This window comes from Pleurodeles waltl, chromosome 8 (assembly GCF_031143425.1).
Source record: "Pleurodeles waltl isolate 20211129_DDA chromosome 8, aPleWal1.hap1.20221129, whole genome shotgun sequence".
In the NCBI taxonomy this organism is placed as follows: Eukaryota; Metazoa; Chordata; class Amphibia; order Caudata; family Salamandridae; genus Pleurodeles; species Pleurodeles waltl.
This window is the reverse complement of record NC_090447.1, coordinates 640,663,739-640,952,096: the sequence shown is the minus strand read 5'-3', so window position 1 is coordinate 640,952,096 and position 288,358 is coordinate 640,663,739.

Sequence of the window (288,358 nt, the reverse complement as noted above, 5' to 3'; positions counted from 1 at the left end):
CGTTTTGGGACTTCCCTTTTATCTTCGCACGCCGTTTATAAATCATAGCCAAACTTTCCATCTCCTGCCAATGTAAAGAGAGCAATAGGTTTGGAAAGTTTCATGGAGGTGCATCAAACGGGGCAAAGTTATTAGCCACCAAAATTTTGAAGAATTTATATACCTTGGAATCCTAACTATACCTGCAATATGTAGATATTTTTGTACGTTCTTGAATTAAATGGGGGTTTTCCTACCTTTTTTGTGAGAAAATATCTTATATTTATTCTGTTTCCCAACCAACACTAAATCGACTCTTTAACCCGTTCAGTTCTGATTCTTTGACTTAAACAGGTGCATCTCTCAAAGAGCGTCTCCCTCTCACTCCATTCGATGTTCAGAAGTGCTTTTGAGCACCATATCTGAATGCTCTAAGAATTCCAGCACCCTACATATTTTCTCCGTGGGTTCTTAAACTATCATTCCCAATCTGATTCATGTGGCATATCTGTCGCTGCCTACTGCAAGGGTACCTAATCCCTGAAGCATTCTACCATAATTTGACTATTAAAATGGGCAAAAACGGACCTTGCACGCTTAAGCAATTAGCGGCTCATCTCCTTACTACTTTTTCCAGTCAATATCATGGAAAAGCATGTGTATTCACACTATACCAATGACTTAGAAACTACCTCCGTACTTAACATACTCTCAATCATGGTCTAAACCCAGCACTGCATTTGAACTGCATTGCTAACAGTCATGGATTGCTCAGAGCAATTATGGACCAGTGATTGTTCACTGCCCCTCATGTTACTTGACATGTTGGCAGCATTCGACACAATATCACGTTCCTCATTGCTGCGAAGACTGCTATTCTGCCCTTTAATGGCTTCACTATTTATTTTCAGTTTGAGATTAGTCTGTGCCCTGTTTTTTTCTGAATGCCTCACAACATCAACTTCTGTAAGCCTTATACTTCTTTAAATATATATATATATATATATATATATATATATATATATATATATATATATATATATATATCTTATTTATTTATTTGTTTATGGCTCCTCTGGCTGCGTTATCCAGTTTTAGTTTGGCTAAAACCTTTTTAGAAACCTTCACCTTTTACGTATTTTTTAACACAATCAGTTTTTCTGCTCTATTCACAGTCTCCTTCTGGCTCTCCGTTGCTTTCCTTTCAGAATCAGTACGTCCTATTTGGGGTAGCCAAAGTGTTCCACAAATAGTACACTCAGTCATTCAACTGTTTTTCATCATAAAAAATCGTGCAATTCGCTGAAAAAATACAGATGAAATTAGCTATGATACAGTAAAAATACAACTGAAGAAGCACCGAAATGTGTCAGTTATGGCTTATGCACACTATAACACGTATCCTGTCACATGCAGTACGCAATTTAGAAAAATAATGTAAAAAGCAAACAGTTGGAAAGCCAATAGCTGGGAGTTTAATGCGCTAATGCATGCAGCCTTAGTACATTAGAATGCGAAACGTGGAAGCGAGCCAGCAGAAGCGGACAGGGAGGACTATATTTGCAAGCTCATACCTCATGTAGTCCATTTCAGGCTCTCGAGCCAATGAATTAAGTTAATGGTGGAAATGGTCAGTCCCAAAGCACACTCTAATTAATATTGGAAGAAAACGATGTTTTGACAGTACAGTCAAAATACAGACCTAAAAAGTATAAGTACAAGGAACAAAATGTGGGGTTTTGTGTTCACTGAACCATAACTGACTTTAACCTTTATTTCAGTGATTTATTTTACGAGTTACAGGATTAAAGTGCCATGTACCCAGTCTGAGCTGTGCATAGCCTTTGGAAAAGCCCTACAACCCGTATACGCTTCAGCAGTATGGGATGGCTGCAGGGCATGACTTTTTTACGATTGGAGTAATTTGCTAGCTGCAAATTCAAGCAGATTACTTGAACATTTCCAACGTTATTGGTGAATGAAACTTTAAATGACCTACTATTTATGTTTGTCTCCCGCGACAGACTTGCACAAAACCTGATATTACTAACAATAAGCTATACTGGTAAAAGTGTGCCACATTTCCCTGTGGACTAAAACATGCCAGATTTATTACCAGATGAAAACTAGTTTCACCCACTTTGAAATCTCAATTCCCTTGATGGGCATGTAAGAAACGTACAAAGCTAACAGTGGACTGAAAATGCTAACTCGCCAGCACTGTGTGATGGAACTGCACCAATTTTAATGAAGTTCTGACTTAATGAAAAATGTTTTCATCTCTCCTTTAACTCCCCTTCCCCTGCAGATTTGCACAAAAACTGAAATAACTGCACTGGTGTAACTTGTAACTGCCTGCCAAATTTCATGCAGTTTTATCAAACAGCTCTAAAGTTTTAGGCAATTAAAAATGCTGTTGGGCTTGGCCCGTTCTGCAGGGTCACCCCCAAACATTTTACCTTCACCCCTCCTGTTTTCTGAGCCCATTTTTGTTGGCTTTTAGTGCTCTGTGCACTTTTCCACTGCTAACCAGTATTTGTACTCTCTCTTTTGAGCATGGTGAAATTGGCATTGAAGTGTGTGGGTAGTTGTAAACTGCTATTTCAACCTGGCAAAGTAAACCATTTGCAAGGCCTAAACTTTACTTTTCAGTGCATATACGTCACCCCTAGAGTAAGTCCTAAACATCCAATAGGGAAGGGTTCAGTGTATCTAAAAACTTGGACAAGTACTTTCAAGTTTACATGTCCTGATAGTAAAAAACTTTTACGTTTGTTTTCCACTACTGCAAGGTTTACCAGTCCCATAGGATAACATTGGGTTTCCTTATTACATTTAATGAGTGATAACCTTTGGCTGGGAGTAAGCAGGAATATTGAGTTTGGTCTCTAAATATTTGTAATTTAAAACCCACTTGAATGGTAAAGTTGGATTTTAAGTCAAAATTCTGAAATGCCACTTTTAGAAAGTTTACATTTTGTTCTTACCATTTGGTTCCTGTAGCCTACTCCTGGATCCCATGATAATGTTTGCATGGCAGTTGGCCATTTTGTATTCCAGCCAGACAGCCACACAATGGATAGACTGGATGGTGGCACGATGGGCCATCTACCGTGGCACAGAAATGCAGCAGCTATAGTTAGTAGCATTAACTATACCTTGTGCCTCTACCATACACTGCTTATGATCTCACATATGATATTACTCATGACATATTCTATGACATCACATATGACATCACTGATGACATCTCAAATGACATCACTGATGACATCACTGAATTTCTAAGGTTTTTCCCAAACAAAAACAGATATTTGTATTACACCTAACTATAACGTTACTTTAAATTCAGTTTTTTTGTTAAATTTTAAGGTTGTTCCTTAAAGTACATTATTTTTGTGAGTGTATGTATGATAGAATCACTGTATAATATCTGTTGTATTCAGACATTATTTTAGTAAAGGAATTTGTTTATTGTAACTGTACACGATATCGTTGACATTGGCAAAATCTTTGTAAGATGTGTGTGAGTATTAAACAGATGAATATTTAGTGCAAATTGTTTATTTGCTCAGTTATTGTAACTCTGATAATGGGAGATGTCACCAGCAGTCTTTTATTTTGGAAGTGTTAATAATTTCTCAACAGGATCGTGAGAAGCTTGCAGGAGACACACTAGATTGTAAAGTTATGTCATCTATTCTACATAGTTCTTTATTGTGTTCTCAGTTACTATTTAATGCTACTATATCATAGTGCAGTGGATAAAAGGCAGTTGTATTTTTCTTTATATTTTAAAAGTCATCACTTTCATGAGATGCTCACAGAAGCCTGATGCACAATCCTCTGGTGTGGACTGCCGGACTGTACTTCCTGTTTGGCTCTCACTACCCAAACGCGAGAAGGTATATTTAGAATTAAGTTAATTACAGTGTTTTAGTGTCATTTTCAACAAAATAGAATATTAGACATGTTGTTTATGGTAGGAAAATGAATTGTGTACTGTTCTATAGGAGATATAAAGTAAGTACTTATTCACTGTTTCTCAAGAGAGGCCCAGGAGGGGCCCAGGAGAGGAAGCACACTCAAGGAAAGGATTCTGATTAGTTAATGTGGATGTCTTATTTATGAAAAGAACACTCCAGTCTTTTTGCTTCATTTCACTATTGGAGTTAAGGTGAGAGTACACATATTTGCTTGCTGTCCTTTCCTGTTTAGGTTTGAACAGAAAGATATATTCTTCTGAATCAGAACCTAGAGCATCTGCGCTAGCTCAGACACTTCAGCCACGCAAGGAGTCCTTGGTGTGGTATTTTATTTTTAAATGACGTCAGGTGCCAAGAAGGTTTCAGTGAAGTTTGTCACCTGTAAACTTTGCAGCAAAGAGTTTAGCCGGGGGAGCAAATATAAACAATATAGTATGAGTACCAAAGGGCCGTGGAGACACCTGCGGTCCATGCATCCGCAAATGCTTGCATGGGCAGAGTTGACTTGTGCTGCAGAACTAGACAACTCTACAGTGGCTTCAACATCATTTGCTTCGGGAGATACTATGCCTGCTCGGCTTTTAAATATACAGGGGGACAGTATCCCTGTTTTTTTTAAATAAAGTGCTATTTTGCTGCTTTTGCAAGCAGATCAGTTTTTCATCAGAGACAGGCAGGTCTGCCCAGGACAAGCTTGCTCAAAAGCACAAGTGCCCCCTAGGGAGTAGTTTTTTAAATCATTTTTTGTAAGATTTCTCCGTTTTGTTTTTAGGGAGATGCGGTTGGTGTTTGTTTAGCAACTTAGGTTGTTTGTTTTTGCTGCACCTTTTAAAAACCAAAAGACAAAAATATTTGAAAATACAAACAATTTCAATCTGGATTTGTATAGTGTGGCTAATCAATTGTGAGGGTATCCAGGCGCTGGGAGAACTGCTGCAGGGAGCTCAGTTGAACATCCAGGTCTTGAGTCCTTTTCTGAATTCCAACATAGGTGGTGAGGTCCATAGGTGACATGAAAGTTCTCCAGGACTTTGCAGCAAGGTTGGAGAAGGAGCATCGTCTACTGTTGCTGTGGCAGATGTGGGTAATGTGGGCAAGGCAGCAGGTGGCGGAGCACAGGTTTCTGGTGGGAAGGTGGAAGTTCAGTTGGTGGGTGATGTATGTTGGTCCCTGATTGTGAAGGGCTTTGAAGGTGTGAGTCAACATCTTGAACTAGCATCTCTTCTGAATGAGGATACAGTGGAATGTCTTGAGGTGGGGAATGATGAGGGTCTGTTTAGGGAGGTCTAGGATGAGTCTGGCTGCAGAGTTATGCATTGTTTGCAGTCTCTTTAGGAGGTATGAGGTGCTCCCTACTTAGAGTGTGTTGCCAGAGTCCAGATGACTAGTGACCTGGGCATGTGTGACAGTGCACCTGGTGTATATGGGAGCCACTTGAAAATCTTGTGGAGCATGCAAAGGGTGAGGAAGCAGGTGGATGGGACTGCATTGATCTGTCTTTTCATGCCAAGCTTACAGGGCAGGGTGATGCCATGGTAGTGGGTGTGGTCAGTCAAAGGGGTTGAGGGTCCTAGTTCGGGGGGCGACTAGGCGTAATTCCAGGGAAGGGTGTTGTTCCTGAAGATCAGCACTTCTTTCCTCACTGTTTTAAGATGTAGGCAGTTACCTCTTATCCAGTTGGTGATGTTCATCATGCACCTGTAGAAGTTGGTAAACATGGCGGAGGAATCTTTTGACAGTGAGAGGATGAGCTGGGTGTCATCAGTGTAGGATGTGATGTTCAGTCCATGTGATTTGACAATTTTTGCTGAGGGAGTCATGTAGTTGTTGAACTGAATAGGGCTGAGGGACGTACATTGAGGGACACAGCAGATGGTTTTCTTGGGCTCAGAGGTGAAGGGTGGATGGTGGATTCTCTGGGTTGTACCTGTGAGACAGAGGTGATCCACTTGAGGTCCTCTCGTTGGATTCCGATGTTGTGAAACCTTTTGAGCAGGGTGTGGTGTGATACTGTGTTGAACACTGCTGAGAGGTTGAGGGGGATCAGGGCTGTTGATTTTCCTTGGTCGAGGAGGGATCTGATGTCATCTGTGGTTTCAACCAGGGTGGTTTTGGCACTGCGGTTGGCACAGAATCCAGAGTGGGAAGCGTCCAGAACTTTGTTGATCTCCAAGTGTTCTGTCAGCTTGCGGGTGATGGCTTTCTTGGGCACTTTGGCTGGAAAGGGGTGCATAGAGATGGGGCAGTAGTTCTTACGTTTGTTGGGGTTGGCGGATGGTCTCTTGAGTAAGGACTTGACTTCTGTGTGCTTCCGGTTTTTGGAGCAGGTGGCCATGGTAATCGGTGCTTTGAGGATGGTGGTGATCTTGCTGCTGATCATCTTACTCCTTGGTTGAAGATGTAGTGGAGGCATGGGTCTGTGGGTGCTCCTGAGTGGACAGAAGACAAGATTGCTGAGGTGTCTTGCATGGTGAGCTGGTCCCAGGTGGTGAGCAGGTGGTTGTGGTCCTCATTCGTGGGGTTGAGGCGGCTGAGGAGGTTGTGGGTCGGGGTTGGAAATTTTCTGTAGATCATGCAGATGTTATCATGGAAGACTTCTGTCAGGGAGTTGTAGATTTCCTGTAAAGGGACGATGACATTCTCAGCGGAGAGGGGCTGGCTAACTCTCTGATGATGTTGAAGAGTTTGTTGTTGTAGTTGGAGCTTGCTTTGATCCAAGTTGACCAGGGTGCTTCTTTTGTACCTTTTTCAGGAGTCTGTGGTATTGGCTGAGGGCAGTTTTGAATGTTGTGCCATCTGTGGGCTCCATGTTAGTGTGCCATTTCTTTTAGAGTCATTTGCAGGTGCCTAAGTAGTTCTTAGTTCTGTCATGCACCAACTGGCTTGGTTGGTGGTGTATTTGGGTTTGGTGGGTTTGCTGGTGATGACTCAGAGCAGTCTGTGATCCAGGCATAGAAGTTCGTGACTGCCTGTTCCAGGTTGGTTGCAGTGTGGGGTAGGAGGTGTTGAGGGCATCAGTCCATTGGCACTCTGAGATCTTGTCCCAGCTGCAGTGTGATACGCAGGATGGCTTGAGGGCAGTGACAGGAGTCTTGAGATGGTGAAGTGGATGATAGAGTGGTCAATCCAAATAAGCTCAGTGATATGGCTGTACTTGATTCAGCCGCTGGCCATGAAGATGGGGTTGAGTACGTGCCCTGCGATGTGAGTGGGGTTGGTGACCAGTTGGGTGAGGCCGATGTTGCTCATGCTTTTGAAGAGGTTGGCAGTGTTGGTGTCATTGGGGTTGTCAAGGTAAAAGTTGAGATTGTCAGGGAAGATGTCGTTTTTGGAGTCAACGGTGAAAGGAGGGAAGAAGTCAGTAAAGGCGTTGCAGAAGCTGGGGCGAGGTCCTGGAGGTCTGTAGGTGAGGGTGCCTCTGATGTTGGTTTTGCCGTCGGTTCAGAGTTGGAAGTTAAGGTGTTGCATGATTGGGGTGATGTTGTCTGTGGTGGTGGTGTAGTGGATGGTTTCCTTGTGGATGAAGGCGATTCCACCTATGTGCTTGTTGATACGGTGTCAGTGTGTATTCTTATAGCTGTTGTGCATTGCTGAGGCGATGTTGGGCATGGATGCAGAGTTGTGCCAGGTCTCGGTGAGGAAAATGATGTCGGGGTGAGGGAGTTGATGGTGTCCCAGATTTCAGTGCCATGCTTGCATAGAGATCGTACATTAAGCAGGAGGCAATGGAGATGGTCTGGGGTGGTCGTGATAGGCGTGGTGGTGGCCACCGTGCATGCTGGAGTTTTGGTGCTGCAGGACTGAGGAGAGCTGTGGTAGCAGTCTTTATTGCAGCATCCTGCATCAAGGGCTTGGAGCTCCATAGGCAACATATCTGCAGGTGGTGGTTGAGACAGGGATCCTGGTGCTGGGCACAGTCCAGACATGGACAGGCACAGGCAGTCTTGGCTTTGGTGCTGGGTCTCCATAAGAAGTTCTGGAAGGTAGGAGAGGCTGGCAGAAAGCAGGAGGCCAGAGGGAAGGAAGAAGGAAAAAATGTCTGGAGTGGTGTAGAAATGGAAAGTAAACAACAAAACAGAAGAGATACAGCAGTGGTAAAAGCAACAGAACAGAAGGTTACCAAAAAATGCAGGCTATTGGTACAGTCTGGAAACTGTGACTGGAAACTCAGCAATGGGGGAACTGTAGTGCTGACCAGGTGGACTAGGAGCTGCTTCTATAGCTGTTGAAAACTGTTAACAAAACAGCTCTTCTTAGAGATACCCTCTACTATTATGATCCATGTTATTTGCACTGTTTCCTTCCCTAAAATCTCTTGCAAGACTGTCAGGAGAGGTGGAGAAGGCCTCCAGAGCTGGTGACTTTCACAAGAATGTACAAGAGCTTGCAAGAGCCAAGGAGGCAGTCCTCCACATTCAGTCCAAGGAGGCATTGCTTCCTGGTTTATGTGGGAAAACAGGGCTGATTGCAGAGGCCCCCTAACTTTTTGCCCCCATTTTCCACTTTATGCTGGTGTTTTCCTGACTCTGATGGTGCCCTGGGTACTGCTAACCAGTCCCAGGGCCTGTGCTCTGTGTAAAATGGATATGCAAATTAGGCTAATTATAATTGTCTAAGTTAACCTATCTATAAGTCCCTAGTGTTAGAAATGGGGTTTTTGGTTGGCAGTCAGGTTACTTCCTGTCCAAGCAAAAGCCCTCACTCTAGTCAGGGTAAGTCACACACTATCCAAGATTATCCTGTGCCCACCCTCTGGTAGCTTGGCACGAGCAGTCAGGCTTAACTTAGAAGGCAATGTGTAAAGTATTTGTGCAATAAATCATACAATACCACCATATAGCACCACAAAAATACACCACACAGTGTTTAGAAAAATATATAATATTTATCAGGATAATTGTAGGTCAAAAAGAATAAAGTTGCAATGGAAAATTGTAGAAATATCACAGGGAAGTGATATAGAGTGTCTTAAGTCTTTAGAATGCAATACAGTGTCTTTCAAGCACAAAGTACCTGGTTTCTGGTGGAAAATCTCCTTAGAGGGCCACAGGAGAAGAGATGCGTGGAAAAAGGGGTGTGTGCGTCGATTTCTCCTCAGCACACACAGACTTGCGTCGGTCTTTTCCACGCGGGGAAGTCGGGCGTCGTTTTCCGGCGCGCAGACAGTCTCTTTTTGTGGATCGCGGGGATTACCAGATGTCCCGGGTCTGTGCGTGGATTCTCCTGCTTGTTCTCCGGCTGCGCGTCGTTCTGCGGGGCTGCGCGTCGAAGTTTCGATCTCACGGTAAGCGTCGCGTCGATTTCACCTTGGAAGTCGGGCGGCGTTGTCCTTGCGAGGCCGTGCGTCGAAAGTTTGGTCTCACGGCAGGCGTCGCGTCGATTTCTCCTTGGAAGTCGGGCGGCGTTGTCCTTGCGAGGCCGTGCGTCAAAGTTTCGCACTCACGGTGGGTGTCGCGTCGATTTCTCCTGGAAAGTCGAGCGGCTTTGTCCTTGCGAGGTTGTGCGTCGAAGTCTCGATCGCCCCGAGGGCGTCGCGTCGATCAGCGTCGGTGTGCGGCGTTTTTCTCGCCGCGAAACAAGCTGTGCGTCGAAAGTTTCGGCGCACGGAGCGTCTAAGTGAAAGGAAGAAGTCTTTTTGGTCCTGAGACTTCAAGGAACAGGAGGCAAGCTCTATCCAAGCCCTTGGAGAGCACTTTCACAGCCAGACAAGAGTTCAGCAAGGCAGCAGGGCAACAGCAAGACAGCAGTCCTTTGTAGAAAGCAGACAGGTGAGTCCTTTGAGCAGCCAGGCAGTTCTTCTTGGCAGGATGTAGTTTCTGGTTCCGGTTTCTTCTCCAGCAAGTGTCTGATGAGGTAGGGCAGAGGCCCTGTTTTATACCCAAATGTGCCTTTGAAGTGGGGGAGACTTCAAAGAGTGGCTAAGAAGTGCACCAGGTCCCCTTTCAGTTCAATCCTGTCTGCCAGGGTCCCAGTAGGGGGTGTGGCAGTCCTTTGTGTGAGGGCAGGCCCTCCACCCTCCCAGCCCAGGAAGACCCATTCAAAATGCAGATGTATGCAAGTGAGGCTGAGTACCCTGTGTTTGGGGTGTGTCTGAGTGAATGCACAAGGAGCTGTCAACTAAACCTAGCCAGACGTGGATTGTAAGGCACAGAAGGATTTAAGTGCAAAGAAATGCTCACTTTCTAAAAGTGGCACTTCTAGAATAGTAATATTAAATCCGACTTCACCAGTCAGTAGGATTTTGTATTACCATTCTGGCCATACTAAATATGACCTCCCTGCTCCTTTCAGATCAGCAGCTGCCACTTCAACAGTGTATGAGGGCAGCCCCAATGTTAGCCTATGAAGGGAGCAGGTCTCCCAGTAGTGCAAAAACGAATTTAGGAGTTTTACACTACCAGGACATATAACTACACAGGTACATGTCCTGTCTTATACCTACACAGCACCCTGCTCTAGGGGATACCCAGGGCACACATTAAGGGTGACTTATATGCAGAAAAAGGGGAGTTCTAGGCTTGGCAAGTACTTTTAAATGCCAAGTCGAGGTGGCAGTGAAACTGCACACACAGGCCTAGCAATGGTAGGCCTGGGACAAGGAAAAGGAGCTACTTAAGTGGGTGGCACAATCCGTGCTGCGGGTCCACTAGTAGCATTTAATCTATATGCCCTAGGCACCTGGAGTGCACATGACTGGGGACTTATAAGTAGATTAAATAGTTCAATCAGTTATGATCCAAAGTTACCATGTTTACAGAGAGAGAGCATATACACTTTATCACTGGTTAGCAGTGGTAAAGTGCGCAGAGTCTAAAAACCAGCAAAAACAGTATCCAAAAATGAGGAGGGAGGCAGGCAAAAAGTTAGGGGTGACTACCCCAAGGCTGTCAGGTCTAACATGTGTCCCCCCCAGCTGAAAGTGGGGAGAGCTACCCGACCTCCTGGGAGCTCTCATCGCTAAGGCGGAAGTACCTGGAGAGACCATCAGCATTGGCGTGGTCAACCCCTGGGCGATGTTCCACCGTAAAGTCCATCCCCTGTAGGGAAATGGACCACCTCAGAAGTTTTGGATTCTCACCCCTCATCTGCATGAGCCATCTGAGGGGCCTGTGGTCTGTCTGAACTAGGAAGTGAGTCCCAAACAGGTAGGGCCTCAGCTTCTTCAGTGCCCAGACCACAGCAAAAGCTTCTCTTTCAATAGCACTCCACCTCTGTTCCCGTGGTAATAGCCTTCTGCTAATAAAGACTACCGGTTGATCTTGGCCCTCCTCATTTAGCTGTGCTAGGACTGCCCCTATGCCATGCTCTGAAGCGTCTGTCTGCACGATAAATTCCTGGGAGTAGTCAGGGGCCTTGAGCACGGGGGCCGTGCACATGGCTTCCTTTAGGGCGTCAAAGGCTTTCTGACAAGCCTCTGTCCAATTCACCAACCTAGGTTGCTTCTTGGACGTGAGTTGGGTCAAGGGGGACACAATGGTACCATAGCCCTTGACAAACCTGCGGTAGTAGCCGGTGAGGCCTAAGAATGCCCTCACCTCAGTCTGGGTTCGAGGTGGTTGCCAGGCCTTGATAGTTTCGATCTTGGCCTGGAGTGGCTGCACCTTGCCACCACCTACTAGGTGTCCCAAGTACACCACGGAACCCTGCCCAATCTGGCACTTACTAGCCTTGATGGTCAGGCCTGCCTGTTGCAGGGCCTGAAGCACCTCCTTGAGGTGGAGCAGGTGTTCCTCCCAGCTGGAACTGTAGACAGCTATGTCATCCAGGTAGGCTGCACAGAAGGCATCCTTGCCAGCCAGGACCCCGTTAACCAACCGTTGGAAGGTAGCGGGGGCATTTTTCAATCCAAACGGCATCACCCGGAACTGGTAATGGCCGTCAGGGGTGGAAAAGGCGGACCTTTCCTTAGCCCCCTCAGTCAGGGCGATCTGCCAGTACCCTGAAGTAAGATCAAACGTACTCAGGAACTGGGCAGCGCCTAGCCTGTCCACGAGCTCATCAGCTCGGGGGATGGGGTGAGCATCAGTCCGTGTGACTGAGTTGAGACCCCGGTAGTCCACGCAGAACCGGAGTTCTGGCTTCGCGCCTGGGGCAGTAGCCTTGGGGACCAACACCACTGGGCTGGCCCAGGGACTACTGGACTTCTCAATAACCCCTAGCGTCAACATCTTGGAGACCTCCTCCTTGATGCTGGCCTTCACCTTATCTGACAACCTGTAAATTTTGTTTTTCACAGGGAGACTGTCACCGGTGTCAATATCATGAACACAGAGGTGGGTCAGTCCCGGAGTAAGGGAGAAGAGGGGGGAGAACTGCTCCAACAGCTCATAGCAGTCTCCTTTCTGGTTTAGAGTCAGGGAGTCAGACAGAATGACCCCGCTTACGGACCCATCACCTTCTTGGGCAGAGAGGAGGTCAGGGAGAGGTTCACTCTCCTCTTCCATTCCTTCATCTGTGACCAGAAGCATGTTGATCTCCGACCTCTCAAAATGAGCTTTTAGTCGGTTCACGTGGAGCACCCTTAGGGGGTTCCTAGGGGTTTGGAGGTCCACTAGGTAAGTGGCCTCCCCTTTCCGCTCCTTTATTTCAAATGGGCCAGACCAGCGGTCTTGGAGAGCTCTGGGCTCTACTGGCTCCATTACCCACACTTTGTCTCCAGGTTGAAACTCTACCAGAGTGGCCTTCTGGTCATACCATTGTTTCATCACCTCTTGACTGGCCTCCAGGTTACTTTGGGCCTCTTTCCAGAAGCGGGTCATCTGATTGCGGAGGGCCAACATGTAGCTGACCACGTCCTGAGGGGGTGTCTTTGGAGCGTTCTCCAAGCCCTCCTTGACAATGCTTAAGGGTCCCCTGACGGGGTACCCATAGAGAAGCTCAAAGGGACTGAACCCTACCCCCCTCTGGGGGACCTCTCTGTAAGCAAAGAGAAGGCATGGTAAGAGGACGTCCCATTTACGCCTCATGGCCTCAGGGAGGCCACCAATCATGCCTTTCAGGGTCTTGTTGAATCTCTCCACAAGCCCATTAGACTGGGGGTGATAGGGTGTGGTGAACTTGTAGGTTACACCACACGCATCCCACAGATGCTTCATGTACGCGGACATGAAGTTAGTGCCTCTGTCAGACACTATCTCCTTGGGGAACCCCACACGGGTAAATATCCCCATCAGGGTTCTGGCTACCACCGATGCAGTTACGGTCCTCAGAGGGATTGCCTCTGGGTACCGGGTGGCATGGTCCACCAAAACCAGGATAAACCTGTTGCCTAAGGCAGTTTTGGGGTCCAAGGGGCCAACAATGTCGACGCCCACCCTTTCAAAGGGGGTGCCAACGACAGGAAGTGGAATCAGGGGGATTTTAACCCTCTTTCCTGCTTTACCACTAGCCTGGCAGGTAGGACAAGCCCTGCAGAATTTGTCTGAGTGTGTCCTCATTTTGGGCCAGTGAAAGTGGTTGACAAGCCTGTTGAAGGTCTTGTCTTGTCCCAAATGTCCTGCCAGGGGAATGTCGTGAGCCAGACCCAGTAGGAAGGCTCGGTAACATTGGGGGACCACCAGCACACGTGCTGCCCCAAAGACCGGAACCCTAGGCTCACTGTAGAGGAGATCATTCTCCCAATATAGGTGGTGATTGCCAGAGGCGTCACCTGCTGCCTGGTTTAAGGCTTGTTTCCTCAACCCTTCTAGAGTGGGACACTCTTTCTGCGCCTGGCAGAATTCCTCCCTGGTGGGTCCACCCTCAACTTGCCAGCCAGCAAGCTCCGGTAAGTCACCTAGGGTGGCAATGTCTTCCCCAGTTGGCTCGGGAGTCTCCTCCTCAGGAGCCCCGTCAGCCACTGTGGGAACTTCTGGGGCCGGTTTCCCGCGCCCCTCGTCCCTCCTCTTGGCAGCTCCCTGGGCCATCGTTCCAGGCTCCAGGGGCCCTTGACTTCCCTCTCGGTCAGCCATGGACCGGGTGGTCATGCAGACCCACTCAGGTAACCCTAACATTTCCAGGTGAGATCTGAGCTCTACTTCTTTCCAAGCAGTATGCTCTAGATCATTGCCTAACAGACAATCTACAGGCATGGCAGGACTCACAGCTACTTTCAGAGTACCAGAGACCCCCCCCCACTCAAAGGGAACCCGAGCCACCGGTAGGTGACTCTCGCGGTTGTCAGCGACTATGACCTGGTGGAATGTATTCGGGATTATCTGCTCTGTGGACACCAGCTGACTCTTGATAGTAGTCATACTGGCTCCTGTGTCACGCAGAGCCTCCACCTTCTGCCCATCAATGAGGACCCACTGCCGGTACTTGGAAGTATTTTTAGGCATGTGGACCTTGGACATCATTTCTCCTTCCCCCAGGGACACTAGGGAAATCTCTACCTGCTCCCCAAAGCTAGTGGGGTCCATCTCCCCCCCGAGTGCTACACTAGTCAACCCAGGTGCCTGTCCGGTAGTGGACGGTGCCCTCTTGGGGCACTGTGGGTCGCCTTTGTAGTGACCATATTGGTAACACTCCATGCATTTGGGGCTAGATTTTCCTGACCTGTCAAATGTCCCTGGTTTCTTCCCAAATTTGGAAAAGGAAGGGTTGCCACCCCCTCCCTGGGAATTCTTTTGGGGGCCTTTAGAGAGTTCCTTATCTGTAAGTTTATCTCCCCCCTCTTTCTTCTGTTGGGAACCCTGACCACCTTTGTGGGAGTCCCCCCCAGGTACCTTTTTGGACACTCTGGTGCTAACCCAGAGGTCCGCCTCCTCAGCAAGCTTCCTGGGATCAGTCAGCTTACTATCCACTAGGTGCTGGCGCAAATCGGTATAAGTAACATTAAGCATATGCTCTCTCAGGATCAAGTCATATAAACCTTTATAATCTGCTACTTTGTTGCCCCGCACCCATCCATTCAGTGCCTTACTAGAGAAATCAAAGAAATCTACCCATGTTTGTGTGGATTGTTTGGTGCTGTCCCTGAACCTCTGACGGTATCCCTCAGGGGTCAGCCCAAACTTGGCAATTAAAGTGGCTTTCTGGAGTGGGTATGTGTTTTGATCCGGTGGATCCAATGTGAGAAGTGTGTCCCTCCCCAATGGCGGCACATAACCCCACATAGCTACCCCCCATTGCCCTTCAGGAACCTCATGAGCCCTTAGTGCAACTTCATAAGCAGCTAACCATTTATCTATGTCATCTCCCACCACAAAACTGGGCACCACATTTTTGGGTATACGAACCTTCTTTTCTCCAGCAGGTCCTGTCTGTATGCTGCCACCATTATTGCTGGATTCAGACTGTCTTGCCTTGATCTCCAGCTCCTTGAGACTCAGTTCATGAGCCAACAATAGTTTCTTTTCAGCCAACGCTCTTTCAGCTTCCACTTGTTTGGCTGTTCTTTCAGCTTCAATCTGTTTGGCTGCTCTTTCAGCCTCAGCTTGTTTGGCTTCTCTTTCTGCCCTCTTCTCCTCCTGTTGTGCCTCAATTTTCAGTTTCGCCATTTGCAATTGGAACTCCCTTTCTTCTCTCCTTTCCTCTGCGGTCAGGCTTTGCATGGAGACACTGCTCCCTGGTCTGGAAGGGTGCACAATTGCAGTGGTACCACCATCCATAGATAGTGGAAATCCTTCTGAGGGGCCATTTTCTGGCTCCTCTTCCTCATCATCCTCTAAATGGGCTTCTGCCCAGGCCCTCAGCGCCACTTGAAAGTCCTCCTTTCTGGAGGCCCCTTGGGTGGGTACCCTTAATGCCCTGCAGAATCCTCTTAGTTGTTTGACCGTGTATGTATCCAACTGGACTAGGTCAAAGTCCCCTGTCTGAGACCCAGTCAGAGACATGTTGAGTGAGGATTTAGTTTTTGAAAATTGTCAGGAAAAAACGGATTTTCAAAAAGAGATAAACACCAAGTTGACCTTCAACTGTGGGTATGTAGTGAAATACTTAGCTACTGTATGTCACTGCACAAATACAAGTCCTATCCTCACCGCTGATCACCAATGTTAGAAATGGGGTTTTTGGTTGGCAGTCAGGTTACTTCCTGTCCAAGCAAAAGCCCTCACTCTAGTCAGGGTAAGTCACACACTATCCAAGATTATCCTGTGCCCACCCTCTGGTAGCTTGGCACGAGCAGTCAGGCTTAACTTAGAAGGCAATGTGTAAAGTATTTGTGCAATAAATCATACAATACCACCATATAGCACCACAAAAATACACCACACAGTGTTTAGAAAAATATATAATATTTATCAGGATAATTGTAGGTCAAAAAGAATAAAGTTGCAATGGAAAATTGTAGAAATATCACAGGGAAGTGATATAGAGTGTCTTAAGTCTTTAGAATGCAATACAGTGTCTTTCAAGCACAAAGTACCTGGTTTCTGGTGGAAAATCTCCTTAGAGGGCCACAGGAGAAGAGATGCGTGGAAAAAGGGGTGTGTGCGTCGATTTCTCCTCAGCACACACAGACTTGCGTCGGTCTTTTCCACGCGGGGAAGTCGGGCGTCGTTTTCCGGCGCGCAGACAGTCTCTTTTTGTGGATCGCGGGGATTACCAGATGTCCCGGGTCTGTGCGTGGATTCTCCTGCTTGTTCTCCGGCTGCGCGTCGTTCTGCGGGGCTGCGCGTCGAAGTTTCGATCTCACGGTAAGCGTCGCGTCGATTTCACCTTGGAAGTCGGGCGGCGTTGTCCTTGCGAGGCCGTGCGTCGAAAGTTTGGTCTCACGGCAGGCGTCGCGTCGATTTCTCCTTGGAAGTCGGGCGGCGTTGTCCTTGCGAGGCCGTGCGTCAAAGTTTCGCACTCACGGTGGGTGTCGCGTCGATTTCTCCTGGAAAGTCGAGCGGCTTTGTCCTTGCGAGGTTGTGCGTCGAAGTCTCGATCGCCCCGAGGGCGTCGCGTCGATCAGCGTCGGTGTGCGGCGTTTTTCTCGCCGCGAAACAAGCTGTGCGTCGAAAGTTTCGGCGCACGGAGCGTCCAAGTGAAAGGAAGAAGTCTTTTTGGTCCTGAGACTTCAAGGAACAGGAGGCAAGCTCTATCCAAGCCCTTGGAGAGCACTTTCACAGCCAGACAAGAGTTCAGCAAGGCAGCAGGGCAACAGCAAGACAGCAGTCCTTTGTAGAAAGCAGACAGGTGAGTCCTTTGAGCAGCCAGGCAGTTCTTCTTGGCAGGATGTAGTTTCTGGTTCCGGTTTCTTCTCCAGCAAGTGTCTGATGAGGTAGGGCAGAGGCCCTGTTTTATACCCAAATGTGCCTTTGAAGTGGGGGAGACTTCAAAGAGTGGCTAAGAAGTGCACCAGGTCCCCTTTCAGTTCAATCCTGTCTGCCAGGGTCCCAGTAGGGGGTGTGGCAGTCCTTTGTGTGAGGGCAGGCCCTCCACCCTCCCAGCCCAGGAAGACCCATTCAAAATGCAGATGTATGCAAGTGAGGCTGAGTACCCTGTGTTTGGGGTGTGTCTGAGTGAATGCACAAGGAGCTGTCAACTAAACCTAGCCAGACGTGGATTGTAAGGCACAGAAGGATTTAAGTGCAAAGAAATGCTCACTTTCTAAAAGTGGCACTTCTAGAATAGTAATATTAAATCCGACTTCACCAGTCAGTAGGATTTTGTATTACCATTCTGGCCATACTAAATATGACCTCCCTGCTCCTTTCAGATCAGCAGCTGCCACTTCAACAGTGTATGAGGGCAGCCCCAATGTTAGCCTATGAAGGGAGCAGGTCTCCCAGTAGTGCAAAAACGAATTTAGGAGTTTTACACTACCAGGACATATAACTACACAGGTACATGTCCTGTCTTTTACCTACACAGCACCCTGCTCTAGGGGATACCCAGGGCACACATTAAGGGTGACTTATATGCAGAAAAAGGGGAGTTCTAGGCTTGGCAAGTACTTTTAAATGCCAAGTCGAGGTGGCAGTGAAACTGCACACACAGGCCTAGCAATGGTAGGCCTGGGACAAGGAAAAGGAGCTACTTAAGTGGGTGGCACAATCCGTGCTGCGGGTCCACTAGTAGCATTTAATCTATATGCCCTAGGCACCTGGAGTGCACATGACTGGGGACTTATAAGTAGATTAAATAGTTCAATCAGTTATGATCCAAAGTTACCATGTTTACAGAGAGAGAGCATATACACTTTATCACTGGTTAGCAGTGGTAAAGTGCGCAGAGTCTAAAAACCAGCAAAAACAGTATCCAAAAATGAGGAGGGAGGCAGGCAAAAAGTTAGGGGTGACTACCCCAAGGCTGTCAGGTCTAACACCTAGTATATGGTAGGGCATGTAGGTTTAGGGACCACAGCATAGGTGGTGCACACCTAGGTGCATTACTGAGGTGCCCAGTGTCATTTTAAAAGCAAGCCTGCCTTGCTGGCTGCTTTTAAATTAAAGTTATATGCAAATTCGACTTTGGAATTAAAGGTACTTCCAAAGTCTTAAACTACCTTATTTTTACATATAAGTCACCCCAAAGGTGTGCCCTATGTGCCCCTAGGGCTGGGTGCCATGTAACTATAAGCAGGGACTTTATAAACATAGATGTATAAGCCCTGGTGAGGTAAAAACAGCCAAATTCGTTTTTCCCTCATTGAAGTAAATGGCCTTCATAGGCTAGAATGGGCAGACTTTATTTTAAATTTTAAAGTCTCCTTAAATGTTGCATACCAAGAATTTGGTATCAAATTAATTGTTGTAATAAATCCTACAACTTCCAGTTGTTGGATTTAATATAACTAGTTCAGGTAAAAAGTTTAGACTTTACCTAAAAAGTTGCCAATTTCAGCTCTGCATTGTTTTTGCTGCTGTGCTCTGATTGGCCAGCCTGCAGCAGCTTCTGCCAGGCTGCCTTGATGAGGTATGAAGTGGCCAGGCTTCACACAAAGGAATGTGCTTGGGGGAGAGAATCTCCCCTCAGCAGATGGTGAGGCAAGAAGGGGGAGGGCTGCCAAACTGGTCTTCAAAGGCAGAGAAGGACATTTGCAGCACCCAGCAACACCCCCACATCCTGCAACCACAGACAATTAGGTGCCCCCTTGATTAGATTAGGAGAGGGCAGGAGAGGGGTGTGTTTATGATTTTTAGCCACACCAGTGGGTGGGCTCAGCCAGATGTAACCTCCAAAAATCAGATTCATCCATGTTGGATTTTTAGAGACTGTTGCCTTCTGGGATGGATTTTTGCCACACTTCCCAGGAAGTGGTCATCACAGGGGGACGACCCTGTCCCTGATTGGAGAACCAGGGCCCCCTTGCTTTTCACCCAGGAGCAAGGATAAAACTGGCAGACCTGCACCCACACCTCAGATCCCCTCCAGAATTCAACAAGAAAGGAACTAAAGAAGAAGAAGGACTGCCCTGCTGGACCCCTGGCCTGCACCTGGACCCTGCACTCAGAAGGACTGCACCAGCTGCACACTTGGGCTTCACCACAAGAAGGACTTTGCCTGGCTTCAACTGGTTCAAGGAGGGACTCCCTGTTTGTAACAGGTGAAAAATTGCTAAACCAGAGTCCCCTGCACCAACTCCTGAAGAAAGCGACCAGCTGACCACTGTCCAGTGGCCAAAAAGGAGTTTGCGCCAGGTGCATTCTGGGAGTTGAAGTCCGCACCCCCCAAGGACCATCACAGAACTTCTGGACCCTTGGGGTGAGCTGTGGACCCCAAAAGAACCTTAAAAGAACATCTGGGTGAAGCCCCAGAAGTTTGGAAAAGATTTGAGAATTTTTGGAAAAAAGCTCCAGAGAGGGACCGACCCGCCGCGGAAATTCTAGCCGGCTTGCCTCAACCGCGACCCGGCCTGACTTCGTGGTTCGTCCCGGTAAAGAAAAACATCCAAAAAAGAGACTAAGTCCGAACGTAAAAAGTTGACCGGGACCTCCCAGCCATCGTATCCGAGAAGGGCTCCATGGACGTCGGATCAAGATCCAGGTTTACCCCGGTCGAAGGATTTTCATCTCGAAAAAACGACTAAGTCCGAAGGTAAAAGTCTCCACCGAGGAAACCCACATCGCGTATCCGGACAAGGGCTCCAGGAGGTCGGATTCAACTGGCAGGTTCGTCCCGGTGAAGAAAAACTTCAAAATAAAGACTAAGTCAGAAGGTAACTTTTTAACCGAGGCCTCCCGCGACCTGTAGCCGAGCAGGGCTCCATCGCGGTCGGCCTGAAAGTTTGACTTTGCCCCGGTCGAGGTGCAACCAGATGACCCGATTGGCGCTTTTTGTTTCTAAGCGCTAGAAAAGTCATAATTCTTTAAAAATTCATATCTCCGGTTCCCCTGAACCGATTTTTATCGTTTTTGTGTCAATTTAAAGATAAAAATATAAACTATTTTTATAAATTGGTTTTGGATTTTTAAACTGTTTCCTGTGTTTTATTTAATTACTGTTTTGTGATATTTGAATACTTTACACTTTGTCTCCTAAGTAAAGCCTTGACGCTCGTTGCCAAGCTACCAAGGGTTGAGCTGGGATTAATTTACTGAGACCTAACTGTAGCTATGTGGAGGTTAGTGGCTTGTTGCTAGGTGTAGGTACCTACCTGCCCTACCAATAACCCATTTTCCAACAGTTTACTTTTGTGAGACATTTCTTTTTTATGATACATTTTACACCTACAGTGAATAAACCCTGATGTAATATGTGAAATGTATATATACCATCATACTAACATTGTGTTTAGTTTAATGAAATGCAATCCATCATACAATTGCGGGGAAAAATACATCACTTCGATTTATGAGAAAACACTGTGGGCCTCATTATGACCATGGTGGCCGGGGGTAAGCTGGTGGTAACACCGCCAATAGGCTTGCGGTGTTCCGCCAGCTATTATGACTGTGGCGCAATAGCCAGGGCCATACTTCTGGCCCCTCCACCATACCGCCAGGATTTCACCTGGCGGTCATAATCCCCAGGGCAGCGGTGCAAGCACAGCTGCCCTGGGGATTATGAGTCCCTGACCTCCAGCCTGGCCACGGCGGTAAACACCGCTATGGAAAGGCTGGCAGTAAGGGGGACTTGGGGTGCCCCTGGGGGCCCCTGCACTGCCCATGCACTTGGCATGGGCAGTGCATGGGCCCCCAGGCACAGCTCCATCGCGCATTTCACTGTCTGAATTTTCCGGAACAAGAAGACTTGAATCAGAAAAATACAGTTTTTAACACAATTTTGCCATAACCCATTTTTACTATATTTTGTGCTTTTAGCCTCCTTCCAGTTAGTGACAGAAATGGTTGTGAAACCAATGCTGGATCCCGGAAAGCAAAACATTTCTGAAAAGTAGACAACATTCTGAATTCAGCAAGGGGACATTTGTGTAGATCCTACAAGGTTTTTCTTACAAAAAATAACAGCTGAAAAAAAAATATTGAAATTGAGGTGAAAAAAACAGCCATTTTTCTCCACGTTTCACTCTGTAACTTTTTCCTGCAATGTCAGATTTTTTAAGGCAATACACCTTTATGTCTGCTGGACGCTTCTGGTTGCGGGATATATAGGGCTTGTAGGTTCATTAAGACCCTTAGGTCCCCAGAGGCAATAAATGAGCTTCACCTTGCAATCGGTTTTCATTGTATACCGGGTATAGAGCAATTAATTTGCTGAAATATAAAGAATAAAAAAAGGTATCAAGGAAATCTTTGTATTTCCAAAATGGGCACAAGATAAGGTCTTGAGAAGCAGTGGTTATTTGCACATCTCTCAATTCCGCGGCGCCCATACTAGCATGTGAATTCCAGGACATTTCTCAATTAGACGTCTTTTTCACACACTGTCTTACATTTGGAAGGAAAAAATGTAGAGAAAGACATGGAGCACTAACGCTTGTTTTGCTATTCTGTGTTCCCCCAAGCCTCCCAATAAAAATGGTACCTCACTTGCGTGGGTAGGCCTAATGCCCGCGACAGGAAATGCAACATGGATACATCACATTTTTACATTGAAAACTGACGTGTTTTTTGGAAAGTGATTAGCTGTGGATTTTGATCTCTAGCTCAGCCGGCACCTAGAAAACCTACCAAAGCTTTGTCCCCTAGACACCTAGGGTAATCCAGGATGGGGTGACGTGTGGTGCTCTCACCAGGTTCTGTTACACAGAATCCTTTTCAAACCTCAAAATTTGGCCCAAAAAAACACTTTTTCCTCACATTTCGGTGGCAGAAAGTTCTGGTGTCTGAGAGGAGCCACACATGTTCCACCCAGCGTTCCCCCAAGTCTCCTGATAAAAATGGTACCTCACTTGTGTGGGTAGGCCTAGTGCCCGCAACAGGAAATGCCTCAAAACACAACATGGACACATCACATTTTCTCAAAGAAAACAGCTGTTTTTTGCAAAGTGCCTAGCTGTGGGTTTGGGCCTCTAGCTCAGCCGGCACCTAGGGAAACCTACCAAACGTATACATTTCTGAAAACTAGACACCTAGGGGAATCCAATATGGGTGACTTGTGGGGCTCTCACCAGGTTCTGTTACCCAGAATCCTTTGCAAACCTCAACATTTGCCAAAAAACACTTTTTCCTCACATTTCGGTGACAGAAAGTTCTGGAATCGGAGAGGAGCCACACATTTTCTTCCACCTAGCATTCCCCCAAGTCGCCTGATAAAAATGATACCTCACTTGTGTGCATAGGCCAATTGCCCGTGAAGGGAAATGCCCCAATACACTATCTGGACACATCAAAATTATCAAATACAAAACTACCTGTTTTTTGGGGGAGGGGGGGCACCTGTGTTTTTGGTCCTGTGCTCAGCAGCCATCTAGGGAAACCTACCAAACCCCAAAAATTCTGAAAACTAGACCCCCAAGGGAATCCAGGGAGGTGTGACTTGCTTGGATCCCCCAGTGTTTTCTTACCCAGACCTCAGCAAAGCTCAAATTTAGCCCAAAAAAATCTAATTTTTCCCACATTTCTGAGTGGGATCAACGAACCAGGTCAAATTTCCTACCACCCAATGTTCCCTTCTGCGTTCCGATAAAAATGATACCTCACTTGTGTAGATGGGCCAAGTTCCTGTGACAGGGAGGAACCAAAAACAGGTCAAAATTGAGGGGGGGAACCACGGCGGATCTAAAAGGGCAGTTTGAAAAAAAAAAAAATTATGCTGACAAGTGGGGCAGAATTTTTATCGGTATAGATGCGACAATGCTGGGTGGTAGGAACTTTGTGGATTCCTGCAAATTCCAGAAGGTTCCATCACAAAAATGTGGGAAACGTGTGATTTCCAGCGAAATTGGAGGTTTACAGGTCATTGTGGGTAAGAAAATGGTGCAGGGTGCATGTGAAGAACACCACCCTGGACTCACCCAGATGTTTAGTTTTCAGATGTGTCTAGGTCTTGTGGATTTTTCTACATGGCAGCATCCCAAGGTCCAAAATGTGCTGCCCTCACCATTCCAAGTGGGATGATTTTGAGAGTGAGCCAAGCTCTCATGGCCCACATGTAAAACCAAAACCCCAAATAATCAAATGTCCTCTTGCTTGCCGTGGGATAACATGTTTTAGTGTGCAGGGGAGAGCTGAAAGACTGTTACCCCCTTCAGTTGGGGCGGGGGCATAACCATGCCCATACTGGTTGGTAGCCACCAGCCTACTATTTTTTTTTAAATTCCCTGGCATCTAGTAGGCTTCCTGCCCCCCCTGGGAGTGGATCGGGGGTAATTGCCCTATCCGCCCACCGGTGGGCAGAGCAATTTTGTCCCCATTTATTTGGGGTGGGGGTATGGCCATAGCCCCACCCTCTTTTTTTAAAACAACTTCTTCCCTGGTGTCTGGTGGGGTTTCTGCCACCCTGGGGGGGCAGATAAGCATTGTAAAAATAGACCGATCTGCTCCCAAGGGGAGCAGAAATGTCCTAAAATAAATTTGCCCCCAGGGGAGCGAACCTTGCCTAAGGGGTCGCTCCCCTTATCAATGTAAACAAATTAAAAAAAATCCCTGGTGTCTAGTGCCTTCTGCCCCCCGGGGGCAGATCACCCTAATCAATATAGGCCAATCTGCTCCCAGGGGGGCAGAATAGGCTTAATCAAATTATTGCCTCCTGAGGAGTGACCCTTGCCAAAGGGGTCAGTCCCCTTATGCCAATGGCTTCTGCACCTCTTGGGGCAGATCGGCCTAATCAATATAGGCGATCTTCCCAAAAATATTTCCTCCTGGGGAGCGATCCTTGCCAAAGGGGTTGCTACCCTTATGCCAGGTTCATTAAAAAACAAATGCCTGGTGTCTAGTGGGTTTTTCTGCTGCCGCTCAGAATGACATCGAAAGAAAGGAAAAGCCTTTCCTTTCTTTCGATGTCTCTGCCTGCCCCCTCCTCCCAAGCGGAAGAGAAATGCAGAGCATTTCTCTTCTGCATCACGCTGGAAGCATGCTTCCAGCGCCATAGGAGGTGACCTCTGATGAGGTCAACACGCGATCGCGTGCTGACGTCATCAGACGTCACTGGGGGGGCTCAGGGTGGAAGGGGAAGTGATTCCTCTTCCATCCTTGACAGGGGTGTGTGTGAGAGGCCCAAGGGGGGAGCACTTCCCCCGTTGGCCCAGTGCAGGATGAACTGGTCTCGTGCCTGGCACATGGGAACCGTGGCCGTGGCCGAGGGAGAGACCAGCTCGTCCAAGGCACTGTAGGGGTTAACTGCAATTCACTCATTTTCTAACACATTTAGCACTACCATTAAATACTGTAGTGCATCTTGTTGCATGTTCAAAATGAACAATGTACCACCATTACGATGGTCATCAATGTCACGTATAAATGTAGTAGAGTTATTCAAGTGTTTTTCAGTATGTACAAAATTTAAAAGAGTTGTTAAAGCTTGACATAAAGATTTCTGCTTGTGTTGAACAATGTTTTTAACCACTGGTTGTATGTGGCATAGAATATTAACTACTACATTACAGAAAAATGAAACCGCAGAAGTTTTAGAAAATAGAACACCTGTTACATTTATGACTCCATTAGTTTTTAACTTTTTTGAAGTCTTTGTAGATTCTTCACTTTCTTTTGAAACTTTTGAAAAATGTACACTCTCAGAACGTCTGTGCACTCTGTAAATTGGATGCTTGTCCATAATGGGATATAAACTCAGATTAGGAACATTCATCCCTTGCAAGTGTCTGTAGTCTAACACACAAGATGAGTCAGCATTTCCTCTGCTCTCATCAAAATCAAGAAGATGCAACCCTCAAATGTCTTCATATGTGATAAACACATTTTCCCATAGACACAGAATCGGTAAAACCCTTTGATACATCTGGCCCTTTGTAACCTATGTTTACCATAACTGCATCCAAACGTAATCCTTGAGATTTGTGAATGGTGACAGCATAGGCCAATCATAGAAGAATCTGTTGTCTTTTCGCATGCATATAGTTTACCAGGAGAAATCTGGTAGTACACCTTCCTATTTTTTTCCTCCCTTTATGTGATCAAATTTAATCAGAATGTACTCTTATTCTATTCTGTTGGGATATGCAACAGAGTCTATTACATTCCCCATTGCACCATTCACTAATCTCTTCTCGATGTTCAGATTTTGTCACTAAATTATTCTGCAATTGTTACAGAGATTTAGGCCCGTATTTATACTTTTTGACGCTAAACTGCGCTAACGCAGTTTAGCGTCAAAAAGTTTAGCGCCGGCTAACGCCATTCTGAAGCGCCATGCGGGCGCCGTATTTATTGAATGGCGTTAGCCGGCGCTAGCAGACCGGCGATGCCTGGTGTGCGTGGAAAAAAAACACGTACACCAGGCAGCGCCGGCGTTGGGGAAAATGGCGTTAGGGCGTCTTAAAGTGGTGCAAGTCAGGTTGACGCAAAAAAATCGCCTCCACCAGATTTGCGCCATTTTTAACGACGCCCAGACGCCATTTACATGACTCCTGTCTTAGTAAAGACAGGAGTCATGCCCCCTTGCCCAATGGCCATGCCCAGGGGACTTATGTCCCCTGGGCATGGTCATTGGGCATTGAGGCATGTAGGGGGGCACAAATCAGGCCCCCCTATACCAAAAAAAAAAAAATATATATACTTACCTGAATGTCCCTGGGATGGGTCCCTCCATCCTTGGGTGTCCTCCTGGGGTGGGCAAGGGTGGCAGGGGGGGTCCCTGGGGGCATGGGAGGGCAGCTGTGGGCTCATTTTGAGCCCACAGGTCCCTTAACGCCTGCCCTGACCCAGGCGTTAAAAAGAGGCGCAAATGCAGGTTTTTTTGCCCCGCCCACTCCCGGGCGTGATTTTTGCCCGGGAGTATAAATACGACGCATTTGTGTCGCAGTCATTTTTTGGGACGGGAACGCCTACCTTGCATCTCATTAACGCAAGGAAGGCGTTCACGCAAAAAAATGACACTCTTTCCTCATACTTTGGCGCTAGACGCGTCTAACGCCAAAGTATAAATATGGCGTTAGTTTTGCGCCGAATTTGCATCGAAAAAAATGACGTAAATTTGGCGCAAACGAAGTATAAATATGCCCCACAGTGTTTTTGTGAGTTTTCATAATGTGTTGCATTACATAAGCTGTAACTTCTTACGTGAGAATAGGGACCTTACTATGTGAGAAACAAAAGCTTTCTTATCTAGCTTTCAAATTATTCCTAGTATCATGTTTTTTAATGTATTCCCATACTCTAGATCTGCTGTCTGTTTCACATTTTCTGTCAACTCAGAGTATTGGCAGTTGAACAATATGTTGACATTTCAATACTCCCTAATGACTTTTCAGTTTCTTCACGGACAAGTTTTTTAAAAACTGGTTAACCTTTGAAGAGTTTCAACTGTAGAAGGTCACCAAAAACTATGATGTGTTTTTTTAAACATATTTTATTGCTGTTATTAAACAACATCTGGATATTCACATTTACCCACATGGTTAATATTCAGCGTTAAATTCACAGTGTACATCTCATTGTATTTTTGGCATATCCCGCCCGAGTTCACTGTTTCCTTCCTCAACCCTTATCCCTCCTCCCATGTCTTATACCCCTTTCTCAACTGTACAGCATAACCTTAGACAGTACACGGCCACACATCCAGCCCTAAGCCGAAGCCTTGCCCCATACTTGCTCTTCATGCTTATTCTGCCATGTCACAGTTTTTTCCTTCCTCATTGCCTCTAATCAGGGGGTACCCAAAGGTGAGTTAGTCGATGGTGTCATCAAGTGTCTAAGTTCTTACACTAGGATTGACCACCCCCTGGCCCTCTCCGTTGGGAACCTCGCTTCTGCACATCTAGAGCCAGTACTGCTGCTTCATAATCTACCCACTTTAGGAGTTCTTTGTGCCATGCTAGTTTTCTTGGGCTCTGTGTGGCTTTCCAATTACAGGTTATTTCCCCTTTGGCTAGTATGAACGCCAAGTCGAGAAAACTGCTTGTAACCTTAGTCTTGGCCGTATGTGGGAATTCACTCATCAGGCAGTAAGTGGGGTCCCTGGGGATCTCCTTTTCCACTAGTTTGGAGAGGATGTCTATTACATCTTGCAAATATATAGTGAGTAGCAGACAATTCAAGAACATATGTAGGATTGTAGCCCCTTCCTCCCCGCATCTAGGACATTTGACCTCTGATGTTCTGAACATCTTATTCAGCCTGTGTGGAGTGAGGTACGCCCTGTGAAAGACGTAGAAGTGTATTAGTTTAAACCTGGCATTGCGTGAGATTTTGGGCACTCTTTCCATTAAGAAATCCCAACCTCCATCTGCAAAGGGTCTGTCAATATCTGCTTCCCAGTGTTGCCTTATTGCAGTTAGAATGGCCCCATGTACTAAGAAGAATTGTGGTCTAAGGTCAAATTCCACCTGCAATTCCTGGAAACCGAGCAGTGCCCCATCTCTATATAGGTCTCCCAACTTACGCACCCCTGCTTCCTTGAGCTGGTGTAATCCCATCTCGTGAGCACTGTGGACTAGTGTGGCTAAGGAATCAAGTGGGAGTTCCGCTGAGTAAGGGCGTTTGATCCCTGTCCTTTGGAGGCATTTATTCCTGCAGTATGCCATCACCATTTGCTCCCTAGTCTCCCACGGTCCTTGGTTGTTAAGCCCCAGGAGGAGTCAGGTAAGTTTGGTCACTGAGGATTTACCCAAACGTCTCTCATTTGGAGGGTACTGCTGGCTCCACAGCCACTGTGTGACATATTGCAGCTGTGCCGCCACATAATAGTCCTCAAAGTTAGGTGCCGCCAGTCTGCCAGTGGAAGTGGGACGTTGCTAGGTGGCAAATGCCACTCTCTTGCACCCTGTGCTCCATAGTAAGGACAAGGTCATACTGTCCAATTACTTAAACACTACACGCAGGATTTTTACAGGTAGGGTACCAAAGTAATAGAGTAGTTGCAGCAATGCTACCGTCTTTAGCAGGGCCACTCTTCCCATTACAGATAGTGACAGCGTTTCCCAAAAATTCATAGCCTGCTTTAGGGAACCCAATGCTCTGCCAATGTTACCTTGCAGCATTTCGGAGTGGTCATGGTATACTCTTACTCCTAGATATGTAATCTGATGCGGTTCCCAGGGGATGTTTTCCTGGACCGCTGGAGGAGGAGCGTCCGGGCAGACCGGGAACAATCGTTTTTTCTCCCAGTTGACCCGGAGGACTGACATCTCTCCAAAGGAGCTCAGTAATAACTGTGCTCCTGCCCGGTCCCTCTCCCTATCAAGTAAGAATATCAGAATGTCATCCTCAATCAATGCAAATTGTTGCTCCTCTGTATCTATCTTCGGGCCCCTATAATCATTTCCCAGGTGAGCTCGGATTGCCAAGGGCTCTACTGCCAGGGCAAACAATAGAGGTGACAATGGGCGACCCTGCAGCGTGCTGCGCTCTATTACAAAACTCGGCGAAAAGTATGCACCCCTTTTAACTCTTGCTTAGGCCTCTGTGTAGAATCATTTGACCCAGCGTAAGAATCCATTGTCCAGACCAAACCTTACTAGCACCTCCTTCAGGAAGTTCCATTCTAAGCTGTCAAATGCTTTTTCAATGTCCATAGTTAGTACTGCTGCCTGCAGCGCTATGGCTGGGGCTTTTTCTAGTATCAGCAATAGCCAACGGATATTTTGGGCTGTGTTACAATGGGGGATAAAGCCCGTTTGGTCTCTGTGGATCAACTTTGGCTATGGGTTAGCAGCCAGGAGGCTAAAATTTTACTGAGAATTTGATAATCCGTGTTGAGAATGGACAGTGGGTGGTAAGCCTTCATGTCGTGAGAGATTTTCCCCAGTTTTAATAAGGGGACCATTACTGCCTCCCTGGTTGTTGGCAGAAGGGTTTCTAGCTGTCTGGCCTCATTGTATACGGCGACCAATTTAAGCGCTACTTGCTCTATGAATGTTGCACAGAACTCTACCGGGAGCCCGTCCGTTACTGGTGTTTTCCCTCTCGATAAATGTATGACTTCCCGTGCCTCTGGGAGTGTTACCCGCCCCCAAAGATTCTGCCTCTTCCAGCTCTATTCTAGGGAAGATTAGGGGTTGCAGGAATGCTTTAATTTCAGATGAAGTGACTTGTGATTTACTTTTATAGAGTCCTGCATAGAAGGTATGGAAGGCCTCATTCATCTAAGTTTGCCTAGTGACAGTGTGCCCCGGTTCTGCTTGGATCTCTACTATAGGGGCTTGATTGTCGGGGTCACTTACACAGTTGAAGTTGCCTTCTAACAGTACTTCCCCTTGGTATAGGAAGCTAACTGCCTGCACAGTTCATTAAAGAACACTGCCTGATTGACATTGGGGACATAAATGTTAATGATAGTGATGTCTTTCCCGCCCAGGTGACCCCAAAGTACCACAAAGTGCCCCTGTGAGTTCAGCGTATGATCCGTACACTGAAAAGAGAGCCCCGGTTTAACCCAGATGAGAACCCCTCTTGTGAATGCCGAATATGTTGTGGTACAGCTGGCCCCTCCACCTCCTTTGTAGGGCTTTCCCTTCTTTCTGCAGTAAATACATTTCCTGTAGTAATGTGAGGTGTGCTCCCCTACGGGACAGATGTGAGAAAGTAGCCTCTTGCTAGCATGGTTACCCCTACTTTTGGCCTGTTTGTGAGTGTATGTCAGCATGTTTTTAATGTGTCACTAGGATCCTGTTAGCCAGAACCCCAGTGCTCATAGACAAAAAACTTTATGTCAGTGTGTTTTGCCTGTCTCACTGGGATCCTGCTAGCCAGGACCCTAGTGCTCATAGTCTGTGGCCTAATGTGTATGCCTGTGTAGTGCCTAACTGTGTCACTGAGGCTCTGCTAATCAGAACCTCAGTGCTTATGCTCTCTCTGCTTTTACATTTGTCACTGTAGGTCAGTGACTTCATTTACCAATTTCATTTGGCATACTGGACCTCCCCTTATAGGCCCATAGTATATTGGACCTTGGTACCCAGGGCATTGGGGTTCCAGGAGATCCATATGGCTGCAGCATTTATTTTGCCACCCATAGGGAGCTCAGACAAACCCTTACACAGGCCTGCCACTGCAGCCTTCATGAAATAGTGCACACACTATTTCACAGCCATTTTCAATGCACTTAAGTAACTTATAAGTCCCCTATATGTCCAACCTTCACTTGCTGAAGGTTAGGTGCAAAGCTACTAAGTGTGAGGGTACCCTTGCACTAGCAAAGGTGCCCCCACATAGTTCAGGGCCATTTCCCCGGACTTTGTGAGTGCGGGGATGCCATTACACGCGTGCACTACATATAGGTCAATAGCTATATGTAGCTTCACAATGGTAACTCTAAATGTGGCCATGTAACATGTCTATGATCATTGAATTGTCACCCCATTCCAAATGTAGTATTGGGGAGCCAATTCCGTGCATCCTGGGGGCTCCACCATGGACCCTCCAGTACTGCCAAACCAGCTCTCTGAGGCTTGCACTGCAGCTACAGCTGCTGCCACCTCGCAGACAGGGTTCTGCCCTCTTGGGGTGTGGGCAGCCCAGTCCCAGGAAGGCAGAACAAAGCATTTCCTCTGAGAGTAGGGTGTTACACCCTCTCCCTTTGGAAACAGGTGTTACAGGCTGGGGAGGGGTAGCCTCCCCCAGCCTCTGGAAATGCTTTGAAGGGCACAGATGGTGCCCTCCTTGCATAAACCAGTCTACACCGATTCAGGGACCCTTTCTCCCCTGCTCTGGTGGGAAACTGGACAAAGGAAAGGGGAGTGACCACTCCCCTGTCCATCACCACCCCAGGGGTGGTGCCCAGAGCACCTCCAGTGTGTCCCAGACTTCAGCCATCTTGCTTTGCAAGGTGTGGGGGTACTCTGGAGGGCTCTGAGTGGCCAGTGCCAGCAGGTGATATCATAGATCCCTCCTGATAGGTCCATACCTGATAAGGTAACCAATTCCCCTCTCAGGGCTATTTAGGGTCTCTCCTGTGGGTTCTCTTCAGATTCTGCTTGCAAGTTTTGTTCAGGAATCCTCTGCAACAACTTCAGCATCCTCTGACCTCGGATCAACCGCAGCCTGCTCCAAGAAACTCTGTAACTGCAACAAAGTGTCTACAAGAGACACTTTTCTTCAGCAACCTCAGCTCCAAGTCAGCAACTGCAACAGTTGCCATGGTGTGCATGCTCTGGGGACTCCCTGTCTTTATCCAGCACCAGAAGGACTGAAGAAATCTCATGTGGAGTGACGGAGTCACTCCGCTGCTCCAAGCAGGCACCTTCCAAGGTGACGACCGTTACCATGGGACTCCTCTCTCGCCGCCAAGCACGCTCCTAAGGACAAAGAGGGTGGGCATCATCAACATAGACTGTCCTGAGGTCCTGCTGACGCAATTTGGAGGAGGTAAAACCTTGCCTTCCCCCAGAACGACAGTACCCCTGTGTTTTGTGTCTTCTTCGCCTCCTAAGGCCTCTGTGCACTCTTTGCAAAATTCCTTTGTGCACAGCCTGGACCAGGTCCCCAGCACTCCACCCTGCGATGCTCAACTCACTGAGTTGTTCTCCGGTGGCGTGGGACCTTCTTTTGTTGTGCTGCATCAACCACATTTTGCACCTCCTTTGAACCCAGATCCTGCAGCTTTTGGGAGTGCTGGCTGGCATCCTGAGGGCTCTATAAAGTGCTGAGAGCCCCCCTTTCCTCCTCACACAGGTCCCTCCTGGGTCCATCCAGCGCCATTTTGATGAAAAACACACTTTTGCCATAGCCAAGGCTTGTTAGCACCTTCCAACATGAAATCTCATCTACAACGATCTTCACGCCTTGGGACATCTTTTGCATCATGCAGGAACCCACTGGCATCTATCTAGGGTGCATTTCTGCAGACTTCAACTGACCAGTGACTCTTCTGGGTTGGGAGGGGATCCTGTCCTTCCTGTAACTTCTTTCAACTTCTGGACTTGGTCCTCTTCCTTTGCAGGTCTTGGTTGGCTGCTGCAAAATCCCCAAAACGAGGTGTAGTGTGTCCTAAGGAAACTTGCAGTACGTTACTCCTGCTTTTCTGGGCTCTGGGGTGGGGTAGTTTACTTACCTTTACTGTATTCTTACTCTCCCAGCAATTCTGCACACACTACACTTGTCTATGGGGGAATTCATGATTCACATTCCACTTTTTTAGTATATGGTTTGTGTTGCCCCTAGACCTATTTTCTCCCATTTCATTCTATAGGATTTCCTACTGTTTGCATTGTTCTATGACTATTTACTTGTCTAATTTTGGTGTCTAGTGTGTATATTGTGTATAATGCTTACCTCCAGAAGGAGTATTGTCTATAAGATATTTTTGGTACTGTGTGACCCAAATAAATACCTTTATTTTTGGTAACACTGAGTATTGTATTTCAATCAATCAATCAATCAATCAGTAATTTGTTAAGCGCGCTACTCACCCGGTAGGATCTCAAGGCGCTCGGGGGGGGTCCTACTCCTCGATGAGCCAGGTCTTGAGGTGCTTCCTGAAGGTCAGGAGGTCCTGGGTCAGACGTAGGTTGACGGGGAGGGAGTTCCAGGTTTTGGTTGCAAGGTGGAAGAAGGATCGGCCGCTGTTGTGGTTCAGTGGACGTGGGGGACGTGGCGAGGGCGAGGTTGGCGGAGCGGAGCTGGCATGTTGGAATGTAGAAGTTGAGACGCTCATTGAGGTAGGCAGGTCCAGCATCATGGAGAGCCTTGTGAGCGTGGATCAGGAGTTTAAAGATGATCCTTTTGTTGACGGGTAGCCAGTAGAGGTCTCTGAGGTGGGCTGAGATGTGTTCGTGGTGAGGGAGGTTGAGGATGAGTCGTGCTGAGGCGTTCTGGATACGCTGGAGTTTTCTCAGGAGCTTGACCGTTGTTCCCCCATAGAGTGCGTTACCGTAGTCCAGTCTGCTGCTGACGAGGGAATGGGTGACCGTTCTTCTGGCATCAATGGGGATCAATCTGAAGGTCTTGCGAAGCATGCAAAGGGTATTAAAGCATGAGGATGAGATGGTGTTGACTTGCTGGGTCATAGTGAGTGATAAGTCCAGTATGAAGCTGAGGTTGTGTGCGTGGGTGGTGGGTGTTGGGGCAGCTCCCAGAGTGGCAGGCCACCAGGAGTCGTCCCATGCTGCCGAAGATGATGATCTCGGTCTTCTCCGAGTTCAGTTTGAGGCAGCTTGCCTTCATCCAGTTGGCGATGGTGTGAAGTTCGGTATGGAGGTTGGTCTTGGTGGTTGCGGGGTCCTTCGTGAGAGAGAGGATCAGCTGAGTGTCGTCCGTGTAGGCAGACACGATGTTGAGGCCGTGGGATCGGAGGATGTTGGCGAGCGGTGTCATGTAGACATTGAAGAGGGTGGGGCTGAGTGAGGATCCCTGGGGGACTCCGCACATGGTCTTGGTGGCTTTTGACAGGAATGGTTGGGGGGCGGACTCTTTGGGTTCTGCTAGAGAGGAAGGATGTGAGTCAGTTCAGGGCTCTGTGGTGGATTCCAACGTCTTGGAGGCGTGTGCGAAGTGTGTGGTGACAGACGGTGTCGAAGGCTGCGGAAAGGTCAAGGAGGATGAGGGCAACGGTTTTACCTTTGTCGATCCTGCTCCTGATGTCGTCGGTGGCAGCGATAAGGGTGGTCTCGGTGCTGTGGTTCTTGCGGAAGCCGGACTGGGAGATGTTGAGTAGGTTGTTGTCCTCCAGGAAGCTAGATAGTTGGCTGTTGACTATCTTCTCAATGACTTTCGCAGGGAAGGGGAGTAGGGAGCTGGCTTTGGTGAGTTCCTTGATCATGTTGAAGAGCTCCTTGCTATTGTGTGCGTTGTTGTCAATTCGTTCTTCGGAGAAAGATCTTTTGGTGGTCCGGATGAGCTGGTGATGTTTGCGGATGGCGGATTTGAGGGTGGCATTGTTGCTTTCTGTTTGTTCTTGGCGCCAGATGTTCTCGGCTTTCCGGCATTCCCGCTTGGAGGCCTGAAGGTCTGCAGTGAACCAGGGAGCTTTCTTGCTGCTGCAGGTGTTGGTGGTTTTTCTGAGTGCAGCGAGGTTGTTGGCGCAGTCGTCGAGCCATTGCTTGAGGTTGAGGGTGGCGTTATTGGGGTCGCTGGTGTTGGGTGGCGGGGCAAGGGTGGAGATCAGTTGGTCCTTGGAGATCTTGTTCCTCTTGCAGTGAGGGGTCTGATGCTGTTGGTGGTGGACAGTGGGTTTCTGAAAGGAGAAATGGACACCGCGGTGGTCGGTCCAGTGGAGTTTGGTGGTGTGGGTGAAGGTGATGTGGCTGCTGGTGGAGAAGATGTGTGACTGGCAGAGTGGGTGGGCGTTATTACGAGTTGCTTGAGGCCGAGGTTGGCGAGGTTGTCCAGTAAGGCTGAGGAGTTGCTGTTGTCAGTATTCTCTAGATGAAAATTCTGGTCGCCAAGGAGCATGTAGTCCGTGGAGGTGAGGGCGTGGATGCTGATTGTGTCGGCGATGGTGTCACAGAATTGAGGGCGGGGACCCGGGGATCTGTAGACAAGGGTTCCTCTCAGGGTGGTGTTGGCGTTGACCTAGATCTATAAGTGCAGGTGTTCGCGGCATCTAGGGCGTCGTGGGTGTCGGTTGAGATCCTGATGGAGCTCTTGTGGACTATGGCTATTCCTGCTCCTGGTTTGTTGGTGCGGTGGGAGGAGCAGCTGGGAGGTGGGAGGTGGGAGGCGGTGAGCAGTGGCAAATGGGGGGGCAAGGGGGGCGGGCTGCAGGGAACGCAGCGGTGGGAACGGGAACGGGAAAGAGGAAAAAATGGCAAAGACAGTCAGAAAGACAAAAAGACAATAAGCAGAGTCAAACACAAGAAAGGCAACTAAAACAGAGTCAAAAAAACAGAAAGGCACAGAATGTGAAAAAAGCAGCACAAATACAACGAATACAAATAACAGGACACACACACAATACTTATGGCAACCACTAGACACCAGGGATGATGCGCAGGCGGGTACTTGCTGGTGGTGGAGGGCCTCGAACTCACAGCAGTAGCGAGGGCGGGGTCGGGGTTGGGGGCACGGTGGCAGATAGGGGGAGCTGTGGAACGTGTATAGAGTGAAGCCTGGCCTCAAGACAGGTTAGGGGTCACTCTGTGCCCCGCGCAGCGGGTGCCATTAGAAGGGGAGGTGGGAGGGAGGAGCAGCTGGGAGGCAGGAGGTGGGGAGCGGTGGCAAATGGGGGCGCTAGGGGGACAGGGCTGCAGGAGACGCAGTGGCAGGAACGGGAAAGAGGAAAAAACAGCAAAGACGGTCAGAAAGACAAAAAGGCAATAAGCAGAGTCAAACACAAGAAAGGCAACTGAGACAGAGTCAGAAAAACAGAGAAAGGCACAGAATGTGAAAAAGCAGCACAAATAACACGAAGACAAATAACAGGACACACACACAATACTTACGGCAACCACTAGACACCAGTGTGGTTGTGTATAAGTACTGTGTAACTATAAGTGGTATTGCATGAGCTTTGCATGTCTCCTAGTTCAGCCTAAGCTGTTCTGCTATAGCTACCTCTATCAGCCTAAGCTGCTAGAACACTACTACTTCACTAATAAGGGATAACTGGACCTGGTATAAGGTATAAGTAGCCAAGGTACCCACTACAAACCAGGCCAGCCTCCTACAACAGATATGAAAATACTTTATACTGTTTAGTTAGTGTATGGATACCCCTCACATTCCAGGAGATTATAATATAACACTTGGGAACTTGCATACTGTGTGACAATTTCGGTTAGTTGTACTCTGTGCTACCAAACCAGGTCGCCCTAGGGAGTGTCGGGCCTGTTACTCGCTTGTCGTGTATGTATTTCCCTTATTTTGTGGCATTGTGCACTTTTCCCAAATTGAACAAACATCAACTTAACTCCCCAACTCCCCTTCCCCTGGACTGGCAAAACTTTTCCTGTCCAAACTGTATTCATAGACACCAACATCTTGGTATCTGCTACCTCGCCATATGAGGGGTGGGTGAGGGTCATGTGCCGGTGCAGCCCGTTACGTCAGCCAGCAATACGTGATTATGGGGAGCCCAGACTCAGCATAGTGTCTGTGAAGATGCCCCCAGTCCTTAGGACACAGTCCGCTGTGTTTTGTCCATGTTGCAGCTCAGCCGGCTCATTTGCTGCTTGCCCCAGTACAGACTCCAAGTTGCAAAGAATTTTTCTTTTTTTGGTGTGTTTTCCTTCCACTCTGTCAATGTACCGCTAGCATTCTCACCGAAGGTCACATTAGCTGCTGGATTCAGAGGAGATCATCTGCTGTTCTGGGTGTGACTATGGGAAGATCCTGCTCAGAGTCTGATAGTTCAGTGGTGTCAGACTGGTTTGTTCCGGTACTCAGGGCAACATGCGTGTTTTCATCCCTGTCCATGGAGTTATTTCCACTCGTGGTAGGGTTGGAGTGTGGGCGCCTGCCAAAAGCCACTACGTCTGACAACGTCCGGTGTCGGGCCTGTTGCACTTCGTCAGCCATGGGGGGGGTGTCCCACGCCCCGCTCCCTTCTTGCGTTTGGTGCATTTCAGGCACAGAGTCTGCCAGGTCTGAGTGTCCTGTGAGTCCTGCTGTGTCTGCGTTTTGATCCACGACCACACTTCATGAGGGGTGTTGAAGAAGAGTGCAAGTCCCCGGGACTGAACCCTCAGCTGGGCCAGGTTGATCATTGCGTAAGTTACTCCCATTTGTCTCAGTTTCTGCTTCACTGCCAGGAAAGTGTTCTGATGGGCTTGAATTTCTCTCTAGTAGTATAGGAATATCATTACCCTAGTATTGGTCATCATTATGTCACTTTTTTCCAAGCTTGTGCCAGGATTGTGTCCCTGTCTTTATAATGTAGGAGTCATGCTATTATCGCTCTAGGTGGAGCCCCTGAAAGAGGTGGTTGTGGTGGGACTCTATGCGCTCTCTCCAGTGCAAAAAAGGCCGACAGCCCAGATGGCGCTATTTCACCTTTGAGCCATAGATCAGGAAGGCAATCATGTCCCGGCCTTCTGCTTTTTCGGGTATCCCCCGTATCCATATATTGTTGTGCCTGGACCTATTCTCCGCATCATCTGGTTTCTATTCTAAGATTCTGACCTTGTTCTCCAGTTCCGTTAATTGTGCTTGCGCTCCTGTCATGGCGGCTGGGATATCTGCTACTTCTCTCTCCACCGTGGTAACCCTCTCAGCCAAACGGCAAAGATCATCCTTTAGAAGCACAAATTCGCCCCCCCGGTGTGTCAATTTTTGTTTCTAAGGCCACGCAGGAGGTCATTATTGCTTGAAGTATGTCACCTAGAGTAGAGCTTCCTGTTGATGTTGGGGATACAGCACGTTGTTCTAGGGTGCCCGATCTTGCCACTAACACATCCCGATCCATTCCTCTTTCTCTATTTTGCTGGCCTTCCCTATGTTAAGTTAAGTTATGTTGACTTGCCGTCACTTTTCCAGGTCACCGTGAGACCTCCTCACGTTGCTTTACGGGCAGCTTCCTCAGATGGTTCCAATGTTATTTACTTGGGGATCTTTCTTCCTGTCCCTGCAGTGCCCGTCGGGCCTGCCAGGGCTTCACCCTCCCCTCTCTCCAGTCTTCTCTCCTGGGTTGTGAAGAGTTAACCCGGACGTGGCACCCGGTGTCCAGTGCCTCAGCGCTCCCCGTCTGGGTGCTCTCCATGTGTTGGCTGGAACCCCACTGGTGGGTCCCCGCGTTTCACTTTGGTTTCCACTGCATCCCTTGGTACTGGGGGTGATGCCTGGCAAATGAGGGTGCGGCTTCTGATAGGGAGGCCTCCACATCAAGATGTTCTGTCCTCCCTCCCTCCTGTTCCTCTTGTTGGGCAGCGCTTGTAGCCGTTGCACTGCAGATTCCACCCAGGGGCTGTGGGGGCCCTTACCTCTGTTCACTGATTGGACTGTCACTCATTACGATGCCATCCCATCTTGTCTTGGTCCAGCGCCAGGGCCCAGACCCTCCCCGTCAGCCCCCGCACCCGAGGGGAACAGCCAGTCCATCAGGTTGTCTTGGCTCTCTGAGTCCGTTGTTTCAACTCTGGGGGAGGGAGTCCTGCCTGTTACGTCCCTTGGGTACCCCGCGCCCCCTGCTCCTCCACTCCTCTCACCAGGCTGTTCCCAACACGGTTTCTGGCTTCTGCATTGGTGCAAGTGGACCCGCAGTATTTGTTGGGCGACCAGCACCCGCGTCAGGGTCCTGGTGTCGGTCGGTACTCTGGTTGGAGGGAGCACGGGACGAACAAGTGGGGCGCAAGCAGAGGCCCCCCCGGTGATCAACCCCCAGGGGGGCCCGGGCCCGACCCAGCCGTGGCACCACCATGGCCCGGGCTGCCCCAGCCCCCTCATTTGGCCGGTTCTCTCTGCCACCGGCTCCCTGCCCCACGTGTGCGCTGCAATATCACCAAGGAGGGCAGAGCTCTGCCAGGGTGCCGCAATCAGAGTCTCCCTGTCTCACTGGGCCAGTGGCCTCTCACCTTCGGGTCCGGCTGCACCACTCTGCAGGTCCCAATCTTCACTGCCCTGCCAATTGCTGTGCCGACAGCCCCAAAGTGTCCTCATCCGACCCCCGGTCGCTTTCTTGACGGCACCGGGGTCGAAACAATGCGGTCTGCTGTTGCCTGGTGCAGGATGTGCGAGGCCGATGAACAGGCTGCAGCAGAGCAGCGCTTTACATGTCTGCTGTTGCCACCATCTTGGCCATGCCCCTAAAAAAACCATGATGTGTTTACCTCCAAAACAAACCATAGTCGGTGCTGAAGACCGCTTGCATCCTCAGATGAATGAAAACTAACAGAAGTGACTGCATTGAAAGCATCTTTGTAACAGTCAATGTCACCTAGCAGTTCAGTTTCTGAACTCTATGATTTAACAAGCTGGAAAAGAGCCAGGTAAAGGAATTCTCTTTTCTCATCTGTTTGACAGCTCAATTTACAATGATGAATGAGACTTGGTTTTGCATGTCTCAGTAAACATCAATCAGAGCAAGTCATCCCAAACTTTCCTTGCTCAATGTTCTCATCTACATTATTTCTGTCTGTATAGTACTGCTGTATTTCATACTAACACATGTTATCTAGATGGACACTTAGATTAAGGCAATAAGTGTCCATCATATTTGTTTCAAAGAACTCAGGCCCATATTTATACTTTTTGATGCAAAACTGCACCGGCGCGGTTTTGCGTCAAAAATATTACCCCTGGCTAACACCATTTCGGTGCGCCGTGTGGGCGTCAAATTTATACTTTGACGCACGGCGGCGCAAACCACAGATGTAAGTCATTTTTTTTTACGCACACCGCAGCGTCAAGTCATAAAGCAAAGCGACGTTAACGCGGCAGAAATGACTGTGGGTCGAATTAAGACACTGCAAATCGGATATGGGGCGGTTTTTGGCGCAATAGCGTCAAAATTCCCTGCAAACACAGCCATTTCAGCAGAGGAGAGCCAAAATGGATCCCAGATGCCTGTACAGACCCCAGGAAGATGACAACAGACTAGGAACCAGCCAGGAGGACCCACACAAGAACCAGGACAGGGAGAAGAAGAAAAGAAAGTGTCGCTTCAGTGCAGAGGAGCAGGAAATTCTGGTGAAAGAGGTGACGGAACACCAGCACCAACTGTTTGTCACCTCAAAGTTGCCAATTAGTAGGAGAGAGGCAATATGGCAACAAATTGTTGACAAGATTAACAGTATGGCAGAAGTACGCAGAACAGTCATCGAGTGCAAGAAACGCTGGCATGACTGCAAGCGCAGGACCAAGGAAAAGATGGCCACGAACAGGAAGGCAGCACTGCAGACTGGAGGTGGGAGTCCAGCACACCAGGAGGCCCTTGACCACATGGAGGTGATGGTCGCAGCCGTCATCCCTGAGGAGATCGTCACAAGGATTCAAGGACAGGACAGCGCAGACTACCAGGATACAACACACATGCAGGGTAAGTCGCATGGGGAATTAAAATGCACTAATGTCAACTACAACCGGGGGGGGGATACCGACCACAAAATGCATGGAAGCCATGATACACATGGAGTGGCATGGGTAAAGGGGTATGGCATGGGGGCATGGCCTGTACAGAGAGAAGCTGGGGCACATAATAACACAACACCATCAACAGTTCCATGGGGGTATGCTGCCATGCCAACGATGTAGCAAAGGTAAAGCCACGCCAGGAGGGAAGGGCACAACATCAAACAGACATCCCGTCACATGTCAGCCACTATACCCCCTACATTAACTAGGGCCCAATTAACAACTTCTAGCCATAACGACAACTGGAATGTAACAGTGACAACAGTTGCCACTACCACCTCCGCTGTGTGTGCAGCTCAAGTAGCCAATGGCAGTAACGTCCCCATGGATCATACACACCTAAGTTAGTGGGTTGAGGATGACAACTTTAACAATCCCCTGAAACAAGACAAATGTCCCAGTCCCGTCAATTGTGAATGCCCATAGTTGCCGCAAACATCAGCCAGTGTCATCAACATTAGGAGCTACACAGCACTAAGTTCACACCCATGCTGCATATGTCAGGGTCCACCTTGTGCCTGGGTCACAATGCAACATCCCAAATGTCATACTGCTCAGTCAACAGCATTGAGGGGGAAGACACATGTAACTGGTCACTGAAATACACCTGCACAGTCAGAGGAGGAAATAGGATACTGCTACGACTATCAGGGCAATCCAAACTCCACACATTCCCCAACAACAGCTGTACACATTACCAATGCTAACATCCATATCGTGCCATAACAATGCTATGCATAGGATACGCAACATTTCAACTACATATAAGTGGATGTGAAAGATCAGAGACTGGGGCAGGTCCAGATTGTTAAGTGTGCTGCTAGTGCCATCAGAGCACCCACAGCCAGTTAAAGGTCTCACCATGAGAAAGGATGTAGATGGAGGGATGAGTAGGACAAGAAGGTGGCAATGCACTATTTGGCCTAAGACAGCACTAGAGGAGATGATGCCGACAAGTCCAATAACTTACCACAATACATGTGACATGCAGGTGGGGCATAGGCCTAGGAGAATGCCCATCTGAAAGACTGGAGCAATGAACAGGAAACAAGATCACAATGTGAAATCATCACAAGGCAGGCATGTCACATCACCAATGCCACAACACAGACACACTAATTTTACCCTATTTCATTGCAGAGGACGATGGATCTCCTGCGGATATGCCTGTCCAGGACTACCCTGATGACATGGATGATGGTCAGCCACCAGACTCTCCAAGATGTCCTTGGAACCCTCCAGACCCCACCTTCTGTCACAAGGAGGAGCACAGAACAAGCAGCCATCACAGAGGACCCACCCACAACCCCAATTTTAAGACCTGCCAGCTCCAATACAGCCGAGGACTCAGATGACACAGGCCCCAGCTTTGAGAGAACTGTACTCGGAGTACAGCGGGAGCTGGCCAACGAGGTGCGGTGGGGATGCAAACTATGGCAGCCAGCCTAGAGGGGGTGCGTTTGTGCATGATGTCAACTGAAGAACAGGCAGCAGCTATGCCAGGGTGAACAACTATCTTGCAGGAACTTGAAAAAAGGCTGAAGGAAATCAGCACAGCTGTAACACAGTTGACCCAACACCTACAACAGCAATCCTGTCAACTTGTGCACGAATGCAACATTAAACCCCTCAGGGCCGACCTGGCTGCCTACCATTGTGATGTGGCTGCTATTCTCAAGAACCAGCAGATCCTCCTTGCAGCAGTACTGCCCTTAAGACCTTCACAGGTAGCAGCGACCGGGATGTCTGACTCTACGTCTTCTAACACTGAGGTGTGTGTTGCCCCTTCACAACCACCACCACCAAAGACAGAGGAGGCAACACACACATCGGAAGAAGAAGACATGCAACAGATCACATTCACACGTAAAAGTACCCGGAAGCAATAGTCCCTGCCACATGGCCACCTATTACCGAGGTCCAGCGCTTTGTAACATGCCAGTCTTGCAACAACTGTACTCAATGACTGTTCTGCAAACCACTATATATCTTGTCAGCCTGCCCAGTGCTTGTCTCTCTCTTACTAATTGGCAAATCCTGTCCCTCTGCACTGTCTGACACATCACCCCAACATGTCAAACGCATTTTCCTTAAGCACTTGTGTAGGATCACAATGGAAGATGTCACTATAATGGACTTACAATCATGGACAATGTACATATAGCACTACAGCACTTTTCAATAAATAGCACTTACACAACCACTTTATCTCTGTGTAATGTAACACATTAACCCTGCAGTAGATCACTGAAATTTGCCTCCTGTCAAATTACATAGCTTGTCAATACAACTGTCCTGAAATAATGTAGTCTGCTAACTATGCACAGTGGCCTGGATTGCACCATACTCTGCCCTTCCTGAGGGTAATATCTGATGAAAATAGAAACCATACACCATAATGCTGTGTTGGACAGAATAATGCTTCCTCAAGGGATATCTAAGCCATTAAATAGTGGCAGCAAAATGTTGGCACCATGCAATACGAACACAAATAACATTGCCCACAAATCTAAGCAAACAATCAACAAACTGCATGAATGAAGGTGTCTGAGTTTACATCTAAATAAGTAAGCATGCTGAACAGTGTCACAAATGATCTATGTGAGTCAGGAACACGATACTACAAGAGTGCTTACTACCACTCAGCTAATAAGGGTTTCCTTGAACATCACACTGCAGTCAGACATAACACAGTGTCCCCAATCATAAATCTGGAAGCCCTGTATCTGACATTGAAAACATACTTAATGAAAAAAAACGTTGGGATCCATAGTAACTGTGATTGGTGGTTGAAATGAATGGTCTAATCTTTGCAAGGTAGCTCTGGGGTAGCTGCCAATGTTACAACTCAGTTGAGATGTGTTCGTAGCATAGGACAGAATTCATGTACACTTATGCCAAGGCCCTGACCTACAAGCATTTCACACATACTGTAAAGGGTTTACTACATATTTATTAAACGGTAATAACAAGAGAAAACTCGGGGAAAAGCCTTACCTACCCTAATCTACCCTAACTATTCATTACCCACAACTGTCCCTAACTAACCTAAGCTAAACTTACTTATCACATGTAACAAAATGTTCTAAACATCAACTCCCCACCCCCCTTATGAGACGGGACACATGGAGGACAACAGATACTAACCTAACCACATACTATCCTATACTAAACAAATATATATATATTTGTGATTTTTTTAAAATATATATATATTTTTTTCAAAACACACAAGAACCCCAACATGACCCACCACCCACCCACCCACACACTCAAAAAGAAAAAATTTAAATACTCAGGACCCCCACCCACTAAAACTAACTAAACCAACAGCCTATACTAACCTAACACTAAGCCCCCTAAACCCACAAAGTGTAAGAAAAAGGAAAGAGGAGGGAATCATGTCCATCAAAAATGTCTAGAGGTTGACCCTCTGGATGGTCCGCTTAATGGACCGCACCCGCCGGTTGATATGGCGAACATCCTGCCGCAGGCGACTCATTTTCCCGAGGACGCAGTCCATTTTGCACTGCATGTCCACAAAAGCAGCAGGGTCAATTGTTGCAGCTGGGGTGGTCTGTGTACCAGCGGTGGAAGTGTGGGGCTGTGTATGGTCAATGCCTGTGGGCTGCCCTGAAGGTGGTCCACTGCTAGGGCCTGGAGCACTTCCTGATGTTTTTGGCACAACTGTCACAGCTGTTGGTGGTGCCACCTGGGTGGTAGTGGTGGTGGTGCTGGTGGTGGCTATGGTGGGCAAAGAAGGGCTACCCTGTGGGAATGGCCTCCAGGTTCTGGAGGCCCGTTCGGTCCTGTATCTTTGGGCCATCCTTCTGTACCCCAACTCTACCTGCAGTATATGTTGGTACCGCATTGCCCGCCTCTGGAATTCACGCACCTGGATGGGTGTCATATTAGCAGCTGTGAAGACAAATGAAAAAAATTCCATTAGGAACTGCATTGTGTGAAATGGCACAAGAAGTAAATCAGACAGTACATCTACTGCACTTGTAACAGCTCATATCATCATACAGATCATTGAATATCTCTGAGGAAGTACATGGCAGGCCAGCCTACAAAGGTCATGTCACACATAGCACACCCAAACCCTACAAGATGGTCAACAACTGGCATGATTTTGGCATCAGAGTTCTGCCAGTTGTCAGCTAACAATCATGCTGCACATCCTCCGCCAATGCCAGGGCTACAAATGTCAGTGTATGGGATGGAAATCTAGGGCCACATGATCTGCAAGTTGTAAATGGACTTGCTAGTATAGTACTAATGTCCTAAACCTGAGTGTGTATACTAGGTTCAGACCAAAGATTCACTGATTTACATGTCTGTGTAACAAACTTGTATCATTAGTCCTAGGTATACTATTCACAAACTCATGCCTGTGTTTGAGGGTGGGGGGGTGGAGAAACAACTAACATTTTCAAACAACATGGGCACCCAGGAAGCTTATGAAAGCTGAACATGTGTTTGGCTCAACACACACACCACAGGTAAGGTGTATCTACAAATAGGAGACAGCAAACCCTTTACCAATCCCGGCACCACACATGTCTGGCAATGCAGACCTTTGTCCACATCATATACTTCCAGTAAGCTATGACTTACAACTAACACAGAGATGCAAGAACACCCCTGGCCATGATTTGCATGCACACCTAGGCCATTGCACTCAAGTGCCACATACTCGTAGCACTACATGTGCAGCTACATGCTGCTAGGAAGTTCAACCAACAGTTTAATCGGTACATTAGTGAATAGGGAAGCAGAAGTCTGTGGGTAAGCATTTTGCAACCCCATTCTGGGAGAATGTGGGTCTGAGAGGCTGTCTATATCACAGATTAGGTCCAGTGCGACTCTTCCTGATACAAGTGTTATCCACATGACTCATCCCCATTCACATTGCGGGGCCTACAGGACTGACCTAGAATCCTTAAATAAGACAATAGGATAAGGATTGGCCAACTCTAAAATGGTGAGAAAATGAAATCCAACTCATGGAACAAGACAAATGATGGGCCAGCGCATCGCAACTTGCTATTTGCTCAACACACAGGAGTCCATCACACATCACCAGCAAACACAACACATAACAGATATTTCAACACTTACTGGAGTTTCGGGGTCCTCGAATGAAGCCACCTCGCCCACAGTGTAGGGTGTGGGTCCACCTGTAAGGCATGGAAGGGAGAAATGTGCTCAAAATCTGTGCACTGACCAACAACTCCAAAGACAAATACTATGTGTAAGATTACATAAGTAAGTAAATCCACTCAGACATGATGATACTGCATCCGATATAGCACGGCTAACTTTTACATACCATGGGCCTCTAGTGAAATTTACACACACAACTACACACATGCAGTGGCCCTAACTATCATGTGGTGGCAAGCATGCTCCTTCATTAGTGAGCAGACATAATAATGGAGTGTATTTGTCTCATCATGTGTATCCAAGAGAGACATCCAAAGCCAGTTTCCTTGAGGAGTGCATTACCAGTCAACCAGCCGTTGTGGCCATGACAAAGGTATGCCATCCCTAAACGAAAGGTGGAACAACAAACAGCAAATACCAGTGTAAGATGTTAGCTGAGAGCACCTTGCACTTTTTCCCTATGTCTCCAAATACAGATCTGACATGTATCCGAAATGATGAAGGACCACAATAATCCCTAAGATTTATAGAACTTCCCTGATCGCTTTCCTTACACACTCACCAGACACACATGAGACGTGTGTCTGGGCCACATTGCTATCAACAATTGACGTGAAGCATGCACTCATTTTCTGCATCATGTAGTGTTTCGAAAGTCAGTCTAGCTGTTGCGTCAACAAAGGTCGGTAATGTTTTGGAAAATCTATACCTCACTGGCAAATGTGACCTACATATACATAATTGGCTCTTGATTTGTGTTGCTGTCTGACACAAAGGCGGCACCAACTTACATTAAGAAAAAGTATTCAGTAAGTTTGCAGAGCACTTGCTTCCTGACAGCTAGCAATTGTGATCCTTAACATAGTGCATCAATGACCCTGTATGTTTCCAAAGCATTCCACACACCCAACAACATAGCCGGCAGACAAATCATCTGATGTCACTACAGAGCTTTTAATCGTGCACATTTACATGATTTGTACTCACCAACAGGGCCACCAATCACAATTCCCAGGTGGTCCAGCAGATCTTGCTCCCTGGAGATGAGGTCAGTCCAGCGGTGCTTCAGCTGGTGGTCATTCCTCTGGCTCCGATACACACGTTGCAAGTGATGCAGAACCTTTCCCCACCCCACCTGCCTCCATCATAAGGGGGAGGAAATGGCATACCAGCCATGTGAACCCCCAAGCTCCTCCTCACCCATCTTGCCAAGACGTGGTCTACCCAACATTTTAGCACAGAAAAAGGGGAAATAGGGGATAAAGAAGAACAAAGGAGAATAGGGGGAAAGTAGAATAAGAAAAAAGTTAACTAAACTACTAAAAGAGCCCAACTATCCCCAAACTATCACTGCCCACAACAGACTCCCACAAACAACAAAGACAATACAATTCTGGACAATAGTACACAATGAACACTCAGACAGAATACAACAACAATATTTAATTCACAAACTAACACGTAATGGACCACACAGGAGACAAAAGCACAATTTGACTGGACAAAACTCAGAACACAGCCACACAGTCTAGAAGAATCACAGACTGCAAAGTGAAAGTGAAAGTACACCCACTGTACATAATCTGTAAACAGGATATCCTATTATATCACTTCCTGCATAAAATGGGTGCCGTTTTTATTGTTATGCGAAAAAACAATTTGACGCATACAGTATGTGCGTCATTTTTTTCGACGCACAGGAGTAAAAATGAGGCTGCATCCATATATTTGGAAATAGTCGTAAAACACTTACCCAATTTTCAGGGCATAATGTGTAGTTTTTCTGGCATAAGCGTAATTTTTTTACACTTGTGCGTCATTTTTTGACACGTATGCGTCAAAATTTCAGGGCATTAACTGGGTTTGGGTCATTTTGCCATTTTAATGTAATGTTACATTTGTGACACAACTGAGATAGGCTGAGTTCACCCACTTTGGTCTTGACAGTGTATGGTCACATGTGAGACATCATACTGCTGCGGACCATGATCCGCTACTTCCTTAACAGGATTTTCACTCTTGGCTGACGCACTAGATGGCCATATGTGTGTCCTACATATATGTATTGCACAAATTGGGCATGTTTGACATCAGGAGAGGATAGCAAGGTGACCCACATAAGTTCAATACCTCAATGCCTATGGCTCAAAGTGTGTGCATTGGCTACTAATGTAGTTGTTGACCCAGTGTGTGTGCATCACAAGATGCATTATTGAAAATATGCTTGTATGAATGTGAAGTCAATGTGTCCAAACCTTAGATGCAAGTCAGTGTGGAAATGAGAGAGGACATGTGTTAGTCATACATGTAGCAACATATGTTGTACGCACTTCCAAGATTTTGGGTGACGTAGACACCACAAATGACAAAGCATGCACCGGATAGATGGCAGACGCTTATTCATGTAAATGGTCCAAAAGTTGCCCGTCCCATGTCCTGGAAATTTGGAAACTGCTTCCTAGGCACTTGTTGGTGAACCCACAGTGAGTCAGGCACATGTACAGACTAAGTGGGTACCATGTTATTGGCACAGACATCCAAAGGTGACCCACAATTGTAATATCACGCCACAGTTGTGGTCATATGACTGAGCCACAACTCTCCTGTGGCAGTGGTGGACCAGCAGACGAGGCAGAACGTGGCCACATATTTCCAGTGATCAATTGCACAGAGGTGTCTGGTTCATGTGTGTGGTCCAATGTTGATCCTGTATATTTTTAAGGGTCAATGTTGTCACAGTTACGTCCAGGTCTCATCATGAGTTAGTGGTGGCTATTCCTGCATCTACTGAGTATCCTTCTGAGATCAATGGAAGTAAAGTCGATGAGGACATGAGAACCTACATGGGGATGGTCCCACCCTGTCACTGCAGACGTGTTATGAGACTGTCAACAGGGCAACCTTGGAGTGCTGAGTGAGATCATATCTCAGGAGTCATGTTCCGGCAGGTGTCATTACAACTTTTGAACATAGGTTGGCCTGTAAAGTTCCCACTGCATCTGGGAACATCATAGCCTCTGTGTTGATTAATTTTGCAGCTATTCAGCACGCACAGCCCATCAATATGTTGTGAGCAATGTGATTCAGCGTGTGAACTGTCAGGGTCCTAACATGTGTGAACTTTTCATGCACATTATCAGACGTAGCTGGTTCTGCTTGAGGCACCAGAACCAATCCCTGCATACGGCCCTGGTACACTGTCACACTTTGTCGTTCATGCATACATGAGACCCAGACAAGGGATAGGCCATGATTTTGGTATTCCAAGACAATTTTACAAATATGGTACAATTAAGAAGCCGATGATGCTATACAATGTATTTGGGTATGCATTGAGGAAGCACCTGACAAAATACCCCCTGAGGAATGTGAGGTTTGGTAAATGTGTGGTACATATGTAGCCACAAAGAACCCTTAGGGTGACGCACAGACAGGTGCCAGTCTGGTTGACAGGAGGCAGGGTCAATCAGAATCCAGCAATTTCACAAGGTACATACTCAGTGGTCAGACTAAGACTGGTCGGAGGAAGAACAAAACAGTTGACATGGGAAACTGTGTTTGTCCTGTGTTTTGGAAGGTGACACATAAACCCAAGGGCTGTGTTACACGGCTTAATTACTAGCAATGCATAACAGTGTATGTGACAAAATGGCAACTTCTATGCTGTTCCAAGCATCTGCAGGGGCAGTGCATGTTCAAATGGGTGGTTTGATTGGAGGTGATCACAGGTGTGTGCTGCATCAGTTTATCACAAGTCCTGTAGGTGAGATTCCAGTTCAAATGGCCAATAGTACCTTTCACACAGGAAGCAATCTACAGGTGATAATAGGGCTTAGAAACTACAAGCCAGTGTATTAATTGACCTGACGTCCATGCAGTCAGATGCACTATGACAATGGTATACCATAGGAAAGGGTGTAGCACACTGGATTACTATTGTTAGTCTGTGTGTGTAGAGGAGGGGATATCGGGGTACACATATTACCATTTCAGGGACCTCTTCAGACAGGTGGTTTGAGATCAGGAGCATGGGTGTGTCAGGAGTTAGGAAATGGGCTGACAGGTACATGGAATGTCTTGTGCGCAATGCTTGTCATAGGTGTGGCACTTGTGCTGTCTATGTTCTGCTTCTATGGAACTCTAGTCACAGATAGTCCTTGCAAAGATAGGTGCTGTATGACTTACTGCTGTCAAGGGTCTGGACATACATTTCTGTTACCAATGCAATACCACATCCACTGCCTCATGTATGAGGCATTTTTTCACTCACAGACTGATGGTGTCTTAGTTGTGTGCCATATGCTGCGATGAACCATGTTGCCAACATGTATGTGTAAAATAGGTGTGGTCCTCCGCTATTGCCCTTCAAAGGTGAAATGTACAGGATATATGTCATTTACAGTGTGTGTGTATGTGACTGTTGTATAATACGCATTACAATTGCTTTGGAAATTTCTGTGTCCTGATCGGTATATCAGCAATGCTCCATGAGGCTACACTCTTATTCTGATAGTTAGAGATAAAGGTGAGCAAAAATGATTACCCAGACCATGATATGGTGATTATTATCGGTGTTTATTTACATTAGTTAATACAGTGGTGATGGTGAGTTGTTATAAAAGAAATTGTTCACAATATGTTGGCGCCTATGCAATCCAGCAGCTGTGTTTTGTTGTTCCCCCTCATGTTGCAGGCCAGCATCCTCCTCTTCCTCCTATTCAGGCATTTGTGGCTCTGGTTCTAAGAGGGGAATGTTCCTTCGTATGCAAATGTTGTGCAGGATGGCTCATGTTAAAATGATCTTACAGACCATTTCTGGTGAATATAGGAGGCTGCCACCAGTGATGTTGAGGCACCTGAATCTCGACTTGAGGATGCCAAAGGTCCTCTCGACTATGGTGCGTGTCCTCCTATGTGCCTCATTGTAGGCTGCAGTGCTTGGGTTGCCAAATGGTGTCATAATCCATGGCTGGATCCCATACCCCTAATCAGCTGAAAAAGAAAATGAATGGGATCATGTTGATGTAGCTTACCCCATTATTATCCCCTTGCATGGCAGTAGTTGTCTTGTGTTGTCTGTGACTCTTTTGTGTTATTGTGTTACTTTCTAGGCTTGTAGGATGTACCATCTGCATTGTGTTGTTTCCTTGGCTGAACGAGTGTTTGCCTGCTGACCGGTTGTCAGCAGTATGTTTGGGTATTTGCAGTACAGTGTGCACTCCCTAGCATTGTGACTTGTGATACAGGTGTCCCTGTGTCTTCACTGGGGGTGAGATGATAGTTCCATACACAGATTCAAATTGACAGTGGTGGTAACATGTTGGCATCTATGTAGCCTGGACATCCCATACCTTTAGACTTATGCAATAGATTAATTTAAACATCAGTGAGACTCTTACATTTTGCAAGGTGACAATTAGCCAAACCTCTCCAGACGTTGTAATCATTGACGTCTTAACATTTGACTGTACACTAATCTCAGATGTTCACTGCAGACCTATCAAACATGGATAGCGATGTCACGACCTCAGTGTGTTCCTATCCACATGTTGCTGTTGTGGTGTATGTGTTGTGTGTCCTAGAGGGTTGCTGTGCAGTGTGTATATAAGCAGGTTTTTGTACTTACCAACAAGTACTCCATTGCCATATCGTCCATCCTGGAAGTGTTGATTGATGGTACAGTGACGGAAGATGAATGAGTCATGGACACTCCCAGGATACTTTGCCACGATGTTGGTGAACAATCCTTTGTGATCCACAATGGGCTGCACATTTATGGAGTGTGTGTGCTTCCTGTTGTGGTAGAGGTGTTCAGTTGCAGCAGGTGGCACAAGGTGTTCATGTGTGCAGTCGATGGCACCAAGGACGTGTGGAAATCCATTAATGAGGGAAAACCCCTGTTTTGCCTCCTGCTGCTTCTGCAGTGTGTTTGGGAAGCAGATGTGGCGGGGTGTGAGTCCAATGATGGCATCCAGTACTTTGGGCAAGAAGGCAGAGAATGATGGCTGTGATATTCTGGGAACCATTTTTATTGTCGTTATCTTTTTTGGAAGAATAATACAATTTTTTGTTAGATGTCAACACATGTGTTCTTCTCACACCTGGAGAAGAAGGTTTACATGATGTTATTTTTTTTTAAAGGAAGAAAACCACTGCACATCGCAGGATCATAGTGAAAGCCATTTATTCCTTTGTGCTGTATCAGGAAAGCAGGTCCCCTGATCACATGAAACACACCAGGTAAGTGGTTTGCAAGCCAATAACATTTTTATGGTTGTAAGAAAAGACCAAGGGCCCACCAGAGCTTACGCAGCACATCCTTTTTTGGGGTCGGTACATCGACGATGTCCTCCGTTTTTGGTCGGGTGACCACATCTCTTTAGAGTTGTTTATTAAGTACCTAAATGTCAATCAATACAACATACACTTCACCAGCTATGCTAGCTCAGTGTGCGTTGACTTTTTAGACTTGACATTGTACACCGAAGGGAACCATATTTGCTCTAAGTTATTCTATTCTCGATGTATTTTCTTTAATCATCATTATCTTTCTCTGGCTGTGTTTGATATTTGGAGAATACCTTGTGGTACTATTGATTTATCGTCTTTTCATTCTGTTGTTTTGTTGGTATGTTCAAATGTCTAGAAGCCCTACAGAGAAAATAAAATACACATAATATCTATTATGCTTCTTAGAGACTTGCTACTAAAATAACACTGAGTAGAGAAACTTTTAAAGAAAGAAAACTGAGGTTCTGTATTACTACATTTTAACATACTACACTCCTCATGGTGCTGTTTCATTAAACAGTTATCCTATCCCATACTACCATGTAACAGCAATCTCTCTCAGAGACAGCTCGACAGAGACCAACTGCATTGTATAACATTCCTTTCAGAGCGAGTCCCTCTTATGCTATCCAGCTTTATAAACAGCAAGGTGTCTAGTAATATCTTTGAACACTCCCTCTTTACTAATGGGTGTGTATAGGTTATAGGTTGGGTGTAAAATTGTTTCGTGAATAATTAACCCCTGCACAATGGTATCTCTTCCAGGGAGAAAATGGAATATGAATGTGTTTATAGGCACTGAGGTCTCTACTGATATCCCTGAACAGAGTAAGGGGTTGTGTAAAGGGTTTAGAAAAGCAGTAGGTCCTCTCCTACCAGATTTAAATAATGTACACTTTGCTTGTGGTACTGTTTCATGAGACAGCATGTATAACAGCCCACAGTATCTCCTGACAGCCCTAAATAGGTTACACAATGGGTGTGATTGGATTTAGTAATATTCCAATATCTCTCAAAAGATGTTTTCTCATAGTGAACAGGGTATTTGGTTCAGATCAGAAAGAGCTATTTGTGTATTGACACTACTCAAGAAGATAAGGGATATATGTAGAATGATCAATGCAAACTTCTATTGTCACACTTTAACAATCCACAGATTCTCCATGATTCAGTTTTAGGAGAGAGGAGGTCGTTTTCTTTTATACGTGTATGCAGGCTTAATGCATCTTTGTTTTTTATGATAATATAACCTCTCTGTTGAGATATCTGTGCACAATGAGGGATGAGTGTGCAAGGCTTTACTTGTGAAAGTGATGCCTTTCTAGAGATATTTTTTCTTAGTACATAGGGTGTTTAGTTCACTGCAATCACACCACTCTCTCTAATGATTTCTCTGAGAGGAATAGATGTTTTCTGTAAGTGTATTGAGCAACAAAAGTAGGCACTGTGCACTGTATTTCAGCATGTTATACATTCTTGCTTGGTACAGTTTCATGAAATAGTGATCCAATCTCATACTTCACTGTTAAAGCAATCTCTCTAAGTGACAGTTCAACAGCGACCAACTGGTTTGTGTAGAATACCTCTGAGTGTTATTACCTCTTCTGGTACATAGCTTTATAAACAGCACTGTGCCTATTAATATTTTTGAACAGAGTAAATGGTTTGTGTAAAATGCCTCAAACAAACACTAGCTCCTATGCAACTACAGTTTACCAGAGTGGAGATGAGGGATAATTAACTTTGATTTAAAATGAGAGGTTTGTAATACAGGTGTGTACAGAGTGATTGGCTTACTTCTATGAGAACAGTCCCTCTGTACCAATATACCTGTCAGAGGTTATAGATTATGTGTAAGAGGATTTAGGGGCATATTTATACTCTGTTTGCGCCGAATGTGCCTCCGAATGTGCGTCAAAAAATTTGACGCACAATCGGCGCAAACCCTGCCCCATATTTATACTTTGACGCCCGACCCTGCGGGCGTCAAAATTCCACCATGTGCGTCATTTTTTGGAAGGGGGAACCAGCCTTGCGTTAATTATATGCAAGGTAGGCGTTCCCTTCCAAAAAATGACTTTAAGGCCTGTGCCCCTTATTTATACTCTGGCGTCATTTTGACGCACAGGAGGGGGTGGGCCTTAAAAAACGGCGCACAGCCTGATGTGCGCCGTTTTTTAACACCTGGGTCAGGGCAGGCGTTAAGGGACCTATGGGCTCGGAAGGAGCCCAGAGGTGCCCTCCCCTGCCCCCAGGGACACCCCCTGCCACCCTTGCCCACCCCAGGAGGACAAACAAGGATGGAGGGACCCATCCCAGGGAAGAAAAGGTAAGTTCGGGTAGGTATTTTTTTCTGATTTTTTTTGTGGCATAGGGAGGCCTGATTTGGGCCCCCCTACATGCCACTATGCCCAATGACCATGCCCAGGGGACATAAGTCCGCTGGGCATGGCCATTGGGCAAGGGGGCATGACTCCTGTCTTTGCTAAGACAGGAGTCATGTCAATGGAGGTTGGGCGTAAAAAAAAATGGCGCAAATCCGGTTTGAGGCCTGAATTTTGCCTCAGACCTGACTTGCACCATTTTTTGACGCACAACCCCCATTTTCCCATATGCCGGCGCTGCCTGGTGTGAGTCATTTTTTTTTACGCACACCAGTCCGCAGCGACGGCTAACGTCATTCCATTAATAAGGCGCCCGCATGGCACGTTGGAATGGTGTTAGCCGGCGGTAAAATGTTTGACGCACAACTGCGTTGGCGCAGTTGTGCGTCAAAAAGTATAAATATGGGCCTTAGTGAGTAATGTACCCCTGCAGAAAGGTGTCTCTTCTGACAGAATGTGGTGTAGGATTGGGTTTACAGACAGCAAGATCTCTAATGATATCTCTAAAGAGAGCAGATGGTTAGTGTGGAAGGGTTTAGGCAAACACTAGACCCTCTCCTATCAGATTTAAAAAGGGCACAGTTTGGCTGTGGTACTGTTTCATGAAAGAGTAATTCCCTGTCATAGAACCCCGTACAGAGTGGTTGGTTCATATTTATAAAAGCACACCATCTCTCCTGACAGTCCTCACAAGGTTAAACAATGAGTGTGAAGGACTTTAGATTCATGTCTCAACAAATGCTGTTTTATAGTGAAGACGGTGTTTGCTGCAGTTCACAAATAGCTATCTAACTATTAACACTTCTAAGAAGGATACATGATGTATGTAGGAGGAGGTATACAAACACTAGACCTTCTACCATTACAGCTTTGATGACAACATTGCCTCATACCTGTAAAACACTAACAAATTGAGCTCTCTACTGAGACCTTACCACATGTTAAATACTGTATCCAAAACACTGCTCTATAATTTCAAAATTACTGTAGTGAATCCTAGTTTGTTTTAATGGGATACAGGAGTTAGCTTAGCCTTTGGCTTGCAGACGTGTGCTCCCATCATTTAATGACTTTTACTCTACTTAGCTTGCTCTGTTTTAGCGCATTTATTTAATTAAATCTTTGAAGATGGCTGCCTTGTTTTCAGTTAGGCCCATATTTTAGTTTTGCTTTATCAGTGCCACCGCGCTAAGGCATCAATATCAAGCAACAAAGATAAACAAACTAGGTGTTCACATTAGGTACTTTCCCTCTTCACGCTTTAGAGGGAATTGTTTATATAAATTACAGTTCCACGCGTGTCCTGTTATCGATTGTTTGGAAACAGACTTACGTCAGGGGTCGAAGCAGATCTGTATCAATACTCCTCACTTAAACAGATAGTCAAAGGGATTCCGACCAGATGCCATCGCTGCTATCGATGCTGCACATCGCCTTGACACTGGCCCACTCTTCATGTCCCTATGGAGTCTGAGCTAGAGACCTCATTCCAAGGTAACAAGGGTTAGGGGGCTCTTCTCATAGACATGGCACTAGCAGATTAGGTTTAAAATACCTGGCTCTCTTTTAGGTTAGAAGTTAGGCTCACTATGCTAGGATATTAGGACATATCTCATACTTTATGTCATTACATGTTATTGCAAGATGGTGGGGGTCTTTGTATTAATAACTCTTGTCTTTACCATTCTGTTTCTTGCATTGTTCATTATCCTAATCATTGCAGCCCATGCAACTTATCGCAGATTGCAGTTTTGCTAAATAAAACCTATTGAAACATTACTGCATCTTCTTCAATGCCTGTGTTTGATTGAGACATGTTATTCATGTGAGAAATGGGTAATCTTTGTTTAACCACAACACTCCCTGAGATGCCACACTCTTGAGTGCATGCGTAAAGGCTGCCACAAATCACCTTTTACTTTTTGGGTTTTTGGTGAGCTGCTGCTTGTGAGGGTTGGGACGACAATTGTGACTTATTGTAGGACTGGCATAGTCACCTACAAACATAAGTACTGTCATCCTTAAACCAGCAGTCTTACCTAGAGCAAGAGTCAAACTACGACATGGCCCCACCAAAGATGGTGTTTAGGCACTAATTTATGGATATCCTGACTATCACTGTCTCACGCACAACAGGTACCCTAAGTATCATTATACGTGACGTCCGTGGTCTTGGGAAAGATCCTCCTCAGCCGAACAGGGAGTACCTAATTAGGCTGTAGGTTGTTCAAGCTCGAACTCGTAAAAGGAATTTTCTCCCCTTTTGGTGTTCCATCTCTCTTTCCCATTTCACAAAATGGCTAATGCCATAGAAATTCCTGAGAATGCTAGACAAGCACTACACCTAGTAGCGTATGGCTGAAGAGAAGAGAAAGGAAGACAACACTACATTCATATTCCTCACATACAGAAATGCAAATGTACCAATACGGTACCAAGCATACCAGTATCATGAAATACCGCTCACTTATCAGGAGCACCAGAACTGGTTTAAGGCTTGTTCCATTCGTAATGCAGACTTTGAACACTACACCAGCGTGTCCAGCACCATCAGCACCTGCTGGATATCAATTGGCTACTGGGATTAAATCACAAACAGTACATACTATCATAGGTACGGTACCCACAGAACAGGCGAAAATATACTTCTACAGTTACACTGGGTAGGGTTCAGAACTTCCCACAGCAACAGGGAATGTCAATGCCTCTGTTCAGATTACTCTTTCAGATAGTCACCCCGCAAGCCCCATAGAAAGGAGGCAGCAAAAGTGATTCTGTCTCTGGACCCTTAGGGCACAAACAAGGATTGTACTTACATACATGAGACAAACCCTTGTGGGTCTAGCTGGTAACACAGTGAAAATTCCTGGTAAACAGCAATAACACACTGTCAATGTTAGGCACTAAAGACTACATACAACACTAGACAAAGGATGGGGCTGGAAACCAGAGCCAACCCCAGTACAACGGAAATCACTTATAAACAGGTGTGGACTGATGGTACACTTACCAGACATGATAATCCAAGAGGAAATAGAAACAGAAAGAACAAACTGGGAGGCAAAAGGAGGAACGGGGAACAGGCTCAGGCTGAAGCAAAGGCAGGAACAGGACTGGAAAACAGAGAGCAGGTTCAGGCTGAAACAAGACAGGAACAGGACTGGAAAACAGGGAGCAGGCTCTAGTTGGAACAAGCAGGAACATGACTGGGAACAGGGAGCAGGCGGTGGCTGGAACAAGCATGAAACAGGACTGGAACACAGGGAACTGGAACAAGCAGGAACAGGGCTGGGAAACAGGAAGCAGGTCAAGGCTGAAACAAGGCAGGCACAAGACTGGAAAACAGAGAGCGGGTTAAGTGTGAAACAAGGCAGGAACAGGACTGGAAAACAGGGAGCAGGCTCTGGCTGAAACAAACAGGAACAAGGCTAAGAAACAGGGAACAGACTCTGGCTGAAACAAGCAGGAACAAGGCTGAGAAACTGAGAACAGGTTCAGGCTGAAGCAGAACAGGAACAGGACTGGAAAACAATCCAACAAGGGGTCTGGTACACAAAGGAATTGAACTCCAATGCATGACGAGGAGCTTCAGTGAATGGCAGCTTATAAGCAGTTCCAGGCAGCAGCTAACCCAGGGTGGAGTCACATGGCTGGGCTGCACAAGAGAGATCACAGGTGTGTGCAATTTCAGTCTCTCACAAGTCCTGGAGGAGAGAATCCAGATCAAAGGAACAAGCAGACTTTTCCCATAGGAAGCAATGGACACCAGATTACAGGTCTTATCGACTAGCAGGCAGTGCATTATGGGACCTAAAGACCATGGGAGCTAATGTAGTTCTTCCATAGCATGTCATATTGAAAAGGGAAGCAAACAGGAGTCAGAAAGGGACCCTCTGTGAGAGTTAATGGTGATTCCCAGGCTACAGTCAGTCTGTTTACAGCGCCCCCTAGAGATAGGATGGCAGAGTCGTAACATATACTACCACACATGGTACCCTGACACTTGCCAATTTACCGGAAGTGTTAAAACAAATAGAGAATGAGCACGGGGCTCCTTGAGCTACAAGACAGCATCCGTGAGTGGACTACAGACAAAACCCAGGGACAGAAATCTATAACACATTTTCCTCTGCCATCGCCCCTCGCCTTCTCAGCCTTTACGAGGAGGTGTTGAGAAGCGCAATCCTGCCTGCATCGCAATGGGAGGTGCTGTTAGTATCGCGCCCCAAACCTGGAAAGGATCCGTTGATGCTGGGCTCTTACAGACCCCTTGCAGTGCTAAATATAGACTTTAAAATTCTGACCAAAACTCTGGTGATGTGATTAATGCCCCTAGTGCCCCAACTGGTACACCCAAACCAAAAACAGATTTATGCTAGACCGCAGCACGTCCTTGAATATCAGGCACCTATTTATGGTCATGAAGCACTCAATTCAGGACTCGTCCCAGGCGGGCTGTCTAGTGTTTGATCTTGAGAAGGCCTGTGACTCCATGGAGTGGCCCTACCTGTTTGAGGAACTGCGGCGCTTCGGACTTGGCCCCCACTTCTTGCGCCTGACAAGACTCCTATACAGTTGACCACAGCGCAGAGAAAATCGGTGTAAGCATCTCTGACCACATTGAGGTTGGCAGAGGAACCCAACAGGGTTGTCCCCTCTCTCTGTTACTAGTCTAAATCACCATGGAACCTTTGGTGGTTGAACTTCACAGGAGGGGGGCAGCCTGGGGCATCCCGTTGGGAGATGGCTCCCACATTGTGTCTTTATACGCGGATGACCTCCTTTTATATTTCAGAGATATTGAGAACATCCCGGCTGAGATTCCGGATATCCTACAAAATGTTACCGCACTTTCTGGACTACGGGTCAACTGGGCAAAGTCATGTCTTTTGCCTTTCGCCCCTGACATGTCTGACCCAGGCCTCTGCTTGTCCGTGTGCCTACCCCCTGGCAGCCTAGAACATTTCATTATCTTGACATCAGCATATTTCATGCAGATGATGACCTACATGATGGCAATCTTAAGCGGGCAGTGACCTCCATTAGAACTCAAATGACATTCTGGCAAACCCTGCCCCTCTCGGTTAAGGGTAGAATTGCCCTCCTAAAAATGGTAGCTCTCTCCCGGCTGCTCTATTATTTCTCTAATTTACTCTATTATGTTCCGGCTAAATTCTTTTGGGAGCTGGAGACTAAAATCAGAAAATTCCTTTGGGGTAAGTGCTGCTGTAGAGTAGCACATGTAAGATGTACTTGCCCCTTGACAGGGGAGGCCTAGCATTTCCGAAAATGGATCAGTATTAACTGGCCTCCCTGCTTCAATGGGTGGCATGGTGGCTAGGTGGTGGTCAATTGGCGGACACGACGACTAAAGCACCACCTGGACAATGCCCAAAATTCTACAACTCTTCCACCCCCTTACAAAATCTAAGCAGCCTGAGGCACCGTTGTTGGATGTATTGCACAATGTTACCGCAGAAGCCTGTACCTCACATGCTTAAACACCCCCTACGCATCTTCTGTGGCACTACTGGGCACACCGTGTGGCTTGCAATACACTAGCAGCACTGAGCTGAGACACTGGCATGCAGCAGAGATCTATACATTAGGCGATCTCTATGAGGAGGGCATGCTCATCCCATTTACCATGCTGGCTGCGGAGATGGGTCTGCCCACAGGACAATTTTTGTTGCATAGCTCCCAAATAGCGACATTGAAGAGACACTGGGGGGACAAAATAGTCGAACCTCCAATACACCTACTATTACAATACATGCACGTCATGGGCAAGGTAGACACCTAGTAAGATGGCTAACTGATGCCCTCCGCTCACACATGGCTCATGACTACGCTGCGCTGCATGCCTGATGGGAGGCAGATTTGACTGGGCCTTGTTCCAACAGGACATGGGCTGCTGTGCTGTCTAGCCACACTAACACCCCCATAACTCTAGGTTCCACCTCATCCGGTATTACATTCTTCACAGGGCCTATCTCACGCTGGCCACCTTAAACAAATACTATCAGCAGTTACATGCCACATGCCCCTGTTGTGCACTGGCGGGAGTGGACTTGCTCCATATGCTTTGGTCATGTCCATCTCTTAGTGCCTATTGGAGTGGCGTCGCGACTGTCGGATTGCACATCGCGCCCACGTATGTCCACATGGGAGGCTTACTTCCTGGGGTTATACCCCAGGGCCAAGAAACCTAAAGCCTCATCAAGCTTTCTTGACCTTGGACTCCTGACTGCTAGGAGTCTCATTACCAGGGGCTGGAAAGCCACAGCTCCACCCACATTAGCGGCATGGGAGAACTCCTTTGTGGTGTGGGCAGTGGCAGAGGGAGTGGTGCTGCGTGGGGAGGACAACCTGGGCCTCCAGAAATATCCCTTGGCCATTAGCTGGGATGCAGTGCTTGATAAACTGAGGGAGGCGGGGCAGGCGACCAATCTGGGCATCGCTGCTGCCAGTGAGGCACTTTCGACCACTGTATGCCATGTCAATACGTAGGGGCTGATTAACGCACTTGCTGAAGCACGTGTGCACTGTCGTCGTTCCAGCTCATGGGGACCAGCCTGATTGGGGGGTGGGGGAGCCGAACCTCCCATAGGTTGGCAGAAATAGATGTTGGATGTCTGGGATTTGCTGGGACGAGGGGGGAATTGGGGTAGGGGCGCTCAAAATGGACTCCAAGTTGTTACCTGCACTGGTTGTAATTGCACTGTCATTGCAATCCAGTTATGCTGAATCTCCACCTTGAAATGCAGTTATATGACAAAGCTGATTATGATGCATATGTCCTCTATGTCATCATGCGTTGCTCACAATATAGAAACTTGGGGGCCTTTTAGAACAGATTGGTGTATGGTACCGCTGTAAATCCTTTTGCCTCTCTGTCCTACACCAATGTGAAAGGGCAGGAATGCAGTGTGTTTATGAAATACGGTTCATCCCTGGCCTTTCACCCAGTGCCGGTACACAATTTGGTGCCTAGTGCCAACACTGGCACCCTTGCACCATGGTCCAAGAGTGTCTACATTACATGCACGATTGTTTTTGTGCAGAAATGGTCACCTTCCACCACAGAAACAATCCAGAGAGGTATTTTCCTCTTTCTATGTGTGCTGCAGAATCACCATTCTTTGACCCCTCTTTCCCCCGTGCCTGATTTTAGCAAGGGGAGATAAATATGGCGTTAAGGCCATAGAGTCATTTTTTGCATGGAACGCCTATCTTGCATTTCATTAATGCAAGTTAGGTTTCCATGTCAAAAAAATTACTTCAACTCCATAAATTTGGCTCTAGACAGGTCTAGCACCAAAGTATAAATACGGAGTTAGTTTTGCACCAAATTTGCATTAAAACAAGATGACAAAAATTCGGGGCAAAACAAGTATAAATATGCCCCTATGTGTACAGAATATCTTTCTTTGCAGGACGAAGATCAGAGTCAGCAGGGCTGCATCTCAATCACATTGGTTCCATAATAATGTAAACATGAAGTGCTCCTCTCACCGAGAATAGCATGGATGCTGTTTGTATTATAAAAAACACTTTCCTTATCGCACTGTAATCGAGGTGCAGAACATCTACTTTGACGTGTCTAGCATAAGCAGGTTGTCGCCTAACGATCACAGGGAAAGAAAACAAGAGCATCATGTTCTGATTGTGCAACCCTGTACTAAATGTGCAGGCTACAACGTAATAATGCCTACCAAGAATAAATGCATATGCAGCACATTCTCATGTTAATGGAAAATATGTAAAAAGTCACAATTAGAAAAAGATGTTAAGCTAAAACTGAAATCTAAAATGAAGACTTGAGCATCTCGTAAAAAAAATCCTTTTAATTTATCTTTGTGGGGATGGTTAGACATTTTAAAATGATGATTGCTCGTAATATTCTTTCTTTTCTCTAAAATCCCTGTTGCATTTTTTGCCTTTTGTTTTAAGCAATTTGACTCCCTTCTATTGAAATGTTTGTGAAATGATAAAGTCACAAGAATAGCCTTACCAGATTTAAAATCTAATGTATGTGTCTGTTTTCCTGACTTTAAAGCCTATCCCACTTTCTTTTAAATTAGACAGACTTTCTCTGTACTTCATGAATTTATTGATATTACCCCTTTCATTGTTTCTTTAAAACAGTTATTTTCTGATTTATTTTTATTTTAAAGAGGTCAATCATATGCCTCATTGGCTTGATTTAAACAACTATTACATTCTGAAATTGTCCACACCTTTATTACAGCAAATGTTGTTCTCTTTGATACATCCCTCATTATTTTCAACTCTCTTCCTACTTGGTATACTTGGTATAATAGACACACAAAAAAATAGACTGCCGTAATATTAGTTACACAGGCAGGACTGACAAAATCTAGCCAAAAACCCAACCCCGCCAGGTCTCTGGAGGGTGGGAAATAGGCAGTCCAACACCAGCACCGCCAGCCCGTCACCCAATGACCGTACCTATTACAAGTCAACAATTGCAATGGCGGTTTTGCCAAGGTGGTCGTCCAAAGGCCGTTCAAACCGGGGCAGTCGACAGTCAAAATAGTAATACACAACACCACATTGGATGCAATTGAAAACACAGCTGACACACATTTACACACTTGACACACCTACAACGCACACTGTAAAACACACCCCTTCACACACCACAATCCTTTGCATCTCCCACGCAAAATACACCATATAACGCGCTCTCCAATACAAACTTTCCCAATAAATAGGCACCCCTCCATCTCACACTAAGCACATATCCCACATCCTCAACGCACCCATTTCTCGCTCATTTGCACATCTTCACTGTACTTACTCCCTGTCACCTGTTTGGCACCCAACACCCAACCATTTTTTCCATCACCACCATATCACCCCAGAAGAATCCCTGTTTCACAAATTACATGATAAGAGTCATTGTGCTTGAAATCATCAAAGTAGGGACACAACTACCTGAAGCCCAGGTCCAGCAAACTATTATCGCTAGGGAAATGGAAATGTGGTAAAGGATAGTCAGAGTGAACTCTGTAGGCAGCTTCCCGCACTCAAGGGATGACATCAGGAAGATGTGGAACGACTTCAGGGGCAAGGTCCGTTCCATGGCATCCAGGCACCAGCTTGCAGTTCCGAAGACTGGCGGTGGTCCCCCAACTCCTCCCCTACAGCTCAAACCATGGGAAGAGAAGGTCTTGGCCATCCTGCATCCTGAGAGCTTGACAGGAATACCTGGGGGAGTCGAGTCAGGTAAGTCACAACTACTGTATAAAATTGACACCAAAATGTATTGGCATTCATGCTCATGCTCACTGATCACTTTTGGCCACCTTCACTGTCAACCCACCCACCAGCAAAATCACCACCTGCCCAAAGGCCACCGTCTGCCACCTCACATGGAAACTAGACCCAACTGGGGGAACGACGTCTCTGTTTACTGGGTGTACCACACTTAAGATTACAATGTCCTGCAATTCCCTCATCAATGCTACTTACCTGAGAGGAGGACAACTCTCAGTGTGTGGGGGTAGGGCAGGCACTGACAGAAATGCCAAGCCTAGGGGACAAATTTAGTGTTACCCACCCCAGCCAACACAGTGTACCCAGATACAAAAAACCCTTCTCCCTCTACTCACCCATTGAACTATACTCACATGAGAGGAGGATAACTGCACAGTGGGTGAGAGTAGGACAGGAACTGACAGGAATGCCAAGGCCCGGGGGCAAATTTAGTGTTACCCACCCCCAGCCAATACAGAGCACACCCATACAGAATACCTTTCCCCCTACCCACTCATTGAACTGTACCCACCTGACAAGAGGACAACTCTTCAGTGTGTGTGAGACATGGAATTAAATGGTTAGTACTCATAGGAGTATCCCTTAGTCACACACCAGGCAACAGTACACTGTACACCTGCCAAAACACCTTTACCTGGGAACACACACATGATGTACGCACACCAAGGAGATTCAAATTGAAAAAACGCATGTAGTTCAGAGAGTCCCATGACTGCTGAGGCCATGAGGCTCTGTCTACCCAATCTAATTTTTCAGCCCGCTCTGTAAATGGTCAAAATCCCTGTTGGTATATTTGCTCTGAAAGTCCACTCACTTCAGAGGACGGACAATGTGAACTGTGAGTTGTGATAAAAGTAATGTCTAAAACAATTCAAGGAGGACCAGGCCATCCGACCCCAAACACCATGGCACTGTCCATATGACATTGTGCCACAGTCCCTAAACCCACTAATGAATGTGACACACCTGGGAGGGACAGGGATAAAGATCATGGTACACCCTGTGATGTAGCAACACAACCAAATCCATATAGAGCTGCTATGCCAAGATGGAGATGGTGTAGACAGGAAGGACAGCTCAAACTGTCTACAAATAACTTCCTACACAAACCAAAAGCCCCAAGTTTTGCCTGTTATATGGCATTTGTAGCAGTCACATCCACAATGACTGACCACAGAATGTTTACTATCACATATCATCCAAAGTGACAATGCCTGCATGACAAAGAAATAGCTTTCAAGGTGACTCAACCAACATCCTGCACAGCCAATGTCCTGCCTGCACTGCTGGCAAGATATGAGTCTATTACCATCCCTTCAATATCTAATGATTCCAGACAGTCTGAGCCTAGGTCACAGAACAGGAATTGGTATGTGGCAGCAATCTCAGCTCACTACAAATGACAATATGTGTACCTAAACTAATGTCACAGTGAACTATTGGAAGATGATTTCACAACAGAACCACTAACATTGTCTCTCCACATCAACAGGTTGTGCTGCCACTTCAACTGCTATTTGCTACTACCAACACCACAGAGGAGACTGACACTACCCTCAAGGAAGAAGCCATCAATGAGAACACTCCTGGACCTCTGGACTTTGAGGACGGTTCTGGGCCATCTGGCCAACCTGGCTAGATGACACTGGTCAGCCTCATGCTGACCACATTGACTCCTCCCAGCCCCGTGGCCTCTACATCGCAGGAAGCCAGTCACCCCCAGACTGATGTCTTTAAAACATTCACCAACACCTTGCCAACCATGACAATGATGGACTTGGAACCATTGGAAAGAAGCAGTCTGCACCAAGTGTGCGTGCATTTGGGGGTAGGGTGCGTGGGAGGGATGGTATGGCACAGCGGCAAGAGGCTGCTGGTGATACCCCTGGCCAGATATCATCAGTCAGGTCTTGAGAACCTTCCAGCAGTCACAAGGCATGATGGGTCAGGTATTGACCGAACTCGGGTAAATCAAGGAACTCCAGAGGGATTTCCATCATGAGATGCGGGAACAGTGGGAGGCCCACAATTTCAACATGGCCTCCCAAACAGGGGTGCTGAGGGACATTAACAGTACCCTGAGCAGGGATAGGGTACAACCTCCCACCCCTTCCTTTGGCAAATCCACACCAGGACCTTCATCCGTGCCAGCCACTAGAAGGGTGGCCCTTCCAGAGGCTATCACGCCACTAAAAATCAAACTACCCTGACCTTCCAGCCCGCCCCTAAAAACAAAAGTACCCTGACCCCCCACCCACCCCTAAAAACAAAACTACCCCACCCCTAAAAACAAAAAAACCCCGCCTTTAAAAAAAAACTACCCTGACAACCCCACCCACCATGAGCCCTAAAACCTTCCCTGACCCCCCACCCATTCTAAAAACAACTGACCCCCCACCCCACCCATACAAACAAAACGACCCTGATCACTCCACCTGCCCCTAAAAACCAAACTACCCCGATCCCCCACCACTGCCCCTAAAAACCAAACTACCCCAATCCCCACCCTGCCCCTAAAAACCAAAGTACCTGAACCCCCGACCCTGGCCCCAAGCCCTTAATCCACCCCACTCCTAAATTTATCCCTAATCCTGCCCCAACCCCACTTACTTGACCACGTCCTCTCCTGATTCACTCTGCCTTTCTCTCTGCCTTAACCACTGACCCCCACCTACCCTTAAAACAACTGACCCCCCACCCCCACCCATAAAAACAAAACTACCCTGATCACCCCACCCGCCCCTAAAAACCAAACTACCATGATGTGAGAAAACAGGGCTGATTGCAGAGGCCCCCTAACTTTTTGCCCCCATTTTCCACTTTTTGCTGGTGTTTTCCTGACTCTGATGGTGCCCCGGGTACTGCTAACCAGTCCCAGGGCCTGTGCTCTGTGTAAAATGGATATGCAAATTAGGCTAATTATAATTGGCTAAGTGAACCTACCTATAAGTCCCTAGTATATGGTAGGGCATGTAGTTTTAGGGACCACAGCATAGGTAGGGCACCCATAGGTGCACATGCTGAGGTGCCCAGTGTCATTTTAAAGGCAGGCCTGCCTTGCTGGCTGCTTTTAAATTAATGTTATATGCAAATTCGACTTTGGAATTAAAAGTAGTTCCAAAGTGTTAAACTACCTTATTTTTACATATAAGTCACCCCTAAGGTGTGCCCTGTGTGCCCCTAGGGCTGGGTGCCATGTAACTATAAGCAGGGACTTTATAAAAATAGTTTTGTAAGCCCTGGTGAGGTAAAAACAGCCAAATTCGTTTTTCCCTCATTGTAGTAAATGGCCTTCATAGGCTAGAATGGGGAGACTTTATTTTAATTTTTAAAGTCTCCTTAAATGATGCATACCAAGAATTTGGTATCAAATTAATTGTTGTAATAAATCCCACAACTTCCAGTTGTGGGATTTAATATAACTTGTTCAGGTAAAGAGTTTTAAACTTTACCTGAAAAGTTGCCAATTTCAGCCCTGCATTGTTTTTGCTGCTGTGCTCTGATTGGCCAGGCTCTAGCAGTCTGGCCAGGCTGCCTTGATGAGGTGTGAAGTGGCCTGGCTTCACACAAAGGAATGTGCCTGTGGGAGGGAATCTCCCCTCAGCAGATGGAGAGGCAGGAAGGGGGAGGGCTGCCAAACTGGTCTTCAAAAGCAGAGAAGGACATTTGGAGCAACCAGCAACACCCCCACATCCTGCAACCCCAGACAACTAGGTGCCCCTTGATTAGATTAGGAGAGGGCAGGAGAGGGGTGTGTTTATGATTTTTAGCCACACCAGTGGGTTGGCTCAGCCAGATGTAACCTCCAAAAATCAGATTCAGCCATGATGGATTTTTGGAGAATGTTGCCTCCTGGGATAGATTTTTTCCACACTTCCCAGGAAGTGGTCATCACAGGGAGAAGGGCCCTGCACCTGATTGAAGAACCAGGACCCCCCTGCTTTTCACCCTGGAGCAAGGATGAAACTGGCAGAACTGCACCCACACCTCAGTTCCCTACCACATCCAACAAGGAAGAACAACAGAAGAAGAAGGACTGCCCTGCTGGACCCCTGGCCTGCATGTGGAACCTGCACTCAGAAGGACTGCACCAGCTGCACACTTGGGCTTCACCACAAGAAGGACTTTGCCTGGCTTCAACTGGTTCAAGGAGGGACTCCCTGTTTGCTACAGGTGAAAAATTGCTGACCAGAGTCCCCTGCACCAACTCCTGAAGAAAGCGATCAGCTGACCACTGTCCAATGGCCAAAAAGGAGTTTGCGCCAGGTGCATTCTGGAAGTTGTAGTCCGCACCCCCCAAGGACCATCTCAGAACTTCTGGACCCTTGGGGTGAGCTGTGGACCTCAAAAGAACCTTAAAAGGACATCTGGTAGAAGACCCAGAAGTTTGGAGAAGTTTGGACAACTTTTGAAAAAAAGCTCCATAGAGGGACCGACCCGCCGCGGCAACTCTAGTCGGCTTGCCTCAACCGCGACCCGGCCTGATTTGCTGGTTCGTCCCGGTAAAGGAAATCTCTGAAAAAGAGACTAAGGGGCTCATTCTGAGCCCGGCGGGCGGCGCGAGCCGCCCGCCTGGCGGCAACCGCCATATGGCCGCTCCGCGGTCGAAAGACCACAGAGGCCATTCTGGCTTTCCCGCTGGGCTGGCGGGCGACCGCCAGAAGGCCGCCCGCCAGCCCAGCGGGAAACCCCTTCCCACGAGGAAGCCGGCTCCGAATGGAGCCGGCGGAGTGGGAAGGTGTGACGGGTGCAGTTGCACCCGTCGCGAATTTCAGTGTCTGTTGAGCAGACACTGAAATTCTTGGTGGGGCCCTCTTACGGGGGCCCCTGCAGTGCCCATGCCATTGGCATGGGCACTGCAGGGGCCCCCAGGGGCCCCATGACACCCCATACCGCCATCCTGTTCCTGGCGGGCGAACCGCCAGGAACAGGATGACGGTATGGGGTGCTGGAATCCCCATGGCGGCGCAGCTGGAGGATTCCGGAGGGCAGCGGAAACCGGCGGGAGACCGCTGGTTTTCCTGTTCTGACCGCGGCCAAGCCGCCGCGGTCAGAATGCCCTGCGGGGCACCGCCAGCCTGTTGGCGGTGCTCCCGAATGACCCCCAATGTCCGAAGGTAAAAAGTTGACCGGGACCTCCCAGCTAGCGTATCCAAGGAGGGCTCCATGGACGTCGGATCAAGATCCAGGTTTACCCCGGTCGAAGGATTTTCACCTCAAAAAAACGACTAAGTCCGAAGGTAAAAATCTCCACTGAGGATTCCAGCATCGTGTATCCGGAGAAGGGCTCCAGGAGGTCGAATTGGACTGGCAGGTTCGTCCCGCTGAAGAAAATCTTCGTGAAAAAAAAGACTAAGGGGGTCATTCGGACCCTGGCGGTCCATGACCGCCAGGGCCGGGGACCGCGGAAGCACCGCCAACAGGCTGGCTGTGCTTCCAGTGCTATTCTGACCGCGGCGGTAAAGCCGCGGTCAGAAAAGGGGAACCGGCGGTTTCCCGCCGGTTTTCCCCTGGCCCAGGGAATCCTCCATGGCGGCACTGCTTGCAGCACCGCCATGGGGATTCCGGCCCCCTTCCCGCCACCCTGTTTCCCCTGGGGGCCCCTGCACTGCCCATGCCACTGGCATGGGCAGTGCAGGGGCCCCCTAACAGGGCCCCACAAAGATTTTCACTGTCTGCTTAGCAGACAGTGAAAATCGCGACGGGTGCCACTGCACCCGTCGCACCCCTGCAACTCCGCCGGCTCCATTGGGAGCCGGCTTCCTCGTTGCAGGGGCTTTCCAGCTGGGAAAGTTGGAATGGCTGCTGCGGTCTTTTGACCGCGGGGCGGTCATTCGGCGGTGACCGCATGGCAGACGGCGACCGCCGCCCGCCGCGGTCAGAATGACCGCCTAAGTGTGAAGGTAAACTTTTAACCGAGGCCTCCCGCGGCATGTAGCCAAGCAGGGCTCCATCGCGGTCGGCCTTAAACTTTGACTTTGCCCCGGTCGAGGTGCAACCAGATGACCCGATTGGCGCTTTTTGTTTCTAGGCGCTAAAAAAAAAAAATATTTAAAAATTCATATCTCCGGTTCCCCTTATCCGACTTTATTTGTTTTGGTATCATTTTAAAGATAAAAATATAATCTATTTTTATAAATTGGTTTTGGATTTTTAAACTGTTTCTTGTGTTTTATTTAATTACTGTTTTGTGATATTTGAATGCTTTACACTCTGGGGGTCATTCTGACTTTGGCGGGCGGCGGAGGCCGCCCGCCAAAGTCCTGCCATCAGAATACCGCTGCGCGGTCAGAAGACCGCCGCGGTAATTCTGAGTTTCCCGCTGGGCTGGCGGGCGACTGCCAGAAGGCCGCCCGCCAGCCCAGCGGGAAACCCCCTTCCATGAGGATGCCGGCTCCGAATGGAGCCGGTGGAGTGGAAGGGGTGCGACGGGTGCAGTTGCACCCGTCGCAATTTTCAGTGTCTGCTCAGGGGCCCCACGACACCCGTTACCGCCAGCCAGGTTCTGGCGGTCAAAACCGCCAGAACCAGGCTGGCGGCAGCGCCGCCATGGAGAATTCCCTAGGGCAGCGGGAAACCGGCGGGACACCGCCGGTTTCCCATTTCTGAACCGCAGCTGTACCGCCACGGTCAGAATGCCCATGGATGCACCGCCAGCCTGTTGGCGGTGGATCCGTGGTCCCCGGCCCTGGCGGTAGTCAACCGCCAGGGTCGGAATGACCCCTCTGTCTCCTAAGTTAAGCCTTGACGCTCGTTGCCAAGCTACCAAGGGTTGAGCTGGGGTTAATTTACTGAGACCTAACTGGACCTTAGTGGAGGTTAGTGGCCTGTTGCTAAGTGTAGGTACCTACCTGCCCTTACCAATAACCCATTTTCCAACACATGATCCCCCACCCTGTACCTAAAAACCAAACTACCCGACCAACACTCCCCAGCCCCAAGCCCTTAATCCATCCCACCCCTAAAACTACCCCATAACCCTGGCCCAAGCCCACTTACCTGACCACATTCTCTCCTGATCCACTCTGCCTTTCTCTCTGCCTTAACCACTGACCCCCATCTGCCCTGAAGACAACTGACCCCCCCACCACCGACCCTAAAAAAAAATACCCTGATCCTCCACTGCTGCCTCTAAAAAACAAACCACCCTGAACCCCCACCCCTCCCCCTGAAAAAACGAAACTACCCCGATACCCCACCCCACACCTCAAAAACAAACTACCCCATCCCCCCACCCCCGCTCCAAGACCTTAATTCAGCCCACCCCTAAAAACTACCCCAACCCCACTTACCTGATTGCGTCCTCTCCCGATGCACTCTGCCTTTCTCTCTGCCTTGACCACTGACACCCCACCCACTCTTAAAACAATTGACCCTCCAACCCCCACCCCTAAAAACAAAACTACCCCGATCCCCCCACCCCTGCCCATAAAAACCAAACTACCCTGATCCCCCAACCCCCTCCCCTAAAAACCAAACTACCCCATCCCCCTATCCACGTCCCAAGCCCTTAATCCACCACATCCCTAAAAACTAACACCCCAACCCTACCCCAAACCCACTGCGTCCTCTCCTGATCCACTCAGCTTTTCTCTCTGGCTTAACCACCGACTCCCCCACCTAACCTAAAAACAACCAACCCCCCCAAAACAATCCTCCCACCCCCACCCCTGAAAACCAAACTATCCCGACCCCCCACCCTGGCCTCTAAAAACCAAACTACCCTGATCCCCCTATCTATGCCCCTAAAAAACAAACTACTCCGATCCCCCAGCCCTAAAAATCAAACTAACCCATCTCCCCACACCCTCCCCTAGAAACCAAACTACCCCAATATCCCCACCCCCCAGCCCTTAATCCACTCTCCACCCATAAAGACTAACCCCCAACCCCACTTAATTGACCGCGTCCTCTCCTGATCCACTCTGCCCTTCTCTCTGCCTTAACCACGCATTTGCGTAGTTCAGCACACGCGTGGTTAAGGTAGAGAAAAAGGCAGTCGTTGTTCTGCGCTTGCATTGTTGATGTAATCATTGTTCAGGAGTCTTTGTTTAGGACGTTTCATGACAGAGATACCCTTCTCATCAAATCCTGACCCCAACAGTACCCTATGCAGTCACAGTAATCACAGAACATCACATACTTATACTCAAGTAAAATAGTGATTGATGAGATCTGCCCACATGTCTATACCTTCCTCCTCATCACCGTCATCCTCACTTGGCATTTCAGGAGGGTCACCCGGTGGTACTGCCAGCTGTATAGGATGTTTTGCCTCAGGGCAAGGTTGTGAAGCATGCAGCACTCCACTATGATCTTAACACTTTTCCGGGTGAGCCCAAAAGTCCACTCGAAGACATGCTGTGACCTTCCATGTGCTTTGTTGAAGTGGACTTCCCATGGAGTATTTGGGTTCCTCACTGGTGTCAACAACCATGGATGCTTTGGGTATGCAATGTTATCTGTAAGGGAATGCGACATGTGTGCAACCATGAGTCCCAAGCATCGTCTCTCTAGCAGCAGACATAGCATACAAACCCACATGACATATGTTACTTACCAGCTAGCAAGGCCCGTCTTTGGGTACAGTTGTGTCATCAGATGTGCAATAGCGATGTTCCACATGATGAAGGAATCATGGACTGAACCCGGGTAATGGGCAAACACCTGGGAAACGTAGAGGTCCGCCAAACAAACTACTTGGACATTGAAATTTCCTGTTCCGATAGACCTGTTCATTGCCATGATGCGGAACCAAGGCTACATGGGTACCATCAATGGCTCCCACCACATCTGGGATGTGTGACAAAGCATAGAACTCAGCCTTCACATGGGCAAAATCCTCACATTGAGGAAACCGGATGTAGCTGTCCAGGTGTTTCAACATTGCTGAGAGGACATCCTTTAAGACCAGGCTGAACATAGGCTGGGATATCCCAGCAGTTAGGGCCACTGTATTTTCGAAGGACCCTGCAGCCAGGAAAAGCAACACTGCCATGACTTGTGCAATGGGTGGTATGGTATTTGGATGACTGATGGCTTGCATCAGATCTGATGACAAGGATCCACCATTGTCTGTCTATCCAAGCAGTATATCCGGATGATGTGTCTGTCCTCCATAGCCTGCTGATTTGCCAGTGGACGGTACAAAGGAGGTTGTCTGATCGGCAGTGACAGTTGCACATGTGATGGATGTGACCCCATCTTCTGCTGAATCCCTTAATTGACTCCCGACACTGCTGTCAGCAAGACCTAAACTACCTGAGCTGCTGTGTACCACCTCTGGGAGCAATCATGCCATGTCCCACAGGTGATAGGGCCAATGTCCTCTCGCCAGAAGAGCTGGAGAAGCTGGTGGATGAGGCCTACCCCTGTATGAACAGCTTTATGGTGCCCAGTTTGTCATATTGTGGAGTCAAAGCCCTGTAAGTGCTGTAAGTGTGCATTAACGGATGTGTCAATGGATATGGTTCTGTGTCAAGTGACAGATATGGAGCACTGAGATAATGTGGTGAGTGTGTATTGAGTGTTCCCTGACCCAACTTGCGTTGGATGCACAAGACTAGGGGGGTCATTCTGACCCTGGCGGCCGGTGACCGCCAGGGTCACCGACCACGGGAGCACCGCCAACAGGCTGGCAGTGCTCCCAAGGGCATTCTGACCGCGGCGGTTCAGCCGCCGGCAGAAAGGGTAAATCGGCGGTCTCCCGCCGGTTTACCGCTGCCCCATTGAATCCTCCATGGCGGCGGAGCGCGCTCCGCCGCCATGGGGATTCAGACACCCCCTACCGCCATCCTGTTCATGGCGGGAAACCCGCCATGAACAGGATGACGGTAGGGGGTGCCGCGGGGCCCCCGTAAGAGGGCCCCACAAAGTATTTCAGTGTCTGCTTTGCAGACACTGAAATACGCGACGGGTGCAACTGCACCCGTCGCACCCCTGCAACTACGCCGGCTCAATTCTGAGCCGGCGTCCTCATTGCAGGGGCATTTCCGCTGGGCCGGCGGGCGCTCTTTTGGAGAGCGCCCGCCGGCCCAGCGGAAATGTTTGAATGGCCGCCGCAGTCTTTTGACCGCGGTGCGGTCATTTGACCGCGGTACCTTGGCGGACGGCCTCCGCCGTCCGCCAAGGTCTGAATGACCCCCTAGGTGAGCTGTCATGACAGCCTTCCACAGGCAACTCTTGCCAGAAGATGTTATCAATGTGTGGTACAATGTGATTGCATGACAGCAGGAGAGATGAATACATGTTGTATGTGGCGTTTGGTTGCTAATTAAGCTCTGTCTATATTGGCACAGTAATCTCAAGCCACATCCGGCCTCATTGGACTGTTGTTCAGAAGCCAGGTAATACGCAAAAAATGTAAACTTCGCACTTGTATAGCGCACTACTCACCCGTTAGGGTCTCAAGGTGCTGTACACATACCGCTGTGGAACCCCTCCTGGCTTTTCCCTGTGAGGTGCCCACTCCTGGGCAACCCCCAGGGTGAAGCCAGGCATCCAAGCACTGTCAGGGCCATTGTGTAGATTAAGCAAGCTATTGCCCAGAGTTACAGTGTGGGACTTATTAATTAGATTAGGCACCGAGGCGAGAATTATCTGGTCCAAGGGAATTGAGCCCAAGACCCGCGGGGATGGGAATTGAAACCTGGTCCCGGGCCAGATCTCTGCATCAGGGTCTGCCACTCTAATCATTGTGCCACACTTCTCCACAACTTCAATGACTCACTATGCCCATCAGCTCTGCACATAGACACTCAATGGCAATTGCCTGTAGGATATATGATGTACTGTTATGCATGTGATTGTCAGATATAGGTGGTCATTATGACATTGGCGGTGACTGTTAAAGAGGCGGTAATACCTCCAACAGGCTGGCGGTAATTAACTCCAAATTAATACCATGGCGGTGATAACTCCCATAGACAGCCAATGTATCATACCATCCGCCCAGGCGTTAACACCACGCACCACGGCGGTAACCATCAACAGCCAGGCGGAAGACAAGGTACAGTCCACCATATCATGACACTGCAAACCACCACGATTTCCGGGCGGTACCAACGCCATCGAAAGCTTGGCGGAAACACATCACAGAAGACTAAAGATTCACCATCAGAGACACAGAGAAGATCAACGCCACCATGGAACCGGAACTGCAAGTCTTCCCGATGCTCTTCTACGCCATACTCCACCCGGAACACCAACGCCGCCGCCGACGGTTAGTACACCCTCCTAGCACACAAGGGAGGGAGGGAGGAAAAGGAGAGTGACACACACACGCACAACACACACCATTCACACACACACACACACCATACACAAAACCAGCTGCAGACGTAACGCAATGGCATAGGACACACGGCATAATAATACAAGGACTAGAGGGCTGCAGTACTGAAATTGTAATTGCAAGACAAAAGCCAACATATGAACCAATTTTAGAACAGAGATACATAAACAATTGTCCATAAAGGGCCAATGCCCAGTCAAACGTCCATAAGGCCCACATGGCCACAGTCCTAGCCCTAACTTGATCCTAACTAACTACGCACAAAACTGTGCAGGGGCAACATCACGAAAGTGGACAGGCACCTCGGGGGGATGGGGGACAGGGGGCACCTCACCTGAAGTTGGGAACTTGCCCACTGGTTCTGGAGGGGGCTCCATGTCCAATTCCCAATGCTGGGGAGTGCAAGATCACAGTCTGTGAGTTGAGGAACTTGCCCACTGATCCTGGAGGGTGGTCCATGACCATTTACCAATGCTGGGGAGTACAAGATAACAGTCTCTGAGGTGGGGAACTTCCCCACTGATTCTGGAGGGGGCTCCTTGTACAAGAGTCCCTGGAGGGTGGCCTACATGCCCTCTGTTGGAGGTGAGGGCTGCTGTGTCTCAGCTGGAGGAGAGGGCTCTGTGACCACTGGTGGTGGTGTCCTGCCAGCCTCTGCTGAAGGTGATGACTGGTGTTTCTCAGCTGGAGGTGAGGGCTCCGTGATAACTGGTGGTGGTGGTGGTACTCTGCCAGCCTCTGCTGTGTCTCTGCTGGGGGAGGTGTCTCCTAGGCAGCCTCTGCTGGAGGTGAGGGCTGCTGTGCCCCAGTTGGAGATGAGGGCTTCTTGCCTGTCATTGGTGGTTGAGTGGGAACCTCTTATGTCATTGGTGGTTGAGTGGGAACCTCTTCTGTCATTGGTGGTTGAGTGGGAACTGTTTCTGTCATTGGTGGTTGAGTGGGAAACTGTTCTGTCATTGGTGGTTGAGTGGGAACCTTTCCTGTCATTGGTGGTTGACTGGGAGCCTTACCCCTCCTGGCTGGTGGAGTGGGATCCTTCCCTTTCCTGGCTGGTGGAGTGGGATGCCTCCCTTTCCTGGCTGGTGGAGTGGGATCCTTCACTGTCCTGTCTCCACGACTAGGAGGTGTCTCCACTGTCCCCATGGACTGTTTGGCTGAGGTGCTGGTCTGGGTCATTGGGACCCTGCTCTTACGGGCAGGACAGGGGGAGGAGGAGGGAAGAGGCCAAGTTGAGCAAGGAAAAGCTTTTAAGGGACGGTAGGGCCGGATGAGGGAGGAGGGATGGGAGTGGAGGTTGAGGGAGTGGTTGTTGGAGGAGCACGTCTGTTGGACTTGGGTGCAGGTGCGTGGGCAGTGTGCTGATGTGAGGTGCATGGCTGTTGTGTCTCTAAGTGCCTATGTTTGTATCCTTTAGGAGGGGGGACAGACAGGGTGGGAATGGACACAGGGGAAACGTGGATGGACATTGTGGAGGTGTCTGCTAGTGAGGTGTGTGTGCTGCTTGGTGTGGTGATGCTGGTGATGCTGGTGGTGGCTGCTGAAGCAGTGTATGCAGCTGTGAGTGTGGACGTGACTGTGAGAGAGGTGGAGGAGGAGGGGGAGACAGTGGAGGCAGTGGATGTGGATGTGTGTGCAACTGTCTGGTGTTTGTGTGAGTGCTTGTGGACTGAAGTGTGGTGCCTGTGTTAAATTGTGCCACTCTTGTGTGATGTCTTGTGTACATGTTCGCCTGTATGTGTGCATGGGATGGGTTGGGGTTAAGGAGACTGGTACTGGGAAGTGGTAGTTGGAGGGGGGACGGTAGAAACAGGGACAACGGCTACCATCAGAGAGGAGGCCAGAGCCTGAATCAATCTTTGTTGGGCTGCCAATCCACCGTGGATGCCCTCCAGGAGTGCATTGGATTGCTGCATATGGGATGCCAGCCCCTGGGTGGCATTCAAAATGGTTGACTGCCCTACAGAGATGGAATTCAGGAGGTCAATAGCCTCCTCATTCAGGGCAGCAGGGCTCACTGGGGCAGGGCCTGAGGTGCCTGGGGTGAAGGAGAAGCCCACCCTCCTGGGTGAGCGGTCACAGGCAACTCTGTGAGGGGCTACTGGGAGGGCGGTGCTGGTACGGGGGTGGAGGCTGTACCTGCAGACGGGGTGGTCACAGAAGTGTCCGCCACCAACAGGGAGCTTCCATCGGAGGAGGAATCAGAGTCTGTGTTGTAACCCCCTGTCTCTGCCGCAGTGCTCCCCTCGCCCTATGTCCCACTTGTCCCCTCAGCGTCAGTGGACTCTGCCTCCTGAGTCCTGTGGCATGCAGCTCCCTATGTCCCGGTGCCCCTGCTCCTCCGCCAGATAATGCTAATGCACACATTAACAGGATGACAGAAGAAGAAAGGTGGGAGGGAGACAGGGAGCACTGGGTCAATTACAGAACCAACACCACAGTTGGCTTGCACAGTACTCTCACACACAGGGATCAGGAATGAGTACTATGCATTGCACTGGCATTCAATTGGCTAGATGCCACACCAAGATGAGGGCCAACCACTGCCAACTGCACCCCTCCTGGGACCCACAAAGCCCTGACTGACATGGAATGCAACCGAGCTGGGTTACCTGAATTTGCCATTATCCTTGAGCTGGATCACGCTGCACACTCTGACCTGGCATTAAGGGGCACCCACTAACTCACACCCACCACCTGGATCCCATGCCACCTACCAATTATTGTAGTAATGCTCACTGTACTCACCCCCTTGTGGCTGCTGTGATGCCCTCAAGCACCCATCCAGCTCTGGGTAGGCCACCACCAGTATGCGGGCCATCGGGGAGTCAGGTTCTGACAGGCACCCCTTCCTCATTGGGAGGCCATCCCCAGCTGTGCCTCCGCTGTCTTCTGTACCCAGCGACTCAGGTCCTCCTACCGTTTCCTGCAGTGGGTGCTCTGCCTGCTGTAGACCCCCAGGGTCTGCACCTCCTTGGCGATGGCATGCCACGATCCCTTCTTTTGATGGGCCCTCATCTGCAGAGGTAATACAGACAGGAGGACACCATTACACATACTATCCAGCCTGTCACACACATGGCCCACAAATCCTGTTTCCAACTCCATTGGCACACACATCGCCCAGCACCAACCATGTACACTACCAACAGACATCCCCCCCAAATGACACGATGCCTGCACACACACCTCCATGCAACACTCCCACATACATTGTGCCCAAGGTGTACTCACCTGTTGGTCTAGAGGACCATACATTGTCCACACTGGGGTAGAACCCCATCTGCCAAGTGCTCCAACTCCTCCAAAGTGAAGGCAGGGGCCCTTTCCCCAGTCACATGGGCCATGGTAGGTTCCATACACAGGTCACAGCAGCATACGCAGTGTAGGTGTGCTCCTGTGGAAAGTCAGGAACTAAGTGAGGTTATAGACAGAAAATTGCGGTCATGTCGGCGGGGGTGTACCCCGTCACCGCTGCCACTGATCCCCATTGGCCACTGTACTCCATAGAGCCCCATATTAGCCAATGAGAAATTGCACGACGGTGCAAGACTGCCTTCCGCCATGATGCCCAATGTTGGCGGAGTTACCTCACTTCAACCTGTCCTTAGATACCGGACTGGCGGTCAACATTTCATGGTGGTGGACTACATCCAGATCTTCCATAACTACATTGTTGCCGAAAATTGCACATTCATTGCCATTCCCATCTGTCCCATCACATTAATACTGTATGCACACTGAGGTGGTAGTTCCATTGCTCAAATTGTGATGGCCTACTCACTCTTGTGTCCCTTAGATACCTACCACTGCGGGTGAATAGGAGGAGGAGACAAAACACTACAGACCTTTTGTGGACTTGGCTAAACTGGAGGACAGGCATATTATAGTCACCTATAGACAGGACAGGCCACAATCACAGAGCTGTGTGCACAATTGAAGCCTATTCATCATCCCACTGGGATCCCCCCTCTTGTGCAGGTTCTATCAGTGCTCCATTTTCCGGCAACTGGTTCTTTCCAAGTGACAGAGGGCTTGGCAGCAGTAATGTCTCAGCCAATGTTTTCAACCGTGCTGGCAAGGGTATTGTCTGCCTTGGTGAAACACATGTGCAGCTACATTTCTTTCCCCTAGGTGGAATATTTGGCCATTGTGAAGGCCGGATTCTATACAATGGGACATATACCCCAAATTATTGGGGCCATTGACGGTACACATATTGGGTTTGTCCCCCCCCCCACCAGAATGAACAGGTGTTCAGGAATCGGAAGAGTTTCCACTCACTGAATGTGCAAATGGTGTGCCTGGCGGACCAGTACATCTCCACGCCACTGCCAAGTATCCTGAGTCGTGCTTGACGCCTTCGTTCTGAGGAATAGCAGCATCCCAAATTGGATGGCCCAACTACAGAGGCACAGGGTGTGGCTAATAGGTGAGCCAGAGACCCCACCTACTGTATGTCAGTGTATGCCTTCAAATGTTATCCCCAGAGGATTGTGTAAGGCAAACTTTTGTCCTTCAATATTTGTAGGTGACTCTGGCTACCCAAACCTATCGTGGCTCCTGACCTCTGTGAGGAATGCCACGACAAGTGCTGAGAACCGTTATAATGATGCACATGGGCGAACCAGGGGAATAATCAAGAGGACCTTCGGCCTCCTGAAGGCCAGGTTCAGAAGCCTGAATCTGACAGGTGGATCCCTGTGCTACTCACCTGAGAAGATCTGCGAGTTAGTAGTGGCATGCTTCATGTTGCACGACCTGGCCCTTAGATGACATGTGCCTTTTCTGCAGGAGGATTGGACCGGAGATGACCCTGTGGCAGCAGTGGACCCTGAGGACAGTGAGAATGAGGAGGCAGAGGATGAGGATGTGGACAACAGAACATCAGTTACACATCAATACTTTTAATGACACACAGGTGAGACAGTGCAACTAACCTTTACTCTGACTATTGATGTCTTCTGTGTGGCTGTAGCATTAAAGCATTCACGTCCTTTGCATCTCAACTTACTGCCACCTAATGGCTTGTCCTTTTACAGATGTTGGTGATATGACAACAGTGTCCTGATGTGTTTACTGCAGACAGCTACAGGTCATTATTTGTATGCTATCACAGTGTTCAGATCAATTGTACTAGATGTGACTGTTCCCATAAATGCACATTTTCAACTCATAAAATGGTGTCACTCAAATTGTGCTCAAGGGTGTTTATTGTAGTGAAAATTATTTATTGAAAAGTGCAATGGAATGGGGTGGTGGTAGAGGAAAGTCCAGGGTATTGTTCCAGTCTGTTGGTAGCACAGGCCCAGTGTCCAAGGGTCCATGGGAAGGGGAGCAAAGGGAGTTCAAAGTTGACAAGGTGACAGGGTGGAACAAAAGGGGACAGTCAGGTGAGTCTCATTTCCTGGCAGTGGTCTTGGCAAGTGTCTCTGGCTTTTGTCTAGGTCGCAGGGAACGTTTGCGGGGTGGTACACCTTCTGCAGGGGGAGGGGTGCTGGTGGCCTGTGGGTCCAGTGGCGGGGCCTCCTCTCCACTAGCTGAAGTGGAAGTGGAGGGCTGGTCAATAGACTGGCTAGTGGTAGGGGCCCGCTGGTGTGCTGTCCATTCCCTCATGATGTTGGCCATGTCTGCTAGCACCCCTGCTATGGAGATCATGGTGGTGTTGAGAGCCTGCAAGTCCTCATTGATCCCCTGATGGTGTTCGTCATGCAGCCGCTTGTTCTCCTGCATGTTGTTAAGGATCTGGCCCATTGTGTCATGGGATTATTGGTAGGGCCCCAGGACATTGGTGAGTGCCTCCTGGAGAGTTGGTTCCCTGGGCCTGTCCTCCCCCTGGTGCACAGCAGTCCTCTCTGTGTCCCTGTTGCCCGGTGCCTGTGTCCCCTGAACGGTGTGCCCACTGACCCCAGGTCCCTGATTGTCTTGGGTGTGAGGTGTGGACTGGGGTCCCTGTACAGGTGGGCACACCGCTGATTGATGTGTCCTGGGGACAGAGGTTTGGGTATGCTGGGTGGGTGCTGTTGTGTTAGATACTGATGGGGGAGGCTCTATGGTTGACTGGGAGTGGGCTGGGGTGCCACCTTTGTTTGTGTATGGTGATGTGTTGTGGGATTGTTAGTTCTCCATGCTGTGCATGCTTTTGTAATGGGTGTACATGCAGGGCTGGGAGGGCTGTCCATGCATTGGTATTGCATGCAGAGCTTGGCATTGGGCTTAGTCATATGTGTAGGTGCAGTGTGTGGGATGGTGTGGAGTCATGGGGGTGAGGGTGAGGGTGTGAGATGGCATGCAGGTATGGTGGTGATAAGTAGTAAATGTTGACTCACCAGTGTACAGTCCTCCGGCAACTCCAATGAGTCCCTCAGGATGCAGTATTGCCAAGACTTGCTCTTCCCATGCTGTGAGCTGTGGGAAAGGAGGTGGTGGTCCACAGCCAGTCCTCTGTATGACGAGCTGGTGCCTTACTGCCATGGAACTTACCTTCCCCCGAATGTCATTCCACCTCTTCCTGATGTCGTCCCTTGTTCTTGGATGCTGTCCCACGGCGTTCACCCTGTCCACGATTCTCTGCCATAGCTCCATCTTCCTGGCAATGGATATTTGCTGTGCCTGTGCTCCAAACAGCTGTGGCTGTACCCTGACTATTTCCACCACCATGACCCACAACTCCTCATCTGTGAAACAGGGGTGCCTTTGTGGGGACCTGGGTGTTGTGTGGTGTGTGTAAGTATGTGGGTATTGGGTACTGTGGTTGGGTGTGTGAAGTGGGGTACGTGAGGGATGTATGAGTGTATGTGGTGTGTGTGTCTAGTTGTCACAGTTGTCTTGGTGTCAGTCTGGTGGCAATAATTTGTATTCATAAAGGGTTGTGGGTAATGTGGGTGTGTGTTTTATAGTGCTGTGGGTCTGGTGTGTGTATCAGTGTCAGGTGTGTGTTTTTGGTATTGGCCAATGTTCTGTAGTTTAGTATTTGGGTGTCCATTCTGAGCGATTCATGGGTCATGATGAGGTGGGTGTTGTTCTCTTGGCGTAACGGTATGGGTGTTGATACCAACACTTTAACACTGATCTTTGGGCTGGCAGATTTGTGTATGTGGCAGTATTCTGTTAGATTGGTGTGTGTGTGTCATATTAAGGAGAACAGATATTTGCCACCGTGGCGGTATGTTGGCGGTCATCACCGCGGCGGTAAACGGAATTTACTGCCAATGTCATGATGAAGGCCATAATGTTTTGTGTAGGTCTGTTTGCTCAGCCTGCAGAGTCCAGGGCATGTCTATTGTTACTCACAATATAAGTCAAAATCTGGGCTGGCATTGATTCCCTTTTGCAATTCAAGTGTGTCACTGTGCCCACACCCTGTATCCCTGCACAGTAGATGATGGTGCCATATTATGCCTCAGTGCCAACATGCAGCTTCCTGAGCCTCTGTCCTCTACTTACTAAGGGAATTGCATTGTGAGCAGGATGGTGATCTGAGACTGATTTGCTCTTATTATCTCTGACAATGTGTGTTACATAGCCTTGACAGGTCCCTTGGTCCCAGAGCACTATTGTCTCTTTCATCCGGCTCTGATGTGTCCTGTGCAGGGTCCTTGCATTTTGGTCATTGCACATCTGCAAATAATGTGTTGTTAACTGATGTGCCATGATATCAGACTCTGTTTTTTGGCCATATAGAGGGACATGTACAATGCCTGGCCTGCTTTCTCTTGAGGCACCCTAAGTTTAGTGAATACACATGTGTGAAATTGTGTATTGTAATGTTGATGTGACACAGAGCGCAACCCCCTAAAGACGCAGGTGCCTGCATCTATATCTGCATATGTCCACAAATGGACAGGCTTGACTCTTTGTGTGCCTAACATGTCACTCCCTTCATTGTGGTCCAAGCATGATGGGTCAGTCTGTAGGCTGGCTGTGACCAATGGGGACTGTATAAAGCGGGTGACATTCAGAGGTAGAAGATGTTTATGTGCATTGTTTGCTGGGTGGTTTACCTGTCACCTGCTACTTTGTGTGATGTTTCTGATAGTGTTCCTGGTCAATGTCATGATGCTGGCTCATGTCCCATAAAAATCACAGTTGTCCTACTTAGTGCAGGACCTGAGCTGAGGTGTGTGTAGAGCAGCCTATTGGGGAGTGTTTGTAGTCATGTCCTTGTGTCCAAAGACTGCTATGTGCCAAAGGTGGACAGGATGATAAAGACGAAATGTTATTAGCTGGGTGGCATTGAAATGTATGTGACTCAGCCAATTTGTAAGGGACTTGTGGACATGATATCCTGTCTTGTCTTTTGCATCCATGCAGGTCAACACCCATCAGAAGAAGGGGATCTGGAGAGCCACCGCCAAGAAGGTGTGGACCTCGGTGGTCCATAGCTGGTGGAGCACCCACTTTCAGAAGAGGTGGAAGGACCTGAGACACTGGGCCTGGAAGTTTGCAGAGGCCCAGCTGGGCCTGTCCTCCCAACAATGACAGGGTGCCCATTGGACAATGGCCCATGTTTTGGCAGTGGCCTACCCAGCCTTTGATGGGTATTTGAGGGCAGCACAACAGTCGCAAGTCTTTGAGTAAAAGGCAAATTCATGCTTGATCCTTTGCCAGGTGATTGCGTGAGGGACTGACTGCTCCCCCTGGCAATGTGGAATGTGTCCTGTGTCATGTGTCACAGATCATCTGGGATCAAATTGGTGTAGACGGGCCATGTGTTTCAAACTGGTATGCTCATCTTTTGGAGCTGGGACCTAGGACTAAACTGTGGGAAATCCTCAGTCTAATTACACAGCGGGGAGCACATATGGATATGTTTAGTGTACAAATATTTGGCTTTACCTACTGTGGTGGGTGTTAGTTTTCACCAACAGATCACTACTCCTCCCAAATGTCACAGTACAAAGGTAGGTAGGATGTGGCTCACTGTACTCTGCAATGTGTCTGGGGATATGTATAGGCAAACATCTGCCACCCAGGGGCAAGTTTTCTCCATTGTATGTTGGGTGCTAGTGCCTCACAACAGGCCGTGATGCATGGGTGTCCATCAAACATGTGACATGACTTACAGGGCTAAATCTTGGCAGCTGTAGTAAATTGCATTCCATTGGAAAGTGGGGAATGTGCATTGTCATGGGTGATGTGTCATCACTGTCCCTACGTGTCTGCATGTGCACCCTTCCCACTAGGATACATATCTATGGATAAGATGTAGGCATGTGCTAGCCATGCGGATGGGATCATGTCTGGAATCTCTCACATCTATGTGCATGGGGTCTTGTTGTCATAATGGTACATCTGTAATGGTTGTGTATTTACTCTGACATCCCAGACGGGACTGTGTCAACATCATATGTCACCTGACAGACACATTCATGACTTATAGTATGTCATGTGTAACTGCAGTAGCTATGAGGGATATGGCGGGTAGGGCCAGGGTGTGGATCCACTTCATGATCATTAGTACTGTTAATGTGGAATGATGGTTGTAAGTACAAAGCACCTGTGTGATGATTGGGGATTGTGCCCTTACTGTTGAGATGCATCATGGATTGACTTGCATTGATGTTTGGATCACATGTGTTTGGGGTCAGGGATTCATCCACAGATGCCATGTCCTTCTTTTAGTGATTGCATGGTCTGTGTCACTCCTTCCTACAATGAACAGTTGCCTACTACAAACATACTCAGATGTTGACATGGAAATGGGTAGGATACATTGATGGGAGCTTTCCTGGCCTTACAGGATCATTCTTGTGCATATTCTGGAGACATCTCTCCATGAGGTTTAGAACCTGACTTCATTGTTGTTCTTTGTAACATCACATGTGGGGAAGGTCTGAGTAACCTTGCTACTATCTGTTTGACTCATTTTAGGCAGGTGTCAGTTATGGAGCTGTATATTGTTTGGATGTGTCCATAGTGACATGGATTGTTCCATGTCACCTAATCCAGGTATGGCACATTTGTAACTGTGCTGTCTGCACTTACTTAGCAGCATCTGTTTTTATTCATACATTACATCAGTGCACTTCAGATTTGTGCATAGGCTTGTGTCTGTGTAAATGGTAGGGTACCTTACAATGCGATTCAATTGTTGGCTACTGATTCACTTGTTATGCTGTATGTGGCACAGGTTTGGGGTGGAGTGGTCACCTAGTTGTGGTATGGTTAGTGTGGTAAATAGACTTCATCCATGCCACTGTAGTTGTCTGAGACCAAGATTGTCTCATGTGTTACTTTTGTAATTCCAGATGGCATGCATGGTTTTGTATTGGCGCATGATGGTGCCATTTTGCAGGCACTTCATTCGGAGGGCCACTTGACTTGATGGTATGTTTTGTCTCTCAGTGTTGTAATTGAAGTGTCTTCATGTCCATATAATGACCATATTTCTCCTTCTTTTGACAGCATTACCACCAGCCGGCGAAGGAGAAAGGGCTGAGCCAAGTGGGGAAGCATCTGGCCATGGGATGCCGGGTCAAGACACCACTGACACAGAGAGACCCAGTGGCCGGAGGATGAGGGGAGTGCCGCCAGTAAGACCAGATCTGCATCATCATCCTTGGATTCCTCCTCCAGTGGCCACTCCTTAGTGGTGGCCGACCTATCGGGACCCCCATTACAATCCTTGTCCGCCACCCCTGTTCTATTACTGCCCTCCCTGTTCCCCACACAGTTGGCGGTACCTGCTCACCCAAGTGGGTGGGCGTCTCCTTTGCCGCAGGCACCTCTGCCCCAGTCCCCGTTACCCCTGCTGCCCTCATTGAGGAGGCAATTAACCTCCTGAGGTTGATCTCAGTGGGTCATTCCACCATCGTGAATGCCATTGAGGGACTGGAAACCCAAGTCCAGCAGAGCACCACATTCTTGGAGGGCATTCACGGTGCAAATGCTGGTCTACACAGATGTGTTCAGGCTCTCTCCTCCACACTAACAGCAGTCAGTCACCCCTTGTCTTCTGTATCCCTTCCACCTTCCTCTTACCAGTCCAAATCCCCCTTTCCTGACCTACCCAAAGGATAGTGCACACAAACAGAAGCATAACACAAGACACACCGGCATGCACACAAACAACATCCAATGAGGTCCTTTTGTGTGTCACAGTGGGATCCACTGAAGACCAAGGGGGTAATTTTGACCTCGGCGGTCTTTTTTAAAGACTGCAGAGGGACCGCCATGCGGAAGACCGCCATTGGTGGCGGTTTGCCGCTCGGCCTATTGTGACCGTTGGCAGCTCTCCGTCCTTTTACGGACGGAGAGCCGCCAACAGCCATACTGGCGGGAGGCGGGGAAGTGGAGGTTGCTCCACCTCCACCGCCACGCCAACAGAACACCGCCCAATGAATCACGTCCTGTGATTCGCCGTGGCGGTGTTCTGTTGGCGTTGTGGTGTCGGCGGAGCTGCCCCCATGGCTCCCGTCCCCTCCGGGAGGATCGTCGGACCAGGTAAGTCGATCGTCCGTGAGGGGAGGGTGGTGGGGGGCGTTGTGTGTTGTGTGGGTGCATGGGGGTGTGCATGTGTGTATGTAGAGGGGGGGTGTGAGTGCGTGTATGCCTGCAGGGGTGTTATGTGTATGGGAATGAGTGTGTGTATGTCTGTGGGTATGTCTGTATGGATGTGTGCGTGTATGTTTGAATGTGGGTGTGCGTGTATGACTGCGTGTGTTGATGTAGGCATGTATGTCGGCGTGTGTGCGTGTAAGTATGTAGGTGGTGTGGTGTGGGTGAAGTGATGTTGGGGTCGGGTGGGTAGGGGTGGGTAGGGGGGCCCTGCTATCTTTGGGGGGTGGCAGGGGTGGTGGGGGGGTAGGGGAGGGAGTCAGGGTGGGGGTGAGGGGTGGGGGAGACCCCTATAAGTGCCAGGGAAGGTATTCCCTGGCACTGATAGTGCTTACCGCCATGGATTTCATGGCGGTTCAAACTGCTGGAAATCCACGGCGGTAAGCCGGGTCCAAATACCACCGGCGGTATAGTGACGGCCGCCGGGCTGGAGACCCAGGTCTCCAGCCCGGCGGGCGGCACGGAGAACCGGCGGATGATGGTCATAATTCCACAAAGTAAGACCGCAAGCCTGTTGGCGGTCATTCCGTCGGTTCTCCGCCTTCCGCCAGGGTTGTAATGACCCCCCAATTCCTGTGTGCATGTTGTTTGAGGTCCTGTTCAAAATGATATGTGTCCCAGTGCAGCCTCCTTCCATGTATGGTCCTGATGCATACCAGCTGTGCACGTATTGTTGTCATGGTGTACTTTGTCTCTTTTGTCTATTTGTCTCTCTGTGTATTGTGCATGGCATTGTGCTTCCCTTGTGCTATGTGTGTGTGTGATGTATGTGTCCATTAAAGGGCTGTTTGATGGTGGTGCTGTGAGTGTGCCATTGCGCATGGATGTATATGTGTGTTGTATGTGTGAACAGTCCCTGGCCAGTGTTAAGTGTGAGTGTGTGAGTTATTTTGTATATTGGCAGTAGTTATGTCATTGTTGCTGTGTGTGAATGTTGCGTGGCCTTCAGTGTCTCTGAGCCTGTGCTCTGTAGCCATGCGTAAATGTATAGTGTTGCCATGCAGTGTATGTGTGCTGGCTGAAGTGTGCATGTTGTGAATGTGTGGGTGTCCATGTTGCAGTATGTGAGTGTGTGTGTGTTGGATGATAGGTGCAGCTGCTGCCCATGGAGTCCCCCCTATGATGTGTTTACCAGCACAAAGTGCTGTTTTTAAAGGGTTAATGTTACATGCAGGTGTTTGTCCTAACAGTTGCTGTCATCCACGTTGGCATTCATTTTGTTGCCTTTTGGCCAGCAGGAGTAGCAGCATGATGTTTGAAAAGGGATCTATGGTGGCTCCGGACATGTATGGCTGCCTGAAGGTCAGTGTTTTCCTTAATACTGTTAGTTTCCGCTAGCTTGTAGGTGGTGGTTTGACCGCCACAGTCAAATTGGCGGTGTGCAACCTCATAATAGGTCCTGCAGAATCATGGTCCCTGCCTGCCTGTTAATGTTTCCTAGTGACCTTGGGAGTCTGTGCTGCTTGGCAGTGCTGGCGGACCGCTAGCGGTCTTCTGTTTGTTCCACCACCAGACTCGTAATACGGCAGTCCGCTCCAGCAGCCTGTTGGTAGTCAAACTACCGCCACCAACATGATGATCTTCCGACCGCCAAACTCGTAATCAGCCCCTAAGTGTTTAACCTGAGTTAGCTTTCCTTATATGGAGTGGTTCTAGCCCTAAAGCTACTCCCATTTATAAACTTATCAACTTCTGCTTTTGAGGTTTTTGAGACCTACATATCAAGCAGAATGAGCATGGGAGCAAGGTGTGCTTATCTTCTGCAATAGTTGTGGGTTTGCATTTGGTGTAAGTTATTTAAAACCTCTAGATCTGCAAACATAACAATGCTTTTAAATTTATAATGGGCATCTTTCTACTCTTGCTACACCAAATAAATTTATGGACCCTGACATTGTACTTTGCTGGTCATGTAACAATGTTAACAGTACCCTATTTCACATGTTATTTGAATGCAAATGTTCTTTCCCTTTTTTGGTTTAGGTATGGCATGGATTTAATGTAATTCTGGAAAGTAAACTCCAAATGTCTTCTGAACACATTATACCTAGTCTATTACCTTTCACTAGAAATGATAGATTTCAAAATAAAGTTAGAATTGACCTGTTTATTGCCATAGCTTTCAAACTCAGACCCTCATGCTGGTAAGATCTGTCCAATCTATAATTTTATTCCAGTGGAATGGGGTTTGTAATAATCATAGACTTGACACTGCTTCTTTTACTGTGAGATACAAGGCCAAGAAAGATGTTTTGGTTATATATATATTTTTTTGAATGTTTAACTAACTAATAATATTTGTAAGATATTGACACTGTTATATTTTACCTTCCTCAATGTTTTTCTTCCTCATTTATTATTTCAATTACAATTACTACGAGCCTGTTTCCTTTTCATCTATTTCTCCATTTCCTTTTTCAAATCCTCTGTTTCTCTTTATTGTCTCTTCTTCTTTCTCTCACTATATATATTATTCATATGTTCTTATGATCTCCTAGGTTAAGTACTTGTTCTAATATTCATTGGTAATATTTACCACTGGCTGTTGGAAACTGTTTTCTAAATCTATTTAAATCTTAGTAAATTCATTCAAATAAAAAAAACACTTTACCTCAGGCATTATGCTACCCTTGTGAGCCACCCACTCTATTTAGATGCTGATGAGGCTATGGATGATAGTTTGTCCGTGTCCGTCGTTTCCGACCGAAGTTTCCACCCTTGACGATGACATAATAGGCAAAAGCAGCTGTCGGAGGGAGTTCAGCCAATACTTCCACTGGGCCAATCAAAAGGTGCCTTCCTATCGTCATAACTGTGGCAGGTAAACCTCCACACCTGAGTTAGCGGTTTCAAAGGGATATAAGGTAGAAACTTACATTTTTCTTTTTTCCACTTCACTTTCCATCTTGAACCCAATCATCCAAGTCCTTCTTTTGCTGCTGCTACTTGACAGAGAAGCAAATCAACCCTGTTGTTGGTTGAACCAAAGGTAAGCATATTTTTCACTTGTTTCCTTTTGAATGGTCTGTTTACCTTAGCCCTGGACTCATGCATTTTTAAATTTCATTTACAAGCAATTTATGACAAATATGTAATACATATTTATGTAATGTTGTCATTTAAATTAATTTCAAGAAACACACCTGTATTAAATGGATTTCATTATTGTCAAATTTGGTGCAAGCATTCTTCCTGATAATGGACACTCACACAAAAGATGACATTAAACAAAATTCACAATGTGTTCATACAGGTGTATTTCATCATTTTTCATAAACTATTACATTAAAAACATATGCATTAGACAATGTTTTAACAATTTAAATTTAATATAATTTTGCAATTGCAATAGACAAGGTGAAACAGGTATTTGGACAAGAGGCCACTGTGCTGGTGGTTGGAGTTAGAGTTGCAGGGCCTATTGGGCTTTGCAGTCATTTCACTCCCTCTATTTCCCAACAATTAGCAAATAGTATCCTCCCAGGTGAGAACACTTCAATTGAAACTGGCCAAATAGAGGTCTTTAGCGAAGTTAACAATGGTCTGGTGTTTGTAGTCAGAGAAAGAGTGCCTGGTGGGAGTAGCAGTAAGGTTATTCCCTCTACTTCACACACTTGACAAATAGTATCCTCCTAGGTGAGTGAAGTTCATTTGTGATTTGCCAAACAGGACTGTGTGTACAAGTGAACACTGGTCTGGTGTTTGGAGTTGCTAAAACAATGCCTCCTTGGAGTTACAGTCAGGTCACTTTCTCCACTTCAGACACTTGACAAATAGTATCCTCCCAGCTGAATGAGGTTCATTTGTGATTTGCCAAACAGGGGTATGTGGACAAGTGAACACTGGTCCAGTGTTTGTAGTTAGTGAAACAGTGCCTCCTGGAAGTTGCAATCAGATCAGTCTCTCTAGTACACACACTATAGAAACGTTATCTACCCGGGCGAATACATTTCAATTGAGAGTTACGAAACAAGGGTATTTGGGCAAGTGTACACTGGGCTGGTAGATGGATTTACCGGCACTAGGCCCTCCTGTACTTTGCAGTCAGTTCACTCCCTCTACTTCCCACAGTTGACAAATTGTATCCTCCCAGGTGAGTCAACTATGCTTAAGATTTAGCCAAAAAGGGGTGTGTGGACAAATGAATACTTGTATGGTGTTTGGAGTTGCTGAAACTGTGCCTCCTGGGGGCTGCAGTCAGGTAACTCTCTGTACTACACACACTATACAAATGTTGTGTATTACATATCTGCATGCCGACTGCATTTGGGGTTTGGCATACCTTTACCTGTTGAGACACTCCATGGGTCCTGTTATTATTATTTTTTGATATTGAAAGATTTACAGACCCCATTTTGACTTATGACATGTGATGGGCCTTGGTAGCTGTGCTATTGGGTCCAAAAATGAAGATTGACAGTGTTTACACTCAGATACTTTGGGTATTGAATGTTGGTGGGGTACATGAACAAGACCATGGCAAAAGGTGACATGTGAGCATGCATGGCATTGCATTTATGTGACATTTGTAGTGTTGCAACTTACCAGACACCACTCCCCAAAGTATTCCTGTCAACCCTTCAGGATGCAGAATGGCCAAGACCTTCTCCTCCCAGGGAAAGAAATGTAACAGGGCACTGGGAGGGCTGCCGCCAATCTTCTTCACCTGCAGCTGGTGCCTGGAGACCAGGGAATGGACCTTGCCTGTGAGATCATTCCACCTCTTCCTGATGTCCTCGTTTGTGCACAGGATGCTGCCTACAGCATTAACTCTGTCGACTACCCTGTCCCACATTTCAATTTTCTGACTGAGAGGAGTGTGCTGGACTTGTACTCCAAACAATTGTGGTTCTATTTGTATGATTTCATCCACCGTGACCTTTAATTCATCTTCAGAAAAAAAGGGGATTTTTTAATGGTATCATAATGGAAAACAAAACGGGGGACAGGGACTTACTAAACAGGGGAAGTGCAAAAGGGTGGGAATGGACAAAAGTGTGTGCATGTTGTTTTATGGGATGGTGAAAAAATGGGTGCCTAATCTATGAAGTGTTGGGGAATAAGGTGCACTGGCTTCTCTGTTTTGTGTTGCAAATGCAAAAGATTGTGGTTTGTGAAGGGGAGTGTTTAATAATGTCCTTTGCAGATGTGTCCACTGTGGCAATGTGTGCAAGCTATGTTGCTTTCAAGTTCATCTAATGTGCATTTGTCTAGTACTTTGCTGATCACAAACCGCTGTGGTTTGGACCGCCATTGACTGACAGCCACGAAGGGTCCACCAGGGCGACTATGTTCATGTAAAATGCTCGGTGGTTGGCCGCAATGCTGTTGGCGCTGGTGATTGGACCACCTATTTCAAGGCCTTTGCGCCGCTGGCGGTCTGCATATTTTGCTTGACGGTCGGTGGTCCTGCCTATATAACTCATAATAGGGTGGTCTGAAAAAAAAGTGTAATTGTTTTGATTTGTTTTTTAATTTATGTTACAAAATAAAAAAAAAAACAAATTTGTATTTGCCTGTTGAGTAACTTCAACCCTTGTTATGTCCGAATCTTACTAATCCAGGCAATCAACATCACCTAGGCTGACTCATTTGTCAAATGCTCTAAAAAGGTATATAATAATTATATGTTCATGTTTGAATCAATATTGTTCAATTTTTCAAAAAAAATGTTTCTGATTACAGATAAAAAAGTTGAACACACAGCACATACTAAGGTTGTTGTGTTGTATATTTAAAATGTGCTTAAAAATACACACCGTAATATAATATCTAATTAAAAATAAACAGAAACTTAATTTCAATGACTATACTTCACTCAGGAACTAAACAGGACATTCTAGCCTGTGCTTTAAAAAAATATTAAAATTACTCAAAATTAAGTTGCCATATTAAACATGTACCTGTTCCTCTGGTAAGCCATACATCTTGCTGTACAGCAACAGGACCTCATCAGCCAGCATCTCTAGCTTCTCCGGTGAAAAGTCTGGGCTCCTGTCTCCTGATCTACCAGGTAATGTAGTTCTAAGAGTCAGTAAACAGCAGCAAAAGTTGAGGTGTTGGTGCTTTTTTCTTGGACGCTGCATACATGTACATGACCTGCAAGACCGTCAATGGAAACAGAAACTTCCATTGGCTTGCTTACATAGCTTTCATACACATTAGCTTATGGCTGTGTCCATCATGGAGTTGCACACCCACTACCCGGTCACCTTCCACCAACTTCAATCTACTTGCAAATGTCTTTGTGGGAAGGCCAGACATCCGCCATTTTAGATAGTGAAATAGTGTGTTGGTCAATGTTAAGTGTGTCACTTATGTTGTGGATTATGTTGTGCATTACTTTGCTAAAATGCAAACTTTACGTGGTTTTCTTTACACTTCCGTTGATGGAAGTGTAAATAAAAATTACAAAATATTGAATTTGTAATTGATTAATTTAAAATGTATATATTACACTTTTTTTTAATTAATGGACACGTCAAAAATTAAATGTAAAAAAGAATATTCACAAATAAATGTGTGAAAATATGCTCTAAAGAAACATTTTTGAAACATGAATTAATTTTAGGTTTATCATAAAAAATATTTTTCGAAAAATTAACACAATTTTACTCATTCAAATGCAGATATATGAAACCCAGAGCGAGTGAGAAGATGTCGGCCGCAAGTCATGAGACCATTTCCATACCTTGCCACCATGGAAGAATGGGACATAATAAAAAAAAATACATATTAATAAAAGGTAAACTATTGTTGACTTATGTCAGCAGCTGGAGCTACATCTTCTGCCTCACAACAGGAATCCCACATCAATAACACCAATAGTGAAAATAATGGTAGTACTTTTTCTTTCTTTCTTAAATCTTCGGCCTCTAGGGCCAGAAAAGTACAATACAGCATAAATAAAATTATAAATACAATATAGACAAACAAATTATTTAAAAAAATACACTTGTACAAAAATAAAAAATAAGACCATGATGTTCTCCATGCAAACGTCCTTAAATTACATAACAACTGTGCATACAGGGGCAGTTTCACGTCAATGAAGATAACATTTTAGTTCTAAGAAGTCACATGGCTCCAAGAAACTTAGCTACAGCAATAACTAAAACCTGTTGGGTATCCAACCTGAGAATACGTAGAGCAACAGCATAACTACGAACACCAGGAGCAAGCCAGTTCCTGCAAGGCGCTGCGTAGACAGTACAAGCAAATTAAACCTGGGGTAGATTTTCAGTGGGGGCGTTGCATGCTGGACAAACCCTTACTCCCTCAGACGACCAGTTGCAGGTGAACGTTCTTAATGGTGGGGTCCCCACACGGAACTGGAAGTAAAGGTTCCTGACCTTAGGAGGCAAAATTTCATCCCAGAATGCCTCTCATCTGCTCAAATGTTTTAAATCAGCAAAATCACGCTGCAGTTTAGAACGAATCGTGATACACAACTCCTCTGAGTCAACCACCCTCCAATAGTGCTTCTTTAAGTCATACTTCGAGGGAAATGAGGCAGCAGCTGGAGAGTCCCACAGCTCATGCAAACCAAGCAAGTATAATAACTCTTTAATATTTCTCAGCCAAGGAACACTAGAAAAACAATCGGCTTCTCACACAACCTGAAAAGCTGTGGTGTAGGAAGCGAGCTTTGGGGCCTATTCCCTTGATACCCAATTCCTTAAAAAGAGGAAACAACGGGGTGCTCAAAGGAAGAGAAGCAAGCTTCCTCATGAAAGTATTTTCAATTAAAGATAGTTCTTGTGCTTTCATGTAGCCCCATAGCTCCGCACCATAGAGAGCAGAACTCGTAGCCTTGGCTTCATAGACCTGAAGTGCCGGGTGAATCGGTTTATTGTATGAGACACCAAATTCTTTAATCAAGTGATCTGCTTTTGTTTCAATGCCACGTAGCAATGTGTGGTTTAAAGAACATATTCTCCGAGATCGTTAAACCAAGGTAACTAACAGATTTCACCATCTCATGTGGAATGCCTCCAAGTGCAATGTTCCCTTTAAATGATTTATAGGGATTGAAATACATCAATTTAGTTTTAGAAGTGTTGATCTCCAGTCCCCGAGAGGAGCAGAACTCCTCGAAATACATTCGGAGTTTCTGTAAACCACACAGGGTCTTGGAGATCAAAAGAGTGTCATCCGCAAATAACAGAACAGGGACTTTGTATGCCCCTATAGATGGTACATCTGTCTCCTCCATCTGTGCTAAAAAGGGAGCAATATCATTTTTATATAATGAAAATAAAGTTGGAGGACACAGCCTTGTTGTACTCCCCTTGACACTGGGATTTTGTCAGTTAGCTGTCCCTGATTGCCCCACTTGATACGTGTGTAGTTGCCCTCGTTGAGACGAACTAGTAGAGAAAGAATATAGGAGGTCATTGCTATATCAGAAAGAACTTTCCACAACTTAACACCAGGTACTAAATCAAATGCTGATTTTAAATCTACAAAAGCAACATAAAGATTCCCTTTGCCAATTAAAACCATTTTCCAATATAAAAGCAAACACCTGAAGACTTGGTCTATAGTAGAAATTTTTCTGCGAAAACCAGCTTGTAATGCGCCATGTATGTTGAAATCAAACTTCCAATCCTGAATCCTCCCCAAGAAACAATGACAAAAAACTTTCTGAAAGCAATCAAATAAACTAATAGGTCTGTAATTACAGGCAAGGATCTGTCCTTGTGAGAAGGTAGCCTCTTTCTAGCCTTGTTACCCCCACTTTTGGCCTGTTTGTGAGTGTATGTCAGGGTGTTTGTCACTGTTTTCACTGTCTCACTGGGATCCTGATAGCCAGGCCTCAGTGCTCATAGTGAAAACACTATGTTTTCAGTATGGTTGTTATGTGTCACTGGGATCCTGCTGGTCAGGACCCCAGTGCTCATAGGTTTGTGGCCTATATGTATGTGTCACTGGGACCCTGTCACACAGGGCCCCAGTGCTCATAGGTGTGCATGTATATGTTCCCTGTGTGGTGCCTAACTGTCTCACTGAGGCTCTGCTAACCAGAACCTCAGTGGTTATGCTCTCTCATTACTTTCAAATTGTCACTAACAGGCTAGTGACCATTTTTACCAATTTACATTGGCTTACTGGAACACCCTTATAATTCCCTAGTATATGGTACTGAGGTACCCAGGGTATTGGGGTTCCAGGAGATCCCTATGGGCTGCAGCATTTCTTTTGCCACCCATAGGGAGCTCTGACAATTCTTACACAGGCCTGCCACTGCAGCCTGAGTGAAATAACGTCCACGTTATTTCACAGCCATTTTACACTGCACTTAAGTAACTTATAAGTCACCTATATGTCTAACCTTTACCTGGTAAAAGTTAGGTGCAAAGTTACTTAGTGTGAGGGCACCCTGGCACTAGCCAAGGTGCCCCCACATTGTTCAGAGCCAATTCACTGAACTTTGTGAGTGCGGGGACACCATTACACGCGTGCACTACATATAGGTCACTACCTATATGTAGCTTCACCATGGTAACTCCGAATATGGCCATGTAACATGTCTATGATCATGGAATTGCACCCTCTATGCCATCCTGGCATTGTTGGTACAATTCCATGATCCCAGTGGTCTGTAGCACAGACCCTGGTACTGCCAGACTGCCCTTCCTGGGGTTTCTCTGCAGCTGCTGCTGCTGCCAACCCCTCAGACAGGCAGCTGCCCTCCTGGGGTCCAGCCAGGCCTGGCCCAGGATGGCAGAACAAAGAACTTCCTCTGAGAGAGGGTGTGACACCCTCTCCCTTTGGAAAATGGTGTGAAGGCAGGGGAGGAGTAGCCTCCCCCAGCCTCTGGAAATGCTTTGTTGGGCACAGATGTGCCCAATTCTGCATAAGCCAGTCTACACCGGTTCAGGGACCCCTTAGCCCCTGCTCTGGCGCGAAACTGGACAAAGGAAAGGGGAGTGACCACTCCCCTGACCTGCACCTCCCCTGGGAGGTGTCCAGAGCTCCTCCAGTGTGCTCCAGACCTCTGCCATCTTGGAAACAGAGGTGCTGCTGGCACACTGGACTGCTCTGAGTGGCCAGTGCCACCAGGTGACGTCAGAGACTCCTTGTGATAGGCTCCTTCAGGTGTTAGTAGCCTTTCCTCTCTCCTAGGTAGCCAAACCCTCTTTTCTGGCTATTTAGGGTCTCTGTCTCTGGGGAAACTTTAGATAACGAATGCATGAGCTCAGCCGAGTTCCTCTGCATCTCTCTCTTCACCTTCTGATAAGGAATCGACCGCTGACCGCGCTGGAAGCCTGCAAACCTGCAACATAGTAGCAAAGACGACTACTGCAACTCTGTAACGCTGATCCTGCCGCCTTCTCGACTGTTTTCCTGCTTGTGCATGCTGTGGGGGTAGTCTGCCTCCTCTCTGCACCAGAAGCTCCGAAGAAATCTCCCGTGGGTCGACGGAATCTTCCCCCTGCAACCGCAGGCACCAAAAAGCTGCATTACCGGTCCCTTGGGTCTCCTCTCAGCACGACGAGCGAGGTCCCTCGAATCCAGCGACGCTGTCCAAGTGACCCCCACAGTCCAGTGACTCTTCAGCCCAAGTTTGGTGGAGGTAAGTCCTTGCCTCACCTCGCTGGGCTGCATTGCTGGGAACCGCGACTTTGCAGCTACTCCGGCCCCTGTGCACTTCCGGCGGAAATCCTTCATGCACAGCCAAGCCTGGGTCCACGGCACTCTAACCTGCATTGCACGACTTTCTAAGTTGGTCTCCGGCGACGTGGGACTCCTTTGTGCAACTTCGGTGAGCACCGTTTCACGCATCCTTGTAGTGCCTGTTTCTGGCACTTCCCTGGGTGCTACCTGCTTCAGTGAGGGCTCGTTGTCTTGCTCGACGTCCCCTCTCTCTGCAGGTCCAATTTGCGACCTCCTGGTCTCTCCTGGGCCCCAGCAGCGTCCAAAAACGCCAAACGCACGATTTGCGTGTAGCAAGGCTTGTTGGCGTCCTTCCGGCGGGAAAACACTTCTGCACAACTCTCCTAGGCGAGAGGGATCCGTCCACCAAAGGGGAAGTCTCTAGCCCTTTTCGTTCCTGCAGAAACCTCCGCTTCTTCTGTCCAGTCGAAGCTTCTTTGCACCCGCAGCTGGTATTTCCTGGGCATCTGCCCATCTCCGACTTGCTTGTGACTTTTGGACTTGGTCCCCTTGTTCCACAGGTACCCTAGATTGGAAATCCACAGTTGTTGCATTGCTGGTTTGTGTCTTTCCTGCATTATTCCTCTAACACGACTCTTTTGTCCATAGGGGAACTTTAGTGCACTTTGCACTCACTTTTCAGGGTCTTTGGGAGGGTTATTTTGCTAACTCTCACTATTTTCTAATAGTCCCAGCGACCCTCTACAAGGTCACATAGGTTTGGGGTCCATTCGTGGTTCGCATTCCACTTCTGGAGTATATGGTTTGTGTTGCCCCTATCCCTATGTTTCCCCATTGCATCCTATTGTAACTATACATTGTTTGCACTGTTTTCTAAGACTATACTGCATATTTTTGCTATTGTGTATATATATCTTGTGTATATTTCCTATCCTCTCACTGAGGATACACTCTAAGATACTTTGGCATATTGTCATAAAAATAAAGTACCTTTATTTTTAGTATAACTGTGTATTGTGTTTTCTTATGATATTGTGCATATGACACTAAGTGGTACTGTAGTAGCTTCACACGTCTCCTAGTTCAGCCTAAGCTGCTCTGCTAAGCTACCATTATCTATCAGCCTAAGCTGCTAGACACCCTATACACTAATAAGGGATAACTGGGCCTGGTGCAAGGTGCAAGTACCCCTTGGTACTCACTACAAGCCAGTCCAGCCTCCTACATTGGTTGTGCAGCGGTGGGATAAGTGCTTTGAGACTACTTACCACTCTTGTCATTGTACTTTTCATAAGAGAAAAATATACAAAACAAGGTCAGTGTATATACACATAGCCAAAAAGTTTTGCATTTCCTCTTTTCACTCTTTTCTAAGTGCTGAAAAGTACTTCTAAACTTTCAAAAAGTTCTTAAAAGTTTTAAAAGTTTTTTTTCTCTGTCTTTCCAAAAAGTTCTGAAAACTTTTTTCTCTTTGTCTATCACTTTAACTCTCTCTAAAAATGTCTGGCACAGGCCAAAAAGTTGAACTGTCCAAACTTGCATATGATCACCTTAGCTGGAAAGGAGCAAGGAGTCTCTGCATAGAGAGAGGTTTGAGTGTAGGGAAGAATCCTTCCTTAGAACTGTTAATTAATATGCTTAGAGTACAGGATAAGGCCATAAGTGCCCAATCTGTAGAAAAAGTAGCTAATGGTTCTCAATCTGATCCAGGGACTCCCCCAGGAAAAGGTTCAGGAAAGAAACTTCTCAGCCTGCCCATTACTAGACAGTCTAGCATAGTTGGTACAGAGGTTGAATCACATCATACTGATGATGTGCTCTCACATTATGCTGGTAGCCAAGCTGTTAGGGTGCCCTCTGTAAGGGACAGGTCTCCTTCTGTTCATTCCCATCATACCTCTGTATCTAGAAATGTCCCTCCCACCCACCCTGATGACAGATTGTTAGAAAGGGAGCTCAATAGATTGAGAGTGGAACAAACCAGACTGAAGCTCAAGAAGCAACAGCTGGATTTGGATAGACAGTCTTTAGAAATAGAGAGGGAAAGACAGAAGTTGGGTTTAGATACCCATGGTGGCAGCAACAGTATTCCCCATAGTCATCCTGCAAAAGAGCATGATTCCAGGAATCTGCACAAGATAGTTCCCCCTTATAAGGAGGGGAATGACATTAACAAGTGGTTTGCTGCACTTGAGAGGGCCTGTGTTGTACAGGATGTCCCTCAAAGGCAGTGGGCTGCTATCCTATGGCTATCATTTAGTGGAAAGGGTAGGGATAGACTCCTTACTGTGAAAGAAAATGATGCCAATAATTTTACAGTTCTTAAGAATGCACTCCTGGATGGTTATGGCTTAACCACTGAACAGTACAGGATAAAGTTCAGAGAGACCAAAAAGGAGTCTTCACAAGACTGGGTTGATTTCATTGACCATTCAGTGAAGGCCTTGGAGGGGTGGTTACATGGCAGTAAAGTTACTGATTATGAAAGCCTGTATAACACAATCCTGAGAGAGCATATACTTAATAATTGTGTGTCTGATTTGTTGCACCAGTACCTGGTAGACTCTGATCTGACCTCTCCCCAAGAATTGGGAAAGAAGGCAGACAAATGGGTCAGAACAAGGGTGAACAGAAAAGTTCATACAGGGGGTGACAAAGATGGCAATAAGAAGAAAGATGGTGAAAAATCTCAAGATAAGCATGGGGATAAGGGTAAAACCAAAGATCCCACTTCAAATCTTAAACACTCTTCAGAGGGTGGGGATAAAACTAATTCTTCCTCTTCTTCTCAACCTGCACACATTAAAAAGCCTTGGTGCTTTGTGTGTAAAAACAGAGGCCATAGGCCAGGGGATAAGTCCTGTCCAGGTAAACCCCCTGAGCCTACCACCACTAATACATCAAGCTCTAGTGCCCCTAGCAGTAGTGGTACTAGTGGTGGGACTGCTGGCAACAGTCAAGCAAAGGGTGTAGTTGGGTTCACTTATGGGTCCATAGTGGAAACTGATGTAATCAGTCCCAAGACAGTTTCTGTCACACCTAGTGGCATTGGCCTTGCCACACTGGCTGCTTGTCCCCTTACAATGGATAAGTACAGGCAGACAGTTTCAATAAATGGTGTTGAGGCCTTGGCCTACAGGGACACAGGTGCCAGTTTCACTTTGGTGACTGAAAACCTAGTGCCTCCTGAACAACACATCATTGGACAACAGTATAAGATTATTGATGTCCATAACTCCACTAAGTTCCTTCCCTTAGCTATAATTCAGTTTAGTTGGGGTGGAGTTACTGGCCCTAAGCAGGTGGTGGTATCACCTAGCTTACCTGTAGACTGTCTCTTAGGTAATGACCTAGAGGCCTCAGGTTGGGCTGATGTAGAGTTTTATGCCCATGCAGCCATGCTGGGCATCCCTGAGGAATTGTTCCCTCTCATTTCAAGTGAAATGAAAAAGCAAAGGAGAGAAGGCCTGAAAACTCAGGATCCCTCTCCATCAACAGGTAAAAAGGGTATCACAGTATCCCCTAACCACCCTACCATTCAGGATACTATTCCTGTGGTGGGAGAAACCTCTCCTGGGGTGGCACCTGTTCCAAGGGAATCATCAGCTAGCAAAGCTGGACTCCCTGAGGTGGAAGTACCTCTCTGTGGGATAACTAACATTGGTGAGAAAAAGAGCACCATTTTAGTTAACATGGAGCATCCCTCCAACCCTCCCAGAGAAACTTTAGTGCAGAAACTCTGCACTGCCTCACAACACTTAGGACAGCATCCCTGCCCTAGTGTGGAGCTGATAGGACAGCATCCCTGCCCTGCTCCAACCCAAGAGAAACAGCATCCCTGTTCTCTCTTCCAGCCATATGGACAAAGTTTTTGCCCAGCTATGGCTTTTCTGAGACAGCATCCCTGTCTGGCATTTCCATCACTACAAATAGGTTCAGTGGACAATTCCCACTGCTCTAAACTAAAACTTACTGATAGAAACTCTGAAAATACATCTTCACATTGTTACTTAGCTAAAAAACTTCAAACAGGGTGGTTTACATCCCCACAGGGAAGTAACCATATAGTGGATGATAAAGGGAGTAACCAGTCTATTGCAGAGCTACTCTCTACTTATCACCACTTAGACAATAAAGTCTCAACTGGCCAAGGTTAGCCTTATTGTCCTTCGTTTGGGGGGGGGGGTTGTGTGAGAAGGTAGCCTCTTTCTAGCCTTGTTACCCCCACTTTTGGCCTGTTTGTGAGTATATGTCAGGGTGTTTGTCACTGTTTTCACTGTCTCACTGGGATCCTGATAGCCAGGCCTCAGTGCTCATAGTGAAAACACTATGTTTTCAGTATGGTTGTTATGTGTCACTGGGATCCTGCTGGTCAGGACCCCAGTGCTCATAGGTTTGTGGCCTATATGTATGTGTCACTGGGACCCTGTCACACAGGGCCCCAGTGCTCATAGGTGTGCATGTATATGTTCCCTGTGTGGTGCCTAACTGTCTCACTGAGGCTCTGCTAACCAGAACCTCAGTGGTTATGCTCTCTCATTACTTTCAAATTGTCACTAACAGGCTAGTGACCATTTTTACCAATTTACATTGGCTTACTGGAACACCCTTATAATTCCCTAGTATATGGTACTGAGGTACCCAGGGTATTGGGGTTCCAGGAGATCCCTATGGGCTGCAGCATTTCTTTTGCCACCCATAGGGAGCTCTGACAATTCTTACACAGGCCTGCCACTGCAGCCTGAGTGAAATAACGTCCACGTTATTTCACAGCCATTTTACACTGCACTTAAGTAACTTATAAGTCACCTATATGTCTAACCTTTACCTGGTAAAAGTTAGGTGCAAAGTTACTTAGTGTGAGGGCACCCTGGCACTAGCCAAGGTGCCCCCACATTGTTCAGAGCCAATTCACTGAACTTTGTGAGTGCGGGGACACCATTACACGCGTGCACTACATATAGGTCACTACCTATATGTAGCTTCACCATGGTAACTCCGAATATGGCCATGTAACATGTCTATGATCATGGAATTGCACCCTCTATGCCATCCTGGCATTGTTGGTACAATTCCATGATCCCAGTGGTCTGTAGCACAGACCCTGGTACTGCCAGACTGCCCTTCCTGGGGTTTCTCTGCAGCTGCTGCTGCTGCCAACCCCTCAGACAGGCAGCTGCCCTCCTGGGGTCCAGCCAGGCCTGGCCCAGGATGGCAGAACAAAGAACTTCCTCTGAGACAGGGTGTGACACCCTCTCCCTTTGGAAAATGGTGTGAAGGCAGGGGAGGAGTAGCCTCCCCTAGCCTCTGGAAATGCTTTGTTGGGCACAGATGTGCCCAATTCTGCATAAGCCAGTCTACACCGGTTCAGGGACCCCTTAGCCCCTGCTCTGGCGCGAAACTGGACAAAGGAAAGGGGAGTGACCACTCTCCTGACCTGCACCTCCCCTGGGAGGTGTCCAGAGCTCCTCCAGTGTGCTCCAGACCTCTGCCATCTTGGAAACAGAGGTGCTGCTGGCACACTGGACTGCTCTGAGTGGCCAGTGCCACCAGGTGACGTCAGAGACTCCTTGTGATAGGCTCCTTCAGGTGTTAGTAGCCTTTCCTCTCTCCTAGGTAGCCAAACCCTCTTTTCTGGCTATTTAGGGTCTCTGTCTCTGGGGAAACTTTAGATAACGAATGCATGAGCTCAGCCGAGTTCCTCTGCATCTCTCTCTTCACCTTCTGATAAGGAATCGACCGCTGACCGCGCTGGAAGCCTGCAAACCTGCAACATAGTAGCAAAGACGACTACTGCAACTCTGTAACGCTGATCCTGCCGCCTTCTCGACTGTTTTCCTGCTTGTGCATGCTGTGGGGGTAGTCTGCCTCCTCTCTGCACCAGAAGCTCCGAAGAAATCTCCCGTGGGTCGACGGAATCTTCCCCCTGCAACCGCAGGCACCAAAAAGCTGCATTACCGGTCCCTTGGGTCTCCTCTCAGCACGACGAGCGAGGTCCCTCGAATCCAGCGACGCTGTCCAAGTGACCCCCACAGTCCAGTGACTCTTCAGCCCAAGTTTGGTGGAGGTAAGTCCTTGCCTCACCTCGCTGGGCTGCATTGCTGGGAACCGCGACTTTGCAGCTACTCCGGCCCCTGTGCACTTCCGGCGGAAATCCTTCGTGCACAGCCAAGCCTGGGTCCACGGCACTCTAACCTGCATTGCACGACTTTCTAAGTTGGTCTCCGGCGACGTGGGACTCCTTTGTGCAACTTCGGCGAGCACCGTTTCACGCATCCTCGTAGTGCCTGTTTCTGGCACTTCCCTGGGTGCTACCTGCTTCAGTGAGGGCTCGTTGTCTTGCTCGACGTCCCCTCTCTCTGCAGGTCCAATTTGCGACCTCCTGGTCCCTCCTGGGCCCCAGCAGCGTCCAAAAACGCCAAACGCACGATTTGCGTGTAGCAAGGCTTGTTGGCGTCCTTCCGGCGGGAAAATACTTCTGCACAACTCTCCAAGGCGAGAGGGATCCGTCCACCAAAGGGGAAGTCTCTAGCCCTTTTCGTTCCTGCAGAAACCTCCACTTCTTCTGTCCAGTCGAAGCTTCTTTGCACCCGCAGCTGGCATTTCCTGGGCATCTGCCCATCTCCGACTTGCTTGTGACTTTTGGACTTGGTCCCCTTGTTCCACAGGTACCCTAGATTGGAAATCCACAGTTGTTGCATTGCTGGTTTGTGTCTTTCCTGCATTATTCCTCTAACACGACTCTTTTGTCCATAGGGGAACTTTAGTGCACTTTGCACTCACTTTTCAGGGTCTTTGGGAGGGTTATTTTGCTAACTCTCACTATTTTCTAATAGTCCCAGCGACCCTCTACAAGGTCACATAGGTTTGGGGTCCATTCGTGGTTCGCATTCCACTTCTGGAGTATATGGTTTGTGTTGCCCCTATCCCTATGTTTCCCCATTGCATCCTATTGTAACTATACATTGTTTGCACTGTTTTCTAAGACTATACTGCATATTTTTGCTATTGTGTATATATATCTTGTGTATATTTCCTATCCTCTCACTGAGGATACACTCTAAGATACTTTGGCATATTGTCATAAAAATAAAGTACCTTTATTTTTAGTATAACTGTGTATTGTGTTTTCTTATGATATTGTGCATATGACACTAAGTGGTACTGTAGTAGCTTCACACGTCTCCTAGTTCAGCCTAAGCTGCTCTGCTAAGCTACCATTATCTATCAGCCTAAGCTGCTAGACACCCTATACACTAATAAGGGATAACTGGGCCTGGTGCAAGGTGCAAGTACCCCTTGGTACTCACTACAAGCCAGTCCAGCCTCCTACATTGGTTGTGCAGCGGTGGGATAAGTGCTTTGAGACTACTTACCACTCTTGTCATTGTACTTTTCATAAGAGAAAAATATACAAAACAAGGTCAGTGTATATACACATAGCCAAAAAGTTTTGCATTTCCTCTTTTCACTCTTTTCTAAGTGCTGAAAAGTACTTCTAAACTTTCAAAAAGTTCTTAAAAGTTTTAAAAGTTTTTTTTCTCTGTCTTTCCAAAAAGTTCTGAAAACTTTTTTCTCTTTGTCTATCACTTTAACTCTCTCTAAAAATGTCTGGCACAGGCCAAAAAGTTGAACTGTCCAAACTTGCATATGATCACCTTAGCTGGAAAGGAGCAAGGAGTCTCTGCATAGAGAGAGGTTTGAGTGTAGGGAAGAATCCTTCCTTAGAACTGTTAATTAATATGCTTAGAGTACAGGATAAGGCCATAAGTGCCCAATCTGTAGAAAAAGTAGCTAATGGTTCTCAATCTGATCCAGGGACTCCCCCAGGAAAAGGTTCAGGAAAGAAACTTCTCAGCCTGCCCATTACTAGACAGTCTAGCATAGTTGGTACAGAGGTTGAATCACATCATACTGATGATGTGCTCTCACATTATGCTGGTAGCCAAGCTGTTAGGGTGCCCTCTGTAAGGGACAGGTCTCCTTCTGTTCATTCCCATCATACCTCTGTATCTAGAAATGTCCCTCCCACCCACCCTGATGACAGATTGTTAGAAAGGGAGCTCAATAGATTGAGAGTGGAACAAACCAGACTGAAGCTCAAGAAGCAACAGCTGGATTTGGATAGACAGTCTTTAGAAATAGAGAGGGAAAGACAGAAGTTGGGTTTAGATACCCATGGTGGCAGCAGCAGTATTCCCCATAGTCATCCTGCAAAAGAGCATGATTCCAGGAATCTGCACAAGATAGTTCCCCCTTATAAGGAGGGGGATGACATTAACAAGTGGTTTGCTGCACTTGAGAGGGCCTGTGTTGTACAGGATGTCCCTCAAAGGCAGTGGGCTGCTATCCTATGGCTATCATTTAGTGGAAAGGGTAGGGATAGACTCCTTACTGTGAAAGAAAATGATGCCAATAATTTTACAGTTCTTAAGAATGCACTCCTGGATGGTTATGGCTTAACCACTGAACAGTACAGGATAAAGTTCAGAGAGACCAAAAAGGAGTCTTCACAAGACTGGGTTGATTTCATTGACCATTCAGTGAAGGCCTTGGAGGGGTGGTTACATGGCAGTAAAGTTACTGATTATGAAAGCCTGTATAACACAATCCTGAGAGAGCATATACTTAATAATTGTGTGTCTGATTTGTTGCACCAGTACCTGGTAGACTCTGATCTGACCTCTCCCCAAGAATTGGGAAAGAAGGCAGACAAATGGGTCAGAACAAGGGTGAACAGAAAAGTTCATACAGGGGGTGACAAAGATGGCAATAAGAAGAAAGATGGTGAAAAATCTCAAGATAAGCATGGGGATAAGGGTAAAACCAAAGATCCCACTTCAAATCTTAAACACTCTTCAGAGGGTGGGGATAAAACTAATTCTTCCTCTTCTTCTCAACCTGCACACATTAAAAAGCCTTGGTGCTTTGTGTGTAAAAACAGAGGCCATAGGCCAGGGGATAAGTCCTGTCCAGGTAAACCCCCTGAGCCTACCACCACTAATACATCAAGCTCTAGTGCCCCTAGCAGTAGTGGTACTAGTGGTGGGACTGCTGGCAACAGTCAAGCAAAGGGTGTAGTTGGGTTCACTTATGGGTCCATAGTGGAAACTGATGTAATCAGTCCCAAGACAGTTTCTGTCACACCTAGTGGCATTGGCCTTGCCACACTGGCTGCTTGTCCCCTTACAATGGATAAGTACAGGCAGACAGTTTCAATAAATGGTGTTGAGGCCTTGGCCTACAGGGACACAGGTGCCAGTTTCACTTTGGTGACTGAAAACCTAGTGCCTCCTGAACAACACATCATTGGACAACAGTATAAGATTATTGATGTCCATAACTCCACTAAGTTCCTTCCCTTAGCTATAATTCAGTTTAGTTGGGGTGGAGTTACTGGCCCTAAGCAGGTGGTGGTATCACCTAGCTTACCTGTAGACTGTCTCTTAGGTAATGACCTAGAGGCCTCAGGTTGGGCTGATGTAGAGTTTTATGCCCATGCAGCCATGCTGGGCATCCCTGAGGAATTGTTCCCTCTCATTTCAAGTGAAATGAAAAAGCAAAGGAGAGAAGGCCTGAAAACTCAGGATCCCTCTCCATCAACAGGTAAAAAGGGTATCACAGTATCCCCTAACGACCCTACCATTCAGGATACTATTCCTGTGGTGGGAGAAACCTCTCCTGGGGTGGCACCTGTTCCAAGGGAATCATCAGCTAGCAAAGCTGGACTCCCTGAGGTGGAAGTACCTCTCTGTGGGATAACTAACATTGGTGAGAAAAAGAGCACCATTTTAGTTAACATGGAGCATCCCTCCAACCCTCCCAGAGAAACTTTAGTGCAGAAACTCTGCACTGCCTCACAACACTTAGGACAGCATCCCTGCCCTAGTGTGGAGCTGATAGGACAGCATCCCTGCCCTGCTCCAACCCAAGAGAAACAGCATCCCTGTTCTCTCTTCCAGCCATATGGACAAAGTTTTTGCCCAGCTATGGCTTTTCTGAGACAGCATCCCTGTCTGGCATTTCCATCACTACAAATAGGTTCAGTGGACAATTCCCACTGCTCTAAACTAAAACTTACTGATAGAAACTCTGAAAATACATCTTCACATTGTTACTTAGCTAAAAAACTTCAAACAGGGTGGTTTACATCCCCACAGGGAAGTAACCATATAGTGGATGATAAAGGGAGTAACCAGTCTATTGCAGAGCTACTCTCTACTTATCACCACTTAGACAATAAAGTCTCAACTGGCCAAGGTTAGCCTTATTGTCCTTCGTTTGGGGGGGGGTTGTGTGAGAAGGTAGCCTCTTTCTAGCCTTGTTACCCCCACTTTTGGCCTGTTTGTGAGTATATGTCAGGGTGTTTGTCACTGTTTTCACTGTCTCACTGGGATCCTGATAGCCAGGCCTCAGTGCTCATAGTGAAAACACTATGTTTTCAGTATGGTTGTTATGTGTCACTGGGATCCTGCTGGTCAGGACCCCAGTGCTCATAGGTTTGTGGCCTATATGTATGTGTCACTGGGACCCTGTCACACAGGGCCCCAGTGCTCATAGGTGTGCATGTATATGTTCCCTGTGTGGTGCCTAACTGTCTCACTGAGGCTCTGCTAACCAGAACCTCAGTGGTTATGCTCTCTCATTACTTTCAAATTGTCACTAACAGGCTAGTGACCATTTTTACCAATTTACATTGGCTTACTGGAACACCCTTATAATTCCCTAGTATATGGTACTGAGGTACCCAGGGTATTGGGGTTCCAGGAGATCCCTATGGGCTGCAGCATTTCTTTTGCCACCCATAGGGAGCTCTGACAATTCTTACACAGGCCTGCCACTGCAGCCTGAGTGAAATAACGTCCACGTTATTTCACAGCCATTTTACACTGCACTTAAGTAACTTATAAGTCACCTATATGTCTAACCTTTACCTGGTAAAAGTTAGGTGCAAAGTTACTTAGTGTGAGGGCACCCTGGCACTAGCCAAGGTGCCCCCACATTGTTCAGAGCCAATTCACTGAACTTTGTGAGTGCAGGGACACCATTACACGCGTGCACTACATATAGGTCACTACCTATATGTAGCTTCACCATGGTAACTCCGAATATGGCCATGTAACATGTCTATGATCATGGAATTGCACCCTCTATGCCATCCTGGCATTGTTGGTACAATTCCATGATCCCAGTGGTCTGTAGCACAGACCCTGGTACTGCCAGACTGCCCTTCCTGGGGTTTCTCTGCAGCTGCTGCTGCTGCCAACCCCTCAGACAGGCAGCTGCCCTCCTGGGGTCCAGCCAGGCCTGGCCCAGGATGGCAGAACAAAGAACTTCCTCTGAGAGAGGGTGTGACACCCTCTCCCTTTGGAAAATGGTGTGAAGGCAGGGGAGGAGTAGCCTCCCCCAGCCTCTGGAAATGCTTTGTTGGGCACAGATGTGCCCAATTCTGCATAAGCCAGTCTACACCGGTTCAGGGACCCCTTAGCCCCTGCTCTGGCGCGAAACTGGACAAAGGAAAGGGGAGTGACCACTCCCCTGACCTGCACCTCCCCTGGGAGGTGTCCAGAGCTCCTCCAGTGTGCTCCAGACCTCTGCCATCTTGGAAACAGAGGTGCTGCTGGCACACTGGACTGCTCTGAGTGGCCAGTGCCACCAGGTGACGTCAGAGACTCCTTGTGATAGGCTCCTTCAGGTGTTAGTAGCCTTTCCTCTCTCCTAGGTAGCCAAACCCTCTTTTCTGGCTATTTAGGGTCTCTGTCTCTGGGGAAACTTTAGATAACGAATGCATGAGCTCAGCCGAGTTCCTCTGCATCTCTCTCTTCACCTTCTGATAAGGAATCGACAGCTGACCGCGCTGGAAGCCTGCAAACCTGCAACATAGTAGCAAAGACGACTACTGCAACTCTGTAACGCTGATCCTGCCGCCTTCTCGACTGTTTTCCTGCTTGTGCATGCTGTGGGGGTAGTCTGCCTCCTCTCTGCACCAGAAGCTCCGAAGAAATCTCCCGTGGGTCGACGGAATCTTCCCCCTGCAACCGCAGGCACCAAAAAGCTGCATTACCGGTCCCTTGGGTCTCCTCTCAGCACGACGAGCGAGGTCCCTCGAATCCAGCGATGCTGTCCAAGTGACCCCCACAGTCCAGTGACTCTTCAGCCCAAGTTTGGTGGAGGTAAGTCCTTGCCTCACCTCGCTGGGCTGCATTGCTGGGAACCGCGACTTTGCAGCTACTCCGGCCCCTGTGCACTTCCGGCAGAAATCCTTCGTGCACAGCCAAGCCTGGGTCCACGGCACTCTAACCTGCATTGCACGACTTTCTAAGTTGGTCTCCGGCGACGTGGGACTCCTTTGTGCAACTTCGGCGAGCACCGTTTCACGCATCCTTGTAGTGCCTGTTTCTGGCACTTCTCTGGGAGCTACCTGCTTCAGTGAGGGCTCTTTGTCTTGCTCGACGTCCCCTCTCTCTGCAGGTCCAATTTGCGACCTCCTGGTCCCTCCTGGGCCCCAGCAGCGTCCAAAAACACCAAACGCACAATTTGCGTGTAGCAAGGCTTGTTGGCGTCCTTCCGGCGGGAAAACACTTTTGCACAACTCTCCAAGGCGAGCGGGATCCGTCCACCAAAGGGGAAGTCTCTAGCCCTTTTCGTTCCTGCAGAAACCTCCGCTTCTTCTGTCCAGTTGAAGCTTCTTTGCACCCGCAGCTGGCATTTCCTGGGCATCTGCCCATCTCCGACTTGCTTGTGACTTTTGGACTTGGTCCCCTTGTTCCACAGGTACCCTAGATTGGAAATCCACAGTTGTTGCATTGCTGGTTTGTGTCTTTCCTGCATTATTCCTCTAACACGACTCTTTTGTCCATAGGGGAACTTTAGTGCACTTTGCACTCACTTTTCAGGGTCTTGGGGAGGGTTATTTTGCTAACTCTCACTATTTTCTAATAGTCCCAGCGACCCTCTACAAGGTCACATAGGTTTGGGGTCCATTCGTGGTTCGCATTCCACTTCTGGAGTATATGGTTTGTGTTGCCCCTATCCCTATGTTTCCCCATTGCATCCTATTGTAACTATACATTGTTTGCACTGTTTTCTAAGACTATACTGCATATTTTTGCTATTGTGTATATATATCTTGTGTATATTTCCTATCCTCTCACTGAGGATACACTCTAAGATACTTTGGCATATTGTCATAAAAATAAAGTACCTTTATTTTTAGTATAACTGTGTATTGTGTTTTCTTATGATATTGTGCATATGACACTAAGTGGTACTGTAGTAGCTTCACACGTCTCCTAGTTCAGCCTAAGCTGCTCTGCTAAGCTACCATTATCTATCAGCCTAAGCTGCTAGACACCCTATACACTAATAAGGGATAACTGGGCCTGGTGCAAGGTGCAAGTACCCCTTGGTACTCACTACAAGCCAGTCCAGCCTCCTACAGTCCTCCTTTTTATGAATAGGTACAACAACAGCACCTTTCCATGAGTCAGGAATTTGAGCCCCTGCTGCTATTGCATTAGATATAATAAGGATATAGCTAGACCAAGCATCTATGTTGCTCAAGAACAGGTCAGCTGGAACGCCGTCCGAACCAGATGCCCTACCACACTTGAGGTGCCTAGTGAATGCACATCAGAGAGAGCAAACAATTGGGGAATTACAGAATTAGACACTTGGTCAGAATGGGCACAGAGAGCCCAGTTAGGCTTGCATACTGCACTAGAGTGATTGGCAGAATGTAGTTGGCAAAAATGGTTTACCCAGTTTGCTGCAGCAATGTTCGTTGTTACGTTCAATTCACCCTTATCGGGACCATGTGCAACCAAGGGCCAAAACTTTAAACAATTGTTCTCTGGTGATGCCTCTTTTAATGCTACCCACCACTGTTCATCTCATTCGCGTTTAGCTATACAAATGGCAGTCTTGTAGGACTTCCTAACTGTACGAATAGAGACTATGGTGGTCATAGTGACATTGGCGGTGACTGTTAAAGTGGCCGTAATACTGTCAACATGATGGCGGTAATTACCACCAATTTAAAACCGTGGTGGTGATAACTCCCATAGACAGCCAATGTACCACACCATCCGCCAGGGCGTTAATACCATGCACCACGGCAGTGGCCATCAATAGCCAGATGGAAGACAAGGTACCGCCCACCATATCATGGCACTGCAATCCGCCATGATTTCTGGGGCAGTACCAACGCCATCAAAAGCTTGGCGGAAAAACAGCACAGAAGACCAAAGACTCACCAACAGAGAAACAGAGGACACCGCCTTGGAACCGTAACTTCAAGTCTTGCCAATGCTCTTCTACGCCATGCTTCACATGGAACACCAACGCCAACATAGAAGATCCCGATGGTGAGTACAGCCGCCTAGCACACAAGGGAGGGAGGGAGGAAAAGGAGAGTGACACACGCCATTCACACACACACACCATACACACAACCAGCTGCAGACGTAAACCAATGGCACAGGACATACAGCATAATAATACAAGGACTACAGATCAGCAGTAATGAAATTGTAATTGCAAGGCAAAAGCCACCATATGAAACAATTTTACAACAGAGATACATAAACAATTGTCCAGAAAGGGCCAATGCCCAGTCCAAAGTCCATAAGGCCCACAAGGCCACAGGGCATAGCCAAGCCCCAACTTGATCCTGACTAACTACGCACAAAACTGTGCAGGGGCAACATCAGGGAGGTGGACAGGCACCTCAGGGGGAAGGGAGGTGGGGGGCACCTCAGCTGAAGTCAGGAACTTGCCCACTGGTGCTGGAGGGGGCTCCATTCCCAATTCCCAATGCTGGGGAGTACAAGGTGTAGGAAAGTACCATCTTCCTTGGCATGTTACCCCCATTTTAACCTGTATGACAGTATGTTTTTTCCTGTCTCACTGGGATCCTGCTGTACAGGACCCCAGTGCTCATACTTTATGGCCTAATGTGTGTGTCTGTATAGTGCTTGACTCTGTCACTGAAGCTCTGCTAACCAGAACCTCAGTGCTGATGCTCGCTCTGCTTTTAAATTTGTCACTGTAGGCTAGTGACTTAATTTACCAATTTCAATTGGCACACTGGACCCCTTATAAGTCCCTAGTATATGGTACCTAGGTACTTAGGGCATTGGGGTTCAAGGAGATCCATACGATCTGCAGCATTTCTTTTGGCACCCATAAGGAGCTCAGACAAACCCTTGCACAGGCCTGCCATTGCAGCCTTCGTGAAATAAAGCACATGTTATTTCACAGCCATTTTCACTGCACTTAAGTAACTTATAAGTCACCTATATGTCTAACCTTCACTTGCTGAAGGTTAGGTGCAAAGTTACAAAGTGTGAGGTCACCCTTGCACTAGCAAAGCTGCCCCCACGTAGTTCAGGGCACATTTCCCGGGACTTTGTGAGTGCGAGGACGCCATTACCCACGTGCACTACATATAGGTCAATACCTATATGTAGCTTCACAATGGTAACCCCAAATATGGCCATGTAAGGTATCTAAAATCAAGGAATTGTCCCCTCATTCCAAATCTGGTATTGGGGAGCTAATTCCATGCATCCTGGGGGCTCCACCATGGACCCCCAGTACTGCCAAACCAGCTCTCTGAGGCTTGCACTGCAGCTACAGCTGCTGCCACCTCACAGACTGGGTTCTGCCCTCCTGGGGTCTGGGCAGCCCAGTCCCAGGAAGGCAGAACAAAGCATTTCCTCTGAGAGCAGGGTGTTACACCCTCTCCCTTTGTAAATAGGTGTTACAGGCTGGGGAGGGGTAGCCTCCCCCAGCCTCTGGAAATGCTTAGAAGGGCACAGATGGTGCCCTCCTTGCATAAGCCAATCTACACCGGTTCAGGGACCCCTTCTGCCCTGCTCTGGCATGCAACTGGACAAAGGAAATGGGAGTGACCACTCCCCTGTCCATCACCACCCTAGGAGTGGTGCCCAGAGCTCCTCCAGTGTGTCCCAGACTTCTGCCATCTTGCTTTGCAAGGTGTGGGGGCACTCTGGAAGACTCTGAGTGGCCAGTGGCAGGTGATGTCAGAGACCCCTCCTGATAGGTCCTTACCTGGTAAGGTAGCCAATCCCCCTCTCAGGGCTAATTAGGGTTTCTCCTGTGGGTTCTCTGCAGATTCTACGTGCAAGTTTCCTTCAGGAATCCTCTGAAACTACTACTTCATCCTCTGACCTCGGATCAACTGCAGCCTGCTCCAGGAACCACTGTAACAGCAACAAAGTATCCACAAGAGATACTTTTCTTCAACAACCTCAGCTCCAAGATAGCAACTGCAACAGTTTCCACGGTGTGCATGCTCCGAGGAATCCCTGTCTTCATTCTGCACCAGAAGGACCAAAAAAATCTGCAGTGTGGTGATGGACTCACTCCCCTGCTTCAGCAGGCACCTCCCAAGACAACGACCGGTACCCTTGGACTCCTCTCACAGCGACAAGCGTGCTCCTAAGGACACAGAGGGTGGACATCATTGGCATATTTGGAGGAGGTAAGACCTTGCCTTCCCAGAAAGCAATAGTACCCCGGTGCACCGCATCTTCTTCACCTCCTGAGCCCTCTGTGCACTATTTGCAAAATTCCTTCATGCACAGCCTGGCCCAGGTCCCCAGCACTCTATCCTGCAACGCTCAACTCGCTGAGTTGTTCTCTGGCAGCATAGGACCTTCTTTTGTAGTGCTGCATCAACCATGTTTTGCACCTCCTTTGTCGCCGTGTCCTGGGACCTCCGGGGGTGCTGGCTGGCATCCTGAGGGCTCTTTAAAGTGCTGAGAGCCCCATCTTCCTCCTTACACAGAATTGAGGCCCCCACGTCCCTCCTGGGTTCATCCAGTGCCATTTTGACGCAAAATGCACTTTTGTCGTAGCCAAGGCTTGTTGGTGACTTCCAACACGAAATCACGTCTGCAACGATCTTCACGTCGTGGGACATCCTTTGCATCATGCAGGAACCCACTGGCATCTTCCTAGGGTGCATTTCTGCAGTCTTTGTCCAACCAAGGACTCTTCTTTTGCACTGTCTTCTGGGTTGGCAGGGGCTCCTGTCCTTCCTGGAACTTTTTTCGACTTCTAGACTTGGTTCCCTTCCTTTGCAGGTTTTCAGGTCCAGGAATCCAGCCGTTGTTCTTTGCAGACTTGGGGGGTCATTTTGACCCTGGCGGTACGTGACCGCCAGGGCTAAAATGACGGAAGCACCGCCAACAGGCTGGCGGAGCTTCCTGGCGCATTACGACCACGGCGGAAGCGCCACGGTCGCACCGCCGGGGCCGGCGGTATTCCGCCACATTTGCCCCGGCGGTGATAATCCGCCTGGGCAGGGCTGCTAGCAGCGCTGCCCAAGGGATTACAAGTCCCCGACCGCTAGCCTTTTCCTGGTGGTTTGAACCGCCAGGAAAAGGCTGGCGGAAAGGGGAGTCATGGGGCCCCCGGGGGCCCCTGCATTGCCCATGCCACTGGCATGGGCAGTGCAGAGGCCCCCTGACAGGGCCCCATGCAGCTTTTCACTGTCTGCTATGCAGACAGTGAAAAGCGCGATGGGTTCCACTGCACCCATCGCACGGCCGCAACACCGCCGGCTCCATTTGGAGCCAGCTCCCATGTTGCGGCCCACATCCCCGCTGGGCCGGCGGGTGGAAACTTGGTTTCCGCCCGACAGCCCAGCAGGGATGTCAAAATGGGCACCGCGTGAGTGCGGCCGCATTGTGGGCCGCACGGCGGTTACAACTTGGCGGGCGGAGTTGCCGCCCGCCAAAGTTGTAATGACCCCCTTGGTTGGCTGCTGCAAAACCCAATCACGAGGTGTAGAGTGTCCTAAGGAAAGTTGCAGTACTTTACTCCTGCTTTTCTGGGCTCTGGGTTGGGGTAATTCACTTACCTTTACAGTATTATTATTCTCTTAGCGATTCTGCACACACTACACGTCTGGGGGGAATTTGTGATTCACATTCCACTTTCTTAGTATATGGTTTGTGTTGACCCTAGACCTAATTTCTCCCAATGCATTCTATAGCATTTCCTATTGTTTACATTGTTCTATGACTATTTACTTGTCTAATTTTGGTGTCTAGTGTATATATTGTGCATAATACTTACCTCCAGAAGGATTATTGCCTCTAAGATATTTTTGGTACTGTGTCACCCAAATAAACTACCTTTATTTTTGGTAACACTGAGTATTGTCTTTACTTGTGTATAAGTACTGTGTAACTATAAGTGGTATTGCATGAGCTTTGCATGTCTCCTAGTTCAGCCTAAGCTGCTCCGCTATAGCTACCTCTATCAGCCAAAGCTGCTAGAACACTACTACTTGACTAAGAAGGGATAACTGGACCTGGTATAAGGTGTAAGTACCCAAGTTACCCACTACAAACCAGGCCAGCCTCCCGCACTGAGGTGCGGGGTTGGTTCATTGGGACCCTGCTCTTACGGGCATTATGGGGGGGGGAGAGGTAGGGAAGAGGTCAAGACGTGCAAGGAAAAGCTTGTTAGAGGCATTGGGGCGGGATGTAGGAGGAGGGATGGGAGTGGAGGTTGAGGGAGTTGTTGTTGGAGGAGTACCTCTGCTGGACTTGAGTTCAGGTGCATGGGCAGTGTGCTGATGTGAGGAGCATGGCTGTTGGGTGTCTGAGTGCCTGCATTTGTGTCCTTCAGGAGGGGGGGATAGAGGGTTGGAGAGGACACAGGGGATGTGTGGATTGATGTTGTGGAGGTCTCCGCTTTTGAGGTGTATGTGCTGCTTGGTGTGGTGATGCTGGTGATGGATGTTGAAGCAGTGCTTGCAGGTGTGAGTATGGACGTGACTGTGAGGGAGGTGGAGGAGGAGGAGGAGCGGGAGACAGTGGAGGCAGTGGATGTGGATGTGTGTCCAACTGTCTGGTGTTTGTGTGAGTGCTTGTGGACTGAAGTGTAGTACCTGTGTTTGACTGTGCCACTCTTGCCTGATGTCTTGTGTGCATGTACGTCTGTATGTGTGCATTGGATGGGTTGGGGTTGAGGAGACTGGGACTGGGAAGTGGCAGTTGGAGGGGGGACCGTAGAAACAGGGACAATGGATGCCATCAGATAGTTGGCCAGATCCTGAATCGATCTCTGTTGGGCCACCAGTCCACCCTGGATGCCTTCCAGGAATGCATTGCATTGCTGTATCTGGGATGCCAGCCCCTGGATGGCATTCACAATGGTTGACTGCCCTACAGAGATGGATCTCAGGAGGTCAATAGTCTCCTCACTCAGGGCAGCAGGGCTGACTGGGACAGGGCCTGAGGTGCCTGGGGCGAAGGAGATGCCCACCTTCCTGGGTGAGAGAGCACAGGCAACTCCGTGAGGGACTACTGGGAAGGTGGTGCTGGTTTGGGAGCTTCCATCGGAGCAGGTATCTGAGTCAGTGTTGTTAACTCCTGTCTCTGCCATGGTGCTCCCCTCGCCCTCTGTCCCACATGTTCCCTCGGCGTCGGTGGACTCTGCCTCCTGGGTCCTGTGGGATGCAGCTCCCTCTGTTGCCGGTGCCCCTGCTCCAGTGCCAGATGATGCTAATGCACACAGGAACCCTGGATAACAGAAGGAGAAGGGGGGAGGGAGAGAAAGGGAGCCCTGGGTCAATTACAGCACCAACACCAGAGGTGGCATGCACAGTACTGTCACACACAGGGATCAGGAATGAGCACTATGCATTGCACTTTCTTTCAATTGGCTAGATGCCACAGCAAGATGAGGGCCAACCACTGCCAACTGCACCCTCCTGGGACCCACAAAGCCCTGACTGACATGGAATGCAACAGAGCTAGGTTACCTAAATTTGCTAGACACCCATTACCCTTGAGGTGGATCGCGCTGCAAACTCTGACCTGGCATTAAGGGGCACCCACTTACTCACACACACCATCTGGATCCCATGCCACCTACCAATTATTGTAGTAACTCCCACTCTTCTCACCCCCCTGTGGCTTCTCTGATGCCCTCAAGTGCCCATCCAGCTCTGGGTAGGTCACTGCCAGTATGCGGGCCCTCAGGGGGGGTCAGGTTCCGATTGGCACCCCTTCTTCGCTGGGAGGCCATCCCCAGCTGGGCCTCCATGGTCTTCCGTGCCCGGCGTCTCATATCCTCCCACCGTTTCCTGTAGTGGGTGTTTCACCTGCTGCAGACCCCCAGGGTCTGCATGTCCTTGGCGATGGCATGCCACAATCCCTTCTTTTGAATAAAGACAGGAGGACACCATTACACATACAATCCAGCCTGTCACACATATGGCCCACAAATCCCGTTTCCATCTCCATTAGCACATACATTCCCCGGCACCCACCATGTACACTACCAACAGACATCCCCCCAAATGACAAGATGCCTGCACACACATCTCCATGCAACCTTCCCACATGCATCGTGCCCAAGGTGTACGCACCTGTTGGTCTTGAGGCCCACACAGCTGCCCATACTGGGGTAGGACCCCATCCGCCAAGCAGTCCAACTCCTCTGAAGTGAAGGCCTGGGCCCTTTCCTCAGTCACACGGGCCATGGTAGTTTCCAGACACAGATCACAGCAGCACACGCAATGTAGGTGCTCTCCTGTGGAAAGTCAGGAATCAAGTGAGGTTAGAGACAGAAAATGGTGGTCACTTCCACGGCGGTGTACACCGTCACTGCCCCCTCTGATCCCCATTGGCCACTGTACTCAATAGAGCTCCATATTAGCCAATGAGGAATTGCACTGCGATGCAAGACCGCCTTCCGCTAAGACGCCCAACGTCAGCGGAGTTACCTCACTTCCACCTGTCCCTAGATGCAGGACAGGAGGTCGCCATTTCATGGTGGTGGACTACATCCAGATCTTCCATAACTGTGTTGTTGCCGAAAATTGCACATACATTGCCATTCCCACCTGTCCCATCACATTAATACTGTATGCACACTGAGGTGGTGGTTCCATTGTTCAAATTGTGATGGCCAACTCACTCCTGTGTCCCTTAGATACCTAGCACTGTGGATGAATAGGAGGAGGAGACAAACCCCCGTGTACAGACCTCTTCTGGACTTGGCTATACTGGAGGACAGGCACATTGTACTCACATATAGACTGGAGAGGGCCACAATCATAGAGCTGTGTGCCCAATTGGAGCCTGACCTGATATCAGCTATCATCTCACTGGGATCCCCCCTCTTGTGCGGGTTCTATCAGTGCTCCATTTCCTGGCAACTGGTTCTTTCCAAGTGACAGTGGGCTTGGCAGCAGGAATGTCAAAGTCAGTGTTCTCAATCGTTCTGGCAAGGGTATTGTCTGTCTTGGTGAAACACGTGCAGCTACATTACTTTCCCCCAGGTGGAAGATTTGGCCACTGTGAAGGCAGGATTCTATGCAATAGGATATATACCCAATATTAATGGGGCCTTTATGGTACACATATTGCGTTTGTCCCCCTGCCAGAATGAACAGGTGTTCCGAAATCTGAAGAGTTTCCACTCACTGAATGTGCAAATGCTGTGCCTGGCGGGCCAGTACATCTCACATGTCACTGCCAAGTATCCTGGGTCGGTGCATGATGCCTTCTTTCTAAGGAATAGCAGCATCCCAAATGTGATGGCCCAACTACAGAGGCACAGGGTGTGGCTAATAGGTGAGTCAGAGTCCCCACCCACTCTATGTCAGTGTATGCCTTAAAGTGTGATCCCCATAGCATTGTGTAAGGCTAAATGTTGTCCCTCGATATTTGCAGGTGACTCTGACTTCCCAAACCTCTTGTGGCTCCTGACCCCTGTGAGGAATGCCATGACAGGGTCTGAGAACTGTTATAATGATGAAAATGGGCGAACCAGGAGAATAATCAAGAGGACCTTCGGCCTCCTGAAGGCCAGGTTCAAATGCCTGTATCTGACAGGTGGATTCCTGTGCTACTCACCCGAGACGGTCTGCCAGATAGAATTGGCATTCTGCATGTTGCACAACCTGGCCGTCAGACGACATGTGCCTTTTCTGCAGGAGGAGGGGACTGGAGATGACCCTGTGGCAGCAGTGAACCATGAGGACAGTGAGGATGAGGAGGCAGAGGATGAGGATGTGGACAACAGAACATCAGTTATATGTCAATACTTCCAATGACACACAGGTGAGACAGTACAACTGACCATTACTCTGACTATTTATGTTTTCTGTGTGGTTGTAGCATGAAGGCATTCACGTCCTTTGCATCTCAACTTACTGACACTTATGGCTTGTCCTTTTACAGGTGTTGGTGATATGACAACAGTGTCCTGATGTGTTTACTGCAGACAGCTACAGGTCATTATTTGTATGCTATCACAGTGTTCAGATCATTTGCACTAGAAGTGACTGTTCCCATGAATGCACATTTTCAACACTTAAAACGGTGTCACTCAAATTGTGTTCAAGGTGTTTATTGTAGTGAAAATAATTTACTGAAAAGTGCAATGGAATGGGGTGATGGTAGAGAAAAGTCCAGGGTATTGTTCCAGTCTCATTTCCTGGTGGTGGTCTTGGTCTTGGCAAGTGTCTCTGGCTTCTGTCTGGGTCGCAGGGAACGTTTGCGTGGTGGTTCACCTTCTGCAGGGGGAGAGGTGCTGGTGGCCTGTGGGTCCTGTGGCAGGGCCTCCTGCCCACTAGCTGAAGCGGAAGTGGAGTGCTGGTCAATAGACTGGCTAATGCTAGGGGCCCGCTGGTGTGCTGTCCATTCCCTCATGATGTTGGCCATGTCTGCCAGCACCACTGCTATGGAGATCATGGTGGTGCTGAGAGCCTGCAAGTCCTCCCTGATCTCCTGATGGTGTTCCTCCTGCAGCCGCTTGTTCTCCTGCATGCTGTTAAGGATCTGGCCCAGTGTGTCCTGGGATTGTTGGTAGATCCCCAGGACATTGGTGAGTGCCTCCTGGAGAGCCGGTTCACTGGGCCTATTCTCCCCCTGGCGCACAGCGGTCCTCCCAGTGTCCCTTATACCCTGTGCCTGTGTCACTAGAATGGTGTGCCAACTCCCACTGACCCCAGGTCCCTGATTGTCTTGGGTGTGAGTTGTGGACTGGGGTCCCTGTTCAGGTGGGCACACTACTGATTGACGTGTCCTGGGGACAGAGGTGTCGGTATGCTGGGTGAGTGCTGTGGTGTTGGATACTGGTGGGAAAGGCTCTGTGGTTGACTGGCAGTGGGCTGGGGTGACCGATAGACCAGTGATCCCTGATGGGCCAGGTAGTTTCTCCAGATCCTGAAGTCCAGAGTTACTGTCATCACTGGGGGCATCTTCTGTTGGGGGACTGGTTAGTTGTGGTACCTCCTCTCATCTGAGATTTGTTGGGGCACATGTGGGGATGTAAGTGATGTATTATGCTTCATGTCTGTGACATATTGTACATCCCTAGCTTCCCCTTTATCGTTGCTGTTACCCTTACACATGTGTTTGTGTATGGTGATGTTTTGTGGGATTGTAATTTCTCCATGCTGTGCATGCTTTTGTGATGGATGTCCATGCAGGGCTGGGAGGGCTGTCGATGCATTGGTATTGCATGCAGGTCTTGGCATTGGGGTTAGTCATATGTGTAGGTGCAGTGTGTGGGATGGAGTGGAGTGATGGGAGTGAGGGTGAGAATGAGGGTGTGGGATGGCATGCAGGTATGGGGGTGATAACTAGTAAATGTTGACTGACCAGTGTCCAGTCCTCGGCAACTCCAGTGAGTCCCTCAGGATGCAGTAATGCCAGGACTTGCTCCTCACATGCTGTGAGCGTGGGGGAGGAGGTGGGGGTCCACTGCCAGTCCTCTGTATGGCGAGCTGGTGCCTTGCTCCCACAGAACTAACCTTCCCCCATAGGTCGTTCCACCTCCTACTGATGTTCTCGGATGCTGTCCCACGGCATTCACCCTGTCCATGATTCTCTGCCATAGCTCCATCTTCCTGGCAATGGCTATTTGCTGTACCTGTGCTCCAAACAGCTGTAGCTCTACCCTGACTTTTTCCTCCACCATGACTTGCAACTCCTCATCTGTGAAACAGGGTTGCCTTTGTGGGGACATGGGTGTTGTGTGGTGTGTGTAAGTGTATGAGTGTTGGGTACTGTGGTTGGGTGTGTGAAATGGGGTGTGTGAGGATGTATTGGTGTATGTGGTGTGTGTATCTAGTTGTCTCAGTGGCCTTGGTGTCAGTCTGGTGGCAATAATTTGAATTCGTACAGGGTTGTGGGTAATGTGGGTGTGTGTTTTATAGTGCTGTGCGTGAGTGGGTGTGGTGGGTATATCAGTGTCAGGTGTGTGTATTTCATATTTGGTATTGGCCAATGTTGTGTAGTTTAGTTTTTGGGTGGCCACTCTGAGGGCGCCTGTGTGTACCTCCAATGTTTTACGACCATAGAATGTCCGCCGTGGTGATTTGTGGGTCATGATGAGGTGGCCGTTCCGCTGGCGTAACGGTATGTGTTGGTAAGTCACTTTAGCAGTGACCTTTGAACTGGCGGATTTGTGTATGTGGCAGTATTCTTTCGGATTGGTGTGTGTGTCATAATATGCAGAACAGATATCCGCCACCACGGCGGTATGTTGGTGGCCGTCACCGCGGCGGTAAGCAGGATTTACAGCCAATGTCGTAATGAGGGCCCATATCATTAAACTTAATGGCTTTGACCGGAAATTTGTTGAAAGCCCAAGTGATTAGGATGCCAGACGGTCTACCCCTCTTTCTAGGGAGTGCTGGAATATAACAGTTCAAATAACCAGATCTCAAGAGTGAATCCACTGCCCATGTCTCCTGGAAAAGACAAATGTCATAGTCCTCAATTAATTGGATACAAGCAGGTAAAGAGATAATAGATCTTAAACCTGCCACATTCCAAGAGACAAAACGCAATCCAACATTTTGAGATGCTGATTGCAAGCAACAAGACTGTAACATGCAGAGCAGAAACCAGGATAGGTGTAAAACAAGGACTAGGGGTCAACAAGGACTTAAACTCATGAATGCCAGAGGATATAGGAGCATCTCGATCCACTACAACCAGGGGAGAATGTGTGGGTAACATCAGCGGTGGAATAGAGTGGTCTAGGGAGAGATCAAGTGGCACTTTAAGTCAGTCGTTCTCATTTAAGCCTGATGGGTTACTCCCTAAAAGAGAGGTAGATCAAGCTTTATTGTGAGAGGAAAGCCTAGGGTATATAAACTAGATACAGGAATGCTTCGGTGTGCATGTTCTAGCATCTAAAGCCGCCAGGTTGTTTACCATATTCTTTCCCCTAAGTGTCATTTCAATTGTGTCATAATGTGTATCGTGATCTGACCTCCTAACTGCCTCAATTATATTATCACGAATCACAGAATGATAACCTCTCACATGACGTATCCAGTGGATGGCTTTGTTTTTAACAGATTCTCCACCTTTCCTGGTAGTACTCCATTATGTGGTCACAGGATAATTGTAGTACAGTGTTGTGGTATCTGGTGGACTGTCACAACCAACTTTCAGTGGTATGCTACAAGAAATACTTTCAATGATGAGCCACATCAACAGCATCATAGAGTTTTCTGGAAATGAAGATTTTGCATAATTGTTTTAGTAATTGCACTCCTTTTTGCAACACTGCTTCACCTCTAAGAATTATGTGCATGTGTCATGATGGTTGAAGAGGCTCATCATCTATGAGCATTTTAATAATATGGATGTCTGGACACAAGTGGTGTTCTTTTTTTAATTTCAGAGCTTCTGTTGATCTTGAGATTATGGCCCAGATTTTTGTTAAAGTGGCACAGCACGGTGCTGCACCAAAAAATAGCAGTGCGGAACTATGCCATTTTTTAAGCGCAGAGGTGTGCAATATTTAGAGGAATACGGCGCACCCCATGCGCTGGAGCTGAATTAAGCTGCCTAGCGTCAACACAAGCATCCTTGCATGATAGTGCAAGTGTGTCTGCAGGGAGAGGATAGATTGTTTATGTGCAGGAAGGTATCCCTTCCTGCACATAAACAATCTAAAATGGCGATTTGGCACTTCTGTGTGCTGCAAAATGCAGAATGCAGCAAACATAGAAGTACCAATGTGTTATTTTGAATGATTGTTTATGTGCCGGAAGATGTCCCTTCCTGCATGTAAACAATCGTCCATGGCATTTTGCTTCTTCAATGTATGCTGCAGAATGCAGCACACATAGAAAAAGCAAAAAACAAGGAGGAATAAAAGCATTCCTCCTCGTTTTGCCATACAAAGGCTAAGGGTGACATTACTTTTTGGCGCTGCCTCAGGTTTACCACAACTCATAAACACCCATTCCACGGCCCTCTGACACAAAAAAACTATGTGGGAGGGGCCCACCTTTATAAGGAGGCATAACGCCAAAAAAAGTGCCATTACACCTCCTTGTAAATATGGAGCAATGCTTTGCGCCACCGGAGAGTCACGAAAAGTGACGCTCTGGTGGCGCTAGGGTCCCTTAAATATGACCCAATGTATGTGAAGTTTGTTTTTTTAGCGATAACTGTTTTACCGTGTGTGCGATGTGATTATCGGCTGTCATCCTTCTGTATGACTTTACGCGTGCACATCGGCACTGCACAACCATTGTTCTGTAATCATTAGTTTCAGTAAATATTGAATATGTGTGTGGGTCTGCCATTACGTTTTGCTTCTTTTAATTGTAAATTAATCCAAATATGTATTGTACAATCAATTAAGATCATTACGTGCAACATAAACTTAATGAAGAAAGCAGTCGCGAAACAAGGACTACTTTGCGACTGGAAATGTTAATTGCACAGAGTTTGACTCTCACGATCTTTAAAGTTCCATCGCTTCTCGTTGTTTACTAAGCAACACGTGAGGTGGACTAATGCTTCCAAAAAGCACACTGAAATGGCTTGATTCACTGATGATATTTCCATGGAAATAATATTGGGCATCGCAGTGATTGATGAGCGTTATTAAAGCTGGGCAAATTAGGCACACTTATGATTCTATTTGTAACTCTACGGTCTGCAGTATTTGCTTGAAGATCTAGAGACAGGCCCACGCTTCGCTGTAGTTCTACTTTAGAGTAACTGAAATTTAAATCTGTGAAATGTTGTTAGCACATTTGTTTAAGAGGCCAATACATATTTTGCTTGTTTCTGTCTTAATATTATTTCTAAGTGCTCACCAATCACTTTCAATTTTACTTGAAATTTTACTTTTGTTTTGAGCTCCATGAGGCAAATGTTCACTTTCCATTCGTTTTGATTGTTGAGCTAACCACAGCTCTTTGTAATCAGTTGCAATAGTTAGTGCATGCATATCTTGGCTGCGAGAATTCTTACTACTGATTTTGGGGCAGGGCTATTCAATTTATAATAGACTTCTTATCTTGTATTTCCAGTAGTATTCTTGTAGTTTGAGTGCATTACCATGCGTTTTTGTTCCTTACCTAGTTTTATAATACCCACGTGTATCACAGCAGTACACTTGGCTTATGGATTCTAATGAAGATTTTCATTTAACCCCTTCGCTGCCAGGCCTTTTCCCCCTCCTGTGCCGGGCCTGTTTTTTGGCTCTTTGGGCCAGTTCGCACTTAGGACCTCATAACTTTTTGTCCACATAAGCTAGCCAAGCCAAATTTGCGTCCTTTTTTTCCAACATCCTAGGGATTCTAGAGGTACCCAGACTTTGTGGGTACCCCTGAAGGAGGCCAAGAAATTAGCCAAAATACTGTGAAAATTTAGTTTTTTTCAAAAAAATGGGAACAAGTAGCTGCAGAAGAAGGCTTGTGGTTTTTCCCCTGAAAATGGCATCAACAAAGGGTTTGCAGTGCTAGAATCACCAGCTTCCCAGCTTTCAGGATCAGGCAGACTTGAATCAGAAAACCCAATTTCTCAACACAAATTTGGCATTTTACTGGGACATACCCCATTTTTACAATTTTTTGAGCTTTCAGCCTCCTTCCAGTCAGTGACAGAAATGGGCATGAAACCAATGCTGGATCCCAGAAACCTAAACATTTCTGAAAAGTAGACAAAATTCTGAATTCAGCAAGGGGTCATTTGAGTAGATCCTACAAGGGTTTTCTACAGAAAATAACAACTGAAAAAGAAAAATATTGAAATTGTGGTGAAAAAACATCAATTTTTCTCTACGTTTTACTCTGTAACTTTTTCCTGCAATGTCAGATTTTCAAAAGCAATATACCGTTACGTCTGCTGGACTCCTCTCATTGCGGGGATATATAGGGCTTGTAGGTTCATCAAGAACCCTAGGTACCCAGAGCCAATAAATGAGCTGCACTCTGCAGTGAGTTTTCATTCTATACCGGGTATACAGCAATTCATTTGCTGAAATATAAAGAGTGAAAAATAGCTATCAAGAAAACCTTTGTATTTCCAAAAAGGGCACAAGATAAGGTGTTGAGGAGCAGTGGTTATTTGCACATCTCTGAATTCCGGGGTGACCATACAAGCATGTGAATTACAGGGCATTTCTCAAATAGATGTCTTTTTTACACACTCTCTTATATTTGGAAGGAAAAAATGTAGAGAAAGACAAGGGGCAATAACACTTGTTTTGCTAATCTATGTTCCCTCAAGTCTCCCGATAAAAATGATACCTCACTTGTGTGGGTAGGCCTAGCACCCGCGACAGGAAACGCCCCAAAACGCAACGTGGACACATCACATTTTTTGAAAGAAAACAGAGGTGTTTTTTGCAAAGTGCCTACCTGTAGATTTTGGCCTCTAGCTCAGCCGGCACCTAAGGAAACCTACCAAACCTGTGCATTTTTTAAAACTAGAGACCTAGGGGAATCCAAGATGGGGTGACTTGTGGGGCTCTGACCAGGTTCTGTTACCCAGAATCCTTTGCAAACCTCAAACTTTGGCTAAAAAAACACATTTTCCTCAAATTTTGGTGACAGAAAGTTCTGGAATCAGAGAGGAGCCACAAATTTCCTTCCACCCAGCGTTCCCCCAAGTCTATCGATAAAAATGATACCTCACTTGTGTGGGTAGGCCTGGCGCCCGCGACAGGAAATGCCCCAAAAACGCAACGTGGACACATCACATTTTTTGAAAGAAAACAGAGGTGTTTTTTGCAAAGTGCCTACCTGTAGATTTTGGCCTCTAGCTCAGCCGGCACCTAAGGAAACCTACCAAACCTGTGCATTCTTGAAAACTAGAGACCTAGGGGAATCCAAGATGGGGTGACTTGTGGGGCTCTGACCAGGTTCTGTTACCCAGAATCCTTTGCAAACCTCAAACTTTGGCTAAAAAAACACATTTTCCTCAAATTTTGGTGACAGAAAGTTCTGGAATCTGAGAGGAGCCACAAATTTCCTTCCACTCAGCGTTCCCCCAAGTCTCCTGATAAAAATGATACCTCACTTGTGTCGGTAGGCCTAGCGCCCGCGACAGGAAATGCCCCAAAACGCAACGTGGACACATCACATTTTTTTAAAGAAAACAGAGGTGTTTTTTGCAAAGTGCCTACCTGTAGATTTTGGCCTCTAGCTCAGCCGGTACCTAGGGAAATCTACCAAACCTGTGCATTTTTGAAAACTAGAGACCTAGGGAAATCCAAGATGGGGTGACTTGAGGGGCTCTGACCAGGTTCTGTTACCCAGAATCCTTTGCAAACCTCATAATTTGGCTAAAAAAACACATTTTCCTCACATTTTGGTGACAGAAAGTTCTGGAATCAGAGAGGAGCCATGTTGGACCTGGCTTTTTGACAGGGACATCCCCAAACTTTTTGCCTCCTTCCTCCTATTTTTTCTGACCCGTTGTTGTTGGCTTTTGACCTCTGGGCACTTTACCACTGCTAACCAGTGCTAAAGTGCATGTGCTCTCTGTGTAAATTGTACTACTGATTGGTTTATCCATGATTGACTATTTAATTTACTTGTAAGTCCCTGGTAGAGTGCACTACATGTGCCTAGGGCAGGTAGATTAAATGCTACTTGTGGGCCTGCAGCACTGGTTGTGCCACCCACCTCAGTAGCCCCTTAACCCTGTCTCAGGCCTGCCATTGCAAGGCCTGTGTGTGCAGTTTCACTGCCACTTCGACTTGGCATTTAAAAGTACTTGCCAAGCCTAGAACTCCCCTTTTACTACATATAAGTCATCCCTAATGTGTGCCCTAGGTAACCCCTAGAGCAGGGTGCTGTGTAGGTAAAAGGCAGGACATGTACATGTGTAGTTATATGTCCTGGTAGTGTAAAACTCCTAAATTCGTTTTTACACTACTGTGAGGCCTGCTCCTTTCATAGGCTAACATTGGGGCTGCCCTCATACACTGTTGAAGTGACAGCTGCTGATCTGAAAGGAGCAGGAAGGTCATATTTAGTATGGCCAGAATGGTAATACAAAATCCTGCTGACTGGTGAAGTCGGATTTAATATTACTATTCTAGAAATGCCACTTTTAGAAAGTGAGCATTTCTTTGCACTAAAATCTTGTTGTGCCCTTCAATCCACGTCTGGCTAGGTTTAGTTGACAGCTCCTTGTGCATTCACTCAGACACACCCCAAACACAGGGTACTCAGCCTCACTTGCATACATCTGCATTTTGAATGGGTCTTCCTGGGCTGGGAGGGTGGAGGGCCTGCCCTCACACAAAGGACTGCCACACCCCCTACTGGGACTCTGGCAGACAGGATTGAACTGAAAGGGGGCTTGGTGCATTTCTTAGACACTCTTTGAAGTCACCCCCACTTCAAAGGCACAACTTAGTATAAAATAGGGCCTCTGCCCTACCTCATCAGACACTTGCTGGAGAAGAAACCTGAACCAGAAACTACATCCTGCCAAGAAGAACTGCCTGGCTGCTCAAAGGACTCACCTGTCTGCTTTTCTACCAAGGACTGCTGCCTTGCTGTTGGCCTGCTGCCTTGCTGAACTCTTGTCTGGCTGTAAAAGTGCTCTCCAAGGGCTTGGATAGAGCTTGCCTCCTGTTCCCTGAAGTCTCAGGACCAAAAAGACTTCTCTCTTTCTCTTGGACGCTCCGTGCGCCGAACTTTTCGACGCACAGCTTGTTCCGCGGCAAGAAAAACGCCGCACACCAACGCTGATCGACGCGACGTCTTCGGGACGACAGAAACTTTGACCCACGGCCTCGCAAGGTCCGTGTGTGCTGAGGAGAAATCAACGCGCCTGCCGTGAGATCAAAACTTTGACGCACGGCCTCGCAAGGACAACGCCGCCCGACTCCGCAGGAGAAATCGACGCGACGCCTGCCGTGAGATAGAAACTTTGACGCACGGCCTCGCAAGGACAACGCCGCCCGACTCCGCAGGAGAAATCGACGCAACGCCTGCCGTGAGATCGAAACTTCGATGCGCAGCCCCGCAGAACGACGCGCAGCCGGAAAACAAGCAGGAAAATCCACGCACAGACCCGGGACATCTGGTACTCCCCGCAAACCACAGTAAGAGACTGTCCGCGTGCCGGAAAATGACGTCCGACTCCCCGCGTGGAAAATGACGATGCAAGTCCGTTTGTGCTGAGGAGAAATCGACGCACACACCAGTTTTCCACGCACCTCTTCTCCTGTGGCCCTCTGAGGAGATTTTCCACCAGAAACCAGGTACTTTGTGTTTGAAAGAGACTTTGGGGGTTATTCTAACTTTGGAGGAGGTGTTAATCCGTCCCAACAGTGACGGAAAAGTGACGGATTTACCACCAGCCGTATTACGAGTCCATTATATCCTATGGAACTCGTAATACGGCTGGTTGTATATCCGTCACTTTACCGTCACTTTTGGGACGGATTAACACTCCTCCAAAGTTAGAATAACCCCCTTTGTTTACTTTCTAAAGACTTAAGACACTTTCTATCACTTTTCAGTGATATCTTTACAAATTCGTATTGCAACTTTGATCGTTTTGACCTGAAGATACCCAGATAAATATTACATATTTTTCTAAACACTGTGTGGTGTATTTTTGTGGTGCTATATTGTGTTATTGTATGATTTATTGCACAAACCTTTACACATTGCCTTCTAAGTTAAGCCTGACTGCTCGTGCCAAGCTACCGGAGGGTGAGCACAGGCTGATTTTGGATTGTGTGTGACTTACCCTGACTAGAGTGAGGGTTCTTGCTTGGACAGAGGGCAACCTGACTACCAACCAAAAACCCCATTTCTAACATTGGTGATCAGCGGTGAGGATAGGACTTGTGTTTGTGCAGTGACATACAATAGCTAAGTATTTCACTACCTACCCACAGTTGAAGGTCAACTTGATTTTTCATCTTTTTTTGGCTGTTGGTTCTCTGATGTCCTCCTGGATATACTATTGATATTTTGGACTTTGAATTTTGGTTTTTGCTGGTAAGATCTTATCAGAATGGGATTGTGTACCTACTCATTCTTTGTTCGTACTGACCACCTCACTAAGGCTGACCTAAGGAAGCTTTGCAGAAAATGGGGCCTTCCTGTAGCAAGGAGATCTACTAAGGCAGAGATGCTCCATCACTACATAGTCTGGGGGGAGGAAAGATGGGCAGAGAGAGAGGCAGCAAGAAACCAAATGACTAAGTACCCCTCAGATGAGGAGGAGGACTACGCACCTGAGGAGGAAGACTACTCAGATTTGGACAGTGACCCAGAAATAGATGAATGGCTCTGAGGTCAAAGGCGACAGGAGCAACAATTAGAGGAGTATCTTGCAGAGGTTGAGGCAAAAAGACTCTTAGCCCTGGAAGAAGAAAAGATTGCAGCTCAAGAGCTGAGCTGTAAAGAGCTGAAACTGGAGGCCGGAAGGGCTGAGTCCAGTTCAGATGGTGGCAGCAAAAATCTTGCATCTAGTACTGCTGAAGGAGGGCACAAGCCCAGAGATGTGGTGCCCAACTTGAAGAAGGGACTTGACACACCCCAGGCGGTTCAAGGGTATGAGGTAGTTCCCGTTATGCACAGGGTCCCTGAGAAGGATTGGGGAACTGGCACAGGGAGTCATATTCCTACTGGGGGGAGGGACACTTTACTGACTCTAGCAGAGAGTGACAGAGAAAAGCGTTCCCCCCTGGTGAACGTCCTGGATATAGAGTGTAGAGACATCCCAGAAGAGTATGGGTTGAGTGTCAGGGACAGACAGATACTGTCTCACCAGTCTCAAGAGGGTGAAGTAGAGTGCTTTTCCAAGGTTGAGTTACTGGGTGGTTGGGTGAAGGGTACTGTGGTTAATACATGTGAAGGGCAGAGTGATGTAATTGCTGGAGAGCATATGTCTGGTCCTTATTTTCCAGAGCTACGCCAACACCAGGTGGAGTGTGAGTTCTCTGACCCCAGGGAACTTACAATGGAGGCAGACTTCTGGGTGAGTACCAGAGAGTCTGAAGAGGCATTTGGGGGTGCTCCTGAAGGGAGTGGTCTAGGTGGTTCCCAACCGAGTGTGGTGGGAAAGGATTGTGGTGTCCCAGGTAGGTCCCAGGTCCTAGAGGGTTCCATGAGGGAACACCAGGAGGGAAGCCTAGCCTGTACCGTAGGGCCACCTTTTGAGGGAAGCCCCGCAGTGTCAGAAGAAATTGGGGGGGTGACTGTAGCCAGCATCCCAACAGTTCTGGTGTGTGGCAGTACCCCTCCTAGTGAGGGGGTGCAGAAGTCCAGACATAGGGTTGAGAGGGGGCTGCAGACCCCAGTGGAGGACCTTGAGAGTCAGGGGACAGCTCTGGGAGCAGAGCCCCCCAGGAATGACCCAGGTGAAACCGTTTCTGGTTTGGGGGAAACCCAGACTCTGCCGGATGGTCAGAGGTTTGGAGACCTGCGCCAACCAGACTCTTGTGCGGCCCTTGGGGACGGTGTGTCCCTTGTGGGGGGTGAGAGTGCCCCCCAGGAAGTCCTGGCATGTCAGGCAAAGATTCAACCTCAGGGTGGTGACTCTGGGTTGGATACCCAGGTTCAGAGGTTAAACTCTGACCTGGTGGGAGGTAGATGTGCCTCCCAAGAAGTCCTGCTGTGCCAGGCAATTGTCCAACCTCAGGGTGTTGACTCTGGGTTGGATGACCAGGTTCAGAGGTTAAACTCTGACCTGGTGGGGGGTAGGTGTGCCCCCCAGAAAGTCCTGGTGTGCCAGGCAATGGCCCAACCTCAGGGTGGTGACCCTGGGTTGGGGAACCAGGCTCAGAGGTTAAACTCTGACCTGGTGGGAGGTAGGTGTGCCTCCCTGGAAGGACTGGCCTGCCAGGCAATGGTTCAACCTCAGGGTGGTGACTCTGGGTTGGCTAACCAGGTTCAGGGGATAAGCTCTGACCTGTTGGGAGGTAGGCGTGCCCCCCAGGAGGTCCTGGCGTACCAGGCAGTAGTCCAACCTCAGGGTGCTGACTCTGGGTTGGATAACCGGGTTCCGAGGTTAAACTCTGACCTGGTGGGTGGTAGGTGTGCCCCCCAGAAAGTCCTGGCGTGCCAGGCAATTGTTCAACCTCAGGGTGGTGACTCTGGGTTGGATGACCAGGTTCAGAGGTTAAACTCTGACCTGGTGGGGGGTAGGTGTGCCCCCCAGAAAGTCCTGGCGTGCCAGGCAATTGCCCAACCTCAGGGTGGTGACCCTGGGTTGGGGCACCAGGCTCAGAGGTTAAACTCTGACCTGGTGGGAGGTAGGTGTGCCTCCGTGGAAGTCCTGGTGTACCAGGCAGTTGTCCAACCTCAGGGTGCTGACTCTGGGTTGGATAACCGGGTTCAGAGGTTAAACTCTGACCTGGTGGGGGGTAGGTGTGCCCCCCAGAAAGCCCTGGCGTGCCAGGCAGTTGCCCAACCTCAGGGTGGTGACCCTAGGTTGGAGAACCAGGTCCAGAGGTTAAACTCTGACCTGGTGGAGGGTCAGTGTGCCCTCCAGGAAGTCCTGGCGTCCCAGGCAATTGTTCAACTTCAGGGTGGTGACTCTGAGTTGAATGGTCAGGTGCAGAGGTTAAACTCTGACCTGGTGGGGGGTAGGTGTGCCTCCCAGGAAGTCCTGGTTTGCCAGGCAGTGATCCAGTCTGAGGGTACAGACCCTGGGCTGGAAGACCAGGTTCAGGGTGTCCCCCCGGACCTGGAGGGAGGGGCTACTGATAACAGTGCCCCTACCATGTTGTCTTCTGAGGAGGCCACTCCTAGTTGGAGGGTGCTGGACCCCAGAAGGGAGGGCAGGGGGAGGGAAGCCTCACCCCGGGCCCTAGTCCAACCTGAAGGTACAGGCCCCAGGTTGGAGTGCCAGTTGCAGGTTAACAGCCCTGCACTGGTGGAGGAATGGTACAGGGCGACTTCTGTAAGCACCCTGACCATGTTGGACTCTGGGGGTACCGCTCCAGGAGGGAGGGTACAGAGCCCCAGAGGGGAGGACCAGGTTCAGGCTGTCATCCCTGACCTGGTGGAAGGGAGAGTGGTTAAAGGGTGCCCAACACCTGGGGCTACCACCCCCCACTCTCCACAGCCACCGTGGTTGGAGAGCTTTGAGAGGCCTGGGGCCTGGCTCTCATCCCTGGCAGCTGTCAGAGTTATCCCTGGGGAGGGGACAAGTGTCACACCCCGGGGGTAGAGTGGGCAGCACCACTGTGTTGGTCATGGTGGTACTATCCTGCTCCTGGGATACATCTGTGAGCAAGGTAAGGTTAGGTGCTGCACAGATGGGATCCGCAGGTAAGGAGAAAAGTTCCCCATGGGTTGGCTTAGAGGGCCCTGAGAGTATGGACAGAGGGATCCAATTGGAGTCAGGAAGGCAAAGAACTGGAGCATACCCCTGCTGTTGTGGGCCTGGGTCCTTGTTCTGTCGCCTCAAACAGGGAAGTACATCAGGATAGTGATTGTTCTCCCCTGGCTTTAGGCTGGTAGGGGGTCATGTTGGACCTGGCTTTTTGACAGGGACATCCCCAAACTTTTTGCCTCCTTCCTCTTATTTTTTCTTACCTGTTGTTGTTGGCTTTTGACCTCTGGGCACTTTACCACTGCTAACCAGTGCTAAAGTGCATGTGCTCTCTGTGTAAATTGTACTACTGATTGGTTTATCCATGATTGACTATTTAATTTACTTGTAAGTCCCTGGTAGAGTGCACTACATGTGCCTAGGGCAGGTAGATTAAATGCTACTAGTGGGCCTGCAGCACTGGTTGTGCCACCCACCTCAGTAGCCCCTTAACCCTGTCTCAGGCCTGCCATTGCAAGGCCTGTGTGTGCAGTTTCACTGCCACTTCGACTTGGCATTTAAAAGTACTTGCCAAGCCTAGAACTCCCCTTTTACTACATGTAAGTCATCCCTAATGTGTGCCCTAGGTAACCCCTAGAGCAGGGTGCTGTGTAGGTAAAAGGCAGGACATGTACCTGTGTAGTTATATGTCCTGGTAGTGTAAAACTCCTAAATTCGTTTTTACACTACTGTGAGGCCTGCTCCTTTCATAGGCTAACATTGGGGCTGCCCTCATACACTGTTGAAGTGGCAGCTGCTGATCTGAAAGGAGCAGGAAGGTCATATTTAGTATGGCCAGAATGGTAATACAAAATCCTGCTGACTGGTGAAGTCGGATTTAATATTACTATTCTAGAAATGCCACTTTTATAAAGTGAGCATTTCTTTGCACTAAAATCTTGTTGTTCCCTTCAATCCACGTCTGGCTAGGTTTAGTTGACAGCTCCTTGTGCATTCACTCAGACACACCCCAAACACAGGGAACTCAGCCTCACTTGCATACATCTGCATTTTGAATGGGTCTTCCTGGGCTGGGAGGGTGGAGGGCCTGCCCTCACACAAAGGACTGCCACACCCCCTACTGGGACTCTGGCAGACAGGATTGAACTGAAAGGGGGCTTGGTGCATTTCTTAGACACTCTTTGAAGTCACCCCCACTTCAAAGGCACAACTTAGTATGAAACAGGGCCTCTGCCCTACCTCATCAGACACTTGCTGGAGAAGAAACCTGAACCAGAAACTACATCCTGCCAAGAAGAACTGCCTGGCTGCTCAAAGGACTCACCTGTCTGCTTTTCTACAAAGGACTGCTGCCTTGCTGTTGGCCTGCTGCCTTGCTGAACTCTTGTCTGGCTGTAAAAGTGCTCTCCAAGGGCTTGGATAGAGCTTGCCTCCTGTTCCCTGAAGTCTCAGGACCAAAAAGACTTCTCTCTTCCTCTTGGACGCTCCGTGCGCCGAACTTTTCGACGCACAGCTTGTTCCGCAGCAAGAAAAACGCCGCACACCGACGCTGATCGACGCGACGTCTTCGGGACGACCGAAACTTTGACGCACGGCCTCGCAAGGACAACGCCGCCTGACTTCCCGGGAGAAATCGACGCGACGCCTGCCGTGAGATCAAAACTTTGACGCACGGCCTTGCAAGGACAACGCCGCCCGACTCCGCAGGAGAAATCGACGCGACGCCTGCCGTGAGATTGAAACTTTGACGCACGGCCTCGCAAGGACAACGCCGCCCGACTCCGCAGGAGAAATCGACGCGACGCCTGCCGTGAGATCGAAACTTCGACGCGCAGCCCCGCAGAACGACGCGCAGCTGGAAAACAAGCAGGAAAATCCACGCACAGACCCGGGACATCTGGTACTCCCCGCAAACCACAGTAAGAGACTGTCCGCGCGCCGGAAAACGACGCCCGACTCCCCGCGTGGAAAATAACGATGCAAGTCCGTGTGTGCTGAGGAGAAATCGACGCACACACCAGTTTTCCACGCACCTCTTCTCCTGTGGCCCTCTGAGGAGATTTTCCACCAGAAACCAGGTACTTTGTGTTTGAAAGAGACTTTGTTTACTTTCTAAAGACTTAAGACACTTTCTATCACTTTTCAGTGATATCTTTACAAATTCATATTGCAACTTTGATCGTTTTGACCTGAAGATACCCAGATAAATATTATATATTTTTCTAAACACTGTGTGGTGTATTTTTGTGGTGTTATGCTATGGTGTTGTATGATTTATTGCACAAATGCTTTACACATTGCCTTCTAAGTTAAGTCTGACTGCTCGTGCCAAGCTACCGGAGGGTGAGCACAGGCTGATTTTGGATTGTGTGTGACTTACCCTGACTAGAGTGAGGGTTCTTGCTTGGACAGAGGGCAACCTGACTGCCAACCAAAAACCCCATTTCTAACAAGCCACAAATTTCCTTACACCCAGCGTTCCCCCAAGTCTCCCGATAAAAATGATACCTCACTTGTGTGGGTAGGCCTAGCGCCCGCGACAGGAAATGCCCCAAAACGCAACGTGGACACATCATATTTTTTTAAAGAAAACAGAGGTGTTTTTTGCAAAGTGCCTACCTGTAGATTTTGGCCTCTAGCTCAGCCGGCACCTAGGGAAACCTACCTAACCTGTGCATTTTTGAAAACTAGAGACCTAGGGGAATCCAAGATAGGGTGACTTGTGGGGCTCTGACCAGGTTCTGTTAACCAGAATCCTTTGCAAACCTCAAAATTTGGCTAAAAAAACACGTTTTCCTCACATTTTGGTGACAGAAAGTTCTGGAATCAGAGAGGAGCCACAAATTTCCTTCCACCCAGTGTTCCCCCAAGTCTCCTGATAAAAATGATACCTCACTTGTGTCTGTAGGCCTAGCGCCCGCGACAGGAAATGCCCCAAAACGCAACGTGGACACATCACATTTTTTGAAAGAAAACAGAGGTGTTTTTTGCAAAGTGCCTACCTGTAGATTTTGGCCTCTAGCTCAGCCGGCACCTTGGGAAACCTACCTAACCTGTGCATTTTTTAAAACTAGAGACCTAGGGGAATCCAAGATAGGGTGACTTGTGGGGCTCTGACCAGGTTCTGTTAACCAGAATCCTTTTCAAACCTCAAAATTTGGCTAAAAAAACACGTTTTCCTCACATTTTGGTGACAGAAAGTTCTGGAATCAGAGAGGAGCCACAAATTTCCTTTCACCCAGTGTTCCCCCAAGTCTCCTGATAAAAATGATACCTCACTTGTGTCTGTAGGCCTAGCGCCCGCGACAGGAAATGCCCCAAAACGCAACGTGGACACATCACATTTTTTGAAAGAAAACAGAGGTGTTTTTTGCAAAGTGCCTACCTGTAGATTTTGGCCTCTAGCTCAGCCGGTACCTAGGGAAACCTACCAAACCTGTGCATTTTTTAAAACTAGAGACCTAGGGGAATCCAAGATGGGGTGACTTGTGGGGCTCTGACCAGGTTCTGTTACCCAGAATCCTTTGCAAACCTCAAACTTTGGCTAAAAAAACACATTTTCCTCAAATTTTGGTGACAGAAAGTTCTGGAATCAGAGAGGAGCCACAAATGTCCTTCCACCCAGCGTTCCCCCAAGTCTATCGATAAAAATGATACCTCACTTGTGTGGGTAGGCCTGGCGCCCGCGACAGGAAATGCCCCAAAACGCAACGTGGACACATCACATTTTTTGAAAGAAAACAGAGGTGTTTTTTGCAAAGTGCCTACCTGTAGATTTTGGCCTCTAGCTCAGCCGGTACCTAGGGAAACCTACCAAACCTGTGTATTTTTAAAAACTAGAGACCTAGGGGAATCCAAGATGGGGTGACTTGTGGGGCTCTGACCAGGTTCTGTTACCCAGAATCCTTTGCAAACCTCAAACTTTGGCTAAAAAAACACATTTTCCTCAAATTTTGGTGACAGAAAGTTCTGGAATCAGAGAGGAGCCACAAATTTCCTTCCACCCAGCGTTCCCCCAAGTCTATCGATAAAAATGATACCTCACTTGTGTGGGTAGGCCTGGCGCCCGCGACAGGAAATGCCCCAAAACGCAACGTGGACACATCACATTTTTTGAAAGAAAACAGAGGTGTTTTTTGCAAAGTGCCTACCTGTAGATTTTGGCCTCTAGCTCAGCCTGCACCTAGGGAAACCTACCAAACCTGTGCATTTTTTTAAACTAGAGACCTAGGGGAATCCAAGATGGGGTGACTTGTGGGGCTCTGACCAGGTTCTGTTACCCAGAATCCTTTGCAAACCTCAAAATTTGGCTAAAAAAACACGTTTTCCTCACATTTTGGTGACAGAAAGTTCTGGAATAGGAGAGGAGCCACAAATTTCCTTCCACCCAACGTTCCCCCAAGTCTCCTGATAAAAATGATACCTCACTTGTGTCGGTAGGCCTAGCGCCCGCGACAGGAAATGCCCCAAAATGCAACGTGGACACATCACATTTTTTTAAAGAAAACAGAGGTGTTTTTTGCAAAGTGCCTACCTGTAGATTTTGGCCTCTAACTCAGCCGGCACCTAGGGAAACCTACCTAACCTGTGCATTTTTGAAAACTAGAGACCTAGGGGAATCCAAGATAGGGTGACTTGTGGGGCTCTGACCAGGTTCTGTTAACCAGAATCCTTTGCAAACCTCAAAATTTGGCTAAAAAAACAAGTTTTCCTCACATTTTGGTGACAGAAAGTTCTGGAATCAGAGAGGATCCACAAATTTCCTTCCACCCAGTGTTCTCCCAAGTCTCCTGATAAAAATTATACCTCACTTGTGTTTGTAGGCCTAGCGCCCACGACAGGAAATGCCCCAAAACGCAGCGTGGACACATCACATTTTTTGAAAGAAAACAGAGGTGTTTTTTGCAAAGTGCCTGCCTGTAGATTTTGGCCTCTAGCTCAGCCGGCACCTGGGGAAACCTAGCAAACCAGCGCATTTTTTAAAACTAGAAACCCAGGGGAATCCAAGATGGGGTGACTTGTGGGGCTCTGACCAGGTTCTGTTACCCAGAATCCTTTGCAAACCTCAAAATTTGGCTAAAAAAAACGTTTTCCTCACTTTTCGGTGACAGAAAGTTCTGGAATCTAAGAGGAGCCACAAATTTCCTTCCACAAAGCATTCCCCCAAGTCTCCCGATAAAAATGATACCTCACTTGTGTGGGTAGGCCTAGCGCCCGCGACAGGATATGGCCCAAAACACAACGTGGACACATCACATTTTTTCATCGAAAACAGTGCCTACCTGTGGATTTTGGCCTCTAGCTCAGCCGGCCCCAGGGGGGGCCAGAAATGGCAAAAAATAAATTTGCCCCTCCACCCCACCAACCCCCCCGGGAGCGACCCTTGCCTACGGGGTTGCTCCCTCTGCGTGACATTGGCGGCAAAAAAAAAATCCCAAGGGCCTAGTGGTTTCTGCCCCCTTGGGGGCAGATTGACCTAAAATCGGCCAATCTGCCCCCAAGGGGGGCAGAAATGGTCTAAATACAATTTGCCCCCCAGGGGAGCGACCCTTGCCTAATGGGTCGCTCCCCATCTCTAAAAAAAAAACAAACAAAAAAAAAACCACACAAAAAAAATTTGCCCTGGCGCCTAGAGGTTTCTGCCCCCCCGGGGGGCAGATTGGCCTAATAACAATAGGCTGATCTGCCCTAAAATAAATGTAGCCCCCAACCCCCCCGCGAGAGCGACCCTTGCCTACGGGGCCGCTCCCCCTGTGTGACATTGGCGCCAAAAAAAAAATCCCCGGTGCCTAGTGGTTTCTGCCCCCCTTGGGGGCAGATTGGGTAGCAAAAATCAGACGATATGCCCCCAAAGGGGGCAGAAATGGCCTAGATACAATTTTCCCCTCCAGGGGAGCGACCTTTGTCCAAGGGGTCGCACCCCATCTGTAAAACAAAAAAAACAAAAAATCCATGGAGCCTAGTGGTTTCTGCCCCCCTTGGGGGCAGATCAGCCTAATCAAAATAGGCTGATCTACCCCCCAGGGGGGCAGAAATGGCCTAAAATAATCCCCCCCCCAGGGGAGCGACCCTTGCCTAAAGGGTCGCTCCCCTTGCGTGAAATTCACGTAAAAAATAAAAACTCCCTGGTGTCTAGTGGTTTCTGTCCCCCTTGGGGGAAGATTGGCCTCATCAAAATAGTCCAATCTGCCACCAAGAAATGGCCTAAATATATTTTGCCCCCTAGGGGAGTGACCCTTGCCTAAGGGGTCGCTCCCCACACCCAAAACAACAAAGTAAACAAAAAACAAACAAACAATTTTTTTTTTATCCCTGGTGCCTAGAGGTTTCTGACCCCAGGGTGGGCAGAAAAGGCCTTCCCAAAAAATGCCCCCCCTGGGAGCGACCCTTGCCCAAGGGGTCGCTCCCTTATGTATATTTCCCAAAAAAAAAACATCCCTGGTGTCTAGTGGGCCTTTCAAAAGCCGGATTGCAAGCAATCCGGCTTTTGAAACGCTTGGAGAGACTTCAAAGGGAAGAAAATACATTTCCTTCCCTTTGAAGCCTCTCCGGGCCTCCCCCACGTGATCGAAAGAGAAATGCAAAGCATTTCTCTTTCGATCGCTGAGCATTTCTCTTTTGATCGCGCTGGAAACTCAGGGGGAGGCCCTGTGAAAAACAGCGCGCGCTCGCGCGCTGATGTCACAGGGGGGGTGGGGGAGGTCGGGGGTGGAAGGGGAAGGACTTCCCCTTCCATCCCTGCCTTTGGGGGGGTGGGGGGAAGCACACAGAGGGAGCGATAGCGCTCCCTCTGGGCTGTGTGCCGAGGACGTAATGGTTACGTCCTCGGCACAGCAGCACTGTGCCGAAGGACGTAACCACTACGTCCTCTGCACAGAACCAGTTAAAGGTCCTCTTTTTTCTCAGATATCATAATTCTGCTTATGTTTTCAGAATGGTATGCATTTTTTGCATTTTAAGGTCTCTGAAGGCCTATTGGTGTTACATCTAAGGTAACATTATTATGTGTAAATAAATGACACCATTGTCTGGTGGAAAAGTCCTTTTGTTTTTTGAGTAAATCAGCTAGGTCCACTGTTTACAGATTGAACAGTAAAGGAGTGAGTCCTTGTTATGTCTTGATTATTTGGGATTTTTCACAGTTTTGACCCACTTCCAATTTTTAGGTGGACTGGTGTGTTCCAGTCAAGTTTCTGTGTATCTTTCAGAAGTGATTTGGGTATTCCCAGGAGAACGTTTTTGCCACAGTAATTGCTCGTATAATCTTATTAAAGACTGTGCTGTAGTCAAGGTAACAAGCATAGAGCAATTCTCAGCACTTTTTTGCTTTTTGCGCTAAGTATTTTCCATTGTTTCACATCCTGTTCTGAATTTTGTCTGGCAGGTGGGTAAACCTGTCTCTGTCGCCAGGAGGTCCATTGTACAGTATTACTTTAGGCTCAGCTCTAATTTCCTTTTTAAGGATTGGGTGGTGCAAGAACAAAGCAAGTGTAAAATGAAATTTATGAAGTCCTGCAAGGCCACCTTTTGACCGCATTGTTATCATGCATGCCTTTACAACAATTTTTCGTTGTAAAAGCATGCCTAGTAAAGTCATGTGTGGGAACAGCATGCATAGTTCTAGCATGTGACCCCCCCACCTGTCTTAAGGCCCAGAAGTTCTCCACCCCTAACACTAAAACTACCCCGATCCCCGTCCCTAAAAACGAAAGTATCCCAACATGCCCCACCCACCCTGAGCCCTAAAACCTTCCCCGACCCGCCACCTGCCCTAAAAGCAACCGACCCCCCGCCCACCCCTAAAACAAAACTACCCCGATCTTCCACCCTACCCCCAAAAACCAAACAACCCCCACCCCCAAAAACCAAACTACCCTGACCCCCACCCCCAAAACCAATCTACCCCAACTCCCACCCTAAAAAGCAAACTACCTAGATCCCCTCACACCCCCAAAAACACTAATTTCCCCCACCCTCAAAAACCAAACTACACCAAAAACACAAACTACCCTGACCTGCCCACCCCACTCCCAAAAACACTAACTACCCTGACCCCACACCCAAAAACACTAACTATACAACCCCCCACCCCCAAAAGCCAAACTTCCCCTACCCCACCCCCAAAAACCAAACTACCCTGATACTCCCACCCCTAAAAAACAAGCTAATGCGACCTCAAAAACCTTCCACCCCCAAAAACACTAACTGCCCGACTGCCCCACCCCCAAAAAAGAAACTACTCTGAGCCCTCAACCCCCACCCCAAAAACCTAACTACCCGGATCCCCCATCCCCCGCTAAAAACCAAACTTCCCCACCCCCAAAAAACACTACCCGATTCCCCCATCCCCAAAAAACAAACTACCTTGATCCTCCACCCCCAAAAATAAAAGTACCCCATCCCCTAAAACAAAACTACTCTGACCTCCCCACCCTAAAAGCAAAACTGCCCCGATCCCCCACCACAAACACCAAACTATTCCACCTCCACCTCCACCCCTAAAAAGAAACTACCCCATCCCCCACCCCCAAAAAACAAACCATCCTAATCCCTCACCCCCACAAAACAAACGACCCCGATCTCCCACCTCCAAAAACAAAAGTGCCCCCACCCCATCCCCTAAAGCAAGATACCCCGACCTCCCGCACCCCATGCCCTTAATGCACCCCCACCACTAACAACTACCCCCAACCCTGCCCCCTTCCTCTCCCGATACTGACTCCATTTTTTCTCTACCTTAACCACGCATGTGCGTTGTTCAGCACATGCGTGGTTAAGGAGGATAAAAAGGGAGTCATTGTTAACGCAAGCTTAGTTCCCCTTGCATTAACATAGGTCGTTGTTCTGGAGTCGTTGTTCCAGATGTTCCCTGTTCCCCCGCAACATCCATTGATTTTGATGCATTCCCAGATGTACCAGATGTGCAAGACCTATGAATACATCACAAAACTACGCCTCCCCAGGTGAGGCATAACGAGGAGAAATATCTTTCTCCTCATTTTTTTCTCTTTCTATGTGTGCTGCATTTTGCAAAGATGCCCTTCCTGCACAAAACAATCCTGGGAGGCATTTTCCTCTATGTATGTGTGTTGCACAATGCAGCACACATAGAAAGAGGGATAACGAAGGAGAAATAGTGATATTTCTCCTTGTTGCACCTCCCCTGAGGAGGCCTAATGTTTTGGCGCATACCCAGGTATATAAGGTCGTATAAATCTGGGGATGCATCAAAATCCATGAATGTAGTGTGGGAACACCCATCACAATGCTGATGGAACACCTCCTTAATGAACTAAGGCAATACATTGATTTACACTGCCTTGCCTTACTCCATGGGCCTCATTATGAGATTAGTAGTCGGACCGCCAGACGGCCATGTTGGCAGTCCTGAAAAGACCACCATGCTGGAGGTCTTTCAAACTGCCCTATTAAGAGTTATACAGGCAGGACTGCTGACTGCAAAGCAAAAATGACAGACCACCAGCGCCGCAGTGGCCTGGAAATAGTCAGTCCGTCCTCCAGCGCTGACAGCCCTGCGTCCAACCACTGAACATATTACAAGCACATAGTCGCCCTGGCCGACCCTTCATTGTGTTCGGCCAATGGCGGTCCAAACCACAGTGGGTCATGGTCAACAAAGTGATGGACAACTGCACATTGAATGAATTTGAAAACAACACAGCTGACACACATTGCCACAGTGGACACACCTGCAAAGGACACTATAAAACTTTCTTTGACTCCAAACACCAGATCAGTGTTCACTTGTCTAAAGACCCCTGTTTATCAAGTCTCACTTGAAGTGTATTCACCTGGGAGGATACCATTTGCTAAGTGTTGGAAAGTAGAGTGAGTGACATGACTGAAAAGCACAATAGACCCTGTACTAACTCCAATCACCAGCACAGTAGGCATTTGTCCAAATAGCGTTGTTTGTCAACTCTTAAATGAAGTATACTGTACTGGGGCTGATCAATGACAGATAATGGCCAAATCACAGACGTAGCTCTTAACATAGCTCTATCTTGACTTGCTAACCCAAGATGAAATATTGAAGGACATGAATGACACCTTACCTACTGTGTATAACAAGTATCAAGAAGCATCACCAGATTGGTATTGACAACAGAAACTTTCACATTGCACTAGGCTCATGATGACCCCAGTTGCATATACAAGAGAGTCTTGGGTCTGCCTGCATGATACTCAACTAGGCCTCTTAATGGCCAAAGCCATATCTTGTCTAGCCACTGTTTTACCTGCACTGGTGAAAAGGTGTCTTTTTCAGGCCCTCCTCCCAAGTGCTAATAATCTGTGCATTTCAGCAGCAGCTTGAGTCAAAATGAATTGGCACACTTCATACATGGCATGTCAATATACCCAATGCCATGGTTACTTGCCACAATAGGATTAACTGCAACATAACTCTGTACAAGGTCTCTGCTTACTGTAACACTAAACCGTTGGAGGTAGATGTCACAATACAACCAGTAACATTGTATGTTTTACATCAACAGGTCGAGCTGCCACTGGGCACACAGAGGCCATAGAAGAAACTGCCACTGCCCCCCTGGATGACGCCCTCATTGAAGAAGATACTCCTGGCTGTCTGGACATGGAGGTTGCTTCTAGCCCATCTGGGGAACCTGGTCAGATGACATCAGTGAGTCTCACTGTGGACATTATGTCACCTCCCAGCCTGGTTACCTCAACATCACAGGCAGCCATTCGCCCCGCAACATGTATCCCGAGCACAGTGTCTACTGTCTCGTGCACTCCAGTCTGGGATCCTGAGTTGCAGTGCAACATTTCTGACAATGAGGGTCATGGAAGAAGTTGGAGAGGGCACCCTGTGGTAAGGGCACAGGCCTGTGGGGGTAGGGTGCTTGGGATGGATGCCGTGGGCCAGCAGGGGGAGGCCACTGGGCCTGTTGTCGGCCAGGACACAAACAGAAATGTCTTGGGGGCCTATCAGGAGTCCCAAGGTGTGATGGGGCAGGTGTTGACTCCAGGAAATCAAGCAGCTACAGAGCGACGTGCACAGAGACATGTGGGAACAGATGGAGGCCCACAATACCAACATGGCTTCCCTAACAGAGGTGCTGAGTGACATTCACTCCACCCTGAGCAGGGCTTTTCAACAACAGTCTTCCTTTGGCTCATCAACACCAGGCACATCAAAATCAGTGCCAGACACTGAAAGGCTGGAGGCCCTGCCAGAGGAAGAACCAGCCCCAGACACCCCTGCCTCTGGAGCAGCCTATTCACCCCACCCCCACACAAGCAACATCCAGCAAAGAATCCAGGAGGTGCAGATGGCAAGACACCCACCCCTGCCAGCAAGTGACCTCTTTCCAAAGGACCTCCTTAATGTGGCCCACATTCACTCTGTTGACTGATCCTGAACCACCTGCCAGTTTCAATGGGACGAGTACTCTGGACTTTGCACTCCCAATGGTGTGACATCTGTTCCAATGATTTCATTCACCATGACTGACCCCTTCACTTTACATCTTTTATTTCTTTCTGTCCAAAATTTATTTTCTGAATTAGCATTGTAAGAAATTCACCCATCACAAACTCATTGTCTGCTTGCTTAATTTTCACATATCACTTTTTAGAGATGTAAGACCATGTGTACCATACAATGAAGACCCAAGCTACTTGTGCAAACAGGGATATGTCACGGGTAGAGAGTGTCCATCTCAGGATTACATACATTACACATCAATATATTAGAGCAAGTGTCTGGTCCAACCACACATGTTATTCCAGTTTACAGCACATAGGCTGTCAATATGTCTGGACTTTTAGAAACAAGAATGAATGATTCATACCGAGTCAAAGTACATATTTCAAGGTACAGAACCTCAGACCAGAAGGAGGGGATTTGTCAGACATTATCCTGTGGAATAGGCAAACATTAAAGTATTTGAAATTAGCAGATTGAGCCTTATCACATATCACACCAAAGTCATCCAACATCATATAATCCAAGATACAGACAGATCGCAGTACAACCGTCCCTGATAACAGAATCTGGTGGTATTACACAAACATATGTCAGTGTTGTGGCACAGACACTGTGGCCTGCAGTGATGAAACACATCTACAGCTATATACAGGTCATACAAAAGAGTGTTTAACCAATGTGAAGGAAAAATTACTTGATCAAAAGCTAGGATTACATATTTTTAGACCCCATGATGACGCGAATGATGCATCAGGCCCAACACAAGACACAAGACAAGTGCTATGTGCACTTCTGTACCTCCACCCAAACATTGTGCAAACTCTCTTTGTACAGGTCTCATACGTCCAAACTTTGCAACCTACATTACCTGGAATAGTCCATGCCTACTTTGTATGTCCTGAACAGCATCAGATACCTGCCAGTGTCACAACTCTGAGATGCCCACATGAAGATGCCATGGTGAACGTACCTTTTGGTGAAGTACCAAAACAAGGAATATAGGCTTGAAACCATGCCTATGACACAAGTCACATAGCAAGTAATGGAAAACAAAGTACATTGCTTGGAAACCGTGTAGGAGGCTGGCCTGGTTTGTAGTGGGTACCTTGGGTACTTACACCTTATACCAGGTCCAGTTATCCCTTATTAGTGAAATGTAGTTGCGTTCTAGCAGCTTAGGTTGATAGAGTTAGCTATAGCAGAGCAGGTTAGGCTGAACTAGGAGACATGCAAAGCTCATGCAATACCATTCATAGTTACACAGTACTTATACACAAGTAAAGACAACACTCAGTGTTACCAAAAATAAAGGTATTTATTTGGGTGACACAGTACCAAAAATATCTTAGAGACAATTCTCCTTCTGGAGGTAAGTATTATACACAATATATATACACTAGACACCAAGCTTAGATAGGTAAATAGTCATAGAACAATGCAAACAGTAGGAAATCCTATGGAATGCAATGGGAGAAAATAGGTCTAGGGGCAACACAAACCCTATACTACAAAAGTGGAATGTGTATTGTGAATTTCCCCCTAGACAAGTGTAGTGTGTGCAGAATCACTGGGAGAGTAAGAATACAGTAAAGGTAAGTTAATTACCCCACCCCAGAACCCAGAAAAGCAGGAGTAAAGTATTGCAAGTTTCTTTAGGACACACTACACCTCGTTTTGGGGATTTTGCAGCAGCCAACCAAGTCTGCAAAGAACAACTGCTGGATTATTGGACCTGAAGACCTGCAAAGGAAGGGGACCAAGTCCAGAAGTCGAGAGAAGTTCCAGGAAGTACAGGAGCTCCTGCCAACCCAGAAGAAGGTGCAAAACAAGAGTCCCTGGTTAGTCGAAGACTGCAGAAATGTACCCTAGTAAGATGCCAGCAGATTCCTGCATGATGCAAAAGATGTCCCACGGCATGAGGATCATCGCAGATGAGATTTTGTGTTGGAAGGTGCCAACAAGCCTTGGCTACAACAAAAGTGAATTTTTCATCAACATGGCACTGGCTGGACCCAGGAGGGCCCTGGGGGCCTCAACTATATGTGAGGAGGACAAGGGAGCTCTCAGCACTTTAGAGAGTCATCAGGATGCCATCCAGCACCCCCAGAAGCCACAGGATCTGGGTTCAAAGGAGGTGCAAAATGCAGTTGATGCAGCACAACAAAAGAAGGTCTCATGCTTCTGGAGAACAACTCAGCAAGTTGAGCATCACAGGGTGGAGTGCTGGGGAACTGGGCCAGCCTGTGCATGAAGGAATTTTGCAAAGAGTGCACAGAGGCCTCAGGAGGCGAAGAAGACACAATACACACAGGTACCATCGTTCTAGGGGAAGGCAAGGTCTTACCTCCTCCAAATTGCATCAGCAGGACCTCAGAACAGTCTATGTCAATGATGTCCACTCTCCGTGTCCTTAGGAGCACACTCGTTGCTGTGAGAGGAGTACCAGGGTAACAGTCGTCACCTTGGAAGGTGCCTGCTTGGAGCAGGAGAGTGACTCTGTAACTCCACGGGAGATTTCTTCAGTCCTTTTGGTGCAGGATGAAGACAGGGAGTCCCCAGAGGATGCACACCGTGGAAACTGTTGCAGTTGCTGACTTGGAGCTGAGGTTGCTGAAGAAAAGTGGCTCTTGTAGACACTTTGTTGCAGTTACAGCGTTTCTTGGAGCAGGCTGCGGTTGATCCGAGGTCAGAAGATTCTGAAGTTGTTGCAGAGCATTCCTGAAGGAAACCTGCAAGCAGAATCTGAAGAGAACCCACAGGAGAGACCCTAAATAGCCCTGAGAGGGGGATTGGCTTCCTCATCAGCTAAGGACCTATCAGGAGGGGTCTCTGACGTCACCTGCTGGCACTGGTCACTCAGAGGCCTCCAGAGTGCCCCCACACCTTGCAAAGCAAGATGGCTGACGTCTGGGACACACTGGAGGAGTTCTGGGCACCACCCCTGGGGTGGTGATGGACAGGGAAGTGGTGACTCCCCTTTCCTTTGTCCAGTTTCCAGCCAGAGCAGGGGAGAAGGGGTCCCTGAACCAGTGTAGACTGGTTTATGCAAGGAGGGCACCATCTGTGCCCTTTAAAGCATTTCCAGAAGCTGGGGGAGGCTACCCCTCCCCAGCCTGTAACATCTTTTTCCAAAGGGAGAGGGTGTAACACCCTGCTCTTAGAGGAAATGCTTTGTTCTGCCTTCCTGGGACTGGGCTGCCCAGACCCCAAGAGGGCAGAACCCTGTCTGTGAGGTGGCAGCAGCTGTAGCTGCAGTGCAAGCCTCAGAGAGCTGGTTTGGCAGTACTGGGGGTCCATGGTGGAACCCACAGGATGCATGGAATTGGCTCCCCAATACCAGATTTAGAATGGGAGGGACAATTCCATGATCTTAGACATGTTACATGACCATATTCGTAGTTACCGTTGTGAAGCTACATATAGATATTGACCTATATGTAGTGCACGCATGTAATGGCGTCCCGCACTCACAAAGTCTGGGGAAATTACCCTGAACTATGTGGGGGCACCTTTGCTAGTGCAAGGGTGCCCTCACACTTAGTAACGTTGCACCTAACCTTCAGCAAGTGAAGGTTAGACATATAGGTGACTTATAAGTTACTTAAGTGCAGTGAAAATGGCTGTGAAATAACGTGTGCGTTATTTCACGCAGGCTGCAATGGCAGTCCTGTGTGAGGGTTTGTCTGAGTTCCCAATGGGTGGCAAAAGAAATGCTGCAGCCCATATGGATCTCCTGGAACCCCAATACCCTGGGTACCTAGGTACCATATACTAGGGACTTATAAGGGGGGGTCCAGTATGCCAATTGAAATTGGTAAATTAAGTCACTGTCCTACAGTGACAAATTTAAAAGCAGAGAGATCATAAGCACTGAGGCTCTGATTAGCAGAGCCTCAGTGACACAGTTAGGCACTACACAGGATACACATTAGGCCATAAATTATGAGCACTGAGGTCCTGGCTAGCAGGATCCCAGTGAGACAGGCAAAACACACTGACGTATAGGTTTTTATCTATGAGCACTGGGGTCCTGGCTAGCAGGATCCCAGTGACACAGTAAAAACACACTTACACACACTCACAAACAGGCCAAAAGTGGGGGTAACCATGCTAGAAAGAGGCTACTTTCCCACAAGCCGACACAAAGCAACATCATCAAGGTTGGAATGTATCAAAATCTATCTTATCAAGCAGCTTTTGGCTCCTAGCTGTTTCTAAAACATTCAACTCCACACATTCTCACAACTACAGTTCATTGTACAGTCACAGTCAGTATATCACATGACATACTTGCACTCATGAAAAGTAGCTGTTGATGAGATCTTCCTGCAAGTCAGCTGCTTCCCCTTCACCACTGTCATCCTTGCTTTTCATTTCAGGATTCTCACCTGGTGGCATGGCAGGCTCCCCCTCTGCTGGGACGTATGGGATATTCCTCCTCAGGGCAATGTTGTGGAGCATGCATCATGCCACAGTGATCTGACACACTTTCCCGGGTGAGTGGAGGAGGGCTCCACCAGTCCGATCAAGACAGGGAAATCTGGCCTTCAGGAGCCCAAAAGCCCGCTCCACTGGCTGCTGTGTTCTTCCATGGGCCTTATTGAAACAGACATCCCCTGGAATAGTCGGATTCGTCAGTGGCATCAAAAACCAAGGACGGTTTGGATATGCAGAATCTCCTGTCAAGGAATAGGACATAAGTGCAACAATGAGTCACTTACTTCATGATTATAGCACCTGACCTTGCACTCATACAATCAGGACAGATGTGACTTACCAACCAGCCAGGTCCTCTCTGGGTACAGTTGTGACATCAGTTGGGGTATGAAGCTATTCTGCATTATGAAGGAATCATGGGCTGCACCCGGATATCAGGCACAGACATGTGAGATATAGAGATCAGCCAAACAAACAACTTGTGCGTTGATGGAATGGTAGTTCTTTCTGTTGGGGTAGACTTGTTCAGTGTCCTGCGGTGGCACCAAGCCAACATGTGTGTTATCAATGGCCCCTACCACATATGGGAGGTGGCCAAAACCATAAAAGTCAGCCTCCACATTGGCTAAATCCTCATATTGAGGGAACCTGATATAGCTGTCAATGTGCTTCAAAATTGCTGGGAGGAAATCCTTCAACACAAGACTTAAGATAGGTTGGGACATACCAGCAGATAGGGCAACTGTATGTTGGAAGGACACTGTGGCTAGGAAGTGCAATCCTGACATGACTTGTACAATGGGTGTTATGCTGGTTGGATAACAACTGGCATCAGATCTGGCTCCAACTGACGGTATAAGTCCACTATTGTTTGCCTATTCAGACGGTAGAGCTGGATGATGTGGCATTCTTCCATGATCTGAAGGTCTGGCAGTAGACAGTAGACAGGAGGTTGTTGGATCCTCCTTCTCCCAGGATGCCTATGTGTGACAAGAAATGGTTTGTAACATTAGTCAGTGTGTCCACAGCAACATACGTGATTCATGCCAACAATATCATGTAACAAAGCATTTCTGACTGGATAGACATGACACCCAGTACACATCCCAGCTGGCATCTATACAAGGGTCACTTGTGACCTCCATGGCTTTCAAGACATGTGTCCATAACATGGATTTGGGTGAAACTCAAAGAAGTGCTACGCAATTGCCCCTCAAAATGTGACTGTATATTCTGATGGCCAAAAAAACCATCAGTAGTGTTGGCCCGTGCACTACTGTTAAAGGCCATCTGTGCCCTGTAACAAACTACCATGGTGGTTGAGTAGAAGGACCTACATGACAAGACAGAATAAGGATGTTTGTGATGCAACTAAACATTTATCGTATGCGTGGTGCAGTTTAAAAAGCCAAATACAGCATTTTAGGCCGCCAACATGGCGGCTTCCTGACCTACTCCACTGGACATTGGGAACCACCTGCAACTGCTGGCAGAAGTCATCAGGGTGGTAGGCGGTTGCAACTGTGGCAGACAGTCTTAGGCTGACATTTCCTATGGCAGTTGCGGCCCAATGGCTGTGTCTGCTGGCAGTGACAACTGCGTACATGGTGGATGTGACCGCCATGTTGTGCACATTTACTCACTTGACTCTTGACACTGCTGTCAGCAACACCTCCATGACCTGAGCTGCTTTGTGCCACCTCTGGGAGCAATCATGCCATATCCAGCAGATGATAGGGCCCCTGCCTTCTCTCCAGAGGTGTTGAAAAGGCTTGTTGATGAGGTCCTACCGCTGTATTGACAGATCTGTGGCTCACCAGAGGAGTAGGTAAGAATCTCATAGGCACAATTGATACTGTTTGACACCAACCTTTCCCTGCTCACAGGCTACAATGTGCCCCTGCGTGCCAGTTAGGCTTATTATGTGCCTGTTGTTGCAGTCTGTGTGACATCAATGGGATGTACATGGTGCAGGTACTGGTGGCCAGTACTATATGTTTAGTTCAGTCACATTGTGTTGTGTGATGTTTTTGGGGTCTCAGATCCTCCTTGGGTTGGATGCACATAACTAGGTAAGGAGACTTTACTGCCACCCACTGACATCTTTTTCTTTACGATGTTTGTAAATGTTAGAAAAAAAGCATTTTTTTTAGCAAAGTTTTCATGTGAAATCTGTTTTCAGATGTTTCTGGCCTGAACCCTGATTTTAGAATTTTTGAAAAAATTAAGGGCCTGAATACAACTTTGGAGGAGGTGTTAATCCGTCCCAAAAGTGACGGTAAAGTGACCGATATACCACCAGCCGTATTACGAGTCCATTATATCCTATGGAACTCGTAATACGACTGGTGGTATGTCCGTCACATTTGGGACGGATTAACACCTCCTCCAAAGTTGTAATCAGGCCCTAAGTGTTGTATGTTATCTGCGTAGCATTCCAGTAAGTTTGCACGTCTGCACTTTACCTTTTACATGATTGGGGAGGCAGTGTGAGGGGAAGTAGTGATGGCATCTTGGTTAGTGCTCCAGTCGTTTACTCGCAGCTTTAGCATGAATGAAGCCTGAGGTGTAGACGTGCACAGCAAGTGTGCCACTGGTCGAACGAAGAGGTGCCTAAGGCAAGGCTGTCTGTGCTCATCCATGCCCGGACGGGTCTAGGAGCCAAGAACCCTGGTCTGCGGCAAATAGGTAAGGTCCAATAATAAGCTCCTCAGCTTTTTGCCCTTCAAGGGATATGTAATGACAGATGTCTTCACTCTTTGGACCTAGAAAGGTTACAAACCCATTGTTCCTTTGTCATGTACCCCTTCCGGGGACTACTACTTCTAGAATCAAGCCACCTGAGAAAGCCAACCGACAGCTATTTCTAATTAATTGTGGGTCTCTCCCTGGCCATAAATTTGAAATTTACTCATTTTGGAAGAGAAACAACTGGATGCCATCCTTCTGATGGAAACTTGGCTGCGGGATGACTCAGGACTGGATATTGTACAATTTCTACCTCCAGATTATTGAGGTTTGAAGGAAAGATCAGATGGACAAAAAAGATGGAAGAACTGATGTAATTCTGAGAACACAGTTTAGGTGTCTTATTGAACCTTGCCGCTATTTGACTGTGAGAGTTTGGCTTTTTCCATCTAGCTGTCTTCCACCTTTACTTTTTCAGGGATTCTGTTATATCGGCCTCCATGTCCCTGTGAGGATATTTTAAATTATCTTCTGGAGGTGGTGGCCAGTCTAGTCAATAAAATACCCAGCCCAGCTCTCTTGGGTGATTTTAATATTCCCCTTGAAGACATTACTGGGACTAAACCAGCCAGCTGGTGCAGGACCTCCTGGCTTAATCCAACTGGTGAAAGGTGCCACACACAATAAAGGTTATTTGCTTGACCCAGTCTGTTCTAATGATACACGGCTAAAGACACAGGCCACATTTCTTGTTATATGGTCTGATCATTTTATGATACCTATTCCCATTGCTCTCATGCATTCTCATTCCTCCACCAGTTTATCATCCAGGAAAGAGGTTGCTGGTCTAAACTTAATGTTGACTCTCTGAAATAATCTCTCAGCACTATGATACCTGATTCCAACCCTGATCCCAATTTGGCCTACTCTAACTTTTCACAATGGATTATTCAATCTCTGGATCTTGTAGGAAACTGGAAAGATTTTGGAGAAAAGACTACTTAGAGATAAACAAAGTCAAATACAGGGAGACGGTTAGAAAATATCTTGATGAACTCATATGTACAAAAAGAGCTTATCATGATGATAAAATAAAATTGGCTCCCATGCCCCAAGAGAAATATTTCTTGTTAAATCACTTCTAAACCTCTCCTCCAATTCCTCAATGCTGGAACCATCACCCACCCAGTGTAATAATATAGCAAAGTTGTTTTAGAAAAAAATCAATGATATTTATGTCAATTTTTCCCCACCAAACATGATTAACAATCATTTGGTCAAAAACGTGGACCACAACCTTCTACTGTGGTCTATGGAATGTTTCCCGATATTACACCGCAGACTCTTGGAACGATCTGAAACCATGTAAAATCAGGTTCTCCATTAGATCCTGCCCCCCCATTCTAGCCAAGGTACTTGAACAGATTCAACCTTCTCTGCTCAGCATCTTGAACTCATCCCTGCCTATGGGAGTGGTGCCATTTGCTTGGAAACACACTATGGTAAAGACCCTCCTTAACAAAAAACAATCTGGATCCCCTTGATCCGGAGGCTTACAGGCCTATATCTCTCAATTCTAAAGCAAAGTTTTAGAAAGACATGTTAACAAACATCTTTTGGAATTTCTGGAGGACCGTGACATACTCAACCCTACCCAGGCTGGGTGCAGACACAAAAAGGGACAGAAATGGCTCTTCTAGCAGTGGTGGAGGACCTTAAGGTGCTGTTGGATCAAGGGGGAACAACTACTATTGTCCTCCTCAACCTCAGTGCAGCATTTTACACAGTTCGCCATGAGACCCTTATTGAGAGGATCCAGAATGCAAGAGTAACGGATCAGACTCTCTCTTGGCTTCATTCCTTCCTCAGTTATAAAACCTTTGAACTGTTTGAGGGTGACGTACATCGGACATTTCCCACCTGAACTGAGGAATACACCAGGGCTCCTCTTTAAGCCATACACTCTTTAATTTACACATGCGACCTTTGGCAGACATCCTGGTATCATATGGGATTTCCACTATCTCATATGCTGATGATACGCAATTGGGATTTGGCATCTCCCACTCACAAGACCTCTGCGCCGCAAACTTCAGCCCCTGCCTGAAGTCCGTCTCCGAGTGGATGAACAATTCCGCCCTTAAACTAAACAGTGACAAAACAGAACTTATGATCCTGGGTAATTCATTGACCCTCCAAATGGTTTTAGGATGGCCTGGTGCCCTTAGCACTCCCCCATCCCAAAGACTGCTACAAAAAGCCTTGGATATTGGATGGATAAAGCTCATACTATGGATGTTCAGGCAGCTAAACTGACCTCAACCTGCAACGGCATCCTTTGAACCCCCAGGAAAATTCTGCATCTGTTCCCGTTTCACTCTAAAAGAATTGTTGTACAGGCGCTTATTCTGTTGTGCCTGGACTACGGAAATTCTCTAGATGGAGGTGCCCCAAAAGCAGTGGTGAGACAATTAGAGGTAGTTCTGGACTTGGCGGCCAGGCTACTTTTCCAAATTTTCAGACATGAATCAGCCCGTCAGGCACTTAATTTTTTGCACTGGTTGCCAGTGGTTCAAAGGGTCAAATTTAAGTCCCTCTGCATTGTTTGTTAGGTACAGGCCCTTGAATAGGACAATCCCTGATTACTCCTTAATTTCCCGTAAGAACAATGTGGTCTACCAACACCTGCCTCATAGCGGTCCCTCCCTTTAAAAGAACTAGAAGAGGAGGCCATTTGTCCCATTACAATGCAGCAAAGCTCTGGAATTCCCTGCCTTTCTCTGTGAGCCGTAGACTCTGAACTAACTTTTCGAAAACAACTGAAAACCTGGTTGTTCCGACCACCCCTAACTGGTATGCTTGATCATAAGCTGCCTTCTTAGCGTTGAGATGCCTACGGGTCGCTATGGGGTCTACAAATGCACAAATAATTATAATAAGAATGTATCAGCATGACAGCATGAGCTGTGCATGAATTTTGTATGATTCATATGAGGATCTTGTAAGCATTGTATATCGTACCACAGATATTTCACCCCACATCTGGCTTTACTAAACTGTAGTCTGGAAGGCATATCCTGACCCACCTTGCCCTCCAGGTTGCCACACATACCGCATGCCAAACTTCTGATGGCCACATGATGTACTCTCATGCATGGAAGTGATGGAAATGGAGTGTCCCGTAGGTTCTGGATGCTCAGCCTGCAGAGACCAGGGCCTGTCAAATATATCTCCAGTATGGGGCATAGTCCAGGCTGGGGTAGATTCACTGTGGCGATGCAACTGTGTCACTATGCCCACTCCCTGTACACCAGCAGATCCTGTCATGTGGCTAATATGAGGCTCTAGTGGCAAAATGTGCCCTGAATGCCTCAGTCCATCGACTAGACTAGGAATGGGTACTGAGGAAAATCCATGAGTAGTCCATATGTGCATTTAGCGTTATTGTCACTGTGTGTCTTTGACTCATGAAAGGTACCTTACTCCCACAGCTCTGTTATCACCTTCACAGAAATCATATTTTTCCTGTACATGCTTATTGCACTGATGACAGTACCACAGTGCAGAGAGTGTGTTGATTCCTGAGAGGCTATGGCATGTGACTCAGTAGCATGGTCACATAGCAGAAATTGTGCAATGCATACCTTTGTATGTTGGATGCCATCTCCATGGATAGACCCATATGTCTGAAGGAGTGTTCTGTGGTACAGGTACATTCCACAGAACCCACCCTCTGAAGTGGCATGAGTCTGCATTTGGTAGGCCACATGTCCACACATGCACAATGAAGACACTTTCTGCACCCCCTTCATTGTCACTCAAGTGTAAAGATGAAGTCTGTGCTATGGCAGTTGTCTGTAGGTACTGTGTGCAGTGAGTCAATCTCACAGAGTGGGAATATGTTGGTACAGTCAGGCCTCAGGAGTGTGCCCTTCAGAAGCCACATATGTATGTAATGTTTAATTGTGGCTCACATCACAGTACATGTATGTTGCTGGAACATGGGTTACGTGATGTCAGTAGTCCTGCTTAGTCATTGTAGGCCTTGAACAGGGTAGTGGGTTAGTCTGCAGATGGATATATATGTCTGTAGTCATGCCCCTGTACTTATGGGGTGTGTGCTTTAGGCTTGTGGTGTGTTAACCAATTTAAAATTTCTAGCTTGGTGTTTCTGACAGATGTGTGCCTCAACCATTTGTGCCAAAACTTGAGATTGTGATATCTTGATTTGTCTTTTGCATCCATGCAGGCCAACACCATCAGAAGAATGAGATGTGGAGAGCCATCGCCCAGAAGGTGTGGACCCAGGGTGGCCCTGGTGGTGGCGTAGCCAGGCCTTGATGGGCATTTGAGGGAAACACAGCAGCAACAAGGGGGTGAGTACAGGGCATAATCCTGCCTGTCACGTTGCCATGCTAGAACATAACTGTGTACAATCCACAAACAATTTGCTCTCTAGGGACAGCATATGGCTTTGTACATTGATCAAACAAAGTAAAGTAATGTTTGTTTTTGTAGTAGGTGTTACTTCTACCCTGCAAACCACTACTCCTCAGTGTTAGAGGCCAAAGGAAAGGAAGGGATGGATCACTGTCCTCAGCTATGTGTCTGGTTAAATGAGTTAATTGGCATCTGCCACCCAGAGGCTGCTTGTTTTTAGCATGTGACCGGAGCTGGTGCCTCACTGGTGCCTCCCTACTGTCTGTAACGTGAAGATGGTCATCATACCTCTGACAGAGCATACATTGTTCTTTGGGTGCAGCCACAAATCAGTACTTTCCCTTGGTAAGTAGGGAATGTCCATGGACATGATTTGTGTGCCATCACAGTTTCCAATATTCCTTGTGCCTGCATGTTGGCATGTGTCCCTTTCTCTTTTGACAAATTGTGTACACTGTTGTTTTATGCACGATCTACCTGTGTTCATGGGATGATTCCTGTATTCCATCGCATATAGGTGCATGCCAACCTGTGTTTGGAATAAGACATTTGCAATCGGAGTACATTTCATGTCGTGCCACAAACAGGAGTGTGTCACCATTGATTCTTGCCTCACACATGCCGTCAGCCATCATTGCATGTCATATGGCATGTACAACTGCGGTAGCAATGAGGGACAAGATGAGTATGACTACATGTTTTAGCCACAATGTGCATTTCCAGGCCATTGATGTGGCATCATGTAGCAAAGTGCACTGCACATGTGTAAGGGGGAAGGTTTTTAACCTGACTGTTGGCATGCATCATGGAATGACTTGCAGTTATGTTGAAATCACATTTATCTGGGTACAACCATTTATCCACAGACATCTCGGTTTGCCCGACCAAAATGGAGACAGTGATGTAGCTTCCCATTGGGCAACATGTTGAGGGCCTTCTGCAGGTACATGCAAATCGCTGCGTCTGTGTCTAACATACAAACGACTAATGGCTTGTACTGATGTAATCAGAGTATGTAATTGAAAGGGTTGTTAGTCATAATTGGTAATTTCCCTGGGGAATGCTGATTCATTCTGCTGTGGATTTTAGAGACATATTTCCCTGACAATTTGCACATGATGTATACAGTGTACATTTCCATGCCAATTGTGTGGCCTACCATGACTCCATTGGGACACATTTCACTTGGTAAAGTTTGCATTATGGATATGTTTCCAGTTTGACATGCTTATTTACAAGTCACCTTCTCCAGGCTACTTTACTGTTGTCAGCAACATGGCATGCTCTGGGAGTATCATTTCTTATTGTTGTGGTATTGTGTATGTGACAAATAAATGCCTGCATGACCTTGTGTGGGATCTGGGAATGCAGTTGGAATTGACATACTATTGTATGACAACTGGTAAATGAGATATGCTCCATGAGGTAAAGCATTGAAGGTGATGTAGTCTCATACTTGTTAAATGCTTGTTAAATGGTTACTGTGATTGCACAATTTCAGCCTTGCAATCTGAGTTGTCTGAGATCCTGATTTTCCTTTGGGCAGCTGTTTACAGTTCAGATGTCATGCATGTATATGGTATGGTACATGTAGGTGCCACTTAGGTGGAGTCTGTTGCTGGGGCCCACTTGATATCATGGTAATGTTTGCTAATCAGAGCTGCTTTTCAAGTGTGATCAGGGACATGTGGTGACCCTATTTGTCTTTGTAATTTCACCATCATCCCAGGCATGTGAAGAAGACAGGGCACAGACAAGTGGGGAACCATCTGGCCACAGGACCTCTGGTCAAGACACCACTGACACAGAGGGACCCAGTGGCCCAGAGGGTGATGGGATTGCCATGAAGAAGACCTGATCTTCATCATCATCAGATTCTACCTCCAGTGGCCACTCCCTACTGGTGGCGGACTCATTGGGACATACTACTGTACCATCCCTGACTGTCACCGCCAGTTCTATTGCCACCATCCATGTTGCTCCCCACCCTGTTGGCCGGGCCTGCTCACCCAAGAGGGTGGGTGTCTCCTTTGCCACAGGCATATGTGCCCCAGCCCCTGCTACCCCTGCTGCCCTGACCGAGGAGGTTATTGACCTCCTGAGGAGTATCTCTGTGGGTCAGACTGCCAACTTCAGCAGACCAATGCTTTCCTGGAAGGCATTCCCAGTGCCATGTCTGGCCTACAGAGATCATTTCAGGCTCTGGTCTCCTCAGTGATGGCTGCCAGTCACCTCTCACATTCTGTCCCCCCTCCTCCTTCCTCTTCCAAATCAAAATCCTCCATACCCCTACCTATCCCAAGCACACAGACACATCTGCACGCACCCACCTAAACACACACAAGCAACACATATAAGCAGAAACACCACAAAACATATTGGCATGCAAGCATTCAACATATACCCACACACACAACATCAGCCACCACTTCCCCAGACACCCCCACCAACCCCACCGGCCCACACACCACATCAAGCATACCTACAGGCACCACCACAACATGCAGTGACACACCCACCATACCCGCAGACCACCCAAACAGCCACACAGATATCCACCACATCCACCATACCCGCAGACACCACCCCGACAGACACACAGACATCTCCCACATCCACCATACCTGCAGACATCACCCAAACAGACAGACAAACATCCACCACTACAAGCATACCTGCAGACACCACCCCAACAGACACACAAACATCCACCACTCCACATCACCCAGCACCTCCACCTCCCAGCTCCCAAGACACAAAAACAGCCACACTCACACACACAACAGATATCACTCAAACATAAGCACACCTCACACATGCGCACAGCCAAGACATCAACACCAACACACCCGACAACCAGTCCCTCAACCTCACAATCCTCAACCCCTTCTGATGATGGTCCCGGTATTCCAAAGGAAAGTGTTCTTTTAACCTGCCCTTTCCCCTGTTCCCTCTACACTCTTCCCAAACCCAAGAGACCCCGACCCACATCCCAAGCCCATCCCTTCCACATTGAAATCCTCCCCGTCACACCTTTCCCCTCTGCAAGCACCAATACCCCTCCCCCAAGAAGAAGTCTACCCCTCCTAAGAAAGAGTCCACCCCTACAAAACCTAACCTACCAATCAGAAATCTGACCCACCAACCCTGCAAGGATAATCCCTGATGTGCCTGCTTGCCCAATTGGTTCCCTTTCCTGTGGAAGCTGCCTGGCAGTAATAGCAGTCAAGTGTGGGTACAGTACAATGCACTGACAAACTGCTGGACTGGCAAATGGCTTTTTATATTTTGCATTACAAATAAACCCTAACAGTTTTTCTGAGTACATATTAGCTCTGCAATTCCTTTCTACCTTATGTTGCTCCTGAGCAACTTGTGTTTTCTGCCTATATTTGTGTGTGTTTCAAATTTCCTGCTTATCCATTTGCTGTTGTTTTCGATATCTTATTTTGTGGGGAGTGCTGGTGTCACCCAAGAAAAATGAAGATGTTGACTGTGTGGGTATTGGGGAGTTATTGCAATTGGGGTGTCATTGCATGGTGTTCTGTTTGGTATGGTAAGTTTTCATCTTGTGTTATCCAATGTCAGCATGTTGATTTAGACTTGTCCCCCTGATTTGGATTGTATATTCATCTCATGTGTGGGAGCTAAAGTTTTGTTTGTCCAGACATGGAGGGTGTTCAGTTGTGCTAGCTTCCTTTGCATTTGACTGAGCATTTGTCCATTTTGCGGTGTGTACCTTGCAGCTACTTCATCTAGATGTATGCCCCATGCAGTTTCTGTTGTAAGTGCTTTCTTGACTTGCACTTCCACATTCCGCATGTCACTTTGCTCCAGTATTGTTTGTCCCTGAGATACCCGAAAGGCCAGTTCCTACGCAAATGTTGTTTTAGGGGCATCCCTATTGTGCTGGTATTATTTGCATTGTGAGCTTTGTATATTTGTCTCTCTGACTATTGTGCATCCCATTGTCCTTCAATTGTGTTGCAAAATGGGTGATGTGTGGGTCCATTGCAGGGCTGTTTAATGAGAGTGGTGTTTGTATTCCATGACACATAGATGCATATGTGTGTTGAATCTGACGGCACTCCATGGCATGTGTACAATGTAAGGGTGTCCGTTGTGATGGTAGATGTGATGTTGTTGTGTTGTTGGTGTTTTGTGACACAATGTTGTGTACACTTTACTGTTCCTGTGCAGACATATATTTTTGTGTAGTGTTGCAGTGCAGCATGAGTGGCCTGCCCAATGAGGGGTTTTGCAGCTGTGAATGTGTCCTTCTTTGTGAATGACTCTGACTTTGTACACAATTACAGGTGTACTTGGTGCCCACACCTTAAGCCCCATCTCAAGTGGATGATGGCGTGATGATCTGCTGTTGAGCTTAATGACACAGGTAGGTGTGTGTAGTTAAGGTCGGTTGCGTCCAAGGCGGTGTAGATTTTGTGCTCCATCAATGAGCAGTGGTAGGACATGTGTGATGGGCTCCATAGCGGTACAGATTGTGTAAAGCTGCCAGCAGGTCAGTTGCTACCTTTATACTCTCCATTTTTGCCTGCTGAAAGGTGGTGGTTGGACCACCATGGTCACATTGGTGGTGTGCAACATCATAATGTGTCCAGGGGAAACACAGGCTCCGCTGGCCTGTTTATGCTGCCTCATGACCGCAGTGGTCTGCACTATCTGGAGGTGTCTGCGGGACCGTGGTGGACTTTGCTTCTGAGGTCTGTATGACTCGTAATATAGTGGTCCGACCGCCAAGCCGATGGTGGGTCAGACTGCCATGGTAGTGCACGGACCACCAAACTTGTAATCAGGCCCCATATCTATGAGGCCATTCAAAGTCATACAAGGTGGCTTTGTGTGGCCTCATAAATATTATTTAAAGGTTTGTGCTGCCATTGCGACATAAAAAGTGATGCAACGGGAGCACAAGGGACTTATGAATATGCCCCAGTATTTGGAATAAGGCATGTGTTTTTTTGATTACTGATGTCAAATTAGAAGTAGTTGATGGGGTTGCAGAGTTTCGTAAAATACCTTCAACTTTGATGTCTCTTCTTCCTGGAATTAGATCATAGTTTTTTGTAGAGACACCAGCGTTATTTTTTTTTCCAAAGTTTGTCCGGTGGAAGTAGACATTACAAAGTATCTGTTTTTGACTTGGCCCTTGGCTCATAATTTTGATTGCCAGTGTTTGTATGTAATCTGATTCAGTAGATATATGTGTAGCCTTATACTCCAGTTTGGCTGTATTGAAAGTTGTTGACCTGCTCGAAAGTCATCCTTTATTGGGCAATTTTATAGCAGGTTTCTGGCAAGATGTATAAACTTGGGGGGGAATTTTGATTTCAGATCATGGTTCTTGAACGTAAATTATGTTGTATTTTTGTAAAAATGAGAACATTCTCCATCCAACTGGAACGCTGCTCAGCTGTGGATGTGGCTAAAGTGTCTCTTCTAAAAAGCGTTCAATATAATTGAACATTGGAGTATGTGCCCTTTTATGAAGACTTTACAGTGTACCTTGGTAATAAGGTAGGTATAAAGGAGGTCTCCCTGTGTTGAAGGCTGGCCTGGTTTGTAGTGGGTACCCTAGGTACTTACACCTTATACCAGGTCCAGTTATCCCTTATTAGTGAAATGTAGGCAGTGTTCTAGAAGCTTAGGCTGTATAGAGGTAGCTGTAGCAGAGCAGCTTAGGCTGAACTACGACACATGCAAATCTGCAATACCACGATAGTCACACAGTACTTATACACAATAAAAGACAATAATTAGTGTTACCGAAAAATAAAGGTACTTTATTTTAGTGACACAAGGTAAAAAATATCTTAGAGGCAATACTCCTTCTGGAGGTAAGAATTATACACATTATATACTCTAGAGACCAAAATCAGGTAAGTGAATAGTCATAGAATAGTGCAAACAGTAGAAAATACAATAGAATGCAATAGGCCTAGGGACAACACAAACCATATACTAAGAAAGTGGAATTTGAATCACGAATTACCCACTAGGCAAGTGTAGTGTGTAGAGGGGCGCTGGGAGTGTAAGAGAACACCAAAGGTAAGTAAAATACCCCACCCCAGAGCCCAGGAAAGTAGGAGTGAAGTACTGCAAGTTTCCTCAGGACACACTACAAGTCGTGATAAGAGTTATTACAAGAACCAAGCAAGACTGCAAGCAACAAATGGTGGATTCCTGGACCTAAAGACCTGTGAAGAGAGGAGACAAAGTCCAGAAGTCGCAGCGGATTCCAGGAAGGACATGAGCCCCTACCAACCTAGAAGATTGTGCAAAAGAGGAGTCCCGGTTAGAAGAAGTCTGCAGAAGAGCACCAAAGAAGATGGTTGCAGGTTCCTGCATGGTGCAGGAGATGTCCCACATTGAGAAGTTGGATGCAGGCTGTTTGCGTCAATGGATTTGTCCAACAAGCCTTGGTTCAAGTTAGGTCACGCTTTGCATCAAAATGGCACTGTTTGGACCCAGAGGGAACTTATGGCCTCAACTCAGACTCAGGGGGCAGAGGGGGCTCCCAACACTGGAGAGAGCCCACAGATGACCAGGCAGCACCAACTGAGGATCCAGGACACAGGGACAAAGAAGGTGCAAATTGCGGATGGTGCAGCACAACAAAAGAAGTGAGTTATGCTTCGCAGGATGGAGTGTTGGGGACCTGGGCTACACTGTGCATGGAGGATTCTTGGAAGAAGTACACAGAAGCCCAAGGAACTAGAGATGATGCAGTGCACAGGGGTACCGTCGCAAACCGAGAAGGCAAGCTCTTACCTCCTCCAAATTTGGACAGCTGGACCTTAGGACAGTCTGAGTCGTGTTAGTCTAGCATCTGTGTTCCATGGAGCATGCTCGCTGTCAGGAGAGGAGTCCCAGAGAACCAGTCGTCATCTTGGAAGGTGCCTGCAGGAGCAGGGAAGTAACTCCGTCATGCCATGGGATATTCCTTCGGTTCTTCTGGTGCAGGGTGAAGACAGGGAGTCCTCAGAACATGCACTCCTTGGAAACTGTTGCAAATGCTGGCTGGAGCTGAAGTTGCAGGTCACAGGAATCATCCTGGAAACATTGTTGCAGTTACAGCAGTACCTGGAGCAGTCTGCAGTTGATCTGACGGTCAGAAGCTTATGCAGAGGATTCCTGGAGGAGTCTTGGAGGTGTCGTAGTTTGGACTCTTACTCTGCGCAAGACTGCTCATTTAAGGATGACAATACTTATGTTTGTAGGTGACTAGGCCTATCCTACAACAAGTTGCAACTGTCGTCCCAAGCCTTCCGGCTCACTAGCAGCACCTCACCAAAAACAATACCAATAGTAAAAGGTGATTTGTGGCAGCCTTTACACATGGACTTAAGAACAAGACATCGCAGGGAGTGTCGTGGTTAAACGGAGATTACCCCTTTCTCACAGATACATTATGTCTCAACCAAACACAGGCAATAACGAAGATTCAGTAAAGTTTCAATAGTTTTTATTTAACACAACTGCAATTTGCGATATGTTGCATGGGCTGCAATGATTAGGATAATGAACAGTGTAAGAAACAGAATTGAGAAGACGAGAGTCATTATTACAAAGACCCCCATCATCTTGCAATAGCATGTAAAAGACATAAGAGGTGTAATATGCCCTAATACCCTAACATGATAGGCCTAACCTCCTACCTAAAGGAGAGCTGGGTTTGTTAAACCTAATCTGTCAATGCCATGTCCATGAGAGGAGCAGCCAACCTTTGTTACCTTGGAATGAGGTCTCTATCTCCAACTCCGCAGGGAGAGGAAGACTGGGTCAGCGTCAAGACGACGTGAGGCATCAATATCAGCGATGGTGGCGATGCCCTCTGGCCGGAATCCCTCTGATTATCTGTCTAAAGTGCAATGTATTTATGCAGATCTACCAGGACCCCTGACATAGGTGTGTTCCCAAACAATAGATAACAGACATGCTTGGGGCAGCAATTATTATAAACAAATCCCTTGAAAGTATAGAGAGGGAAAGTCCCTAAGTGGGAACACCTACTGTTTGTTTGTCTTTGTCACTTGATCTTGACGCCTTAGCGCGGTGGCACTGATAATGCAAAGCATAACAAGTGGCCTAACTAGAAACAAGGCAGCCATCTTAGATTAATTAAATAATGAAATGGGCTAAGACAGAGCAAGCTAAGTAGGTTAAAACTCACTAGGTGACGGGGGCACGAGCCTGCAAGCCAAAGGCTAAGCTAACTCCTGTTATCCCAATAAAACAAACTAGGATTCACTACACCCTCCCCATTGCCGTAACAGGTATGACAAAAGTACAGGAACCCAAACGCTAAAATTGCTCCGAACTAAAAAGTTAAAAGCATAAAAACTAACTAAAAAAGTCTTTAAAATGCGTTAAAAAGGGAAAAGCATAAAAACTAGCTAAAAACTCTTTAAAATGTGTTAAAAAGGGAGTAAAAACAGTTCAGCTAAAATACATACAGGGATGATAATGTTAACCATGACAAGCACAGCTTGCCAATGCAAAGTCAAATTGAATGCAAAATTTTAATTGGGAAATGGCAAGCCAATTCATCAAAGCATTTGCTGTAATCATGATCTCGAAGAGTGTCATCGAAGTCACCAACCAAGGACCTCAAAAATGAGTCCACATCATCTGATGTTAAATCGAGTGCTGGGTGGACAAACGGATCCACAGAGCAGTAGTGAGCAGTAGTCTCTAGTGTAAAGTCATCCGCTGTAGTGCCGTCGCCCACGGTAGACATTAAAATGGAAGGCTCATGGGTGGCCTCGCGGAGCAACCTTAGTCACAAGGGGCTTGACCGTGTATGAACCCTCATCGGGGACCTCAGTAGTTCGTGGTCCACAGGAGATGTTGGTGCAACAGCAGGACAGACCATAGGCAGATGTTCAAAGAGGCACCACACGCAGCGGAAAACTGGTTGTACGCACCAGAGAAGCGGGCGAAATGACAACGACCAATCATGCTCGAATTCCACCAGCAAGGGTGCACCGAAGATCCAAACCATTTGTTCACGGCACAGCGGAGTTGGCGGGAGCGGCTCCATTGCCCTACGTAGGTGGAAAGAAACAACCACTGCGAATCAGAAGAAATAGCAATAGTAGACCGCCAATCAAAGCCAAAATAATTGGAAAGCCACCAAACACACCTGAAAAGAGCGAATGGATGGCCGACGGGATGACTCCAAAGACAGTATGGAAGATGGACACGAAACAAGACCCAACAGCCTTAAAGAAGTGGACAATCCCAGTAGTGCTCGAAGCATTGAATATTCTGGATGCCAGTTCTCCAAAGTGCTTGGGGAAGATGGTATAATAGGGATTGTATCTCGGCTGATGATCTCGCAATCTGGAGAGCATACGTCTCTCTGGCGGATGTCAAGGTGACCCGTTTTTTAAACAATAGTGCCTTTAGCCTGCTCAGCTTGTCATAGTTCACATTATAGCATCTATGTGGGGCCACATGTCAGATACTTTTATCTCTTGTGTGGGGGGGGAATAAAACATGTCCGCAACTCGTAACAACCTTCGAGACTGAGATTGCGTAGGCAATTCCTGGTCGCATGCCGCAACAACTTTGATCGTTCAGTACCACATAACTTCCATTGGAAAGTACATGAAATACTGGTCGAATCAAAGGGACGGAAGTACCCTTCAGAAAACAGGCCAAGTTCGCGACCCCCGCATTGCAAAGGCCGTAAAGGGACACCTGCTTACATATCATTGAATGACTAACAGTAATCTCACATTTGCTTCTGCTAAGAAAGACCTCTGTTTTGCTGTTCAGACATTTATAATCAAAGGGCAGCTCCCACTCTTCCTTAATATAGCTATCGCCTAGTTGCTCGTACTTCCCACTGCAAGATGTTTCAGGCAGCTTGAGAAATGAAAGATCGAAATGGGTAAATTAATTATGCCATATAAGAGCCAAATAGTTGAAGGACTCTCTGCTACCGTGAAGGGCAACTTGTCTAACTTCTTTACATGAAGCATGGTGAAACTAGCTTTCTTTTTAGACATTGGTGGTCATTATGACCCTGGCGGTATTACAACCGCAGGGCCAAAATGACGGGAGCACCGCCAACAGGCTGGCGGTGCCTCCGGCGTATTATGACCGCGGCGGTAGCGCCGCGGTCGCACCGCCGGGGCCGCACCGCCGGCGGTTTGCTGCCACAATGGCCCCGGCGGATGTAATCCGCCAGGGCAGCGCTGCTTGCAGCGCTGCACAGGGGATTACGACTCCCCGACCACCAGCCTTTTTCTGGCAGTCTGAACCGCCAGGGAAAGGCTGGCGGTACGGGGAGTCGTGGGGCCCCTGGGGGCCTCTGCACTGCCCATGCCACTGGCATGGGCAGTGCAGGGGCCCCCTGACAGGGCCCCATGCTGCTTTTCAATGTCTGCTGTGCAGATAGTGAAAAGCGCAACGGGTGCAACTGCACCCGTCGCACGGCCGCAACACCGCCGGCTCCATTTGGAGCCGGCTCCCATGTTGCGGCCCACATCCCTGCTGGGCCGGCGGGCGGAAACTTGGTTTCCGCCCGCCGGCCCAGCGGGGATGTCCAAATGGGCACCTTATAGCTTGGCGGGGGCGGTAGCCGCCCGCCAATGCTGTAATGAGGCCCATTGTCTGTTGTTCCACGGAAACGTTGAAAGCAGTGAATAATTCACTCCTGTTAATATATTTCCATGGAATGCGGCCATTGTTCAGCGTCTGTAATGTCCAACCCAGCTGCATGATGGAACGTAGCTGTGTTTGTCCATGATATAACCAGGACAAGTCTGTCTAAGTGATATCAATAGCAGGCGACACTATGGCCCTCATTACAACCCTGGCGGTCGGTGTTAAAGCGGCGGTAATACCGCCAACAGGCTGGCGGAAACAAAATGGAATCACGACCATGGCGGAAACCGCCAACATAGACAGCCACTTCAACACTCAGACCGCCACGGCGGTAGAAACAAACACCGCGGCGGTAACCGCCAACAGACAGACGGAAGACAAAGTACCGCCCACTGTATTTCAACACGCCTATCTGCCACCTTTTCCGAGGCGGAACCAACGCTATCAAAAGCACGACGGAAACAGTATCAAGAAGGGAAAACACTCACCTCTCGACACCCAACGAGGAACCAGGACACCATGGAGCCCGAACTACAGGTGTTTCCAATGCTGCTCTTCCTCCTGCGCTATCAGGAGCAGGACAGATGCCGTCGACGACCACGGTGAGTACTGCACCTACAACACAGGGGAGGAGGGGAAAGAGAGTGACACACACATGCAACACACAATACCCCCACCCCCACCCTCACCCACAACACCATACACACAAATACATGCAGCAACATTACATATACACCCCATCACCCCCTGGAAGAACGCAAGGACAAAAGGAAATGATTGTAACCAATGTAATCATAAAAAATCTGACAGTCAAAACTCAAAATTCAGTAGATATAAATATGTACACCAACTACACAAGTACGGATAGTGTACCAATCATTGTCTGTGGACCACTGGTCCCAAAATGCATGGGAGAAGCCCACACTAGATACCTGACTGGAAACGGAGAGAACACTCCTGGGGCATCAGACTGAAAATATACAGGCACCTCAGGGAGAGAAGGAGGGGGGCACCTCAGCCAGATAAACGCACGACACCACTGCTGCACGAGGGGACTCCATGCCCATTGCTGTATCCTGGGGAGTGCAAAGCTACAGTCTCTCAAGTCTCTCCAGTGGGTGGTTTGCCCACTGCTTTAACCTGGGGAGCGCAAAGCCGCAGTCTCTAAAGTCTCTCCAGTGGGTGGTTTGCCCATTGCTTTATCGTGGGAGTGCAAAGCCACAGTCTCTCAAGTCTCTCCAGTGCGTGGTTTGCCCACTGCTTTATCCTGGCGAGTGCAAAGCCACAGTCTCTTAAGTCTCTCCAGTGGGTGGTTTGCCCACTGCTTTATCCTGGGGAGTGCAAAGCCACATTTTCTCAAGTGGATGTCATTCTCCACTGGTTCTGGAGGGGGCCTGGTGCCCAGAGTGCTTCATCCTGCCAAGGACTGGGGAAGTGGATGCTTTTCTCAACTGGTTCTGGAGGGGGCCTGGTGCCCAGAGTGCTTCATCCTGCCAAGGATAGGGTGAGTGGATGCCTTCTTCCACTGGTTCTAGAGGGGGCCTGGTGCCCAGAGTGCTTCATCCTGCCAAGGACTGGGGAAGTGGATGCTTTTCTCCACTGGTTCTGGAGGGGGCCTGGAGCCCAGAGTGCTTCATCCTGCCAAGGACTGGGGAAGTGGATGCTTTTCTCCACTTAATCTGGAGGGGGCAGGGTGCCCAGTGTGCTCCACGTGCAGTGTGGCCAGTACAATTCCCTCACCTGGGTTTGTGTGCCATGAGATTGCCGAGGTACAGGTAGCATGACATGCCATGGAGGCAGCGACATACCCCACACTGCTGCGGCTTCGCCTTCCACCTGCAGGTGCAAACAGTGATGAAAGTCATGCCTCAATAAAGCTGCCCAGGGTCCAGGAACTCTCCTCCAGCCTCGGACGACTGACCACTGGGGATGGTAGCCATGTCAGTGGTGGTGCCACTGTCCGAGCATGTCGCGGGGCCGGTGGCGGTGCTTGCAGCGGCGTCTGTGGTGGCGGTGGTGGCGGTGCTGGCGATGGTGCATGGGTCAGCACCTGCTTAGGGACACAGCAGGACGTCTCCTGTAGGCTCTGACGGCTGCCCACTAGGGAAGAGGCTGGGGACTGTCGCTGAGGCTGTAGACGTGCCGGTGGCAGTGCAGGTGGGGGTGTAGGTGGCGGTGCAGGTGGCGGTTGTGGTGGCAGGGCAGCTAGTGGTGTTCACCGCCGTACAGGTTGGAGTGGTCATGGACAGAAGGTGTGACACTGGTCCCTCAGTCGGTGCCACCGTGCCCTCTCCTGACCTGCTCTTCTGCTTTTGTCCCTTCCCCACCTTTGATGGTGCCGCAGTTGTCTTGCCACTATCCCCTTTTGTTTTTGTTGAGCCCTTGGTGGCTGGCAGTTTCGGCTTCTCCCTCCGGGATGTGGGCACCTTTTTCACCTTGGCAGGTGGTGGAATGTCCTTGCCCTCCCTACGTGGCACACTGGCAGCCCTGATGGGTGGCGTACTTGATGACCCCGCAGTTGCTGGCACCACTGTGCCTGGGAATTTGGTGGCTGAGGTGCTGGGCTGGGACCTGGAAAGCCTGGCCCTAGGGGAAGGAAAGGGAGGGGAGGTGAAGAGAAGAGGTCAAGGGTTGCCAGGAAAAGATTTTTAGGCACACTGGGGCGGGAAGATGGAGGGGGTTTGGGAGTGTAGGAAGAGGTAATGGTTGTAGGAGGTATACGTCTGCTGAATTTGGATGAAGGTGCATGGGCCGGAGGCTGTTGTGAGGTGGATGGCTGTTGGGTGGGTGTGTGCCTGCGTTTGTGTACTTTGGGAGGAGGGCTTACAGACACACTGGGAGAGGACACAGGGGATGTGTGATTGGTAGTGGGGGTGGTGATTGCACGTGAGCGTGTGTGTGGTGATGGGCGTGCTGGTGATGGAGGTAGTGGCTGAGGATGTAGTGCATGCAGGTGTGAGTGGAGACGAGAGAGGGAGGGAGGAGGAGGACATGGAGGAGGGGGACACAGTGGAGGCAGTGGATGTTGCTGTGTCTGCATGGGGATAGTGCTTGTGTGAGTGCCTGTGGGATGTGTGGTGCTTATGTTTGCCATGTCCACCCTTGTGTGTTGATGTGTGTGCATGCTGGTCTGATGGTGTGCTTGGGATAGGCTGAGGTACAGGGGATTGGGTCTGGGTGTAGGAAGTTGGAGGGGGGAGGCTGGACACAGGGACAATGGCTGCCATCAGTGCTGAGGCCAGAGCCTGAAATGCTCTCTGTTAGGCCACCTGCCCAGAATGAATGCCCTCCAGGTATGCATTTGTTTGTTGCAAATGCCTCTCAACACCCTGGATGGCATTCAAAATAGTAGATTGCCCAACAGTGAGGGATCTCAGGAGGTCAATAGCCTCCTCACTGATGGCCGCAGGGCTGACTGGGGCAGGGCCTGAGGTACCTGGGGCGAAGGAGATGCCCATCCTCCTGGGTGAGCGGGCACAGGACACACGCTGAAGGGCTGATGGGAGGGCGGTGCTGGTAGGGGGGGTGGCGGGTATACCTGTTGATGCGGTGGGCACAGAGGTGCCCGCCACCGCAAGGGAGCTCCCATCATAGGAGGAGTCGCTGTCACTGGTGTCTGCTCCTGTCCCGCCGTGGAGCTCCCCTCGCCCTCCGTCCCACTGGTAGCTTCAGACTCCGTTGCTTCACCCTCCGGGGCCAAGTGGGTGCGTTGCAGCTCCCTCCTGCTCCGGTGCCAATGCTCCTCCACCTGATGATGCTATTGCACACAAGAACAGGGAGATCACAAAAAGGGGGGGAAGACAGAAGAAAAACATATTCAGTGCATGCAACACCACTACCGTTGGTGGACATAACACACAGGGAGCAGCCCTCAGCACTATGCCACGCACTAACAGTTCCTAGAAAATTCACCTGACCATGGGGTACGAGGCCTAAGCCCAATTGCTGCACACCTGGAAGTCACAGGAGCCTGACTAGGTGTAGAAGGCTCTTACCACTAGTGGGGTTGGGATGCCACACAGCCTGCCTCACAAGGGACCTTGCCTACCAAGTTCGCCCTGGCCTAGGGGAACGCACTGCCCACCTCCCCCACCCAGACACCTCGTAATGCGTGCAGAGTCAGATGAATGAGAGTGTAATCACCCCCTTGTGGCTGCTGTGATGCCCTCAAGTGCTAATCCAACTCCAGATAGGTCACCGCCAGGATTCGGGACATCAGGGGGGTCATGATGCGACGGGCACCCCTTCCACGTTGGGAGGCCATCCCCAGCTGGGCCTCCGCCGTCTTCTTGCTCCAGAAGCGCAGATCCTCCCATCTTTATCGGCAGCGGGTGCTCCATCTGTGGTAGATCCCGAGGGTCCGGACGTCCTTGGCGATGGCACGCCAAATACCCTTCTTCTGGTGGGCGCTGACCTGAGAATGGTACAGGGGGAAAGGAATTTACTCACCGGTCCGGACCGTCATACTCATTGCCCACTAGTTCCCACCAATGCCCTGACGCACATACACTCACGATCCGCACATGCAGGAATCAGCCCCCCCATGTGTATTCCATCCTCACCACTCAAAGCAGGCATTGCCCATGCAGCATGCTCACAGCGTACTCACCTGTTTGTCTGGAGGACAGTATAGATGCGTGTACTGGGGGAGGACCTCATTCACTAGTTTCTCCAACTCCTCTGAAGTGAAGGCAGGGGCCCTTTCCCCAGACACTGTAGTCATTGTCGCTTCCAGACACAGGTCACAGCAGCACTTGCAGTGCAGGTCCTCTCCTGTTGAAGGTCAGGTATCAAGTGAGTGAACAGACAGAAAATGGCGGTCACGTCCGCGGCGGTGCCTACCGTCACCGCCGGCGTACATCGTAATTGGCTCCTGGGACCCATAGGGCCCAATGTTAACCAATGCAGAATTTGCGCCGTGGTCTTCGACCACCCACCGCGACGGTGTACAACGCCAGCACAGTTACCTCATATACTCTTGTCCCACCTTACAGGTCAGGCAGCCGCCATTTCAGGGGGCCACATGGGATGGATAAAAACTGTCACACCTATTTAGGCCGGGAATACAGACAGATACCGGCACATTGCGGACTAATAACCTTTCTGCAAATAACACATTGTGATACCTCAGTGTTGGATGACTCTCTGCTCGCTGTTCTCCTCCATAGGGCACATCTGCTGGGGCAGGTGATGAGACAGCAGCATCCTCCGGTACAGACCCCTGGTAGACCTGTCAACAATGGAAGAGAGAAACATCATAATCGCTTACAGACTTGATCGTGCAACAATCCTGGAACTGTGTGCCCAGTTGGAGCCCGACCTGATGTCAGCTATCCGCCATCCCACAGTGATACCCCTTCTAGTGCAGGTCCTGTCTGTACTCCATTTCCTGGCCAGTGGGTCTTTTCAAACAACAGTGGCCATGGCATCAGGGATGTCCCAGCCAATGTTCTCTAACGTGTTGTACAGAGTGTTGTCTTCCCTGCTGAAACACATGCACAGCTACATCATTTTCCCTAAGGTGGAGGATTTGCCCAGAGTGAAAGGTGACTTCTATGCCCTGGGACATATCCCCAACATCATTGGTGACTTTGATGGTACACATGTGGCATTTGTTCTCAACTGCAGGAATGAACAGGTGTACAGAAACCAGAAAAGCTACCATTTGATGAATGTGCAGATGGTGTGTTTGGCAGACCAGTACATCTCCCATGTGAATGGCTCAGTGCATGACGCTTACATTTTGAGAAATAGCAGCATCCCTTATGTGATGGGGCAACTCCTGAGGCACTGTGTGTGGCTAATAGGTGAGGCCAAGGTCCCAAAACAGTTGACATAGGTGTCTGCGTATAGGGTTGTCCCTAAGGGTTAGTGTGTGTCTAACAGTTGTCCCTCGACATTTGCAGGTGACTCTGGTTACCCCAACCTGTCATGGCTACTGACCCCAGTGAGGAATCCCAGGACAGGGCAGAGGAACGCTACAATGAGGCACATGGGTGAACTAGGAGGATAATAGAACGCACCTTCGGCCTCCTGAAGGCCAGATTCCGGTGTCTCCATCTGACAGGTGGTTCCCTATACTACTCACCGAAGAAGGTGTGCCAGATAATCGTGGCCTGCTGTATGCTGCACAACCTGGCTTTGCGACACCAGGTGCCTTTTCTGCAGGAGGATGGGCCAGATGGTGGTCTTGTGGCAGCTGTGGAACCTGTGGACAGTGAAGAAAAGGAGGCATAAGAAGAGGATATTGACAACCAAACAACATCATCATGCAATACTTCCAGTGAGACACAGGTAATATGATGTCACTGCTTCCCACATCTCATACTATGGTTGGAGCTAGCATAAGTCTGTCATTTTCACTCAGTGTATGGACCCTGACTTGTCACTTTGACTTTCCATTTCACAGATCTGGGTCCCACTTTGTGCCCTCTGCTATGTTTAGTCCTGGCCTACAGCTGTGTTACATTGGTATGTGAACAAGTAAATTGACATTGCTATATTCCATAGATATTGCAATTACACATTTGTGAAAGCACAGACTGACTCCAGATTGTTTTGTGATTGAAGTGTGTTTATTCCTGTGCAAATAAGTGGAGGGGGTTGTAAAATGGGCTGGGGTGATGGTGGAGGTATGCCCATGGGAGAGTCCAGTCTATTTGTTTCACAGGTGCATTGTCCAAAAGGGCATAGGGGGTGGAGCAATGGCAGTTTAAGGATGGACAGGGTGACATAGTGGGACAGAAAGGTGACATTCAGGGGGTCTTATTTCCTGGCGTGGGTCTTGGCAATGTTCTCTGTCTTGTTCCTGGATCTCAGGGACCGTTTGCAGCGTGGTTCTCCATCTGCGGGGGTGGGGTGCTGGTGGCCTGTTGTTCCTGTGGCGGTGTCTCGTGTCCACTAGCGCTGGCGGAGGTGGAGGGTTGGTCATCATCCAGGCTAGTGTCAGGGGCCCGTTGGTGTGCCACTGTGTCCCTCCTGGTGTTGAGAAGGTCTGCCAGCACCCCTACAATGGTGACCAGGGTGGTGTTGATGGACTTCAAGTCCTCCCTGATCCCCAGGTAGTGTTCCTCCTGCAGCTGCTGTGTCTCCTGAAACTTGGCCAGTGCCGTGCCCATGGTCTCCTGGGAATGGTGGTAAGCTCCCATGATGTTGGAGAGTGCCTCGTGGAGAGTGGGTTCTCTGGGCCTGTCCTCCCCCTGTCACACAGCAGTCCTCCCAGCTTCCCTGCTATCCTGTGCCTCTGTCCCCTGAACCGTGTGCCCACTGCCACTGCCCCCAGGTCCCTGATCGTCCTGTGTTAGTGGGGTTGCCTGGGTTCCCTGTAGTGGTGGACACACTGCTGATTGAAGTGTCCTGTGGACAGAGGGATGGGCCCGCTGGGTCCGTGCTGTGCTGGTGTTTCCTGAGGGGGGAGGCTCTGTGGTGGTTTATGACTGTGTCAGGGGAACCGACTGTCCCGAGGTCCCTGATGGGCCGGGCTGGTCAACTTGATCCAGGCATGCAGAGCTGCTGTCATCACTGTGGGTCTCTTCTGTGGGGGGACTGGATATGCCTGGTAACTCCTGTCCGGTGACATTGGGTATGGGTCCTGTTGGGGTGTAAATGCATAGTTATTGTATCTGTGTGTGTCATCTTGTGCAATGGGTGAGGTACCCTCTACTCCTGTGCTTGCATTATTGGCTTGGTCCTTGTGTGATTGGTGATTTTGGGGCATGAGTGAGTCTCTGTACTGGACATGCTTTGGTGATGGGTGTCCATGCATTGGTGTTACATGCAGGGCTTGGTTTTGGGATGTGTGGGTTGTGTTAGTGGGGTATCTGTGGGTTGTTTGGGTGATGGGTGTGAGGGTAAGGGTGGCGGTATGTGATGGCATGCAGGTGGGGTGTGGGGGATAAAGTAGTAAAGATATGTCTTACCAGAGTCCAGTCCTCCTGCTACTCCTGCGAGGCCCTCAGGATGCATAATTGCCAAGACTTGCTCCTCCCATGTTGTTAGTTGTCGGGGAGTAGGTGGGGGTCCACCGCCAGTTCTCTGTACAGCAATCTGGTGTCTGGATACCATGGAACGCACCTTCCCCCGTAGGTCGTTCCACCTCTTCCTGATGCCATCCCGTGTTCTTGGATGCTGTCCCACTGCGTTAACCCTGTTGACAATTCTGCGCCATAGCTCCATCTTCCTTGCAATGGATGTCTGCTGCACCTGTGATCCCAATAGCTGTGGCTCTACCCGGACAATTTCCTCCACCATGACCCTGAGCTCCTCCTCAGAGAACCTGGGGTGTCTTTGAGGTGCCATGATGTGGTGTGGGTGATGTGTGAGGTGGTGTCTGTTGTGATGTGTGAGGGGATGTGTTGGTGTGTGTTTGAGGTGCGTGGATGTTGTGTAAGTGATGGTGTTATGTGTCTGGGGATGCTGGTGTTGTTTTAGGTAGTCTCTCTCTCTGGCCTTCTTTCAAAATTTTGGTAGTAAGGGTTTTTGGGTGATGTGGGTGTGTGCTTTATATTGGATTGGGTGTGTGGGTGTGGTGTGTGTATGTGTATCAGGTGTGTGTATTTCGATTTGTCCAATGTGGTTGTGTTTTGTAAATGTGTGTGTATTTTGAGCGTGGCGGTGTGTAACCACCAATGGATTGACGCGGTTGAATGACCGCCGCTGAATGACCGCCGCATTGATTCGTGGGTCGTGATAGTGTGGGCGTATTACTGTTGGCGTGACGGTGTCGGTTTTGGTATCGCCAGTTTATCACTGACCTTTGGTGTGGCAGACTTGTGTGGGTGTCTGTACTGTGGCGGATTCCGAGCTGTGGGTCGTAATACCTGTAGCAGAATTCCGTGGCCGCAGCGGTATGTTGGCGTACTTCTGCATGGCGGAAAGCGGGATTTACTGCCAGGGTTGTAATGAGGGCCTATATTTGATAGTGTTCATGCCTTTGTCGACAACTTCTAAAGCCTTCTCTAAGTTTTCCTTATCCAATTGCCTTGAACGTGCAGCAGCTTCAATCTGTGAAAGTTTCCAGATCTCATTATACATAGCATATAGGAACCTTTTCGAGCGCTGTTTCCTAGGACCTAGCAGAAAATCCTGCAAGTCTACATCCTCAGAAAGAGTGTTCAGATGTTTCTTAACTGCGGCTAACATATTAGTCTGTACCAATTGTTTGCACAGTTTACCCACACTGTATGTTGTAATTATACCTGTATGTTGACCCGATACAAAGCGAGGGTCTGGCCTGTTAATTGAAAAAAACCCTGAAGAGTTCAAAAAACGCGCTTGACACTCATTAGTGTCAGTTGGCCATATTAACCACCCGCCGGGACTGGAAAGTGAAGAATTATAGGTACCAGCCCTAACCATTGCATTTAGTCTTTCCTCTGTGATATTAAGGAAATGTTGCCAATCTTTAAACCTTGCTGGAGTTGGGATACTGGGCATATTCATGTCTTTAATTTTTGCGAACCCCAGACAGGATGTCTGCTCAATAGTGTCATTTAAGAAAATCATTTGCATAGGAATCAGGCATGCTCGAAATAAAGCCTCCCTACCCTGTATCTGCCAATCTTGTGTTCCCTATACACTTTTCAAATCAATAGTGCTCTTCCAGCATTTGTAACCTCCAACTGTGAGCTGGGAAACAAAGGGATCTGAATAAATCAGTTTTGTGTCAGTTAGCAAAATTTTCCTAATTTGTGCTGAAGGTAATTTAAAATAATACGACTCCGCATTTTTCGTTTCATGCCCAGAAAAATATGTAAATTGATCAGTATAGTATTTTGGGCTCCCCACTGATGGTGTTGAACAGTGTTCCCACTGTGTGTAGTTTAATACTGGTCTGTGTCTAGTGGCACGGTGTAGGTTGTAATGTACCCAATTGTTATAACAGAACATTTCCCCATAATTCATTGTATGTTCATATACATCATCACTTTCAAAAACGGAATAGTCCTTCATTTCAGTTAGCATGGAATCAACTGTTTGGACATCCCAATCATCAGATACAACATCAGGTGTAATTACATCTGTCATAGATATTTTGAACACGTATGGTACTTGAATAATCTCTGTAGGCCCGTATATATCAAAGGGAACTTTGTCCCACACAACCCCATCAGAAATCAGTATTGCTGTAATATTTACAAGGGACAAGTCTCTTCGGACCTTATGTGAGGAATGATATGGAGTTAAGACCTCATCAACAGGTTCAACAGAGGAGCGTTCAGGAATATAGTGACCATTTATGAGCAAGAAGAAAACAGTCAGAACACCAACCCAAAAAAATAATGCTGAAAATGTCAAACAGAACCATAAATAGTTCAGTGGGTAGATTAAATTAAAAGAAATTAAGCCATTGATACAGCTTACTTCTTGTTGAAACATTGTCAATCACAGTAGTGGATGAGTCTGAAGAAAAGTCATCAATGTCTATGAAATAGCCAGAGGCAGTCTCTGCAAAAACTGGAGCCGGTGCATTACTTCTACTTTGGTCCACTTCGTGTGGAGGCTCTTGGTAGACAGTGCCATCAGTCTGTGCAGTGTTTGTGTAAAAAACAGCCAAATCTTTGACAGGAGTTGTCATTGAAGTGGTGACCGGAACTAGCAAAAGTGCGTTCTCCGCCCCATGGTCTCCCCATGGTCGAGGAGGTGTCTGGAACAGCGTTGGAAATTGTTGCAGAGTCTGTACTAGTGTTATTCATCCTACTATGTAGATGTATGTCCTGTTGGGTAGTGAGAGGGGATCCGGAACCACCCAAGGGACCTCTTGGTCTACTGTGAAGGAACGGCCAGATGGTGTAATTTGATGTCATGAATGGAAATTAATCTGTTCGTTCGAGAACCAGACAGTGGTGGTAAAATGACAGTCCTGGTACCTTGAATTCCCAAGACCGGTACAGGTGCTCTGTATGATGGACCGAATTCCTTCTTCACAGAGATCTTCTCACAAACCAGATCCCCAACTTTGGGAATCCAGCCAGTCGCAGTTTTCGCTAAATCCCTTATTCCTAAGGTGGCAGCACTTGTAGATGATTTATCATCACAAAATTGCTGAAGCTCCTGTAAGACAGTGAGACATCCATTTATGTCAAATGGTGTTTCTGCTGCCACCATACCAGAGGCATCAAGACCTGGGACATACATAGGTATCCCAAAGAGAACCTCAGAAGGAGTGCGTCCCCCACGGACCGTCTTGGCAGATTATTCAGTGCTCTCTGGACCCCATATAGGTGATGTAGCTAACTGCGGCCTGAACCTAATACTCGAGCTGTTAAGGACTGCTTTAGATCACGATTCCGCCTCTCCACGACCGAAATTCCCTCGGGATGGTATGGTGAGGAGTAATGGAGTTCAACACCCATCGTCCCCATGGTGTCCCTGAATGCCTTAGAGGCAAATGCAGGGCCCTGGTCCGAATGGAATGCTGCAACTGCATATGTACCGATAAAGATCAGCAAGTCTGTTCGAGCGTCAGCCGACCACTGCGGCCATACCCACAGGAATCTAGAACAAGAATCTACAGCGAATAGAATATATTTGTATGCACCATAAGGCTGTAGTGGACCGCAATGGTCCAGGTACACATACTGTAGTAGCCTGCTGGACACTAAGAGGAATGTCTGCGGTGGGCGTTTGATATTAGAGCCCTTTATCCGCTGGGAAATGTCACAGCAAAGGACATATTTCTTTGTCCGTCTGCATAGACCAGGCCACCAGAAGCGTTTCTGTAAAAGTGTTATTGTATACCAGCATGTGCAGAAGCGACACCCTCATGCGCTGCTTTTACTAGATCTAATCTCTGGGCTTCATTGGGGATCACTCGATCTCAAACCCCAGGAATTGTTGCATAGGCAACATTCTGTGCACTGATATGGTAAGAATAGCTTGTAGGGTATCCCTTTGGAAGGGGCTTACCTGCAGCCGAATCTTTCACGGCAGTTAGAATTTCAATATCTAATCTTGTTTGTGAACGAGTCACTGCAGCCACAGAAGCCGTAGCTACTGCTGCTTTGGCCGCTTCATCTGCCAATGTGTTGCCTGTAACGTGTACTCCAACACGTTGGTGGCCCAATGTACGTACTACATGGACACATGGTAGCTTATCCTTAAGATCAGCCACCATCCCCCACAATGTGTTGTGTTTAATGGTGTTCCCTTCAGAATCTCTAAACCCGTTCAGCTTCCAATGATTAAGAACACAGTAGTATGAGTAGCAGACTATTAACGTCAGGCTTCCTGGCTCTGTGTGTTCTAGCACTAGTATAAGAGCTTTAAGTTCAGCCAACTGAGCTGTGCAGTCCCATAGGGTCTGCGTGTGGGTATTGTGAGGGTGGAAGACTCCATTTTCCATCACTCCACTCACGGCTGCGCAAACGGCTGAGTATTGATGTTTAGTACCTACAGCCGGTTTTGCTGAACCATCAGTATATATGACAGTATGGTATCTGTCTAATGGCAAGATACTTAGAGGGGTACTCCTGTTCATACTGGAGAAACTCTTGTGTCTGAAGTTTTGGATCAAAAATGTAATCGACATCAGTGGCGGTCAGAGACGTTGCCCATTGTATCCAATGTGGATGTAATGCTTTAGCGTTAGGAACTCTTGCTTTGGTGACAGCCTCTAAGGACGGCACCGGGGAAACAACAATAATACGTTTCCGCTGGGGCAAATGGCCTCTCTTTTATGATGGCCATCTGAACTGCCGTCAGAATCTTTTCTGTAGGTGCAAAACGCCGTTCTGCATTAGAGTATAAATGTGATTTATATGCGATCAGTACTGTGTCACCTTCGTTGAAGGTGACATAAGTAAATCCAATGGCACCAGCAATTATTCTGATGACCAAATTTGTTTTATTGTCGCGTGTGTGCAAGGGTTTAGCTTCTAGCATGTCCTGTTGCATTTTCCTAAGGATGCATGTGTCTTCAACTGTCCATTGTATGCTAGAATAATTGGGCTGAACCAAGTCATAAAGTGGCTTGATACGTTGTGCATAGTCTGGAATGTATGCTCTGCCAAAGTTAAAGAAACCCAGTAGTGACTGTAGTTTCTTAAGCGTGTTAGGAGGGTGCAGTTGAGCACATTTCTCTAGAAAGTGCAGGCCAGGCTCTTCCCCTTGTTTGATAGCTCATATCCCAGGAACAATACACTGAGAAAGGCAATCTTCCTTTTCTTAAAGTTGAATTTGTAACCGAGGTCTGCAAATCCCAAATGATCCGATCGACCCTTACAAGATGAATGTTGAGGTCTTCGTCTGTGAGATATAAGTCATCTACGTAGGATAACGCCTCAGAATCAATATCATGTAATATTGATGTTTACACAGGCTGAAAAAAGCCCTGGGCTGTTCTTATAGCTTTGGGGTAAACGACAAAAGTGTTTCTGTGAGCCAAATGAGAATGCACTCAGGTCCCGACTTTCACGTGCTAAGTTCTGGCAGAAAAAGCCATTAGATATGTCTAATGCTGGTTTATATTTTTTGCGCACTATATTGTTTATTAGTGCTGTGCCATGTGAGTTTTGTATTGCATATGTGCGTGTATGACTATTTAAATGTCTATAATCAATTACTTTTCTGTAGGAATGGTCTGGCTTTGCAGCAGGGAATAACAGGTTATTCATTGCAGATGTACAGGGCTCAGTTACTCCTTGGTACTCTAGCTGGGTGAGGATCTCCCTCACTGGGGCTTTTGCTTCATGTTTAACAGGATATTGTGGTTGGGGTGAAGACCTAACGGGAATAACATGACAAGGAGACTCCTTGTCCCAACCTACATGACTGCGGTATAACGCAGGTGCCTGCGCTAAAGCCCATTCAGCAGCATAGGCTTCTTTTTCTGCTTCCGGAACAAGATCAGAGAAAGAAGGCAAAATTACATCTTCCCCATGTGGGAGCTTACGGACGTGTTCAGGTGGCCAGTCTCTTTTGGCCAATAGGATATCACTAGTACGTTCGTCCCAAAATATCACACCAATGGTGCGCTCCACATCTCCCTCTATCTGAATTTTCAAATCATAAATCCTGTCAGGTGGGAGAACGCGGCCGTCCGCAGTTTCAACTGCAATAAAATCGCTAGTTGCTGTCGCATCCAGATGATCTTTCAGACTCTGGCGACATTTCGTGACCTCTGCTGCGCTGTCTAACAGAGTCACTGCCCACATCTTGTTCCTCAACAGTGTTCTCAAGTGTACAGGCATTTTTAGCTGTCAGTGCTGCCACCTTTTTCTTTTTAAACTGTGGCTTTTGCTGAGGAGTCTTTTCTTATTTTTTTATTGTAGACTGCGGCGAGTCTTTCTTTTGTTTCACGTATTCAGGACGTCGATCAGGACGGCCCCCTCTCACGCTACGTCTATCCGGTGCGTCCTGAAAGGAATGAGAGGGACGTGAATCAGTATGTCTGTCTGGAGTTTTAATATTCTCCCTTTTTCTGAGATTGTATCTCCTTTCGGAGTTCTCTGGGTGTGGAGAATCAGCTCTCTTATTTCTTCTATCTTTAAACTCTTTTTGTTTTTCCTAGCACTTCTTAGAGCCCTTTTGTGCCTGCTTTGTACCTTCCTTAAGGGTGGTACCTTGTAACTCCAATTTCTTTGGTTTGGCTCCCAAACTATCCCGTCCTATACTAATATAGGTGTCGGAAGCGCGTTTTCATCTGGGAAGAGGAGGCGGTGACGTGTGCCGGGGCAGGAGCCCTTTAAAGAACTTGCTCGCGCTCCCGCTACCGCGGGAAGCGCGTTTTCATCCCGGAAGAAGAGGCGGTGACGTGTGCTGGGGTAGGAGCCCTTTAAAGAACTTGCTCGCGCTCCCGCTACGCGGGACACGCAGGGGCGTGCCCGGGCGAAGCCCGGGCCAAGGGCGGGCCCGTCCTGTGCCCGTCGGAGACCGGAGGAGGCTGGGCTGGGCCCCCCCCTTTCATCTGCACTGTGGTAGTAGCAGGCTTGCCAGTGCCTGGTCAGTGCCTGGTGGGACCTCCAGCCCCAGGTACCCTTGTTCTTTTCCTATACCAAGGGGATCCATGCGGGCTGGGTCATCATTATTTAATTTTCCTTTTGTTTTCGTTCTTGGGGGCCCCGGTCCTTGGCTTGGACACGCCGTAGTGAATAATGGGGAAGCGTAAGGCAGATGATGTCCCTGCGCCACCTTCTGGCGCCAAAAAACACAAGAAACGAGCTGGTCGGAAAATTGATGACCCTTCTAAGCCCATTAGGAATCAATTTCATGCTATTGACGCCTTGTTTGAGGAAGTAGAGGCAATATTGAGGAGTCCATCTATTATTGCTCCTTCCATTCCTGCTACTTCGACTATTAGGAAGATCCCAGATCTATTTATCAAAAAACTACGGACACCTCTTTTGTCTGTGGAAGCGGACCTCCATCCCCCTCCTATATCTGAGGCTGCAATTTTCTCACTGCCAATGAGGCCTACTTCAAATGTCGAAGTTGCAGAATGTAACCAATGTAGGGACTCTCTGCATTTGGGTTCCAAGTCTGTAGTTTCTAGTGATATTTTCTGCTCCAATAGATTTCAACTCCTATCTACTTCTAGCGAGAGCCCAGGTCGCTCTCCGCCCTTAATTTCTGTGGAACCTGACACAGAGGAACTGGTCTGGCAGGCTCAATGCAAGATGTCACTCGAACTGGAAAACATCTCCCAGAAGCTGGACAACTTAAAATCTTTGGTAATGGTTATTTTGGGTAAAATTTCTGGACTATCTGAGACGAAGGTATTGTGTAATTGTAAATCGCTTAGCACGAATGACCACCTTCCTGAGTTGATTGGAGGGCCTAACGTGCTAGCTACATTAGACACTGTGGACAATTTAGCTTCTCACCCCAAATGTCCAAAGGGGGGGGCTAAGTCTATGAGTATGGCAACAAATAAAAAGGGGAGTTGCCTTTCTCTATCCGATGGCAACCCCACTGATTCCGGTTGTATGCTTATTCCCGCTCCATCAAACAACGATCCACGTCCTCCCTGTACAAATCCCCTGTCCATGGGAGCTATGGTTGGGAAGGGTGCACGGGTGCCCGCAAGTCCACCCAGAGTCCCACGTCAAGGTCAATCCAAATTCATTCAGGCGACAGTTCCCAAGGGGAGAAATGATCCGAGTAGGAAGGATGCACACATCTACATGACAGGGGTCCCCAGGTTATTTGCTGGGCAGAGAGTCCCATGATTCTCTCATTAATAAAGTTGTCTATTGGTTTCGCATTCAGAGGAAATGTCTGTCTGTTATCCGTTCTGATATTTGAGAGGCACGTAGTCATGCTCAACCAGACTCAGATTTTGATTACATTTCAATCCTCTTTTTTGACACCTCTATGGTTGATAACCTTATGGCTTTCAACCTACGGACTCATTCTCTGATATCTGGTAGAAATATCGGAATTGGCCTCTGCATATATTCTCCGGGAGGGGGGAGTCACGAAGGACCGATAGACCTTCCAATACTCACGAGGGAAGGGCTCTGGGTCCACTAAATAGCAATCGATCAGCTCTGACCAAGATCCGCTCCCCCCGGTTATCTGATTTAGATTGACTAAAAAACGTCTCTCCCTCAGTGCTCCCCACCTCAGATGCTATGGTTTATAGAGGTAAACGATCAAGGGTTCTGAACTCAATTATATCCCCGAGAGCTAGACCCACACTTGTGCCCTCTGTACTTAATATTGTATCTTGCAATGTCACTGGAATAAGGAAAAAGATGGGAGATGCCGGATGGGTTAACTTCATCTCTAAACAAGACTTATGCCTCCTTCAGGAAACCTGGGTGGAAGAATTAATATATGTTGAGGGGTTTACCACTTATTTTGTCGCAGCTCAGCCTGCCTCGGGAGGCTTTGGTAGGCCTATGGGTGGGCTCATGATTTTAGTGAATGAGAAACTGCAATGCGACCACTCTGTATTACCCCTTAACTCATTCGATTTATTGGGTGTCAGACTTATATTTCACCCTGGTCTCACAGTGACTTTGGTCAACGTGTATGCGAGGTTCGTCCCCCCCAATATGGAATCAAGGGTTCTTGCCCAGCTAGTTGAGCATATGGAATCTTTGCATCGTTCTAACCATCTGGTGATAGGGGGCGATATAAATTATTCTTTTGTATTCAAGAACCTCGTAGGTTATTTAACATCTGAAGAAGATGACTCCTGGGGTATTCCCCAAGTGAAGGATGATTCTCTTAGCATTGGTTCTTGTGCCGCTACACAGATGGCTTCCCTTTGCTTACGCCATGGACTCAGGGAATGTAATGGTCGGACTAGATCTGATCTTAATCGTGCCCCCACTTTGAAGCGGGGGTGTTCGTCCAGCACTATTGATTATTTTTTTGTTGACATTTGGCTTTGGTCACATATTCTGGACATGAAGGTTGAACTCCATCACGACAGCGATCACTACCCTCTATGTCTTCCTCTATTTAACAAAGCATTTGGGAGAACTCAACACCTAGAGATCACTGATGTTCCGATCCCTTCCCTAAACTCCAGGCAAACTCGTGTTAGTTGGCCAAAAGTTATATCTAACCCATTTCTGGTTAAACAAATGTATTCTTCCTTTCTACAGCTGTTCTCTGGTCTTGAAAAGCAAGAGGTCGATAGTCTTCCACTCATGAAAATTCATGCTGAATTGATAAATTTTCTACAGAATGTTTTTTATAAAGAAACCACTGTGAGACATACTCTAGATGCTATTCGATCCAGGGAATGGTTCAACAATGACTGCGACCTTGCTAGGTTCAATCTTAAATTGGCCCTCCGCAAGCACTCACAGGAGGAGATCAGGACCGCTAGAGTCAGCTACACTAAGGCCCTGAATCTAGCGAAGAAAAACTGGGAATTTGTCATCTGGCAGAAGCTGCTGGAGGCAGTCGAAAATCGAGATGAGGGTTCTTTTTGGAGGTTGTTGACTCACAGGCAAAGAGAGGGTAATGTTATTCCTAATTTTCACATCCAGCCTGAAAGATGGGTGGCTCATTTTTCCGAGATTTATGCCTCATCTGTGCAACAGCATCACGAGGCCTATACGGGTGGCAAATGTGGACCTCTCATTGAGGGTCCCATGGAGGACATTGTTTTTACAATTGCTGATACCACGGCAGCTATTAATTCTTTGAAACCCGCTAAGGCTCCTGGTCCCGATAAGATACCGGGGGACCTGTTTAAGTCCGAACCCGTTATTTGGGCGTGGTACATTAATACTTTATCTAATGCCATTGCAGCAGGTAGCCCCATCCCCGACTCGTGGCTCGGAGCCGAAATTATCCCTATTTACAAAAAAGGAGATGTGGGACTGCCAGCCAATTACCACCCAATTAGCCTCATTGATAATCTTCAAAAGATTTTCTCTAAGCAAGTTCTAGAAAGGCTAATGGACTAGGTCCAAGCTAACCAGGTTCTATCTCCCCTTCAGGCTGGGTTTCGTTAAAAAATTAGCACTATGGACCAAGTTTTTAGATTTTTTTTGTTACTTTGGAAATACGCTACCTGGGCCAAACAAAACTTGTATGTTGCTTTTGTTGACCTTAAGTCCGCGTTCGATCTTGTTCCAAGGCAGAAATTGTGGGAAGTCCTAAAGAAAATTGGCGTCCCGACGAACTTGGTGCATCTAATTCAAAGATTACACAAGAACACCTATGCTCGAGTAAGATGGGGCAGCCAGGGGGAACTTACTGATCATATTAATATCAGGCGGGGAGTACGCCAGAGCTGTGTCCTGGCACCTACTCTCTTCTCGTTGTTTATCAATGAAGTAGTGCAAGTTGCAACTGACTGTCAAAACGATGCCCCTTCCTTGAATAACTCAAAAGTTCCAATTCTCTTATTTGCTGATGACTCCCTCTTGATCTCTAAAACACCTATGGGCCTTCAGGCCCTCCTGGATAGGTTTAGTGTGTTTTGTGCAGATCATGGATTGGAACTTAACTCCAGTAAAACAAAACTTATGATCTTTGGTCCTGGTAGCTCAAAACAATGTAACATTCTGAATAATGAGGTTCCCTTGAGTAAGGTACGCTCTATTGATTATTTAGGGGTAAGAATCAACAATGATATGAACTGGCAGGCCCAGGTAGGGAAAAACTCAGCCCTCCTAGCACATAGGTCAGGGGCAATTTTGCGTTTTCAAATGTCTAATATTGAGAAAGTTGTTTCCCCAGCTATTAAAATTTATCTAGCCAAGGCTCAGAGTGCTGCGGTTTACGGTGCTGAGTTCTGGGGTTGCTTTAAATCTAGCAAGTTATCTGTGGGGGAAAATAATTTTGCAAGATCACTCTTGGCATGTCCTCGTAGTACGCCCCTGGTTCCAGTGTTTTTGGATCTAGGGTTCCCTCGCATTTCTGATGTAATAGCTTTAAGGCCTTTAATTTTTGGGGTTCGTATTTGGACTATCCCTGAATTAGTCACTTACAAGGAATCTTTGCAATACTTATTGGATAGACCAAACGTACTTTCTATCCCCTGGTTCAAGCACATTTCAGAATGGTTCCATACCTTGGGACTCAGTCACTTTTGGAGCCAGCCCAATAATTTAAGGAGGGCTCACAAGGACCACCTGAAATCTGTTTATTGGTCCCATGTTAGGGAAAAATATCTGCTCTGTACTTCACATGGTAGGTTGACGTCTCTTTTCCTCGATTACAAGTGGTTTCCCCATTTCGAACCCTTCCTGGACTTAATTACCGATCAACTAAGCAAAAGTTTGTATGCTCGATTTAGGTATGGATGCCTCCCTCTGAAGTCCTTTTCTAGTTCATGGAGCTCCACCCTGTTATCCGATAAATGCCCCTGTTGTAATGGTTCTGTGGAAACTGTAGTGCACTTTATGTTTATTTGTCCTGCCTATGGCATTGCCCGGCGGAAATGGCTTTGTCCCGCTTGTAGAAACATGGGGTTGAGAACGTGTAGAGATGCCCTCAGGCTGATGTTGAGAGATTGCTCCTCTCTTCTAACTTGTGCGGTCAGCATGTTCCTTGTGTCCGCTTGGCATATACGTACATACTTTTAAAAAAAAGGATTACAGTGATTTGATATTAATTGATTCCTGATTTTACCTTACTCTACCCAATTGTTTTATTTATTGAATCTCTTATAAATTACCGATGAGGAAGTTAAAAGCAGCCAACAAAAGGATCTTTGACACTTCCCTTTTACTTAGAGGACGGGATACATATGTGAAGATTTATTTAAATTTTTTCTCTTTGTACACTCGCAGATCCCTCATTTTACAGTATTCTTATCTTAGTCTTATCACCTACTTTTTAATTTTGTTGTTATATATTTATTATGTATAGATCATGATTTTATTGTTGTAAGTTATTACTTTGATGGTTATTTAGACCGAATAAAGCTTGCGTGCTTAACCTATAGGTGTCAGAAATTATTTTTGGTAGCTGTCTCTCTTGTTCGAAGTGTGGAGTTTCCCGGAGACGCTGGCGTATTGCCAGTGCTACAGCTTCCCCTTTAATATTACTGAGTATTATTGAGGAAACTGTGTCAAAGTTACGCATTCATTTCATCCCCAAATCCAAGTCTGGTGCAGCCCCGTGCTAATTCTGTATTCGTTTTAACACCTCCGGTAAATTGGCAAGTGTCAGGGTACCATGTGTGGTAGTATAAATAGCAGCAAAGACTGTACCACATGTGGCGCAGTCATCCACAGAGGGAACCATCCCAAAGGGAAAGCACATAGTGAGCAGTCTATGTTTTTCCTGTGGTCCCGTATGGGAAAACACAGCTTCCACCTGATTAGTTTTCTGGGCAATCCAGAACGGTATTTTTTCCTGGTCTGTTTGTCGATTAATCCCAGTAGCCAATTGGTAACCACCAGGTGCTGGACGTGCTGGACGTGCTGGTGTGGTGTTCAAAGTTCGCATTACGAACTGAACTAGTCGTCTCTATAATGTCACTAATTCATTATATAAATCTCGTAAATATGAAGTTGGCATATTTGGTATGCCTGGGTGAGGTGTGTATGTGGCAAACATAGGCCACGTTGGTCCGTCATTACTTAAGGGACCTAGCCTCACTCTTTGTACATGTGGTAGGGCGCCTTCAAGCCAGTTCTGGTGCTCTTGGTATGTGAGCGATATTTCATGATACTGGTATGCTCGGTACCGTTGAGGTACGTTCGCAATTTCTAATGTGTTGAATGTATGTGTTCTTTGGTCCACCTGAGGAAAGGTGACCCAACAATAAAATGTTTCTGTTAGGTATGCTTCATTAGCTTCTATTATAAGAGTACCATTCCCGCCCTCATCTGTAAGGCCATGCGCTAATAAGTATTGTGTTAGTGCTTATCTAGCATTTTCAGGAATTTGTTTAGAAAAATGGAACATCAAATGGGGAGCAAAGTCCTTTTATGAGTTCGAGCTTGAACAACCTACAGCTTAATCAGGTGTTACCTTTTTAGCTGAGGAGGAATTTCCCAAAGACTACGGACGTCTCCGTATAATGGTACTTAGGGTACCTGTTGTCTGTGAGACAGTGATAGTCGTGGTATCTGTAAATTAGTGCCTAAACACCATCGTTGGTGGCGCCATGTCGTAGTTTGGACTCTTGCTCTGGGCAAGACTAATGATTTAAGGATGACAGTACTTATGTTTGTAGGCGACTATGCCCATACTACCAAAAGTCGCAACTGTCGTCCCAATCCTTCCGGCTCACTAGCACCACCTCACCAAAAACAATACCAATAGTAAAAGGTGATTTGTGGCAGCCATGCATGGACTCAAGAACAAGACATCTTAGGGAGTGTCATGGTTAAACGGAGATTACCCCTTTCTCATAGATACATTGGCCCATATTTATACTTTTTGACGCTAAACTGCGCTAACGCAGTTTAGCGTCAAAAAATTTAGCGCCGTCTAACGCCATTCTGAAGCGCCATGCGGGCGCCGTATTTATGGAATGGCGTTAGCCGGCGCAAGCAGACCGGCGCTGCCTGGTGTCCGTGGAAAAAAACCACGTAGACCAGGCAGCGCCGGCGTTGGGCAAAAATGACGTTAGGGCGTCTTAAAATGGGGCAAGTCAGGTTGAGGCAAAAAAATCGCCTCAACCCGATTTGCGCCATTTTTTTACGACGCCCAGACGCCATTTCATGACTCCTGTCTTAGTAAAGACAGGAGTCATGCCCCCTTGCCCAATGGCCATGCCCAGGGGACTTGTGTCCCCTGGGCATGGTCATTGGGCATAGTGGCATGTAGGGGGGCACAAATAAGGCCCCCCTATGCCACCCAAAAAAAATTAAAAAATATAAAAAATTATACTTACCTGAACTTACCTGAATGTCCCTGGGGTGGGTCCCTCCATCCTTGGGTGTCCTCCTGGGGTGGGCAGGGGTGGCAGGGGGGGTCCCTGGGGGCAGGGGAGGGCACCTGTGGGCTCATTTTGAGCCCACAGGCCCCTTAACGCCTACCCTGACCCAGGCGTTAAATAGTGGCGCAAATGCGGGGTTTTTTGACCCGCCAACTCCCGGGCGTGATTTTTGCCCGGGAGTATAAATCCGACGCATTTGCGTCGCCGTCATTTTTTTAGACGGGAACGCCTTCCTTGCATCTCATTAACGCAAGGAAGGCGTTCACGCAAAAAAATGACGCTATTTGCCAATACTTTGGCGCTAGACGCGTCTAACGCCAAAGTATAAATATGGCGTTAGTTTTGCGCCGAATTTGCGTCGAAAAAAACGACGCAAATTCGGCACAAACGGAGTATAAATATGGGCCATTATGTCTCAACCAAACACAGGCAATAACGAAGATGCAGTAAAGTTTCAATAGTTTTTATTTAACACAACTGCAATTTGCGATATGTTGCATGGGCTGCAATGATTAGGATAATGAACAGTGCAAGAAACAGAATTGTGAAGACGAGAGTCATTATTACAAAGACCCCCATCATCTTGCAATAGCATGTAAAAGACATAAGAGGTGTAATTTGCCCTAATTCCCTAACCTGATTTTCCTAACCTCCTACTTAAAGGAGAGCTGGGTTTGTTAAACCTAATCTGCCAATACCATGTCCATGAGAGGAGCCCCCAACCCTCGTTACCTTGGAATGAGGTCTCTATCTCAAACTCCGCAGGGACATGAAGACTGGGTCAGCGTCAAGACGACGTGCAGCATCGATATCAGCAATGGTGGCGATGCCCTCTGGTTGGAATCCCTCTGATTATCTGTCTAAAGTGCGATGTATTTATACAGATCTACCAGGACCCCTGAAATAGGTGTGTTCCCAAACAATAGATAACAGACATGCTTGGGGCGGCAATTAGTATAAACAAATCCCTCGAAAGTATAGAGAGGGAAAGTCCCTAAGTGTGAACACCTACTGTTTGTTTGTCTTTGTCACTTGATCTTGACGCCTTAGTGCGGCGGGGCTGATAATGGAAAGCATAACAAGTGGCCTAACTATAAACAAGGCAGCCATCTTAGATTAATTAAATAATGAAATGGGCTAAAGACAGAGCAAGCTAAGTAGGTTAAAACTCACTAGGTGACGGGGGCACAAGTCTGCAAGCCAAAGGCTAAGCTAACTCCTGTTATCCCATTAAAACAAACTAGGATTCACTACAGAGGAGTCTTGCAATGTGAATCTGAATATGAGCAAACAGGAGAGACCCTAAATAGCCCTGAGAGAGGGATTGGCTACCTACCCAGGTATGCACCTATCAGGAGTAGTCTCTGAAGTCACCTACTGGCACTGGCCACTCAGAGATCTCCAGAGTGTCCCCACACCTTGGAAAACAAGATGGCTAACACCAGGGACACTTTAGCAACACAAAAGGATGTGACACACTAGAGGATCTCTGGGCACCACCCCTGGGGAGGTGATGGATAGGGGAGTTGTTACTCCCTTTTCCTTTGTCCAGTTTTGTGCCAGAGCAGGGACTGGCGGTCCCTGAACCGGTGTAGACTGGCTTATGGAAGGAGGGCACCATCTGTGCCCTTCAAAGCTTTTCCAGAGGCTCTGGGATGCTACCCCTCCCAAGCCTGTAACACCTATTTGCAAAGGGAGAGGGTGTAACACCCTCCTCCCAAAGGAAACACATTGTTCTGTCTTCCTGGGACTGAGCTGCTCAGACCCCAGGAGGGAAGAACCCTGCCTGTGAGGTGGCAGCAGCTGTAGCTGCAGTGCAAGCCTCAGAGAGCTGGTTTGGCAGTACTGGGGGTCCCTGGTGGAGCCCCCAGGATGCATGGGATTGGCCCCCAATACCAAATTTGGAATGGGGGACAATTCCATGATCTTAGACACCTTACATGGCCATATTCGGAGTTAGCATTGTGAAGCTACATATAGGTATTGACCTATATGTAGTGCATGCGTGTAATGGTATCGCCACACTCACAAAGTCTGGGGAATTGGCCCTGGACAGTGTGGGGGCACCTTTGCTAGTGCAAGGGTGCCCTCACACTTAGTAACTTTGTACCTAGCCTTCAGTAAATGAAGGCTAGAGATATAGGTGACTTATAAGTTACTTCAGTGCAGTGAAAATGGCTGTGAAATAGTGTGTGCACTATTTCATGCAGGCTGCAGTGGCAGTCCTGAAAAAAAGCTGCAGAGTAAATCCTAGAGAGCTGGTTTGGCAGTACCCGAGTGCCATAGTGGAGCCCCGGGGATTCATGGGATTGGCACCCCAATACTAGCTTTGGCATGGGGGGACAATTCCATGATCTTAGACATGTTACATGGCAAATATTCTGAGTTACCATTGTGAAGCTACATATAGGTATTGACCTATATGTAGTGCACGCGTGTAATGGTGTCCCCGCACTCACAATGTCCGGGGAAATGGCCCTGAACTATGTGGGGGCACCTTTGCTAGTGCAAGGGTGCCCTCACACTTAGTAACTTTGCACCTAACCTTCAGCAAGTGAAGGTTAGACATATAGGTGACTTATAAGTTACTTAAGTGCAGTGAAAATGGCTGTGAAATAACATTGCGTTATTTCACTCAGGCTGCAGTGGCAGTCCTGTGTAAAGGTTTGTCTGAGCTCCTTATGGGTGGCAAAATAAATGCTGCAGCCCATAAGGATCTCCTGGAACCCCAATGCCCTGAGTACCTAGGTACCATATACTAGGGACTTATAAGGGGGGTCCAGTGTGCCAATTGGAATTGGAATATGAAGTCACTAAGCTATAGTGACTAATTTGGAAGCAGAGAGAGCATAAGCACTGGATTTCTGATTAGGAGAACTTCATTGACACGGTTAAGTACTACTGACAACACACACATAGGCCACAAACTATGAGCACTGGGGTCCTGGCTAGCAGGACCCCAGTGTGACAGGCAAACACACTGACAAATAGGGTTTAAACTTTTAGCACTGGGTCCTTGGCTGGATCGCAGTGAGACAGAAAAAACACAAAGACACACTCACAAACAGGCCAAAAGTGGGGGTAACCATGTTGGTAAGGGGCTATTTTGTCACACCCTGTTAGCTGATGATCACCTTTATAAATTGGTCATCATCATGGACATCTGTCTCATGGCCAGCCTTGGTATCTTGCAGTTACAACTGCAATCTGTTAGACATCCTTGGCAAGATGTAGGCATTCTTTAGATGTGGACCACACCTCTAGTATCTCTAGCATCTGGTGCCTGTCAATCTCAGGTGTGCCTGGCATCAGTTTAGTATTCATAACAGCCATTGGTTTGCTCTTCACATGATGGTCGCCACTGACACTTTGTGTGCCACCTTAGCATACAGTGGACAATCATGGCAAATGGAGGACATGAAGGTTGTATGAGGGGGTATAATGCATGCCTTTACCACACATGTAATACAACACGTTGATCTTTACAGCATGCTTTATCACATCATGGGTCTTCACCACACATTTCTGTGGTGTATATATATATATATATATATATATATATAATGAGATATATGAAAATCTTTCTCTAGTGACTATAACTTGTGCCCTAGGGTAACTATAACCCGCACCCTCCCCATGCTCAGTCTTCTCATCAATTATATTAATTTAAATGCTGCAGTTATGTTATCAATGATGTTATTGAACATGTCATGAGTGATATAATTTTTGGTCTAATTAGCTGTGCATAGCGAGGGCGCAAGTTATAGTTACCATAGGCAAGATTGTAGTAACTAGAGATAAGCATCACTAGTGGATTTCAGTGTTTTTTTTTGTTTAAAACATTACATTGTTACTGACATTAACACATAATTATAAAGGCACTGTAACCTTTATTGTTAGTGACTCTCTAGTTTTTTTTAACGTAAAGTATTATTTGATTACCATAACTAATGCCAAACCTGCGCCAAGCACAGCCTTTGGCTTGGTGTAGAGCTGGCCGCAGGGCCTGGCCTGCAGCCAGGGCCTGCGTCCAACCCATCCGGGCAGACAACCCCACCCTGCTCATGGCCCTTACCACTTCAGGTCCTGGGGATCCCATCCTGTGGGACCTATTTTTTAAGTGGCGAGGGGCATATGCACGGACACACTCTTCAAGCCATGCATCTCCCAAGGCCTATGTTTTGTTATTAAGGAGAGGGGGAAGCATGGCTCTCTTCCCCAAGCCACTAAGAGCTACAGGGACTTTATCTCTAGGGCCTTTTTTTAATTGAGGGGTACACAGCTCCCTTCCCTGAGCAAATAGTTAGTTCCAGGGACCCCATCCCTTAAGGGGGTTACACAGGACCCCTTCCTGAGCCCAAGGAGTTCTGGGAACCCCAACCCCAGGTGCCTTTGATGGGAGGGGGACACAGGACACTCCTCCTAGAGCCATTAGTCACCTTGGGGATCCTACCCTATAGGCAAAAATATATATTTTGATTTGAGGTGGTGTGCAGCCTGCCTCCCTGAGCTACTGTGGTTCACAGGATCACAGACGTTCATCACTGTAATACAAAGAGCCGGATAAGCATCACAGATGGTTGTTGCTGTTGCTTCACATTGGCCATCACCGAGTGCTGTAATTGCTGTGGTGTGAAGTGCAGGTCTTGCATTGCTGGTCACCATGAACAGTTATTGTTGGCACAGAGCGCAGGTCTCACCAGAGCTTCACGTTGCTCTTCATCACAGACTTCAGAGTTCATGAGGAGTCCAAACTTCCGAACTTTTACCTTTTCGCTTAGAAGGTACTCTCACAAATCCCAGCCAATGGTTCAGGTCCAGTCAGGTCCAGTTGCATCAGGTCAGCTGGGCAGTTGCAGCAAAGGGCTCTGAAGCTTATTGCGTTCCTATAGCTCACACAGGAGGTCACCCAACAGACTCTTATGTCATTCTGTGTTAGCCTGGGATGAAAGTAAGTGCATCAGCAGGGCAGTCTTCTGGTGTAGGGCAGTGCTTCTCCTGTAACTTCCACAGGTCCAGAAGTATTGTGATGAGTGGCTCTGGAAGTCCAATATTAATACTTGGTGCCAGTCTTTGTGTGAGGTGACTCCCTCCCCTACCCCCTCATCTGGTTCTGCCAAGGTCTTCCTTTGACACAGCTCCAAGTTGTCTGAGGTTGGCAAAAGACAGGACAGGCCTGGCTTCAGGTTTATTTGTGTGTGCAGGAGTAAAACCATTTGAGGTATAAGTGGGGCCCCTCCCCAGTCATCCTTCCAGGATGGCCCATCACTTCCATATCTAAACCCCATTTCTAGTGCAGCCTGGAGGCAATACACAAACCCCAACAGCAGAGCCATTCACAGTCATGTCATCCAAGAAGTTAGCAGAAGGCCTGAGAGGTTGTGACAAGAAAATATCAACTTCTAAATGTGCCATTTTCAGATTTGGAGCTTAACATTCTACTTCAGCATTCAAGAGGATTTCAAATTATGAATAATTTTAGTGTAAAAAGCATATCTCTATCTGGTCTCGATCTAAAGTTAACACTTATTAAAAGGCAATAAGGTAACCCAGAGTTAGTCAATGGAGAGATAGGTCTTACTACAGTGAAGAATGGCCCTAGGAGTTTTTAACTTCCACAACATGCAAAACATGCCCTATGAGCCTCTCTGACGTACCGTTGGGGTGGCTTGTAGGTAGGTAGGTAGGTAGGTTTAAGTGTGGCAAAAGTTTTATTTTGCTGTGTTGAAATGGCAGTTTTAAACTGCAGTACTGGGTACAATGGCTAGCCTGAGAGGCTTTAAAAAGCTACATACATGAGTGGCACAAGGAGTGCTGCTGCCCACCAGTAGGATTTAATTTACATACCCAGGGTACATGTAGTACCATACACCAGTGGCATACAGATAAATTAAATGTTCCAGTGAGATGTAAGCCAATTTTAGAAAGGAAAAGGTCAGTAGAGTCATAATGCCAGCAATAATGCGTTTAGCAGCAGAAGGCAAAAATCTCGGTGTGACCCTGCAAAAACAGCCCAGTCCAACAGCTGTTTTCCCTGTATATAAATGTCTGAAAACTCAAATAAGAGCAACCGTCAAAGTGTGTTTTTGAATTGTTGTATCATTTAGGATTCCTTGTGTTAGAAGGTAGCAAAAAACTCTTTGGGGAACAAAAAAAACTGTCAAATGAACTGCAGAGAACTGCACACTGCGAAACATAAATCTCTTAATTGAGGACATTGAGCAAATTTGAAACCCTACGAAAGATCCCTGTTAGCCTCCAAGTAAGAGACTCAAAGTTGTGAAATTAATTTTAAAAAAGGGTACAGACTAAAAAGACTATTAGTCCACCTACTGCTCTTGAAGTTAGCTATGGCACGAAGTTAGTCTGCTCAGATTGTAAAGATGACCATCTACCACATCTAAGTATGCCATGCATTTTCCAGAGTCAAGTACGATCTGCAGTCATTGTTTCACCTCTTTAATTGATGGACCTCTCCTATTAAAATCTAGACACATCTTTTGTTGTCCAACCCCAGGTGCAAACCAAGGTGATGCACCCAACTTTGCAAGTTCCCTCCAACCAAGGTATAAAATTAATCCTGGGTGCGGTAGCAGATGACTCAAGAGTTCCCATAGTGGGGATTGTATATATTCCTCATGTTCCTAAGCTTGCTAAACTTACCCTACATTTTAGAGAGAACAAGGACTCATTAATAAAAAAGACAATTCACTGGATGAGAGAGTTTGGCAATTGTCATGATGCAATCAGACATCTTGAAGGACTCTATTTACTCTACCACACTAAAAGACCATTCTTACATCAAACTGATATTTAGAACATAGATACTGGGCAATGGATTGGTGCCCCTAGATACTTGCATCATGCCTCTTCTTAATTCCTAGTTTCAGTTTTAACTCAATCTACCATATAAAGGACTACAATACTCCAATTTCGAGCAATCATGTCCAAAAGGTAAAATCAAGAGGGTACAAATGGAATTTAATTTGGCTCGTGTGGATTGACTGGAGACTAGAAGCATATATATCCGATGGAGTACAGTTAGGCTTGCAAATCTGCATATATCTCTCCCATACAGAGTCAAGTACATGAGGGAATACAATAATGTAATGCATACACCTGTAGTTTTGAATGAATACAATTTAAATCCACCATCACAAGCAGATTGTAGAATACTCAGAAATTTGACTTCATTAAGCTAGAGTATTTCTTGCATAAAAGCAAGGATTTATGATAGTGATTGGGGACTACAATTTATCAGTGGTTTCAATTTTTATTTGATACTAGAAGACTGGGCTTCAGATATTCCCAATAGAGCACATTTTAAAGGTTACTATAGACCATTTCTAAGCTTCCCCTCTAGTTTGGGATTCAGATGATCTATGCAGTTGGGTCAAAATTAACCTTAGTTGTTCAATTAAAAAGACTTGAACTAATTTGCCTTACATATTGTGTTTGAAGATCTTATGGAGCCAAGAACAGAATAATTTTGTATTCGATATATATATGACAGAATTAATACCTCCGCAGATTCACAAATGCTTCAAATGCTTTATGATATCTTAGATTCACTTATCAAGAACTCATATATTATCAGTGGGGACAGTTTTAATAAGACTTTTGAACCATCACTTATAACTAGGGACTCCACTAGAGATGGGGGTGCATATTAGAGTGTTCCTGGACTAAGTGCCCTACCCAGGAAACAACTCACTATGGACCTGATTAAGTGTTTGACGGATGGGGGCTACTCCGTCACAAACATGACAGAAATCTCACCTGCTGTATTACGATTTCATTATATTCTACTGACATCGTATTATGACAGACAGATATCCATCACATTTGTGACAGAGAAACCTATCTGACAAACTATAAATCAGGCTTTAAGTCTTGCCTATAACTACTAGACATCACACTCTCCCATGGTATCAGTGCCTGTAATGGTCTTTCTCCCTCAGATATAAATAGAATGCCCACATTCAAAAGGTGGACTTATAAACGTAACATTGAATATATTTTAATAGACCTAAGGCTGTTGGCTGAATTGATCGATATGAGTGTGATATCAAGGCATGATAGCTGTAATGTTTCTTTGTCCCTTCATTTGAATGGTACTATGATCAGTGATCAGTGATCATTTGATCTAAACTGTAGTCTGGAAAGCATATCCTGGCTCACCTTGCCCTTCAGGTTGCCACACACACCACATGCCAAACTTCTGATGGCCACATGATGTACTGTCATGCATTGAAGTGATGGAAATGGAGTGTCATATATGTTCGGTATGCTCTGCCTGCAGAGACCATGGCCAGTCAATTGTATCTACCAGTATGAGGCATAGTCCAGGCTGAAGTAGAGTTACTGTATATATGCAACTGTGACACTGTGCCTACTTTGGGGGTGCTCTTCCCCATAGCGCCTGCTGCCTTTATGCTCCTAAAAAAAGATCCAGACAAATAGAGTCTCTAGCTACTTCACACCAACAAAAGTGAGTGACATCCCCTCTGTCTCTGCAAGCGGGCACACCATGGCGCTCACAAAGGAAGACCTCCTCTCCTCCCTTAAAGAACTCAAGCAAGAACTTTGGGAGGAGTTAAAAGCAGATATGAACGCATCTCTGGACCTCCTTAAGTTGGACATCAATGCTAGGTTTACCACGCTCCAATAGGATATTGACTTGGTGGGCGCTTACGAGTTGGACCTTGAGAGCAGGGCCAACAAACTGGACAAACGGACAAGCCTGGTTGAGGAAACCTCAAAATACTTTGTTTACAACTCCAAGCCACATTACTAAAACGTGGGGATCTAGAGAACAGGTCACAATGTGAGAACATACACATCCACAACCTGGAAGAAAGAGCAGAGGGACCTGTCCTTGAGGCCTACGTGATGGGTCTATTCATGGAGGTACTTGGAAAAGACCTCTTGACAATTACAATAGATAGGGTCTATTGAGTGGGACCCCAGGGTGCTGGAGGAGGTGGCTGCCATTGAGACGTACTGGTGATAATACACTCCTTTATGACGAAAGAGACAATGCTCCAAGCAGAGCGGACGATGGGCAAAATCTCTTTTCAGGGTGCAACATGCTCTCTTTTTCAAGACATAGCTCTGGCTATGCTGGCCTGCAGACTCCAACTACAGCCTGTCATGGACAAATTAAGGCAAGACAACATCAGGCACAGCTGAACATACCCATTTGGCTTGACATTTGAATACCAAAACAAGACTCATCACGTCACAGACCTCTCAACTTCTGCAGCAGTCTTGAGTATCCCACTTCCTGATACCCAACGACAGGAAGAAGATGCAGATACTCCGATACTGTACAACAGGAGCCTATCGAGAAACGCGGAGAAGAGTCAATGGCTTTCCCAACGGCACACTAAAACTCTGAGGACATGCTAAGGGATCATCGCTTCCTGCTTTTCACTGATGAATGAGAGCCATCCAAGGAATAACCCTCTTGTAGAGGTGAAAAACAGGGAAAAACAAACTAGACCATGCTTGCATCCTCTACTTATCTACTCTCCTGTATAGAGGAGAACAATACCACAGAAAGTATAAATTCAGAGATGGTAAGAAGGTAGAAAGGCTACAACCTGGGGTGACTAGAGTTCCCCCCAAGCACTTTGATTATAAGCTACTCTTAAAAACTTGCATTAGCCGTAATTGACCATATGTTCGACAAGCACTATATCCTAGCTAATGCTGTGGTTCTTTGGGGACACGTTGTCCCACTAGTTCTGCATTTCTATTTGTTGAGTTTTTTTGATACAGGGAGATCATGGTGTCACAAGTTAGAGGAGGTGAGGCATCGAGGGCAACCCATTGGCTCTTTTTGAGCTAGGACTGGAACAGAGAAGGGAGAGAGGGATGCAGGAACAGCATTATGTAGAATCACGCTATCAATTGTATATTCCTTAAACTCCAATTGTGATCACTGTTAAAGTCCTCAATTCACCTGCCAAATGTCATAAATTGTGGAAATATGTGCTAGACCAACAACATGATGTCACAGCTTTGCAAGAGACCCATCTTAAATGGGGTGAAGAACACAGGTTGAGACATGAAACATATCACCTCATGTACAAATCCTCAGTGGTCACAAAACATAACAGGGTGGCCCTTTTCTTTCACTCCTCAGTAAGTTTTACTCCAGAAGATTACAAATCTCATAAAGAGGGGAGGAATATTATGGTGAAGGGAAGCATCGCAGGGTGGCTGTGCACATTTGCCTTGGTATACGTCCTCAGTGTTAAACAAATAACATTCATACAGACACTCTTAGCCTTATTAGGAGGCTTTGTAGAGGGAGAAATAATTATTCTGGGTGACTTTAACCTCATGTGGGACCCTGGCATGAATAGCACCCACCCTCATAAATCTCCTATAGGGAGCTTCACCAAAACCCTGAAACAAGGAATATAAGCAATGGACTCATTGATACCTGGGGGACTTTACACCCCTCCCCCCAGGACTACACATTTTTTTCCCCATATACACCGCACATATTTCATATTGGACTATGGCTTCACCTTCCTTCCAATCACTCTATATGATCGCGCTACCGTACAGATAACCATGGATTGGGGCAGCCACCATACAAACTTCATCACTGTTTTTCCCCCCTTTCCAGGCCAGAGATCGCCTCCTATGGGACGACCTTCGGAAAGCCATCAGGGACTTTTTTCAATTAAATCCCTCTCAAGATACTAATCCTGCTACCACTTGGGATGCGCTTAAGGCATTTATTAGTGGGAAGTGCAGTACCCTCGTCTCAACACTTAATATACAAAGAATGACAGAAAGAGTGACACTCAAGGCGGAGCTTCGGAAAGCTGAGCAGGCACATAAACAACAACCAAAATTGAAAATACAAAGGCAGATCACAACACTCAAAGGGAAACATAAAGCAATATCTATAAACAGGGCGGAATTCACTCTCTCACACCTCAAGTGCACATCTTATGAACATGGTAACAAAGTGTGGATCTATCTGGCATGGTTTACTAAGGATGAAAAGGGAAAAGAAATATATTGGAGATGTAATAGGGAAAGATGGAGAGATTCAGAGAAAGCCTGTACCTTTGGGAGGTTCTGTGAATGTCTATATGCAGCGGCCCCTATGGATGTCCAGAACCAAGTAGAATATCTGGAAACAGTAGCGCTTCCTCAAGTACAACTGAATTTCTGAGTGAACACATTAGCGCAGATGAAGTTGGGATGCCGTCAGAGTCTTGAAGCCCCATAAGTCACCAGGACCAGACGAAAGTACTGCTCTTGTCCATAAAACATTCAGATCTCACCTCATACTCCACCTAGTTGTACTCTTTAATTATATAGCACAATCAGGCACAGTCACGCTCTTGATGAGCGAAGCCCTGGTCTTGATCATTCCTAAACCAGGTAAATAACCCTGCAAATGTGGTTCATATTGCCCAATAGCCCTACTCAATCTAGATGCCAAACTTTACACAAAGATAATAGCCTTAGGAGTAGGAGATCTAATGCCTGAATTAATCCACCCAGATCAATCAGGCTTCACCAAATCCAGACAGACCCATGATAACTTATGGAGGGTTGTCCACTTGGCCTAAAAGGCAGCAAAAAAGAAGACACCGGTGGTGTTATTAGCACTGGATGCGGAGAAAGCATTCGACCGAGTGGACTCGCCTTTCTCATTTCTAACCTTACAATGTTTTGGTTTTTGTGACAAATTAAATGCAATGGTACAGGCCAACTATGCTTCCTCACATTCAAGGGTGCTGGGTAACAGAGTTGCCTTTGACTTCTTTCAACTACAGAGGGGAACACACCAGGAGTGTCCTCTCTCACAGCTCCTATTTGCCCTTAGAATAGAACCCCTAGCAGAAATAATCTGTTCTATGCCCACAATCCAAGGACTCCCATTTGGCTTCATTGATCATAAATTTTCACTTTTGCTGATGATGTATTATTGACCTTAATGTTTTCACAGTCTTCATTAGACGCCCACCAAGAGTACTGTGGACATACAAGGAAGTGATGGGCTTTTGATTCAACTTAAATAAATCATTTATCCTCAATTTAACACCTCCTTATACTGAGATCGAAAATTTGGTGTCCACCACCCCATTCCATAGGGCTAAGAAAGAGATCACATATTTAAGTATTAAAATAACCCCCTGAGTGTCAGAGCTCTTCTGAGCCAACTACCCACAACTCCTACAGCTACTCAAGGCAGACCTCAGGGGTTGCACTCCCATGTATATTTCATGGCCTGGGCATGTTCATCCCAAAGAAATGACTGTTCTGCCTGGTTGTTATATTGTTTTTCAGGGTCTTCCGGTGGATCTAGATCAGGGCTTTCTCTCCTCCATAAGATCCCTAGTCACGCGCTTCTTCTGGCAAAATTGCAGAGCACGCCTGTCCCACAAAATATTAAGACTGCACAAAGATGCAGGGGGAGTGGGTCTTCTGGACTTCCATTTCTATTATAGGGAGGCCCAGTTTTGCATAATCTCCAAATGGTCCCTCGTGAGTCTGAGAAGCATTGGCTATACATGGACAGAGCATTGGTGGGCAGATACTTTTGGGATGTGTTGTGCAAACCAAAACCTGCTCAACCCCCAATGAGTACATTAGCACACCCAGAAGGAACAATGCTTAAAGTGTGGGACAAGGTGCTTAGAAGGTCAGATTGGACCAGCTTTTCCTCCCCTTAAACTCAGATCTACTTTAATACAGTATTCCCCCCAACATTATATTCTGGACCCTTTGATACATGGAGGGAAGGGGGATGCCTCACCATATCTGACCTTTTCTATGAGTGAAATGTTATCACTTTTGAACACTGCCAAAGGGACTTCCATTCCCCTCTCGGAATATTACTGCTACACGCAACTGAAACATTGGTACTCCAACCTGAAGTATGCAAGGCAGCCACTAGAGACCTGACTCCTATTAAGCACTTTGTGAGAAGGGCGGGAACCTCGAAAGGCTGTATATTCTTTCTATACTCTCTTCTTCTGTCTATGATTCCCTCCCCACAGCCCATTTATAAAAGTTTTGGGGAGCAGGTCCTTGAAAGAAACATCAAAGAGGCCAGCAGGATTAAACTTTGGAGAGATATACCATGGTTAAACCATTCTATTGGCACGAGCGAGGTCCATTATAAGCAAATACTCGATTGGTATCTCTATCCCACTAAACTCAAAAAAATCTTTCTAACTACATTGAATTTATGCTGGGGGTATTGTGGCTAACTTGGTGACTTTCGCCATATGGGATGGGATTGCGCAACAATATGTCTATTCTGGACTACAAAACTATCTCAAATCAAAGAGATTGTAGGATACCCAATACCAAACAACCCTGATTTTGGATTATTGGGTTTGTGAGTTGCTACCCTTGGGCACCAAACCAAGGGTGATAGGACCATACAGTGGTTGTGTCTGGAGGCAGCAAAACTAACTATAGTGGTTGCCTGGGAAAAAAAAAGGAGCGCCATCTTTCTCATAATGGCATGCAAGGCATGTTTCTGGATAGTTATAAAAACTTTGAATACATTTGGGGTCCCCTAGTGGTGTATCTCTCCAGAGGTCTGCCTCTACATGTCTGCCCCCCCCGGGCACGCAAGCTCTTCACCTCTTTCAATTTTAGGTAGACAAACTAAGTGAAGTGACACGGCACCTGGAGCTGGGCCCTTGACCAGTTGGTCCCAGGTGGTCCCCCTCCTCCTTTCAGCAACACTATACTCTTATTTGTTTGTTTCTATGCTTATGCTGCTGACTCCAACATGTATCAATTTGTTTCCCCCTTTTTTTTCTGGGGAGCTGTTCTTTGGTTATTTTGGGGGGAGTGGGGAGGGTAAGGGAGATTATGCAAGTGTTTAAAAACCAGACACCAGACATGATAGAATCTGTTGAGCTGCATGAGCAACATTTCTCAATGGTTGGGAACTGCATACTGAATTAGCTGATATGTAATGTGGTGGTATTTGAATTGTTCACGACTTTCAATGTTATGACATGCATGAAACCAATAAAGAGAATTTTGACAAAAAATACCTAAAATAGTGACAACGAACAGACCCCTAGGAAAGCATGTATGGTTTATTAATGACTACAGAGTACCTAAGAATCCTCTATTTAATACTGTCAAACAAGGAGATAAAATGAGGATTCCTGAGGCTAGGAACGCTTATACAAAACAAGGGCAAAGTGGCAAAATTGTCTGGAAATGGGATTGTGGGAGAACGTTTTATGTTAACAGCTAAATCTAGGGATACTAAACTATTCTGCAAAATAATAGCTCACGGTGGGGCGCAATAGGAGTTTGAAGTCAAACATCTACTTTCCATCACATGACTGGGTTACATACTTTTAGGAACTTTATAAAACTCTCCTGGAATGAAACACTATTGAGGCTTCTACAGGCAGCTTAAATAACACACCTTTGCCACCCAAGACTCAACTCTCTTTGGATTTGATGGAACCCATGTTTTGTAATAAATGGTTAACACTCATTCTGCTGTAAGTGCCCAGACAAAATAGAATGCTCCTGGGGTTGATAATCTCCCTATTGTTTTTTACTGTTCAGAGCCTATTATATGGACACCATATATCAATGCACATTTCTACTGCTTTATCTGTTAGAGCCACAGGCCATATATCATTTAAAGATGCTGAGATAATTCCTATCTACAAGAAAGGCTTTCACAATACTCCTGGTAACTGCCATCCAATTAGTCTAATTGATAATATCCAATAGATGTTTTGCAAACACGTCCTTGATAAAATGACAGCCTGGATCATAGATAATGAGATTCATAGTCATTTCTAGGTGAGCTTCAGACCAATGACCAGTACGATGGACCAGGTATTCTGCTTTCTCAAGGTCAGATGGAAAGAAGTGAATATCAATCATGGCAGTCTTTATGTAGTCCTTATCACTCTTAAGACTGCCTTTGATATGATGCCAAGAGGGATGTCCTGAGAAAATACTTAAGGTGCTGGGCATCCCACGTGCTCTGTTGAATATAATAATACATCCACACACAACAACGACTTTGCCCAGGTACGCTAGGCTTTAAATGGCAAACTGACTGAGGCCATAACAATTCATAAAGAGGTACAACAAGGCTGTGTTTTGCCCCCCACCCTTTTTGTTTTGTTTTTAAATGACTGTGAATGAATGATTTACCTACCCTAGCTGGTTTGAAAACACCTGCCCTAGTTTTTGCGAATGGCACACTCTTAGTTTTGAAAACAAAAAGAAGGATACAGATCCCGTTCAAGAAGTTTCACTGTTTCTGCAACATACATGGGCTACAGATTAACACCTAAAATCCAGTTTTGTTGCAATCAATCTCCATAAGAACTTCTGGGGCAAATTTATCATTGGGTAGGGCAAGCCTTGAGAGAGTGTCAGAATTCGCCTAATTTGGCATGAGCTTATCAGATTGTCACAGACTTATTTTGCTGAAGTACAGGGTGCAGCCATTACCTGATTTACTACAAAAACAATCTTACACACAGTGTCTCCTACAGTTGAAAATATGAGGTGTAAGGAGTCACTGCATCACTATATAGCTCTGAACTTTGGGTTTAATGATACCAATCTTTTTGGAGTTGCTGAAAATAATTTTTAGATTCTTGTTGATAGTGGGAAAACACTCTTTTATCTTTGTTAGTTGGTATCTCAAAACATAAGACAATTCTCTATTGGCTCTGCATTTGGTTCAAGGAAGCAAGAACCTTACAGGTTGTGCCTAAGATGTAATGGATCTTGAGCCTCCAAAATCCCTTGGTTTGGGAAATATCAACTCCACCTTGAGTGCTGTTGGTCTGAGACACTATTGGCACAAGAAATCTTTCATTACCTCTACTTTGCATATTACTGTGTATACATTTTTTTTATTACAAGCGGGAAAAGTGCAAGCGGCCACATTGAGAGGCATATTAAGTTCCTTCTTTATGATAAAACGTGAGCCCAAATGTAAATAATCTTTGGATTACAATAACCCAGCATCAACAAGATCTTTGTTCATAAAATTGAAGCTTGGAAATTTGACATTAGTTCACTTCACTAGCAGGTGGTGGTTACAACCTATGGAGGAATTGTTAATTTGACTTTAGTCCCCATGTGGTATCTTCTGTCTTGAAATATCTGAATCCAGTTCGGCATTTGAGAAAATAAATTATCAGCTCAGATACTATACATTAGACATTGTTTATTGTGTTTAATTATTAATTTTTGTATTTGTTTATTCATTTTTTAAAGATGAACATACAACAAGAAACATTCAATTAACAGAAAGGCAACATCAATATATCACTTGGTCCCCTGTTGTATAGCAGTATCCGATACATAGTTCAGAATAGCCACTAAATGTCACAGAGATTGTTAACCCTATATCCATCTAACATAGTAACATAGAATATCATCAACAGTAGTGTGGTAACACTAGTTATCACAAAATCAGGGATAAGTCTAATTTACACAGGCGTTCATGAGCAGTTAAAGAAATAACATATCAGCGACCAACAGGAAGAAGATAAAGAAGAACGGGCAGAGAGGAGACTCAGGAAAGCGATGAAATCATTCATTTATACATAACCACCTTGCCGCAGGGAGACAGGCATAGAAGGTAAAGTGACGCAACCTCATAAAGCGGACTCCGGAAGGAACGCAGCGGAGCCCATATATCCCTTGGCCGTGAACCCTCAGGGGCCAACTCCCAGAAGATCATTAATTGTTATTGACAAAATGCGGCATCTCGTAGCCAGTCAGATCCGCGGGGAGTGCGGCCGCGGCCCCAGCACATCGGAACCCTGCGCTTCGCCAGCAACAATAGCAGTCCTACCAGTTTCCTATAAGTCGGCGGCACCCCCTCCACGCAGCCGAGAAGCGCCAGTCTGGGGGTAAGGGGTAGATCCAGGTTAGTCATCTCCTCAATCATACGTCCCACCTCCATCCAATAAATATGAACTCCCCGACAGTGCCACACAAGATGCAGAAAATCGGCATCAGGGGCGCGGCATCTCTCGCAACATGCATCCGCGTGCAGGCCCATGGTGCGCAAACTTCTCGGGGTATAATATGGGCGGTGCAGGAATTTGAAGTGGATAAAACACAGCCTATAATTGGACGACAAAGCTCTCATATGTGCACAACATGCCCTCCACTCCTCCCCGGAGCTGTCAATTCGGTTCCCCCATGATGACTCTGTACACTGTTATATAATTTAGTAATCAACATACGTGGGGTCTGCGCGCAGCACATCATCTCCAGCGCCTGGCATACCAGTGGCATCTCGGGGAGGCGTGGGAAACGGGCGCGGAGCATCACACCAACTCGCAGTACATAGAACCGATGTAGCGCATTGTCACGTCCATCCCCGAGCGCCACCTCTGGGAAGACCTGCTGCCCCTCCACAAACCAGTCACCCAGTTTAGTTAAATTTGAGTCGCAAAGGAAGCCACGCAACCCCGTATCCCGGGCCATACGATCGTCCGCAACGTCAAGTACAGACATCGATGAGGCGAAGTGTCAGCACGCTCCAGTGGTGTTTAATTAATTTTAAGGAGAAAATCCATATTTTTTCTGTTTTCATTTTTGCATTAAAGAACTATTTATAGATCTTTTTTACTGGATTTTATCTAATGTGTAAAATAAAATGAAATATAATTAATTTGAATGTTTTGAATGTAAAATAATAATGTAGTATTATACATTTGTGGCCAAACCCTTTTGGCACAGAACCTTGGGCCTTGCTCAGTGAGATGCAGGGAGTTGCATGCAGGACCTGGCCTGTGTCCATGCTTTGCCCTCATCTAATTGGGGTACATGGTGCAGGTGAGACAGGGTTGGATGAAGGCCCCAACCTGCACTCAAGCCCTGCGCACAACCCATTGGTTTGCTGGCTGAAAGCTGTTTATGGTGAGGGGGGGTTGAGAGCAGGACATTACATTTGACCAACCCCTCATGAGAAGCCAAGCCCCTCCACAATAAACTGAATTCAGCCATCCAGCAACAGATCCCACTCCTATTTTTTATTTATTTTTTGTCCTGGAAGAGCTCAAAATATGTTTTTATTTTGTCCACTGATATTCACCAAATGTAGTTAACTGAAGTAGCTGTAACTCATGCCCCTGCCATGCAGTATTGTCATCAATTATGTAAATGTAAGATGTCATCAGTAATGTTATCAAGGATTTCATAGAACAGTTCATTAGTGATGTAATATATGAGGTCACAAGCAACGCATGACAAGGGCATTTTAGTTTCTTTAGTGAAATAGAATTGGTGACATAACTATACCAACCCACGCTGCACATAACCTTCAGTAGTGCGCAGTTAGGGTCTGGCCATGGGGCCTGATCTACAGTTAGGCCCAGTGCTCAACCGCCCACAGACAGCTAGCTCCTGTTGCTATGGCCTTTGGCCCAGTGCAGTGTGCATTAACCAAAGGGCCAACCTCCCAGACATGACTAACCCACAACAAACTTTCAATTCCCCTCTTTTTTTAGAATGGTTTTCTGATCTCATAGGACTCTTGCAGGAGCCAATGAAGCTCCATGTACTCCTGCAGGACTCTCACCAGCTTATGTCAGTCACACCGACTCCTGGGTGAGTCCTAGGATCATGGCAACACTTTTTTATATATTTACCCTATTCTGCCTTCTTCTGCTTTTTTTAAAATTTTCAGGGAACAGGGATTGTGTCCTTGTATCCTGTAACACTAACCACAACATTATCTTCTAGTTGCGGCCAGCCAATCATAGCTAGAGCTCCAATGGGGCTTGTGGGAGAATCTTAATTTTATGGAAGCGAGGTGTCCAATGGAAAAAAGTTCCTACAGCCATTCAGATCTCTCCATTATTTAAAGAACGTGTTTCCCACAGACTCCTCCAAGAGTACCCTAAATTCAATCATCCAGATAGCTATACATTTTTAACCTCTATTTCTCTAAACTGCTGAATAGATTTACATGGAAAATCAAAAAAAGTATGCTATTGACATAAAGATCTAGCTTTCTACTGTATTTTGTGTAATTCCATTCAGCTATTGTGGCTGAAGTAGTGTATAAAAGTTTCTATGTAAATAAACTGCATGGGTATTTCATGTACATAATACAGTTTGTCTCTATCTATCTACCTATCTATCTATACATAGATCTACACATATATATAAATATATATATATACACACACATATGTATATATATATATATACATATATATATGTATATATACACACACACATATATACACACACACACACATATATATATTTTTATATATATATATATATATATATATATATATATATATATCATCAAACAAAAATGGTCTGAAAGTTGCTGGGTGGCGCACTCCACTGCCGGTGCCAGTGACGGAGAGGACCAGTCTCGAAGAATAGAAATCTCCAAAAAGTATTCACTGCACTCCACGAAGTTTCAATAGTGCATGTTTATTCCAAAATAACAACCACCAATGCGTTTCAACTCCCTTAGGAGTCTTGTTCACAGTGAGTGAGTCCCTTTTCCCTTTTACTATTTATACCCCATGGTGTTACATCATACACAATGCATTATGGATAGTGTAGTTTCCAATTAAAAATACATTTTATATTTTTCTAAATTTCAATAAAAAATAAAAAATAAAAATACCATTCTCAATGTATAATGCTCTTTATGTGTGTTCTCTTATGTAGTGCTATTCCTTTCTAATTCATAATTTCATACTGGTTACATTTGCTACTGATTAATTACTTCACTATAATTATTGAAGCTGTACATGTATGACAATATTAACCCTTTAACATCTATTTTATTTTTCATATATGTATTTAATGAATTAATGTCAATCTAATGTTTCAGCATTTTCTTAGTCAGACATTTCTATATATCTACAGTGATCTTGAGATTTTGTTTATTTCATTCATTATTATAGTTTTAGCAATCTTGGTCTTTTTTCACTTAGTTAATTCTATTCTACATAAGCATCAATGAACATCAATTCTCTTCAACTTGATAATTGTCATCGTTTGACAAGAATATATTGTGATTTAGTAATGTTTAATCAATAGCCACCCTGCATAGATGCCATTGTTACCATGTGTTTATCCATATTGCAGAGTCACAAATGCACATGTAACTCCTCGTCCATATTCAGCCCGTAAGGCATCTTTGTATGGAGCTGGATAGTAAATGTACTCTCCATTTGTCTTAACTTTCTAATTCTGTCCCCTCCTCTCTCACTCCTTTTCATTTGAGCTATACCCATGAATCGTAACGTTCTCCAATCATTGGTATGTGAATTCGCAAAATGTTTTGCCATTGTATAGCTCATATCTTGATTGGTAATGGCTCTAGTATGTTCCAAAATCCTTTTCTTCAATGGACAGATTGTGCTTCCAATGTATCTCAAGCCGCATTCACATTCAAGCATGTAAACTACATATTGACTGTCACAAGTAATTCTTTGTGAAAAGTGTATAGTTTTGCCACTGTAATCCATATAAGTTTTACTATTTCTTGCAATTTGACACACTTTGCATTTGTTGCATTTATAGAAGCCAATCGTCTCGTTCTTTAACCAATTCCTTATAATTGGTGCCTCACAATGGCTTTTTACCAATATGTCTTTCAATGAGCGTTGGTGGTTGTTATTTTGGAATAAATATGCACTATTGAAACTTTGTGGAGTGCAGTGAATACTTTTTGGTGATTTATATATATATATATATATATATCCCGCTTGGAAGTACAGTGCAAGCCACATAAATGAGATACATGACGGAAGATTAAATGATATAAAGTATTTTGTGATCGATGGGATCAAAAAAGATGTAAGAGGAGGGAACAGAGAAAGAGATCTCAAGATAATGGAATCCAAATATATAATTTTACTAGACAGTAAAGATCCTCATGGGATGAATGCAGATGAAATGCATGTACATATGGCAATGCCATGGTAGGATAACCAACTGTATTTTTAATGCAATGCTCAGTTTCTGTGGTTAGACGATGAGCAGGTTTGGAGTCTTTTTAGCTTGAATTGTTTTTAAAATGGATTGGAAAGGGTAATCACTGTGTATGTTCTTTACAGATAGACAATAAGAAGATTTGAGGTGGGTGAAACAAAGTTGCATCAGTGGTTGTATGAGTGAATGGTTGCATGGGTGGTATTTTTGGTGAATGACTGGGTACATAAGTGGGTGTCTTAGTAAGTGAATGCACAAGTGGGTATGTTAGTGAATGAGTGGGTGCACAATATGCACAAGATGCTGTATGGATCAGTCAGTGGTTTTGTGAGTAAATGAGTAGCTCTGTCATTGGTTTGGTGAGTAGGTATGCAATACGTTGTATATGTGTCTGAGATGGTAAGTGATTGGGTCTATAGATTGTATTCTATTGTTGTATTGTAATAGTATTTACATAGCGCTTACTACCCCTGACGAGGCGTCGAAGCGCTTTTCGGCATGTAGCACGCTACTCTGGAACCCAAAAGGAATCAGTGGTGGATTAGTACAGGGAAATATGAGTACAGTTTTAGTATTATTATGAGTTAATTTGAGCTGCAGATATGTGAGTTTGTTAGTTAGATTGACTGGAGTAATGGAGGGGTGGAGGAGGGAAGAATCCAGAAGTATTAATTGGGAGTTTATGGTAATAGGATTTAGGCTTGGGATGAGTAAAGGGGGGATGGAGAAGGGAAGTGTCTGTGGAAAGGGTTAGGTAGATCATAGTAGCAGGGTGAGATAAATGAGGGAGAATATAGTAGGGTTGTTTAGGAGAGTCATGGTAGTAAAGTGAGGTTTGGGTGAGTTAGATGGAAGAGGAGGGAAGAGCTTAGGCAGGGTTATTTAGGAGATGAAAGTAGTAGAATGGATTTGGGATGAGTCAGAGTGGGAATGGAGGATATATTGATAGAGACATGACATATGGTGATAGGTAGACAAGTTTGATATAAGATGAGAGCAGGGATTCATAAGTATCTAGTATAACAACGTATCTAGGAGTTATGCAATGAACTATGAACATATATATATACACACACACACATACACAAATACATACACATATAGGTACATTCATATACATATTTAAACCATGAGTAAATATACATTAGTTAAACAGGTTTAAAGAGTGTGTGTGTAGTTTATTGTTATGACATAGTAGCAATACATATTTTCTAAAGAACTATATATAACTAGAATATACACATAATCAGATAAAAAATAGTTATCAACATAGGCATATGCAGTCCATAGTGGTTTGAACGTGGTGATTATGAAGGAAAGAGCCAACTCTTGAGTAGTTTTCTGAAGACAAGATACTTATCTGTGGCTCTTATAGTTGGGGGTAATGAATTCCATAGTTTGGCTGCTTGAACGGAGAAGGATGTACCACCTATAGTCTTTTTCTTGTATGGTGGTGTTCTAAGGCGGGGTACCAATCTTGAACGGAGGTTTCTTTGTTGAATGTATTCGGTTATTTTGTTTCTGATAAAAATCGGTCCTGTTCCATGTATAGCTTTGTGGGTGATACAAAGAAGCTTGAAGGTGCATGTTCTGGTAACGGGTAACCAGTGTAGTGCTCTCAAGGCAGGGGAGATGTGGGCTTGTGGCTTTACGTGTAATAGTAGCCTGGCTGCGGAGTTCTGAATACGTTGTAGTTTTTTCATAATAGATAGAGATGATCCAAGGTAGAGGCCATTGGCATAATCCAGTTTGGATAGTACAAGCGAGATAGTGGCTTGCACCTTGTGTGGAACTCCGAGGTGGGGGAAGATGTGTCGTCGTGTCTTCAAGGTGATGAAGCTTGTTTGTGCTAATTTGTCCACGTGAGCATTCATAGTTGACTTGAGTCCATGGTGATTCCAAGGTTTTTAACTTCCTTGGATAATTGAGGAGGTGGTCCGAGATCGTCAGGCCAGGTGTACAGTGGGTCATAATTTTCCAGTCACCACATATGAGTATTTCTGTTTTGGAGGCATTTAGGGGCATATGTATACTCTGTTTGCGCCGAATGTGCGTCAAAAATTTTGACGCACAATCGGCGCAAACCCTGCCCCATATTTATACTTTGACGCCCGACCCCGCGGGCGTCAAAATTCCACCATGTGCATAATTTTTTGGAAGGGGGAACCAGCCTTGCGTTAATTATATGCAAGGTGGAAATTCCCTTAAAAAAAATGACTTTAAGGCCTGTGCCCCTTATTTATACTCTGGCGTCATTTTGACGCACAGGAGGGGGTGGGCCTTAAAAAACGGCGCACAGCCTGATGTGCGCCGTTTTTTAACACCTGGGTCAGGGCAGGCGTTAAGGGACCTGTGGGCTCGGAAGGAGCCCAGAGGTGCCCTCCCCTGCCCCCAGGGACACCCCCTGCCACCCTTGCCCACCCCAGGAGGACATCCAAGGATGGAGGGACCCATCCCAGGGAAGTAAAGGTAAGTTCGGGTAAGTATGTTTTTCCGATTTTTTTTGTGGCATGGGGGGCCTGATTTGGGCCCCCCTACATGCCACTATGCCCAATGACCATGCCCAGGGGACATAAGTCCCCTGGGCATGGCCATTGGACAAGGGGCATGACTCCTGTCTTTGCTAAGACAGAAGTCATGTCAATGGAGGTTGGGCGTCAAAAAAAATGGCGCAAATCCGGTTTGAGGCCTGAATTTTGCCTCAGACCTGACTTGCACCATTTTTTGACGCACAACCCCCATTTTCCCATACGCCGGCGCTGCCTGGTGTGAGTCATTTTTTTTGACGCACACCAGTACGCAGCGCCGGCTAACGTCATTCCATTAATAAGGCGCCCGCATGGCGCGTTGGAATGGCGTTAGCCGGCGGTAAAATTTTTGACACACAACTGCGTTGGCGCAGTTGTGCGTCAAAAAGTATAAATATGGGCCTTAGTTTGAGATGGCTCCAAGTCATCCACTGATCAACAGCTTTGAGGCAATTGAAGATTTCTGAGTTTTCAATGTTTTTGGGGCATTCAAATTTAAGTAGTATTTGTGTGTCATCTGCATAGTTGTAGCGTGTGAGATGAAAATCATTGATCAGTTCTGGTAATGATATCATGTAGATGTTGAAAAGCAAAGGCGAGATGATTGATCCTTGGGGGACCCCTGCTTTTGTGTGGTAGGGTTTGGATGAGAAGGGAGGAGAATAGATGATATTAGATCTTTTTTGAAGGTAGGATGTAATCCAGTCGAGAGCAGTCCCTTCTATGCCGGCTTCGTGGATGATGTCATCACTGATGTCATTTGTGATATCATCAGTGATGTCACTGACGATATCGATAGGTATGTATTATGTGAGGTCATAAGCAGTGCATTACAGTGACGTAAGTTATAGTTAGCTCAGGTAACTATAACTGCTGAATTTCTATGGTTTTATCTGAAATAAATGTGACTTTAACTATAATGTCCCTGTAACCTTTGGTTTTTTGAGTGAAATTTTAAGTTGTTTAATTCTATTTCCTAACTATAACATCCCAGTAACCTTTGTTTTTTTTTAGTGAATTTCAATGTTTAAAAAAAAATCTATTTCCTAACTAGAACTTTCCTGCAAGCTTTGTATTTACAGTAAATATCTATGATTTTTTTTTAATTCCACAACATTTTGGTTTTTTATTTAACGTCTATGTACTTTTTCATTGTGTTTTGTAAACATAAGGGCCCATATTTATACTTTTTGACGCTAAACTGCGCTAACGCAGTTTAGCGTCAAAAAATTTAGCGCCGTCTAACGCCATTCTGAAGCGCCATGCGGGCGCCGTATTTATGGAATGGCGTTAGCCGGCGCAAGCAGACCGGCGCTGCCTGGTGTGCGTGGAAAAAAAACACGTAGACCAGGCAGCGCCGGCGTAGGGGGAAAATGGCGCTAGGGCGTCTTAAAATGGCGCAAGTCGGGTTGACGCTAAAAAATCGTCTTAACCCGATTTGCGCCATTTTTTCGACGCCCAGACGCCATTTAAATGACTCCTGTCTTAGTAAAGACAGGAGTCATGCCCCCTTGCCCAATGGCCATGCCCAGGGGACTTATGTCCCCTGGGCATGGTCATTGGGCATAGTGGCATGTAGGGGGGCACAAATAAGGCCCCCCTATGCCACCCAAAAAAAATTGAAAAATATGAAAAATTATACTTACGTGAACTTACCTGAATGTCCCTGGGGTGGGTCCCTCCATCCTTGGGTGTCCTCCTGGGGTGGGCAGGGGTGGCAGGGGGGGTCCCTGGGGGCAGGGGAGGGCACCTGTGGGCTCATTTTGAGCCCACAGGCCCCTTAACGCCTACCCTGACCCAGGCGTTAAATAGTGGCGCAAATGCGGGGTTTTTTGACCCGCCAACTCCCGGGCGTGATTTTTGCCCGGGAGTATAAATACGACGCATTTGCGTCGCCGTCATTTTTTTAGACGGGAACGCCTTCCTTGCATCTCATTAACGCAAGGAAGGCGTTCACGCTAAAAAATGACGCTCTTTGCCCATACTTTGGCGCTAGACGCGTCTAACGCCAAAGTATAAATATGGCGTTAGTTTTGCGCCGAATTTGCGTCGAAAAAAACGATGCTAATTCGGCGCAAACGAAGTATAAATACGGGCCAAGATATCTGTAACGTTTGTTTTTTAAATTTAATTTGTACGTTTTTTTTTTATTGTACATTTTTCAACTATTATATGTAGTCTTTTGTAATTATTATTTTTCCATTTGTGGCGGTTGTAAATTATGTACATGCATATTTTATGGTCATATACTTTAGTGTTTTTTTAAATGTTACTTTAGTCGCGTACCCATCATGAATATTTGCACTTCAGTCACAACTTTACCATATTTTTTATATTCTTAAATCATATATAAATGCATTTCATAAGTATGGATCACATTAAGAGATTCATTTATAAAGTACTTGAAATCCCAATTTTGTATACAAAAGTTGTTTTACTGGTACTTTTTTGGGACTTGCGATAGAAACACGACCCCCGTTGCAACGTATTTCTGGGAAATGCGGTGGAGACGCCGATCCTTTGTATTTTTAACAGTATGAATGACTTTATAACTACAGCTTTTGAATATACTTTGAAGTTAGAGGATTACTGTTATACTACAAAAACTAGAATAAATATAGATAGATATCTTTTAAATAATGATTTTATTTAATTTTGTGGAGATGCAATGGAGTCGCAGTGTGTATAAGATGCCATCGCGAATACCATGTGACTACAAAAAAGATAATTTGATTGGTTATACAGCATCCAATTACTTCTACAGGAAAGCTCCACCCAATTTTTAAACATCATTTAGGGGTTTCAACAGGAGCAGACGTCTTGCTTTACAGCAATTTTTTATTTGTTTTGGGTGTTTACCTAGTTTGGACAGAGTTCAAGATGGCAGCTGGTTCACCACCGAATGATGATGTCCCTAGCAATCACTCAGATGAGGAAGAACCTCTCAGAAAGTAGAAGGAGAGTACTGTTTACACATTCTTTCAAATTCCAGAGGGAGAAAAGAAGGTCACCGCCAGAAAAGTGGCATGTACTTTATGCAAGAAAGTTTTGTATTGGGGATCCGAGAGAAAGTGCTCCTGTGGGACATCATCTATGATGAAACACCTAGAACGCATGCATAGCACTTGGCTTGCAAAGAAGCAAAGAGATCTTGCTCTTGGTACATATACAAACCAGGATCCACAACCAGGGACATCATCTGGATCTGTCTTGGATACTACGTCTCCTATCATTGTAACTGAGTTTGCTGGTGTTCAACAACATTGTATCAAAAGCAAGGCTACATTGTGTGTGGGTGAACAATATATATCAAGCATCATCAGCACCATCAATGCTCACAAGTGCTAGTTTTTTTCCTGTTTGCAAAGGAATTTGTGCTGTTTGTTATATAGCACCATGGTGTAACATTTTTTCAAATAAATGAAAAACATCAACAAATAACCAAAATTGTTTTAAAAAACACAAACTTTAAAAAAAAAAGTTTTGTAAAAACAAAAAAAATGGTTCTTTTCAGAACCACTCTACTGGTCAAAAAAATAATATTTAAATATTACATGTTTGCTTGACATTTGGGTAAGCAAGTGGGTTCACGGGTGAATGTATAGTTGATTGAGTAGGTGCATGTCTAGATGTATGGGTGAGTGACTGGGTGTATATGTGGTTGCATGGATGAGTGAAAGGGTACAAGAGTGGCTGAATGGGTGAGTGATAGGGTGCAAGAGTGACTGCATATGTGAGTGAGTGAGTGGTACATGAATAGCAGTATATGTGAGTGAATGGATGTGTGAGTGGATGTATGGGTAAGTGATTGGCTAACTGAGTGGGTGTATGGGTGAGTGACTGGATGCAAGAGTTGCTGTATGGGTGAGTGAGTGGGTACATCAGTGGCTGTATGGTAAGTGACTAGGTGAGTGACTGGCTGGATGGGAGAGTGACTGGGTGCATGAGTGGCTGCATAGATTAGTGACTGGGTGCATGAGTGGCTGTATGGGTGAGTACGTGGGTGTGTGAGTAGTTGTATTAGTGAGTGTTTCTACGGTTAAGTGGCTGTATAGGTGAGTGATAGTGTGCAAGAGTGGCTGTATGGGTGAGTGAGTGGGTGCATGAGTGACTGTATGGGTGAGTGAATGGATATGTGAGTGGATGTATGGTTAAGTGATTGACTATGTGAGTGGCTGCATGAGTGAGTGAGTGAGTACAGCAGTGTCTCTATGGGTGAGTGAGTGAGTGGGTGCATGAGTGGCTGTATGGTTGAGTGACTGGCTGGATGGGTGAGTAACTGGGTGTCTGAGTGGCTGCATAGATTAATGAATGAATGCATGAGTGGTTGTATGGGTGAGTTTCGTGGTGGTTGAGTGGCTTTACGGGTGAGCGAGTTGGTGAATTGCTGCCTGAGTAAGTGTGGGTGAGTGAATGGATGCATGCCTGGCTGTATGGGTGAGTGATTGGACCCATGAGTGGTTGTGTGGATGAGCAAGTAGTTGAGTGACTGTACGGTGAGTGAATGGGTGTATCAGGGGCTGTATTGGTGAGTGAATTGATGCCTTAGTGTCTGTATGGGTAAGTGACTGGGTGTATCGGAGGTTGTATTGCTGAATGAATGGACGCATTAGTGTCTGTATGGGTGAGTGACTGGGTGTGTAATTGGTTGAATGTGGAAGTGAGTGGGTGCATGAGTGGCTTTATGCATGAGTAAATGGGTGCTTGAGTGACTGTATGGGTGAGTCAGTGAGTGCATGAGTGACAGTGTAGGTGAGTAAATTGGTGTCTAATTGGGCATGTAGGTCAGTGAACGGATGCATGAGTGTTTGTATGGGTGAGTAGCTGGTTGCATAAGTGGCTGTGTGGGTGAGTGAGTGCATGAGTGGGTGTACGGTGACTGATAGGGTGCATGAGTGCTTGTATATGTGAGTGAATGGGTATATGAGAGGCTGTATGGGTGATTGAATGGATGCATTGGTGCCTGTATGGGTGAATGACTGGATGCATCATTGGCTGTATGGGTCAGTGAGTGGATGTGTGAGTGCCTGAATGCATGAGTGAATGAATGCATGGGTGACTGTATGGGTGAATGATAGGATGCATGATTGGCTGTATGGGTAAGTGAGTGAGTGCATGGGTGACTGTATAGTTGAGTGAATGGATATATGAGGGTCTGTATGGGTAAGTGAATGGATGCATGATTGGCCATATGAGTGAGTGACTGGGTGCATGAGTGACTGTATGTGTGAGTTACTGGGTGCTTAAGTTGGTGTGTGGGTGAGTAACTCGGTGCATGAGTTGCTGTATGGATGAGTGTTAGGGTACATGAGTTGATGTACAGGTGAGCTAGTGGGTGCATACGTTGCTGGATGACCGAGTGACTGGATGTGTGAGAAGCTGCATGGGCGAGTGAATGGGTACATGAGTGGCTGTATGGGTGAGTGACTGGGTGCATGATTGGCTGTATGGGTGAGTGACTGTGTGCATGAGTGACTCTATGGATGACTTACTTGGTGAGTGAGTGGCTCGATGGGTGAGTGTCTGGGTGGTTGAGAGTCTCTATGAGTGAGTGACTCGGTATGTGAGTGGCTGGATGGTGTCAGGGTGGATGAGTGACTTTATGGGTGAGTGACTGGGTGGGTCACTGACTGTATGGGTGAGTAACTGGGTTTATGAGGTGGTATATGGGTAAGTGAATGGGTAGTAGCTGTATGGGTGAGTGAATAGGTGCAAGAGTGGCTGTATGGGTGTGTGTCTGGGTACTTGAGTGACTGTATAGATGAGGCAGTGAGTGCATGAGTTGCTGTGTGGGTGAGTGTCTGAGTGCATGATTGAGTGTATGAGTGAGTGTTAGATGGTGGGTCATTAGTTGTATGGCCTGCACAAGTAATAGGTCCGCACACAACCACCACTGGGAACCAAACACCCCATTGTAGCAATGAGTCTCATAGGGAAGTGTTGCAGAGCAGTCCCAGGCTTATTCAAGAGAGGTGGTGTGGGTCAGTAATCCCTATTCACAAGCAGACACATGGCACTCAATAAATGATTGTCAAGTCTGTGCTTTTTTTAAATAAAGTAATAGTACATTTATTATACACCCACTACTCAACGCTATGCAACAATTTACAAATATACACAAATTGATGGAATTCCTCTCGGATGACATGACATAATCATTCTTGTCTCCCTTGTGGGGAAATTTAATCTAACAACCCACATGGCAAAACATTTCCTGGTATCCCAATGAAATAGTTGACACTAAGGGGGAGTGAGAGCACCTAAATCTTGCAATAAAGTACATCTACTGTACTTTGATAAGAGGTGGCTGTCAGTCTCATTACTCAAATAAGCATGAAAGAGGAACATGTAGAGGTATGTTGGAATAGTTTGGAGATGAGGATTACTTTTAGATTATTCTTAGATTATCCACAAATTACTCCTGATTAGCATTGTATATTACCATCCTACACCTCTAGAGGATGCAGCCCCACAAGCAAAGAACAAACGTTTGTGCTTTATATTGTGTTGGAACCCTTAGGGGGCTACAACCTAGGGTGGGGACACCAATGGTGCATTGGGGGAGACTGTGCTGCTCCTGCAACTCCCCCTCACTCTGGGTGCTTGGTTGGTGGTGGCCCATCTTCCTGGGGCCACCACAAGCTGCTGAGGAACCAAAAACCATAGTGGTGCCCCCTAAAGCATTGTGGGACGTGTTACATATGATATGAGCAGCTCTCCCGCTGCGATGGCAAGAGCCGCAATGCCGCCAGAATTGTTGTGCTGCCTTCGGGGTACCTGGTCCCACCTGGACAGCCCCACACCAGGTAAGTGCTCCCTTGTTAGAGGAAGGCACAGGGATCCCACCCTTGGCTGCCCCCGCTGGCTCCCGGCACGGCCATCCACACAGTGGTGTCTGCCCACTCCTGCAGGCAGACTCTTGCAGTGGCTGAGGCTAGTCGGGCTGCCTGGGGGAGCCCAGTGGCATTCCCCTCTCTTCCTCTGCACCCTCAGGCCCCAGGATGGTGTTTGGGGCCCTTCCTCACAGCGGGGAGCACGAAAGCGCTCTGCAACTTCCTCTGCTTCATGGGGCCCAGCAGGCCATTTTCACTTGTTTCTGGTGGGGCCCTGGGACAGGGTCTGGGCCCCTGGACTGATCTTCACAGGAGCACAACAGTGCTGTACGGCTTCTTCTTCGACCGCCATCCACTTCCACAGCCAGCAGTCATCTTTGCAGGGGCACAATGGCACCTCCCGGCCATCCTTCTTGGCCGGGCCCCAGGTTGGGGTGCAGGTCCCCCTTGCGGGATGTTCACGGGGAGCGCGACGGTGCTCCCAGATTTCACTTCGGCCTCAAAGTGCCCCGCGATAGGGTCCAAGGCCCCCTCACCATCGTGGTGAGGGATTGCGCGATGGCGTGCCCCGTTTTCATGACTGAGCCAGTCTTTAGGGGGCCCTGAGATGGGGTCCAGGTGAGGTGGGAGAGGATTGTAGTGTCCCAGGTAGGTCCCAGGTCCTAGAGGGTTCCATGAGGGAAACCTAGCCTGTATCATAGGGCCACCTGTAGAGGGAGGCCCCGCAGTGTCAGAAGAACTTGGGGGGGGGGTGACTGTAGCCAGCATCCCACCAGTTCTGGTGTCTGGCAGTACCACTCCTAGTGAGGGGGTGCAGAAGTCCAGACAGAGGGTTGAGAGGGGGTTGCGGACCCCAGTGGAGGTCCTGGAGAGTCAGGGGTCAGCTCTGAGAGCAGAGCCCCCCAGGAATGACCCAGGTGAAACTGTTTCTGGTTTGGGGGAGATCCATACTCTGCCGGATGGGCAGAGGTCAGGAGACCTACGCCAACCAGACTCTTGTGTGGCCCTTGGGGACGGTGTGTCCCTTGTGGGGGGTGATGGTGCCCCCCAGGAAGTCCTGGCATGCCAGGCAATGGTTCAACCTCACGGTGGTGACTCTGGGTTGGATGGCCAGGTTCAGAGGTTAAACTCTGACCTGGTGGGGGGTAGGTGTGCATCCCAGAAAGCCCTGGTGTGCCAGGCAATTGTTTAACCTCAGGGTGGTGACTCTGGGTTGGATGACCAGGTTCAGAGGTTAAACTCTGACCTGGTGGGGGGTAGGTGTTCCCCCCAGAAAGTCCTGCTTTGTGAGGCAGTGATCCAGTCTGAGGGTACAGACCCTGGACTGGAAGACCAGGTTCAGGGTGTCCCCCCGGACCTGGAGGGAGGGGCTACTGATAACAGTGCCCCTACCATGTTGTCTTCTGAGGAGGCCACTCCTAGTTGGAGGGTGCTGGACCCCAGAAGGGAGGGCAGGGGGAGGGAAGCCTCACCCCGGGCCCTAGTCCAACCTGAAGGTACAGACCCCAGGTTGGAGGGCCAGTTGCAGGTTAACAGTCCTGCACTGGTGGAGGAATGGTACAGTGCGGCTTCTATAAGCACCCTGACCATGTTGGCCTCTGAGGGTACAGAGCCCCAGAGGGGAGGACCAGGTTCAGGCTGTCATCCCTGACCTGGTGGAAGGGAGAGTGGGTAAAGGGTGCCCAGCACCTGGGGCTACCGCCCCCCACTCTCCACAGCCACAGTGGTGGGAGAGCTTTGAGAGGCCTGGGGCCTGGCTCTCATCCCTGACAGCTGTCAGTAACCACTGTGGCTTGCTGTCCGGGTGGACAGAGTTATCCCTGGGGAGGGGACAAGTGTCACACCCCGGGGGTAGAGTGGGCAACACCACTGTGTTGGTCCTGGTGGTACTATCCTGCTCCTGGGATACGTCTGTGGGCAAAGTAAGGTTAGGTGCTGCACAGATGGTATCCGCAGGTAAGGAGAAAGGTTCCCCATGTGTTGGCTTAGTGGGCCCTGAGAGTATGGACAGAGGGATCCAATTGGAGTCAGGAAGGCAAAGAACTGGGATATGCCCCTGCTGTTGTGGGCCTGGGTCCTTGTTCTGTCACCTCAAACAGGGAAGTACACCAGGATAGTGATTGTTCTCCCCTGGCTTTAGGCTGGTGGGGGGTCATGTTGGTCCTGGCTTTTTGACAGGGTCATCCCCAAACTTTTTGCCTCCTTCCTCCTATGTTTTTCTGACCTGTTGTTGTTGGCTTTTGACACTTTACCACTGCTAACTAGTGCTAAAGTGCATATGCTCTCTGTGTAAATTGTACTGTTGATTGGTTTATCCATGATTGGCTATTTGATTTACTTGTAAGACCCTAGTAGAGTGCACTATATGTGCCTGGGGCCTGACGATTAAATGCTACTAGTGGGCCTGCAGCACTGGTTGTGCCACCCACTTCAGTAGCCCTTTAACCTTGTCTCAGGCCTACCATTGCAAGGCCTGTGTGTGCAGTTTCACTGCCACTTCGACTTGGCATTTAAAAGTTCTTGCCAAGCCTAAAACTCCCCTTTTTCTACATATATGTCACCCCTAATGTGTGCCCTAGGTATCCCCTAGAGCAGGGTGCTGTGTGAATAAAAGGCAGGACATGTACCTGTGTAGTTTATATGTCCTGGTAGTGTAAAACTCCTAAATTCGTTTTTACACTACTGTGAGGCCTGTTCCCTTCATAGGCTAAAATCGGGGCTGCCCTCATACATTGTTGAAGTGGCAGCTGCTGATCTGAAAGGAGCAGGAAGGTCATATTTAGTATGGCCAGAATGGTAGTACAAAATCCTGCTGACTGGTGAAGTCGGATTTAATATTACTATTCTAGAAATGCCACTTTTAGAAAGTGAGCATTTCTTTGCACTTAAATCTTTCTGTGCCTTACAATCCACGTCTGGCTAGGTTTAGTTGACAGCTCCTTGTGCATTCACTCAGACACACCCCAAACACAGGGTACTCAGCCTCACTTGCATACATCTGCATTTTGAATGGGTCTTCCTGGGCTGGGAGGGTGGAGGGCCTGCCCTCACACAAAAGACTGCCACACCCCCTACTGGGACCCTGGCAGACAGGATTGAACTGAAAGGGGACCTGGTGCATTTCTTAGCCACTCTTTGAAGTCACCCCCACTTCAAAGGCACAACTTAGTATGAAACAGGGCCTCTGCCCTACCTCATCAGACACTTGCTGGAGAAGAAACCTGAACCAGAAACTACATCCTGCCAAGAAGAACTGCCTGGCTGCTCAAAGGACTCACCTGTCTGCTTTCTACAAAGGACTGTTGCCTTGCTGTTGGCCTGCTGCCTTGCTGAACTCTTGTCTGGCGGTAAAAGTGCTCTCCAAGGGCTTGGATAGAGCTCGCCTCCTGTTCCCTGAAGTATCAGGACCAAAAAGACTTCTCTTTTTCATTTGTACTCTTCGTACGGCGAAAATTTTGACGAACAGCTTGCTCCGCGGCGAGAAAATCGCCGAACGCCGACGCTGCTCGACGCGACGCCTACGGGGCGACCGGAACTTCGACACACGGCCTCGCATGGACAACGCCGCCCGACTTCCAGAGGGGAAATCGACGCGACGCCTGCCGTGAGAAAGAAAATTCCACGCACAGCCTCCCGGAACGACGCGCAGCCGGAAAACAAGCCGAAGAATCCACGCACAGACCCTGGGACATCTGGCAATCCCGATTTTCCACTCCAAACCAGGTACTTTCTGCTAGAAAGAGACTTTGTTTACTTTTTAAAGACTTAAGGCACTTCATATCACTTTTTAGTGATATCTTTACAAATTCATATTGCATCTTGGATCGTTTTGACCTGCAAATATCTAGATAAATATTATATATTTTTCTAAACACTGTGTGGTGTATTTTTGTTGTGTTATATTGTGTTATTGTATGATTTATTGCACAAACGCTTTACACATTGCCTTCTAAGTTAAGCCTGACTGCTCGTGCCAAGCTACCAGAGGGTGGGCACAGGATAATTTGGATTGTGTGTGACTTACCCTGACTAGAGTGAGGGTTCTTGCTTGGACAGAGGGTAACCTGACTGCCAACCAAAAAGCACTTTTCTAACAACAGCCAAGAGAGAGAGTTCTCCCCTGTGCAGGACCTTTTAAGTGAGTGCGGAAGTGTCCAGCAGGACTGCGCCTCTGGCCTATCCAGATGGGCCACATTACTTCCTTGCCCCTGTCCCCTACTTCCTGCACAGTCTTCTGGGATAGTTCAAAATGAAGTCATCCAGGAGCTAGTGCCACATGTGCTCTGAAAGTCTGCCCCTCCTCCCTGACATTCCTTCCAGGGCCTCTTCGCCCATTTCCTGGCAGGGGCTTACAGCTGGCTGGTTGATGCAAGGCCCAGCTCAGGCAACTGGATAGAGCAGTAAATGACCCTAATCCTGAGCTTAGTTAGAGAAAGTGACATTCCTGAGTGACCCATAATTTGCACAACTATGCTTTTGTAACCTACTACTAAATTCTTTTCATACAGTTTACAGTGTACATTGATGTGACTGTGGTCTCTGAGGGCCCTTGGGGTCCTGAGTTATGCCCTAGGCCACCCTTTCCCATTTACATTTAGTGGAGTGTCCCTAAAGTGAAAAGACAGGAAGCACATTAATGGTCACGTTTACTGCAGTGTCCCTACAGTAAAAAGACAGTAAGCACACTGACTATCCCTCACATGTGTTCACCCATCCATGAGGCCTACTCCATGTCACCACCCACTCTGCATAGTTCCTTCTGCTCCAAGCTACCTAAGCACAGATCTTTGCCTGAACACACCAGTAATCTTCTCCACACAGCCCTCACATGGGTACACACGTGTGTGCACACATGATCACGTGTAACCAGCCCGAGGACTCCTACTCTTCCTCCGCCACAGCAGCCTTTCCTTAGCAAGGCAGCACCAGCGGTAAATGCGCACAGTCCATTTTACCATGAGTTTACTGTGGGTGAGCCCCCGACTAGGAGGACCCCTCACAGTAAAATGTCAAAAACCAGGTTGTCAGAAAGCAAAAAATCAGGGTTGACCAGATGGTCAGAACCGTCCTCTCACAGTGAGTGACCGGGTGTGTGAGTGAATGTATGGGTGAATAAGTGGGTGCATGAGTGGCTGTATGAGTGAGAGAATGGGTGCATGATTGGCTGTATGGGTTAGTGAATGGGTGCATTAGTGGGTATATGAGTGAGTGACTGGGCGTGTCTGTCACTATATGGGTAAGTGACTGGGTGCATGAGTGGGTGTATGGGTAAGTGAATGGGTGCATGCGTGGGTATATAGGTGAGTGATAGGGTGCATCAGTGGCTGTATGCATAAAAGGCACTTGGTGTAGGAGTGCCTGCTTTGGTGAGTAAGTGGATCTATTAGTGATTTTATAGGTGACGTAGAGGGTGTATTAGTTGCTGCATGGATAGGTAAATGGGTGCACGAGTAGGTCTATGTGTGACTACGTAATTGCATGAGTGGTATAGGTGTGAGTGGGTGTAGCATTGATGTATGGATGACCTAACGACCATATGAGTGGTGTATGTATGAGTGAGTGAGTGATAGTATGTTTGTCAGAATGAGTGAGTGAATGAGTGAATGCATGTCATATATGTACAGTTATATGAATACCTACAAAACATACTGAGTAAGCGTGTGTGTCAAATACTATATAGGTTAGTAACCAGAAAACACATTGGAGGCAGCAGATAAAGAATACTTTCTAAGGGTAAACACTGTTACATAACTGTCTAAAACCAATATTTGTCTGCCACTGCTACCATCTTCAAATTTTGATGACATATGTCTTCAAATACTGTTGAAAAAAAGAAGAATATAAATATGTTAGTATCATGCGTACAAGAGATATAAAAGAAAGCATTATACATCAATTATGCTATAGCAGTGTATCACAAGTTAGTAAAATATTTTATTTTCCCTCTTTCTTGTACTCAGTCTTTATAAAAGTACCAATAAACAGAGTATTGTATAATCATCATTGAGCAGTTGGGGAAAAAAAATATTAGATTGTAGAAAAAAACATATTTCCAAAGTATTTCACTACAAGTAAGTGATACTGTGAGTTGCACTCAATACAATTTTTAATATACCTAATGAAGCCACACTCAATAGAAGTAACAAAAAGACCATAATGTAAAAACATTTTGGTTATTATTATATGTGGGACAAAGCTACAAACAAATATAATCCACACATCGTTTTGTAGACATTCCCCCTGATAGGCTGAATGATGTCTTAAACAGTGATAATCCACATGGAGAGAACATATATTTATTACATTCATGAAATCCATAATACGAATATATTTCATCCACCCGTCATTTTTGGATATCCTTTTCTTGACATCGCCCCTGATAAGCCTAATGATGTCTTAAACAGTGATGATCCACATAGACAGAACATGTACTAATTTTCTTCCAGAAATCCTATCAAGATGTACCATCCACACTTCATTTTTGGATATCCTTTTGTTTACATCACCCCTGATAGGCCAAATAATGTCTTAAACAGTGATGATCCAAGTCTAGAGAAAACTGCATATATTTTTTTTTTTTACCAGAAAACATTTGAACACATTTCATCCACACTTCATTTTTTGACATTTGTTTCAAGACATGACCCCCTATAGGCTGAATGATTAAGAATTAGAAAGTTTGAAGTGTATTTTTTGTTAAAATTGCAGACTGCTGTCATTGCACTCCCTCCATCCAGTTTGAGTCTTTAAATATACTGTGTAATGTCCAGATGTCATATTAAGACCTTTATGGAAGATGACAGCCAAAGTGCAATATGGTCTACCAGAAGTTGATATCTGTCCAGCTTGTAAGTTTGTAAGTTTGTAATCTCGGTGTCCAATTTTCTTCCATCTGCTTTGCATCATTGAAACATTGCTATAATGTATTTACCACTCCTCTGTATAAGCAATGTAGACAATGCATTTGATTTACAGCTAAGACAAGTCATGTTTTCGTCACTCTTTTTTGTTAGTTTTTCAGAGACACACTTTTAGAATCTGTCAGAGTTAGGTACAGAAATCTCTCAGATTGGATTTCAGTTGTAGATGAGAATCTTCATACTCATACTCATGGTTCTGTAACTCAGTCCAAATATGTCATCAATATTTACATCTTCTTCTTCTAAAACTCCAAGGGTCACCATAATAAATTTCTGTGCATATTGTTGAGCGTTTAGAGTAAGTACTACAGATCTACTATATTTATCAACTAGTTCTCGAATCCCTGAAGCAGAATGTATTACAATTCTGTCACAAGACACGTGTTAGAGGCTATGTAATGGTGCTGTGCACAACGTGTTCTGTGGTTTTTCTTTGATTACATTTATAACATGTGGCAGATGGAAGAGAACATTGAGAACAATATTAGCATAGCAGTTTACACCATTAGTGTTATCCAACTAGTAACCTACAATATCACCATTCTTTTCCAGTTTTCTTTTCTTGACACCTTCTTCTTTAGCTATGATTTGTCTTTTCTTTGTTCTTCTCTAATTGTTTTGTTAGTTTCTGCTTCGAATACCTATTTTTCATGAACAGGATACTGTCCTAAATGAGAAATATATGTACTTTTTGATCTGTTGTACTCTCACACAATTTGCATCTGCACTAAGCTTCTCCTCATCAAAACCATCCAGAAACAAACTAGATATTGGTCTTTCTCCTGACAATGCTACATATAACACTCCTTCTTTAGAAACTGTACTTCCAAAACTAATAAATGCAGCATCAACACCTAAACCTTGAGACTTACAGCATACACAAGACAAACTGGAAACTGTTTTCATCAGACATACAAATCTTTCACAAGAAAAAAGCGTGCAACACATCTTTCAATTTGCTTCACACCATCAACCTGATCAAACATTACAGCTAAGAACTCAACTTCATCATAGGTAGGAAAAATTAAGAAGTAAGCAACTTTGCCCATGGCACTATTTACCAATCCTTCTTCAACAATTAATTTATGTCTTAAAGTTACTTTACAGTATTTGCAGATACATTAACACTTCCAATTCATCTTCTAATTTTTCACTCAGCAGTAGTTACTTTTCGTGTTCTATTTTGTCAATAGCAATAATCTCCATAATGTCTTCATTCTCAGGTTTTAGTGATTCTATGAAGAAACTTTGGGGCATATTTACAAGCCCCTTGCCCCTCCTTGCGTCACATTAGCATCATTATTTTTATGCTAATGTGGCACTAAGGAGGCATTTCCATAGCACCATATTTACAAAGTGGTGCAATGCAAGCACTGCGCCACTTTGGAAGCCCTTGTGCCACATTATGCCTGTGCCAGGTATGATGCATGCAAGGGGGCGTTCCTCCTTTAGGAGGCCTAGAAACATGGCGCAGTGAAACCTACCGGATTCCACAATGCCATTTTTAACGTCATTATTTAACACCTGCCTTAGGCAGGAGATAAAGTGATGGTCACATAGTATTCAATGGGCCATAGTTTTTGGCCCTAATCCACCAAAGTGCTACAATAGCATCAACATTTTTGATGCTATTAGCTTAACATGCTCCACGGTACGCCGTATTGTAAATATGGTGCACATATGGTGTTGTTAGAGGGGCGGAATGGGGTGCAAGAAAAGAGGTGCATAATCTTTGATGTACCACCTTATTGTAAATATGCCCATATATGTTTCACCTCTTTACAAAAGTTATATATTAGCTCTGCTGCTGTCTTTCTAATAAGTCGACTTTCCAACATCAATTTTCCCTCTTCTGTCAGGACTCCTGCTCTAATGCCCTTTAGAATGTTTCCATACTCCATTTCAGAGGCTTGACGCATATTCGTAACAAGTTCTTTCTATTGAAAATATGATCAAATGTTTAAATTGGTAATACTTCCCAAAGAGTTTAGAGTCTCTTCATAGGAAAGAGTTTTGAAAACAAGATGTCCTTTGACAGGAATAAGTTGTAGTAGGTCTTCAAAAACAATCAAATGCTTTCCTCCAAACAAGATGTCATATTCAGTTTTTAAAATGGTTGCAATCACAGGTGAACAAAGGCAAGCATTAGATTTGAAACCATGCTTGCATCATCAATAATTATAAGCTTAATTTTCTTCTCAAATCTTGCCTCCTGATGATGAGCTTCACCAGATAACTTCTGGTGTTCTAGTTTATTATCATGTTCAACCAGTAGCATAAGTAGTCTATGTAATGTTATTCCTTTGATGTTTTGTAAGTAGAGATAACTTTGATTAAAAGCTTTTTCTGGTATCAGCCAGAACACTAATATATAATAGTGGTGGCTTGAATGATGATTATTGCATTCCTTGTTGTCATGTTTCAATCCATTTTCTATTTTGCCTTTTACTTCAATACAAATAACTTTCTGTTTGTTGTTGAATTGTCTGACTAACTATTCCAGATCTTCAGATTCCTTTCTAGCTTGTTTCCTGTCAGTTTCTCATTCATTCCTAGCTATTGCAGCTTAATTTTCAATGATAGGTTTTCCAAGAGGATCCTGACTTAAAGGTGCTGAACTTTGGCTGCTTTGAGAACTATCCTTAGCTACCTCAGCAGCAATAATTTCTTCTTCTTGTATCTCACCATTTAACTTTGGTAAGCAGTTTCTGAACATGGGACACAGAATACTATCATTGACAGCCTTAAAAAATCCTCATAGCAGTCATATTCTCCATGTACTTCTAATTCAGTATGCCAAGGTTTGAATAGTTGAAGAAGTGCTAAATAGAAACATTCTGTTTTCTACGGAGTTTGGAAGCTAAGTTTTCATTGGTTAATTAGGTTTTCTTTTCCATGTTTCAACAGACATCCATCACACCCACATACTGCATATTTCCCTTCTTCTATGTTTTCACTTACATAATTTCTATATCTATAGTTTTGAAGAATTTCATAAAGGCACTTGTCTTCTGGAACTGGACTTCTTCTTGGATAGTATGTATTCAACATATTTGATTTTACAATGTCTGTATTTTCCGGTTCAAACTCTGCTAGGCACTGAATTTCAGGGAAAGACTTTAGCCGTCTGACTTATATTTATACTTCTTTAGTGCCGCATTTGTGTCATTTTTTTAAACAAAACCTGCGCAAACTTACAAAATATAATTGTATTTTGAATGTTTGGTCTGTTTTTGTGTAAAGAAATTACGCAAATGTGGCGCTAAAAAAGTATAAATGTGAGCCTCTGTTTCTTCTACTAGCAAGACCAAGGCTTCCACAGAAAATTGCTTTTGATTTTGAGAACACACTTGCCGAATTCAATCTGTCACAGGCTTCATAGGACTCCTTTTCTCTATGGTATTGCATTTTCAGTCTGAATTAATATAATTTCTTGCTAAGTGTCTTTGGTGCAGAAACTTCCTTCCACATCTCCTACATCTCAGTTTTTTCATATTTCGTGATGTACAACGTGACATAAGGAGCCACAGCGATGAAAGTGTCTGCAACAAAGTTGTATGTCCATTTTAACAGTCCACATTTTTAAAAACACTGGGTTGTAGTCTTTAATATATTTGGAATCTTCACTTCTCTTCAAGGTATATGTATTCTTTGGTGATTTCTGTGTCACAGTATTTCAGACTGAAGAGAAGAAACTATTTACTCTTACTTTCGAAATGGCATGTGTTAGAAATGGGGCCTTTGGTTGGCAGTCAGGTTATCCCCTTTCTAAGCAAGGACACTCACTCTAGTCAGGGTAAAGGAGAATCACACTCAGTTAACACCCGCTCACCCCCTTGGTAGCTTGACATGAGCAAACAAGCTTAACTTCAGAAGCAATGTGTACAGTATTTGTACCAACACCCACAGTAATACAGTGAAAACACTATAAAATGGAAACCACACCAGTTTAGAAAATAGGTAATATTTATCTAAATCAAACAAGACCAAAACAACAAAAATCCAACATACACAAGTCAAGATATGAATTTTTAAAAGAATAAGAGCCTTAATCCTTAGAAAACAGTGAGAATGCTGATGTTACACAAAGTACCTGTTTAGCATGAAAAATAAAGTGGCACGGGTGAGCGTGCATTGGAAAAGGGTAGCGATGCATCGATTCCTTACTCGCAAGTGAGGCCGTGCCGTCGTTTCCTTCTCCGGATGGGTCGGGATTGTATTGTTTTTCTCCCTTGCAAGAGAGTGATGCATCGATTTCTGGACAGGACACCTCGGATCTACGCAGAGTCGGATTGACTTAGGCACCCATGATGCGTGGAAAATCCGGTTGCACCATATAAGAAAACCACATTACATGGGATTGGTATTGTAATCAGCCTCCGTAAGTGGGTATTGTGTTGTTTCTCCAGCCACAATGCATTGATCTCCCAGCTGCAATGCAGTGGAGCGTCATTATCAGCCGTGAAACCAGCAGTGCAGTGTTTATCAGCCAAGTAAAAAATGTTCCTGCACGGTGTTCTGTGCATGGATTTTCAGTTCTTGCCTGCCAACTTTACCTTTCAAGGGACCAGGAACTGTATAGGGCACGACTTGGCAGGGTAGGAGTCTCAGCAGAGAGTCCTGGTGCTGGGAGGGGAAGTCTTTGATGGCACTGAGACTTCAACAACAGGAGGCAAGATCAGTTAAAGGCCTGCACAACAAAGTCAAGTCTTTGTCCCCTTTCACAGGCAGAAGCAGCAACTGCAGGATAGCCCAACAAAGCACAGTCACAAGCAGGGGCAGCACTTCTCCTTAGCTCTTCAGCTCTTGTCTTTGGCAGAGGTTCCTCTTGATTCCAGAAGTGATCTGATTTTCAGGGGTTTTGGGTCTAATACTTGTACACCTTTCTGCCTTTTAAGAAGGCAAACTTCAAAGGAAAATCTCTCTTGTTTGTAAGATCCTGCATTGACTAGGCCAGGCCCCAGACACACACCATGGGGTTGGAGACTGCATTATGTGAGGGCAGGCACATCCCTTTCAGGTGTAAGTGACCACTCCTCCCTTCCCCTCCAGCCAAGATGGCTCATCAGGATATGCAGGCTACACCCAGCTTCCTTTGTTTCACTGTCTAGAGGAGAGGTGCAAACAGCGCAAATGTCAAACTGACTCAGAAAGGGAATCCACAAACAGGCAGAGTCACAGAATGGTTTAAGTAAGAAATTGCCTACTTTCTAAAAGTGGCACTTTCAAACACACAATTTAAAAACAATTTTTACCAAAAGATGTATTTTTAAATAGTGAGCTCAGAGACCCTAAACTCCATATTTCCATCTGCTCCCAAAGGGAATCTGTACTTTAATAATATTTAAAGGCAGCCCCCATGTTAACCTTTGAGAGAGATAGTCCTTGCAAAGTGAAAATCGAAGTTGGCAGTATTTCACTGTTAGGACATATAAAACACATGAGTATATGTCCTACCTTAAACATACACTGCACCCTGCCCATGGGGCTACGTAAGGCCCACCTTAGGGGTGCCTTAAATGTATGAAAAGGGAATGTTTTGGCCTGACAAGTGGGTACATTTGCCAGGTCGAATTGGCAGTTAAAAACTGCACAAACAGGTACTGCAGTGGGAGGTCTGAGCCATGTTTACAGGGCTACTCATGTGGGTAGCACAACCAGTGCTGCAGGCCCACTATTAGCATTTGATTTACAGGCCACGGGCACCTCTAGTGCGCTGTACTAGGGACTTACTAATAAATCAAATATGCCAATCATGGAAAGCCAAAAACACACACATTTGACATAAGAGCACTTGCACTTTAGCACTGGATAGCAGTGTTAAAGTACTCAGAGTTTGACAAAACAAACAAATACAGTGTCCAATACACATCAACAACCTGGGAAACAGAAGCAAAAAGTTAGGGGAGACTATGCCAAGTGTGCCAAGTTTAACACGTGTCCCCAGGCTGAAAGTGGGGAGCAACTACCCAACCTCATGGGAGTTCTCATCACTAAGCAGAAGAATCTAGGCAGACCATCAGCTTTGGCGTGTTCTGTACCAGAGCGGTGTCCCACCATAAAGTTCATCCCCTGTAGGGAAATGGACCACCTCAACAGTTGTGGATTCTCACCCCTCATCTGCATTAACCATCTGAGGAGCCCGTGGTCGGTCTGAACCCGGACGTGAGTCCCAAACAAGTAGGGTCTTCAATACCCAGACGACAGCAAAAGCTTCATGCTCTATTGCACTCCACCTACGTTCCCTGGAAAGTAACTTCCTGCTAATGAAGGCTACAGGTTGATCTAGGCCCTCTTCATTAAGTTGTGAGAGTACTGCTCCTATACCATTCTCTGAGGCATCTCATTGCACAACAAACTCTGTGGAGTCGTTAGGTGCCTTCAGCATAGGTGCTGTGCACATGGCAGCCTTCAGGGCATCAAAAGTGGTCTGGCAAGCCCCCGTCCAGATGACCTTACTTGGTTGCTTCTTAGAAGTCAACTTATTCATTGGGGCAACAATGGTGCCATATCCCTTGACAAACCTCTGGTAATAGCCAGTGAGGCCTAAAAAGGCCTTCACCTCAGTCTGGGTTTTGGGGGGCTCCGAAGCCAGATTGGTGTCAATGATTGGCTGTGGTGGTGCCACCTGGCCACTCCCTACCTGGTGTCCCAAAATACACCACTGAACCCAGCCCTATTTGGCAGTTACTGGCCTTAATAGTGAGGCCTGCCTTTTGCAGGACCTCTAACACTCTGCAGAGGTGCTGCAAGTGTTCCTCCCAAGTGGAACTGAACACTGCAAAGTCATCCAGGTAGGCTGCGCTGAAGTAATCCAGCCAGTAAACACCTGGTTGACCAACCTCTGAAATGCATCAGGGGCGTTTTTCATCCCAAATGGCATCACTTTGAACTAAAAGTGTGTTGGAAAGTGGATTTTTGGTAAGGGCAGGTAAGTACCCCAATAGGTTCAGTTAGGTCTCAATAAATTAATCCCAGCTCAACCCTTGGTATCTTGGCAACGAGCGACAAGGCTTAATTTAGGAGACAAAGTGTAAAGCATTCAAGTATCAAAAAACAGTAATTAAATAAAACACAGGAAACAGTTTAAAAATCCCAAACCAATTTATAAAAATAGGGAATATTTTTAGCTTTCAAAAGACACCAAAACTAATAAAGATATGAATTTTTAAAGAATTAGTGTTTTTAGCACTCAGAAACAAATAGCGCCAATCTGATCATCTGCTCACACCTAAAGCGGGGCAAAGTCAAAGTTTAAGGCGTACCGTGATGGAGCCCTGCTCAGCTACAGCAAGTGGGAGGCCTCGCTCAAAAGTTTATCTTTGGACTTAGTAGTTTTCTTGAATATTTTCTTCAGTGGGAAGAAGTCGCCAGTCCGATCAACCTCCCTCAAGACCTTCCTTGGATATGCATTGTGGAAGACCAGGGTGAAGATTTCTACATTGGAACTTAGATGATTTTTTTAGATGAAAATCCTTTGACCTGGCTGAACCCGAATCTTGATCCGACGTCCCTGGAGCCATTTTTGGATATATTGGGAGGTCCCGGTCAACTTTCTAAGTTCGGTCAATGGGCCAGATGTAGTAAAGTTTTGCGAGTCGCAAATGGCCCGATTCGCAATTTGCGTCCTCGCAAAATCCGAAATGGGATGCAAAAATCCCATTTCCGAAGTGCAAATTGCGATGCGAGCCATTTGCGACACGCAAAAATAGCGACCTGATTGTGCTACCTGCAAAGAGGAAGTCGCAATTTGAGAGTCGCAAACCATATGAAAAAGGCAGTCGCAAATTGCAACTAGTCGCAAAAAGCCCATTTTGCACACCCAAATTACCACTAAGTCAGAGCAGGTGGTAACCAGAACCAAAGTATAAAAGGAGACCCAGAAGGCATCTGGGTTACTCAAAATTGCTGAACAGTATGTGATAGCATGGAGGAGGAGAGTCCACGCCGCCCAGAAGAGGAGGAGGAGCCAGAGACAGGAGACGATATACCGAACCAGGCAGACACTTTTCCAACAAACTGAGGAGGAGATTTATGACAAATATAGACTGAGCAGTGCAGCAATATTAGAATTAATTGAAATACTCAATCCGCAGCTTCAACGACAGACAATGCGCGGCAGCGCCATCCCCACACATGTGCAAGTGCTATGCTCACTGCACCTCTTGGCCTCGGGTAGCTATCAGGGGGTGATTGCTGTGGCAGGTGGGGTATCCCAAAGTACACTCTCATGATTCTTCCGATGTTTCTTAGATGCCATACTCAGATACATGTCCAGATACATATACCTACCCAGGAGTGAGGCAGAAATTAACAGCACCAAGTTGGACTTCTACAGAATTGCCAACTTCCCCCATGTTATAGGGTGTGTGGACGGGACCCATATACAAATCTGCCCTCCTGCAAATCTGGAATATGTGTTCCGCAATAGGAAATGTACCCACTCACTAAACATCCAGGTGGTATGCGACACCCATAATGTCATTACTGACATTGTAGCCAAATTTCCAGGGAGTACACAAGACTCATACATATTCAGGCACAGTGGGATACACCAACACCCAGAACTTAGGCAGTTTGGAGACGGATATCTATTAGGTATTGCTGACTACACCCTGAAGCCATACATACAGGTCACTGAAGAAACCATCCATGCCCTGCTAACATTGCTTATTTTTGCCAAACAGTTGACAGTGCATATGCTCTAAAACCATGGATACTTACCCCGTACCTAACACCTGGCAATGAGAACGAGAGGCGATATAACAGTGCCCATCGGCGGACCAGAACCGTCATCGAGAGGACCTTTGGATTGTTAAAGGCAAGATTCAGATGCCTCCACAAAAGTGGAGGTGCGCTCCAGTATGCCCCAGAAACAGCATTCAAGATCCTTGGCGCATGTGCAATCCTACACAACATTGCCACCAGATGTGGGCTACATCTCACCCCTGAAGACACAGATTCGAAAGATGAGGAGCAAGAGCTACCACACCGACAGCCTGGGGATAGAAGCATTGCAAATCAAGGCAGACAGAGACGGGACCACATTGCAACCCAATACTTTGGCAGGTACGTGGCAACTGTCACCATACTCACTGATGTCAGACAAACAGAGCCCAGCTGTGTAGTGGAACTGACAAAACCTTTTTATTTGTAAACTAAATGATGAAAGAAAAGTGCTGTCCGTTAAGGTCTGTACATGTCCAAACGTAATGAGGACACATTGACATCATGTGCCTCATGACTCATGCTGTCTGATGGCTTACACCCTCCTCCTTGTGGGCCCAGCATGGCTCATCCCAGGTGGGTCAGCTGACCCCTGCCGTGCACTTGCACTCCTTAGCACACAGGAGTCGCTTGCAGACACAATACTTATTGTGGACCCCTCCTCATTGTCCTGAGGGGTCTCACCAGTGCCCCTTGCCACCTGCCTAGCTTCCATCAAGTCCACTGCGTGGCTGATGCGGCCAAGTCCACGTGCCACATCCCCCGCAAAGTGGCCAAGTTCCACCTGTAAACTCACTGTCCGTCTAGACAGGCTAGTAGTGTTTGTTGCAAGACGCCCAATTGAAGCTGCCATGCGGTCGAAGCGTGCCACTGTGTGGCGCTCCCTGCACCTGGTGCTCTGTCTGTCTGCCACCAGTTCCGTCACAAGTTGGCGGATGGCCTGGGTGAGATCCCATACATTTTCATTCAGTCTAGTGAACTGCGTGTTCACTTCAGCCAGGCCAGTGGTCATGTTGCTCTCCATTCTGTGCAATGTACTTGATATTGACCGCAATTGTCTGTTTTGCAGGTGCTGACCGTTAAGGAGGGATGCCTCTATTCCTGAAATTGCTGCCTCCCCTATCTCCTCCTGGGGCACTGCCAGAACTCGGCGTCTGTGTCTGCGCCTTTGTCGTGCTGGTGGCTCTGGATGACTTGCTGTGGGGCTGGGGCCAGGGGTCGTGTGAGCTTCCCCCATTTCCTGCTCTTGTTCTTGAGAGGACTCTGGTGGTGTCCTGCTGGGCCCAGGAATTTCTGCTGCAGCCTCCTGCACTGTCTCTGGCCTGTTGTCTCCTTCCTGCATGTTGTCGCTGCTGGGGGTGTCTTGTGGGAGGCCTGTGGGACATAGGGAATGTACTGTCAGTCTCTCACATCTGTTTTATGCCTCATAATAAACATTTGCCTATATGCTGACTACTGTACTACATTGCCCATAATGTACTATTCTAGTGGTTGCTAGACTGGAATGGAGCTAGTCTGGTTGTGCCTGCTGCTGTGTACTGGGAGAGTGTGGATACTGCATTTGTAGGTGAGAATGCATATCCCATGGTACTCACTTTTGGATGTCCCTGGCGCAGAACTGTCCACTTCTTCCATTCCGAGTACGGCCTCAGGCTCCAGGGTCTGCTCCACCATTGCTTCCATGGCTGTGGGTGGTGGGACGGTGGATGGGCCTCCTCCGGTGTCCCTCATTTCTCTGAGCAGTTCTGCTACCCTCTCCTTTGTCCTGGAGCGCAGGTCATACCACCTTTTCTTGATTTCCTCCAGGGTGTGGTGGCTCACCCCTATGGCATTAATCCGGTCCTGGATTTGCAGCCAAATCTTCTTTTTTTCTGTGTCTGGGACACTCAGGGCTGCCTTCCCAAACAGTTTGTCATGGTACTGGCAGCATTCCTCTGTGAGCACCTCCAATTCTTTGTCTGAAAACTTCGGTTTTCTTCTTCTCCCAGCACTGCCTGTTTCCTCCATAGTAGCACCAGGTCCTCTCTCCTGGGTGTTGCACAGCAGTTTGGAAAGGGTGTGGTCCTCCCTCCTCCCATGTGTATTTGATGACTTCCTGGTTCTGATGTCATCACCAAGAGCCAGGATGTGAATTTCCAAACTGTTATGCTGCACCTGCAGGCAATTTGCGGGCCAGTCGCAATTTGCGACACCCTACTCGCAGATTGCGAGCTCACTTTTAGCGAGGTCACAAAAAGCGACCTCGCTAGAAGCGAACTCGCAAAATGCGGTGAGACATCAATTGCGAGTCGCAAATTGGTGTCGCACTTTTTTCTTGGATCCCATTTTGCGAGTCGGAAATTGCGATTCGCATTGAATCGCATTTTCCGACTCGCTATTTTTTTCCTACCTACATCTGGCCCTTAGTCCCTTTTTCGGAGCGTTTGTTCAGTGGAACGAACTTGCAAGTCAGACTGGGTCGCGGTTGAGGCAAGCTGGTTAGAGTCGTCGTGGTGGGTTGGTCCCTCCATGGAACCTTTTCCAAAAAGTTCTGGATCTTCTTCCAGAAGGTCTTTTTAAGGTCTTCTAGGAGTCCACAGCTCATTCCAAGGTTCCAGAAGGTCTGAGTTGCTCCTTGAGGGTGCGGACTACAACTCCCAGAATACACCAGGCTCAAAGTCAAAATTGGCCACTGGAGAGTGTTCAGCTGGTCACTTTCTTCAGGACCTGAGACAGGGAACTCTGGTTAGCAATTTTTCACCTGTAGCAAACAGGGAGTCCCTCATTAAACCAGTTGAAGCCAGACAATGCCCTTCTTGTGGTGAAGCCCAAGTGTGCAGCTGGTGCAGTCCTTCAGAGTGCAGTGTCAAGTAGCAGGTCAGGGGTCCAGCAGGGCAGTCCTTCTTCTCCTGATGTTCTTCCTTGTAGGGATCTGAGGTGTGGGTGCACCTCTGCCATATTTATCCTTGCTCCTGGGTGAAAAACAAGGGATTGGTTCTCCAATCAGATGAATGGTCCTTCCCCCTGCGATGATCATTTCCTGGGAAGTGTGACAAAAATCAATCCCAGGGAGCAACATTATTCAAAAATCCATCATGGCTGAAAATGATTTTTGGAGGATAGATCTGGCTGAGCCCACCCACTGGTGTGGCTAAAAATCTTAAAAATACCCCTCTCCTGCCATCTCCTAATCTAATCAAGAGGGCACCTGAGCGTCTGGGGTTGCAGCATGTGAGGGAGATGCTGGGTTGCTCCAAGATGCCCTTCCCTGCCATTGAAGACCAGTTTGGCAGCCCTCCCCTCCTCCTGCTTTCCCATCTGTTTAGGCAGTTCTCCTCCCCCAGGCACCTCCTTTGTGTTCAGTCCAAGCCACTTCACACCTCATCAAGGCAGCCTGGCCAGGCTGCCAGAGGCTGGCCAATCAGAGAAGCGCACTACAGAGCTGAAGTTGGCAACTTTTCAGGTAGAGTTTAAAACTCTTTACCTGAACTAGTTATACTAAATCCAACAATTGTAAGTTGTGGGATTTATTATAACAATTAATATGATACCAAACTTGAGGTATCTGACACTTAAGGGGACTTTGTTAATTAAAATAAAGTCTCCCAATTTTATCCTATGAAGGTCATTCACCACAGAGAGGGAAAAACAAACGTGGCTATTTTACCTCACCAGGGCTTAGACATTTTTTTTATAAGGACCCTGCTTATAGTTAAATGGCACCCACCCCTAGCGGCACATAGGGCACACCGCAGGGTTGACTTATATGTAAAAATAAGGTAGTTTAAGATTTGGAAGCACTTTTAATTCCAAAGTCGAATTTGCATATAACATTACTTTAAAAGTAGCCTGCAAGACAGGCCTGCCTTTAAAATGACACTGGGCACCTCAGCAGAGCACCTATGGGTGCACTACCTATGCTGTGGTCCCTAAACCTACATGCCCTACCATATACTAGGGGCTTATGGGTAGGTTGATACTGCCAATTATAATTAGCCTAATTTGCATATTATCTTTACACAGAGAACTGGCCCAGTAACCACCAGTATCTGTCCAAAATTTTGGGGGTGACCAGGGCAAAAAGTGCCCATTGGGGTAGAAAATGCTGGCCTCTCCTTGGATCCCTCAGTTAGGGCAATCTGCCAATACCCAGACATCAAATCAAATGTGCTGAGGTATTTGGCAGCTCCCAACCGATCGATGAGCTCATCAGCTTGGGGGATGGGTGCGCATCAGTTTGAGTGACAGCATTGAGTCCCCGGTAGTCCACACTGAAACGTAGTTCTGGGGTGGCACCAGGAGCAGCAGCCTTTGGAACCAAGACCACGGGGCTGGCCCAAGGACTGCTAAAAAACTAAATTAACCCTAGGGTTAACATCTTATATCCTCATCTTTGATGCTAGCTCTGACCTTATCAGTCACCCTGTAAAACTTCTGTTAAATGGGGGGACTGTCCCCAGTGTCCACATCATGTGTACCCAAGTGTGTGACCCCTGGGATCAAGGAGAACAGGAAGGCTAACTAACCCAATACCTGGCAACTGTCCCTGTGTTGTTCTGAGGGCAGGCATGGGGAGAGGTACACTCCTTTCACAGACCCATACTTCTCTCCAAGAGGCAGAAGGTCAGGAAGAGGCTCACTCTCCTCCTCCACCTCATCATCTGTCGCTAGGAGCATGGACAATTCAGTCTGCTCAATTTGTGTCTTGCGATGGTTCACATACACGACCCTTAAAGGGTTCCTGGAAGTCTCCAAGTCCACCCGGTAGGTGACTTCGCTCTTGCGCTCCACCACCTCAAATGGCTCAGTCCACTTGTCCTGGAGCACCCTAGGCTCTACTGGCACCATTACCCACACTTTTTGCCCAGGCTGAAATTTGACCAGATTGGCATTGTGATCATACCACTGTTTCAGTGCCTTCCTGGCTTGCTTCTATGTTCACTTGTGCGAGAGCTCTGAAGCGGGCAGTCTGGCTTCTGAAGGCCGGCATGTAACTAAATACATCGTGGGGAGGCTTACTGGGGGCTCTCTCTAAGCCCTCCTTCACCAGACTCAAAGGTGCCCTGACAGGCTGGCCATACTGTAACTCAAAAGGACTGAATTCAATCCCTTTTTCAGGCACCTCCATGTAGGCGAACAGAAGCCATGGCAAGAGGACGTCCCACTTCCACCTCAAGGGCTCTGACAGGCCCATGATCATGCCTTTTATGGTGTGGTTGAATCTTTCAACCAGACCATTGCTTTGGGGGCGGGAAGGAGTGGTGACTACTATGTTACCCCACACTCCTGCACAGAGACTTCATATAAGTAGATATGAAGTTTGTACCCATTCCAGATACCACTTCCTTGGGGAACCCCATGCGGGTAAAAACCTCCATCAACGCACAACCCACCACATGGGAGGTGATTGACCTCAGAGGAATGGCTTCTGGGTACCAGGTGGCATGGTCCACCAAGACCAGGATGTTGCCCATGGTGGTCTTGGGATCCAGAGGCCCCAGAATGTCAATACCCACCCTTTCAAAGGGGGTACTAACCACTGGAAAAGGTTGGAAGGGAGCCTTGCACTTCCCCCCACTCTTGCCACTTGCCTGACAAGTCTGGCAAGACCTGCAATGAGCATTTGAGTGCCTGAGCATCTTGGACCAGTAGAAGTGGGTGAGAAGCCTGTCAAAGGTTTGTCTTGCCCCAGATGTCCAGCTAAAGGCACATCATGAGCCAGACCTGGTAGGAAGGCTCTGAAGCACTGGGGTACCACCAGCATACGGACTGACCCAGGTTCAGCAACCTTAGGCTCACTATACAGGAGGCCTTTCTCCCAATAAATCAGATGAGATCCTGGCTGCTTGCCAGCCGCCTCGTCTGCAGCCTGCTGCAGCATACCCTCAAGAGTAGGGCATATCTTCTGTGCCTCACAGAATGCTTCCCTGGTGGGTCCCCCTTCCTTCCGCCACTGTGACTGCTCAGGGACCTCCCCCAGCTCAGCCACCTGTTCCCCTGTAGGCTCTGGGGCATCACCCTCAGGCTCAGCCCTCTCTCGAACTGTGGGAACGTCTGGGGCCAGTTTCCTGCTCCCCTTGCCTTTCCTCTTTTTGACAGCCCCCTGGGCCACTGTTTCAGGCTCCAGGGGCTTCTGACCACCCTGATGGGCTGCCATTGACCGGGTAGATATGCATACCCACCCAGGCATACCCAACATCTCCAAGTGTGACCTGTGTTCCACCTCCTTCCAAGGGGAATCCTCCAGGTCATTGCCAAGCAAACAATTCACAGGCATGGTTGGGCTCACAGCTACCTTCAAGAAACCTGAGACCCCTCCTATTCTAAGGGAACCTGTGCCATTCTGCACAGGCGCTCTGAGTTGTCCACTGCAACTACTTGGTGAAGTACACAGGGATCTATCTTCTCTTCAGACACCAGGTGACTCCTCACTGTAGTCACACTGGTTCCTGTGTCTCTGAGAGCCACCACCCTCTGTCCATTAAGGGTCACCCACTGCCTGTAATTCTTAGTATTCTCAGGCACTAGGGTTCTATGGACCATCTCACCATCCCCTAGTGAGACAAGGGTCATCTCAGCTGGCTCACACCCAACTGGAAACAACTCCTCCCCAAGCTCTACACTGGCCAAACCCCATGAGTGAGCACCAGTGGGTGCCGGTGTACCCTTGGGACATTTGGGATCCCCTCTCACATAACCCACCTGGTCACATGCATAACACTTACGGGAGATGGCACTTCACAGGTTTCCCTTTGGAGAACCATGATTTCTTTTTACTGAGGGCTGGGAATTCTTACCCTGGGAGCTAGGTTTTGGCCCTTTTGAGACCTCCCTCTGTCTACCCTTACCCCCCCTTTCTTCTGAGAGGGACCCTGCCCACCCTTGGCTTGGTCGCTCCCATAACCCCTTTGGACCCTGGTGCTCTCCGAATGGTCCACTTCCTGCACAAGTTTCCTGGGGTCAGTCAGCTTGCTGTTAACCAGGTGCAGATGCAGCTCTAGAAAACTGAAACTGTACAAGTGCTCCCAAGGAATTAAATTGTAAAGCCCCTCATACATTATCACTTTACTGGCCTTCACCCAACCATCCAATGACCTGCAAAAAGAATCAACACATTCCAACCATGTTTGGGATTCCTTCTTCTTATAGGACCTAAATTTGTCCTTATACTGCTCAGGGGTGAAACCATACCTTGTGAGTAGGGCATTCTTTATGTTAGAGTAAGTGAGCCCCTGAGGATCCCCTAAGGATATCAGAGTTTCCCTCCCCTCTACTTCAAAGTGCTTTCACAAACCCTTCCCCCGGTGAGCTTCAGGGACCAGATTCATATGGAGAGCCGACTCATACCCCTTGAACCACAAGAACATGTCATCCTCCCTTTTGTAATCCTTCACAAGCTCTTTAGGAATGTGTACCTTCCTCTCAGGTTGCACTGTGATATTGGTGCCACCATCCCTACTGGACTGGCTCCTTTGATCCAGCTCCCACAAGCTGGCCTCATGAGCCAGTAGTAACTTCTTCTCCTCTATGGCCATTCTCCTTTCTTCCATCCTAAACTTTTCCAACTCCAACTGGTGATCCCTCTCTGCCTGTCTGCGCTATGACTCTTCAGTAGTCAGACCCTTGGATGACACACTGCTATCTGCCCTGGAGACCCTGGAGACCCTCTCCCTGGACATAATAGGCCCACCCACTATACCATTGAGTATGGATTGCACCTCCTCATCCTCCTCCTCCTCTTCCTCCTCCTCCTCTGTGTGCCTCTCAGCTTCCTTGGCTGTCACCCAGGCCCCTTAGTGCCTTCTGCAGCTCCTCCTTCCTGGTGAAACCATTAATGGGACAGACAAGATTATTGCAGACCTTCCTCAACTGAGCAACTGTGTAGCTCTCCAGGTTCCCTACATCAAAAGCAACTCCAGCTGATGCATCCCCAGATTGTGACATGACGAAGCATAAAAAAAAATGCAAAGTTCCAAAGCAGAAAAAAGAGTTCCCAATGAAGTTCAAAAAAGTCAATAAAAGATCTGCACAAATATGGAAGTAGGGAAAAAATCCAAAAAGAAAAAAAAAAAAAACAAGCTGTATGTGGTCACGTAATGGTCTGCACTGGAAACAGTAGTGCACACTTAATCACTGTATGTCAAGTACAAATACAAGTCCATTCCTCACTGCAGATCACCAATGTTAGAAATGAGGACTTTGGTTGGCAGTCAGGTTACCCCCTGTCCAAGCAAGGACCCTTACTCTAGTCAGTTAACCCTCGCTCACCCCCTTGGTAGTTTGGCACGAGCAGGCACGCTTAACTTTAGAAGCAATGTGTAAAGTATTTGTACCAAAAAACAAAGTAATACAGTGAAAACACTACAAAAAGTACACCTTACCAGTTTAGAAAAATAGGTAATATTTATCTAAATTAAACAAGATCAAACTGACAAAACTCCAACATACACAAGTTAAGATACCATTTTTTAAAAGAATAAGTCTTAATCCTTAAAAAACATTGAGAATGCTGTTATTACACAAAGTAGCTGGTTAGCGTAAAAATAAAGCACTATGGGCGAGCGTGCATCGGAAAAGGGCAGTGATGCATTGATTCCTCACTCACAAGCGAGGCTGTGTGTCATTTCCTTCTCCGGTCAGATCGGCAATGTTTCGTTTTTCTCCCTCGCAAGATCCAGAGTCGTGTTGAATTAGACGTCCAGGGACAATCTGTGGAAAATCCAGACGCATGGTATCAGAAAACCGCGCTGCGTGGGGTTTGTGTCATTATGAGCCTCCATAAGCGGGTGTTGTGTGTCCTTTCTCCAGCTGTGGTGCGTCGATCTCCCAGCCATGATGCAGATGGAGCATCGATTTCAGCCGCACAACCGGCTGCACGTCATTTATAAGCCGCGTAGCGGAAGGTGCGTCTAATATTTTCCTGCACAGCATTCGTTGGTGCCATGTTGGCATACTACTAAATTAATCAAGTTGTATTCTAAATTCTCTTCTTTTTCTTAAACTGTGCTTAAAAAATCTCTTGCACACATATTTTGAATATTAAGTCCTGTTTTTATAATGTCATTTACTGCATACCGAAGTCTGGACAAGTCACTCTCACATAAAAGGTGAAATATGCATGGATACACTGTCTGAATATTGAACACCCTGAAAATATTCATATTAATCGGTATTCAGCTGCTGGTATTTATATGGGCCGATCATCATACCGACCTCCTACTCCAGTGGGAAACAAGTAGGGAAAACAACGAGCCTCTAAACTTTTTTCCCACTTAATAATGGGAGCTCCTTTCGCTTGCTTCATTCGGAAAAGATCAATAGCATCCTCAATGATTTATTTGGAATACAATGCTCATAAAGTTGCTATTTGTCCACTTCCTGGTAAACTGTCAACATCAAGATGGTACATCAGTAACTGCATCAACATTTTATAATAAACCTTATTTTGTGCCAGATATAAAGTTGCTTGTTTCACTTTATTTACATCAACTAACTCTTGCCAAATTGTTTTATTCTTAGTTGACACACCATTTACCAGGATCATAAATTGCTCTTCATTGTCTTTGTCTATTCCTATTGTTTCAATATTTTGTTTAAAGTAAATGGCATTTGCACTACTCTTCCTTTAAGGCCTTCCAATTACTCTGCTAGATGCAATTTACTTGTTTTTCGTTCCAATCATATAATCACTTGAAATGGATGAAGAGTTTGTATAAGGATATTCATAAACATTTGAGTATTGTACTTGTTTTGTAACCTATTATCCTGCTCTAGCTGGTGTTTTCTGATCCTCTAACTTATCATAGCAGTACTTCGTACAACTTGCTGCATGGACGAGTCAAAGCTGCCTCTAGAAATAAATATGCAGCAGATTCTTGCCACTTTTCTCTGCTTTTCCTTTCAGTTTTGGCAAATACATCTTCAGTTTGTGTTTGACTCTGGTAGTGAGTGCATTGACAAGAGAGGCAAACATAGTTTGGCTTTTCCAAACAAGCTGTGTTGAACTTTATAATCTATTGTTCAAAATCCCCAGTAGCAACACCTGTGCTCTCAATGCCTGTCTGTACCTATGAAGTTCTCATTCTCCCTAGAATTATCTTCAGTACCAAAGAATTGAAACTTCACATACTCACAAACTTTGTGTACCTCTTTTACAGTACCATGCAAAAGTACTCTGTTCATCTCTCCTAAAAATAACACTGGAGTCTTCACATAGTAAAGTCTCCTAACTAAACTTCGTATTTTTGAATGATGGGCTGCCAACATTCTAAAATGATGAAATTTACTTTGGCGCACGCTCTCTTTGATGAACGTGCTACAGAATGTCCTTGTAAATTACAATAATTTCTTACTTTGCATAGATCAAATCCTTGGAAAACTGAAATTTTTCTCTTCAGACTTCTACATGAAACTCACGTACAGAACTTCTTAATAAAACATAAAATTGCTGCTGAATACTACAAATACTGCTATATTTCCATTTGTAACCGGAGTCCTGTCCACGCTTTCCCTGAACCTCTTCAGCTATCACATCTTCCATATTGCTAGGAACAATCTCCTCTTTTTCAATGGGACTGCCATCCTTCACTTCATAACATCGACCAGTTGAATCAACTGCATGTACTAATTTGTTCTCTTGGAAATATCCTTCTTCATTAAAGAAAGGTCCTGTACTGGAGGTATGTTTCCATTCACCACTACATATTTTATTTAAAAAATACTTTTATTGATAAGTCTTTTCCTTTGGCTGCATTTCTTCATTCCCAGGACTGTTTTTTCCAATGTTCTCATTCTACTGATAATCAAAATAAAAGCTTCCTTTTCAAGGAAAATTCCTTATAAACTATAACCTCAACATGTTCTTTTTGTTTCAATACTTCTCTTCTCCTTAATAATTGCTTCAAAGTTTTAATAATATTCTGAATCACCCTGGCAAAAAAACAATCTAACTCTAATTTCTTTGAACTGCTGCTTCCTTCTGGTAAAGCTATCTACTTTCCTTATTGATTTCTTGCTTGTATGTTGACATGTTTTTTTCTTTGTTTGGCTGATTTAAAAGTCTCCTTCTTTCAAGTTCTTCATTTTGCTAACATTTCAGTTTCCCACATACAGATTTTTAAAAAAATGTTTCGGTTTTCCTCCCAGCAGTTCCTTTCTCTTTAGTAATTTAGTCGAATTGTTGTTCTTTTTTTCTGTATTGCAAGTAAATAGTATATTTTCTTCAATTTCTGTTTTGCTTGTGTTTTTTTCAGCATTTTAAATATCTCTTATAGTGTGGGAATAGAACTATGAAATTAAACAAATAGCCAAATGAATACATTTTTATTATGTACTATTCAATTATATAACATAAGCATTTACATTTAATACAAACAATTGCATTACTATTTGTTGACACTCTATATATGTTAGTTTACATGTTGAAAAAAGAGTACAGTTTTTTTTCTATTATCATAGGCATGACTGGCTCAATGTTTCACTTTATTAATAAATGTCTGCTTAGCTGCATTATGGTATGTATCAGTGTCTCCTTGGATATCTTCTCAGGTGCATCAGTATTTCTCCAGGTACATTAGTGTATACATAATTGTGATTCTGGGTGTATCAGAACATATGTCCACTATGACTAGGTGTGTAATTGTATGCGTAAGTGTATACCTCCCTCTGTTACTGTATGGATTACCATATGACTCAGTATGTCAGTGTACACATCAGTGACTACCTGGCTGTGTCACAGAATGCATCAGTGTGTTGAGGGGTGTCTCAGTGTACCCAATAGTGTGTTCCTGGATATGTCAGGATATGTATAAGCGTGTGCTTGGGTATGACAGTGTATGTGTCTATGGCTGCTAGGGTGTATTATTATAAGCATGAGAGTTTCCCTGGGGGTGTGAGTGCATGTCTCAGTATGTTTGTAGGTTTCTCTATTTATACATGAGTCTATGTCTAGGTGTCACAGTGTATGTACCAAAGTGGCATTTACAGGGACCTGGGTTTGCCTAATGTTGATATTACTTGGGTTGGCCAGAGAGTTTTAAAGTGGCACCAATTGCTTCCTTTGGCTGAAAGCATTAGAGATTGCCAACCACCTCACCTCATGATTGTGCACTGTGGTGGTAATGACCTAGGCACACTGACTGGGGTAGGACAGGGAATCCTAATGAAGGAAACGTTTGTTCAATTAATGCACCTTTTCCCTCATACTGCCTTTGTCTTCTCTAACATATGCCAGAGGCAGAAATGGAAGTAGTCAGGTGAATTTTGTCCATAGATAAACAAAGCCAGGAATCATGTTAACAAAAATGTTCCAGCATTCCTCAGAGATCATTAACATGGGCTTGATCCACAATAAAAATGTAAACTTTGACATGAATGGGCTATTTAGAAGGAATGGTGTTCATTTGACAGATGAACGCGACAGAGTGTTTCTGAGGAACTTGAAACTCTGACTCCTCTCTCATGATTACTAATCATATAAACATAATAAACACAAAGGCTCTTCTTAGAGCCACCCTATATCACAAACACTATGTACATTTTAATGAAAATCAGATTTTTTTTTAAAATCAGAGTTGCAACTCCGTCGCTGATTCGCAAACCAAAAGCACAAATTCAATACACAACGCCCAAAATATTGTTCAGATGTCTTTCTTGCAGCGGATGTATGAATGTTAGTATGTCTATTAGTGGGTGCATCAGTGTGTCAATGGGCCTCTGAGTCGGTGTATAAATGACTGAGTGGGTCTCTGAGTGGGTGTATAAGTATCTTAGTGGGTCTGTGAGTTGGTGTCTAAGTGTCTGAATGGCTCTGTGAGTGTCTGTGAGTAGGTACATGAGTGTGTCAGTCTATGAGTGGGTGTAAGAGTGACTGAGTACATCTCTCAGTGGGTGCAAAAGTGTCTGAGTGGGGCTGTGAGTGGGTGTTTGAATGTCTGAATTGTGTGTGAGTGGGTATATGTGGGTCAGTGTATTTCTCTCTATGACTGTATGAGTGTTTGTGTGCTGTGTAGGTCTGTGAGTGGGTGAGACTGTGAGTGGGTCTGTGAGTGGCTGTCTGAGTATCTGTCTTTGAGTGTCATTATGTCTGTGAGTGGGTGCATGAGTGTGTCAGTGGGTCTGTGAGTGGGTGTATGGGTGACCGAGTGGGTCTCTGAGTGGTGTATAAGTATCTGAGTGGGTCTGTGAGTAGGTGTCTGAGTGTCTGAATGGCTCTTTGAGTGGGTGTATGAGTGTCACTGTGTCTGTGAGTGAGTGCATGAGTGTGTCTGTGGGTCTGTGAGTGGGTGTATGCATTACTGAGAGAGTCTCTGAGTGGATGTAGAATAGTATGCGTGTATGTGTATAAGTGTCTGAGTGGGGTTGTGAGTCCATGTCTGAGTGACTGAATGGGTCTGTGAGTTGGTGCATGAGGGTCAATGTGTCTGTGAGTGGGGGCATGAGTGTGTCAGTGAGTGGGTGTATGAGTAACTGAGTGGGTCTCTGAATGGGTGTATGTGTCTGAGTGGGTCTGTGAGTGGGTGTCTGAGTGTTTGGATGGGTCTGTGAGTCGCTGTATGAGGGTCAGTCTGTCTCACTATGTGGGTGCATGAGTGTCTGTGTGGGTCTGTGAGTGGGTGTCTGAGTTTGTCTGTGGTTCTGTGAGTGGGTGTATGAGTGACTGAGTGGTTCTCTCAATGGGAGTATAAGTGTCTGTGTGGGTCTGTGAGTGGGTGTATAAGGGTCTGAGTGGGGCTGTGATTAGGTTTCTGAGTTTCGAAATGGGTCTGTGAGTGGGTGTATGAAGGTCAGCGCACCTCTCTCTGTGGGTGCATTAGTGTTTTTTTTTTTTATGATCCTCATTTACCTTCCAAATTTCCCTCACATACCGAGGGGGGGGGGAGCAGCAAAAATTCTCACACAACTGCTCACCACCCATCTCCGACCACATCACCCCTGTCTGGGAAAAACCTTCCACCCAAAATCCAGTGTAGAAAGCAAAGGAGAGAGTATAATCATAGGATCACATCCTACCGATTCATACCTCCCCACTTCCCAGCCATTGCTTCAGCGGATTCCAAAATATGATTCTCTTACAAACTTTGTGACAGTCTAACTTAAGATTATAAATTAGAGAGTTTTTCCTTTCAACAAAAGTAGGGGGAACAGGGCTTATCCATTTCCTACAGATCTCGCTTCTTGCCACAAGCATCATATAAAACAACAGTTTAGCTCCATCTCTACCCATCTTCTGCGCCTCATATGAACAGCCAAACATCACTATCAAAGGTCTTACCTTCGGACTTGTGCTAAGAATCTCCTTAATTGCATCACCCACCTCTTGCCAAAAACTACGGAGTAGAGGGCAATCAACAGACATGTGTAGATCGTCAGCTGATGCAGAACCACACTTCTTACACCTCACCACGTTATCCTGTCTCAGTCTAGAAAATGTTTTGGGAGTCCAAAAGGCTCTGTGAAAAGACAATAAATGATTTCTTCTTAACGCAGCAGGTTTAACAGTATCATAAAGAAGTGTAGAAGATACTTGCCAAAGGTCTTTAAGCTCCGGCAAGCACTCCCTCCAGATTTCTTCCGGGAGGTTAAATTTGCCATCCACAATGTCCATCATCAGCCAGTACAATCTAGCCACTTCTTTCTTCAGCGGGAGATCCAGCTGCATCTGGTCCTCAAGTCCGTTAGTACTTTAGTACTTCCCACTTCCTATGTCACATTCCTTACACAAGTCTTCATCTGAAGGTATTTAAGCTTAGACAGCCTTCCTCCTACATCCATGTTAAGGTTGTCAAACTCCCTAATTTCACCATTATAACACAGATGTCTCCATTGCACTAATCCTGCCTCTTTCAGAGGAATTTAGTCCACTCCGGGGAGCCAGGAGAATCCCAAATCGGCGCATACTCATTATAATACGGCAGCCTTGTGATCTTCCTCACCTCATACCACAACACTGCCCAATCCTGTAATACCTTAAATCAGATTTTTTTAAAGAACTTAGGATCCCCAAACTTATACAGAAAACTTCTCTGGACCTCATGACCTTCCATCATAGCGATTAACACCTGCCCCAGCTCTGAATGATCTGGTACATTAAAAATGTGTCTTATATTTTTTAACAGATAAGCCATGCGTAGTACTGCATATCAGGAGCCGCCAGACCACCTTTTTCTTTCTTCCTCCCGAGCTTTTTCCATGATATACGAACACCTTTAGATGCCCAAATAAAACTGCTAATTTTCCTCTGCAATTTCTTTAAAGTAGCCTTGTTAAACATTAATGGCAATGCATTGAAAATAAAAGTTAGTTTGGGAACAATCACCATTTTTACAACATTAATCCGACCTATTATAGTTAGAGGAAGATTAAGCCGATGTATTTCCGCCATTTTACATATATCATGTGTTACAGTAATCCCCAAATACTTAACTTATTTCTTTACATTCACTGAATCATTTAGGGCTAGATGTAGCAAAGGTTTTTACCCATTCTGTGTCTATGGGAAAAAGTGTTCGTACATATGGCCCTTAGTTCCATATTCCATGCCATAATTTCGGTCTTTTGATTATTAACAGCATAACCAGAAATTCCCCCAAAATCCTCCATTAACTCTTGTAGAACTGGTTTGGCCTGACTTAAGTTCGCTGTATAAATCATTAAATCATCAGCATATAAAGAAACCTTCCTGACCAGGTTTCCACACCGCAAAGGAAGTATTTTCTTATCTCTCCTAATTCTACTAGCTAATGACTCGATATAGAGGTCAAATAATAATGGGGACAGTGGGCACCCCTGTCTCGTCCCTCTTTCTATTTTTACCGGAGGAGTGAGCATACCATTAACCGGAATTCTTGCACTCGGGTCGTGATAGATTTTTTGTTATGTTCTAATATATTGGCCTCCAATTTTATAAAATTCACACAACGTAATCAAATAACTCCAATTAACCCTATTGAATGCTTTTGTTGCATCCACCATTACCACAGCCAAAGGCACATGCATAGAAGTGGCTAGATCGATCGACCCTACCAACCCCTGTATTAATTCATGCATATGCCTACCCTTCAAAAACCCTTTCTGGTCTGTGTGGATGAGTTTCCCCACAACAATCCCTAATCTATCAGCCAGGAGTTTAGCAAAGATTTTATAATCACAATTTAACAGTGATATTGGACGATATGAATCACACTTCCTGGGGTCTTTACCGGGTTTTAAGATTAACGTAATAATAGCCTCTTTCCAAGAAGTAGGAAGATTCTAATCACCCCCCATAATATTATCATATAATTGCTTAAGGACTTCAGAAATACTACTACCCAGAACTCGATAAACCTCCATGGGTAACCCATCTGGTCCTGATGCCTTCCCCAATTTGCCAGCTAAAATGACCCGTTCTACCTCTCTCTGCTGAAACAGGTCATTTACCACTCTTCATTCAGAGTAGGTAAATCTAATTCCCCAAGCCATCCCTTCAATACCTTCAAAGGCGGCTTCAAATCTTCTGTACATAAATCTTAAAAAAAAAAAAAAAAAACGTCTTCCGCCTGCTCGCCACCTTTTCTAATCTCACCCGAGTCTTCATCTCGAATTTCTGTCACCTGATTTCTAACCCTATCTGATTTTAACTTCCAAGCCAACAATTTACTGCTGTTCTCAATATATTCAAAATGTGTCACCCTATTAGCTTCACATCTCAATCTAATCCTGTGGTCCAAAAGAGCTGCCAACTCCAAACTAGCTGTCTGACGTTGCTTGTATAACTCATCAAATTCTTCACCCTGCTCCTTACTTAACATTCCCTGCTTGAATTGTCGTATTTGACTCTCCAACCTACATGTTTCTTCATTATATAATTTCCTCCTGTATGCAGCTAGCCTAGTCAGACGTCCCCTCAAAAAGGCCTTAAATGTATCCCAAACTATCGCTAAGGGAGCTGAACCCAAATTTATCCTAAAAAATTCCTCTGAATTCGCCCGCAATTCCATAACCACCTCATCTTCCAAAAGCAGTGTTCTGTCTAAAGTCCACCTTTTTTCCCTCCTTTTCGTTGGCAACCTAAGATCTAAACTGACCGCCGAATGATCTGATAAACGGGCCCCAATATGTACTACTGACTCAACAAAGTCCCTCAAAACAGTATCCATAAGGAAATAATTGATTCTGGACTGATGCCGATACTTCTTGTTATTATAAGAATAACCTCTTTCTGACCCCCCTCTTGTCCCTCCAGACATCGTATAACCCCCATTGGGACATCATTACCTGAATCTGACCCTGCATTTTCTCATTTATTTTGGACCTACTACCCGATGATCTATCTAATTCGTAATTTAATACAACATTAAAGTCTCCTGCCCATATTACTGGATCTAAATATTGCAGAAGAAGATCTGAAAGTTCCCTTAATGGACCTACATCAGCCCTATTAGGACCATAGTATGCTACCAACGTAAAGACATATTCAAAAGCAGACAGCTTCCCCAACATCCAGATCCCAGAGTTATCCATGGGACCTTCCAAAAAAGTAATATTGGCATGATTTTTTATTAGAACAGCCACCCCTTTATTACCACTCAGACAATTTGAGCTGGCTATCTGCTGAACCCACCCACATGGCTTAAAAACGTCAAAACATTCCTCCCTAGAAAGATGGGTCTCTTGTAAGATCAAAACATCAAACGGGGCATCCTTCAAATATTGCACCAACTTTTCTGCCTACTCTTTACCCTAAGACCATTTACATTCCAAGACAGGAGTCTTAAATTCTTTACTGCCATTTTCCAAAATGAAAACCACCTGCCTTCTTACACCCCCCACCCTTTACCCCCCCACCCCCCTTGTCTACCTACAACAATGAGGATCTTTTTTCCCTATTATGCTCCCCACCCAGTGCTCCCCACCACCATCCGCCTTCACCTCACCCCTCCCCCCTCCACCCCAGGGAACCCACCCAATCTTTAACCTGAGAAATGTCAGAGGAGGGTCACCGTAACTAAATTGGGGCATCACCCCTGTAACAAAACCTCCTTACCGGGAAGAACAATAGAAGCTTAGGTCAGACCTTTCCCATTCCCGCTCCCTTTCTCAATTTTCCTGATCAACTCGACCACCTCCTTCCAATCCGTAAAATTATACATTTTGTTATTCACCATGACCCTTAAGGAAGCAGGAAATTTTAACTGAGCTGTTGCCCCAAGCTTTTTTAACATGTCTATTCTTTTACCCAGCTCCCACTGTTTATTTAAAGTCACAGACGCTAGGTCTGACCTAATTTCAAATGGGGATCCATTTACTGACAATGATTTCTTTTTTACCGCCAGGGCCAGAATATGTTCCTTCAGTGTACATGTTTGAAAATTAACTAAATTTTTCCTTGGTCTATCCCTATTGGAAGGTATTTTTGCCAGGACCCGGTGCACCCTCTGAATATCTTTAGCAATGTCCTCCTCTGATTCTTCCACATTCACTTCCTGCTTTATCAATTGAACCATGAAGCCTTTTAAATCACCTTCTTCCAACCCTTCCGGGACTCTGACAAACCTCAGATTATTCCTCCTCTGATTATTTTCGAGGGATTCCATCTTGGCCATTACCCCTGCTTCCCCTTCTTTTAAATATCCTATTTTCTCTTTATTTTCCTCCACCACCATCCTTAACTCGCCCACCTCCTCCTCCAAAGCAGCTGTCCGGCCCGCAAGGTCGTCAATTTTCTTCCCTAAAGTCTTCACAGAGACCCCTAATCTCTGCCTGATTGGCATTAGAAGTCTCAAAGCCACCCTTCAGTTCCACAGATAATGCTTTCAACATATCTGCAATTGAGTGCCCATGATCTTCTCCGATGGGTTGAAAATCTTGCACTGCATATGCCTCTTCTTGCCTCTTTACAGACCTCACGGAAAAGGAATACTGTGAAACACCTCTCCCATCCACCCGGAGGTCAGGGCTAATGCCCTCTGAACTGGCAGCAGACTCTAACTTGTCCGATTTATCCAACTCTTGCATGCTCTCACCCCAGGTTGACATTCTAGGTGATCCTGGCAATACTCAAAAATAAGTCCTTACTGATGGGGTAACCCGGACTTTCCTGTAGTTCAAACCTCCAGAACTCTTCACATCCAGTCTCTTTATAACAGAACTGTTATCTTGCTCCGCCTTACTTCTCGCTGTAGAAGGTTTCTGGAGGGGGGCCAGACCTTCAACTTCAACTCTTTTCTTACTTTTTTTAGCACTGCGCAGGGAATACGCTACTTGTCCCAAACCATTTTTAAATGCCACCTTCCCCCCTTCCTTTCTGGTCCCAACCAGCCCCTTTACCCTGTCCACCATATGGCCTGAATGATTTACTACAGTGTTTGTATCAAAAGTAGCGTGCCCCTGGCGCACAAAACCTCCAAACCCTTTAAATCTTTGTTTTTCCCCTTCAATACCTGAAATAACTAAGTCCTCGATATAATGAGGAATCCTCAAAATCCTGCTCTTCTTCCTGAAGAATCCAGCCCTGTGCTGGCTCTGCCCTGATTTCCCCGGTAGGGAACACAAGCCCCCGCCTCCCTGACCCAAAAGAGCTCCAGGGAGGCTCTCAGCAGCGGCACAACCCTGTGCTCCGATGCGTCCCGTGCTCCCGCCAGCTCCTTCACCACCCTTGAGCCGCCGCAAAACCAAGAAAACAGAGCAGATCCCCACCACCGACCCGTCAAGCCTTCACGTTTCCCGGTAAGGAGTCATTATTTCACCGCATCATGCACGGAACGGAGCCCTCCGCGACCGGCTTCTTTAGACGGCTGCCATGTTCCCCCCGGTGCATTAGTGTTTGTGTGGGTCTATGAGTGGGTGTGTGAGACTGTGAGTGGAACTGTGAGTGAGTGTCTGGGTGTCTGAATGGGTCTTTGAGTGGGTGTATGAGTATCACTGTGTCTAAGAGTGGGTGCATGAGTGTGTCAGTGGGTCTGTAAGTGAGTGTATGAATGATCAAATGGGTCTCTGAGTGGGAGAATACATGTCTGAGTAGAAGTGTGAGTAGGTGTATACATGTCTGAGTGGGGCTGTGAGTGGGTGTCTGCATAGGTCTGTGAGTGGGTGTATGAGGATCAGTGGGTCTCTCTGTGGGTGCATGAGTGTCTGTGCGGGACTGTGAGTGGGTGTGTGAGAGTGTGAGTGGGTGTGTGAGTGGGTGCTTGAGTGTCTGAATGGGTCTTTGAGTGTGAGCATGAGTGTGTCAGTGGGTCTGTGAGTGGGTGTATAAGTGATAAAGTGGGTCTGTGAGTGGGTGTATAAGTGTCTGAGTGGGGCTCCGAGTGTGTGTCTAAGTGTCTGAACGGGTGTCTGAGTGGGTTTATGAGGGTCAGTGCATATCTCTCTGTGGGTGCATGAGTGTCTGCGTGGGTCAGTGAGTGGGTGTCTGAGTGTCTGAATGGGTCTTTGAGTGGGTATTTGAGTGTCACTATTTCTGTGAGTCCGTGCATGAGTGTTTCAGTCGGTCTGTGAAAGCATGCATGAGTAGGTCTTTTTAGGAGGCTTGCCCTCTATGTAGTGTGCATAACCAGGCACACTGTGTAGAGGGTCCGGGCAACCACACGTTGTTTTACAGAGGAAAAAACTAGATCACCTAATGCTCTAATTTTTATGGTAGCTTGGATGAGCAGTTAGGCTAATCTTGGAGAATTGCAAAGCATTTATTACACTCATAGTACCAATAAGGCAAGACACACACTTCAAAGATTAACTCAAGACCAATTTACAAAAATACTTCAGATTCTTATAAAATGTTTAAGACCAAGATCATCAACATCGGGTACGTACTTTTTAAATTATGAATTTTTAAATATTAGAAAATGTCTCAGTTCTGTGCATAATTTTGCAACATGTAAAGTAAAGGAGAAATACTTAAAAAATGCATATAAAATCAGGCAATGTGTTTACCAATGTCTCCTTTTGCAGAGAGGTCAAGGTCATCAGTGGGCCCTCTGGACCAGCTGGAAAAGTTTGGGCAGCTCCCAGTTTCTGTGGAAGCAGCTACCGAAAGTCATTGGAGCTAGGGAAAGACCACTGCGGGGAACCACTTGGAAAAGCATTGCACAGGTGGACTTAAAGGTCCACCTGGAGTGTCGAGGTTACAAGGGATGAGAGACCCTTAGAACACAGCTGGATCTTCGGTGAAGGGCACAGGGCAGCCGACTGTAGAGTAAAATGGTGAGCCAGGAGCTGTGTGCAAAGGTGCCCTTAGAAGAAGGAGGTAGGTGGCTTTGAGGGTCACTTGCAGGTCAGCAGGGCCACTCTGGTGGGAGGTCTTGGTGTTTCTGAAGTCCCTTGACTAAGGCTTTCTCCTGGTCCTTTTTCAGTCCAGAGTGGACTGTCCTTCTCGATGTCCAATATTGAGTGACCAGTACCTAGTGCTATTGTACGGTTTGACCACTGGAAGTGGCAGTGTCACTAAACTTCGCACACTGGTATGTTTTCCCCTCGCGGTTGGTTGGGTGAAATATGGTTCAGCTGCAGTGTCCTGTAGTCAGTCAGTGAACTGGACTTCATTAGTCTTCTAGTCTTTATTGTAGGAGAGTGATACATTCAATTGGAAGGGAGGTAATCAGTGATTTTTGGAAGAAAGGAGGTCCTCTGGGAGTTTGTAGAGTCGGTCTGATGCCCTGTCTTCAGCGGCGATTGTCAAATCCTGGGTGCAACAGTCAGGGTTTGGTGCCTTCATCTTGGTGCAGAAAGCAACAGTGCCAGTGTGAGTTAACTTTGCAGTTGATGGGTCCTGTCAAAAAGTGTTTGCTGTGACTTGGCTGTTGTGACTTGGCTGCAGCTGGCAAAGCTCCAACCAAGCCACAATAAACAGCTATGTCCCAGGGGTGGGCACCCAGGGACATAGAAGGAGCCAGCCCGGGGGGGGGGCAGTCCCTAGGGCCATCAGTGGGTCCTTGAGGGTGGCCACAAGTCCCCCCTCCAATATGATAGCTCCATGGAGTTGGTGGTCCCCTGGGCTTGGGAGCCTGAAACAGACCCCCTTTAGATTATTTACTATTTGCCCCAGGGAGGTGTGGGCCCCAGGGGCTGCAGGGAGGCATGCAGCCCCCCAAACCATATATACTAGAATCCCCCGGGGAGGTGGTTGTCCCTAGGGCAGTGGGAGGCTCACAGCCCCATTCCATATATAATAAAATCCACGGGGAGGTGGTGGTCCCTGGAACAGTGGGGGCAGGCACCCCTGCATATTGCTTATAAGCCCTAGGAAGGTGGCGGTCCCCGGGGCAATGGGAGTGGGCCAGGTGCGCCCCACCGCATAATCATTAGAATGCCCCCAGGAATTGGCCCACCCGGTGGCTTAAAGATGACAATGCGTGGGAGTCCGTGCTTTATTTAAGAAAAACATTTGCAGTGAATCTGTAGACCCACAGCAACTCTGGCCGTAAATTTCACAAAAATGCTTTTAAGCACTAGGGAGTCCTGTGGGACCCCACCACTAGAGAAAGGGCTCAGGATGACTCTACTCGGCCCCTCTTCTTTAATTTTAACTTTTTTTGTGGGACTTGGCTGAAGCCGAATCCCAACATGCCTGACACCACTTCCTTGTTGAAGTGTTGTCAGCTATTCAGATCTCAGCACGAGATCGGAAGGGGTAGCAAATCCTTTGAGTCCTTATATATACAAATTTTAATTTGCTTTTATTTCTCTAAAACTACTGAATGGATTTACACCAAATAACAAAAAGTACTCTTTCTGGACCAACGACTACCTTCCTGCCAAATTTAGTGTAATTCCATCCAGTGGTTTCAACGCTATCGCTGTTCAAAATCCCTATAGAAAAATGAATGAGTAAAATGTGTTTTGGGACCCCCCCTTTTTCTCGGCCCGCTTGACGGATCACCCCAAAACTTTTCAGACAGCAACTGAAGTGATGTGTGATGTATTTGGGAAACTTTCATGAAGATTCACTAAACGGTGCCAGTTATTAGCAAAACAAAAAACACTTTTTCTATAGAAGCTAGGTCCTTACTATAACTACCTAGTGGGGACCGCCAATAGGCAATACACACACACACACACACACACACACATATATATATATATATATATATATATATATATATATATATATTCAGTGAAAAAAACAAAAGTTACACAGACGTTATAGTTAGGTTCTGAATTTCCTCACATAAATCCATAGAAATTCAGCACTTGTAGTTACAGTTAACTCAAGATACTGTAACTCATGTCCTAAAGTAACTATAACTTGAGCTGCCAACAATGATGAAATATTTGGAGAAAGTAGCTGTGCATGGCCAAGGCGCAAGTAATAGTTAACTTGGGGTGTGAGTAATGGTAACTTGAGTTAACTATAACTGTAAATGCTAAATTTCTATGGCTTTGTGCAAGGAAATTCAGAACCTAACTATAACGTTCCTGTAAACTTTGGAATTTCTATGTTTTTTTTTTTTAGCGTGCACAGATGCAAATATAAGCAGCGCAGCACACGGCCAAACCCTGAGCACAGTGGGTGTTGGCTGCAGAGCCTGGCCTGTGACCAACCCTCCTGCATGCACCCAAACCCAAGCTGCGAACAACCTTTAGCTGTGCGCAGTATAAGGGTGAATGTAGTGGGCGTTTTTTTTTCAATTTTTCTGTAGATTCACAAATCCAGGATCCCAGGATCCACAGATACGTGGATCGGATGAAAAAAATAAATAATTGGCCCATTTTTTGCCTATGAGGTGTGTTGTATGGGGTTAGGATACATATATCTTGACCCCTTATGTGTTTTTTCACTCTTCTTTCCCACCCCAAGCCGATGCGACAAACAAAATGGCGGCTGCAACCTGTCTGTCAGGTTGCGGCCAGCCAATCAGGGCCTTGTTTTTCCCCCAAATCTGTGGATTTGAGTCAGTGAATCCAAATCTGAATCTGTAGTCCTAGACGTCTATATTGTTTAAACTCGAATATCTCAGAAACTACTGAATGGATTTACACCAAATCACAAAAAGTATGCTTTCGGGACTAAGATCTAGCTCTCTGCCAAATTTGGTGTAATTCCGTTCAGCGGTTTGGGCTGTAGTCATGTTCAAAACTTTTAAACATCTGATTGACACAGAATTAAGAAAAAGTGTTTTCTCAGCCCCCACTAGACGGATCACCCCGAAACTTTCAACAAAGCAGCTGAACTGACAAAAGAATTTTAAGTTTTGAACATTTCGTGAAGATTCATCAAGCCGCACCAAATGTATGGGCAAAACAAAAAACACTCCATCTATGGAACAAAATTGTCCTAACTATAATTATGCCACTAGGTAATATATATATATATATATATACATGCATACACACACACACATAGATATCCATGTGCATAAGATATATATATATATATACATAAATAATGTTTTTTTTTACTATACAAGCACCTTTTTGTCTCCTTACCCGCCTTTACAACCATTCATCCCTAAACCCTAAGGTTGTGCTTACCATCCTTTACCTCTGTCAGCCCCAACCCTAAAAAAATACCTTACCTCCTTTTACCACTACACACCCTTAAACCACAAAATTATCCTTACGTGTCTTTAACCCTACTTACTCAACTATAAAATCAACCTAATCTCCCCTAAACCCTAGAGTAATTTTACATTCCTATACCTCTATTACCCGATAAATCATAAATTCCCCCTAACCTCCCTTTACCTATGCCCACTTCTTAGCCCTAAAATTACACCTACCTCTCTTTAGCCATAACACACAAAACAAAAAACACATGTTATTGTAAAGTATACTTTCCTAAGTGGTAAACGTCCTGCGTGGTAAGGGCCATTTACTGGACATCCAGTGGCCTGTGGTCTATTATTGGCTTCCAATAGTGTTGACGCAGATATGCTAATTAGAAATTATTAGAAATTATTAATGAATGTTTATGTGTTTTGATTAACAAAAAGTTAATAGAGAAATTAATTGTAGAGAGAATAATGTGCACGTTTGAAAATGTGCCCACAGGGTATGTCAGCCACTTACGCGGACTTGTACTAAAATAACTAAAATGTGTGAAATAGTGAAAATGTGTGCTTAGTTAGAAATTTCTGCAATGTACCGACGGACAGAAGATGATGAAGTAAATTTGATACAATGATGTGTAGAACAGGCTGAATGTACTTTCCCTGGACTCGAACAATAGAGACACTGACTGAAGAGGAACATGCAAAATTTTCGATACCTGAAGAGCTGGATGATGAGGACATCGTACAGTGGACCAATCCATGAACTGAGAAAGACAAAATATTGGAACTCATAGATATGTAGAATAAAAAGTATTGGGTAAAGTCACATATGGAGAACTGATTGACCATTAGGAATTAGGGGGATGGACTAAAAAACTCTAATAAAACGTCATGACAAGGGGCAAAAACTTCAGATGCGAGGGGAGAATTGATGACGTCAGGAGACGCGGTTTGAGATTCTGTCATTGGGCTCGTGCTCTTGAGAGCCTGATGCGTTGCTGATCTATTGATGACCTGAAGACGAAGACTGACTTTGTTGCTGATCCATTCCGTGGATAGGTAGCTATGACAATGTGCCTTTCCTTCTAGGTACCAACTGGCTGTTTCATAGTTTTTCCTCTAGCTAGATGTTTTTTCCAAATTCATGTTTTTCAAAATTGTTTTGCATGAAGTCCCACATGCTGATCCTAATCTGGGTTAGGTGGGTTTCTTCTGGGTGACATTGACAGTGACAAATGATTGACGAACTGATTGCTGAACTCTGCTATTAATATTGATATATTCATCTTTGTTGGCTTACGCTGAAGCTTTTGATCACATGTTTTCTCAAGTTCTGATTAGATTGTGGTATTGGTGGTCGCTAATAAACTAATTCTGAGCTGATTAAATAAAGTTTGAGTTAACCGAATGTATAAGAATTGTAATTAATATGGAAATAAAAATCGTTAAGTGCTTTATCGAGTTGTGGTTATTCATGGATTGTTGTTATAGTTTGGCTAATAACTAATGATTCTCTTAGTGGTTATTGATTGATTACATTGATTACTGATGTCACTGATCTTTACATCAGTAGGATACTCCATGCGATCCAAAAGGTTCATCTGCCTAAAAGCATCCCCTCGTAAGTTTACTTATTAAGGACCAGGCGAGTTACCAATAGCAACTCTTGACATTTGATTATCTTTCATGGCATTCAATGACTACTACAGGCTTTAGATTCACATTCCTGGAATGTAATGGGTGTTAGATTTGGTATTCTTGGCATAGTAGTCCCCAAAACATGTTTCCTTCACAACAATGGGATACCTTATATTTAATAAGTGCTAACTTTGGATTGGAAGCAGGTAGTGATGTCTTGTTTCGGCTCAAAAGAATTGTAATTTAAAATCATCTTTAATGTTAAAGCCAAAGTTTAGGCCACAATTCTGAAGATGCCACTTTTAGAAAGTTAGCATTTATGTGCCTTAAATATATTGTGCCTCTGCCAGTGCCCTGGGTCCCATGGTTCTGTTGATGGGATGTGTGTATTCCTCTTAGAAAGTGACACAAAAGGGCACTGGGTGTGGGCAGAATGGGCCATCCTGCCAGGATGACTTGGGAGGAGCTGTTCACTGCCTCTCCTACACTTCAAAGGCTTGCCTCCAGCTCTCTCGCAAAGGAACCTGACACTAGCATTTTGTCACTCCAGACTTGTTGGAGCCTTGACAGGGGAAGGGAAGGACTTTCTAGAACTAGATGTTTGGGTAGTATACAGAAACTCCCTCCCCTCATCAAAGGCTGTCACCAGAAATAAATATTGTACCGCCAGAGCCACTGTTCAGTACACTCACAGACCTGTGGAAAACTTTAGAAGGGCTGTTCTCCTACCAGAAAACTTTGCTGCTGCTTGAAGGACTGCCTTGCTGTTTGAAGGGGAGCTGGTCCATCTCCTTGAACCCAGAAACACCAGAAGTGACTCAGAGGGCTAGTTTCTTGCCTCCTGTGTGAGCTACAGGGACATAACACACACCTAAGGCCTGGAGCCCTGCTGCTGCCATCTGCTGGAGTGAGTCACAACCTGCCAAGTTGTGCCCTCCAGTTCCTGGATCCTTGGTACTAGTGTTGGTGGTACTTCTCCAAAGCTGGGACTTAGAATAATTTTCCAGAAAACTTCCAGGAGAACAAACAGAAGACCTACCTATCAGCAAATCTGTACAAAGTCCAATGCTGGTTAGCCTGGCTTCATGATAGCTCTAAATACCGTCTTCTCTGCAGCTGCAAATCCTGTTCAGTGGGACATGCTGGCAACAGTATCCCATCGTGTGAAGCCCTCTTTTGTTACAGCTTGCAGCTTGGTCCTGCTGGAGATTATGTGACTTCCAAACTTCCAAATATCTGTCTAAGTCAGAAGGTACAAATCTTCACTGGGCTCAATGACAACAGCCTCCCTTTGGACGACAACCTCCTCAGCCTGGAAATCCAGCTTTTCCAGCTCTGAAATTTTTCCTGATATTGTTGATGGCTTCACTGAGACTTTTTCCTGTGGCTGCCCAGCGTCGACAACTCCTTGGATACAGCCTGTCTTTCCCTGCTGTACTTTACCTTCTCAGGAGCTTTTCTTCAGAAGTCTGAAGGAAAGCCGAGACACGGCCCAATCCACCCATTGTATCTTATCCATGCACCATTGCTTTGAACTTTTAGATGCTAATTAGTTTTGGTATCATATTATTTAATCAAATTTTCACTTTGTTTTTTAATTGGTTTGGGATTTTGTTTTGCATTGTGTTTTCCTTTTTACTGTTTTTGTGCTGCATACATACTTTACACATTGCTTCTAAGTTAAGCCTGACTGCTTTTGTGCCAAACTTTGCATGGGTTAAGCACAGGTTGAATTAGTGGCTTTTGTGGTTCACCCTGTCAGGGATTGTAGTTATTGACTGGGTTGGTTTACCAGCCCCTTCAACCAATAACCCAATTTCTTATAGTGGGTGTTCTTGATATCTGGTGCCACCCCTGTATCTGATAGCGCCTGATTGTACACTTTAACAGCTCAGATGATTTGATAAGCCTTTACAACCTATTGATTTTAAGCCACCTTCTTAGACACACTTTGATGAAAACATCTTTGCTTGTCTCGTTTTATAGAATCTCTTGGGCAAAGAGGGAGCAATCTACAACACACTTGAGGCAGTTCAGAATGGCTTGGTCTGTCAGGACATTTATGGAATATTTCATGAGTACTCACTATATTTACCTAAAATCACTTGGCCCATTTCTTTCAAAATTGTGCGGGGCAGACCACTTTGAATGTTTAATGCTCATGTGTTTTTTGTCAGTGTTTTTTCCGTACAGCTATATGTACTTATATGAACCCTCGAACTAATATGAAGGTTCATTTTTGCGAAGCACTTAATTGTGTGCTGTGCCGTATTCGGCATATATGCCAAGCTGATTTCAGGTTGGAATGATCATTGTTAAGCTTCTACGTGTATATAATGATACACAATACTGCTGGTTTTTGAGCTCTAGGATGTTTTAACTGTTGAACATGTATTAAATACTGAAATGAAAATAAAGAACAATGTCATAAACAGAATGTCACTGTACAATAGAAAACGTGCAGCTGGATAACCTTTATAGACAAGTTCTCTTTTTCACCAATTGAAAATCACCCTTTCTTCGTTGAAAAAGGTTGCCCTCGGCATTTCCTTTATATTCTTTACTGAAGGAGACTAGTAGGTTCTTATAAAACAACAGAATCCCAGAGATCCAGTTGTTTCGTCTCTATTAGTTCTTGAAAAAAGGCAATCACTCCAAGAAAGCGAATACATTTTTCAAAATAAAACTAATTTAAACAGATGCTTTTGCGTAAAAAGCGATGTATAGCTCATTCCAAGAAACTCTTCCTCAAGTCACAGAATAGCAAAATTACGGATTTTGGTAAAGATTTCTAACCATATTTGCATTTGCCATTTTATGAAAACAAATACCAAAAAGCCGTCTTCCTCTTGACTCTGGTCCTTTTTGTCCCACTAAATTAAACTTTAGATGGCTGGCTAATTTGTGGTGATAATAATGTGTCCATATAGTGACACCTGCATGCTCTGCTATAAACTAAGCCCTAGAAGCCATGTTACTAGTCAAGGGAGATCTGCAGCTGGTGTCTGAATACATAGATGATAAGCAAGGATACAGATTCATATTTTAAACAACTGTCAAGGCTGTAATTGCATGCTCTTGTTCTAGTGAACGGGGACCTTGAGCACGTGAATGTATGCGCAAGGACACAGTGCAATTAATGTAGAATCGAAGGTCGAGCACACCGTCAGTATAACTAGCCTACGGGAAACAGAAAAATAAAATGTCGAAAACCCGTAGTCTTTCGCAGTAATTGAGTCAGATTGAAATCTGCAATGGCGATAATGAAACATGGGGCCTCATTTACAACAAACTGGCGCATTGATCACTATGTGCCAGTTTGCTTGTGCAACCCTGTGCCCCCCTAACAACACTATGGTGGTGCTGTTTTTACAATACAGTGCAGCATGGCTCTCATTAGCAAAACTGCATCTGAATTTCTGACACAGTTGAGGTGCTTTGCTGGACTAGCGTAAATTTTTTTAACACTAGTACAGCAAAGCTTCCTGAGGCCCATTTACAACAGCCTAGCACCACTTTAACAACTGCCCTTTAGCAGATGTTAAAAAAATAACGCTAGAAAGATGCAGTGAAATCTTGTAGATTTCACTGCACCATTGCTATGGGCCTTCTAGCGGGGGAGCGCCTCCTTTGCATACATTATATCTGGTCCAGGAATAATGTAGCACAAGGGTTTACAAACTGGCGCAATGGTCCCATGGTGCCAATTTGTAAATATGGTGTGGGGTGGGGGGCTCTTCTGCGCTGCCATATCGTAAAAAAAAAAAATCATGCTACGGAGGCTTTTAAATGAGCCACATGGTTATTTATACATTAGCAAATTGATATCATGCCTTGCTGTGGCAACCTTATCAAAAAATACAACTCACATATTCTCCAAGAGGGGTTGCAGATCTCTCCCATTTTCCACGAAAGTCACAGCTTCTGTCTGGTGGGCTGGCAGTGACAAGTCACAGTAATGATCCCACTATGGGGTAGCAATATGTTGGTTGCAGTGGTGGAATTTGAAGGGTTTTCTGGGTGGAATCTGATAGGCTTTTCAATGCTGAGAGATGTGTGGAAGGGGGAGGATATAATCACCTTGGAGGTGCTGCAGACAGAATATGACATTGCACTCAAGGAAGTTTTCTGATAGCAGCAGATGAGGTACACAGTATGGCTGCATGTGGTGCAGGGCCAGCCGCTGGAAGAAGCCTTGCCACTAGAAGAGAGACTGTTGATGGAACTATTCCTTACAATAGCGATCTCCCTGAATTACAGTAAGTTAATGAATAAACACCAAATCCCTTACTGAAGTTAAAGGAGGTGTGGGAGACAGCAATTGGGGAGTTAGGAGAGTAGGAATTGGAGGAGGTGATCCGATCAGAGAGAAATGGCAATCAGAGCATGATTTCAGCTGATTCAGGTGTCCCTTCCTGCACATAAACAATCATTCCGAAATTACGCTTTGGTAATTCCATGTGTGCTGCAAAACTATGTGTGCTGCATTTTGCAGCACACCTACGATTGCCAAATAGCCATAATAGATTGTTTATGTGCAGGAACAGACACATTCCTGCACATAAACAATCACCCCCTCAATGCAGACACCCTTGTACTATGGTGCAAGGATGCCTGAGTTGGTGCAGGCAGCTTAATTTAGTGTCGACGCAGGGGGAAATGCAGGGCTGCACAGCATTCCTATAAATAGGGCATATCCCTGCATTTCAAAAGTGGCGCAGTGCTGCTATTTTTGGCGCAGCACCGCACTGCGCCACTTTGGCTTAAATCAGCGCCTTAGTGCAACCATGGTTATTTTGGTTGTGTTTAACAATAAAAAAGAAATACAACTCACTGAGTATGCTTGAAGTACAAGGGCCTCTGGCTTCATTGTAGTCGTAGTTTGCCTTTCTGTGTGTTGGGAAAAACTTTCTTAGTTATTCACATGTAGTATGACATTTTTACGTTATTCACTGATACTGCTTCAGCTGTTAGAGAGAGCTCATATCATTTAACCCGTAGGGTGCCTGGGGTGAGCTGGTCTTGTCCTCGCACACGGTTCCAATGTGCTGGGGACGAGACCAGCTCGTCGTGCACCCGGCCCACACCCCCCAGTCGTGGATAGAAGGGGAATCGCATCCCCTTACACCCCTGACCCCCGATCCCCCCAGTGACGTCTGATGACATCAGCACGTGATTGCGTGCTGACCTCATCAGAGGTCACCTCTCATCTCACTGGAAGCATGTTTCCAGCACGATGCAGAAGAGAAATGCTCAGCATTTCTTTTCCACTCAGGAGGAGGGGGCAGGCAGAGGCATGAAAGGAAAGGAAAGGCCTATCCCTTCCATTCATGTCCTTGCAAGCATTTCTGCTAATTGAAAAAGAGGAGCGGCCCCTTGGGCAAGGGCCTCTCCCCAGGGGGGGCAAAATATTTTTGGGCCTTTTATGCCCCGCCTGGGGGCAGATCGGCCTATTATAATTAGGCCAATCTCTAGACACCAGGTATATATATATATTTTTTACTTGCTGTTTTTAGGAATGGGGAGCAACACCTTAGGCAAGGGTCGCTCCCCTGGGAGGCAAATTGTATTTAGGGCATTTCTGCCCCCCTTGGGGGCAGATCAGCTTATTGTTATTAGGCCAACTGGGGTCAGAAACCACTAGACACCAGGGTTTTTGTTTTATACACTTACGTATAAGTGGAGCAGCCCCTTGGGTAGGGGCGGCTCCCCAGGGGGGGAGAATTTATTTTAGGCCATATCTGCTCCCCTTGGGGGCAGATCGGCCCATTTCTATTAGGCCGATCTTCCCATGGGGGCAGAAACCACTTAGGCACCAGGGATTGGTGTGTGAGTATTTTGTTTGTGGGGACAGCCCCTTGGCCAAGGGTCACTCCCCATGGGGGCACATTACTGTTGGCCATATCGGCTTATTTTTGGAAGGCCCATCTTCTCCCAAGGGGGGCGGAAAGCCCACCAGAGACCAGGGAAGATTTTTTTTTCAAAATAGGAGGGTGGGGGTATGGCCATACCCCCACCCCAAATAAATGGGGCCAAAGTTGTTCTGTCCACCAGTGGGCAGATGGGGCAATTACCCCGGGGGGCAGAAAGTCCACTAGATGCCAGGGAATAAAAAAAATAAAACAAATAGTGTGTTGGTGGCTACCAACCAGTATATGCATGGTTATGCCCTCACCCCAACTGAAGGGGGTAACAGCCTTTCAGCTCTCCCCCGCACACTAAAACATCTTATCTCACAGCAAGCAAGAGGACATTTAATTATTTTGGGTTTTGGTTTTACATTTGGGCGATGAGAGCTGGGCTAACTCTGAAAATAGTCCCACTTGGAATGGTGAGGGTTGCACTTTTTGGACTTTGGGACGCTGCCATGTAGAAAAATCCACAAGACCTAGACACATCTGAAAACGAAATATCTAGGTGAGTACAGGGTGGTGTGCTTCATATGCACCCCACACCATTTTCTTAGCCACAATGCCCCGCAAACCTCCAACTTTGCTGAAAATCACACATTTTTGTGATGGAACCTTCCGGAATCCACAAAACTCATACCACTCAGCATTGTCTCATCTTTACCGATAAAAATTCTGCCTCACTGGTCAGCCAAAAAATGTTTTTTTTCAAACTGCCCTTTGTGACCCGCTTTGGTTCCCCCTCAATTTTGACATGTTTTTGGCTCTTCCCTGTCACAGGCACTTGGCCCACCTACACAAGTGAGGTATCATTTTTACCAGGAGACTAAGGGAAACATTGGGTGGTAAGAAATTTGTCCCAGTGTGGTGATCCCACAGAGAAATGTGGGAAAAATTAGATTTTTTAGCAAAATTTGAGGTTTGCTGAGGATTCTGGGTAAGAAAACCTTAGGGGATCCACGCAAGTCACACCTTTGGGGATTTGATTGGGTGTCTAGTTTTCAGAAATGTTTGGGTTTGGTAGGTTTCCCTATATGGCTGCTGAGCCCAGGACCAAAAACGCAGCCCCCGCAAAAACAGGTAGTTTAGTATTTGATCATTTTGATGTGTCCACATAGAGATTTGGGGCATTTCCTTTTGTGTGGCACTAAACCTACCCACACAAGTGAGGTACCATTTTTAACTGGAGACTTCGGAGAAAGCTGGGTGGAAGGAAATTTGTGGCTCCTCTCAGATTCTAGAACATTCTGTCACCGAAATGTGAGAAAAAAGTTTTTTTGGGCCAAATTTTGAGGTTTGCAAAGGATTATGGGTAACAGAACCTGGTGAGAGCCCCACAAGTCACCCCATCTTGGATTCCCCTAGGTGTCTAGTTTTAAAAAATGCGCAGGTTTGGTAGGTTTCCCTAGGTGCCGGCTGAGCTAGAGGCCAAATTTCACAGCTAGGCACTTTGCAAAAAACAGGTCTGTTTTCTTCGGGAAAATGTGATGTGTCCACGTTGTGTTTTGGGACATTTCCTGTCCCGGGTGCTAGGCCTACCCACATAAGTGAGGTACTATTTTTATCAGAAGACTTGGGGGAACGCTGAAGGAAATATGTGGCTCCTATAAGATTCCAGAACTTTCTGTCACCGAAATGTGAGGAAAAAGTATTTTTTAGGCCAGATTTTGAGGTTTGCAACGGATTCTGTGTAACAGAACTTGATGGGAGCCCCCGAAGTCACCCCATCTTGGATTCCCCTAGGTGTCTAGTTTTAAAAAATGTGCAGGTTTGGTAGGTTTCTCTAGGTGCCGGCTGAGCTAGAGGCCAAAATCCACAGCTAGGCACTTTGCAAAAAAACAGGTCTGTTTTCTTTGGGAAAATATGATGTGTCCACGTTGTGTTTTGGGGCAATTCCTGTCGTGGGCGCTAGGCCTACCCACATAAGTGAGGTACCATATTTATTGGAAGACTTGGGGGAATGCTGGGTGGGAGGAAATTTGTGGCGCCTCTAAGATTCCAGAACTTTCTGTCACCGAAATGTGAGGAAAAAGTGTTTTTTAGGCCAAAGTTTGAGGTTTGCAAAGGATTCTGTGTAACAGACCCTGATGAGAGCCCCACAAGTCACCCCATCTTGGATTCCACTAGGTGTCTAGTTCTCAAAAATGTGCAGGTTTGGTAGGTTTCCCTAGGTGCCGGCTGAGCTAGAGGCCAAAATCCACAGCTAGGCACTTTGCAAAAAACAAGTCTGTTTTCTTTGGGAAAATGTGATGTGTCCACGTTGTGTTCTGGGGCAATTCCTGTCGTGGGCGCTAAGCCTACCCACATAAGGGAGGTACCATATTTATTGGAAGACTTGAGGGAACGCTGGGTGGTAGGAAATTTGTGGCTCCTCTAAGATTCAAAAACTTTCTGTCACCGAAATGTGAGGAAAAAGTGTTTGTTTGGCCAGATTTTGAGGTTTGAAACGGATTCTGTGTAACATCTTGGATTCCCCTAGGTGTCTAGTTTTCAACAATGTGCAGGTTTGGTAGGTTTCCCTAGGTGCCGGCTAAGCTAGAGGCCAAAATCCACTGCTAGACACTTTGCAAAAAACAGCTCTGTTTTCTTTGGGAAAATGTGATGTGTCTACGTTGTGTTTTGGGGCATTTCCTGTCACGAGCACTAGGCCTACCCACACAAGTGAGGTATCATTATTATCAGGAGACTTGGGGGAATGCTGGGTGGACAGAAATTTGTGGCTCCTCTCAGATTCCAGAACTTTCTGTCACCGAAATGTGAGGAAAAAGGATATTTTGGCCAAATGTTGAGGTTTTCAAAGGATTCTGGGTAGAAGAACCTGGTGAGAGCCCCACAAGCCACCCCATCTTGGATTCCCCTAGGTGTCTAGTTTTCAAAAATGTGGCGGAAGTTTGGTAGGTTTCCTTAGGTGCTGGCTGAGCTAGAGGCCAAAATCTTCAGCTAGGCACTTTGCAAAAAACACGTCAGATTTCAATGTATAAATGTGATGTGTCCATGTTGCGTTTCCTGTCGTGAGCATTAGGCCTACCTTTGCAAGTGAGGTACCATTTTTATCGGGAGACTTGGGGAACACAGAATAGCAAAAATTTTTCCTTTCAAATGTAAGACAGTGTGTAAAAATGGCGTCTATTTGAGAATTGCCCTGTAATTCACATGCTAGTATGGGCACCCCGGAATTCAGAGATGTGCAAATAACCACTGCTTCTCAACACCTTATCATATGCCGATTTTGGAAATACAAAGGTTTTCTTTATACCTATTTTTCACTATCTATATTTCAGCAAATGAATTGCTGTGTACCCGGTATAGAATGAAAACCCATTGCAAGGTGCAGCTCATTTATTGGCTCTGCGTACCTAGGGTTCTTAATGAACCTACAAGCCCTATATATTCCTGGAACCAGATGAGTTCAGCAGACGTAACGGTATATTGCTCTAAAAAATCTGACATCGCAGGAAAAAGTTACAGAGTAAAACATGGAGAAAAATGGCTGTTTTTTTAACCTCAATTACAATATTCTTTTATTTCAGCTGTTATTTTCTGGATGAATCCTTGTAGGATCTACACAAATTACCCCTTGCTGTATTCAGAATTTGTCTACTTTTCAGAAATGTTTAGCTTTCTGGGATCCAGCATTGGTTTCACACCCATTTCTGTCACTAACTGGAAGAAGTCTGAAAGCACAAAAAATAGTAATAATGGGGTATGTCCCAGTAATATGCCAATATTGTGTAGAAAGATGGGGTTTTCTAATTCAAGTCTGCCTGTTCCTGAAAGCTGGGAACATGGTGATTTTAGCACCGCAAACCCTTTATTGATGCCATTTACAGGGGAAAAACCACAAGCCTTCTTCTGCAGCCCTTATTTCCCATTTTTTGAAAAAATGAAATGTTCACTGTATTTTGGCTAATTTCTTGGTCTCCTTCAGGGGAACCCACAAAGTCTGGGTACCTCTAGAATCCCTAGGATGTTGGAAAAAAGGATGCAAATTTGGTGTGGGTGGCTAATGTGGACAAAACGTTATGAGGGCCTAAGCGTGAACTGCCCCAAACAGCCAGAAAAAGGCTTGCCATCTAATGGGGTAAAGGCCTGGCAGCGAAGGGGTTAAACAACTGTCAAGGCTGCAATTGTATGCTCTTGTTCTAGTGAACGGGGACCTTGAGCATGTGAATGTATGCGCAAGGACACAGTGCAATTAACGTAGAAGTGAAGGTCGAGCACACCGTCAGTATAACTGAACTACAAGAAACAGAAAAATAAAATGTTGAAAACCCGTAGTCTTTCGCAGTAATTGAGTCAGATTGAAATCTGCAGAGAGGATAGCGAAACATGGGGCTTCATTTACAACAAACTGGCGCATCGATTACGATTTGCCAGTTTGCTTGCGCAACCCTGTGCCCCCCTAACAACACTATGGTGGTGCTGTATTTACAATACAGTGCAGCATGGCTCTCATTAGCACAGCTGCATCTGAATTTCTGGCACAGTTGTGGCGCTTTGCTGGACTAGCGTAGAAAATGTTAACACTAGTCCAGCAAAGCTCAGGGAGGCCCATTTACCACAGTCTAGCACCACTTTAACAACTGCCCTTGAGCAGAAGTTAAAAAATGATGCTAGAATGACGCAGTGAAATCTTGTAGATTTCACTGCACCATTGCAAAGGCCTCTTAGAGGGAGAACGCCTCCTCTGCATACATTATACCTGGCGCAGGTATAATGCAGCACAAGGGTTAACAAACTGGCACAATGGTCCCATTGTGCCAGTTTGTAAATATGGTGTGGGGTGGGGGACTGTGCTGCGCTGCCATATGGTAAAAAAATTAATGATGCTACGGCGGCGCAAGAGGCTTTTAAATGAGCCACATGGTTCTTTACACATCAGCAAATTGATATCATGCCTTGCTTTGGCAACCTTATAAAAAAAAAAAACTCACATATACTCCAAGAGGGGTTGCAGATCTCTCCCGTCTTTGACGAAAGTCACGGCTTCTGTCTGGTGGGCTGGCAGGGACAACTCACAGTGATAATCCCACTATGGGGTAGCAATATGTAGGTTGCAGTGGTGGAATTTGAAGGGTTTTCTGGGTGGAATCTGATAGGCCTCTCGACGCTGGGAGATGTGTAGAAAGGGGAGGAAATGATCACCTTGAAGGTGCTGCAGGCAGAATATGAGATGGAACCCAAGGAAGTTTTCTGATACCAGCAGATGAGGTGCACCGTATGGGTGCATGTGGTGCAGGGCCAACCGCTGGAATAAGCCTTGCCACTAGAAGATAGACTGTTGATGGAACTACTCCTTACGATAGCGATCTCCCTGAATTACAGTAAGTTAATGAATAAACCCCAAATCCCTTACTGAACTTAAAGGAGGTGTGAGAGACAGCAATTGGGGAGTTTGGAGAGTAGGAATTGGAGGAGGTGATCCAATCACAGAGAAAAATGGCAATCAGAGCATGATTTCAGCTGATTCAGGTGTCCCTTCCTGCACATAAACAATCATTCCGAAATTACGCTTTGGTAATTCTATGTGTGCTGCAAAACTATGTGTGCTACTTTTTGCAGCACACATAGAAGTGCCAAATTGCCATATTAGACTGTTTATGTGCAGGAAGGGACATGTTCCTGCACATAAACAATCACTCCCCTCCCCTGTACTATCGTGCAAGGATGCCTGAGTTGGTGCAGGCAGCTTAATTTAGCGTCGGAGCAGGGGGAAATGCAGGGCTGTGCTGCATTCCTGTAAATAGAGCACATCCCTGCAGTTCAAAAGTAGCACAGCACTGCTATGTTTAGCGCAGCACCGCACTGTGCCACTTTGGCTTAAATCAGCACCTTAGTGCAGCCATGGTTATTTTGGTTGTGTTTACTGAGTATGCTTGAAGTACAAGGGCCTCTGGCTTCATTGTAGTCGTAGTTTGCCTTTCTGTGTGTTGGGAAAAACGTTCTTAGTTATTCACATGTAGTATGACATTTTTTCGTTATTCCCTTATACTGCTTCAGCTGTTAGAGAGAGCTCATGTAATTTTACTGAAGTGGAAAAGCACCGACAGCACCTACCCACCAGAAATTAATTGTCTTAGTTGTTATTCATCTATCGACTAGCCTAAACTGCTAAAATTCACATTCCTAGCGTATGGAGCTTAATTTAATCAAGCACACATCATTTGTTTTATTAAGGTACTGAAAAGGGCCCACACTGAGAGAAATGAAATGCTTCACACCTTGCTAGTGTGACTGTTTATTGCCACTTGTAATCATTGTGGAATCAACGTTTGTCCAGAACTTCCTTGGACAGTCGCTAATCAAAGACCATAATGAAAAACTTTTAGCCCTTATTACATGTACATGTTTGTCCTGTAACAATGGTTTACAGAGGCATCCTGATGAATTGATTCAGAACTGTGAGTGGACCGTTAGTATATGAACTCTTGGTCTAGATTTGGGCAAATATGTGTAGTGTTTTTTTTCTCATGTAGCATACAGAGTTCTCTGAAGATCCAAAGATTTTATGCTTTCTATGCACGGGTGATTGCATGTGTGTAAATATAGACTTTCTCAGTACTTTTTTTGTCTGCGATTCTAATTTTCATATCTGTTTGCAAGTATAAATAAAGTTACACTCTATCTCTTGTGGCTGTCTGCTCTGCAATTTTTGTAACTTTTTTGTGGAAATCATTTTCACAGTTTCTGCATAACATTTCTGTTTGTATGTAGTCCAAGCAAAGTCAAGCTTGTATAATAAAGAAATAACAGACCTAGCTACATCTGAATGTCTCCGTGCAATGAGATTAATGGTTTATGGCCAGTCTGGTTAATGGAAGGTGCATATTCCGGTGTGCATAGTTTTTGCCCACCCGCTTACATAGAGCAAAAAAAAAAAAACATTTGCTAGCAACTTTGAACTTTGAAAATCTCGTGGGCATTGTTTGTGTAGTGAAACCGGTACTGACTGATTCACTTCTAATGTATTAATCATAGATGACAACTATTCCCGCTATTTAAAAAGTGAAAAAGAACAACGAAAACTTAGAACACACTTGCAAAAATGTTTTGTTACGTTTTGAAGAGTTGGATGATCTCACCAACTTTTCACATGCAAACACACGCAGCTGTAACTAACAGCCAATAGTAACATTTCTCCCACGATATCTAGAACCAAACTGTTTTCAATTATAGATGTATTCTCTTATTAATAGCTAGCGCTGGTTGAGTAGTAAAACAGTTACCTTTGAAATATAATACATGTATGCAAACGAATGTGTGGATTCTCCTACCAGTAATCCCCTCACCATCCAGTTTAACTTAGAAGAAGTCTATTTGGCCATTGTTCAAAGTCCTGGCTTTAAGGCATCGGGCTCGGACAATGCCCCGATGGACCTTTTTAAGGCTAAGCCAGAGTTCTGGACGCCCATTACCACTAATGCTTTTAATTCCTATGCTCATTTCAAGTTACCAAGGGCAGTAGGCAAAATCCCTGGTGCTACTGTCCAATATCTTTGTTGGATTCTTCCGCTAAAATAGTGGGACGTATTGTGTTGAATATAATCATGACCTGGACTGAAGCTTGCGGTATTACTTGTTCCGTATGGATTTATACAAGGCTTATGTATGAGCCTTAACCTCATGCTGTTAATCGAGAAATATATTGTGGCAAAAAGAGGAAGTATTATACCTTGCGTTCATGGATCGAAGTTCAACTTTTGATCGGGTTAACCGATCAACGGGCTTTACTAAATGATATAGGGATGGATCAGAAACTTGTTGATTTTCTTCAAGCCCTCATCAAGATCTTAACACATCTGTTTGACATGGCCCTTGGAGAGAGCGCACTAATTATTTTAGACTGGAACAAGGTGTGAGGCAGGGATGTGTATTTGCCCCTATTTTATTTATATTATGCATTAAACGACTGCACGATTATTTAATGTCCCATGACTGTGATCATCCTAAAATTAAGACCGATCCTGTTTCAGCTTTAATGTACACCACTGATGTTCAGATTTCTCTGACCGCTGCTGGCCAATCTTGTGTCATTCATGAATGGTTTCAATTTGTATACAGATTTTACCAAAACGCATTACGTGCAATGTTCTAATAGACTTGGATCTAAGCATGTCCCTCCACTGTTGGGAATACATAAGCATAAGTGCTCCCTGTTTTGACCCATGGGACCCCTATTTAAGGCTACCATTTAGTTGGGGCTCCAAGTTGAAGAAAATACGTTTTTGCAGGAGACTCTTAGGACTACCCACCTGTAGCCCCCATTTTATAATCCATGAAGAGTTGGGACTTAATTATGTTACGGAATGACATTAAGCTGACACAGCGAATGCTATAATTATCTGTTTGGAGCAATGAAAAAGCCAGTCTCAACAGAGATATTATTGAGGATTGTTTTAGTTGTGCCTTAAGCAATAAGACACCCTGACTGAACTTTATTAGACAGTTTAGGCATACCACTTTTATTTCTTGTATCTGGAAAGATCACTAAAATAGACAAATAAGCATTGGTAAAAAAAAAAAATAGGTTTCACCTATGTAAAATCGATAGGCTTTGTTAATGTTTTGTTTTTTACATGCCGCACAGAAGTTGAACTGCTGTCAACATGGCATGAAATAATTTGAAAAAGTGTTATGGCGCAGCCAGCATCGTCCTTGTCTGGCTGCAACTCCAAAGCAGCAGGACAGTGCGCCAGGTCGTGTGTTCGCCTTTGTGTGCAAGCACCACACTGACTGGCTTGAAATCGCACAGTATTTCCTTCACACCTCGTCTTCTAGGTGCTCCACCGTTTCAATGGCTCTGTAGGTCTGTATTGCAATATTTTGCTGCTGGGAATGTGATGTTATTGGGTTCTGCCCAGAAAAACACAAGGTTTATTCGTGGCTGCGTTACAGCACACATGCAGCATAAGACCCTTCTGTTTTTACCCAGTGCCCCCAGCCGTATTTTTCGAAGGAACACAGATGAATAGTTTTGTAACCCGCACTAATTTACTTATTTTACTAGTTGACACCGCTTGTAAAATAAACTGGGCAACCTAAAACTACAGCTGTTAGTTACAGCTCTTAGAAAACCGAAGATGCAGTATGAAGTGCTGTAAAGGTAATCTGAAAACATTATGAAAGCAGACCGCACCTCCATTGCTGCTCAGAATATTGCTCCACTGAGCTCCCAGCTCCAAGTGCTGCAGACACCGACAGGTACAGACAGTGGGAAGAAGGGGATGAACCCTACCAGGGAGACAGCACCTGGGTGTCGTCAGAACGGAGTTAAAATGTTAAAATAGTTCTTTACTGACTGCAACTGGAAGACTGCCCTCCTGGAAATATGTAAACAAAAGTACCAGGGTGTATTTTGAACCCATTTCTGTTCTCGTGGGCCCTTATCATTGTGTGCGCATACCTGAACGAAGCCTCTCTACACTTAGATGAATTACAAAACAAACCAGTGATCAATTTATTCACCAAAATATTCCGAAGTATTCCAAAAATGTTTAAACAGCTTGTGCATACCAGACATTTACCAACCGCATGGAATACCAAACATGTAATCGGCCGGGTCCAAACAAGGATGGGGCAGGTTACAGTTCAAGGTATAATGTGGGTGGGGTGACTGGAGTCAAGCAACAATGGGCAAGCAGTAACGATGTTTTGGTAAAAGGGGCAAGCAATGGAATGCAGGGGGAAGGGGGGAGGGGATGTTTCAGACAGCCTGTGAAACAATGCACTCCTATGGAGTTCCACAATGGAAAGTTAGCACGATGTGGATACAAAGTTAATATTATCAGAAACATTGTTATACTAGTGATAAACTGATAATGCCGACCAATGTGTTGCATCATTGGCTTTTACGTTTTGCACATGCCACGTAATTCCTACCTTGCCGCATAACTTAGTCAAGCTTGCTAAGTTGCCAAGTCCCTTGCTTTAGTGCGATACTCATGTGAAGCACTGCATCACACTGCCCTCAAAATCGCCTTTTAGAGTGAAGTTGATTTCAAACACGAGCAGAACCGCTGTGAGAAGCAGACACTTCAGTGAAGAAACCCAATAAAATGTGTATCAGCTGTTTCCAAACGAGGACTTTGCGTGAACTAAGATTGAAGCTATGATGGGGGAGGAGGGAAGCAAGTAAAAATGGGCTTGCAGCAAGGGGTTTCAGTGAATGGGGCAAGCAACAGAGGGAGACAAGCAGTGAAGCAAGCAGTGGTTTGCTGTCAGATTGTTTTTGTAGGGGCAGCATACCCCACAAGAGCTCTGGGAAGTGAGTGCAAGCTGCAGGGGCAGTCTGTGCTTCTATGCATGATCTGTGAGGGCATTAGGCTTAGACAGTCCCCTGCAAAAAAAAAACAAAAAAAAAAACAGCGCAGGGGGTTTGAGGGTTTAGGTAAAAAAAAACAGCAGCAGGTATACGGGTGGTGAGGAACAGAAGATGGCATACACTGAGGATAGAAGACAACATGCAGCGAGGAGAGAAGACAGCATGCAGATGCACTCATGTAGGGTGCTTGATTGGATATAAAAAGAAAACTTACCTTCAGAGTTGTGGCCAGCAGAAGGACACTGGCCAGTAGCCAGTGGTCATTGATTAGAAGCTGTACTTCATCCAAGCTCCACACCATAGCATGGACAGCAAAGCAGAGCAGGAAGTGAAAGCAGACGACATATTGTCCAGTCAGAAGCACATAAATTAGAACTGCTTTGGAATCAACCAATGGTAAGTTCAGGTATGTAAGGGATGGGTTCTAAGCCCCTTTTAAGATTTTTTTCTGAATAGAAGAGACTTTGCAAGCACCGCACAAGAGCTGTGCAGGTGAAACGTAAAAATGTGTCAAGGTATTTAAATGGAATAGGAGGAGGAGTGAAAGAGAGAGTGCTGAACTGCTGAAACATTCGTTTTGGGAGTATGTTATTATTCACTCTTCCCCCTCATTTGGGTCTTACCTATATTACGTCAATAACGTCTGGGAGAGTAATCTCGCAAAGAGATTTTGGCTTGGCAGTCTAACGTCATCTTTATCTTTTCCATTGGGCCAACATAACTCTTCTACAACTTTATTGTGTACAAGTGATGAATTTTCTATTCAAATCTTAACGCATTTTGTATTTTTCTGTGGGCACTAAAAGCAGTTCATTAAGCAATAGTCAATCCCAGTTTAGAAAATGCAAGGCTTTTTTTCAACGTAGACAAGCTCCTTATTTCTTGCAGCCTCTTGCGAAAGTATGCATCTGTAGAGCAATAGGCAGTTTTTTTACACTATTGGGTTCACGCTCGTAATTGTGTGAAGCTTCCATTTTATGATCACCATTTGCTTTTTAATAGCCTGGTATTTGTGCCCCTCTTGATTCAACATTTGAGAATGAATTGCTCTGTATTGTTCCACATTCTGTTTGTAATGCTGCTTTATGTTATTAACGTTCAATGCATTTTTTTCTTATGTAATTATTGTGCTTTTATGGCGTTTTTGATTAACCAAATGAAGCTTGATTGACCTATTAATGCATGGAATAGTTGCCAGCTCCTGAGATTTTCTCTCCTACGTTCTAGGACACCTATGCAACATTAATAATTTTCCCAGCAGCATCACTAGTTATTCCAGAGTGGATAGAAGAACTTACACATCTTTAGCTGAGGTACCAGTAAGTGAAACAAATCTTTCCTTAATTTATCTTATCGCTGACTGAGCTAAAGCTCTCACATTGAGTGGCCTGGAAAATTGGCTGACATTTTCTCACCCTGGAATCACTGATATTAAGGGTACAAATAACTTCTATGGTGGGAAAAAATTGGCTCATTATTAGTTGAACCATGACATTTCATTAAAAAGTGAGGATTTACCGGGGGAACCACTAGTCACCCAATTCTCCTGGTAATTCCTCTTGTTTCCCTTAACCTTCACAATGAGATATTGGTTGTTTTCTTTCTGTAGCCAAAATCTCAGTGTGAAGGTGAAACATGTATAATTCTGATGTAGGCTGTAACTGCTTTTACAAGTCCCATCGGAATTTAGAGCTTAGTCACAATGAGGAACTGAGAGAGTCAAATCAAATCAAATCAATCTTTATTCGGATATTACTCCATAAAAGATAAAACAATCTCTTTAAAATAGTAAAAATATACAGTAAAATACTTAGGGAAAACATTATTGATAGATAAATAAATAAATAAATAAAAAAACTCTTGCTACTACACCTTGAGGAATTATTCATTCTCATACCGGAGATTTTCTAAATACGACAGCTTTTTCCTTAACTCTATGGCATTTAGGATACATTTTATCACTGCATCACATTTCTCATTGGTATCCAGTTTACATAAGTAGTTAAAAGCTTCTCTACAATAAAATAATTTGTTAGTAATAAATAAAGGTTTTAAAAATTGCTTCCTAACATCATGATAAAATTTACAAGATATAATAAAGTGCATTGTGGATTGTGCAAATTGTCCCACACAGGGGCACTTCGGTAGGCTTTTACTCCAAATCCTCACCTTTGGGAAAGCTACCAAAACGTGCAACATTCTAAAGTGCATTCGAGTCAGATAAAATCTATTCTGAATGTTTACTACTTTCAGCAAATAATTAGGCATTACCTCGTTATTTTCAGTCATATAAAGTGCTACTGTTGACTTCCTACATTCTCTATTTTCTCTATCACAGACCCTCCATGCCGTAAGTTGATTTTTCAATTCTTTCTTGCTAAATTGAAGAGTAATACCTGGGTTGTCCAAAATTGGAACTAGATTTATGCCTTTCAACAAATCTTTTAAATGCATGAACCATGGAATTCTATCCCAATATTCTAGTGTAAGGCAATCTTTAATAATCTTTTGAGTAAAATGCGTCCCTTCTTTAGACCAAATACCATGCCAGGCAAACAACGCATTGGTTTATATTAGATCTTCCACATCATGGCAACCCAACTCCTTGTGTACCATAAATGTGGAGGTAGTATTTGGCACTGCAAGTAGTCTGCAAAAAAATGTGTTCTCTAGCACTTGTAATGAACGGATCTCGGGCATCGAGCCCCAAAGGGCAGAACCATACGTAATGCTGTTAATTGATTTACTTTTGTAGATTTGCAGCATTTCCCTAAGGGGTTTATTGCCAATTTTTTTTGAAAATCTAAAAACAGCCTCAGTTGTCCTAACATACTTCATCTTGATAATTTCTAGATGTTGCTTCCAATGACCCATATTAGAAAACTGTATACCAAGATATGTAAATCCATTCACCTCTTCACATTTATGGCCTTTGATAAAAAAAGCTTTCTTCCTGACCTTTCCCTGTCCACAAGTCATTACAACAGTTTTGCTCATATTCAACAACATATCTCTTTGCTCCATAAATTCTACAAAGCCCTCGATTAACCGCTGCAACCCATTTGCAGTTCGTGACAGCAATACAGCATCATCTGCATATAAAAGGACTGGGATAGAACATTCTCTTATTTTAGGGGTATTGATTTCCATATTTTTTAAGTGGGCATCTACTCCATTTATATAAAGGGAGAATAGAAGAGGCGCCAAAACACAGCCTTGACGTATTCACCTCCCTATCCTGAAACCTGGGGTACACTCGCCATTTCTTCCATATCTCACCCGCGCTGTTAGATGATTATATAATTGTGCCAAGAAACTTATTATATCTAAGGGTGCGCCCACATCTGTTAAAACTTTCCACAGCTTAGCATGGTTCACCAAATCAAAAGCACTGCTAAGATCAGCAAAACAAAGGAACATATGACCCTTTCTTGCTATTGTGTATTTACTTATGATTAAATTAAGGTTTATACATTGTTCCAGTGTACCAACCCCAGGCCTGAATCCCAATTGAGCCTCTGTGAGTATATGGTTTTTGGTTGCCCATAATTCTAATCTTTCTAGGAGTACTCTTCCTAGCAATTTAACAGAGGTGTCTAAAAGTGAGATCGGCCGATAGCATTTGGGGTCACCTCTATCTGCCTTTTTGAAAATAGGAACAATTATGCTTTCAGTCCAAGATGTTAAAATATATCCCTTTGTCACACTCAAAAAGACTTGGGTCAAAATAGGGCACCATAGATCGATGTATGTCAAGTAGGCATCTATTGGCACCCCGTCAGGGCCTGGTGCCTTCCCTTTCGAGCATCTTCCCATAGCAGATTTCACTTCCCCTATACTAACTGGTTTCAAGAATGGTGGTTCTATCTCAATTATCCCCCTATTCAATGTGTGAGTAGTCAGATTATCTGGGTTAAAAATTGAGCCAAAATGTGAAAGCCATTCTGATAACGGAACGTGTACTGTTATTTGGGGTACATCATTATTTTTTAGGAATGGTTGATTAATTGTTTTCCAGAATAGAGTACTATCTTTTAATGTCGTTGCTTGCTCAAGATTAGCCCATGCCCTAGCTCTCAATTGTGCCTTCCTCATCATTAGTGCATGTTTGTAGTTAAAGCGTTTAATAGTTACCTCTTCCCTATTTCTTGGTCGAGCCTGCAGGGCTTGTTTTAATTCCTGGCTTGCTAGTGAAAAATTGTGATCGAACCACCCCACCTTTTTACTCTTTTTGTTCCTCAGTGTTCTCACTAGGCTTCCTGCAATGGCATTTCTAAGCTGGTGAAAGGATCCTAAGATCTCATTTGGGCTTTGGTTATATTCTGTACATGTGAAAATTTCTTGACAGTGTCATGTCACAATTTTTTTCATCACATCTATTTCATTTACCCCAGTCCATTTAATTACAATACCATTTACCCTTCTTATTCCTATATTCATTGCCAATCGTTCACCTATATTAAAGGTTTTAGCCAATCTCATAGTTAATAGTAAGGGATGATGATCACTATAGATGGTTGCCTCAATCTTCAGGGATTCGACCACATCCATTTTACTCTTAGACATTAATATATGGTCAATTAGTGAGAAGTGTCCTCTTCCTATAAACAATGGAAGCTTCATTCCTTTAAACCCGTCTTTTTCCATCAGTTCTAAATCATATCTAAATAATATCTCATTCAGTGCAATTCTGTAATTGTTATGCAAAAAATTGGATTGTGCGCTCCCCCCATCGTTGACAAATCCACATGTCTTTCCTATAGTATTCTGGCATGTCCCAATATTGAAATCTCCAACCCATATTATTGTATAGCTTTAAGTTATATCATTTACAAAAGTTTGTAAATCTTCCTGCCACTACTCTACTGGTGCCATCAAATTTATTGTTGTAGTAATTTTTTAAAACAATCCCTAAAATTCCATCTATCCGAAGATATAAAAACTGATAATAAGGGGAATCAAGGGAGGATTTCACCAATATATACGGTACCAATGTTGAGATCAGTATTGCCATTCCTCCCTTTTCTCTACCGCTAGGTGAGGCAGAAGCTGGGGTGGAGAATATGGCATATCCTTCAATAAAAAAGGATCCTGTGTGCCATGTCTCTTGTAGGCAGATTATATGTGATGAGTTTATTATGGTCTGCCATTCCTTCTCAACCATTTTCGTTTTTACTCAAGCTATATTCCACGACATGAGTATAATTAAGTCTCCTGCTAGGGGCTTCCCATCTGACTCAGCGTCACCATTACAACTTGAACATTTTGGAATGGGGGCTACAATAGTAGGTTGTGTTTTGTCAGGTGCAAAGATCTCTTTTCTACTCATGTCTTCCTGCTGTCAGTCCAAATCCTCCATGTTACTCAGGGGAGCGAATCGATTGGAACACTCTGGTTTGTTATATCTCTCCAAATTACTGGGTGTTTTTCCTGTGGCCCCCATGTCTCTTGTGCCTGAGATATTCATCATTCTGTAAAAATATCCTAAAGGAACGGCCATAATCTCTTTTCTCAGACTTTTACAGGTTCTATATCTTATATCCAAGTCCGCTAGTAGTTGACCCACAAAGCGAGGATTACAAAAATTAACCACAATGCAGTCTCCTTCTTCTTCCTCCAAATATCCCACCCAATCAACTCTTCTTGCATACCAAATTTCACAAAATAGTATATCTGGTGTACATATATTCCCTGCCATCCAGTGTACTACTTTGTTACGTAAATCTGTCCAAGTCTCAACGATCTTTGGTCCCAATTTGGGAACATTTTTAAGAATGATTGTATATGGTGTAGCATCTGGCGGTAATTGTAATACCTCTTTCACTGGTCTATTTCTTTTTTTTTTTTTTTTTTTTTTTTTTAAGTTTCAAAAGTTTTATTAAGAATATATAAGGCGGTACATACAGCATATAAACAAACTGTTTAGCTTTCAAAACATTGTTTTTGTTCGTTTACCACAATTATTTCCATTGTAAGCATATATACATGTACTGTCAGGTAAGTAAAAATTCCCAGTGGCATAGTTGAGTTGTGTACCCTTATTTTGAAGAAGAATGGAAAACAGGTGAGGGGGGTGGTAAAGGGAGGGGGAGCGAGGATAGGGTTGTGTAGGAGGGGTTGTTCTTGGTATAGGGGAGAGGCAAAATAGTCATATGAAATGGGGAGGGGGAGGGAAGGGAAAGAAAGAGGGAGAAAGAGGAAAGGTAATCGCGGGGGAATGTAGAATAAAGAGACTCGAGGTAGGCAGGGGGTCTTTGTATCCTGAGACTAGCTTGTTCAGGCCTAAGAGTAGATCGTTCTGTACTGCTCCGTCTGTAGCAAGTTATTATCTAGGGGTAGATAATATGTATGATAGGTATGGTAAGGTCGGTTAGAGAATGTCTGCATCTTATATGAGTTGATTTCTCAGTCCTTGTTTGTGTTAGGAAGCGACTTGTATTACTATGTTGGGTAGTTCAGGGTCTCGGGCATGTGACAAAATTAGAGGCCTGTGGATTGATAAAGAGAGAGAAAAAAGAGAGAGAGAAGAGAGGATAGCGTAGTTAGGGAGAGAGAGAGGGGGCAATAGGAAATTAAATGTGTTTCCGGAGTCTAGGATTCTCAGAGGGTGATTGGTAATTAATATTCCCTAATCATTGATCATTGAACATTGATCATCCGTTGGTCATCCACCAGCCGCTTCATGGTCTCTTCAAGAATGGGCGCCAGACCTCCTCAAACTGTTCTGCTTGGTCCTGTAGGTTATAAATCACTCGTTCATGGGTAGCCGTTTGATACATGGCCGTCATCCATTCCATGGGTGTGGGGGCAATGCTAGATCTCCAGTGCCGGAGTATGCATATTTTGGCCGTGGCTAGCGCCGTATGGATTAATCGTTTATGTGCCCGCGATAGGGAGGGATACGGGCGAATGTCATGTAAAATGATAAATGCTGGTGGGGTCGGTTTTGGTATCTGTATGAAGTCCGATAAGGCGAGGCGTACCGCGTCCCATAGTGACTGTACCGTGGGGCAGTGGCATAAGATATGAAGTTGGTCGCAATATGGCTCTGTGCATCTCCAACAGTTCGCGTGAGGTATCAACCCTGCCCTGAAAAGTTTAACGGGGGTCCAGTACCATCCCTGAAGGATTTTAAATAGGCAAAATTTCAGGCGTGCTTCACGTACGCCCCTGTCGAGGGCTTCTAGTATGTCTGGCCATTCTTCGTCCGTGTAGGTTATCTCTAGTATGTCCTGCCACTTTAAGCGTAGTCGTTCAAGTAAAGGCTGAGAGTAAAGGTGGTTAGTTAATTCGGCATAGAGGCCAGCCAAGACGCCTTTTTGTCGGCCCCATTTCTGAACATAGGTGACGATGGGTGAGGTTTTGAGCAGCCAAGGGGGGGTTCCTAATGTTCTCCGCATACAGTGTTTGAGCTGTAGATATCGCCACTCCTGGTTACTTTGGATACCGAATTCTTCCTGGAGGGAGGCGAATGTGCGGAAGCTATCTCCATCTATTATGTGAGATATATTGTGAATACCTGCGTCGGACCATTGGGGCCATCTGAGAATAGTCCCTCCTATTTTAATGCTTTTATTCCCTGCTATGGGAGCCTGAGTATGCAGGGAGGGGTGTACTCCTAGTAGTCGATGGGCTCTGCACCACGCTGTGTTTGTAGCCTTGAGGATGGGGTTAGTTAAGGGAACGTGGTCGGCGTATGTTCCTCCCATCTCCGTATACTGTCCATATAGGAGTTTCTCTGTGATCACCCATTGCGGTGGATCGGCTATATCCGGAAGCGTATATATTAGCTGTGAGAGTTGGAGGGCCAGAGAGTATTGTTCTACCGAGGGTAGTCCTAATCCTCCGTAGAGCCGTCGTGCCAGTATTATTGCAGGTTTCAGTCTTGGGCGTGAGGAGCCCCAGACGAAGGCCCTTATGGATGCGTCTATTAATCGGAGTGAGGAAAGAGGTATCTGTAGGGGAAGCATGCCTAACACGTATGTGAAGCGTGGTAAGGTGACCATTCTGACCGCCTGTGTCCTGCCCCACATGGACAGGCCTAGTAGGGACCATTTGGCAAAGTCTTGTTTCATTTTAGATATAAGGGGGTCTATGTTGTCCCTGACCATATGTTCTAGACCTCTGTTAATAAACGTTCCTAAATATTTAAGGCGGGTCGGGGTCCATTTTAATTGAAGGCCATGTATCGCTGCCCTCGTCGTTATGCGGGATAATGGTAGTGCCTCACTTTTATCCCAGTTTACCCGATATCCGGATAGGGATGCAAAGTCTTCTATAGTGGAAAGTAGTGCTGGGAGCGAGGTTTCTAGATCGGACATTGTTAACAGAATGTCGTCTGCGTAGAGATATATTTTGGATATGCCCCCGGTGATATGGATCCCTTTTATTTGGTGAGAATTTCGTATGGTGGCAGCTAGGGGTTCCATGGCCAATAAAAATAGAAGTGGCGACAAGGGGCATCCCTGGCGTGTGCCCCTTCCGATAGGGAATGGGTCTGACATGATGCCCCCACAGTTAACCTGTGCTGTGGGGTGGTCATATAATAAACGTACTTTAGAGATAAATTGTTCCCCCAGGCCAAAATGCTTCATGGTTGTGAATAGGTAGGGCCACTCAATGCGGTCGAATGCTTTCTCCGCGTCTAGCGACAGGGCTAGGGCTTCGTCAGGTAATTGTATGGATTCTAACAGTGTATGGCAAAGAGTTCGCATATGATTTCTGGAGGTACGGCCTGGTACAAATCCTACTTGGGTATTGTGAATCAACGATGGTATCACCTTGCGGAGCCGCGCTGCTAGAACACTGGCTAGGAGTTTGACATCCCCATTCAAAAGGGAGATAGGACGGTAACTGCCGCAAAGAAGGGGGTCCCTCCCTGGCTTAGGCAAGATGACAATCGTGGCTTTATTGGATAGAGCGCCAAGGGAGCCTTCTTGACATGCTTCCGTCAGTGCTTCATGTACTGCGGTTATTGCCTCCTCCCCAGCCCATTTATAGAATTCCGCAGGGAATCCGTCCTCTCCTGGTGATTTATGGTAGGGGAGGCTTGTTATAACTTGGGTTATCTCTTCTTTGCTTAAGTTACCGTCCAAGAGGGCCCTGCCTGCCTCAGACAGACGGGGTAGATTGGCCGCGGCAAGGAATGTCTCCATTTGTGTTTGATCTGTCGTTGTTTCAGGAGTGTACAAATGTCGGTAGTACTTGGCGAACTCGTTTACAATGTCTTGTGGGCGAGTTAGCACTGCTCCTGAAGAAGATGTTATGGCCGCAATGGCAGAGGCTGCCTCTCTTTGTCGGAGCTGCGCCGCTAGGAGGCGACCTGCTTTTTCCCCTTGTTCGTAATGGCGGCCTCGCAATTTTTGCAGTGCGTATTCCGCCTGAGATGTATAGAGTTCATTGTGTGCCATGCGGGCCTGTTCTAAGGCGTGTCGCAGCCTAGGGGATGGTTGGGCGGTATATTGTTTAGTGAGGTCCCGTATCATGGTCTCTAAGGTGGTTTGGCGGGCTATCCTGTCTTTGTTGGCCAGTGCTGCATCTCGCATCATATTCCCTCTTAGGGTTGCTTTTGCTGCCGCCCATAGGATCCTTTTTGAGGATACAGTGCCTGAATTCTCGGCCATGTATGTGGTTACATGAGCTTTTAATTGTTCCTTCCCTTGTGGAGAGCGATATCTGTGTACAGCCAATCGCCATGGTTTACGACCAGAGAAGGAGAGTCCCACCTGGATCCGGATTAGTATTGGGGAGTGATCTGAGAGCCCACTGTCTAGGATACTGGTGTCTTGTATATGAGGGATTACAGTGTGTGATACTAAGAAATAATCCAGACGCGATTGGGTGCCATGGACGGTGGATAAGAAAGTATATTCCTTATCTTTCGGGTGTTGTATTCTCCAGCAGTCCACCAGACCGACGTCAGTGGTCAGGTCTGTCAGAAGCGCTCTGTCGTGATTGTTACATACATCGACAGGGCCTGTCCTATCCATTATGGCGTCTTGGACGAGATTCCAATCTCCCCCGATTATGTATCGAGTAGTTCCGATTTCTGTCAGGAGGCGATTTAGCTGTAGAAGGAATGGGCGTTTTGGGCCGGTTGGTGCTTAAACGGATCCCACGCATAAAACAGTGTCCCCTATTTTTAATTTAGCAAATATATACCTTCCTTCCGTATCATTCCAGGTTTTAATGATAGTGACCGGGAGGGATTTACGCACTAGTATCGCCACTCCACATTTGCGGGGTCCGTTACTTCCAGATTCCTGACTCGTTGGACGGCAGCTGAAGGCAACCCTCCCTACCCAATCCCGTTTAAGTTTACTGGATTCCAGAGTGTCAAGGTGTGTCTCTTGAATCAGGGCTATATCTGTTTTTTTGGATTGAAAATAGGACAGTATCTTTTTCCGCTTAACATAGCTCGTCATGCCGTGTACATTCCAAGAGAGTATGCGTAATGGTCGCGTCGCTTGAGGGTGGGGCTTCGACATATTGGATAATTGTGAGTAAGTAAGCACCCTGTGGGAGATATTGACTTAGTAGTTAGAGTGGGAGTTGTGTTTCGATATGATACGGTGTTTTATTTTATTTTATTTTATACGGGGGCTAGGAGCTGGTGGAGGCCAAGGGAATTCTCTGGAGAAGAAAGAGAAGAGAGAGGAGAGGGTGAAGGAAGAGAGGTAATATAAGTAGGACGAGAGCCAGATGGAGGGGAAATATGAGGGAAAAAGAAGGCAAGGAGAAATGAGAGGGAGAAGAAAAGAGGGAGAAGGGGGGGAAGGGATGGATGCGTGTGCTGAAGTTGAGATTGAGAGTATAGCAAGAGAGCGTGCAATTTGGGGGAAGAAGTGGGGAAGGGTAGGGATGAGGGAGGTTAGGAGTCCAACCTCCTTCGTTCGTTAGGTCTGTAAACGGCGGGACCGATTTCTCTCGGAGCTCTTGTGCCGTCGGGCGGTCTCGATCGGGGGGGGCGAAGGGGGGAAACAGCAGACAGCCAGTTATCGATATGTCGGTGATAAGGAGGGGTGGGGGGGGGGGGGGCACACAGCAGTGCTTATGTTTATGTATCGGGAAGTGGGTCTGTTCATCGGTGGTTAGTGGCTAGTGTATTAGTTATATAACTAAAGTGTATATTGGCAGAAGTAATGATCGGTTAATAACTATAGTACCTGAGCGGCGCTGGAGAGGAGGGAGGGGGTGTCGGGTGTTGATGGGGTATGGTGTTTAGGATGTTGTGCCTAGCACTTGATGTTGTATGGTATCGTAGGGTGTTTAGGAGTTCATAAGATAGGGTCGTAAATTAAAGTAGGGACTGGGCAGACAGAAAGACCGAGACCGGCTGGCGAGGGGAGGGGAGGGGCAGGGCAGAGGAGGGGGGGGGGAGAGAGCTCAAACAGAGTATTATAGTTCTCGCGTATGCATGGGTACATAAAGATACCAATATACAGTATAATATAATACTTCCTGAGCATTTCTTTTCAACTATAACACTGCCTCGTCTCATCTCGCCTTACAACTGTTCAATGACATATTAGGTTGATCAACATAACATATCCT